The sequence below is a fragment of the Neolamprologus brichardi genome, chromosome 19 (assembly GCF_056152115.1).
Source record: "Neolamprologus brichardi isolate AB-2024 chromosome 19, ASM5615211v1, whole genome shotgun sequence".
Taxonomy (NCBI): Eukaryota; Metazoa; Chordata; class Actinopteri; order Cichliformes; family Cichlidae; genus Neolamprologus; species Neolamprologus brichardi.
The window spans coordinates 1,645,052-1,933,409 of record NC_142122.1 but is presented as its reverse complement, the minus strand read 5'-3'; the positions used below and the strand labels follow the sequence as shown (position 1 = coordinate 1,933,409).

The following is a 288,358-nucleotide window of genomic DNA, read 5'->3' as shown; positions in this document are numbered from 1 at the left end:
TCTGATGTTTACAATGAAATTTATAGTGTAAAGTAAAAGAAACATCTCATGTAAGTTAAGCTGGATTTAAAGTAAGCAGAAGCAAAGCTGTAATCTTTTTTTGTCAGATTAGTTTTATGATATTTTGGATGGCGTCTTTCTGCCGGGCTTTCTGACACCCACAGGCTGACTCTGTGCTTTTATGTCAGAAGTCTTTGCCATACATCTGCTCTTGAATACCGACTTATTTACATTTCACGTAAAGGTATCAAAGCCTGTTTTATATATCTATATAAAGCTTTGTCCTTCATCTGACCCTGCAAACACATCCCTGCAGTTGGTGCCTGTTTTTCTGGCCCCGCCTTTTCCTTTTCCTTTACATGTGTTCCTCTCTAACTTCACCCTGAAGAAGCAAAGTGAAGGACAGTGCTTTATTGTTAATTTAACTGAAATATCTGAGTGTATGATATGATACGTGTGATATCTACTGATGTGATCACAGGGAGCTTTTAACTATAATATTTACAGTTTCTACCATATCAGGCTTGTGTGGATAGAAGTGACTAAGTAACCTGCTAAATACACGAATTAACATAACTTGGCCATTTGTTAGGTGGTTGCTAGGCAACATGATGATGTCATGCATAATTCAAAGGTCATTATAGCTTGTTGGAAGATGATTGTTGGACACATGCAGAGGAGGGTTGGTGGAGATATTAAACATGGAGCTGCAAGACAGGTGGAGAAGAGGAAGGCCTCAGAGAAGATTCATGGATGTGTTGAGGGAGGACGTGCAGAGTGTTGGTGTGCCAGAGATAGTGTGAGATGGAAGCAGGTGATCCACTGTGGCGACCCCTTAAGGGAGCAGCTGAAGAGGGAGGTGACTGTTAGGCATAATGATGATGTAATAATGTCTGCTATAGATTGGAGCTGCCACGATTAGTCGACTATCAAAACCGTCGACGACTGATTTAATAGTCGACACGTCGTTTGAAGCTTCGTAAGATCCCAAAAGACGCAGGAATAAGTAGTAGGATTTAAGAGTGTAATAACGGACTGAAACAGAAGATGGCAGCACTGCATGTACAAGGATGCCAGCTGCCGTTAAACCCCGAAGAAGAAGAAGAAGCTGTGTCCCAGAATTCATAGCGCAGCCCAGCTCAGTTTCCAACAATGGCGGCAGCTAGTTAGTTTAATATTACTCTTATTATTCTTTCTGGGTCACAAAATAAACGTTTAGCATATTTTCAGGCGAGAATGTAGCTGTGTAAACCTCAAATATCTGCTCAGTTTATCAAGACACCACATATTTTCAAAAGCGCTCCGACGTTTTCGGAGACGTCTGTTAGCCACTAGCTCGATAGCTAGCCGGGGGCTAGGCTCACTAGAGCCGTGAGAACACCGGACTCCCGGCAAATCGTTTTCAAACCCACCGCAGTCTTTCGCTACTCAGGTTAAACATGATATATAAGTCACTTAGATAACTTCAAAATGTTATTGTTTGGCTTTTTTTAGTATTTTATTTGTTCCTGAGTAAATCGGTTTGGCTGAGATTAAAGTTATAGTTTTTACACAGCTGAATAAACGTCAAGCAGACAGCTGATTATCAGAAGTGTGAGATGCTCGAGAATTTACTCCGGTGTCCTGTTATATTTTAGATAGCAAGGAGTTTATTAAACTTCACCGAAACAATCTGCAAATTTCATTAAAATTTAATAAACTATCATCTTGTCTTTATTTTTAGTTAGCACATACCTTAAACACTTAAAGCTGTAAGCTAATGCTAGTTATATAAGAGCAAATGCTGCTGGTACAATAAGCTGTACGTTTTACGTCCAATGGATGATGATCTGATTAGTCGACTAATCGCAAAAATAATCGGTGACTAGTTGACTATCAAAATAATCGTTTGTGGCAGCCCTACTATAGATAAGAACCGTCAGAGGCAGACGAGGTACCTGTGTGCCCAGTTTGGTAGCTCAGCTCCTGATGGTGTTGGACGAGTTTGTGGGCAAACAAGCAGAGATATTCTGAACCGTGGTAAATCCTGTCTTAAACATATAATAACAACAAATAGATAATAATAATAGTAATAAATAGAATATATTATATAATCAGAATTATTACTAGCTCAACAAGAGGAAAATTATGTTTTATTTATGTAAAATGAAATCTGATGTATCCTACCACCAGTGATAAAAAACATCAGCAGAATGAATGATACTTTGTTCAAACAGCCGCACTCTCCTCTAATAAAACTATTGTTATAAAACGAATCGTTTCTGCTGAAGCTGCTGTGGATTCAGCTCTGTGACCTGACTTTATGTGTTGTTTACTTGGACTTCATTACACTGGAAGGAGTCTTAAATGTGCTGCATGTTTGTGTGTATCCTAAAAGCCACTGCTGGGAGGTGCAGACCTTATCATCTGCTCAGCCTGTGCACCGCTGCATTTAACCAGATGGAAAGCGAGCAGACAGTGTTCAGGCAGAGCTTTGAAATGGGCTGGAGTGAGTCTGCTTCCCGTCTATCTGCTCAGATCTCCATTAGCTCACCATGGGTTGCACTCTGTCCCTCAGCAGCAGTTTCTGTTATATACTGCCACTTGTGATAACTGCCTGTACTAAAGGTAGTGAGTCTTGCAGCATTAGGTTAAGAGTAGTTCAGTGCTCTTTGACATGGTCAGCCTCAGATCACGAGCAGAAGAATGAAAGGACAGTGGTGCGCTGGAGCCTGACCTGTTTGGAGGCACGTACACCAGCCCGGTTCAGCCGCTGTGAGCTGACAGGTTGTAGGGTAAACGGCTCCCAGTGTGGAGGAGAAAAGTAGAAGTTCAGCAGTAAAGCTCAGACTTGTTTTTGTCTGTGCAGGTTCTGAGTCATCCAGGTCACAGGTGAGATTAAGACTTGTTTAGGTCAACTTTTCTGATTTCATAACTATACTTTTAGTCAATTATGAAAGCTAGTTCACGCTAGTTCTCGTGACGTAGGCTCCATCAGCATCACACAAACAATCACCCAGGTAAATGACGATACTGTTAAGTCCTGGGGTCATTCACAGAGAGCTGATATCAAAGAAGAGCATTTCTCCACGGATGCTGGGTGGTGTGTGACTCACCTGAGTTACTTGATTGTTCATCTCAGTTAATGAGCATGCGTTTGGTTATTTCTCTCTTCTTCTGCCGCTGTCTCATCAGTGCTTTAACACTGTAAAGTGTGCCTTTGTAAGAGGAGGCACGTAGCTCTGTGTCTGCTTTGTCCGAGACGTGAAACTATATTTAAATCAACAAGCTTGAGGTTTAAAGAGAAGCTCTGTTTTTCCCATCATGCAGACATGAAAACAAACAGAAACCTCCCAAAACGAACAGATGCACAGTGTGTTTCTGTAGGAATGTCTATAAATTCACTCTTTTCTGTTATTATAACCTGATTATCTCGTGGAGTTTTAGATGCTTTTATGAAAAAAATGATCAAGTGAAAGCATCGACTGATTTTAGAGCTTAAATCTTCTCCACAGAGCTGGTTGTTATAAGAACTGAGCATGAACGATGTGGCCAATTGAGGCTTTTTATGTCTCAGTGGGCACTGAGGACTCATGCACAGGATTAGGCCTTCAGTCTTGAGGACAGCGTCTTTCCTCTGACTGAAGCAAGCTGTAAAACAAATGAAATAATTGATGTAACACGTGATTATAATTACCTGGCTTTTATCTAATTAAGGTTATTTTTATAATGTAGTCAGACCGGCTATTCAAATGTTTGTATGTTAGGAAGCGAGTCTGCTTTACAAAACCTGATTATCGATTGTGTGTTTTTGCAGCTGCCCCAGTTACACGTGTCTGTGGGATTGTTCTGGTGTGTAAATCTGTCTTTCTAAAACACAGAACATAAATCCTCTCTTGCGTTCATCTCAACACGAGCTTAAAAAGACAAACAAACAGATGCTTAACGCGTTTTGGTTTGTGAAATTCGATGACTTGCTTCCCAACTCCAATCCTTTTAAAGCGTAAATGAGAAGCGAGTACCAAGAGTGTCCCTGACAGCTTGTTTTCCAGCCTCCTCCAGTGCGAGTCTCTGCCAGGCAGCTCCCAGCATTAGTTAAATCTGTGCATCGTGCAGCTGTTTTGGGTAATGCAAACCAATAATTCTGTCATAATCTGTGCAGAGCTGTCCATTTATATCTGAACTTTCTTTCCCACTTTTACGTGCAGAACCTGGATTACGGAGACTGAGCTGAATGTATGTTCAGCAGGACAAACTACAGTCGTATATACACAGTAAAATAAGTGTCACGAGCAGTTTGTAAGTCCTGGATTTTAGGTCATCCCTGGTTTGCCAGTATTTCGTTTCCAGGTTATTCAGTTCTTGTTATTTCTCATAGTGCTTCTGTAGTTTCTTATGATTTATTTGACAGCATTATTCCTGTTAAAAGGGAGTTTTTCCTTCCCACTGTCGCCAAAGTGCTGCTCATAGGGGGTCATATGATTGTTGGGTTTTTCTCTGTATCTATGAAGCGTCTTGAGGCGACTTTTGTTGTGATTTGGCGCTATATAAATAAAATTGAATTGAATTGAATTATTATTTGTGTCTGGTCTTTTATATCTTCCATTTTTTGTTGGGTTCTCAGTTATTTTATTGTGTTTATTGTATACATTCTTGGAGTTTACCCAGCCTCCCGGTGTTTCCTGTGCATTGTCCCTCTTGTGTCTGTTGGGTTTGGATTTGCTTCCGTTGTCTGATTAGTTGCAGCTGCATTCCCTGGTGTTTCCCATCTCCTTAATTACCACGTGTGTTTATAGGCCTGTCATAGTTCTTTGATGAATCATTCCTCATCCATCATCTACAACGGGTAAAGTACGATCTGAACACGTCACCAATTTTCTAAGTAAATATATTTCTAAAGCTGATGTTGACGTTAAATTCTCACCAGATGTCTGTAACAACCCATCGAATCCACATCCATAGAAAAAAATCAAACCATTGATGTCCATGAATGAAGTTATGTGTTTGCACAAAAGGCTTTGTTGGTCATAACAGCTTCCCCTCCTGTGAGGAGTAACGAGTCACACACATTCAGCTCAGCTGTGATTTTTGGCTCCTCCTTCCACACAGTCTGCAGGTTGCTGCAGTTCTCCACTGATTTTCAGGTGGAGTCAGCTCAGGTGATCGGCTCGCCCATTTCAGCAGCTTTATTTTCATTTTTCTGTGTTCGGGATCACCGTCTTGCTGAAACATCCACCCTCGTTTCATCTTCATCATCCTGTTAGATGAAGCAGATTTTTAGTCTCCGTACACTTTTCCATTCATCCTTCCTTCAATTAAACGCAGCGCTCAGTGCTGTATGCTGAGCACGATCTGATATCCTCGTGTTGGTGTTGTTCCCAGATCATCATACTAAAGGTTGTTCCAGGATCAACATTGCAAGTGACCAATCAGAATGTTGTGATGTCATACTTTTGCGACTTCGGGAAAAACCGGCGTAAAACAAAAAACTGTACTTAAGCTGCGAGAAACCGCCTTTGTCCGCCGATCAACGGACCCTAACCCTGACCCTTTAATAAACGCTAAGCAGAATTGATATTGTCCTTGCAACATTGGAATTTCATAAATGCACGAATGGTTTGGTGCGCAAAAGAATAACGTCACAATAATGTGATTGGTCACTTGCAATGTTGAACCTGGAACAACATTTTCACGATGATCTGGGAACAACACCAACACGACGATATCAGATCATCCGTATGCTAGAAAACAGCCGCTCACCATGATGTTCCCACCTCCAAGCTTTCCTGTTGGTGTTTTGGGGTGGTATTCAGCGCCCTTTCACCTTCAAACATTTTGCATCTAAATGTTCAGTTGTGCTCTCATCTGACCAGACTGATTCTCAGGCATGTCTAAATGTTGTTCAGCAAACTTTAAACACACTTTCCTTTCAGCAGTGGAGTCTTGTGTAGTGAGTGTGCGTACAGGCATGGTGGTTGAGTGTGTTAGAAATAATTGTACCTGCTGACTGAGGTCTTCCTGTAGCCACAGGTGCTCCCCGGCTCCTGGACTCTCTTGATCACTCTGTTTGAAATCTCGTGCTCTGTTTAAGGGGAAATTATGTTCTTTCCACTTCCAGACTCTGGCCCCAGCAGTGCTCACTGGAACCTTCAGTAGTTTAGAAACCAGTAACCGGTGCCATCAGTATGCTTTTTACCAATAAAGTTACAAAGGTCTTGAGAGAGTTCAGTGGTTTTACCCCTCATGGGATGTTTTTTGGTAATGAAACACCTGTTTTAAGGACTCAACCAGATTCCAACCTTTTGAAGGCGAACCATTTCTCACTTACCATCGATAACTCCACAGTTTTCCCTTCTCCTCAGGTTAAGAGCCTTGGTGTCATCCAAGACAGTTCACTTTCCTATAATCTCACATCAATAATCTCACCCGTTCTGCCTTCTTCCATCTACGTAACATTAACAGATTGCTTCCTTCTCTTTCCACCCAGTCTACGTCCATTCTTGTCCACAGTCTTGTTACCTCCCGTATTGACTACTGCAATTCTCTTCTGCATGGTCTCCCCCCAAAATCCCTCCATAAGCTTCAACTGGTTCAGAGCTCTGCTGCTCGCATTATCATCAGAACCCCTCCTACCAGCACATCACCTGTTCTTCAGGAACTTCACTGGCTCCCAGTGAAATTCCGGATAATTTTCAAACTTCTTCTGCTCACCTTCAAGGCCATTCAAACCTCGCTCCTCATTACCTTTCTGACCTGTTAACCACCACCTGTTCTGCCCGTTCACTTCGTTCTTCTTCTCCTATCCAGCTTTCTGTACCTTCCTTCTGCCTCACCACCATGGGAAGCAGAGCTTTCAGCTGCTCTGCCCCCAGAAATAAGAAACATTGGTTCTCTCCCACAGTTTAAATCCCAACTCAAAACTCATCTGTTCAAATCTGCATATTCACTGTGAATCCACTGTTTGTTAATTTTATCTTGTGCTTTTATTTTATTGTTCTTATTCTGCCATTGTTTTGCTAAGTGTTTTATCCTATTGTAAAGTGTCCTTGGGTGACTTGAAAGGCGCTCATAAATAAAATTTATTATTATTATTATTATTAGATTATAGTCATTTGCACTAAGTGGCAGGATTGTTATCTAATAGCTCAAAGAACTCACGATGTCGCTTTCTTCTTGTGTTCAGCACTTTCCTCTGTGCCATTTCTTATTTTTATCTATGGTTTCTTTTCATGTGTGGACTGCTGGAGTTGTTACTGACGTTCAGTTTCATGATAACAGCACCTTTAGAAAATTGGTGTTCAATACTTGCTTACTGTGTGTAAACCTCAGTTCTCACATGTTAACTGTTCATTTGTCTGTTTTTAAATAATTTGAAGAATCGCTGAACATTACAGTAATCTTGGTGTTGGTGGACTGGAAATGTTTATTTTTGGAGATACATGTTCAGGTTATTTCAGAAAGTAATGTTTTTGATTGAAAAATTAAAATTAAGTGTTTGTAATGATGCAGATAATTAGGGCTGCCTTTGCTCTGATAGCAGTAAGTGAGTTTCCAAGATAAGAGTGTCTGCTGCCCTGCTCTTGGATGGATGATGTAGTGTCTTCTTGCTGTCTCCTACAGATGAGCTAGAAGGGTTCGTTTCTATTTTTCAGGCTTTTCTCTCTTTTCTTCAAGTACCTTTATATATGCTCCCCATTTAATTAAAAAGAGCATTTATCTGATCTGGCTTGTTCAGTCCCAAAGCGGAGTGAAATAACTCTGAGACAGAGCAGCCCGAGATAGCGAGTGAGCGCAAATGTAAAGGGATGTTAACATAATGACAAGGAAGAAATAGAGCTGAAGAAATAAAGAAGAGGCCTGTCACCTGTTAAAGCCGTTTCAGGTAACAATCAGCCTGTCGGTCAGATGCAAAGACAAAAAGAGACTGATGGCACCTGCTGAGTCGCCGCCAAATCTCAGATTTTGTTTACAGTCAAGAGCTTTTTGTTTTCGGATAGAAATCGTGCAATAATAATACCTGTAATGATATTCAGTGTTGCAGCTGAACAAAGCTGTTATCATTACAAAACCCAGTGATTTTTCAGGTCTGCACACAAACGATTCAGCAGCACTAACAGAGGACGGGAGATGATAGCAAACATTCAAAGTTAAAAGATAAAATCTGAATCCATTAAATTTGTGGGGAATCCTCACAGAATAGATTGTTGGCATAAATTATTGATTAGATAACCGCCTCAGGCTTTGGAGCAATCTAATAATTGGCTGTTGTATAGCAATGGCTGCTAAAAATTGTCGATGTTGATGGAGCAGAGCCCACTGCCACTCTTTACCTGAATGTTTCTGCACCTCCACTGTTGACTCAGGGCTTAACATGAACCTCCCACAGTTTGCAGATAAAGGTGGGAGCTGCTCTTTTTGATGCTGATGATGTGAGAGATGCGTATCTGTTGCTTCTCTGTGATTGTGGGTCTCAGCAGGGCTCGGTGCATTTCCGCTGAGCCCTGAGTTGTTTATCTGCTTTGAGCTGTTGTGATATTAACGTTTTTCCATCTCTTCTTCTCTTGTTTCCTGGAAGGTGTTGCCAGGCATACTGCAGAAGCATTGCTGCATCTTACCAGACAGGAACGCAGGTAAGGACCTAACAGATGTCCCCCTCTCCACTAATGACACCACTCACACACAGGCTGAGGTAGAAGGCGAGAGCCAGTGTGTGAGAGTAATGAGCAGGCTGTGATCCCGGATGATGGAGGCTCAGCGGGGGGGTCGTATTTGTCTGCGTGCTCTACATCTCGGAGCTGACCGTGTTTCTCACATAGTGTTGACCTGACCTGACCTCCCTGTTTGCTCACTTTATCCTTCTTACATTAAATGATTCTCACTGCTACCTTTAGCAACATGAACATGTCAGATCTGATGGGGTCTCTGTGGATTAACTTTCTCTACCTACATGCCTGAGGTTGTTGGAACGTGTGATGGTGACGGGCTTCTTCACATCGTTGCAGGTGTGAAGAGGTTGCTGATGAAATTGAAGAGCAGGGAGATATACTCAGGTACCTGGCCGCAGCTTTCACAATAATGACTTTTCTTCTACCTCTGTGCGTTTTTCCTTTGGCAGCTCCGCCACTGCATGCACATGGGCTCCCGCACCATCCATCCCACTAACAAAAGCTCGTTAGTGCTACTCTGATGTGAATTTATCAGCGCCGTGGACATTTTGACACGTTAACATCAACTCCCTCTGCTGTTATGCACTTTGTACCTTCTGTTCGTCTGACACAGCTCGAAAGCTACCTGCCCGACTTTTCAAGGTGGGACACACGTGCTTAAGAGTAGAGCGAGGGCACGGCAACCTCGGGGAAAGAGAGACCTGGCAATGTACAAGCTTCAGCTGATCGCTGTGAGTGATTTGTCGCAGCGTGAAATTAATGTTTGATGGTCCATATAGGCAAGATTATCTGCACTTAAGCAGATAAGGAAGTTTACAAACCTGTAAACCACTAGTTGTAGTTTTATTCTGAGCATAAATGTTCCGCTCTCATCCACAGGATCTCCTCGCTCAAAGGATGCCAGATAGGTGATGCTTGCAGGCATGTGGCAGCCCTCTTTTTATGTTAGGGGAATGTTTTTTAAAAAGAGTCCACGTCTTAATAAGTTGTTGTTAGTTGCTTGCAATCACCGCGTGAATATGGAGGACCGCCGGGCTATGCGCTGGTCTTAGAACAAGGTGTTCTGACAGAGTGAGCACACATTAAAATAACCTTATTAATATGGATATCTCTGAAACTTTTCCACTGAGGGTTGCAGAGACACTTGTCTGGGATACAGAGTTTATTTCATGATGTTTGCATCTGTGTTTGTGTATCTATAGCACCTTGACAGCAGTATTACTTCCCCCCACAAACTCCATTTCATAAAAAACACAAAACAAAATGCACACAGAAAAAAAAAAAAAGTCATTGCTTTTCTCTGCAAATGTCTTCGTTCTGAAAGATGGCGCTGTCAAACAGACACCGTGCAGAGCGCTTCTCCTGAATCCTCGGCGGCGCCACATCAACAAACCTCTGATTTTCTGAGAAGCACCAAAGTTCACCGATCAGCCACAGGTTCCATCTCAAATACGAGTCACAGCTTTTGCAGATTAATGTCTAGCTTGGCATCCTGTTTCCATGGCAACACAGTGTGCCAGTAGGCGATACTGTATTTCGTCATCTCTCTAGCGACAGGTCGATGTAGCGCCAGTGCGATTGCATATGCGAAACAGATGGCATAAATTAATACAGGCAGTGAGTGAGGACGCTCTCCAGCGAGCTCGTCCGTGCTGAGTCGGCCGCCTGAGGAGCAGCGTGAGAGGAAACACTCGGTGTAGGGCTTGGATAGGAGAGCACAGAGTAAGAAGGGCGACTGTTTCGAGGAGGAAGCAATGCCCATAAAAAGACAGATATACACGCTCACAGTGCAGCATCTGTGTTGGAGATGTGTGTTTTCGTGTCCTGGTGCACGCGCTCAGCTCTGGTGTACTTCACTGAGCGAGCGGCGCCCTCTCCTGGGCGGTTTCACTCCACCTCGTCCTCAGAAACACTTCTCATCTGTCCCCGGCTTCTGCTCGGTGAAAGCCGGTGCATAGAAGCTGGGAGGATGAGGCTTATCGTAATCTTAGACTCTCACTGTTATCAGCGTGTCCCTCTGCTCCTGCAGTTCTCCATAAGCAGCACTCAGCATTTCTATGCCACACATTCAGATTTGTCCTATTTATAGACATTAATTAGCGTGAGACTGTTTCACCATTCATACCTGTACTCCTATTATCACCTCGTACTATCCCAGGTTTAAAGACACTTGCCAATTCGTACTCTGGCATTGCAACTAAAACCTCCATATTTGACTTTAGCAACTGGTTCAATCTTCACATCCACTGAATGAGTTTTAGGATGATTTTGTTGTAGATGGCATGTTTACGGGGTCTTGCATTGCTCTCGCTTTTCTCTCTTTTGCAAACATTTTACAATCACTGAGGTTTGTGCAAAGCTTTCTCTCTGGGAAGCTCGTCTAATCAGAATCAGAATACTTTATTGATCCTTCGGGGAAATTACTTTTCATTGCAGTGCTCCTTTATAAACAAACATTAACAAAGACAGACAATAACTAAGAATAGAATATATACATAAAAGTCACAACACACAAACAGCCTTTGCAGTGTTTGGACACTTAATGTTTTGCATTCATTCATATTTAGTTTCCCCGAGCTTCACGAGACTCTCTAACAGTGCCATGGGCCCAATGTTTGAGTTTTATGTATTTTTGTATCCATTTTTCATCTAGTTAATTTCTAGGTGGCTATTTAGTCCTTCTTAGTTGTTTCTGTCACCTTCCCCTGTACTCAGTCTCCCTGATTCATGCGTCTACCTGTCATGTTTCATGTCTGTGTGGTTATGTTAAGTTCGGCACGATCTGATATCCTCGTGTTGGTGTTGTTCCCAGATCATCATACTAAAGGTTGTTCCAGGATCAACATTGCAAGTGACCAATCAGAATGTAGTGATGTCATACTTTTGCGACTTCGGGAAAAACCGGCGTAAAACAAAAAACTGTACTTAAGCTGCGAGAAACCGCCTTTGTCCGCCGATCAACAGACCCTAACCCTGACCCTAACCCTTTAATAAACGCTAAGCAGAATTGATATCGTCCTTGCAACATTGGAATTTCATAAATGCACAAATGGGTTGGTGCGCAAAAGAATAACGTCACAATAATGTGATTGGTCACTTGCAATGTTGAACCTGGAACAACATTTTCATGATGATCTGGGAACAACACCAACACGACGATATCAGATCATCCTTAAGTTCATGTCATGATTTATCTTCATGTCTCTGGGTTTCCTGTTTTATTTTGAAAGAGTCTGGTGTTCTTTGTTCACTGCATTTAGGTTTACTCTCCCCTGTGCTGTAATTATGTTTATTCTAGTCAGCTGTGTCTCCACTTCCCCTGATCACCTCATGTGTGTATTTAGTCCTCAGTCTTGCTGTGTTCAGCGTCGTCTGTGTTCTCACCTCCATGTTTTCACGGTCAGTCTTTGCAGTGATCATCATAGTCTCTGAGTCTTCTTAGTTTGTCACAGTATTAGCTTTCCCAGTTTAGTTATAGTCTAGTTTAGTCACCTATCCCTGCTTTGTTTGTGCACTTTGTCTTCAGCCATAATAAAGGCTTTCTGTTCAGTTCACTCCCGTCTACTCACTGGTGTACGCACCTGGGTCCATCACACACACCACCGCACGGCCTGTCTCTGTAGACCGTGACAAACAGTCACACACACACAGAAACGCACATTTCCACTACTCATCCTCAGTTTTCACCCCAAGTCTTCTGCATTTTATTAGTAGAAAAGTAGCTGTTAATAATAGTAATAAATATTCCTACATATAGACGTGCACTTACCTTATTAAACACAATTTTAAATGCATGAATTGATAGCAGTGACACACACAAGCCCATCTTATTTTGTATGAGAACAGTGAGGGAAATCATTGTTATCATGGCATGTATGAAACAGACTTTACAGCAGGTGTTATGTTGAGATAGAAAACATGTATGAGTGATGTACAGTCATCTACCAATCGGAAGGTCGAAGGATCGATTTCCCAGCTTTTTCCAGTCTGGATGTCGAGCATCGTTGAGCTCGATACTGAAGCCTGATGCATCCGTCAGAGTGTGGATGTGTGTTCAAATATCAGACGAGGTACAAGAGAGATGAAGACAAACAGCAGCTGTATGAATGTGTGTGCGACTGGGTGCTTTGGACTAAAGATGTTATTCGATTGGCAGAGAAGTTTCTAAAGCAGTAAATTCATGTGTACACTTGAAAGTTCAAGCTATCTGCGCCGCATGAGAAGTTTCTGATGCGTCTAAAACAGCTAAAGTCCCTGAACTACATGAGCTGATAGCATTACTCTTTATGTGAGTCACAGCAGGTCCATCTTAATGCTTCCTGTCCCGCCTGAGCTTCTCGCCCTGCTGTGAATCTCACTGACACCGGAGTGAATCAGCAGCCGCTCTGTTAGCTTTCATAATTAACGGGCGGGCTGTCCCTTTCCGTGTGAGTGTGCCTGTCCTGTTTTCCTAAACGTGCACACACACACACACACTGGACACGTGCACAGCCGGCCGCTGCACACATGGTGTCCTTCAACACACTTGATATCAATCTGCAGCAAAGCGAGACAACGAGGGAGAGCCTGTCTCCTTCTCTCAGATACCTCGATGGCAGGTCTGTATATCACACCTGCTCATCAGAAGGAAACTCGGAGAAAATTACTTGGAAAAAAATCCAATACTGCATTTTGAAAGGAGCTAATAAGTGAATGTGTGTGCATGTGCACATGTTTAGACATCTTTCTGAGGACAAAAGTAGCATGCTAACAAAACGCCCGTCACACAACTTTGAAGGCTCAAAATGTGATTTTAGTGTCAGGGTTACAATTAGGCTGAGGGTTAGAGTAGCTCGGGAAAGCATTATGTCAATGAGATGTCCTCACTAAGATATGAAACTGTGTGCGTGCTGGAGGACATCAGCAGCTTTCTCTTGCCTGCTAAACTCTCAGCTGCTATAGATTATTCAACCCGATTCTTTGATCCCCATGATAGAAGAGAGAAAACCCGACTGAGAGGTCAAAACATTTATAATTCTTTATTCAATCATCTTCGGGAAGAGAGAGCTCTGCACAGCCCAAAGCCAGTTGCAGATTCTCTGACATTAGAAGCTAAAAATGTGTCTCATAGGTGTTATTTTGGTACTTTACACGTCACACAGCCTCGATACAAACAACTCCTTATATGTTACTAGTTCCTGTTTTTATTGATATGCTTGCACAGCTCTACACTAACTTCCTGTTTTCCAGTCTGGCTGAGCACTTAGTTTGAGTCACACTGGCCTTGCTTTACAAGCCTTTATTACTAAAATACATAAAACAATATAATCAGAAAATAAGCACTAAAATATGTTTATTCCTTAACAAGATGATAATGAGTCCTACACTATCTCCCCTCCTCAGCTTTTCCCACTTCCTACAGCTGCATTTGAATAAAGCACCAAATCCGCACTTAAGCTTAAATTTCAAAACTTAAATTTTAACTGCTGATTTTATCTACTGTTCTGATTTGATCTGTTTTGATTTTATATACTGTTTTGTTTGTTTGTTAGTTTGTTTGCTTGTTTTAATCCATTTTAAATCATGCTTTTTATTTGTTTTTGTTTCTAATGTCTCCGTAAAGCACTTTAAATCACCTTGTTGTTGAATTGTGCTATACAAATAAACTTGCCTTTCCTTACTGTTAGTCTGGACCCTCGACACTCGCCTCCCTCCTGCTCTCTCCTCCTCTGCACTCCCCCCAGCGTAGCCACTGAACTGTTACAGGAGTAGACTGTAGCTCCTGGCATCGTCCTCCAGGTCCGTGCAGCAAGTTGATCATAAACAAATGTGACACAGAAACATAATGTATTAGAGGGAAACTCGGCTCCAGTGTTTGAAGGTCTCCCACGAGGTGTCAGATCTCCAAAGTAGGACATGCTGGTCGAGTTGAATATTCATTATGCAAACTCTGAATTTAAGTTCCTGTGAGTTCAGGAACATTTCAGTGTCTTGTGGTCAAGATGCTGTTCAGCACACTGTGGCCATAGTTTCTGTGTGTGTGTGTGTGTGTGTGTGTGTGTGTGCTGAATGCACATTATGGAAACGTGTTCGTAATAGCAACAGGGCGATTGCTTCTGGTGTTGAATATTTACAGGCGACTTCATGCTGCTTGTGCTGGCAGTTGTCACCTCACATATTGGAGCTCATTAACTTCCTCTTCACTCTGGCATCAGCTCACACAGTCACCAGGAAGTGGCTACTAGGTGACCCTGCAGACTGTGCACAGGCACACTTGCAGATTCTTTAAAGGATCTCAAAGAAAATCAGTAAAAATCCCAAACTGTGCTGGCAGAAGCTTCTTCCAGCTGTTACTACTCACCTCTCCTTAACTGTGTGAGGAACTGCGAGCCAAAAACTTGACTGTTGGCTGCACTGAAGTGCATGTCTTTCACAAGCTAAGCACGACGATCGCTGTGACTATGGGACTGGATTTGCAGACCATAATTAGATTATTTTTCTAATCTAATAAAAGATAAATATATAAAAATGTTGACTATTCAGTACCTCTCGTGTTTTCACGACATGCACATGGTGGAAATAAATACTATTCGTTGTGTCATTGGACAGTGTTGCGCTCTCGGTGTGCAGCTGTGTGCAGCCCCACTTACCTGGCATGAATGTGTTGTACGTGCTGCATCTGTCTGTGGGGACTCCTGTCATTGAATTGTATAGTATATGACTGGAGGACAGCTGGTCTCCGTGGACTGTCTGTCTCAGCTTGTCCCTGACATAATGAGAAAGCTTTGATTTAACGCCGAGTACTCACTTCCAGCTTGCTCGTTAATGGATGAATGACGGTGGCAGGAAGTGAAGGAAGTGGGAGGTTCTCCCTGTTTCTGTTTCTGTGCTGACAAACCTTGAATTCCTTTTAATAAACTCTCCTTCCTCCTTTGCCTTTTTAATCAGAAGTCACACACATAATCATAGTTTATGATGACACACTGCACTCACAAACAGACAATCAGTTTACAGCCTTATTCTAACTAATGGGAGACGTAGAGCTGTCGACTCTATCCAGACACTCAGTTAGACCTTTAACTCTGCTCTGGTTGCTCTGTAAGACGGGAGCATCTCATACCTGCTGAAGCTGAATGAACTGAGTAATTAAGCATAAAACAAGTGACACTACTGATACTTTGATGCTGCATTAGCGATCATTGCATGCTTAATGTGCAGGTAGCATGCCAAATACTGTGCATGCAGGAAGAAAGAAAACACGTATAGATGTTTTTCATTCCATAAGGAAATTTTAGGAAAGCTGCTGCCTACTTCCTGCACGTCTCTGTGGAATGGCTTGAGAAAAAATTGGGGTCACACGGTGACAGAGGGGTGATTGTAAAAGCTTATCAGAAATCTGTGTAGTGCTTGACCAGATAGATCATCCGAAGAAAGTCGGCCAGAGTCTGTGTGTGCACGGAGGCGATAGTGAGAAGCGGCTTCAAGCCGCCAGGCTGAGCTCTAATGAAACGTTTCACAGCATGTGTGTAGCGTTCAGCATCCCTGTCTGTCTGTGCAGCTCTCTCCTCAGTGGAGTCTCTGATTATGTGCAGGTTTCCTATTGGCTGGCATTTTTAAAATAATACAGACCTAGAGTTGGTACTTCCTCTCTGCTGTTTGCAAGGACATCGTTTTCTCTCTAGCTGAGTTTAAAGGTTCACTGTTGACACTGAAAAAAGGTCATTCATCAAATTAATCAACTCAATTATTTGCTTAGTGCAACATAATGCAGATTTTTTTTTTGCTACACTAACAATATTATAGAAAGTATAATAATTACTTTCATCATAATTTATTATTTTCTAGCTGACATAGATTAATTTAAATTATTAAATCACGTTTTATTATTTCTCCACTTAACTGTAACCAAACCCGTGACCCTTGGTTAGCAGAACCTAACACGATTTATGTAAAAGGCTCTTTCCTGATCATTTTAAATCACATTGTGGGGCAGAAACAGAGCCTGCTTAATGTAGCTGAGATGAGAAATATTCTGTACATAAAAGATAAACACAACTAGTCTTGACTGTCAGTTTATGGCAGCATTTTTTATTTTCACCAAAATGAGAAGCCATGCATACATATACACACGGAGACGACCATCCATCCATATGCTGTGCTATCTGCATCCTGCGATCTGCGAGGTGGGACCTCCATGGATCAGACTTGTTTATCCAACATGTCGCAGATTGTTCGATTGAATTGAAATGTGGGACTTTGGAGGCCAAGTCAACATCTCAGACTTGTTGCTGTGCACCTCAAACCATTCCTGAACCATTTTTGCTTTTTGTCGGGGCACATTATCCTGCTGAGAGGCCCACACCAGTGAATACTGTTTCCACGAAAGGGTGTACGTGGTCCGTAACAGTGCTTAGGGAGGCGGTACGTGTCAACCTAACATCCACGTTGATGGCAGGACCCAAAGTTTCCCAGCAGCACATTGACCGAAGCATCATTCGCTTTCTTCCCATAGTGCATCCTGGTGGCAGGTGTTCCCACCTTCTTCTGTTGCTCCGTGGTCCGGTTCTGATGTTTACATGCCCACTGATGACATTTTCGGCACTCGACAGCTGTCAGCATGGGCACAGTGACTGGTCTGCAGCCCCGTGCACAGCGCACTGTGGTGCTCTGTGTAATCTGACCTTTCTGTCAGAACCGGCATGAACTTGCTCTGCAGTTTAAGCTACAGAAGTTTGTCTGTTGGATCAGACAACAGGGTCAAGCCTTTGCTCCCCATGTGCATCAGTTAGCCCAGACTGCCCATGACCCTGTCACTGGTTCACCACTGTTCCATGTTTGGTAGATACTGGGAACACCCCACATAGTCGTCTGCCCATCACAATCTCAGATCAAATCCTTGCGTCACCCATTTTTCCTGCTTCCAAAACACCAGCTTTGAGGATATAATCTTCACTAATATATCTCACCCGCTAACAGGTGCCCTGGTGAAGAGATGATCAGTGTTACTGGTCATAATTTTGTGTCTGATCAGTGTAAATACATATTGGAAAGATGTAATCTACCAGTCCGTCACAGAAAGATGGACACACATCATTACCTGCAGCCGATTTAAAACCAATGGTTAAGCTCTTATATCATCTCTTTGACTCTAAATGGAAACACATTTTACAAGATGAACATTGTTCTGCATTAGTGTCATGGCTGTGGGAAGGATGAAGAACCCAACATGTAGGACTCAGAAACAAGGAGTAACTTAGTAACTAACCTTAATTCTGGAAACTCTTAAAAACAATAAAAGTTACAAAAACAAATCAAAACCTCAAATGCAGAAACTCGACTGGGAACAGGAACCAGACGCTAACAGGCACACGCTAGGAACAACCAACTAGGACATGACGAGAGAGCACACAGCAAGTGCGACACGACACCGAGCAGTAGGAAGATGTTGCACACTTGGACTATATATATGTAGACATAGCACAACGTTACACACTTCTGCAGTCTCACACAACTCTTATAGGCGCACTGCCTTATGGTTAGTGGCTCGGCTTATTTACTCCCGCTAGAGCTGCTCATATTAGGGGACGCTCCCTCTTGTGGTGTAACGGAGGAATAACTAGCCTTCCTGCACTATGTCATTTTTGGAGACTTGGGCACATTATTTTACAACAATCAAAGAAAATACATATTTGAACAATCAGACCCAACTGACACTAATGACACAGACGAGACGGGGAGAGCGAAACAGAACACAGACATGAAACCTGGACCTTAAAAGTAAAACAGGAAATACAACAGGCACACACAGACTCCAGCTTAACACTAACACATCAGACATGGTAACAGGGAAGGAACATATGGGCAGGTGAAGGGACGCAGACACAGAACAGAGGGAGCTTAAATACAAAACAGAACAAGGCAACAAGCATGAACCTGAAACATAAGATAATAATAATCAAAACCACTGAGACTGGGAAACTACTTTCTTTTATATACCATGTATGGTATAATTCCTGAAAGCAGAGACAGAAAACAAAGACATTTTGATGAACCTCCTCTTTACAGCACAAACTGAGCTGTAGCCTAGAAAGTTGCACGCCACAACATCCAGATGGGACTGTAAATATTCTGCCAGTTACTTTGTCATTCAAGGTTTATGCCTTGAACAGCTGCCTCGTTCAGCCTTAGATGAAAACCGAAAATCACCGTTTGTGCTTTCCACCTCTATTTCTGTCTCTCTGGTTCCCCTGTTGCCCGTCTTGTTGTTGTACCCAATGTTCCGAACACGTTTCTCCCACTGCTGCAATTACACCAAAGCAACAGCATCCATTTCAGCCCTCATCATTAGCACAGCGGCTATGCTGAATAGATGGCAGTCGTTTGGCAGGCCGGAGCTCCCGGACTCCTGGCGAGCGAGTCTAACCGAGCTCCACCTGTTTGTCTGAACCTGCTGCAGGCAAACGCTTGTATTTCTCCTGTTTATGCACAGTGTGTTTTATTAGTCTCGTTTCTTTGCATTCATCAGCGCTTGTCTCTCTTTGCTGATGTGCGTGTGCAACCATCGCCAGCGCTCTAGAATAAGTGAAATATTAAAGCTACACGGGTCGATGTCAATGCAAACATTTGTCTCACCGTGTGCTCTGTCAGGCGTTCAGGTACTCATAACTCACTCTATTAACTTTTACCCAAAGAAACATTTTCTCTGCCTGTCGGCCACCATTCTTATCTTTCTGCTTTTTACCACAGTTCAAATTACATTTTTTTTTTTTTTGTGCTGTTGCTGTGACAAATAGCAGTGACCGCAACATCGGTTTGTTTTCAGAGGACACACATTATGTGTGGAGGAGTTGTAGCCAGCGGGCGTGAACTGGCTGCGAGCTGTGATTTGATTATGAGCCACAACAAATAGAAGGCAGGAAGTCAAATAGCAACACCTTACACAGTTCTGACCTCAATTCTGTGGTGTGTATTAAAAATAAACGAGTGAAGAATTGAATATAGATTAACTTTTGTGTTACCAAATAGAACAACTTTGCTTTTGTTTGGTTTCTTCTATTGTTCTTTCTTTTGGGATATAATGTAGATAGAAATGTCGTGCCATCCAGTAGTTAATGCTCTTTGGTCTCTCCTTTTGTAACAGACCATCAGTACTGCAGTTGTAGCAAATTATTCTTGAACATTTATCTTCTTCTGCTTCCTTCAGAGTTCTCCACAGCAGGTCATCCTCTGTCACACCAACCCTCTACATGTCCTGCTTCACTACATCCGTGAATCTTCTTTCTCTTCCTGGTTTTGTTATAAAATGTTTCTAATTGTATATGAAACACGTTTTTGTCCATCAATAAAGTTCAGGTTGTTTTTGAAACAGAGGCCAGAAAAGCAAACCTTTGGTTTCCTAACTTATTATTTCCACTTTCACCACCAGCTTCGTTCTGCAACTCTAAGATCAAGTTTCAGCAGAAATGTTTTTTCTTGACATCCATCTGTCTCATGAGTTGGTGACCCATCCTGTCTGATGGACTCTGCAATGGCTGCTTTGACTAAGTAGGCCTATCCTGGAAGCGTCATCCTTCATGCAGTTGTGGTAGATGCACTCAAATGACGACCGGGTTTGCCTTGTGCTCTTCTGCTGCTGTCGCTCTTTTGCTGTGTTGTTTTAGTCCTTATCTCCTCTGCAGGTTTCATTCAATTCCATTCAATTCAATTCACTTCAATTTTATTTATATAGCGCCAAATCACAACAAAAGTTGCCTCAAAGCGCTTCATAGATACAGAGAAAAACCCAACAATCATATGACCCCCTATGAGCAGCACTTTGGTGACAGTGGGAAGGAAAAACTCCCTTTTAACAGGAAGAAACCTCCGGCAGAACCAGGCTCAAGGAGGGGCGGGGCCATCTGCTGTGATTGGTTGGGGTGAGAGAAGGAAGACAGGATAAAGACATGCTGTGGAAGAGAGACAGAGGTTAATAACAGATATGATTCAATACAGAGAGGTCTATTGATACATAGTGAGTGAGAAAGGTGACTGGAAAGGAAAAACTCAATGCATCATGGGAATCCCCCGGCAGCCTACATCTATTGCAGCATAACTAAGGGAGGATTCAGGGTCACCTGGTCCAGCCCTAACTATATGCTTTAGCAAAAAGGAAAGTTTGAAGCCTAATCTTGAAAGTAGAGATATGCCAGCTTACAGAAGCTGCTTCTTCCCAGCATCCATGTTGATGTGGCATGCTTTCATGCTTGCATACATCCTTGAATTTTAACTGTGGGTACCCCTCGTGGCTGGCACCAGTTACCAGTTTTTTGGGGATTCTGCCATTGTCTCCTGTTTCACATGATCAGCGCCTTTGGTTTGCTTGATCAGCCTTTGTATGCTGGCAGTCCGAGCTTGCTGTAGGCTGGTGTTTTGACGCATGCTCGATCATCCAGATAAGGAAATTCTGATCATCTGGACGTTGTGTTTTCAGTGGAAGAAGACTCAGACCGACCCTGTGATGAAACATCCAGATGGACAGAATCAAATCTGGATATTTTCCAGGTCTCCTGCCACATTTTGTGGTCTTAATATCTGATATCTTGCAGTGTTTGAATTTTATGGGATTTAAAACTTTCTCTCGTTCCCTTCTCGTCTCTCATCGACCTTCTAGAATACTCTCAGCCAAATCCACCTCGAGTCTACCATCTGTAGTCTCCACTCTCTGTTGCTTCCTTGCCTGTCTTAACTCTTTGACCATAATGTTTTCTTGGGGTCAGTCCATCGGGGCGCTCCTCATCCATCCAGCCAAACGCCATTTGTTGATGATAATTGAATGTGCTTATGCCTAGAGGGAGCAGAAGATCGAGCCCATTCCTCTGCTGCTCCCCCTTGAAAATGATAATCAGGAAAACAGCATGGAAATCATCCCTCACACTGTTCATTAGCATTTCTTCAGCTGATGCTGTTTGTTCACTAATGAGAATCACGCACGGAGAGACACTTGTTGTCTTCAAGGACACCGAAAGAAAGACATCAGCTGAAGTTCTGACGGACTCGGCTTTGCAATTCAAAGATTTCCTCACATTTTTCCTGACGTGTCATCATTTCTTCTTCTTCCTCTTTATTAGGGAGGTGGGAAAATCGTTCTGTCTGTAGCGATCCCCCGCATCTTCCAACTGTTTCCACATGCAAATCAGCATTTTTGCTTCTTTGGAGAAATCCTCTGAAAATACCTTTTTCAAGGTTGCAGGGTGAGTGGCTCAGTTTATTCCAGCTTAGAGAAATAAACCAGACACAACAGAGTATGGAGACATTTCTCATTTCTTTGTAATTTAATTGAATTTTTTTTGGACTTCAATAAAAACTAAAAGCAGACTTACTTGACAAATTCTCGATATAACAACATGAAGAGGAAGGTGTGACGCTGTAGCTTACAGTGATGACAGGAGTGATGACAGGAAGTTAAACAGGAGAGGACAGGTGTGTGTTTCAGCTCTGAAGCAGAGCGATGTAGGGAATAACTGGGCGCCATCATCACCCTCTCTTTCTGTAATGATGTCCTGCCTGATAGGCCTTAAGGCCAGAGTCAGACCTCCAACTGACGACCTCGTTCCACAGCTGGTCGCGATGAGTCGCTGCTCAGGGTTAAAGCTGAGTCTGTATTTGAAGAAGTGGCACGAGGAGCAAACAGAGAGACAGCAGGAAGTTTGGGATTGAAATAGACACCAGATCCATCATCGAACATAATCAACTTTATTTTAAATCCGTCGAAAAGCAGAAGTTAAATGTTTCTGATAATTGATTTATTGAGGAGAAGCTCAGACGTGCTCACGTAGGGGACAAAGGCTGAAGTCGTTTTTCTGATGAGCGGCAGCGTTATCTCGTGAAGACACTAGTGTGGACATTTTTCATTAAGCACTGATGTTCTGTAATCTCATCGCCACACGGGAGATTCAAGAGACTCGAAAATGTTCTTCAGTCGAAAGAAAAACTTGACATTCGGACGTCCAAATCAGATTCCAACATTTCAACTTCAAACTGGACAACTACACATCCATCGGTGCTCGTTATTAAAGGAGTGAAATGATTATAAAGAGAGCTAGAGAAAATTCAATGGCACTTAATATTTATTTCAGTCAACAACAACAACAGATTATAATTTTACATAAAAGTACTCAAACTAGGGATGCAACGATACCAACTTTTTCCGATACGATACCGATACTTGGATCTGAGTACTTGCCGATACAGAGTACAAAAACCGATACTTCTACCACACACACACACACACAAATGCAATGAATTGGAAGACAGGTTTTATTTTATTCTCTGCCGATAAAAAATAAAATCTTAATAAAAATGGCCACAAAAAAATTTCAAGTGAAAAATAAGCACTTCTGTTAAATTATTGCAGAGTCTCCACATTGTAATTTAACAAAATATCACTGAACTATTGGCACTGTCTCGAGCTTTCAGAATAATAAATAAACACTTCTGTTTATTTATTATATTTCATATCGCAGCTCTAGTATGCTGAGAAGACGGTTCAATCCTATGTTTTCCACGACCGGCATTGGCTGGTCATCCAGAGCGATAAAATGAGTCAGAGCCTCTGTTATTTTAACTGCCCGTGGATTTTCTCTTGACATTTTCCGTTGCTTTTCCAAAACCTGAGTTAAAGTTGGCTGTTCCACACTGCTGACATTTTGTTTAGCCTAGCTACAGCAGCCTCCAGTTTCTCTTTTTTATCTGGAGCTGCCAGTCTCCCTCGTCTAACCCTGTGCCTGTTTAGCACGGGATGTCCCCCTAGTGGCCAATCTAACAAACTACAACAGAAATGACAAGCCACCCTCTGATTAATGAAATAAGTTGGTATCGGTTCATGGTATCGGTTAACTTTTACAAGTATGAGTACACACACATTTTACAGTATCGGCCCCAATACCTGATACCAGTATCGGTATCGGTGCATCCCTAACTCAAACAGTAACCGAAAAAGGAATAGGCTGAAGCCTTGTGGCTTATACTTATCCTCTCCCTTACCCCCATAGAAATAATTAAATCCTTAACCAAGAAAATAAATAGCGTTGATAAATAAGTTGTATAACAGTTTGAAAAGAAATCAATGATAAATCAAGAAATTAAATCAACACACAAAAATTTTAACAAACCAAATTTCTATAACCTTGTATAATACTAATTTTTAAAATCTTCCTGAAGAATGACAAAGAAAAACACTCAGTTCATCATTAAGTCCATCCCATAATTTCACACAAAACTGACACACATCTATACTTAACATTGGTTCACTTTAGGCATTTCAAATTTATAAGACCCCCTCAAATCATATTTTCCATCTCTTAGTTGAAACATACTTAAAAAACAAATTGGAATTCTTTTTAATCACTCGATATATCATTTCTAAAGTTTTAGAATATATAATGTCCATGAATTTTAACATAGATGATGCTACAAAAAGCTATTTTTTGCAATTTAAATATTGAATCCAAATATGTTTTGTATGTGTTCCCCCAAATTTCTGCACATTAGGTCATATAAGGCAAACAAAGGGAAGTATACAATAAATAAAGGCAGTTCTTATTCAAAAAATCTCTTGTTTTATAAAGAATAGAAACACTTGGATAATTTCCGTTTCACATGTTCTATGTGGGGCTTCCAACAAAGTTTATCATCAATAATTACTCCTAAAAATTTTGTCTCTCATACTCTTTCAATTTCAACATTATTTAAATTCAATTTTACTTTAATATTACTTTTACTACCTCCAAACAACATAAATTAGAATGGCACTTAAATTAAATATAAGTGCCAGAGCTTGTTTTGGTGATGTGCATCACCAAAGTCGACGTTAAAAGTGGACGGGCTAAATGTCAGGCTTATAATCTGCCACTTTTTTATGGCGGCGCTGAGGACAAAGAGATGACCGACAGCAGTTGCTCTTTTCAAGCTCTCAGTAGTTCAGAGGCCGCATTGAACGTCATCAAATTGCTTTAGAAAGTAAATCTGCTGGAGTACTCGCTTGATGCTTTATTAATGCTCTGGGAGAGATAACGGGGAGAAGATTATGGAGCGGCAAATTCACTTCCTTTGCTGCTGCGACGCGACAGATGTTTGACAACAGGCTTTCGTTCCCTCCATCCAAACTTCTGTGAGACTCGCTGTGATAGATCCCTGCTGAGATCAGACGATGAAGGGATGAAAAAGCATGAACGCATGCATGGAGAAGCTTTGATATCACGAGGGCTTAGGCGTGCGACAAAAGAAGAAGAGCCTATAGTTTGGCATTCCTGAATACAGGGTCTGCATATGTAAGGTCAGAATAATATCTGGGAGGACGGGAGCAGGAGGAATGTTGTCATTTTGCAGACATGTGAATGAGTTGGTGTTATGACGTTTCATTCTGGAATCACCAAGAAAGTTTGAAAGCAGATCTACAACTCCAAAACTTTCTAAAGTTACTATTCTTAAGTAGGGCTGGACTTCAGAGCTGTTGTGTTTGAGGCTCAGGTGGAGTGGGTGCATGCTAAAGTGCGACTGTGTGTGAGTGTTAGACAGAAAGCATTTAGTGTTTGTGTTTGCATGAATGGGTGAACGAGGCTTATATAAAGTACTCTGAGTGTTCGAGCAGAGTAGAAAAGTACGATGTAAGAGGCCGAATTTTCTGTGCTTCTATTTGAGTGTTTCAGTTTTCACTGTTAGAATAGAAACGGCTGTGCTGCAGCGCGTAAATGCAGCGTGTACTCGAACCCTGCTGCCCACAGCCGACGTGGTTCTGAAGTGATTCGTACTTGCACCACTTCATCCTCTGACCGTACTCGTTCTGTTTAGGTGTGAAGAGAAAATCATTTCTCTACGATGCAGGAAACAGCAGACGCAGCTGTTTGCTGTTTTTCTCTACTTGTGAAGGCAGATGTTCAAGCTGAGCACATTCATTAGAATTACAGTTTCATTTGATTTTCACATTATATTCATATGACATTAATATTCGAGTAATGAGCTTTTTACTTTTATACTTTAAGTACAAAAGTCAGAAACTCACCAGAGAAATGTTCAACACAAGCGTCGACTCCTGTCTTTGCAGTTAGCGTAATGAGATGAATATACGCAGTCATCATGATCACATATGGTGACTGAATGCTGCCGTTCTCTTGGCACGAGCCCTGCAGTTCAGACATTAGTTTACATGTCTATGAAACACACAAACTTTTTACTTCATCATTTCTATCACTGGATCCCAGAAAGCTGATTGTTCATCTGGAGGTACGTTTATCACCTTCTTCAGATTCAGTCACATGATCAGAATCTACTTCCTGGGTATGGGATGAACGAGCATACATCAAGACATATGATTGGATATTTCAGTGATGTATTGAATGATGTACCTGCATGGTCTCTGTATCACAAAGTAAATGTCACAGTTACCATATCAAATGAAACATCTTATAACAACATCTCCAGTTGTTATTGTCCTGGACCGGTGACCCAGTGTTTTATTATTATTATTATTATTAATCTTTGTTTTCTTCTGGGTTTTGTCTGACGTCCTTGTGTTCTGTTTTGCGTCCTCCCTCTCATGTTAATTAGTAGAGGTGGGAATCACCACACATTCCACGATACGATATTATCACAATACTTAACGCACGATACGATATTATTGCAATTTTTTAAAATATTTTGCGATATTCAGATTCTGTACATAAAGGTAAACTTTATCAATATTCATTTTCTCTAATATCAAAGTCTCACACTCAGTCTTTCTCTCATTTCAGTTTGATTGTTGACAAACTGAACGGTTTGTATTACAGTCTAGTCCAACTTAACTGAATCAACCATCTGGTACAATTATAGCTATTCTGAACTATGCAGTTTATGAAAACTATGCAGCCCCTTCAGCAACTGAAGAATTTGAAAGTAAATTAAAACAAAATATAATTTTACATTAAATAAAAAAGTTTTAAACTTAATTAAAATAAAACATGTCTTAAATTAAAATAAGTAAACTGTCATGTTTATTGCTGCCAAAAACAAGTTAAACACATTTGGACAGTGAAGGAATGTCAGGATTCTTGCTCAGAAAAAGGATCAACATGCTCTGAAGTCAGAGCACAAAAACCTTTTTTGTAACAAAGTATTTCTGCTGTCCCTGTATCCATACATTATTAGCAAACAAAACATCACCATACTACAATGTATCCATTTTTCCCCCACCCCTATTAATTAGGTCCAGGCATGTCGCCCTCCTGTGCGCCGTTTCCTTGTTGCCTTGTGTGTATATTTAGTGTGTGGTTAGCTCTGTTTGTCGTCGGATTGTCTGCTTATCATCCCGTGTTTCTCTGCTTTCATGTTTTCCGGTTGGTTTGGTTCGTTATCCCCAGTCTAGGTCGCTCTTCTGTTCCAGCTCCGCTTCTGTTCGTGTTTTCACCCCGTCTGGAATAAAGTTCACTCGCATCTCAGCCAGCGGCTGCATTTTGGGTCCTTCTACAATCCACACGCCTGCTGCTGCAGCCGTGACAGTTATGGGCTAAAAAGATCCAAACAAAGTATGACTTCATGGATCCAAACAGTCATTTACTGGATCTTTTATACTTTTCTTCTGTCTGTCTTAATCATTTAGCTCTCAAAAACAATCTGCTCTGCATTAATGCAGAAGTTTAGCACATGTGACAAAGTTATGTAGATGACTCTGTCTGTCACTCTACATTATCCTTGATTATTCTCTCTCTTTTAGCCAAACAGGTGGAAGAGCACAAAAGAGAAAAAAAGCCTGTTTTCATTTTACTGTCTGTGGAAACTTTCAGAGCTTTTACCAACAGATTAATTGTGGGAAAGTGAAAGTATATTATGTTGGGCTGTTAATTTAATGCAGCCCGTTGAGTCATCTGATTAGAAGAGTCTTAATGTGTGAGTGATGTTAACAGTGAAGTCAGGTCTTTGTAGCCTTTTTCAAAAGAGGCACGTTCACAACGTTCAGCCAGCATCAACGGCCTCGGAGAGGAACACCAACTGTTTAGATTTGTTTATTATATCTGATAACAATCTCCTAAATAAACCTTATAAATAGTTTGTTAGTTTTCAAATATACAAAAAGGTACAGATTGAAAGTTGTGTTTTAACAGTTTTATTAAATCTGATGAGATATTGATCTGCACAGCTGCTAGTTTCATATTCCTGCCGTTATTTTCCCAGCACAGTTGTCTCGGGTCTCTAAAACGAGAGCGCACCAGGTCTTCTCCCGTTAGCTACAAGAATGAACCCTAAAGACTTCTTCGCTCACACTTTATTAGCAACTGGCCAGTTAGCTGACAGATCTCTGTGGACTGCACATAGAACATAGACGCCTCTGCATTTGTCTTAAAGCTGTAGTTGTGCCTCATATTTGAATGACAGGGTGAATGGCGAGCTAACACTACCAAGCTTGATTAGAAAGTTGCATTCATGTGAAATGCACAACAACAGATACCTGCTAATTGGTGCTGAATAAGAAACTAACACAATTCTTTAGTCGTAGTCTGTTCTGCACTACGAGTCATATTAATTATCAGGTCATTTTAATAAAACATGCTTCAGAAACATCAACCCAAACATGTCAGAGGTCCAGGTCAGGAAGCAGGAACTCCAGCAACACTTGCGTTTCGGCTTGTGGCCTTCATCAGGGTCATAGTAAAACATTGTAAAAATTGCTTAAATACAAGACAGGAAACAGAAAAAAAATTCAAATTAACCAGTCAAAACTTCATAGATAGGTCAGCTGACATATAATAGGTAGGTATTGGTTAATTGGCTAAGTCACGCCCAAGTAAATACCTGACTAGATCATTACTGATGAGGAGAAGGTCCAGGTCCGAGGTCCAGGTCAGACCCAGCAGACACTGAGACTGAGATTTGAAAGGTAACATCTACAAACTACAATAACCTGGGAGTTTGAAACAGCAGCCTAAAGCCTCACTGATGTGTGAGGGCATGTTTCTGGTCACAAACAAGGCAACAGACTGTTTTGAAGCATGTTTTTAATCATCGTAAAGTTAATGTGTGACCTGGGTCAGCGTGCTATAATGATGAGGCGAGAGGACGTTAAGTGTGTGTGTGTGAGACCCAAACTGTAACTTCTCCTGTTACAAATCGCACAAGGTCAGATACAAACCAAATATTGGTTTTCTTGGCCAAGCAGAGGAAGAGCTTGTAGCAGCACTTCTTCTAAAGCAATAAAGCGCAGACAGTCATGAAGACAGATGGAGGTTATCGGTCCCGTCTAGCGTGTCCAGCGGCGCGGCCCCAGATAGAGCTCTGCTGGGACCAAAACATGGGGAAACGCACACGGGACTCTCATTAAGACGGCAGTAATGGCGTTTCACCATCGCACACCTGCCTCAGCAGAACGTGCTGGGGATCAGAGCGAGAGAGTTCATTATTGGTGATTCACAGCTTCGGTTTGTCTGCTGCGCTGCATCACAGCTAATCAGTGGAAAGACTCACCGGCTCCACCTTACCGCATGCTGAAGATGAAGCTCCGATGCAGCTCAAACATCGCTGTGTTCTGCTAGTGGTGCTCTGATATTTTGAGGAAGTAGATGTGTAAAGAATGCACAAAGTACGTCCAAGTTAACGGTAACGGGAAAGCGGCTCGTGCATCATAATGCGTCTGCAGTCGACATCCAATCTGTGGGATTGACGGCGCAGACAGCAGGCAGCCTGGCATACAGCTGCCATCATACTCGCAGCAGGAGAGTGTCAAGAGATGAATGTCGATGTGGATCACACGCTGAGCGCGTCACAGAATCATCACCTATAGCTAATACGCTCCTTTATAATTAGGTTTTCATTACATAAATATTCCACGTCTGCAGTCCACGCGTTACCCAAGAAGCCGCATCAACATCTATTTAATTTTCTGCACCACCAACCCATACATTACCACACTATTATAAGTTTAACTCGAGCCTACTTTCATCAGAAGGTGACATCTTATCTTTGCCAGTATTTCCAGGCTGCACAGATTACGTAATTCCACAAGCTGACACATCCTCAGCTCGGAGACGCTTTGAACCTCCTGCTTTTAAATTACTTTGTGTCCTTGCCTCACTTTAGGCACGGCGGTGAATAATTTAGCTCTCTGTATTGCTTTTGTCTTTACTGTATGTGTCTGAGGTTGCTGCACGGCGGCGCGAGCACAGGCGGCTTTGATAGCGCTTCAAAGTCTGCGAGATGGCAGACGAAAAGATTCTTAATATCGTGTCGTAAATATTGAAAGATGTTTAAAGATGCTGGATTTTATTCACATGATAAAAGGGATGTAATGGCAGAAGTGTGTAACTGCTGTTGGAGGAACTTTTAACCTTTTTAATTTGACCTGTAAAGATTAACGCTAAGCTAAGTTGGCGAGTTCAGTATTGAAGGAGACCGTTAAACACGAGTGTCACTCTCGGCTGTTTGCATTACAGCTCTCCCATTAAAGATGAATTTCTGTGTAAGACCATAAGATGGTGCTATGCATCTAAACTGGGGGGAAAGTCATCACGGTGAAACACACGGTGCACATAACGTCAGTGATCCCAGCTGCAGCTGAGTGATTCTTCTCTGTTTTTTCTGCATATGATCCAACTAGATGGGCGCATGCTGCAGGTGAAGGGCTCTGAGGATATGTGGACCTGCATTGCACGAGTCACCCATGCTGCTTAGCATTCACCTATCGTGCACTGTGAGTCAGCTTATCTTTAGTCTGCACGACTAAGAGGGTGAATCTCCAGCTGCAGCGAGCAGGCCTTTGCAATAGATTTACATCACTGTTTCGTGGCACAGAGCGCCGGGGAGGAAAAAGCACCGGCGTATAGGAGCTGTGAACCGTTCCACCTGTGTGCCATCACTACACATCAGCTCCATAACTCAGCTCCCCCACCAGCTGCACACAGACAGCTACCTGAAGAGGTTTTAGTTGCCTGCCTAAACACTGCAAGGTCGACACGAGGGAATTTAAGCACGCTGTCAGGTCTCGTGTGCAGGTTTGGAGGAGTGATCGACGTAAAGCTGCAGAAGTGACAGGCAGGAAGGATTGGACTTGTTTCGAATGTCACAGCTTCTTAGATCATTTTTAACAGGTCATAATGTTTTCATGTTCAGTAATCTTCTATATTGTCCCCTGTTTATTATTCAGTGTTTTGACCACACGTTTGAATTCACTCTGCAGCTGTAGCTATACCACTTGCAGATTTGAGGCTATTAATCATGGTAGGGACGCCCTTTATTACCATTAAACTGTGCCAAGATTTGACTTGAGTCAGCATATATTGATGAAAGTCCATTTAAATGCTTTATTAATAGGCCGTCTTACGCCTAAGCGCTGTAGCCGGGGATTTCCTCAGCAGAAAGAAAGAAAGAGGCAGAAGATGCACATAATGAGAGGACAGAGGCTGAGCACAAGCCCGCAGCGACTTCTGTCTTTGCAGCTTGCAGCCTTTACTCCTTTCCTTTCTGCAAAATGCATTTTGTTTTCTCGCTGATAAGAGAAGCACGGATGCTTTCTGATTTAATCCCATAGATTCATCCCACTGTAGAAATCAGGTGTTGGAATTTGGGAAATTGCTGAGGTGTAAAGACTTATTCTGGGAAGAGTACTTTGCAGAAACGAACTTTCACATCATTTCCAGCCAGTTTTTGTAATGGAACAAGCCTCCATGCAGGGGGAACATGAGGATGCTAGAGATGACTGTAGCTGCCATTCATCCATGCTGGCCCGAGGCCCAGAGAGAAGGGGTGCAAGGATGAAAAGTGCTGGCTTGGCTGCGTGGCTTTTTTCTGTGTGTAAGGGAAAAGAAGAAGTGTCTGGCTGGGGGCTGTAAATCTATTTCTTCTGGGAGAACTAAAAGGACCTTCCTGTGGTGGGCTCAAATCAGCCACGGGGCACATGATCGTGCTGAGTGCACGTGCAAAACTGTCGTAATTACTACATTTTTAAACACTTTAACGAACTATCTGACAAACATGTGACTCTTATCTAAATTAAACCTAAACTTAAGCTGTCCAAAGTCTCTCTGTAGCTATTAGTCCTGCCTGTGGACAGATATTTAGGCAACTATTTTGAAAATGCTCCTTAAATGAATCAGAAGGGAGCTGCTGATTGGCTCCTTGGGGGCAGGTGTGACAGCCAACCTTTGTTCTCATTATGAATTTTGTCTGTACATTTAAATTCAGGATTATCTGAGCACCGCGTCTCTTTGTCTTTCCTTACCTTGGGCCTCATGCACACAGCCCAGAGACTGGTTGTTAGCAAATTTGTGTGAAATCGGTCATGTTGGTCACAAAGAAGGTGTTGCATCAAAAGCCTCAGTCTGATTGCTTTGTTGTTCACTAGCAGTGCCGCAGTCGCCCATAGTTTTCATGAAACATGGCGACTTGTCTGCAGACACCTGCATTTACTCTCCGAGCGATGGAGAACGTTAGGCTTCAAAGTAAAAGTTGTTTTACCACCTCAATCATTAAAATGTGCAGCTTTTATTTTGAAGGCCAGCACTGTCTGTTTCTGTGTTGCAGGAGTTTGTGAGTATTTGCAGACATGTTTATGCCTACTGTGCAAACTGCTGATAATCACAGCTAGTGACTGCTGCTAACCTCCAGCGACCACTCGGCAACCAGCCAATGAACGCACGGCTTTTCCTTAGGTATTTAGACCCACCTAAATGGGGTTTTATTGGTTCATTTCACAGCGAATGACAGCTGCCTGCAGCATTCACTCGCCAACCGGTTGGGGAATATAAATGTTTTTCCCGTGTAATTGATGGTTACCGTTTGGATGCCAACTGGTCTCTAAGGCTGTGTGACTGAAACCTAATAACATGTTCTACTAAAGGAAAGAAATCCTCATGATGTGACTGTAAACACACACACACACACACACACACACACACACACACACACACACACACTGCTGGTATGGTGAAACAATAGCGGCAGCATTGCTGCAGCTGGTAACGACTCTTTCCACAGTGGGATACACCTCAGTAACGCTCCTGGACTGAAACCTATTTTCAAATCGTTGCTTTTTTCAAACGTCCCATGTGCTCTTCATCTTATCTACCACTTCCTCTTCCTCACGCTGTTGGGTTTTTCCCACCCTGCGTGATTCAGATGCATGCTGCCACTCGGCTCTCCCTTCTCTCTATTTAAAACACTGTTGTTGCGTCTCCACGTATGCACTGATGCACAGCCGGGCTTCTGCATGTCTGAGTCTCCGTCTTTGTCTCTCTAAATGTTCTTTTGCTTTCATGTCATTTTAACTTCTTTTCTCATGGGGGAGCTCTAATCTCTTATTCCAAGCATCGTCAGAATACAGTGCCTATATTTGTGCCGCACGGCCTCACGTTGGCACTCGCTCACGTTTACCACATTTGACCCTTGAAGGGAAATCTTAATTGCAGGAGAGTGATCTTTTGACCATCTGTCTTTGTTTTCTGACAGTACCAGCAGCGAGTGGCAGATAGCGCTGCCCCGTTATCGCACTCAGCTAAAATATGAAATTGAAGGATTATAGTAAGTCCTCGTAGAGTGGCTGTCCTCTCCTCTTCTGTGGATTTCAGCAGTCCTCTGACCTTCGTCTCAGCCAAAGAGAAATTTGTCTTTTTGCAAATTGTTGGTACTGTGAATTTCATGCAGACTTACATTTTCTACCTATATTTCTATACCACCTCGTGTTGTTTACTGTACAGTCCTGCAGGGTAAACCTTTGCCCTCCATTTTCAAGACCTGCCGAAAGCCACAACCTTCACTTAAAATCAGAGTCGGCCAGATCTCTGGCAAAAACGGTCCGTTAGTGTTGTAATATTGTCAGAGTCATGCTGCTCGGTTTGCCTGTTGCCATTTGGGCGCTGAGATGAACAGGCGGATCGGCATGAAAGCACAGGAGGGGGGAGAGACGGAGCATTTGCAAAGAAAGAGGAGAACGGGCAAATACAGACTGTGTGGAGGAAGGCAGGTCTCCCGAGCCCTCTGTGCTGGACGGTAGCTGGGAGAACAGGCGGATACAAGCAGCAGCGGAGAGATGCACTCGATACATGTATGAACACAGCCTGATATAGTATCTGAGATACAGATAGAAATTCTGTCTCTAACCGAGATCCACTGATGACAGAAGCATCGCTCAGTGTTAGGCTTTCAGCTCCTTTCAGCTGGAACAATTCATGGATTTGCAGTTTAAATAAATGTTCAACTGTATAGAAAATGTTGTGCTGTTGGCTGTGATAAAAAGGAAGGAAAGTAAAATGTTAGAAACCTGTAATTTATTCGTGTGAGTGGATTTTCTTACAGATACACGCTGGGCTTTCTGCAGCTATAACGTGTTTCCTGTTGCACTCAGGAGTAATAAAGTAAAGTTACCATAAAGTAATGTAAATGTCATTGGTGCATGTTTGTTGTTAAGGTCACAAAATCATGACATGGACATTCAAATGGGGAAAATTTATTGGTTGTTTTATTTCAGTCTGTAAAGTAAAGAATTTATTCTAATTTTAACACAACACTAAAAATGAAACAAAGATGTAACACTTTTTAGGAACTATTGTAGCCTAACGTGCATTTTTATGGCCTTTTAAGAAGCACATGTCAACCTTTCCACCTTCGATTTATGCTCCTCTTTCTATACTCTAATCATCGTGTCAGTCTTACAAAGTGAAATCTTTCTGCGGTCCCAAAGTGTCTCAAAGTGAAATGAAGAATGTTTTTCCTGAATCCCGTTTCTTTTACTGAATATTTAAGAGAAAAACTCAGAAGGTGGCACGGTGGTTAGCACTGTTGCCGCACAGCAAGAAGGTCCTGAGTTCAATTTCTGTGTGGAGTTTGCATGTTCTCCCCGTGTTTGCGTGGGTTCCCTCCGGGTACTCCGGCTTCCTCCCACCGTCCAAAGACATGCAGCTTGTGGGGATAGGTTAATTGGTTAATTGGAAAATCCAAATTGTCACTAGGTGTGAATGTGAGCGCAAATGGTTGTCTGTCCCTGTGTGTTGGCCCTGCGACAGACTGGCGACCTGTCCAGGGTGTACCCCGCCTCTCGCCCTATGACAGCTGGGATAGGCTCCAGCGCCCCCCGCGACCCTGAAAAGGAGAAGCTGAAGCGAATGGATGGATGGAACTCAGAAAGGACAGATGACGTGACACTTGGTGGCCGTTATTCCTTTTAAAAGGTCAGTCCCTGCAGCAACCAGCTGTAGCATGTTCTGCCTGTGAGGATGCAGATGTGGCCAGATGTTTGGACCACCGTGCATGGATATTACCAACTGTTCCTGCTTCTGACCGCTATGTCGCCAGCACTACAGTATCTCCAGAGCTGACGTGTCACTGCTGTAACTCTAACAAACAAAGCACAGTCACAGAAACAGCGATGTCATCCCAGGGCTGTAGTCATAATGAGATCTGCAGTCTGTGCTCGCAGCAGTCAGTGAGAGAGCTCCTCCAGCTGTTTTCTAAATGCAACGGGACAGGCTAGTGCCTGACAGCCACAGCTACAGTAAGGCTGCACTGACTCACTGTAGTCACAACCAGTGGCAGCCTACTACATAATGCATGATACCGTATCAGGATACAGCTCAGCCTCCGCTGTTGGTCGGGGGAAATGCAAAAGTTATTACAAGCGAACTCAGAAATAGTCACAGAAAGCGAGCGCAGAGTCCAGAATCTCCACTCAGCTGTGAAGTATTTGTAGCATTTCAGCCCCTTATGTCAGTTTATTAGGACCACTGCACGTTTTAAGGTTGCTAACTTGTATATTCAGACAAACAAGTCACCAAACCAAGTCTAACAGTAGAAAAAAACAATAAAAGAAACTTGTCTATTTCTTGGTACTTTTGAGTCAATATATGTAGATAAGTTAAACCTTCCTGCAGTGAGTGGCATTGCATTGCATGCTCAACCTCTGGGTGATTAGTCGGTTGCCTCGGGTACTTCCAATTAATCTAATCTTAACACACAAAAAATCTATGCAATCACCAGGGAACCACTACAGCTTACGCCGAGGTCATCCAGAGTCATCGGGTTTAAAGCAGCTGAGGGAGGGCTTGGACAAGCATGTTAGACAGATCTCGCCACAGCGAGGAAATATTCTTTGGAACAATGGTGTGGCATCCCTGCGTTAAATTGAAGCTGTTCTGGCAGCACATGGTGGCTCAACATCTTCCTGTCTGTAAATCTGTTATCAGCAAAAAGTGTCAAGTGAAATCTGCTCAGCTGATACAAATCAGGCCCCGACTGTCTGAGCAAACCTGGAACAGCGAATCTATAGGAATGTATATATTTACACTACAATAAAAGGTTTGCTTGGACGTTGAACGTGACATCGAGGACACAGACGCTGTAGATTCTCTCTTTCTTATTCAGCCGCTGCATTATTGATAAAGCCTGGAGTGAATTCGCGGGGCTTTCCCCATTGAGAAGGCTGACCTTTCTCACAGCTGAGGCTCACACTGGTAATGCACTGATATCTGGTAGTAGCATGGAGGGCAATTTCATGCTGCCCGCCTTCTGAACCACAACCCAGTCACAAAGCACTGCTTCTGTTTTTAGCATCAGTAATGTTGTATTGTCTTATTTTTATTTGATTTGATTCTTCTCGCCCTCCGCGGTATATCTGCACCATTTGTAACGACAGTTTCACTTCCAGACAGATTTATTCTCAGTTTATGTGACGTAGGGATGGATATAAAGGGTGTAACACACTATCTTTAGTTTATTTCAGATGGGAGCCATCACAGACTGTGTGTCAGTTTGCTGTTAAATAATGAATGAACAGTGGTGTAGTCATACTCGGTTCCTGATCTTTTCTCCAGAGATCCCAGGCTATAGAAACAAATAGAAGTAATGGTTGCCTGCAGTTGAGAGATAGACCATGCATTTTTAAAAGTCTGCAAAAATCTGGATTTTAGCACTTTTATAAAAACATTTATTGGCACACAGAGCCATTTAGATTAGTGCAAGTTGGTTAATTTTAATGCACTGGTGTTTGTTAGCTTTGGGCATTGCATTGTATGACTTCCAATCAGTGATTGACACATGCACGTTACATAACCCCAGCTTATCACCCAGCCAATTATTTTTTTCATTTTAATTTTTCCTTTTTCAATAGAGCGCTGAGCGTCGTCTTCTGTCCCACTTCTAATGAGAATCTGGAGCTTTGAGAGGTGAATGTTCTTTCATAAAACCTGCCTAAATGTCTCATATTAAAAAACGCAAGCTTGGAAATCCGTCACGAACAGACTCCGTCTTGGAGGGTCTGGGATGTTTGCTGCTGGAAATTAAATGTCAATTCCAACCAGCGAGTCCATTTGCAAGCGTGTGGGTGCAGCAGGGACATCCCTGTTCATACACTGCACATCGACACACCAACACATTTACCGTCATATCACTTTCAAAGTATTTATGTCCTGTCATGCTTGCTTTTCTGCAAAATCACCTTTTAAATGTCATTCTCACAACCAAAGAAACAACCAGTGAGTGAAGCTTGTATGATTTTCCTGTCTGATGCCACTGTGGATTATAATGAACACGAGGTCTACTACTTCATCTCTGTCATGGCTTTAATTAGTATCTGAGCCTGCTTAGCTCATATGTGATATTGCTGTGAAACACACCAATCAGCCCGATCATTTAACCTCTTCAGAAATGTTTAGCTCGGTGATATTTGTCTGAATAACATCCATGAATGCCTCGACTTGCAGCACAATACAGTCAGAAGCATCAGACTTCCTCTGTTGCCGTCATCTCATTGTGCATCCTGCTGCCATCTCTTCCCCTGGTAAATGATGCGAATGAAATGCGATTCATCAGAGCCGCCTATCCATGTAGTCAGCATGGGCACTCTGACCGGTTTGCAGCTATGCAGCCCGTTTCAGAACAAGCTGCACTTTATGTTCTGAAATTGCAAACACTCAAGTGAACATTAGTTTTGCAGAGTGTCACTGAGCCTAAGCTACCCATGACCCTGTTGTCCGGTCACTGTGTACCTCAGAAAGAATAAAAAACCCAACACTGTTCTAAAAATAAGTTTGGATGCTGATTTATAGTAATGTGAGAAACAGTGTTCACAGGACCTCTATAAAAGCAGACGTTTTGTCAGTTTGTTGGCATTCAGGTTTGTGTAACACAATACTACAACGTAGCATATTAAATGTTAAAGTTAATGACAGTACAATTAGAAAAAGACTGAACTAATGTGGACGGTTTGGAAAAGCTGCCAGGAGAAAGCCTCTTTTTTTCTAAAACGAACGTGGCTGCACAGCTTAGGTTTACAAAGCTTCATCTGAACAAACCACAAGACTACGGAGAGTAATGCTTAATGCACAGCATTATCACACCAATGAGTTAAACTGCAGGAATGTCTTAAAGACATAAAGACCTGGATGGCCGCTAACTTTCTGCTTCTTAATTCAGATCAAACTGAGGTCATTGTACTCGGCCCTGAAAATCTTAGAAATATGGTCTCTAACCAGATTCTTACTCTGGATGGCATTACCTTGGCCTCCAGTAACACTGTGAGGAACCTTGGAGTCATTTCTGACCAGGACACGTCCTTCAACGCACATATCAAACAAATATGTAAGACTGCGTTCTTCCATTTGTGCAACATCTCTAAAATTAGAAATATCCTGTCTCAGAGTGACGCTGAAAAACTAGTTCATGCATGTATTACTTCCAGGCTGGACGACTGTAATTCATTATTATCAGGATGTCCAAAAAACTCACTGAAAAGCCTTCAGCTAATCCAAAATGCTGCAGCAAGAGTCCTGACAGGGACTAGAAAGAGAGAGCATATTTCTCCTGTTTTGGCTTCCTGTTAAATCCAGAATTCAAAATCCTGCTCCTCACATACAAGGTCTTAAATAATCAGGCCCCATCTTATCTTAATGACCTTGTAGTACCATATCACCCTATTAGAGCACTTCGCTCTCGCTCTGCAGGCCTACTTGTTGTTCCTAGAGTATTTAAAAGTAGAATGGGAGGCAGAGCCTTCAGTTTTCAGGCCCCTCTTCTGTGGAACCAGCTTCCAGTTTGGATTCAGGAGACAGACACTATCTCTACTTTTAAGATTAGGCTTCAAACTTTCCTTTTTGCTAAAGCATATAGTTAGGGCTGGACCAGGTGACCCTGAATCCTCCCTTAGTTATGCTGTAATAGACGTAGACTGCCGGGGATTCCCATGATGCATTGAGTTTTTCCTTTCCAGTCACCTTTCTCACTCACTATGTGTTAACAGACCTCTCTGCATTGAATCATATCTGTTATTAACCTCTGTCTCTCTTCCACAGCATGTCTTTATCCTGTCTTCCTTCTCTCACCCCAACCAATCACAGCAGATGGCCCCGCCCCTCCCTGAGCCTGGTTCTGCTGGAGGTTTCTTCCTGTTAAAAGGGAGTTTTTCCTTCCCACTGTCGCCAAAGTGCTGCTCATAGGGGGTCATATGATTGTTGGTAGGATATACTAGTACAGTTTAAAGCGCCTTGAGGCAACTGTTGTTGTGATTTGGTGCTGTATAAATAAAATTTAATTAAATTGAATGGCCGAAAAACGTCAAGTCCACTGAAATACCAACATTAACAAAGCTGTGAATAAACAAATGTCTAAAAAACCTTAATGAATGAATGAAGACATTTTATAAAAAGTTTTTATTCCCTAATTTTAACAATGAAAATCAGATATTTTGAATAATATGCTTTTTTTTTTTTTTTTTTTTTTTTTTTGAATGATCAGTCTGCATACACCATACCAGCTCTATTTGTAACGCACTTTAACATAAAACCAGGGTTCACAAAGTGCTGTACATATACAAATAGGCAAAATAAGAACAAAAAAATAAGATAAAAGAAATAACAAAAGAAATAAAATACAATAAAACATGTTAAAACAAAATATACCTTTAAGCTGCTAAGTACTTCTTCAGTTATCAGCTGTGCGCGCTACAGTAAAGTGAACAGCATCCCCATTTCGATTTGTACAGTCTGAGCTGTTGCAGTCAGAGATCAGATAACCTGCTGTTCCACGTGAGTCAGTGTGATCCGTGTGTCAGTTTGTGGGCTGTGTTGCTGGTAATATCCAATAAGCAGGCAAATATACACAAGATTTACCATGCTGATAGGAGGAGGGCAGTTTTTACACATTACAGCACAGGATTATGTGCTTAGCCGAGAGAATACGAGGGATATTCCAGGTTTTTCCGTCACTGCCTGGCAGCAATGTCTTCAGCTGATAATAGAGATCTTTGTTTCTTTAAACCTGACGCTTTCTGCTCGGTGATATTTCACACCTGGTGAGATGAATAGGTTTCACGACTAGCACGGGGGGCCGGTGTTATAATGTTGTTTTCCCACTTAGTAGAATTAATTTCCCTTGTCACAAGCTGAAAGAAAGCTTAATTCCATAAACAGCAAACACACAGACACACATCGTATTCAGCTCATGGGAGAGCACGTGTGCGCACTCTGTAGCCGTCGAGCCAGCTGGTGTGTTTTTGTCCTCCACGTCGGGGAAAAACGACCACATATGTGCGCAGTTCTGCCGCAGTGGGTCAAGTTAATTTAGCGGGTGCGCACTTTGTTTTAATTTTCCTCGGTAAACATCAGCAGATGACCCCTAATCTGTCTTTCTTCTGCTGTAGCAGATGCAGGGTTATACATGTGGAGACAGAATTTTCTGCAAGAGGGCCTGTGAAATGACTGAGTCACATGCTAATTACTAGAAGTTAATTTGGGCTTTGAGGGAGGTGAGAACAAATCCCAGTATACACACAGATCTCCAAAACATCCAGAATCATCCAGTCGCACGGGAGAAACTCAGAGCACATACAGCCAATCTGTGAACAATTCAATTTTATTTTATTTATACAGCGTCAAATCACAGTCGCCTCAAGGTGCTTTATACAATAATACATACAGAGAAACACCCAACAGTCATATGACCCCCTATGAGCAAACACTTTGGCGACAGTGGGAAGGAAAAACTCCCTTTTAACAGGAAGAAACCTCCAGCAGAACCAGGCTCAGGGAGGGGCGGGGCCATCTGCTGTGATTGGTTGGGGTGAGAGAAGAAAGACAGGATAAAGACATGCTGTGGGAGAAACCTTGAGGCAGATGGGCTACCACACCAGGCGCCACTCTGTTAGTGAGAACATGAGGCTACAATGCTCACAGGCTCCCCAGAATTGAACAATAGAAGACTGGAATTCACCGGAATCATCCAGATGATAGGATCAGAATTTGGCATAACTAACACAGGCCAGATTTTCTAGAAAAGCCATTCCCAACGTCAGGAGTGCCCAATTTTAAATCTTCCCTTTAATCCAGAAACAAGAAGAGGTGATGCGTTTCCTTCAAAGTTTTATTTAAAAATCATAAGCAGCACAGGATAGATTGATAATGCTCCTCAGTCATATGCAAAGCGTTAAGGCCAATGTGTGGCTGACTCAGGCTACAATTAGGGGTGGGTTTTTATAATCGATTTATCGATTAAAATCGATTCTGGCTTGGATAACGTAAAATCGATTCATGAAAATCCTGAATCGATTTTTTAATATAAATTTATTTTGCCCGAAATGCCAGAATCTCTGGTGAAATCTCACAAAATTTCAACAACCACCAAACAGCTAAGACAGTAAATGAGAGCAGGAACACGGATTCTGCACAAAGATGTAAACACACAGCGCAACCCGCGGATCAGAATCAGTGAGATGTCGCCTTTGTCACGGTCGGGGCTGAAGGCCGACAGCGCGCTGATTCTGATCTGTCGGCGGGTCTGCGCTTTGTGTTCACGGCCTTTATGCGCTGATTCTAAAGCTGTTAGTTTGATGTCTCTCCAAACAATATTGACTGAACCAGCAGCAAAAGAAGATCCAAACTACGCTTCACATAAACATCGTCATGTATTCACTCTGACTTTTGCTGTTTTGCTTCGACCACGATGCACAGCTCTCTCTCTCTCTCTGTACAGGTTCCTGCATTATTCGCTTGCTTGTTCTGCACAAGTCTACCGTTGTTTACAGCGCTGTCGGCCAACGTTTTTTTTTTTTTTCGTTTTATATACTTCTGAAAAGAAAACCTAATTTCTGCCGTTCAATACTGAACAAATTTAAACTTTTTAAAATTATGCAAAATGCAAAACGCTGTAACTTCAGAGGTAATGTTCATATGTTGATTAATGGTTTTCTTTCGTTTTTGATCTACTGCAGAATATTTTTATAAAATCCCAGAACAGGAAAATCACCTTCATGTGTTTGTGTTTTATCTTCAGCTACTTTGACACAAAGGCCTCTGCTGTGACGCTCACACCTTTGATAAAGTCTTGTGTGTGTCAGCTTCCTTTTTATAGATACAAAAATATGTAAATGTACTGATCTGAATAATAATATTTCTGACACTCAAAATTTCCCAGATTCAAATCTGAATCGAATCGATTCGGGACCTTGTGAATCGGAATTGAATCGATTCTAGAAATCAGTGACGATACCCAGCCCTAGCTACAACCACACCTAAACGGGTATTTTTGAAAACGCAGACTTTTCTATGAGTTTGCACCTTTCGTCCACACGTAAACAGCGTTTTCGATCACTGAAAACAGAGATTTTTAAAAACACCTGCCAGGGTGGAGATTTTCAAAAGCTCAGTTTTTGCGTGAACGTGAGGTCGAGAAAAACGGAGATTTAGTTATGCAACATCAAAGGTGTGCGCCACATTATTGTTTACATGAGATAAATTTCTACAATGGCAGATATACACAAAATGCTGTGGCTGTTAATCTGAATATCTGCAGTTTTTACACGGTTACATAAACACACACAGTTACTCTCCCTCTGTTTACAAAGACAGAGGCGTCAGAGTGAACTTCTACACTCCCGATGCTGACGTCGTTGTTGGTTTTGAATAAATAAAAAAAATTAAATTAAATTTATGCATGCTGTATGCATTTTGTTCATTCCCAAGTTGTGAGTCTACACCACCAAAATACTGTTTCGTTTATTAACATTTGAAATGATGAAGGCTTCTAGGCTTCTGATTGGCCGACATTTCAACACAGGTAGGGTTTTGCATGGTCTGGACACGTTTGACTGCGTTTTTGGCGTTTACATGTGGACGGAGATATTTTACTGTAGCCTTACTATTGGGACTACAGTACAGAGCAGTAGCATCAGGCGAGAGTAATGAGTAATATCACAGTTACCAGTTTTAATTCACTTTTAATGTAAATAAATTCACATAAATAACTGTAAATGTACCTTCACAGCTGACCAGGGGGCCCCGCCCACAGTTTGGGAGTCACTGTTCTATTTCAATAACTTTATCGATAATCAGGGAGCAGTCAGCTGCACGAGTGTAGAGCGTCCCCAAACCAGAAGACATACGTCAACAAATGTGTGCGCAGTGGACGCAGGCGGCTGTAAAATGTACAGATACAAACTTTATAGTATGAGACGATGATGACAACGGTAGCTCAAATGTCCAGTGTCAGGTTGACTGTGTGTCCTGCTTGTTTACTGTTTTTTAGCGGTTTATGATGATGATGATGATCCACTCCATGATGTGGATCCTACGTCACTTCTCATAAGAATCTTTTGAGAATCTCATTTACGTTGCATTGGTGAAAATTTGTCTTCTATATTTTAATCTGTGTCAACTTACGCAAACTACATTTGTTTACTATTATTATTACTATCACTATTACTATTATTTGTTTACCACTGGCCTTCGGTAACAGCGAGTAAACTCACTGGTGTCTGCAGTGAGCCCAGCAAAGACCCAGTCCTCACATTTGCTCTTGAATTTAATAAGGAAATAACTTAAACGCCATTTGAACATCTTCTCTTTCTTTGATCGGGGGAACTTTTTCCCTCCATTTACAAAGAAAGAAGACATTTGCCTGCCACACTTAATTAGGGTTCCTAAGCTAAAACTGGACAATCACCCTTTGGGGGAGTATTTCTCAATTTTGTGACTTATTTGATTAACATTAGTGCCAATCACGTTTGCAAATCACAGAGTTCATTTTATCTGTTATAATAGAGTCGAGACCAGAGTGGGAATGATTCAAACCTGTAATAGCCGGCCCCCGTGTGCATAATTCCCTCATTTGGTTTTTATTGAGTTCACTAGTCGTCTTCTCTCTGAGGTTATTCACGCTCCTTACAATCTACATGCCGTAGTGTTGTGCAGACTCGCAGCCTGTGAGCACTCTTCTTCTTCTTCTTCTTCTTCTTCTTCTTCTTTCCATTCAGTCCAGCACTGGTTAGTGGATGGGTACCCCCCCCCCCCCCCCCCCCCCCCGGCAGTGTAGTAATCACCGCTGCTCAATCTCTAATGCATCTCATTTCCCGATGCTGTGTACATTTTTCTCTCTGTCACCATTTTCTGGAAAAAACAACATCCTGGGAGAATTTTTGTGTCCTTTCCCGAGGCTTGTGTCACATTATTGAGGAGGAGTTGCTAACACTGTGCCACTGAGAATGCATATTTTGAGCTTCTGGACTCACAGATGTGGTCGTCTGAGCATTAGGAAGAGCCATAAAAGCAGCAGGTAGGCCTGTATGTGTGCAGCTGGGCCTGGTTCGCCATGCTGTCATGTCACGGCGCATTACAACAGGTACACACATTTGCGTAAACTTTGTTATTTACTATTGTGACCTTGTGCGTACAATTTTCTATGTGCTTATTTTGTAAATTTACCAGATTTGAGTTCGTTTTGTTTTAAAACACATTGTGCAACGTTGGCGTTATGATAAGAATTATCATTCTTATTCTGAATAATAAGAATGAGCCTAGTAATTTTGACCATGTTTTGCTTTGCTTGGATAGTTTTCAAGCTTTTATTAGAGGATCAACAATCGAGAGACAAAAATATCATTCGACTGCTGCACATGTCAGCTGCTGTGACGTTTACAGGAGAGCTTATGCCCCAAGTCAGGCATGAACGACAGATGTGGGGTCATGGTCTAAACCCCTACAGTTTACACACTTTCAATTCACATCAAGCTATTCTAGAAGCATGTTTACAAAGTCCTGCTTCACACTTGTCATTAACAGTCGAAGAAAACGTAACACGAGGTTTACAGGAAGCTTTTGCCCACTGAAAGCTAGAATTGGCAAAAACGGGTAAAACAGCTGTTCGTAATTGAAATACGAGGACTTGCAGGTATGCAGTGATTCATTTCATGTCCTCTTTTACACACACGTGCTTTCATGATGTGGTAAAATGTTATCAGATGAAACGTTTTCCTGACTGTGCTGACTGTTCATCACATTTTTGATGATGCCTCTGAGGAGAAGCCAGCAGCACCAACCCTGATTTACACCTTTGATGTCCGCAGGTCATAAACATCCGCCCTCCAGCACAGTGTTTTAAAGAACTAATGATTTAGATGAATCAGAGACAAACTGCTGAAGGTCTCCTTTCTATTGGGCCACAGCCACAAAGTGCCCTGCTGAGTCAGGACTCTAAATAGGCAAACATCATTTACAAAGATTGCATGAAAGCAGGCCTTGGGATAGCGGGTCGGTGTGAGATGGACATTGTGCTCCGGTGTTGTTTATAACAATTCTTTCAGAGGCGGTGTGTGGAGATGTTTTTGAAAGCTTACAAGAGAAAGATGTATTATTCAGTGGTGACGAATCCATTTGCTTTTAAATCCACAGCAAAGCTAATACCTGAATACTCATAAATTGAGTCTTAGCATTAGCTTCAAACACTTCTGCACACAACCACTGGAGGTTGGTTAACTTTAAAATGTAGATAAACATCATAACATCCATCCATCCTCTTCCGCTTATCCCAGCTGTCATAGGGCGAGAGGCATGGTACAGCCTGGACAGATCGCCAGTTTGTCGCAGGGCTTAACAAAGACAACGATTCACACTCAGTCACACCTTTGGGCAATTTAGAGTCCAGTTAACCTAACCACACTAACTGCATGTCTTTGAACTGTGGGAGGAAGCCAGAGTGCCTGGAAACGACCTGATGGTGGAAGTGAACTCAGGACCTTCTAGCTGTGAGGTGCTAACAGTGTTGGTCAAGTTACTTGAAAAAGTAATCAGTAACTAATTACTGATTACTTCCCCCAAAAAGTAATCCCGATTTACACGATTTACAACCTGAATAGGTGATAAAGTGATAGATCTTTCAGCCCAATTCTACTTTTTCTACATAATCCATCATACAAAATGTAATCAAATGGAAAAGTATCTTTTTAAAACTTGTTTTATTAGTTTTAATCTTTTAACTTTATGCATCAAGCAAAAATGTAATTATATGCAACATTCTCTGACTGGAAGAAATTAGTTTAACATTTAAACCTATTTTCTGCACATTCCAGCACATAAAATAATTTTTTGTGTGTTTACACTCAGTCTTTCAAATAGATGCAAGTAAAACACAGCAGAAAATAAATAAAGTCACAGACTAGCGGTCCTGTTGCTCTATTTTCACCTGTAAAGCAGGAGTGGGGTAGGCGGAGGGTTACCCTGGTGCAGGTGTGCAGCGGTCAGTGGAAGAATCCGCGAGTTTCTCTGTGAGTTTCCCATTACCTCGTAGCTACTCGGTGCTTGTTTGGAAGTTTAGGGGTTTTTTTCGCTGTAAAAAGAAGTTTTCTTCCCACGCACAACGGACACTAATGTTTTTGTCACTTTTTATGGAATCAAACTCAAAGTAAGTTCAGTACTTCCACGCTTTAAACGCTGCACGCTCATACTCTCTCTGCACTCGATATATGATCCATTGTTGATCTGCACACAGCTGTTGTCACGAACGTCGCACTCGCTTACGTCACTGTCATGAGACATTCTGGCAAAAAAATAACGGTTTTAGTAACGCAGTAACGCAGCGTTCCTACGGGAAAGTAACGGTAATCTAATTACCGTTTTTGCAATAGTAATCCCTTACTTTACTCGTTACTTGTAATGGGCGGTTAGCACCCAGAGATGGGTGCTAACCACTGTGCGACCGTGCTACCCTAAAGATCATAACAGATTCCATCAGAGGAAGAAGGTGGCCTCGTCATCTGATTCATGTCATTTTGCATCACATGGATGGCCTTGCACGATGGTGATTGGATACTTTGAGTTGGTGGTATCACAAAGATGTGTGCACAAATTATCCTCGGCAAAAGTTGACAGTATGTGAAGGAAATGTAGGAACGTAGCAACGATTATGATGATGTCAGCAGGACAAAGTAGAAGGAACATTTTGAATCCATGAAAGCAGAACAAGGAACTCCCGAGTGGCTGATCAAACTAAGCTCTGAACCAGCAAGATATCTGGAGAGGAAATTACAGTGACAAGTTAACACTGGTCAGTGTTTGGCTAACATCTTTGACAATACCTCTAGGTGATTAGAAAGAAGACATGCATCTTAATTCATTTTTTCTAATATTTCTGATGACTCCAAATTCATAAATGCTTAAAAATGACAGAATTTGAATATTATTTTCAGATGGAAAGAAGCTAGACGATGACCTATCCCATGCGGTCATATGATCATTTAAAATGGGCCCAAAAAGGACTTTTTTAGAAGTTTCCTTTGATTAATTTGTTTGTATTCTGCATTATAGACATTAAAACGTTAACACGTGTCACGTCTCAGCTCATTCTGAGGGTTTCAGGTGAATTCCCCAAATAAAACTTCAGCTGCAACAATTTATGCAGTTTAAGAAATCGAGTGCGACCGTTGCATGTGTGTTTTACCTCTTCATTATCCACTTGCAGTGGGAGGACTTTTGCTCACACATTCGTCTTTGTTGGGTTTGTTATTACCTTTGGGAAAATCCATCACACCACTTAATTCAGTCAAGTAATCACCTGCTTGGAGTCATTTCTTATGCATTCCTCAGCTGCAAACAGAACAACTTGGCATTTTGAGCACATTGTTTTTCTTAGAGCCTAACCAGGCGTCGTTCATCAAGCTTTGTGCTGACCCAGTCAATGCTCAGGTGGCAGGCGATAAGAATTAAGGAGCAACATGAAAAATGCACGCAGGTAACATTCCTGCTTTTGGTTAACGCCTCATATAATTCGAAGTAGGTGTGGACTGATATTAATGGAGCCTCTCTAGACACCACCACCCCCTATATCTTTAAAATCTACTGTAAATGATTCAGTTGTTACATAGTTGCTTTATTCTGTGGTGTGAATCTGCGCTGTGATCTGCAGACATACTGCCGGGTTGTGAGGTTCGTGTGAGAAATGCTTTTCAATACTGTGGACGATATCACCTTGAACAACTATAGCAGTGTTTAGCAGAGGGTACAGTGGTTACATAATAGACACACACACACAAGCCACAAACAAAACTAGCAGCAAATGAGATCTGAGAAAGCAGATCCTAGGAGAGCCATCATTCCAGCTGCAAGCAGAGCCAGATATGCCAGGAATACAGACGCAGTATTAAATTATCTCTGGATTTGATTTGTCTGATAGATATTTCCTCTTGGATACATTTAATGTCATGGTAGTTTAGAAGTTTTGATGCTGTGCAGGTAACGCATGGTCTACTGTATACAATTTGCCACAGTAATGCATGTGTGTGGGCCTGGTTAAATTCAGATGTTGGATATTTACTGGAAAACAGTGGCTACTAAATTGTGTTACTCACAAATTGTTCTTTTGTGATGCCTGACAGGTGAACAGCTCATAGTTGGGCACTGAGAAAGGTGAGTCCAGGTGAAGCTGACTTACTGGAGTGATTTTATTCAAAGCTAATTTACTGAGACCACCTTACAGAAGGAAAGAAGTTGCAGAGCGTCGGCCGTGGCTCTGGAGGAGCTTTTGTAGGTTCTGACAAAAAATGTGCATGCCATGCTCCTCAGCTTATGTTGCAAAAGTCACACATTTTGTAGCTTTAACTAGTCTTTGGAGCCGTACGTGGGTAAATAAAACTCATTTGACTTGAGTACTATAACATGGCTACAACGAGTAACTAAAACTGCAGGCCCACAGCTATAGTAGTTAGCCTGTAGCATTGCCACTATGCTGCATTTCATTGACTCACCCTTTGATTTCATGCTTCCTCCAGGCTCACACGAGTCTCTTCACTACTCTATTAGGCCCCAGTCACACGAGCCTAGACACAAGTTGTCTATTCCTTTACTGGTTGATGAGGGTTTGCTGGAACTTCCTGGCTGTTGCAAGCTGAAACAGGTTGCACAGAGAAATATAGCATCCTAGCATTTGCTTTGGTTGCTAGCAGACTGGCAAGTGTTACACAAAGTGGAAACAGTCACAGCTTTTACTTTGAAAGCGAGCATTGTTCCTGGTTTGCATCGTACTTTTGAACATTTCCCTACTGCTCGGTGGTTAGTTTGCAAGTCTTTGGAGACAAGTTTGCATCTTTCATGCAAGCTGTGGACGATCACCACAAACTGCTAGGCACCAAAGCAATCAGAAGGAGGTTTACGGTCCATCACCAGCTTTACCCAGCAACAGTCAGCAACCACTCCCCAAACAACAGACCAATCGGTCTCTGTGACTGAGGCCTTAACACTGAATTTGTCATTACACTTTTGGTAGAAAATTAAAGAAAAACTAACGTCCTTTTAGCCTCAGTGGGGTGATATGCTACATGGTAACCATTGTACCTGCCAAATGTTAGCTCGATGCTATGAGCGCCACCCTTAGTGCACCGCTGTGTGCAGCGCTTAGTGCATAGTCTTCTTAAATCCATGTTACACAGGCCCTGTAACGTTTATAATTTCAGTTTTATAAACAGTGGGGGGGCAGCATGTGTTCAGCAGGAAGTTGTATGTTTAGTGCAGGGAAAATAAATTCTGTTTGCTTTTTTTTACACAGTTATAAACTTTATAGCTGTGTGGATTAAATCTGAGAGTAACATGTCAGAGAAATGCCAAGTGGATGATCTTTCCCCATTAAATAATACACTTCCTGTGTTTTTCGCCCACTTCCAGTTTTAATTGGAATAAGATGCCGAAGAATCTAAAACTTCCCTCGCCTTAATCCGAAGGTCATTTCAGCTGCTGTTGTTTATGGATTTGTTTGCTTTGTTTTAATATAATTTCATTTTTACTGAAGTAATTTTTGTAGATTTTATAAGATTTCTTATGTGTGTTTTGTGGTGATTGTTGTTGTGTTTTACTTTTATCACTTTACCAAGCATGTTTCGAAATATGTGAAACAGTAAGATATATATAGATCATTTGATTTTGAGGACATGGTTCAAATTAGGCAATAGATTTTCATTTTTCTCCTTCCTTCCATGCATAATTCCCTCAACACTGAGTGGCCTTCACGGGGCTTCATCAAACAATGACAAACTGCCCAGAGCACATCAGTGCAATGCAACAAGACAGGTGAGACGTGTCTCCTTTGCACGTCATTTAGCCAAAGTCATTGGAGAGCAACGATAAGCCTGCTGGTGAATGGCTTGAATGAATGGTTAGATGTGGCCGCAAACCTCATTACGAGGACAAACCACGTTCGGCGGGAGGATGATATCTCCTGCACAGGTGCACTTTGCAGTCTTGAATTTGAATAGAGAAAGGAGTAATGCTTAATGCCTTTCCCTCTGTGGGTATTGGCTTGTGCGGGACAGCGACCCGTGAAATGAATATTTTTGTGAGATGAGATTTGTTATACACAAAGAGGAAGTCCTGCTTCCCCGGCCGACACAGAGTAGAGGTATTGTACGTTCACGACGCGTCGAGCTCGGAGAATGACAATACTTCCGAAAAAGGAAGAAGATGAAGAGATGGGAGGAAAAAACTGGGCTCACATAAGATTACACAGAGAATCTGAAGCTGTCGTTTTCTACCTGATGTAGCAGATTGTGCGAGTCTGTCTGAATAATTTTTTCTTCTGCAAATGCTTTGTGAAAGTAGCTGAGTGAACTAATGACTTGCTTAATGAACAGTGGTGATTTTAAAATAGCGCTACATTTATTCATAAGAAAATTGCTCTTCAGATATTTATATGCTTTTAGGAGAACGAGAGCTCCATTAGTCGTTCTCTGGAAGAGAGAAAGACTCTTTTTAAAAACATATTCAAAAATAAGCTGTAAACAAAAGCGCCCACAGCTCCCTTTTTTAAAAATTCTTCTAAATACTGAAACTTGCAATAATAGATACAATGTATTATTTATAAATGCTTTATTGAGAATTCTTTTTAAAAAGCAGGTAGTAGAAATACTGATGAAATATTTGATGACTTGACCGAGTATTTAAGATTATTGTGTGTCTGAATGGCCTTCAGGCCATGAAGGGGCTGCAGGCGGGTTGGGGGTTTGGTGACACTGCGCTCTGCTGTTTTTGTTGTTGTGTTTTTTATCATTTTCCTAGTTTGAAAAACAAAATCGCAGATTGCAAACTAAATGCTGCAGTGCAACGAGCAGGATGCACGTACAGACCAGCGTTATTAGTCCAGGGCGGACGTAATCGATCGCGTTCTTTTCCTACTTCACATTGAGAATTGATTTTTTTTTAAATCTTGTAAATTTGCAGAAACAGAACAAGCACATATTTACAATCAGTCTTCATTGTCAGTCTTTCCATGTTGCACCAGTTTAGAGTTGTAACTTGTCTGAGGAGCTACATTATCATATATTCTACATCCTGGAAAACATGAATTTCTTTCGGCGAGGACGCTAATGAGCGCTTACATATATTGTAAGCAAGTTTCTCATCAGACTTTGTAAAATATAACAAATCGCTTTATTTCGCTCCCAAATTTTTCCTGCGCAAAGGGACCGAATCAAACTAAAGAAGCAATTTTCTGACGAGGAGGCAACAGCCGCAGTCAGAGCACGAGATGCTCGGCTGGTTAGCAGATGAACTGTGAGCTTAAAGGTCGCACTCTTCCTTCCTGATTTCACACTTTGAGAAATCTGATGGCTGTTTATCAAAATTTACTCCAGTGTTTTATTTCTGGCCAAATTCAATAAAGATGTTTAAGTATTTGTAATTAATGGTAAAAATGTGTTAATTTTAAAAGCAATTGTAAATCCTTAGACTGACTTATTTCATTCTAATGGTGCAGAGTTATTTTAGGTTGTAGAGCTTATTAGCACCTTTATATATAATGTTCTTATATATAAATAAAGCTGCTGCTTTCTCGTTGATAGTGATGGACTTAAATATTTGACCTGTTGCTAGTAAAGTCATATAAAGGAATGCACAGTGTGTAATGACATCGTCCAAAAATAACAGCAGACAGGGGGCAGAATTGAGTTGACTGCAATCTACTGACATCTAGTTGTGAACAATTATACACTATACCTTTAACCACGCAAAAGCTAATGCTAATTATATATAATTATTATAGTTTAGTATTAAATGATCAATAAACAACGTCCAGTATTGGTTTGTTAGCATGGTGGCTAGCACTGTCACCTGACAGGAAGAAGCTCCTGGTGGCCGGCAGGCTTGTAGACAAGGTGTGGACCAAAGTGCAGATGCCACCCGGAGGCGAGGAGTGAAAATGCAACAGCAGCGTTTTATTCTAATGCTAATTATATATAATTATTATAGTTTTATAGTATTAAATGATCAATAAACATATTTTTAGTCCACTAAAACTTTTGAAAGGTTTGCAGGAAGAATATCTGAAGAAATCTTGAGCTTGGCAGTCAGTGCTGTGTTTTTGCTAAAACTGCGGAAGAAAAAAAATAAAAAGATCATTTTGAGTCAAACAGCATTAATTTATGCTGTGAGAAACAACAACAGTTATTTTTACCACAAATAAGTCACGGAAAGCCAATATTTGTAACATGTAACAATGCCTTTATAAAAACATCAGTCTCATAAAATATGTGTGCTGATGTCACTGTAACGTGTCATCAGCTTTGATAAATTCATAATATAAAGTTCACAAGTCCAGGATTGGTTTGTTAGCACGGTGGCTAGCACTGTCACCTCACAGGAAGAAGCTCCTGGTGGCCGGCAGGCTTGTAGACAAGGTGTGGACCCAAGTGCAGATGCCACCCGGAGGCGAGGAGTGAAAATGCAACAGCAGCGTTTTATTTACACAATGCAACAGATCAGAAGGAACTAAGGAAACCCTGGCAACGATGGAAACTAAAGAATTCACTCAATTAAGAAGGCAAAGAAACTAGGAAAACGCCAGACTAACCTTTATCGCTAATTCAGGAAGTCAGAAACAAACCTTATCCTTAGCTATGAAAGCATTCAAGAGAACTAGAAGTGAGGCACAACTCAGAAGTCCTATATTACATTGAATGCCTCACCAACAAAAGACTTTAATAAAGCAGGTTTAAGCAATCAAGTTCTCTGGTCACGCTGGTCATGTCTCCGGGGTGTAACAGCCGTCCCACAGCTGTGTGTTTTGACAACCGATTTACAATAAAGATCAAATGAAGCTGTGAAAACATGAATCCACCAGGTAACACATGACCTGAGCTCATTATAAACCCCGACAAACAGCATTCTGACCTTGTCTTGTCCCCTGATGAGCTGCAGAACAATATCAGTATTTCGTATGTACCCACCTTTTCGGTGAGAGGGGATTGACTTTCTTCTGTGGGTTCATAAATCTCCCCGCTCTACCTGGCCGAGCGCTGTTTGAATGCACGTGGGTTAGCTGGCCGGCTCTCTTGGCCAAGACTATAGATTTGGATTGACAGCTTTTCCATCCTGTCTGCCGCTGTTAATCATCGAAGGATTTCGGCTGCCGGCAGGCAGCTCTGCCAAGCGACCTTGAGCCCTGCTGGGGCCGAAGGACTCTAACTAAAAGCCTGTTCCCTTGTTACAGTACAGCAAGCAAGAGACACTTTAGCCAGGTGGCCCAATTGCTCCATAAGAGAGATTATAGCAAAATGTGCCACATTGTCAGAAAGAGTTTAATGTGAATATCCATGTGCGGCTAATGCATCATTTGACTTCCTGTGGGAATGCAGTGTCCATCATCACCTTGGATCTCCGCTGTACAGATTTATATAGCTGGAAAATGACCGAGACGGCACAATAAAGAGAAATAAAGTAAGGAAACAAAAGAATATGTCAGCTGTTGTTAGAGATGATTCAATAGTTTGTCCACAGCAACTCTGTAGAAGCTTGAGAATGATAGCAAACATGCAAGATTTGTTGCCAAGAAGGGGAAAATATTAAATGTGGTGCAAAAGAGAAGATGGATGGAGGTCGTGCAGCAGACATGTCCTACAACGATGCTCTGCTCTGTCTGTGCTCCCTTCTTTCCATAACTCTCCATCTGTATGAAAGCAAAAGAGCAGGATCCAGACTCCAGTCCCAGGTTTTCGCTCCAGCCGTGCTTTTGGAACCAGCAGCAGTAAATGCCTGTTTTGCCTGCCTCGCTCCTCTCTCCCTCCCTCTCCTCCTTTGCTGCGCGCTACTCTGCTCTGCTGCAGTGGATGGTCCTCACGTTGCGCTCGCAACTCGTCTTAGTGGAGGAGATCTGAGCATCTCGCGGTCGTTTTGCCACCCTTCTTTGCCTTTTTAGCCGTTCCTTTTGCCGGCCCCTTACCTTTTCTCAGAAGGTTTGGATCAATGTGAGGCAAAAGTCATAGGATAGATGAGAGAGCTCAGGAAGTCTTTAATCCCGCATCTCATGCACTATGACTGTCTAATCTTCTGCTGTCTCCAGATGACAGAGAAGCTTGTGGTCCTAGATGCCTCCTGCTTTTAGACTGTGTGCCAGGTAAGTTGTTTCTCTGGCTTCATGTTCATTCATGTTCGTCATGTGTTTGTTGTGGCAGCTTACAGAGAAGCTCCGTTTCCCCATTTCTCCCTGAAGGAGGCTGATATGTTGTCATGAGGAGATATTTTGGTGGAAGTTATGTGCAAACACAAGTCCAACACAGGCTGTATGTGACATATGTGCACCTGTCTCCAGTTTTGTGCTTTTATAATAGACCAGCTGAGCTTCTGTGCAAAAAAAAATCCTGCAGCAACTTAAAACTGTTAGTTCAGAGACAGCTCTGTTTACCTCCTGGTGCTGTAAAATGGTTTGCACGTTCCACATGCAGCCATAAATGATGTGGACTGACGGTAGCTCCATAAATGTGTGTTTGAGTCCCTCACTGTGGTTTTTGGGGAGGGGAAGCAGTGGCAGAGGTAGTGTACACACAGTGCGGTGCAGCAGGGATGATAACAATGAGATTGTGTGACAGCGCTGTGAGGAGAGGGCACTGCTGTGCGAGCGTGTGGGTGTGGGGGCAGTTGTATGTGTCTAATGTAAAGTTTCAGGGCTCTGTGTTGGGCGGCTTTTGTGAATGAAGTGCTTTTAGTCTGAATGCATGCGTGTGCATGCGTGTTTGTACTGTTGCGTGCGTGTTTCCCGTTCAACGCTATCGTTTGTCGCCGCTCCGCTCGCTGTGGTTGTGCCCTCACACGTAAGGGCACGCGCTCTCTTTTGGGAAACACTCGTCCGCGGCGCAGCGCCGTCTCCTCATCAGGTATTGGGTGGCGTTCCGCTGTGGGTGGTGACTTGGTGACGAATTACAACCTGGGTTCCCAGGTTCTCACCTACTGGTGTAAATCAGCTGCTTGGTGGAGCGCAGAGCCACAGCAGCCAGTTAGAGGAGATGCTTTGGATGTTCACTGCTGCACTGCAGACAGACTCACACTGAATCTACTTAGAGACACGATGTTACTCAGCCACAGACAGCGTGGGCTCAGTAAAGAGGCTCTTTATCTATCACTACACAGTATTTAAACAGATGGTTGTAATCCAAAGTGACATCCAGCAGGCTGTGTGGTGTTTTTGCAGATGCAGGTGGACCGATCCCCGGGGAATCATCACCCACTGTACAACTGTGCACATAATGCCACTATGCTAAGTGATTAAATGACATAATCTAAACGTGTGAACTATAAACACTAAATGCTTCTTCTGGCTCGTCTGCCATGCCCTCCCCCGGGCAGTGCTCACTACATGTGCAGGATTTTCCTCACACATGCACTCTGTTGTATGTTATTACTGTGTATAATGCTGCAAGCTGTGTGTGCATGTATCAGGACTCCATGTCACACTGAAGTGTCACTGTACTGCAGCTGTATGCATTCACCCTCAGCTCACCTGCTTGATTTTCAGCCTTTGCAGTTAAAACAGGAAAAAAAGCAACCAAGTGACTCAATGCATGGAACCAGTTTAAGTGTCAGTGAATTTCAGTTCATGTTCCAGACCCATAAATAATTGAGTTTCTTCATGGATCAGTAGAGTACTCGAGCACACATATGCAAAGCTTGAAGACTTCAAAGTTTCCTTACTAACCATAATGAAGGAATGTGTCTTTTTTGCAATATTTATTAGACCAGAATAAAATAAAACAGTATCCAAAGAAAAACACTGTCATTTGAATTTAACTCCATATTCTGTAAATAGAAATTGAACATTAACTCATTCTTAAACTCTTTAAACGAACGCAGTGACTACAGAGAAGATTACTTTGTTTTAATTAGTTTAAACACTTAAGAAACTATCATCAGGTTTTACAGTCCATGGTACAAATTTTAAGCATGGAGCTTATTCAATTCAATTCAATTCAATTTTATTTATATAGCTCCAAATCACAACAAAAGTCGCCTCAAGGCGCTTCATAGATACAGAGAAAAACCCAACAATCATATGACCCCCTATGAGCAGCACTTTGGCGACAGTGGGAAGGAAAAACTCCCTTTTAACAGGAAGAAACCTCCGGCAGAACCAGGCTCAGGGAGGGGCGGGGCCATCTGCTGTGATTGGTTGGGGTGAGAGAAGGAAGACAGGATAAAGACATGCTGTGGAAGAGAGACAGGGGTTAATAACAGATATGATTCAATACAGAGAGGTCTGTTAACACATAGTGAGTGAAGAAGAAACACCCAATGCATCATGGGAATCCCCCGGCAGCCTACGTCTATTGCAGCATAACTAAGGGAGGATTCAGGGTCACCTGGTCCAGCCCTAACTATATGCTTTAGCAAAAAGGAAAGTTTGAAGCCTAATCTTGAAAGTAGAGATAGTTATAGTTACTTATAAACTGTGGCCTGTGCAGCTATGATTTCAAACCTCAAAGAACACAACTAAGGCTTTGATTTTTATGCCGAAAGCATTTATCCTTTTGGAGGACACAATCTGCTCTTACCTCTCGTTTACTTAATGCGCTTTAATGTGCCTCCATGATTGGCACATGTGTTTAAACACGCACTTCCACTCATCACCTTCACAAACTCTTTTGCACAAAGCCTGAGTAATGAAACACAAGCTGCCAGTGTGCATGTGAAGCAGTTTGCACTGATCTTTTGCTTTAGTATCAGGAGTGGATCCACCACCTGCCACGACACCATCATTTCCCATATTTTGAAAGGTTCATGCATGTTAATAACAACACCCATGTATAAACCAGTCCGTGCTCTGCTAAGCTGCTGGGCTGTTACTTTATTCAGTACCTATTTGTTTTCGTCAAGCACCAAACTTGAGAAATCGTGTCTGTAGTATGTCACCTGGCTCACAATAACACGGAGCATAGTCGATTGTCTTGTCAGATAACTGCTCTGTGTGGCTTGTCCCTTTCAGCACCCTTAGAGGGAATTAGGATGGAGCAGGAATTAGACAGATACAGCTGTTAGCCCCACAAAAACCATGTTATTGCACAAAATGTTTTTTATGTTTTTTACACAATGATAATGCTGTTTCCTGAGGATGATTGGCATGGCCTGTGTTTGGGCTGAGGTCTTTTTATCTTAGCTAGTTTGGCCATTTCACTTCTGTTTGATGCACCGTCTCAAAGCGCCTGCATGAATTAAGCAAATGTTTTCCAGAAGAAGCCAGTAAAGAATGAAAAATGGACCAGTGGGTATTATTTTACATGCAAAATGATAAGTGCAGTAAAGATTGCACAGAAGCCTTCTGAGTGATTGTATCTGACGCGAACCGCCAAGAGCAAACACTGAAAACAGTCGCCGGCTATAAACAAATCAGAGGGAACATGACAGCGTGGAAGGAGTCCTGCAGCCTATCATCTCTCTGTCTCGACATGTAGCTGCAGCAGTATGGAATATCACCATCAGCACATTGTAATGCTAATCATTTCCTTCTACTGTACTGCATATTAGGAAACTCCATAATGGCTGTAACAAGGAGCTTTTAATTTAATTGTGCAAAGGCCTGGCAGTCAGACGCCGTACAGGAAGCGAGGGAGCTTGAAATGATTATTCGCCTGCAAAGGTTGCAGACAGGTTTTGGAAAACACTGATGCTACGGCAACAAATCAAGTTTGCAGTGCCCAGATTTCAAGGTTGGAGGTTGATTTTCAAAAAGGAAAAATATTGCCACAGTCCAATAGTGAGCAGTTACTGGAACGACAGAAGAGAGGAGAAGTGGTCGCATACATTTAATGCGGTGCAGCCTCGGGGACTTTACTGCAAAGGAATGCGTTCCTCTGAAGACTTCATTTGTTATGCATCATCATTTCAGCAGCTGACATGGATGAAAGCTGTGGCCGGGCCGTGCTGAGGATAGTCGCTGAGGATAACTGACGCACAGATGGTGGCCCGGCACCGACAATAAGTCACCAGTCAGTGCGGGGCATCCCACTCGCTGCAGACGATGAGCCACTGATATGAGTTGTCCTTTTTGTTGGTCGTGAATGTGTTTGCGTGAGGCGTGCTATCTAATGGGATAATTGCTTTGCTGGGATAATGGTTTTGACTCCAATCAGAGTCCAGCTGACTCCATCAGCGCTCTCATTTTGGAACACTTACCCAAAAACACACATGCATAAGAACACAGGCTGGACGCTATTGAGGTTCTGAGCAGCCGCCTCTTCAGAGGATCTTGAACTGAGCCCAAAAACAAAAATAAGAGAAGAAGAAAGCCTTCTGTTCTTCTTCTGCCTTGGCATCTCTCCCCTTCTCCTTCTGTGTGTCTGTCACTCACCAGCGCTCTCAGTCCACTATAGCTCTGCTTTTATCTCTCTCTCTCTCTCTGTCCCTGGGCAGTCAATAGGTTGCACTGCATCCTGAGTCCGAGCCAGAGCCCAGCCTCTGAGCCACAGGTAAAGCATTAAAGCCAAATGACTCATGCACTGAAACAGAACAAGCTCTTTGCTACTTGAAAGCACTGCTTGGGCTTCTTAAAAGTTTCACCTGAATAAGCTGCTCCAACTGCGATGCTTTCTCCCTTTAGCTGCACCGACAGTTAGCTGACACACCTTTGTGCCTCAAAGTCAAAGATGGGGTAGCACAAAGGGCAGTGTGTGTGTGTGTGTGTGTGTGTGTGTGTGTGTGTGTGTGTGTGTGTACAGAAACATGAATTAGAGTTTTTGTTTTCTTTGTTTTTTAATATTATTAGGTGGAGAATAAAAAGTACACACTGTTTATCGTTATTACCATTAACACAACGTCTTGAGATGGATCACTCTGATGGTCTGTGAAGGTTCTCAGTCATGCAGGTCATCGTAGTCAAAGGAGCTTGCAAAGAAAAGCGTCTGGACTTCTTTAAGTTGCTTGAAGACGTTTCACCTTCATCCGAGAAGCTTCTTCAGTTCTAAGGTCAAATGGTGGAGAGTCCCAGATTTAAACCTAGTGGGAGTTTCCCCCCACAGAGGGACAAAAGGACCCCCTGATGATCCTCTAATCGCCTGAGCCAAGGTGTGAAACTGGGTGTGGGTCCCAATCAGCCAGTGAAACCTGGCCCCACCTTATCATGTGATTTCCTGAGGTCAGATGGCCCAGGATGTGAGTGGGCGTTAAGGCGTCTGGGGAGGGAACTCAAAACTGGATTATAGATGGCAGACAGTTGGTGTCGTAAACCACCGCCTCTGTTCAAAGATGGTCGCTCACAGTGGACATAGATGCTTCTTTCACTCCTCTTTCAAACCATCTGTCCTCTCTGTCCAAAATGTGAACATTGGCATCCTAGAAAGAGTGACCTTTGACCTTTAGATGCAGATGAACAGCTGAGTCTTGTCCTACTCTGATGGTGCGTTCACTTGTTGTTCTGCTAAACTCAATAAATGCGCCCTGTAAGTAAATCGACCTGACTGTACTGTACTCGGAGTTTAAATAGGCAATTTGGGCAGATCACAAGTGCTATACAATATGAAGCTGATTATTGCACAGAACTCATTACACTTGGTTTCCTACCTTTCTAGCTTATTAGAAAAGAACGTGAATAACCAGTTTATATAAAATTATTTTAAATCCACACTAATGTGCCTTCACTTTGTAGCTCTGCTTTAGCTAAGATCTGGATCTTTGCTCCTTCATTCACATATTTCCATCATATATTATGGGTGAGGTTGGGTTTGGTACTTGGACTGCTCTGTTAATTTGAAGCACCTTAAATGCAGTTTAATGTAGTATTTCATCATCACATTGTCATCGATTGGGGAGACTTCATTGCCATGGCAATGATAATAACCAGCGTCAGCGCGAAGCTGAGAAATTAACAACTCTGTGACGTTTTATTGACTCATCCATCCACCTGGGCTCCCTCTGGTTACACCGCACAGAACAGAGTGATTATTACTCCAGCGAATATTAAAATATGTCATTTTTGGGAATTTGCCAGAATGACTAATGCTCTTCTTCATGTGAGAACAGTTTTGATATTTCAGAGAGCCACTTCTGTGTTATCCTCTTGTCCCCCTGCTGTCCTGGAGATGTGTCATCCAGTGCAAAAACCTTCGTTTGAAGCAAAAAAGTTAACTTTGAAATATCCAGCATGTTCCCAAAACATAGAAAATGTGATTAATTGGGGAAATGCTCAGAGTATAATTCAAAAACAATAAAACTGTGTATAACAGGCTGTCTGTTAGAGTTGAATGCTACACAGAAGCGTCACTGTATTACTGTGTGCTGCACAGGCTGCTTTCTCCATGCTAAACATCATGAGTGTGAAATATCCGCCACCTAAAGTGTGTCAAATACAGTAATGATGCAAGAGCATCATCCAGCTCGTTTCTTCGCTAAAGTTTAAATCGCCGTGTTTGTTTGACACTGCAACGCAGGGCCTTGCTCCCTTAGTTGCCATGGAGACACCATTAGGCAGTGGTGCCGCAACGATTTTTGTATTTCTTTGCATAACCCCATGCCAAACCGTGCTGGTTCTCGGGGACTCGCCCGTGCCAACTGCGTGCGTGGGCGGATAGATGGGTGCACGTGCATGTTTTTGTGACTGAGAGCGAGTGGGAGAGAAAAGAAGAAAGAGATCAAAACAAGGTGGGAGGGATTGAGAAAATTAACACAAAAAAAGGGGCGAAAGAGTGACAAGGAGAGAAATGAATGATGGGGTGCACTGGAAACGCACCCACGCACGTGCACTGGCATATACGTGCTGATCAGACACACAGTAGCTGTGCACGTACGCCCCCCCAGCAGCCATGACTGGAGTACACGCGTGCGAGTGAGCACGGTGACCGCGTGGGTGGAGGGATGCCGCAACAGTGCATCTTATTTTGCCTTCAGTTTGATCCCTGCAGCCCCCTCACGGGAGCTTCTCGCTGCGTTACCGGTTCACATGGTATGATGCCAAATGCAAACTCGCTTCCAATTTTGTCGCGGATGAGAAGCTGATAATGACTCCAGTGGTTTTCAGATTCCTGAAAAGTGTAACGACTTGTTTTATGAGAGGAATGGCTGCATATTGATGTATGGCACAGCGCAGCATAAAAAGGGCTCATTCAGTTACTCGTGAGTAGGAAATGATTTCTCTTCATCGGCTTAAACTAGTCCCTTAAGACTATTTCCCTTAATGCAAATAATTATTGGAGAGGACCAATTTTTTTTTTCACAAGCTGCAGCTGTTTCCTGACATTCATTACTGAAAGTCAGCCTGATTTCTTCTTCTGCTCCAAGTCTGAAGTGAGAATGACTGAAGAGAGACGTGTTAATCAGATGCGATGTGTTAAAATATTGTTTCTGCAGGACAAATCTGGCTTACCAGGTTTGCACGTTGTCTGAAGAGACTTTCAGCCTAATATTTTTAATATGTGCACAGTGAAATCTTCTGTGTTGTCTTGCATGCATTGTTGCTTTTGGTCAGCAGATGACACTGTTGGACACATTTCATGAAAACACTGTAAATGTGGCACGGTGCTGTGGTGGTTAACACTGGAAGGTCTTGGGTTTGAATCTATGAGCTTGGGTGAGGTCTTCAAGTGTGGGGTTTGCGTGCGCTCCCCGTGCCTGCATCGGTTTTCTCTCCACTCCAGCTACCTCCCACAATCCAAAGACATGCATGTTGGGTTGTCTGGTCATTTTAAATTGGCCATAATAGGCTGTGATTGTGAGTGGCTGGCTGACCTCCGCGTAGATTTAGTGATTTTGCCTTTTCAGTTTGGACTCAGTGGCTCGATGGTGTAGTGGTTAACACATTTGCCAGCACATGAAAGGTCTGTCATAAAAACCCAGCCTCAGGGGACACAAGCACAGACAAATAGGAGGGTTGTGAGAAGAACAACATCCGGCGTAAAATCTGTGCCAAATTATACGTGTTCATCCATCTGCTGTGGTAACCCTTTGGGAAATAAGGGAGCAGCCAAGAGTTAATTTTAATGGTTTAATTTCCCTTTCCTATTATTAGTTTTAGCATTAGTTCAGCTACTTTCATTATTGTTGTAATACACGTGGGTGGTATTGATTAGCAGCAGATTTAAGTTCTGAAGAGAAAATAATAATACACATTAGTCACATTAGTTCTGCTGGTTGTGTAGAAATAAAAATATACCAAACTGACTAAAACTGAAGACATTTCCCTTAATTTTTTATATAAACATTTGTTTATTGTATTTTGATTTGTCCACCATGTGATTTAATGTAGAGATGGAGACCCTAGCTGTGGCGCTGTGGTAGATGCATATGAAAGTAGACGAGTGGTTTCTCTCTGTAGTCTATAAGTGCAGGACGACAGGCTCCCTTGATGGCACAGTACTTGTTCCAGAAGATTGCAGCAGCAAAAACTGGAAATGGTTAGGCTTTCTGCCAAACACTTTAGAAATACCTGTTATTGTGTTGGACTGACGCACTTCCAGTATATCAGTACACGGCTCCTTTTAAAAATAAACCGGGTAATGAGAGGGGATGGAGTCCCTGCTATAATTCACAAAAACACACCTTAAACCTGATAATGTGTAAGCTGGTGAAGGTATGTTGTTGTTCATTTGATCTGTGAAATACTCCACAGATTGCCCTCAGAAGGACAGCTGACTATTGTAGGACATAATAATAACCTTTAATATTTATTTACAGTCCTCCTCTCCTTTACGCCTTTCTGAGCTACAATATTTATACTGTATACTGTTTATAAGTTTGGGGAAACCTGCAGTCAGCTGAGACTGAAGAAGCCACCTGGATGAGTGACGAAACGTTTCTCCCACAAAACGCTACGTCCAGATGAACAGAATCAACTTTTGGAGAATTAATACTAGGATTTTATATATGATCAGTTTCTCTCTATTAAAAGGATACACACCACAGGCTTTAACTGCTACTTAAAAAGACTTACTTGACCCAGCAGTCTTAGCTAATTATAGGCCAATCTCCAACCTTCCTTTCATATCAAACATCCTTGAAAGAGTAGTTGTCAAACAGCTAACAGATCATCTGCAGAGGAATGGTTTATTTGAAGAGTTTCAGTCAGGTTTCAGAGCTCATCACAGCACAGAAACAGCTTTAGTGAAGGTTACAAATGATCTTCTTATGGCCTCTGACAGTGGACTCATCTCTGTGCTTGTCCTGCTAGACCTCAGTGCAGAATTGGATACTGTCGATCATAAAATTTTAATATATTAAATACACTGGTGCTATTAAAGGAAATATGCTGGAATGGTTTGAATTGTGTATATATGATAGACTTGGTGATGGAGTTCCACAGGGCTCTGTGCTGGGTCCAGTACTTTTTACATTGCACAGTATTATTAGAAAGCGCTGCATACATTTTCACTGCTATGCAGATGATACACCGCTTTATGTATCCAATGAAGCCAGATGACACTAATGAATTAAAGTGTAGGCATGTCTTAAATACATAAAGACTTGGATTACATCGAATTTGCTGCTTCTAAATTTAGATAAAACTGCCCTAAACATCTTAATAACATGGTATCTAACCAAACACTTATTCTGGATGGTGTTACCTTGGATTCCAGGAATGCTGTGAGGAATCTCAGAGTCATTTTTCACCAGGATGTGTCCTTCAAATATGCAGGACTGCTATCGTTCATCTGCACAATATCTCTAAAGTCAGAAACATTTTGTCCCAGAGTGATGCCAAAAATATTAGTTCATTTTATAACTTGTAGACTGGATTTCATGGTCCGGGGTCTTTAATCTATTATTGCGAGTTTATGGACTTTTAGTTTGCTTCTTAGTTTGCATATTGTTAACTTTTGCATCTCTGTGTTCTTTCAGTAGTGTATTTAATCTTTAATCCTTGGAGTTATTTTTTCTCTTTGTCAGTTCCCCTGTTGTTCAGTTCAGTCTTCTATCTGGATTTCCCTTTTTAGTTACTGCTTATCACCTTTTTTATTTTGGTAGTCATTTGTAGTTTTAGTTTCTCTCATGTTGACTTTGATTGTTGTCACCTGCGTTTCATTACCCAGTGTCTTCCCATCTGTGTTTGTCTGTGTTTGTTGCTCTTCCTGATGTGACCCCTTCCTCTTTATTTTAATGCATCTTAAAGGGGATGCAGTTGGTGCAGACTACAGTGGGACTTCAAGTAATGCACTGACCATTACTTCTATTCACCTCATTTCACTCCCCATACAGCGTTTACTGCATATACCACTGCAGCGTGTCATTAAATATGTCTTCTCTCTCTCCTAGTACATGCTTTGTCCCGTCTCCCTATGCTCTCTTTTGCTTTGCTTTCATTGCATCTGCAACGACAAAACGCGGTGCATCATCAGGACTTCATGTCTGAGCACTACAGGTATCTTTTACTATCAGTGTGCTGGATTACATTTGTTGATCCAAGTCATGATCTTTTCCTAAATATAGCAAAGTCCAGTTGGTACGCTGTAGAGTAGGTGTCTAAAGACCAAACAGGGAGTAGAAGTGAACTTAAACATGCAACTGATGGCAAAAACGATGCTTTCACTCAGGACACAAACTGCTGTCTCATAACATAACAATTACTGTACAAGCATTGAGTGTATTTTTATGCTTTGATCTTCCTCATTTGGTAAGGCCAACGGTCAAAATTGGTCGTGCATAAGAACTGAAATTGGCTTTTAAATTTATAGGAGCCTTCATGATGGACTACTGTGCCTTTGAAGCTGCTGCTCTGTTATTGCTATCAGTCTTTTTCTGTGCGTTGAATTGAGACACTAAGCTCTGGCAACCATTTCAGTATGAAGTCTGATTTGAGGACCCATTGTGCTCCCTATAGACAGGCAGCCAGGGAAGATTCTGTGGGTCAAAGGTGAGACTGCACACTCATGGAGAAAATGAAGTCATCATAGCTAGGATTTGAGAATTAAAGAGACAGAGAGCAGCAAAGGAAGTGTGAGTGTTGTTATCTGTCGAGATAACAAAGGGCCTGGTCGGGGGTGACTTCCAGGTTAAAGTCCACTGACTGAAACGTTTTATATTTCCAGCTGTGAACGCTGTAATGCAGAGAGCATTTTTACACTAACCGTACTGATAGCTAAACCAAACCAAATCCAGCATCTTTCATCATGCATTTGCTTAACTAGCTTAGATTGATAACTAATCATAAGGCAAAGAACCCCAAAGATGCAAGTGTGTCTATCTTCGAACGCAGGGACATACAGTATGCCAACATTGACTTTAATGAACACTGAAACCGGTCATCATCCAAATAGTTTATGAACACTGACCCTCTGGAGCTCGACTGTCCCCAGGAGACTGGTAGGAGAACCTTTTCTGCTGTCTAGAAGACTTTTTTTATTCCTCATTTACTTTGTACATGTTTTCTCTTATCTGCCCACGTCCACAAAGCTCTGCACATATTCTTCCTCTGTGTCCTGAGTATCTCTTCCTCTTGTTTACTCAGTGAGTTTTTCAGCAGCATAAGCAATTATGCTGAAATTATTTACTCCTGTAAATCCTTTCTGAAAGTCTCCCTTTGACTTTTGGCCAAGAAAGGACTTAATGCAAGTGTGCAGTTTTGATACAACAGACATCAAATCGCACAAACCGACCATCCAGATCTCTTCAAAGGTAATCCGATGTTCCCTCAGAAGCCCTGCTCGTGTCGCTCTCTGTCCATGCCTTCATAAAGCTTACATTAACACACAGATGGTGCATGTGAGACCAGCTAAGGGCTGTATGAAGTGCCACATTGTGATCTAGCCTGTTTGTTGCTGCTGTCACATCACTAAGCTACGTGATAAACCAACTAATTAGGTGGATGTAATATGTGCAAATCAACTGTTTGAAATTCCAACAAATAATAAAGTTGATTTAAGTTTGTGTGATGTTGTCATGACCACGCGAAAGGCGATGTAGAGTTACACGGTTCACTTTGCAGTCTGCATGCAGCAGGTTTGCAGATGTATTAGAATCACATTGCAATTCATTAGGTACGCCTGTTTCACTGTTTCTTAATCACGTGGCATCAACAGTGCACTTAGACTGATCACAGAGGTCAGAGGACCAGACTGCAATCTGATAGGAAACCAGCAGTAATCCCAGTAATGACTTGTTATAACCAAAGTATGCAGAAGAGCATCTCTGAATGCACAACGTGTCAAACCGTGAGGATGATGGGCTGCAGCAATGGGAAACCGAACCGGCCGTCGCTCCTGTCAGCTAAGAACAGGAAACAGAGGCTACAAATCACAGAGGCTCACCAGAAGGTGACAACAGGAGCCTGGAAAATCACTGCCTTGCCTGAGGAGTCTTGACATTGATATGGTAGGGTTAGAATTTGGTGTAAACAACGTGAAAGCATGGATTCATTCTGCCTTGTACCAACGGTTCAGGCTGCTGTTAGCTCAGTGCTGTGGGTGGGGGATAGTTTCTGTGGCACACACAGCACACCTGAGTGTTGCTGATCATGCCTATCCCTTCATGACCACAGTGTACCATCTTCTGATGGCTGCTTCGAGCAGGAGTTCACTGTACTCAAACAGCCTCCACAGTTACCAGATCTTAGAGGCACCTTTGAGATGTGGTGGAACGGGAGATTCTCAAGGTTATTATCGTTAACAAAAACTAATGAAATAACAAAAACTAGAAGTGAAAAAACATTTTCGTTAACGGAAATAAAAATAAAAACAAAAAAGGAAAACTAACTAAAACTACAATGAGTGTTCACAAAACTAAAATTAACTGAATTTATAGCAAAAATGTGTTTAGTTTTCATTGATGTGTGCGTGTCATACAATAGTCAAGGGTGAAAATGAAGTTTAGTTTCCAGATTTTTTTCTTGCTGTGTCTCATTATGCCAGCAGGTGGCAGCACGTTAGTCGAGTCGTCTGTGTCGCTGCTCCGTCCACGCGCAGAATCATGTCAGGAAAAGTCGGAAGAAAGCGCCAGAGTCCAATTTGGGATTACTTTGAATATGACTGTGTTTTGGATAAAGCAAGTGTCTTGTAGTGGAAACAGACAAATTATGAGGGACATTTCTAAAGGGAAAAAAATCCCACAAACCTTAAAGTGCACTTGAAAAGCTCACACAAGAAGGCTAACCTAGCTTACCTTGAGAAGGTAAGGGAGCACACTCAACCCTCATCCCCAGAAACAGAAGCTAACCCCAGGCAAGGCAGCGTGATGCATCCCGAGACAACAGGACGGGGATATCTACACAACTGTGTGAGTCAATTACCTTCAAAAAGTTTATCAATTCACTTGAACCAAAATTACGAACACCCGGTGCTGCGAGAGTTAATAGTCTCATTGGGGCCAAGATATACATTTTATAGTTGCCTGGTATCAATGGTTGTTCATCTGCCTTTATTTATTTATTTATTTATTTATTTATTTAAAGAACCCATAGGTGGGAATGTGAGTTGTCTGTCTCTGCGTGTTAGCCCTGCGACAGACAGGCGACCTGTCCAGGGTGCAGTATGGTAGCTGGAATAGCAACATACCCAAGGACGAGCAGAATGACTGATATGATGAAACTGGCATTTTGTTACACTTAATTATTGCAAACACAACTAAAACTATAACTGAAACTAATCAAAACTAAACTGAAACTAAGGATTTTCAAAAAAATAAAAACTAAACTAAACTAGCAAACAATTGGTAAAAACTAATTAAAACTGATATAAAATTGAAAATCTGAAGTCAAAACTAAATAAAAATAAAAACTAATGAAAATTGCAAAACTATTAAAACCCTGGAGATTCTCATCATGAATGCAGCTGAAATCTCTGCACCAACCGTGAGATGCTGTCGTGTCAGCATGGACCAAAATCTCTGAGGAATGTTTCCAGCCGCTTGCTGAATCTGTGCTTTGAAGAATTAGCTTCTGAAGAGAGGGCATACGATTATGATTGGTTTATATGTTTCCTAGTTTAATAGATATTAATTCTATGACCTCATTAGACAATTTCTTAAAGAGTTTCTAGTCCTTTCTAGTTATTATCTAGAACATACGGATCTTTTCACAAGTTTTAGAATCAATGATGAGTAAAATAAAATGGTCTAAAATAAAGTCTCTACAGTCAGTTCATATACTTGCTATTCAGGGTTCTTCGAGAGGTTTCTCTCTCGCTTATAACGCCTCTGACCATTTCAGCATAAAGTGACAGATCTGCAAGAACCTGAAGAGATTAGAACAGGCCAGATCATATTTCTTCCATAAAGTGTCAAAGCTGGAAAAGTGGTCAGCATCACAGAGGGCTGTGAAATACCTCAGACCCAGTCTTCTCCATTGTGAAAAGGTCAAATCCACTGTGGAGGGTGGAAAGAGCCCAGAGAGAAAACTGTAAGATATTTAAAGTAAAGGCAAAATTGAATCTAAATTCTAAGAGTAGCAAGGACAATTGGGTTAGAGGAATGGCAGGACGGTCCTAATGGATGAGATGACTATGCCGAGGCAGGAAGAGTAGATAAATGACATGACAGAGGCTCTGAAAAGGCCCCGGTCTGTCTCAGGAGTATTAAACCAGAATGAAGCCCAGTAATAATAGATAAATACATAATAAATATATTTAGGAAGGCATCCTACATCCCGAGGGCACTGGAGAAAGACGTTGCTCACTTTCAGCATTTTATCTGAGAAAATGAAGCTAAAATAGCCCGTTCTTTTTCTCCAGACCTAACACGTGTTTAATGGGCACTTTTTTTACAGTAATGGCTACGTTAAGGCATTACGCTTTGCACCGGTCCAACACGGGTTAGCTCTGTGGAGGAGGCAGCATTAATCCTACCAGGAAAAGAGAAGCGTGCCCTGTGACTGTGACGTTTCCAGCACTGGGCACCTGTAAGCCTACATTCAAGACTTGATGTTTTCTCAGAGTTAAAGTGAGTTGAAATGCTGCATCTTTACTCTACCTTTGACTTCTGGAGAGCAATCTCACGTCACCAGGTCCAAGTTACCATTGGATGCACCTCCAGGTCTTTGTGAGGCTGCTGATGTTTCACGTTTTCTACAAATTTCTAAAAACAAAAAGGAAAAACGGACTTGTGTCGAATCAGGAGTCTTTGTAATTATAGTAATTATTAGCTTTTCATAAGTAATAAGATTTAAGTAAAAAGCCAAACACTTGCAGTAGCTGAACTTTTCGTTTCCAGTCAATGGTCCAGTAAGTCCTTTCCAGCCCTTTGGAGAGCTTTTTCCTCTGGACTAGAAGTGATTTGGTGAAACACGAAGATAACTGGAGCAGAAATTAGATGCATGTAGACTGATGGTGTGGCTCCTCATAATGGATTGTGTGCATGGGTGCAGATGCAGCAGAAAGCTCATTTCCAACAGGAGCACACATATCAACAGGCGGGATGATTTTACCCCACCGGGGGTGTTCGAAATATGTCTCTTAGTCCTTTTCAATGAATGAGATGTTGAAAAACATCCACAAGCCACATTTCTAAACCCTGACCAAGACTGCCCACTGTCACCGTTTGTTTTCCTCACATCAGAGAGAAGGTTGTTGATAATTGTCCCGACAAAGTGACCAAATGCGCTGCCACGAGCTACAGCAGTGCAGAATATCCGAGTCACTTTAGTGCCATCTATTTCAGCCGCTCCTGGCCTTCAGTCAGTCATCACGAGAATGCAATTACACCCACTCCCCCAAAGCTCCTATTAATAGCTGCAGATAAATCATCAATGCGTTCGACAATACAGACGAGCAATGATGGCAATGACCCAACAAATCAAACCTGATTGTCCAAAAAAAAACAGTTTTCACATTTACGCCCTCTCCACGTGGGCTCTGTAGGAGCGTGACACCTCTGGGATGATCCGGTGGCGATCTAACACCTTCATTTCCAGGTCGGTGTGAGCTGAGCAAAACATCGACAACCACCACCCCCTCCTCCTCCTCCTCACAGCTGATCTGTAGAGGATGGAGCCAGAGACCTGCTGACTAGTAAGAGGCAGGGTCATTAGGCCAGGTGGTGCTGCTGTGATACCTGCTGTGCAGCACATGTCTGGCATTAACACCTACAGACACGACTATAGATAAGCACAACTCGGATCATTAATCATTGTTCCAGTAAACTGCAATCAGGTCTTCACCTGTTGTGCCGTGGAAGGCTCTCCTCTCCAGGCTGGTATTAGCCAGAAGGAACGACTTGTGTTCACTTCAAATATAAAGATTCAAACAGAGATGGACAAATGTCAGTCTTAACTACTGATATTGTGTTATTATTGTTAATACTGTATGTGGTAAGATCAAAGTCTGTTTTAAAAATGGCAATTATTATAAACTGTAAGAAGTTTGAAAGCTGAATAATGCCACCTGTTAGGTTAGGTCCAGTGTAGCGTACAGCTTGGTGGGTTTTTGTAAGCCGATGTTGCTCTTGTCACTCGTGGCCAGTGTTGGTCAAGTTACTTGAAAAAAGTAATCAGTAACTAATTACTGATTACTTCCCAAAAAAGTAATCCCGTTACTTTACTGATTACTTATTTTCAAAAGTAATTAATTAGTTAGTTACTTAGTTACTTTTTAAAAACATGATAGATCTTTCAGCCCAATTCTACTTTTTCTACATAATCATCATACAAAATGTAATCAGATGGAAAAGTCTCTTTTTAAAACTTGTTTTATTAGTTTTAATCTTTTAACTTTATGCATCAAGCAAAAATTTAATTATATGCAACATTCTCTGACTGGAAGAAATTAGTTTAATATTTAAACCTATTTTCTGCACATTCCAGCACATAAAATAAAATATTTTGTGTGTTTACACTCAGTCTTTCAAATAGATGCAAGTAAAACACAGCAGAAAATAAATAAAGTCAAAGACTAGCGGTCCTGTTGCTCTATTTTCACCTGTGAAGCAGGAGTGGGGTAGGCGGAGGGTTACCCTGGTGCAGGTGTGCAGCGGTCAGTGGAAGAATCATTGACTGTAGAAAACATGGACGACGCGACCCCGCCTCCTACCATTGTGCAAAAATGAAGCCAAAATACCCCGCTTGTGGAGGCTGCCATCTTGCAAATTTGGAGCCAGAGTCTGTGCAGTAGTGACTTGAGGTGGAGCGACTGTGTAACGCTCCCGCCCACACACCCGCTGGACGTGACCGCAAACACGCCCCCTACACTTTTTACGTAGCCCGGCTGCTCAAGTTTTTCTGCTGGTTTACCGCGACTGACGACTCGTTTAATTAAGGTAAATACAACCATGTCACTGTTATAAAAAAGACACACAGCTCATCATCTTATAGTTCTAAAATCACTCTGTTGTTAATTCGTTAGTTAGATTAGCCGCTAGCATACGCACTGTGTTGGAGGCTTGTTGGTAGCTAGTTATGCTACACACCTGCTACTCTTAATAGTCTTCAACACTTATGGTTTTTTTTAATCCATTTTTAGACAGCTTTTCGTGTTTTCGTAGCGTAAACGCTGGTCCTCCTCTCAGAGCCTACGCTCTATCTGCTATTCGCGAACAGAGATACGCAAGTTCCTCCGTGACTGCAGCTGTCAGTCAAAGCTGTTATGATGACGTTTCACCCCAATTTAACATCACCGCGGTAGGAATTAGAATCAAACTTATGGGAAAGGAGACCCCTTGAACATCAATCAGCGTGATGAGAACTATTGAAAACAAAAGAAAGAATCTTTGGAAAAAAATTATCTAAGGAGAATTAATTTATTTTAGTCTGACCCCAGTCCCATCCGCTAACATGGAGGAGGCGGGGTTTATGACCTATACTGCAGCCAGACACCAGGGGGCGATAGAGACGTTTTGGCTTCATTTTTGGGGACCTGTCGCATCGTCCATGTTTTCTACAGTCAATGGGAAGAATCTACGAGTTTCCCATTACGTCATAGCTACTCGGTGCTTGCTCGGAAGTTTAGGGGTTTTTTTCGCTGTAAAAAGAAGTTTTCTTCCCACGCACAACGGACACTAATGTTTTTGTCACTTTTTATGGAATCAAACTCAAAATAAGGTCAGTACTTCCACGCTTTAAACGCTGCACGCTCATACTCTCTCTGCACTCGATATATGATCCATTATTGATCTGCACACAGCTGTTGTCACGAACGTCGCACTCGCTTACGTCACTGTCATGAGACATTCTTGCAAAAAAATCACGGTTTTAGTAACGCAGTAACGCAGCGTTCCTACGGGAAAGTAATGGTAATCTAATTACCGTTTTTGCAATAGTAATCCCTTACTTTACTCGTTACTTGAAAAAAGTAATCGGATCTCTGCTCGTGGCACTTTATTCTGGAAAGCAGCCATGTGATAATGCAGTTGGATAATTCTATAAAGAGCAGGAAACCTCAGAGCAGACGTACTGAAGCAGGAACTTGTTTTCAGTAGTCAGAAGGACTTAAAAATAAAATTCAAATTCTGCAGTTTTAATGTTGAAGAAAGATATAGTGACCTGAAGATGCTGAGGATATCAGACAGCCCGGGCCCCGTGTAATCGCTGGATTCGACCCGTGTTTGGGTTTCACGATGCTCTGTCTCCTGAGTTCCAATCTGGCTGTTTCATGTTGCGAGAAACGATGAACTCGTTTGATCCAGATCCACTGGATAAACGAGACAACTGTCGGTGTCATCTAAGAGTTGTTAGACAAAGACGGCTCTCGATTTGCTCGCCAAAGTGTAAACCAGCTCTGTCAATGGCGATGGGGGAGCTGTGTCAGCGTCCTGAGCTGTCTGAGTGATTTCAGGGAACAGATGCACTGTACAGATGGGCGCTGGTCTTTTTTTTATTAGCAGGCATATGAAGCAAAGTCTCAATGTGCCCACGGGGCTTTAGAAAGCTTGCATTTAGGATATGATTCAGGCTGGCAATAAGGGCCTGTTTCATCTTCTCTCTAATGTGCCAACATTGTTTTAGAAGTTGCGTCAAATGAATTCAAAGGATAACGTCCACTGCTGCACATTAGCATGAAGATTTCAAGAGCCTATAAAGGTCGATCTCTCACAGGGCATCCGTCTTGATTTTCTTAATGAATAGAACAGAGACGAGATCGATCTTCGCTGTGATGTGCCAGCCTGAATCATTTGAGTACGTGAGGTTACGAGCTTTACACTTTTTTACATCGGTGAGCGGCTGGCTATTCTGTGGATTGTTTCGGCGATCATATCATTCAATCTTTATCCTTGAAATTGTCCTGCAGCGTCTGGTGCACAGCAGGGTGACGTGGGGACTAATTAAAACAGGAAATGTTGAAGACTTTACGCGTCGTTCTGTTTACACATCTTAAGGGTCATAAAGCCTTTTGACTTCAGAGGGAGCTGCGTGACATTTAATAATTGCAGTGGCGGCTGAGGCCAGAAAACTGTCTGTGCTATGTTAGAACAGAAGTGAGCTTACGAGAGCTCAGTGTGAAGTTTTGACCTCTCTGTGGTTGCTCTGCATTGTGGGTAATCTAGTGGCCCAGAGTTGACAGGCAACATTTTGAGCAAACTCGGGTTCAGCTGCACTTTCTACTTTTCCAGGCGGAAGCACACACCTGATCTGCCACCTCTTGCTGCACTGTGGCCTGCAGCGTGATGTCGAGCTTTACAGCAGCAACAAAGGCCGTCTAATTCACACACGCACGCACACACACACACACACACACACACACACACACACTATAACAAACACCAAATGTTCCATCATTCGTGCATCGCCGTGGCTCCTGCCAGGCTGATTAGATGCTCGGCCTCAAAACCATTACAGCATTGATTGGAATCATATTTTGTTGCAGGGGTGGCAGATGCTGATCGACAAGCAAACTCCCAGGCATGTTCCACATATGGGAGTAGATGTGCCTGCCATTAATTAAATCACTCTGGGATAGAGACCGCCGGTGGATGATGGCTTTTATTCGAGGGGCATAAATCACTGGCATTGTGGGAAAAATGCAAATGACGCCTAAGCAAAGTGCGCCTGTCCCCCGAGTGTTCTTTGATAGGAAGGAGTTACTCGGTACCGCTCCGTCACCGTGATTTAAACTGCACGTCTCTTTGCAGCCGCGGTCTATATTTTATGACTCGGAGCAGCTCTTTGCTTTAATCTCACGCAGATTCATGCATCTCACATGCAAAGCATGAAGCTTTTGCACTCAGGCGCCCCTCTTATTCATTTAAATTCCCATCATGTGTTTGTTATGATCACTGCTCTGTTACCGGGTCGCTTTGTGAATTCGATGTATCGCTCCGTGTCTTTGGCCTTAACCCGTCGAGTCATGACTTGACTTTTATCCTTGTGAATTCGAGGGTTGCTCTGACATAGACAGACCGCTCCCATAAGTTCCAGCTGTTTATCCTCGCCAGGCCATCAATCTCTCTCCGCTGTCGCCAAACAGACGACTGACTGATGGAGATGAAACGCAACGTTTTTTATCTCTTTCTCCTGCTGAAAGTGATGGCTGAGCTACTAAGTGTTATTAAAGGGTCTTAAATCACGTTACATAAGCCAGGTATGTTGTTATTTATTTCAGAAAAAGGCCAAAACGTTCATCTTTTTAAATCTTTTTGAAATCCCGCTTGTTGAGTCAGTTGTTTTGGTTGTTATTAAATGTATAAAAATGGAGGGAAAGCTTGTTACAGACACCAGTATGGCCAAAATGTCTTGTAATTTAGTGTCACAGACCGTAAAGACTGCAGCGATTCCATGCATTTCTTTGCTTCATAAGAAATGTTGCGCATGCCTCGAGTTTAGTCAAGAAACTAGAAAAATCTAATCAGTAAAGTTATTTGACATTAGATCTGCCGGTCCGCTGCAAACACGAGGAGAGGGATCAGCTGACTTCGTTGCTGAGCTCAGATGCTTTCAAGTGCCACCGTTTAAAAGCTTTAAATGTACTCAGATTCAACAAGTGCTCGCCTGGTCCTCAAAAATCAGGTACAATTCATTTTGAATAAAAACAACTAGATTTTCTCCAGGCTCCCTGTGGCCGCCTGCTAAAACATGGCAGTGGGTTTAAAACAAAGCAGAAACGGCTGCCGGCGTGTCCACCTACAAAAGCTGCAGCTGCTGAGCCGGTGATGCCACGCTGACCATCAGCTAATACTCGTGCGGCGCGATGGCTCGCTGGAGTTATCTGACATTTCTGTGCAGGCTTTGAAAAGCTGCTCACTGATGAATATTTCTGCTTTATTTTAGTGCTTCATTCACTCCATTTTGTCTGCAGTTCTTTGCCTCTTTCAAGTGGACAATGCAGCGTGTTGCTAATACCTGAGCTGGCCCCGCCCACAGCCAGTTACCACTTAGTCATGGCTGCTTATAGACAGTTCTGATGGACTCCCGTGCTGTCAGTCCACTGGTTAAAGCTTGTTAACCGAGGGACTTTGAACACAAGGTCAGGGTTAATGTACCCCGATGTCATTTTTTAGCCTGCTCATCCAATTAAGCAGCACAGCTGAAACAATAGCTGTCACTATTCAAATGTACGCCTTGAATAGATTAGCTGTGTGGAGGTCATGTGAGTACCTGTAGGTGATAAACAGCCTGCATGACCGCACCACTTTACCTCGTGGGTGGAAATGATTACATATGTGTGTGTATTCACTATGACTCCGAGTGTGTTACAGCTGATATTATAATATGGGGGGGGGAGTCATCTGGGACTCCATGCCTGGTTGCACACCGCTGCTCGTCCATCCACGAGGCCTACCGATCAATGCTTAGGGAACTCGTGATGGAACCGTGGTCATTTCTCGAGAGCAGCCTCTGCATCAGCATGCTATTCCCACATATATCACTTGCCCATGCTCCTCGCGAGGAGCTCGTACTGTTCAAATCAAAGAGATTAAACCGAATAAATGGCTGCATGAATAAGCCAATGATTTAATCCCTGCAGTTCTTTCGCCATCAGACTATGAATGAAATAACACACTGTGATAGATGGCCAAGGCTGTGAAGTCGTAACGAGCACATAAAAGAGGCCATTGATGCAATATTTATCGCATTTGCAAATATAGTTCTGCTACAACTGCATGAGTCATACGCATATCTATTGAGGGTGACCTCACACCATGTAATATTCATCTCTGTCAGAGGTAACCCTTCCCCAGGCCTCAGCCTCTGACTCCAAGTATGATCGAGTGATCCTAGAGAGGGCCGCAGGTCGAGCAGCGGAGGTCCTTCCTCACGTCATGGGCAACTTCCTGTCTGGAATAGAAGCGGCCAGGCGGTGGATCAGGTTTATATTCATCCATATGCTCTAAGACAGAGTGTGAGGGATAACACTTTGCATACAGGAAGGAGAATCCACAAACACCTCACCACCTCCTCTTCATCCCTGCCCGTTACTATGGCAACGGGCTTTTTCAAACATGGGAGACTTTAGGTTTCCGTGTTTATCCTTCCTCAGTGGACTGGCTTTTTGCACATGTGTGCGATAAAGTGAAAAAAATCAAAAATAGTGATTTGAGGCCTGTTTGCTGCTTTTAGTTACAGCGAGCCGCTTTGATCCTCCTTTGTCCTCAGTTGTTTGCACTCTTTGGTGATTTTTCTCTTCTCACGTGTCTTTTCATCTGTCTTCTAATTCCAGGAGAGTCCTAGCGTTTCCTTCCCTGTAACGTACAACACTGCAGAGCAAAAAAAGGAAAAATGTGCTGTGGTCTGTTAGTTGCTAGGCTACAGACGGACAAGGAGTATCTGTGAAGAGTTCCTCCTTTATGAATTGTCACATTAGATGGCCTTTAGCATTAAAGAGCTTTGATGTCATCATTTTTTAAACAAATCCAGAAACAAAAGCTCGTCTGCTACGTGCTGGTTATTCTTCAGCGTTTCTGGATTCATATGAGCGAGCGGCAGCTTTCTTGCACGGGTGTAACGACTCCATGTCCACAGTTTGGTTCATGCTTCAATTTCTGGGCAACGTTTTTGTTTTGTTTGTTTTGTTTTTTGCCGCACATGCACACGGCGGTTACTGGATCCCTCTGCCAAGGCTGAATCCGACTGGACATCTGGATTCAGATTAGTTGGTGATCTCATCTCAATCAAACTGTTTTCCGAAGATAAAACACAAAATATTCAGAGCTGCCCTGTGGTCAAGACACCTTTCCCAAACTCTTGGATCCAGATTTAACTGGACCATCACTGCTACAGTTTTCCACCCATAGCTTCTTGAGGAACCCTGCTAACAAACTAGCGCACAAACATTTAGAAAACCTATCATAACCTCCTGTGCAGAGGTAATTAGCATATCATTACACGACCCAACACCATTTCTTAACCACACACATGTTTTACAGCTACAGAAAACATGTTGTTTAAATCTCTGAGCAGGCACTCTGCTAAACTGGGTCTTTAATCACAAAGCTTGCCTGACTGCTGCTGGCTATAGCTTACTTTCATGCACTGAGCTGCTGCACTTCTATTATGCATTTATTATGCAATGAGAGATCTGGGGTCTGGTAGCGGGATAAAAGAGGAATGGGCGCGACCGTGCAACAGAAGAGTAAACCCTGTTTGACTGTTTCTCAGATGTGTATAAGCCTCCATGGTGGTGGAGTGGGTAGCAGTGTCACCTCACAGCAAGAAGGTTCCTGCTGTCACAGTCAGCGGTGTGGACAGTCGTTGATTGCAGAGCTAAATGCAGAACATGGGACAGAGGTAAACATGCAGTGCATGTTTTTATACAGGACCCTGGGAAACATTAGGGGACACACAGAAACGTGGGACAACTCAGCAAAGGACAAAGAGAGACAGTAAATACAAAATGCAATGAGCTAGTGGAAACGTGGGGAACACTGCTGAAACTAATCAAGCCAAGACAAAGGAAGTAGAACTAACTAATACAAAGCACAACTGACAAAACCTCGAGTCCAAAGCCCAGCACCTGGTTCAAGGCCCACCTGTGGAGTTTGCATGCCTGTTTGGGTTTTCTCTGCATACTCCTGATTAGGGATGGGTATCGTTTAGGTTTTATCCGATACCGGTGCCAAACCGGTACTTTTGAAACCGTGCCGGTGCTTAAAGAATGGAGGACACAAACTTTGTCCAAAAACCTCTCATGTTCAGCTGTTTTTTTGTAAAAAGATAACAATGTTAGCCTTTTCTGCAGCTATGGGGCATATATGGTATCACTCTTGGCTGGAAGCAGCTTAAACAATGGAAAAAACACAAACTTTGTCCAAAAACCTCTCATGTTTAGCTGTTTTCCACTTTTTCTTTGGTCATTTTAGCCTTTTTGGCCAGGGTGAAGGGAGTATCTGCCATCAAACAAGAAGACAGCTGCATGTAGCTATGATGATGTTTGCTAGTTCACCTTACATGCATTAATGTAATAACGTGGTTAGCCTACTCAACGTAAATTACACACGAACAACATTAAGCTACTCACGCAGAGAAGAACGGCTGCTGCTGCATCATCATCCTCATCATTTCTGCTACACTGGCAGGGCTAGGGGCCAGGACTCTCCTCTTTGGGTTCTTGGGGGATGTTGCTATCCGGTGCCATTATGGCACCGGATACTGGTACCCATCCCTACTCCTGATAGCTCTTATAGTCCAAGCATTTTAGCTTAACTGTAGGTTCTAAACTGGAGGTAGAAAAAGTGCCACAGCATATGAACACGTGGTTAAGTGTGCCTTGACTAAGTACATTACATCACAAGACAGTAGTTGTATTTTCTGCCGTGAAGCAGATTCATTCTCCACTAATTCCAGGAGACAAAAGGTCAGCTGAGGTAACAGCATGCTATAGGAAAACCCCGTGAACAGTGTGATGGTGTTTACCTTTATTCCCACGTGTCAGTGTGTAGATCCTTATTCACTGAGTATGCTCAAAGCAGGCACCTCTCTCTGGACCAGCATGATTTATTTATGCATCTGTGAGTGAGATGTAGTTCCTTATCGCCTCTTCCTGCCTGAGGCTGTTAGTGAGTTGATATCGATCTTTTGCAGATTTGTATGTGGCATTTGCGGTGCCTGCGCTGTTGCAGCTGAGATTAACTAAAATAGTGCACGCTGAATTAATTTGCTATTTGCATTATTAAGAAATGCCTTTTATGTGTTTCCTTATTGGGTGGTATTATTTTTAAGTTGTGAGTGGATGAAGTTTGTGCGCTACAGTTGCCTTCAGGTCTTTTTGCCATTTTCTCTGTTTTGGTTTTGTAGCCCACAGCTTAAGAACCTCTTAATTCACTCTCCCTGCTCTTAATAATGTTGTTTCCAGCAGCAAGCAATTAATGAAAGACATCTTTAAAAAACCGACTGCAAAGAGCCAAAACAACAAAGAGACAAAAACGGTGAACGCTGTGCAGCATGTGGCACAGATTTAACTCAGGAGTTGTTGGAAAAACAAAAAAGAGCTGAAAAGTTGTCAGAGGAACCAAACAGAGAAAGATGAACAGATCTTAAAAGGAAGCCTGCACATCAAACTCTATTTGTAGATCTTGAGGGGCGAGTGTGTGGGGGGAAAGCAGTTGTATTAAACCTTTTGTGGCTCCAGAAGGAGATGATTTATAAACAGTCCGAAAGGATGTCACCTCTGTCATCGCCTGCTATGGCTGAGTAAGAGTTAGAAATGGAATAAAAATGTTAAAATCTGGGAGTGTGGCGTTTGAAAGAAGTAAGCTTATCAGGCTGCAGTGGCCTGCTTCCCATATCAGCCCGAGGACAGCTGCTGATACCAAGCAGCAGCCTTCAGGGCTGAAAAATAAGGCCGGCCCACAAGTGTCACAAACTGCAGTTCTTTGAGCGGCCACTAGAGGCTGATTCCAGCAGTGAGTCAGACTCCCATGTTAGACTGTGCAGCTAATAAAGTGTGTATGGTTTAAACCTTATGTAGCCTTAAAGTTGTGTTTTACTCTAATTGGAGTCACTGCCCCGGACCTCTCATGTTTACCTCATGCCTGATCAAGCAACTATCCCACAAACAGCACAGCTTTTTTTTTTTTTTTTTTTTTTTTGTAGTGACCTATTATTATTATTATTTTTTGCTCAGTACTAATTAGCAGCAGTGTTGGTCAAGTTACTTGAAAAAAGTAATCAGTAACTAATTACTGATTACTTCCCCCAAAAAGTAATCCCGTTACTTTACTGATTACATATTTTCAAAAGTAATTAATTACTTAGTTACTTAGTTACTTTTTAAAAACACGATTTACAACCTGAATAGGTGATAAAGTGATAGATCTTTCAGCCCAATTCTACTTTTTCTACATAATCATCATACAAAATGTAATCAAATGGAAAAGTCTCTTTTTAAAACTTGTTTTATTAGTTTTAATCTTTTAACTTTATGCATCAAGCAAAAATTTAATTATCTGCAACATTCTCTGACTGGAAGAAATTTGTTTAACATTTAAACCTATTTCCTGCACATTCCAGCACATAAAATATTTTTTTTGTGTTTACACTCAGTCTTTCAAATAGATGCAAGTAAAACACAGCAGAAAATAAATAAAGTCAAAGACTAGCGGTCCTGTTGCTCTATTTTCACCTGTAAAGCAGGAGTGGGGTAGGCGGAGGTTTACCCTGGTGCAGGTGTGCCGCGGTCAGTGGAAGAATCCGCGAGTTTCTCTGTGAGTTTCCCATTACGTCGTAGCTACTCGGTGCTTGTTTGGAAGTTTAGGGGTTTTTTCGCTGTAAAAAGAAGTTTTCTTCCCACGCACAACGGACACTAATGTTTTTGACACTTTTATGGAATCAAACTCAAAGTAAGGTCAGTACTTCCACGCTTTAAACGCTGCACGCTCATACTCTCTCTGCACTCGATATATGATCCATTGTTGATCTGCACACAGCTGTTGTCACGAACGTCGCACTCGCTTACGTCACTGTCATGAGACATTCTCGCAAAAAAATCACGGTTTTAGTAACGCAGTAACGCAGCGTTCCTACGGGAAAGTAACGGTAATCTAATTACCGTTTTTGCAATAGTAATCCCTTACTTTACTCGTTACTTGAAAAAAGTAATCGGATACAAGTAACGCGTTACTGCCCATCTCTGATTAGCAGGTGTCTCTCTGGATCCTGATTGCTACCCAAGCTTAATAGTGTAGCTGATAACTTCTCATCCCAGTGTGGTCACAAGGTCTCGAGTCTGGTCTCAGGGTGGGACCTGAAGCAGATTGCACCCACAACCCACCGATTCCCATTGTGCTGTCTTTCATATAGACCCCACAATCTCTGGTGAGAGAGCTGTCAGAGGTTGTTGCATTAAGGATAATATAGGTAGATTAAAATATGCATCGTTATTCTGATTCCACTAGACCGTCAGCTCATCTGCTGAATCCAATCACGTTGCTCGTCTGCATATGATTGGCTTGGATATTTAGCTGTGAGCAAAGCTACCCCGGCTTTGGCCCAAGATGCATTTACTAGTTAACAAAGAGACAGAAGGATGGGGAACGAGTCCAATATGGCCTCCCGGTGACATGGCTGACCAGGTGTTAGACACATTGTACGCTGCCTCTGGGCTTGCTTCGTCTGCTTTCTCCTCACGGCCCATTAGGTCCATTCCTGGAGATGAAGCATAATGCAATACCCTAGGCGGCGCTCGTAAAGCACACGTGCACGCACACATACATAAATACGCACGAGCGCTATGACATCTGTACGTGAACGTTCCCTGGCAGAGCGGTCGGAGCCAAAGACAGCAGGTGTGTAGCTGCTCAAATCTGCTCTGTGAAGACACCAGGTGCCAATCTGTCATCATTACACAGACAGCCAATCACATGAAACAATGTTGTGACATTATGGAGACACACGGAGAGAAATGGAGGGAGTCTAGAAGAGGGAGAGGGGGAGGAGAGGTGTTTCCCAGCCGTGCCAATTTACCGGTCTCCCTCCAAGATGCAGAGAATTTGGCTCGCTCGTTTCTTCCTTTCATTTTTTATGATTGCAGCTCTTTTTTGTCTTTTTTTCTCCTGCACTCGGACGTATGCTAAGCAGCACATATGTGTTTTTGTTTACCAAACAGCTCGACTCATAACTCATCTGCACAGGTGGTGATCTCTGCTGGTTGTGTGTGAGACGGAGGGAAATGAGCAGAAATCGAGCAACTTGTCTCTGCTTTGTCAAGTAGCATCCGGTGAAGCCTCTTCCTATTTGCAGTGACAGCATATGGCATCTAAGGAGTGATGCACACATGCACACAGGTTTTGATTTCTTAAGCTGCTCATAGTGCTGATTGCCAGAAGAATTTTCTTTAAATAGCTGATAGTCGGTCCCACTCTCTCCATCTCTCTGTCCTCATCCTTTCTTCGCTCCCTCATCCCCTCCCTCTGCTTCCTCCATGTCCCTCTCTGTAAAATATGAGCACAGCAGCCTTATAAATCTGGACTGGAGATAATGAGAGTCGATCCCCTCAGTCCAGTGGGCCACCAGCCAGGCTTGGTGCCAGTGACATCATCCTTGGGGAAGGCGGGTAGATTGATGAGCGCCGTGACACTGTGCCATTGGTTCTAAGGCAGACACAGTCATGTATTCACGTACACACACACGCTCCTCTTTATCAAGTCTTTACACATGAGAAAGTGTGCAGCATGTCTGGGTTTCTCTTGTGGAGGAACACGAGCGAGTTGTCTGTAAGTTTATATTATTATAGCCGTGATGCATTAAAAGCTTGTTTCTACAGACAGACGACAGACGCGCAGTTTGATCACATTAAATCCAAACAGAGCGCAGCTGTGTTCAGTTCATTACGCTCACCTTTACTTGTCCTGATGGTCGTCGTAGCGCTGGAGTTTGATACAGTAGGGATGCAACGATACCAATTTTTTCAAACCGATACTTGGATCTGAGTACTTGCCGATACAGAGTACAAAAAACGATACTTCTACCACACACACATAAATGCAATGAATTGGAAGACAGGTTTTATTTTATTCTCTGCCGATAAAAAATAAAATCTTAATAAAAATGACCACAAAAAAATTTCAAGTGAAAAATAAGCACTTCTGTTAAATTATTGCAGAGTCTCCACATTGTAATTTTACAAAATATCACTGAACTATTGGCACTGTCTCGAGCTTTCAGAATAATAAATAAACACTTCTGTTTGGAATAAAATACAAATTAGGTTTGCGAATAAATTAAACTTTTAAATTATTGCAGAGTGTCCATATTGTAAACAAACAAATAAAATAATTATTATAAAATAAATAATAAATAAAATAATAATTGGCCCCCTAGTGGCCAATCTAAAAAACTACAACAGAAATGACAAGCCACCCTGTGATTAATGAAATAAGTTGGTATCGGTTAACTTTTACGAGTATGAGTACACACACATTTTACAGTATCGGCCCCGATACCAGTATCGGTATCGGTGCATCCCTACCTTACAGCATAAAACACATTGGGATGGCAAACCTGGCTTAGAGTGGCTCAAAGGCTCCGTTTCATTCACATACTGATTGCTTTATTTAAACATCCGCTGTAGTGCTGTACAGAGGCAACATGAGAAAATAGCATCAGTGTCCAAATAGTTATAGTCAAATACCACGTGGTACCACGACAGGTGGATCTTGCTGTATGAGAAACACAAAGTCACAATGTAGCTAAAGTGCAACTGATTTATTTTGAAGTTCCTAAAATTAAAAATCTAATTTAATTGGTCTTTGCTGATTTTTCATGATGATGTCAAACTGTGTTTGTTCTTGGACTTATTGTGGTTTAGAGATGATGCTGATTGATGAAACTCCAGCAGGTTCACAAGAAACTGTCGATTAATCAGGTCCCACGCGGCGTTTTCACCGCAGGCTAAAGATGAAAAGTCACCAGCAGCGTCGCTGAGGGGGACGTGGCCGGGTTCCACTCCAAAGCGTGCGAGGCTGCGCTGACGAGGATCTGAGGCAAACTGGGAGGCTGTTTATTTGCAGATTGTGCAACATTTTTGGACATAGCTCTGAGTGACGTTGCAGACTGACAATCCACGAGGATTCAACAGTATCTTAGAATTTGGTTAATGCGTTACAAATAAGCTAGTTTGCATTTCAAATGAGGTAATTTAGAAAAAGTCGTGTTTCTTTTCTCTAAAATCCAGCTGTTGAAACTTTTCCGTCTCACAGGATGACTGTATCCTGCCGCGCGGTTAATATTTGTGGTTCCATTTGAAAAAGAAAGAAATGTTGGAGGCATTACTGTGAAATAACGCTCAGACTGCTTGTTCTCAAGTGAGCCCAGCACTTTGGTCCACTCACACACTCGCTGTATGTCCTGTTCAGTGCTAAACTATGACACTAAATATCAGGATTAAATCATCATCGCTGTGAGCGTGTTGATGACACACCTGGAACGTATAATAAAAGCTAGCATGCGCTCAAACTCCAATGGAGACACTTTAGTCAGTAAACGAATGGCACACAGCCAACACTGTACATCCTCAGTGTCCTCTGAGATCTGTGTTTACCCAGCCTCAGTATGTTCTGCGAAAGGCTTGCATTTTAATGAGTTGCTGTTGTCTAGAGTTGAGTTTTCTCAAACAGCTGACAGATTCTGCCTGCGCTCGCAGACGAGCTTCCAATTCAAACCAAATTACCGACTTCAATCAAGACTCGTTTTCAGGATGCAAACGGACGATTTGCTCGGCTCTGCCTCGTTTCCTAATTGAAAATTATTGAAACAAGGAAAACTCCATGGAAAACAAACACAGCAATATTTTTCTGTAGTTTCGGAGACGAATAAAGACGCCTGCAGATAACCGGTGCGCAGTATTCCCCCAGCTCTCGCCCGTCTCCCATTTTTGTCTTCTCTGGTGTCTTGTTTGCTTTGAATCCACAAAACAAAAACGTCTAAAGGAATAAGAGACTAAGAGCTACTACAGACAGTAGCTTGAGTACCGCCATCACTGACCTTGCTGATTACTTTCATGCTCGACAGACTCTTTTCTGCTTCTTCGTCTGCTGATGCTGAGCACAATGCTGCGCACACGTTGGGGGCAATGAGCTGCAACAGAGCATGACAGTGATTACATTTATTGATTTATAACAATAACAGTCATAAGACATCAGCGGCTGATTTTCCACACACCATCCTTCCCACTTGCTCTTAAAGCTTTCTCTGTGGGGAAAATGTCTTTCACATTCAGAGGGGTTTTAAAATGATGAGTCACTAAATCACACACAGAACAAACAGCGATGCTGTTTAGGTTCAGCATCAGTTCAGTTTTATTTACGTCACTTCAGAAAGTTCGTTTTTTGTTATTTACAGTGAGTCACCTGATTCTGATGTGCTAGCACGCTCAGAGGTAAGCCTCTCGTGGCCGTGGGACGTGTACATGTTAAATATTTGGTGCCAAATATTCTCTAAACTTCCTCTGTTGTTGGTTTAATCTGTAAATACAAGAACCGTTAGCTAGATGTATAAAAGGCTGCGTCCATGGTGTAGCGGCGGCACTCCATCTCTATTTCACTCTTCTGTACCACCTTTAGGAGTCAGTCCGGCAACATGCATTTGAAACGCGAGCAAGTCCAGGTGCTTTTCTTGCAAAAAGATGTTTATTGAAACTTTTAATTTACATGGCAAGACTCGGTCAAAAAACTGTTGCTTCCAGCTTATCCGACTCCCCAACTACGTAATTACAGTGTGCCGAAAGCCCAAAATCCTAAAAAGCGCATTAGAGCGTCGCACTTTTATATTCTATACCTTTAACAAAACAGTATTTTGAAATTAACTAGAAATTATATTCTTAACATCAAACATGTATATTTCTCCTCTAATCATTTTACCAGTACCAATAAAATTAACCTTTAATTGGCTCTTACACCTGGGATGTAAAGGTGGGGGTGAAAGTGAGATTTGGCAGGTGTGTGTGTGTGCAGGCTGTGATCAGCTGACCTGTGCTGTTACTCTAATATTTCCTGCTATTTTGGATTCAGCCAAATAACTTTAACCAAGCTAAAACATTAGCTGATGCTTTGTGAGCTGATTTCCAGGCCGGACACCAGGAAGTGAATATAGAAGCTAGAATTCAGGGAGTCTAACCACCATCATCAGCATGAGTAGAAATCGATGTCAGCTGCCTGTGATGTAACATTGACCATGCACAGCCTTCTCTCTGCAAACTAGCCGGTGGAATCTGCACAAACTGCCTACAAGACTGTCACACAACCTCTGAATAGTAGTTTTGTAATATTTTGCACAAATATAATTCAGCCACGCATGTCGATCTGATTAAAATCAATGACCCGACCCGCCTTTAGGTGTCATTAAAGCGCGCACAACCAGTTTGTGTGCTCCCTGATATTTTTGAGCTTTTTGAAAAACTTCTGAAAAGCATTTCACACGATGCACCTGAGCTGCTCATGTCCATGCCATCAGCTGGAAGCAATGCCAGCACACAAAAATGAACTCAATCCGGAGTGATGTGCATCACCCGCAGATCAGATTTAATTGTTCGTTAAGTGAAGGCGCCAGAACTCTCCGCTGGTCCACTTTAACCCAGCGGGGGTTTCTGACGAGTGGACCGTGTTCCTTTAGAAACAGACTGACTTTAATTCTTTCCTCCGCCTGCTACTGTAAAATCCACAAACGTTTATCTCTATCTTCTGCTGCTTTTTAAGATTTCCCTGTTGGTGCAGTGAAAGATGGCTGCAGATTCTCAGCAGTGTTTCTTAGATTTATTTTTAATTTCTGCAGATTTTTGTGGGTAAAATTAAAACTTAATTGACTCCAGCATTTCATTTTCTCGGTTCACGACTGTCGTAATGCACAGATGTGCAGATATAACACTTGGTTCTGCCTGAAAGGACTCGAGATTGCAGGTATTTCAGTGATATGACCCATCAGGTCTCCGTCGCCCTGGCTGAAAAACACCAAATGTCTGCTCATTTTCCACAACGAGCAGACATTTTCAGTTTGGATCTAAACAAAATTTAAGAAGAGTTTAAAGGACGTGATGATGAATGAGCTGGGAGGACACAGTGAGCAAAGAGGACAAAGCGAAGGGAAAGTTAAGTAAGTTAAGTGATGTGCCATTTATGGCTACACCCCCCTCCATCAGCAGGTGTCAATATGACCATGTACGAGGCCCGGCCGTCCTGATAGATGCTTTAGTAAGACAGAGGGCTGCTGGGGCGTGAAGGAGGCCATCAATATCCTCTCTGCATGACTCTCGCTGTCTGCGTCTGTCTGCACAGCTCGCTCGCTCTCTTTGGGCTTCCATCATTTTCCATCTTTCCTACCTCACATGTCCTTCTCTTTCACACTTTTCACACTCTTTCCTTTCTTTCCCGGCCATCATCCACACTTGAGCACAGGTTAGAGGCAGCGAATCACTCAAATAAAGTCTCACCCTTATACTTCAATCCTCTCCTGCTCCCTAAAATATTTATCTCCCTCTTCCTTTCGTCTGCCTTCGCCTCCTGAGACTTCAGAGAAACCACGTATAAATCTGACCCGGGACCCTGCGGGGTTGATAGAAAAACGATGGGACGTTTTAGCTTCTGTTTTTTCAAACCAACCTTCTTTTGCCTACATGCACCAGATCCATCCCTCCTACCCTCCCACCTCCGTGTGTCTGGCGTGTGCATCTTATCGGCACAGTCAGGCTGTTATGTGTGAGGCTCAGGGACTAACATGGGAAACAAACTGCAAAATGAAATGTCGCTTCTAATGTGCAAACACTCATTGTGACGACACAGTGCATCCACCCACCCACACACACTGCACTACAGCATGCATGCATGCACATGATACGTATGCATGATACAAACTGCACACTCACAGCATATATGTAAAGATTAAAGGCCCTGCAGACTCGTACTCATTTACATAAAATCTGATGCACTAAACTAAACCTTAGCTTAACACCCTCGGGGCGGGTCGTTTGGTCAGTCAGGTTAAACATGTATTGAAAACTGAAGTAACCCAAGACTGCAGCACAACTAAAATTACTGTGACCGTGTGCAATGACCGTGCAATCTCATTGCCTTTGAAATTGTTGCTTGGAAGACGGAGATCAGGTCTGCAACCGCTTGCAGACAGTTGCCACCTTCAGAATGACTTTGGTGTGTGAAGACAGCTTCAGTCTGCCGTCAGTCTGCAGTCAGTCGGCTGTCAGTCTGCCGTCAGTCTGCCGTCAGTCTGCATTCAGTCTGCCGTCAGTCTGCCGTCAGTCTGCCGTCAGTCTGCAGTCAGTCTGTCAGTCGGCTGTCAGTCTGCAGTCAGTCTGCCGTCAGTCTGCAGTCAGTCTGCAGTCAGTCTGTCAGTCGACCGTCAGTCTGCAGTCATTCGGTAGTCAGTCTGCCGTCAGTCGCCAGTCAGTCTGCAGTCAGTCTGCAGTCAGTCTGCAGTCAGTCTGCAGTCAGTGGGGTCAAATGGCAGAAACTGTGATGAAATGACAAAAAGTGCAAATCCTTTGCTGTTGACATCCACAGAAATTCACTTTAAATAGGTCACACTGCTTCTTTACATTCAGCACAGTCATATGTTTGAAATAAAAATTCATACAGTGGGGCAAAAAAGTATTTAGTCAGCCACCGATTGTGCAAGTTCCCCCACTTAAAATGATGACAGAGGTCAGTAATTTGCACCAGAGGTACACTTCAACTGTGAGAGACAGAATGTGAAAAAAAAATCCATGAATTCACATGGTAGGATTTGTAAAGAATTTATTCGTAAATCAGGGTGGAAAATAAGTATTTGGTCACCTCAAACAAGGAAAATCCCTGGCTCTCACAGACCTGTAACGTCTTCTGTAAGAAGCTTTTCTGTCCCCCACTCGTTACCTGTATGAATGGCACCTGTTTGACCTCATCATCTGTATAAAAGACACCTGTCCACAGCCTCAACCAGTCAGACTCCAAACTCCGCCATGGCCAAGACCAAAGAGCTTTCGAAGGACACCAGGAAAAGAATTGTAGACCTGCACCAGACTGGGAAGAGTGAATCTACAATAGGCAAGCAGCTTGGTGTGAAAAAATCAACTGTGGGAGCAATCATCAGAAAATGGAAGACATACAAGACCACTGATAATCTCCCTCGATCTGGGGCTCCACGCAAGATCTCATCCCGTGGGGTCAAAATGATCATGAGAACGGTGAGCAAAGATCCCAGAACCACACGGGGGGACCTGGTGAATGACCTGCAGAGAGCTGGGACCAAAGTAACAAAGGTCACCATCAGTAACACACTACAACGGCAGGGAATCAAATCCCGCAGTGCCAGACGTGTTCCGCTGCTGAAGCCAGTGCATGTCCAGGCCCGTCTGAAGTTTGCCAGAGAGCACATGGATGATACAGCAGAGGATTGGGAGAATGTCATGTGGTCAGATGAAACCAAAGTAGAACTTTTTGGTATAAACTCAACTCGTCGTGTTTGGAGGAAGAAGAATACTGAGTTGCATCCCAAGAACACCATACCTACTGTGAAGCATGGGGGTGGAAACATCATGCTATGGGGCTGTTTTTCTGCCAAGGGGACAGGACGACTGATCCGTGTTAAGGACAGAATGAATGGGGCCAAGTATCGTGAGATTTTGAGCCAAAACCTCCTTCCATCAGTGAGAACTTTGAAGATGAAACGAGGCTGGGTCTTCCAACATGACAATGATCCAAAACACACCGCCCGGGCAACAAAGGAGTGGCTCCGTAAGAAGCATTTGAAAGTCCTGGAGTGGCCTAGCCAGTCTCCAGACCTCAACCCCATAGAAAATCTGTGGCGGGAGTTGAAAGTCCGTGTTGCTCGGCGACAGCCCCAAAACATCACTGCTCTTGAGAAGATCTGCATGGAGGAATGGGCCAAAATACCAGCTACTGTGTGTGCAAACCTGGTAAAGACCTATAGTAAACGTTTGACCTCTGTTATTGCCAACAAAGGTTATGTTACAAAGTATTGAGTTGTATTTTTGTTATTGACCAAATACTTATTTTCCACCCTGATTTACGAATAAATTCTTTACAAATCCTACCATGTGAATTCATGGATTTTTTTTTCACATTCTGTCTCTCACAGTTGAAGTGTACCTCTGGTGCAAATTACTGACCTCTGTCATCATTTTAAGTGGGGGAACTTGCACAATCGGTGGCTGACTAAATACTTTTTTGCCCCACTGTATATTCTTCCACAAAAAGTGATGTAATATCTGCAGGGCGGTTATTTAACTGCAAAACACGTACAACTGACACGTTGTAACCTCGTTTTTTTAGTCGTTGTTGAGTCGAGTTTCTTATTGCAAAGCAGCATTTAGACAGCAATCACTTACTTTCTGGCCAGTCTGGTGGTGATTACAGTGCACCTTCAGCCTCTGGGTGAAGAGTTGGCCACAACAACTTTTTACAATCGGTCATCACCATCATCAATAGCAAAGAAATTACTGCAATCATTAAGCAAACACCAATTTTCCCAAAATGCGAGGAGGTTGCCGTCCCCCTTTTAACTCTAAAGCCTTTGCTGCATGTCATCACCCTCTGCTCTGTCCCTGACTTCCTGTTTGTCTCTGCTGCAGGTGTTCACTGTGCTTAAAACGCCAAAATTCAACACTGGATTCAGATTTACACCAAATGCGCTGCAGGCTCAAGATAAAAACGGACAGAAGCTGCAAATCAGTGACAGTCAGGGAGAATTTTTTATGACGTCGCTGTCACTTATCCACCCATCGACACGATGAAAGCGTGAGTGTGACAGAGGAAGGAGAATGGCTTCCTTATCCCAGTGGAGGTCTACTGTACTCCACTGGTCCCCAGTCACTGTTACCTAACAATCTAGAGACCCCTGTGAAGACTTCCACAGGAGGAGGTGATTGTGACTCATAAACATATACGTACCATGTACCGGATATTAGTCTTGTATTCGTTGTACAGAAATAAACATGAAACAATCAGAACTGGGTGGAGCGGCGGTTTGGATTTCTCATTGCAGGGAGATGTGCTCGCCTCGAGCATCGGCGGCCTCATAGCACCACACGTACCCACGGAGATCTGCCGAACAGACAAGCGATGCATCCTGACATGTGACAGTTTTTTTACTCGCCACAGAATGACAGCGTTCGCCTATAACTGAAGGTCGTGCTTGGATCCCTGCGTGTCTGCCACGCTGAACCATCCGCTGCTTCTTCACAGCACAGCCACAGGAGAGGACTCGAAGCTTTGAAGCTTCTTTTTTAGCCATTTGTTCCGACGCACCTTGTTTTGAACGTCGCACACCAGTAAAGCTGCTTGTAGCGCTCTGACAGCGTCGACGCAGGCCTGATTTCAAACCGTTTGATGTCACACACCTGCTGTTTTCCTTCTAAGGAGGGAAAATTAAGAGTGTTCTTGAAAATGAGCTGCTCATTATTGCACAATGTTGAGGTTCTGATTCCTTGTCTCTTCTTATAAAGTGACATTTACTGCATCTATTTGTTTTTCTTCTCTTTGCCGTCGCTAAAAACAAACTTTCAAATCACCGGCCAGTTTCATGTCTTTGACATAATGAAGCTGCTGCTCCTGCACATTCAAAAGGAGCAAGTTGAGGTGCATTATTGTCTGTGTACACAAGTATCGACCCATTAAAGTATGATCAGCACTTTCTCTATGCCTACTTATAACCTTTTTCATGTAGATCGCATAATTTAAGGAGCATAGCATGTGGAAGTCCAGTGTAATTAGCCCCTGCAGACACAGACAGAGCTTAGTGAGAGGCCTTCAGTCTCACGCTCTCCTCTGAGAAGTGCTAGATCAGCTCCAGGGGGGGGCTGCTGTGTGCAGGGGGCCCCGCTGAAGATGGCTCGTGCCATTCGAGGGAAAAGTAAACTGAAAGTGGTAACCAAATACACGTGGGACGTGGTTTATCTTTAGCCTGTCAGTGCAGCTCTGCAGGTTCATCTGTATGATCTGTACATTTCTGTGCACTTCCCTTTTATTGACAGCCGATTGACTCTGCCCCCAATAAACAACCTTTATTTGGCTTGTGTCTCACAATCAGTGCGCGGCCCAACTCAGAGCAAACAAGCAGAGCTTATAGGCTGTTCCTTCCAGTAAATCCCGAGTCATTGATAAAACACGCCAACTCCAATATGCTTTTCTTTACCCTCACACCTGTGCTGCACAGTTTTCACGCCCCATCTCACCTTCCTTTATATAACCGCGTGTTTTCTCAGAAACACAGCGTTCGTATTAAAAAAGAAAACTAGCTAATTAGCACCTGTATCTCTCACACGTCACATGATTGGGAGGAACGGCGAGAAGGCAGGGAGTGAGGGGAAGAGAGAGATCAGCCACCGGGGAAGGTGTGAGCAAGCTGCGCTGATATGGAAATGAAGTCTTTAATTATGGATGAATACATTATCAGATCAAGGCTAAGGATTTGCTCTTCGTGTATGTTGTGTTTGGCGTTATCGTGGGACGCCGCAGACCCCTGTGAATAACAGCGAGTTGGTTTACTCCAGAGCAGCGAGGAGTCTGCATTCAAGCCCAGACTGGCGCTCACGTGTCTCCGGGTATAGATGATGATACGTGGCTGGTTATTTAGCTGCATTTGTTGTTCTTGAAATGTGACGACGATCGTGGCCTGTAGAGTGCTGCAGTTATGTCATCTTCCTCTGTAGCTTATATTTCCTCCTCACATGGTTGAGTGTGCAGTTGGGGCTTTGGCTCCAAAACCTTTTCTCAGCATCTTTGGTGATACAGTGGAAAAACTCTCACTTTGTTTGTGGTTTCACTTCCACACAGAGTCATAAGATGAATGCTTTTTGTATTGTTTTCAGGATGCACAGTTACTTTTCACACCCAGTATTATATTTGGATGGATGCTGGCCTTTGTCCCAGCCCGAGTTAGTTAGAGCTTAGTGATGATCTGTTCTTCAGGTTTTAAAATGAATGCGACTCGGGAGTCAGTTAAAGATATTTATGGATAAAATTAATCAATTCTGTTCATCTGGACGTTGTGTTTTCTTCAGTCTCAGCTGACTGCAGGTTTCAAACTTATAATCAGGACATTTGCATAAAGACTGAAACTAGCCCACAGAAGGAACAAAGGGCTGTGAGGTCAGTTCCTTAATCTTAATTATGCAAATTCTCATGACTATTGATCAACAACCACTGATCAATGGCCATGAGTACCATTCAGAGAGTTGGGGAATGGCTGCAAGCACAGCATGTAAGATGGCAAAAGATGTACCATTAGCCCCCCCTTACTTACCTGGATGATTGAGCACAAGACCCAAAGTCCGATAATTTATCTTATAATAATAATAATAATTAATCTACGGAGCCCTGCAGGGGACATGGGAGAAAAAAAATTAAGACGGACTTTTGCGAGATCTCGCAAAAGTTGAATTCCAACATTGCGGCAGCTACTTAGTTTTAATATTACTCTTATTACTTTTTCTGGGTCACAAAATACACTTTAAAGTTATTTTGAGGCGTGAATGTAGTAGATACCTGCTCGGTTTACAAGACATCACATATTTGCAAAAGTGCTCCGACGTTTTCGGAGATCTGACATCCACTAGCTCGAAGCTAACGGGAGGTCGAGACCTACTACAGCCGGGAGGAACACCGTTTTCCCGCCACATCGTGCCTCGACCTCCCGGTCGGCTTCGAGCTGGCGGCCTCCGAAGAATGCAGCTAAAACTTAATTTTTTTCCGTCTTAATTTTTTTTTCCTCCCATGTCCCCTGCGGGGCTCCGTATTAATCTAAGTTTTACATGTCAGGACATAATGAAAGGAACACGATGTAATATTAGGTACATAAAACCTCAGATAAACAACATCATTAATTTACCCAAAGCTAAGCCACAATCTAACTACGCCCCACGATTGGGTAGAACCACGATTGGCATTTTTACTGTGACTGCATTTAACACCAATCAATACCTTGATGTGCTTTTTCCATATTGAACATAGTTGGAAGCTCATTCATCAAACGTATGGGTCAGCAGGCCGGCCGGCACCCTGTGGCGGGCGTCACCTGGCCCAAAGGATGTAAGCTGAGAGTCTTATCCTTGTACCTGAGAAGCAGAGCCATGATCATCCCTCTTGATGCTCCGCTGGCAGCTACTTTGCACATCTAATTGGAAAGCAAATAAGAATTACCCAAGAACAGTTCCATACTGTAAAAACTGCCTGACCTTGATCAATACGGGCCCCACACGGGGAAATTCAAGAGCATTTTAAATTTAAACAGGCAGGACAAACTAATAGAGCCAATTGCTTTGACTCTGTGGAATTACACTGTAGGGAGTGGGGAGTAAAAAAGGCTAATTAAACCAGTAAATTCTCTCTGGGCTTCTGCTGTCCGCCACTTCGCTGGGAGCCCTGCACTGACTGTGACTGGTTTAACCCCACAGACCCCGAACACTACTGACAGCGCAGACTGGTGCACGCTGGAGTTCTCTCTGTGTTCGGCCTTTTGATCTACACTTATGCATAAACCAAGAGACATGCTGGCTTTACAGGGAAGGTGCTGTGAAAGAGTAAATAAAGTTTTAGCACAGCCAATTGCAGCCACGGTGCTCAGACAAGAAGCTATGGGCAGTTTTGCGACTGTGTTACAACCAGACTGACAGCAACAACAAACCTTTAAAGAGAGCACCGCTCTGTGTAAGCCACTTCACCTGTGAGACAGCTCACGTGGGAACAACGAGGCAGAAAGGCAGGCGTGCTTTAGTGCTTTGAGCATTTAGTTTGATTTGAACCAGCCTCACCGATTACTACAAAATAAGACGAGTCATGGAAGGTTGCTGATCGTCTAATTAAGCCCCTAATTAGTCGGGAATAGATGACAAAGCACTTCAGCAAAATAAAATTTCAAAAACAAAAAGCATGCATGGACAATTTTGGCTACTTTTAGAGAAAAGAGAGACGCAGTGACACAGCACAGCTGTTTTGCAGGGCCTGAGGACAACATTTTCATCATCATTCTGCTTGTTAAGCCCACTGTCTGCCTCTGCAAAGCAGCATATTTGCTAATCTGGGCTGTTTAAAATAATCCCGCTGCACTCCTGGAAGCTGCCAGCACTTCCCCGGCTCATAGGAAGGATTGATCGATAACTTTAATGCCTTTAAACTGAGTTTTGGGATTCACGCACTTGTAGTTCTGTGTGTTTGGGTGATGATTGGTTTGCATGACCTGCATGTGTCATTTAGGTTTAGCCTGAAATGCATGGTGCATATTAACCTTTACACCCTCTTCTTTCAAATGATTATAGCATCATGATTTCATGTTGTTGCAGGGTTTCGTTTAATGCTGCAGCTTTGTCACATGACACTGATGAATTATGATCCTCTTTCTTTTTTCTCCCCTTTTCATGAGGCCGCATGTGGCTCACGGTTGTATTATGCATGGTTGCTGGGTTTCTATTGTGTTGCACATGGGTACCGCCCTGCAAGGACATCAGCAGCTCGAAAAATGTTTGTGTCTCTCTGTTGTTTGCTCACTTTGAATGTTTCATTTGTTTGTGACAGAGAGCAGAGGGATGCTCCATCTCCGTTTTTTCCTAATGCCTGGTGATGCTAATGTTTGTCCCCACACACACATGCTCAAGCATATATGCTCGCATATGTGTCGCCTCTGTTAACAATCTCCTGTTATCTCTCTTTGGTCCTTGTTTAGAATCACAGTGCACACTGTGTGGTGAACCAGAAGGTGAGTGGGCTTCGCCATTCCCCGAAATGCTCGTGTCATCGTCATCTCCCAGCTTGTTGTTTGCCATTAGGGGAGGGTGGGAAGCGGAGCGGGGGCGAGGCTTCGCTGCAGACACCCTGTTCTTCAGTCTTCATCTCAGCAAAGCGATGGTGTGGAGCAGGTTTTTAGGTTCAGTGTCCAAAATAATAAAAGACACAAAAATGCACAGAGTGAGATAGCGCTCCCATCGTGCAGCATTTAGACAGCAGCGCTGCAAAAAGTATCACATGTGCAGGCTGGGGTGTGTACGCACAACGTAACTCCAGAGGCAGCCATGTTTTTGCACATACTCTAATTGACAGCATGAAGGCTGAAGGGCACATGTTCGGAGCGATGACTAACCACGAGTGTTTCTGCTTCACATCTCCAATGTTGCGCACATAGTTGAGCAAAGACATATTTGTGAGCTTGTGTGTGTGCAACATGCTCGTGGCGGATTTCAATGCCTGGAATCTGCCGTTAGATTAAGAAGTCTTTCCAAGCTCCTGTCACCTCCTCATTCTGCATCATTCCCATACGTCTCCTTCCACTCCCGTCCAAAACCATCGCCTGCTTTTTGCATGCGTTACTTCTGAGAGGCGACCCTCCGTCTCTGCACAGCTGCGCTCCGTGTGCTTTGTTCTGGTGTCTTATCTGGTAGCTTGCTGTTACTAACAGTCTCTCTAAACAAAAATGACTGGAAATTATGGGTGAATAGAAAGCGCTTAGAGTGCTTTGCATCTTGCAGCGAGAGGGGTAAACCTCGAAATGAGCATGCTCGCCGATGGGCTCGGTGACAGATATGATATTTCCCTCTGGACTTAACCTTGTCCAGGAATCAGCCATGTGCCTCTAAGCCCAATAAGCATTATTCTGTGTCTCAAAAATCAATGCTGCTCTCTCTGCTTTGCTTGATTGGATTAAGACGTAATCAAATCGAGCATGATAACTGTGTTCTTCTGACCTTCCCACTGAGACGAGCAAAGACGGGAGGGGAGGCCTGAGGGAAGGACAGGGTGTGTGTGTGTGTGTGTGTGTGTGTGTGAGTGTGTGTGTGTGTGTGTGTGTGTGTGTGAGTGTGTGTGTGTGTGTGTGTGTGTGTGTGTGTGTGTATTCATATCTTTGTGGGGACCAGAAATTGGAATTTTACTATACTTATGGGGACCAAAATCCTGGTCCCCATAAGTTTGAAGGCATTTTTGAGACTCAAAATGTGGTTTTAGTGTCAGGGTTACAGTGGGTTAGGGAAAGCATTGTGTCAATTAGCTGTCCCCACAAGATATGAATACCCGGCGTGTGTGTGTGTGTGTGTGTGTGGGAGTAAATGTGTGTGGATTTGGGCAGAAGAGCTCCAGAGGCAGCCATGCTGTTGCTTCATGTTGCACAGGATGGTGTCTGCTGAACCTCCGGAGGGGAAACCAGCCCTGGAGCGTCCGTGTGGTTGGTTGAGAAACGGCTTTTAATGGTCACTTTGACTCCTGATCTTATTCTTTGTTTACTTACATTATGATTATGGTTTTACCCATTTTGGACCCATTTGGACTTGTTTTTTTAGTTAAAGTTCTTTAATATGTAGATTTCATTTAGAACACATTAAGAGCTGTTCAGTAATGATGCATACACATCAGATGTAAGGAATGCAAACCAACGTTTTGGATAAACAGTCGGAAAACCAGGATTATTCGCCCCTAACAGCCAACAGGAGGAGTTCAGCTGATAGCTGGAATCAAGCTGAACTCATGAGGCTTCTCCTTTTTTCCTGCATTTGTGATTGTCGGTGGCATCAGGAGAGAAACCAAAGTGTGTTTGATGAAATATTTAAAGTCAAATGAAAACACAAATTCACTTCTGTTTACATTACCATGTGTGAACGCACACTTAAAGCAGCGTTTTTGGACGTACGTGTATGAGTCCTATCAGTACAGACACATTTGGGTGTTGAGCGGCTAATAGCATCAGTGTGTCCATTAGCTCGTTGCTGTCGTACCTCTGCACGTGGCGGCCGCAGCGAGAGGCTTCATGTCTGCAGCCAGCCTGACGTCTTGATGGGATCACTTCAAGTGTGGCACAAATGTTCACTTGGACACAAATAAGTTTTTTGATTAGATTTTGGTGGCAAAAATCAAGAAAAGAGAAACTTTAGAATTCATGTGGTTACAATAACAAAACTCCCACAGATGTCTAATGAAAAACGGATACTTAATATCCAAGAAGTGAAGGTCTGGACAGGAACTGATGTAAATCAGTCATCTTATAATCCCAGATTGTAAAAATCTGATTTCTGTTGTGTTTCAGTCCTGAGAGGAGGGAGTGTGAGCTGACGTGGTGATTCTTGGTCAACAACTGCTTTCATATTTCTATAATTCCTAAATAAAAAATATATTTTGCTGCTTTAAATCCCTTAATGCACAGAAACGTCTGTCTTTGCCGTTTGTTGCCTGGCGCACTCGTCTTGTTTTCACCAGACTCTAAACCTGCTTAAAACACGCAGCTCTTATCTGTGTTTGTGTGTTTGCTCTGAGAATTGTCAGAGAGGAATTTAGCGCATTTACAAGGCCAGACGAGGCTTCGTCGCCTGCAGGTGATAATCCCGCGAGAGGGGCAGAAAGCAGGCATGTGATGTGAGGAAGAGCGATGCAGAGACATTGAAGTGCAAACATGCACATTTGCACATCTTGTCCTCTTGTGTTTGAGCTGAATGCTGAGCCAGAGGCTACAGATCCCACTGGAACCCTTAACTCCTTATCTCATAAATATGTAGCTCACACCAACACAAAAAATGATTGGACCCACTCTGAAACCGTACAGTTTGTTTATTGTACACTACATGAACAAAGTAAGTAATTGGTCAGTAAAAATAATCATGCAGCAGTTTTCTTCATCTCTCTGTTCCACACATTTCTTTATAGTCTGCAAACACGAGAACAAGCGCAGCTGCTCGGTGAACGTGCAGAAAAACTGATGCAGAATATTTCTTTGTTTAGGTCATTTTTAATGTGCAAACTCTCAAAGTATTGTTCCTTCAGTTGTAATCAAAGATGCACCAATTAGAGCTTTTTCTTTGGCTGCTGGGAAAATTAGAGGATGCCCACAAATTTGCAATGAAATTTGGCTCCAAGCACCCAAATAAGAGAAAACATGACGTTTACTAAGCTGTGTCTACAGCTGACGTAGAGCAGGAGGGAGGACGCTTTCTTAGAGAATGAAGAGAAGCACTTACTGGTGTTAATGGAAATTCAAATAATCTCACCAAGGTCTAACACAGAGTCTCATATTGAGCGCGGGGACAAAGGAAGCACAGACACAGCTGTTTTCAAGTCAAAATTAGAGCCCCGTCCTTCAGCCGATGCATTGGTGATGCGTGGCAGTTCGCTCACTGACAGCGAATGCGAAAGGGAGCATTTCATCATTAACCGGACCTTCACACAGACCCTGAACTTCACAGTGAGGGAGACAATGAAAGAAAATGGTTGAGACAGAAGGAGGACGGGGGGAGGTGAAGGGTAAGCCACGCATCTGTTAGAGAAAGAGATGAAAAGCAGGAGGGAGACTGGGCCGGCTCGCCTCTGGGACTTTTTGTTTATAAATTGTTATTTTCTTTACATGTTTTGATGTGAAGCCTAATTGTGTCTTTGATTATGTTTTTACAGGGTAGCAATTCTAGTAATGAGGTTGTTGGGCTCATGGCGAGCATGGAAACACGGGACCCTGACACTGAACAGCCCACAGTCCCACATGAGCTGCCTCACATTTATGATCCCATTATTTTAAATAAATAAGAAACCATTAAACCGTTTTATTAGTGTATAAATTTAAAAAGAGACAAAGAGGGAAATTTGCAAACTGATACTGCACGATCCGAGGTTCGGTTTGCTGGATAAATCATGTTTTATTCATTCTGGGTAGCCAGTTTTTTACATGCTACGTTAGTCAATGCAATGAGCATTATCAGGCTCTCCGGTCTTATTCTTAACTGCATCGTATCAACGAATGTCTTTTAGTGTCATTTTGTGCTGGACAATTTCAGCCATGAGCCTGCAGGAGAGCACGCCACGTTCTACGTTATCAGTAACATTATTGTGCTCTGATAGGCTCCTGTACTCCTTCTGTGCACACAAACTCTGTCCTGTATTGGAGCGGGCAGCGTACGTGCCTTTTAATGTTCACAAATATATGTTAGCCAGATAAACAGGACGTGCGGTGTGCCAGACCACTGGCCAAGGTCAGTGTCCAATACAGAAGGAGCTTGTTGGTAGGTGTGAGGGGAGTACTGATGCTGCACATCAGCTGCCTCATAAGGAGCACCTTCTGCTCCTGGACTTTCTCCTTTATCTAAAATTAGTCTTTGCACAAAATTGTAATCACTGAATTAATTAATTTAAGGTTTAGTAGCAAAGTTCTCCAGATGTCTGTGCTGACAACCATGTCAGTACTGCACAGAAAACACGAAAAAGTTAACATTAATCTTACAATTTCAGGATACATAACCCTGCTACTAACTTCAGACTGCCAGTATGATCCATACAAAGTAATTTAAATTAGTTCATGAATCTTCCTGTAGTCTATGCCAGACTTCTAATGTCATTGGGAACCACCCAAGACAGTCATTTGTATTTTGATGCTTTTCTGTTGTTCTAGGCACTATGGCTGCTTTATTATGCTAGTAAATAAATATCATATTTAGGTCAGAGGTGACAGGAAGCTGGCCTGAGACCAGTCGCAGTCAGCTGTTGTCTTCAAAGCGACTTTGATGCATCAAGACAGCAAGAGAATGGCAACACGATGGAATCAGTTTGAGATTAACTGAGATAAATCGTCACACATCACAACTCTGTTGCTGAATACATACACAGACGTTCACATTAACGTAACATGAGCGCTCAGCAGCCTCACCTTTGTATAGAAACTGCAGGACGGTCCACTGCAGAGGGATTTTGTGCAGACGGACTCAGATTAATAGCAGCGTGTTAGCAGCCTGTCTCATGAATCAGCTGTTTGGAGTTGAGTCAGTGCGGGTCTGTCCACGGTTATTTGGAGACACGTTGCCTCCCACCTGCAGTGTTGGAAAGGTTACTTTTAAAGTGTATTCTGCTACGGATTACAGATTACATGTTGCAAAATGTAGTTTGTTACGTATTCCGTTAAGTTACTTAATGTGAGTAACACATTCAGTAACATATTCTGAATACTTCATATATTTAATTGCTTTTTAAAGCTACATGAATGCACTATCACTGTGTGATTTCTTACTATTACTGAAGACACTGAGCTAACACTGTTAGCTGGCGTTAGCTGAGCTTAGTTCATAGACTGCAGACTGTTAGACTTGATGGAAAGCATTAATCATATAATCATGTGCAGATCTGAAAGCAACACCAACTAGATTTTTAAATTTGAATATAAAATGAGTAACAGTAGGGTGATAGATCAGCTTCTGCAGTGATCTCGTATAGATCTGTTTCTGTATCAGTAATATGTTTTCTTTCTGTCTGCTTTCAGAGCTGCACATGATTGTTTGCAGCTAGCAGGTTGTAATGCAGTAATAGTAATAAATCACACAGCAGTAGTACGTGAAGATGCTGAAGTGGCACATAACCCAGGCAGCTACCACAACTAAAACAAGGTAGGTGCAGTAGGCTGATGTTAGTTTTTTAAAGAGCTTACATCCAGATGTTTCGTTAGGTTGGACTCTTGATGCTGAGAGCAGCTTGGCTGCTGGCAAACAGAGTTTGCATTGCAACCTCAGATTTCTCTTAATGCATGTTTTGTTTGGGTTTCCTGCAATAAGTGGAATTACCCTTTAATCCTACACCAAACACATACTGTACACAGTCAGGAAGCCGAGCGGCCTCACGGCCAACAGGGCAGCATTAGACTGCAGCGCCGTTCCCGGCCCCGGGAGGCGACACAACGTTTCAGCAGCTTAGTGTTTGAGAGGATGGCAAAGCAGCAGCTTTATGTCACTAACAGGCGTCTGAGAGAGACGCAGAAGGAGGGAACAGGGAGAGGAAGAAAAAATATAACATCTGAAGATTGCCTGCAGCTGCCCAGTGAAGAGGGATTTACAAAACATGCTATTTAAACGGCAAGCAATTTTTTTCTTCCTTTGCCAGGCGCCGAGGAAAAGTGCAGCAGGCAGTCAATCCTTTGAGCTTATCGCAAGTAACCAAAGTTGCTCTCTCTGCTTTCTCAAGCCCTCGTCCTCTTTTGAGTTACAGCCAAACGCAGAGATTCACAGTCCTCCGATAGTTTTACACTTAACATTCACAACATTTTGAAATAATGTTTAATGGCGAGAGAGAAAGAGCCTTGCAGCTGGGTGTGTGACATCTAAAGTCTCATCAGGCAAACATAATGAAGAAGGCTTCAAGGAGAAAGTTGTGTCTCATTGCTGGCACTGCCTCAGATATTACATGCCATCTAATCTAGCTTCAGCTTGAGTGCAGGCATGGAGAATGTGTGGGGATGTATCTGTTAGGAAGATTGAAGGGAACAGCTTTCTCAAACTGCCGCCATCGATCTGTCTCCGTCTGAGTCCCCATGAATGCCAAAATCAGTGGCTGAAATAATGAGAACGCAAAGATACAGACGGGTTAGCGGGGAGAGCTAGCAAGAACTTCTGTGTGTGCAGCATCTGCAGGTGTGCACGTGTCTCCCATGTGTGCAGATGTCCAGCTAGTAGCTGCAGGGGTCTGCACGCAGAGTAATCATGGGACAGCGAGGGGAAAGCTCGACATCACTCCAGGCAAAAGACTGATGAGCAGCAGAAACACGGGAAAGTTTGAAGCCTCGTGTGATGTTTTTCTGTGAATGCTCCCATTTATAAGTCCTGTAAAAACACACACGGCTACAGCTTGTTAGCAAATACTTTCCCAGTGAAATCACTCACAATGAATACACTTTTAAGTATTTGTATCGTTATCGCCAACATCATGTTTCGAAGGCCGAGTGCAGCGTTTAAAAATGAGATGATAGTGTTGGATTCATTTCTGTTTATAGCTCTGCTGTAGCTCCTGTGGTTTTATGGGACTTTGGGGGTGATAACAAGAACACCTGACCATCAGCATGCAGATAGTCTCATTATAGGGAATGCTCCCACGAGGTGCTGTAATACTTATCCAGGCGCACGCGTCATCCGGCTCCCGTTTCATGCTTGCTGTAAAAGGAAAGCTGTCGGCAGCTGTGAGGACTAATACATGCCTGCTGCGTACTTTGTTTTTGAGCAAATGCACCAATATCCACACGCTGTGAGGCTTACAGTGGCGTTAACAAGGTTTGACAGTTTCAAGTGGCGTTGACTCGTTATTCGTTATTGTTTGCCGACCGGTCTGCCAGGCCGGCTGGATTTGCAGAAAGCGCTCGCCGTGATTGGAGTCTCGCTTATCTCGTTTCTCATTCAAACTTGAGAGCTGTCACGTGGATTTGTGTGGCTGCAAGTTTTATTAGCACAGATGTTAAAATGTGTTTGGTTGTCAGTCAGCAGGAAACAACGACAGCCCTGATGCCGCTGGCATCGCTGGGATACTTGCAGAGCGTCCGTGGAAAGCGCGGCGCGGAGGTAACGGTGCACACGTGTAGGGTGACGGGGTGGATTTGCTTTGTGGGTTTTTTTTCCATTTTTATTTAGGTTATGTTTCTGTAATCACTTAAAACTTGCTCGGCCCGGTCTCAGAAGACTCTGGCTTGGGTTAAAATGTCCCACTTCACATGGTTACCCTGCGAGAAGGAAAATGATGCTCACACAGTGCATTACACACAAGCGTCTTTTATGAGACGAGGGGGGAGTGACAAACCTGGTGCGTCACAGCAGTGGCACCAAAGGAGGGTGAGATGCTTGGACACAGAGGCGGAGTCCATGGACTGTGCAGCCAGAGGCACATACTGAGCTTTTTATTTTGGCATGCTAACACCCACACAGAGCCTCACACCTCGTTTAGCTTATTAAATATTCACTGACCAAATGATTTCAGGAATGACTTTCAAACTTCCAGTTTGCCCAACCAGTCTGCATGTGTTTTGTGGACTTGGAGAAGGCATTGACCGTGTGCCTCGGAGGGTCCTGTGGGAGGTGCTGCAGGAGTATGGGGTGTCACTTAGGTAGTCTCAGAATCTCATCTCTGCTTTTCGTGGATGATGTGGTTCTGTTGGCTTCATCGGGTGGGGGCCTCCAGCTCGCCTTGGAGCGGTTCGCAGCCAAGTGTGAAGCGGCAGGAATGAGGATCAGTAGCTCCTAATCTGGGGCCATGGTCCTCAGCCAGAAAAGGGGGAAGTGCCCACTCCGGGTCGGGGATGAGTTCTTGCCCCAAGTGGAGGAGTTCAGGTATCTCGGGGTCTTGTTCACGAGTGATGGAAGAAGGGAGCGGGAGATCGACAGACGGATCCACAGAGATGCAGACGCTGTACTGGTCTGTCGTGGTGAAGAGGGAGCTGAGTGTAAAAGCAAAGCTCTTGATTTACCAGTCTACCTACGTCCCTACCCTCACCTATGGCCACGAGCTGTGGGTAGTGACCGAAAGAACGAGATCGCGGATACAAGCGGCGGAAATGAGCTTCCTCTGAAGGGTGGCTGGGCTGAGAAGTTCAGCTATTGGGGAGCCGCTGCTGCTCCACATCGAAAGGAGCCAGCTGAGGTGGTTCGGGCATCTGATGAGGATGCCTCCTGGGCGCCTCCTGGGTGAGGTGTTTCGGGCATGTCCCACCGGGAGGAGGCCCGGGGCAGACCCAGGACACGCCGGAGAGATTATATCTCTCTGCTGGCCTGGGAACGCTTTGGTGTTTCCCCGGATAAGCTGGAGGAGGTGGCTGGGGAGAGGGAGGTCTGGGCTGCTGCCCCCGCGACCCGGCCCGGATAAGCAGAAGATGGATGGACTTAATCCACAATGTTTCAGTGACTTTTCTATACCAGTCACACCCAGGACGACTCATTTGACCCGATTAGAGTTGACCTCTTGGAAAGTGGCAAACAGGACAAAGGACAGCCTGTGAAGTGACTTTTAAGGCTTCACTTTCACACAAACTCTAGAACTTTTCAGATGATTATTAAAGCAGGCAATCAGTAATCAATAAATAACCAGAAATTCTCTGCGTTCCTTCCAAAGTGCTTATTTATAACAGCGTGTGCGTCTGTGATCTCCACAGAAACGCTGACCGACTCAGGTATTATGAATCCATGTGACAGTGGAGCGCTGTGTCAGATTCAGTGTCAGCTCTAACCAAACATTAACATTTAGATTCAGGAGGGAAAACGATCTTTAATGAGGCACCGGGCCCTTATTATTATGACGATCGCTCGCAGGCTGTCTGACTCTCCCGTTCGCTCCGTCTCTTTCCTTCGCTGTCTTCATCGTCCACATTTTGTAACCCGAGAAAGCAAACTGGAACATCCTGATTATGATTAGATATCTCACCGCTGCCTGTGTTACCAAAACCAGAAAAACATGGCACCGGACATGTCTTGTTTCCTCTCGTCTATTTTTGTCTCTCCTGCCTTCGTCTTCTTCTCCCCTGAGTGTGCACTCGCTTCACACTGCTGCCGTCATTTCCTCCCAAACGTCCAAACATGGCCTCACTCTGGCCTCTGCGTGTCTTTCCCCGTCTCTGCCTCTTTATTCTGTTCGCTTCACGTGAGGACAAAGGTGGGAACGTCTCTCTGGTTCCATCCCAGTCATCTGTGAACTTTTCAGCAACAGGAACCAATTACTGTAAGAAGACTGGTTTGCAGAACGTCTTCATTTCACAGTTTGTCTGCCGGCTTTTCTCTTTAGTCAGCCAGGGCCTGCTTGTATGATCAAGGGCCTCGAGTGCAAAGAAATTAATCACCGCTCTCTGAAATGATGGCACCTTAGAGATGCTGGTGATTACTGCACACTGCAAACTCGCCATATTTAAGGTCTGCATGGCTTTTTGATTGAAATCAAAGTTTATTGCCACACTTTTATTCATGAAGCCTCCACAGATGCACCGCTTGGCCAGCCAAGCGTCAGACAGGGCCAGAGATAGCGGATGATGCACTGGGCCGCTACTGAATCGCAAGCACCCTGTTGCTATGTATAGGCTGCGAGTACTCTGAGGAAAGGATGGGGAAAGCGAAAGACTGATGGCTACTGTCAGCCGGCGGCACGGGTGAATCATGAGCGCGACTATTTTCACCCATCTGAGTTTCCACGTAATGTTTCCCCTCTTGAACATTTCCTGCTTGAACAGTTGTCTCCTTTGGACCAGTGTTTTATTTTGGTGTAACGTTGCGGGATGAGGGTGAGTCACGTCTTTCCGTTTTAGCCCAAACCGACGTCGCTGACATTTGACAGACCCGCAGACCCGACGCTCATCTGTTTATTGCTGCGCTGCATTGTTTACCTCTTGATAAGCTCCAGCAGCTTAAGGTCAGAGAGAAGTGTGAACCCCTTACGTAACAGCGAGACTCTGCGCCCTCTGACAGACAGTAAGCCTTTCACTGACACTGAATCACCGTGACGTGGGAGATAACGAACACAGCGCACATCCTACAGTACAACATTTGGCCTATTTTTCCCCCCATTGCCAAACTCCACCTCTCACTTTGTGTTGTTTCCCTCTATTTCCTGAGCCTGCACCAAAATCTCATTACCATGCTCTGCAGCCTCTTCATTCAGCCAGATATCTGGCTCAGTAGCGCTGGGGGAAGACATTGGATTCTTGAAAGCATATCAGCGAGCAGGAAATAAGGCGTCTCTCTCTATCTGGCTCGTCTCTTCTCCCCTAATGACGGTGTTTTTTTAATAAGGACGCGTTTGGGTACGTGCAGGGAGCTGGGGACGCCGCGGTACTTCAGTGACCACTCCATGTGCAGCTCTATTAGCTGTTAACTTCAGTGCAGCTCAGGTGAACGCCAAATGAGTCGAGCAAGTCGGACAGATTTCCCACTGGCCCAGAATTCATTGCAGGAGTTACGAGCGACATGACAAACACGGGCTCTGGGGACGGAAAGTTTGGCGATGCTGAGGAAACGCAGTCTCTAATTTGATGTTCTCAAGCACGTTGGTCCTCTTTTTGGACTTTGTCGTCCATTTAAACAGAAATCTTTACCTCCGGTCCGTGACGGGCATGCCGCCGTGCCTCGGAGGTGCAGTCCTGGAGCCGGAGACACACTTTTCATTTCTAAAAATAAACCTGCTCCCCCCTCATCCTAGTTTTCAAGCAGGGAGTATAAATAAGGGAGGAAGGAACAACGCTCACAGCTTGAACTGCTGGAAGGGACCGTCATTATTTTCAACAACAATTATGACAGAATTGCACTCCTGCGACTCCCCCCCCCTCCCGTTTGAATCATCCGTGAGCGAGGCTGATTCGCTCACAAATGTTTTCTCCTCCCACACGAGCTTTGGAGGAGTGTTATTTAGAAAACTGAATATAGAGATGATTTATTGATAACACAGTTTAGAAGTCCTCGCAGCTGCCGGTTGCTTTGAAGACTGACTATGAGCGATGTGAGTCACCGCAGCCTCAAATCTGCTTCCTTTTCTTCCTTTCTTTGTTCAGGAAATTCGTCCTGTGCTCCTGAACCGAGGTGAAAGCAGCACACCTGTTTGTTGGCTGTGTTTAATCACGGAGACTTTAATGGCACGCTGACCCCGGGACGCACTAGCTGGCCTTTTTGGGCGTCAGTCAGACATGGCGGTAATCCAAGAAAGGGCGGGAGTGTTAATAGTGTGTACCGTGTCCTCACCCCGATGGACCCCACTTCCCTGAAGGGTGTTTAAAACAACTCGGCGCCTGGGTCCAACGTGGAAACACAGGAAGCATTCATCCCTCAGCCAGTTCAGGTCACCGTGGGTTAACCTTCATGACAAGAAGGATCCACGGCTCGTGCCCATACTGTTTCTCTCTCACATCTGTTGTCACCATGCGGTCTGTTTCTGTGAATTTAAAGTGATCCACTCGGCAACAACAGTGTTTTATTGTGCCCATTTTATGACAGCGGGTCACTCAAGTGTTTTCAAAGACCACCAAGAGCCTTAATTTCAGCTATTCTGAAAAATACCAAGCACTCCCACTCCCACTTAATGCTCATTCAACAAATCAAACACTCCATCCCTGTCCGCCCGCGCAGGTAATGCAACCTGTGGTGTTTCCTCTGACACCTGCAGCAGCACGCTTCCCCAAAAGTGTTCAAATCTCCTCACAACCCACCGAGCGTGTGACGCGCAGCAGCCGAACGCGAGCCGACCGCTGAGCGCTTTTTAACCCTTTAAAACCGGTCGGAGCGGGCACGCTCCATTTTGCGTAACTATTTTTAAATCCTGGTAGCTCTGCAACCACGTGAGCTAGCGCAATAATTTTTTTTGCATATGAAACCGGAGGAGTTGTACTTACATCTTATACCATCAGCTTGTCCTCGGTCACAGTTTCCTTCCACATATAGCTTTGCAAAAACTGCATAAAAAGCACTTGCAGCAACAAAAACATAATATTCCAGAAACACGCTTTGCTGATCCGATCAGCTGTTCATAACACTTCCTTGTCCATCAGCGAGAGCTATCGCATGTCCGCCATGAGCTGCCCGAAACCAGAAGTGACGTCATTGTGTGGAAATGTAGTTTTTTTGTTTTTACCATCCGGGCCTCATGAGCCTATACTGGTGTTTTTAAAAGTTATGTTTGACTTTATGACTTTCTGTGTGGTTTCTGGGATGCTTAGGACTCATATTGCACTGCTGGAAATACTTTATTTTGATGCATATGCTGCTTTTTTGCAAATTTGCACTATAATATTTATTTTTGTTTTTCCTGCAGTGTATAAAAATTGGTGTATCTCAAAAATAAAACTATGAAGACACTCAAAATAAATTTCCTGTGGTGGGAAACTATTTTGTGCAACTTTTTTGTATTTACAGTTTTGAGGGATAAGCCTCTTAAATTTCTCTAACTAGAAATATATGTTAAAAAAACAAAAACGATTTTCAATTTTTTTGTAGTTTATTGCACTTTCTTGCAATTTATGTAATTACTATGCACTTAATGCAGACATATTATTAAAATCTGGGCTGTAATGGTTGTATTGATGTATATCAACTTGAAATGCTCCCAAAAATGGCTCCACAGCATGTAAACATATAATATAAGCTCTGGCGCACTTGGTTCTATGGTAGGTTTTAAAGGGTTAACGAGCGCGCCGATGGCTGAACGAGACCTTCCGTCTGCACAGAGGAGAGCTTCCCTACGCTACCGCTCTCGTCTCGGTGTCTGTATCTGTCCGTCTCCTTCCGCGAGGTCCACCATGCGACGACACAAGCCTGCAGTGACAGCAGCGTACCGATTCCCAAACAGTTGCAGCGATTTTAAATCGCCCCGAGTCCAATGTTCCCCGCCACCTGATAAATCACCGCTACGGGTTTTTCTTCAAAATGTCACGATATGAACCGCAGAGTCGAGAAAGCAGCACACGCTGACCTTCGCCATCGATCCAGTCCAGGTAACTCCTCGGCCTTATGGGAAAACCCGTGAACACGTTCATTACCACAGCGTCGTGGAGCTCGCCACGTGTAAATGCAGCGAGGCCGCAGCAGTTTCATCTCCCCGTCCCTCGTCATCTGTTGATAATCGTGTTTTGCGCGATAAGACTCGCACTCTCTGAGAGTACACAACATCAACAACACAAGGTAATGACTTATTATCCATCGCCTTTATCAGATTGACGAAACCCGTGGCATTAACGGGGCGCTGAACGAGGCTGCCCACATCAATTAAATCCGCACCTCTCATTGTTCACATTCAGGCGGCATTAAAGTTTGACAAGTGAAACATAATTAGGTATTAAATTGTATTAAATTGACCATTGAGTGTAACAGATTCACAGCATGTTTCGAACGTCCCTCGTTAACTCATGCAAAACAGCATTAATCCATCATAAGCATGCGTGCTGCACACTTCCTCTTCCTCACCTTGTCTTGTGATAATTCCCCCCCCTCGCCCCCCTGTGTCTGCCCTTTCTGAACACCGAATGTGGAGACAGCACTTGTTCTCATCTATAGTAGGCTCACATACTCCCGCGCAGACTTCACTGAGTGCAACAGTTTGTTGATTCTGAATCACTCCTGCAAATATTGAACACTTTGTAATTCATGTTGTCTCAGACTTGAGTAATCTCTCCGACAAAGAACAGGAGGAAAAAAGAGAACGAAAGCTAACAAGGGTGAACCAGCCATGTTCCGGAAATGCTGTTGTTTGTCTTACGACGGTGGGGAGTAATTGTTGTGGGCTCGTTCGTTTTCAGTGGGGTTGTTCAAAGCTCGGGCCTCAAGGACGAACGTAAGAGGCCAATCGGGAAGCGGCGCGACGATGCAGCGATGCAGTGGTTACCCTGCGAGGGTTTGATTCCTGCGTTACTAACATGAGACTGTGTCGTGCAACATCAATATCCATGCAAGTAAAGAAAAAAACCTCAACTTTTGTTCTTTTATTGTGAAATGTATTCACAGTGCAAGGCTGCTGTCTTTGCACACATGCAAAAAGTTAATGTGGAAATGTTACAGAGTGGATTTATAAACAAATCATTGTGAGATATCGGGATTCATTCTGTACGTTTGAAGGCGCTCGTCATCAAAAATCCTCAGTGTTAATTTTTTGGATTCATGGTGACGGTCTGCAAGTGTTTGAGGCAGTAACTGTGTCTCAATCCAGATCTTCAGGTCTCACATGTGGAAGCTACGTTTTCCTGAATTAACTGACAGTTCAATTCAATTCAGTTTTATTTATATAGCGCCAAATCACAACAAAAGTCGCCTCAAGGCGCTTCATAGATACAGAGAAAAACCCAACAATCATATGACCCCCTATGAGCAGCACTTTGGCGACAGTGGGAAGGAAAAACTCCCTTTTAACAGGAAGAAACCTCCAGCAGAACCAGGCTCAGGGAGGGGCGGGGCCATCTGCTGTGATTGGTTGGGGTGAGAGAAGGAAGACAGGACACGAAACAGCAAAATATATTTTCATAAAGCATGCAGAGGATTGCTCCGTTTCCAGTATCCAGCATGCGAGAAAGAAGAAAGATGAAGTTAAGAGTAGGTTGCAATTATTTAAGCACTGCTGGGACTTTTTAAATTGCCGTGATTTATTTTCTCGCGACAGAACACCACTAAAGCTCGTATTGTGTGGTATTTTCCAGAACTGCAGACTACTGAGCTCCAGACTCCTGATTTAGGACACAGCTATGGTGGCAGATGTGACTGTCACATCTCCCATCCACGGCCCCGGGCTAAGGCTAGCACTCTGGTCCTGGCTGTGATGTGCATGAGCTTTGTTTCTAAGCAACCCCAGCTCAAAGCTTGGAGAGTCTAGATGGGGTGGGTGGGTGGATGGAGGTCTGTTGTGTTAGTGGTTCCACTTAAAGGGTTTGCTTTTGAAGCAGTTGTGTCAGCTTTGTTGAACTTGAGCAGAACCTTGAGTTGCCTAGCTTCCCAGCTGTGATGTAAGTGCTGGCAAACATCTTTATCAGCAGCTCGTACGTTTGAATTTTTAGCAAGCAGCCAAAATTTAGGGGTTTATTTTTACCAGGAAGCTGCAAAAGTTTAGGTTGCTGTAACTGCACGCTCACCTGTCTTTCACTTTCTTTCCTTCCTCCCGTGCCTGCCGCTCTGACAGCGCACAGATTCCCACACACATGCGTGCTAACCAGTCTGACATGATGAATTATCTCTACTCACCTCACACAGTTTCAAAAATGGCTTGTTGATGAGACTCGGTGGAAGAGGCTGCAGAGAGACGCCTCAGGGATGAAAATAAAAATAGAGTAAAGAAGGGAGATCCAGTGAAAACGGGCTCCATGGCTGACCCGTCACCAGCCAGCGAACCCTGCTGTCTGTGTGTTTTAAATCTTTACATTCAAAACAACGTGTGACACTATCACTCTTCTTCTTCTTGTTGCTGAATTTGATCCTTTGTGACTGTTTCTGGGTTTCTGTCAGTCTTCTTCGTGTGAAACATCAGGTGACACCCCCCCTTCCTTAAATCCAATCCAGCCTGGCTGTCGTCAGGCATTGCACCCGTGTTTTCCACGTCTCCTTCCACCATTGCATCAACTCAATCAGCCCACTCACTCCACTGAATTATTACTAGAATCATGTGGTTTTAGCGACAGCCTGGGGAAGCAAATGAAAACCAGCCAGGCCCCGTAAGAGTGACTTTGCACAGATGTTGACTATCAGGGCGGCGGGAGTTTCCATATCTGATCTACACTGCTTGTTTAAATCAGATGGGTATTACAGCTTTATGAGATGTGCACAGTAAAAGGGGATAACATCAGCTCACAAGCTTATTTGTCTATTAACCCTATGTAAAGGGCAATAAAAAGCCTTTAAAATTAGGCACACTTCAGCACTGTTTGCAAACAGCAGGTAGGCCGTTTCAAGCATCTTAAAAGCTGTGCTGTAGATTCTTAATATCTTCTGTTACTGCGTGTAATCCCAGAAAGCCTGGCTCCATGCTTTCGAGTTCAGGGCTTTCTGCGAGCCTCCATCTGTCCTGTTCTTGTTGATGAAGTCAGTTCTTTATGACTTTGGCTTTGTGTTTGGGCTTGTTAACGTGCTGCAGAATGAATCAGATGCCTCCCCGATGCTTCTGCGTGACTAATAAAAACCGAATGTTCTCAGAACTTCTGCACAGCGTATAAAATGATTTGTGAAGCAAAATGGAAATTAAAGTCCAGGTTATCAAAATGCAAAATCTGAGTGTTGTCTGACCTTTTGTAGTGTAATCATTTTCATCCCTCAAAGGTCATTTTTGGACCAAGCTTGCTCTGTTATTGACCGGCCTTCTCATTACTGTCGATTCCTGAGGCTTTAGTTTGTCCTGTAGGAGGCATTCATGAAACCTGCCAGCCAAGATCAGTCAAGGCCAGTGCAAAGTTCAAAACTGTGTCCTTCCCACAGGTTATTCCACATTATTTATCCTTTCATTGAGCTTGGTCGAGGTAAAGGTCATCTCTCAATCCTGGCAAATCAGCTGATAATTAGTTTAGGCCTACCTGCAGCTAGAGCTGCCTCTGCAAGCCTCTTTGCAGCCCACCAAAGAGGCTGCTGTCCCTGATGCCTGTTCTGTACGGTGTCGGGTTTTGGCTCATGCTCATCACCTCTGTGCTCAGAAGGTCACAGAACAGATGTTCTGCCAAAAATAAATAACTGCCGATTGAAAAACAATCCTCGTTGGCTTAATTGGCTTTGACTGAATGTGTTTGAGATTAAATAGCTGTTGGATTCAGAAGCAGAAATTTGATTTGTTTTAATGATTAATTGCTTTCAAACTTGAGCCACTGTTCAGCAAACATGCCTAAAACCTAAAGAGACTCATGCAGACTAAATAGACAAATAACTGCACAGCATCTTATGAGTATTTATTTTTTCTGCAGGATTGTGTCATGCAAAAAAAAAGGTTTCACAGGAATCCCAGAGCCCTGTGAAAAACACAATGACTCAATAGCTTCAGGCGGTAACCTGAAGTGTTTTCTATATGATTTTCTCAGTCTGTCACATTATTGTGGAGAAACTGTGACATGCACAGCTTTCTAAAGGTCCCACATCAGCATCAGGTTAAAGTCTGGACTTTATTGTGTCACTGCAGCACCTTGACTCTGCCTTGATGTGCTGCTCTGTGGACAAACGTCACCACTTTGGTCTCAGGTTGTTCCAGAAGTCTTGTGGCTTGTTCAGATGCAGCTCAGTCGTTCTGCCTCATTCTCTTAAGGTGGAAGATGTTTTCTCCTGCAATCCTTCCAGTCTATCCATGCTTGTTCAGTTTCTTTTTCCAGTCGTACCGGCATGAACTTGAACATTTACCATGCTAACTGCTGCCTGTAAAGTCTGAGATGGAGCTGTTGGGTCTGACGTTGTGGTGAGATGCTGGGACGTCCACTCCTGGCTTGATCGTGGCGTTATGTTAACACACATGAATATTTCAGATCTGCAAACGGTGCGTTTTAATAAGCAGCACCTGGCTCTTAATGATGCTACGAAAGCAGCAAGGATGGAGTTAGTTTCCCGACCATATATGACGTAACATCAGCGATAACGGCGAGCTGTTTGAAGCACTGCTGTGAATCAGGCTCTCACACTAATTACATTTGACTGTCAGATGTGTCCGGTTTCACCTCTGAGCGACATTCAACCTTCCTCCATCCAAATCCACCCACAGGTGTTTGTAGCCCATCTGAACTTTTCCTCCGACATACAGTTGATCCAAAGGGTAATTAATTTAATAGTCTATCAGTAGCAGCCCGTAAACGTCGCTCCTATCGCCTAATTTTTCTGATTTGATTTTGTCCAGATTAACATCGCAGCTAATCATTCAGCACTCTGACTGACTTTGTGCTTCTGACGTTCCAGCTGACTTTGGGGAATAAAAGGCGAGCGAGAGACAAAGATCTGAAGTGAACTGCTGGTATCTCTTCCATCTCCAAAAAAATCATTATGTTAGGCTCCCACCCTCCACACTCGCGGGCTGCTGTGGTCTGCAGCAAGGAAAATTACATTAGAGGGGAAAGGATTTCAATTGTCTTCTTCAGGCTTTGCAGACCTGTAGCGTTTTAAAAATCGCTTCCGAGATGGGATTGACTCAGAGGCTAGTCCGGACCTTCCCGTCAGTCAGCGATGTGGAGCTGGGAAGTTGATACGGCGATAAACTGCTGCTGACTCGAGCAATAAAAACATTTGATACACTTGCTGGTTTTTAATAGGCTGCCTTTGACGTGTTTGTTTGTTTATTCTGTGTCGTCGCGGCGAATAAACAGTGCGACGATATCAAATTATCTCTGTTTTCCCCGAAACTCCTCAGTGGCTGCAAAGACAGCAAAGGATGGGAACTTCAGAGCGCGTTGCTACAGCAACAGCAGTTCTGAGGCCTCGTCTAACAAGTTGCCTGGGAATGCAGCAGCGGCTGTTACATAAGATGCGGCTTACTCTGCCTCGCGTCCTCTCTCACACACGGGGCTTTTCCTGTGGCAGAAACTCACATTCAGCATGATTTATTCATAGCTGGATCGCTGCGCTGGATTTATGATTCCACCATGTAAATGCAAACACATGCAATCAACCACACTTGGCAGGAATTTGTGTGGGGGCATTGTTGCACTGCGAGTCCATTTCTGTAGCTGCTGTAAATGAATCGATTTAGATTGAGGTTGTTGTTGTTTGAATAAGAGATGATGCAAAGGCCTGCGATGTTGTGCAGGATGAAATCAGCACAGAACAAAGCGAAGTGCGCTTCACTTTCCCCGCAAAAGTATTAATTGCGTTAAAATCCAAACAGCAAAGAGGAAGCATGAACGTGGTGAAGCACAAAAGCCTCGAGGATCGTCGTTCTCGGAGGAATAAAGAACGCTGATCCCGACACTTTGTTAAATTTCTTTCCGTCACCTCTCGTTCCCTCGCCACTTTGACTGTCGGAGAGAAGGGGAGCCGCGAAGGAGCGCTGAGCACAGCACAGATAACACTCTTCATCATTAACGGGCTCACGATAAGTATTCAGACATTCAGCGGCTTCTCCTTATCTGGCCTCTGTAATCTCTCAGCGGCTAAATACTAAGGCTGCGTTTAGCTCGCCACACCGTAGGTGCAAATCGCCGCCGCAGAAGAGAAATAGTCCTTTTACGCCTGTTGGTACAGCCTGCCAATAACCTAATAATTTTTCAAGAGATTAGTGCCTCAGACTTGTGTGCAGAGCCCTCCTGAGGTTTACGGGAATATGCATAGCTGCCGGTATACTTCCTGTTCACTCTCTGACGGTATCATTTTACCGTCTCTGCACCCGTTGTCTCCCCAGACTCTCCTGAAACATACAGCCAAACAAACTGTCTTTCCTTAATCCTTAATGTTGTTTACAGAAGCTCAGAAGACAATACGTTCTAACCTCCGCTAGCTTCTGCTCACTATAATCTGTTCCTTCATCCTCTCAGGAAAACCTCCCCCCTGCTGGGAGAGAGATAGTAGGCTGTAGGCTTTGATTGGTGTTGAGGGATGCAGGTGGGGGGCTCTATCTCGCTGCCGTTTCTCACATCCAGGCAGCACATCTAGGTGTGTGAGCACAACCGCATGCAGCTCGGTGCAACACAATCCACTGGAGGCTACAGTGTGACAGACACACACACACACACACACCTACTGTTACATCTGCTGTGAGCATGTTGCATGCTGCTTCCCAGCACTATGTTGCTAATATAAAAACTAAACTTGTGAATCACGAGTTTTGTGGAGGTTTTTTTAACCTCTGACATTTTTAAAAATTGTATTTTCATGTTTGGCAATCGTTCGTAAGCTGTTCTGCAGCTGTAACAACATATTTTCAGGGTTTGAGCTTGTCTATCACTCATTTAGTTCACATTATAAGTCAATAACTGAAAAATGATTCTGTTAGAGTCACTGACCTTTGAAACTTTTCTATTATTTTGATATTTCAGTACATAATGTTGTTTTTATTGTAGAACTGCATCATTGTTAATCACACAGGTGTAGGCAAGCTGAAAACCCATGTACCTGCAGGTGTTTTTATGATTGAGGAATTTAGCCAGATTCTCTACATCAGGGGTGTCAAACATAAGGCCCGGGGCCAGAATTGGCCCAGAAAACACTTCAATCCTGCCCATGGGACAGCTTTGGAAAATGTGTGTAAGGGCATAACTTGTGTATTTTTTACTTTTAACGTGTGATTGTGGCCTGAGGTGACTGTTTTTGTAATTTGGTGCTATTAAAATAAGACTGAACTGAATCCTACTGATAACGATCTTCCCTACAGCTGTTCATACTACACCAATAAAATTAAGTAATAGTTAAAAATTAAATGTTTTTTACAACATTTTCTGTGAATTAACAAAAATGTTCAGCCTGAAACTTTTTCTGTAATTTTACGTATTTATTTCTGACAATTTAGGCTCAAAGAGGTGAACTGACAGATTTCTTTACTGTGTACAGAAAACAAGACACACTCTTCAAGGCTGTGTGGCAGAAAGAGTTGGGCTCAAAGGACTCGGAAACAAAGGGGGTAAACTGAAAAGCAGCTGTATTTCTAAACTTAAATAAACTACAAAGTAATGCAGGTCACAAACGAGGAAACCAAAATGCCAAATCGTTAAGGAGGTAAACTGTATCCTATGTCCTATAAGGGACATCACAACAAAGAGCGCAGGGAAACTGAGCACTTAAATACACACATGAGGTAATTAGGAGGCGAGAATACAGAAAACAAGACACAGGTGAACAGAATCTAACTAACAAGACAAGGGGAGCGAAACACTGGTCGTGTCCAAATTCGTAGACTCCTCCGAATGCAGCCGACAGATGCGTCCTCCTTTTCCCCGAATTTGAAGGATGGGTCGGGTGTGTCCTTCGTGGCCTACCATATCCCAGAATTCATAGCGCGGCCCAGCCAAACTCCAGTTTTCAACAATGGCGACCGCTACTAAGTTTTAAAATTACTCTTACTAATCTTTCTGGGTCACAAAATAAACTTTTAACATATTTTCAGGCGAGAAAGCAGCTGTGTAAACATCAAATATCTGCTCGGTTTATCAAGATATCGCATATTTGCAAAAGTGCTTCGACGTTTTCGGAGACGTCTGCTACCCACCAGCTCGATAGCTCGCCGGGAGCTCGAGGGTCACTGAAGCCGCCGAGAACGGCACAACTCCCGGCACATCATTGTCAGATCACTGCGGAGTTTCGCTACTCGGGTTAAACATAATATATAAGTCACTTAGACAACCTAAAAATGTTATTGTTGGGCTTTTTTCAGTGTTTTATTTGTTTGTAAGTAAATCGGTTTGGCTGAGATTAAAGTTATTAGATTAGATAAAATAAAACTTTATTAATCCCTCGGGTGGTTCCTCCTTAGTTTTCACTCAGCTGAATAAACGTCAAACAGAAAACTGATTAAACAGAAGTGTGAGACGGTCGAGAGTTTACGCCAGTGTCCTGTTATATTTTAGACAGCAAGGAGCAGACGGCTGAGTTTATTAAACTCCACCGAGACAGCGGTGACGCTAATCAGAAGGCTAGACCGTCCAATTTCCCCAGCCGTTTACTTCCGGCCTACCCGACCTTCTGAGGACCCGGCCCACGTAGACCGCGAAGGCCGGCTCCTCAGGAGGATGCAGCCCATGAATTTGGACACGACCTAAATGCAGCACACACAAGACAAGGAACTATCAAATGAAAACAGGAAGTAGACCAAGACTAAGACAAATGAACTTGACCACATCTAACCAGGGACACGACCAGGGAGACAGAAAGGTCACCAAACATGGAGACAAGACTGACTTCCACAGGAGACGCCGAGTAAATGACACAGAGACTAGGACACAAAAGGGACTGAACTAAGCAAACAAGAAACCATGAACTGGAAATACAGATAAACATTCAGAGGGACATAAATAGGAAAGTAGGACATAAACAGAAAGAAGCCAAACACAAAACTGTAGCTCACCAACACAGAAGATCCAGCAGATATCTCATGATTGTGGAGTTAAACGTGTTTTCCCTGACAGAGTTTCACTGCTCTGACACACTAACGTCAAAGGGGGCTGTTCGTGGCCCCCGAACAGCCCCCGATGTGAAAGAAGTTTGGCGCCAGAGCTTTAGTTTTTCATGCACACATATCAGGAAGTCAGTGTTTAGTCAGCGGTGATAATAAAAGCAACATGAATGTAGCTCTTTTTTCTCTGAACTGAGATCAACAGATGATCAGTGATGAAGTCACGAGATGATTTTATTTCATTTCAATGCAATGCATCTCCTATCTGAGCAGCCGTGCAAACATACTGTCCGCATGTGACCCACGCGGCGCGGCGATCGCGACGCTCTGTTTTTATCTCGTGTCTCAGCGTTAGGTGTCAGTCACAGCGGCGATCATGAAAGAAACAGTTTGTTTCGAGTGTCACGGCCGGAGAAAGACAGATGGTCGGTGATAAAAGTGACAAATGATTGGTCCCCAATTGCTGTGTCAGATGGAAAAAGCTCACTTAGCTGAGTATTACATTAGCAGCTACAATGCTGCTGGTACAGATTTAGCTCACATGCTACACTCGAGAGCTACGCATGAAGTGTCCAGTGCTGTCGCTTTGATGGACAAGTGAGCAGGATGTCTGCCAAAGATGTAAGTCGCAGCCTTGTTTTGATCTGAGCTGCTGTGGCAGATATAACGAGGCTGGCAGAGCTGACAGACTTACTACTCTGTCTCCTTGTCCATTAGCTCCTTCTCAAATCTAATAGCTCAGGTCATTGCTGATTTGCCCTGAGGGTTGAGGACGCAATTCCCTTTCCTTTGATTTTCGAAGAAAAGGCCAGAATTCTACGGAGACTGCATTTAACCTTTGGGAGATGGATAAGGAAGCTGCTCTATTGATTAGTTTTGCTCAGAAAATGAGGGGTGTGGCTTTACTTTGGCCAGCTGGATTGGATACTGCTGGATGAGGCCATTTCAAACAATACTGTGATGTATACTCACCTCATGAGCCTATCTTTGTGTGTGCGTGTCATAAGGAAGGAATCTCCTACTGTAGCAGGATTTTTCACAGTACTCACAACTCGCAGGGTGGGAACCACCCGGGCTGCTGCAGCTGGTAATCATTTAGTAATTACTGAATCATTACGTGTGTGCCGAGTACTGATGGGTCAACATGCTGATGGGTGTCACAGCTGGTGTGAGCCCATTGTAAAATAAAAAAAATAATGTAGGTTTAAAATGAACTTAGCAGTTGTTTTGAAGTTATTCTACATATTGTTTCTTTTTTTGTTTGTGATTTAAAAGTTAAAGTTTTCTACATCATTTAAAAATCTCTCAGGGAAAACGATCCATCTTTAAGGAAGTCGTCTTCATCGCTCTTGCAGCGGTAAACCAGTAAACAACCAAATTAACCACATTAAAAGAACTAAAGTGGTTCAGGCTGTTTGACATCTCAGAGAGGACGCACTGATGCAAAATGCTGCAACTCTTCCTCGCACGTTGCTTCACGAGCAGGACTCTTCTTCACAGTCGCCCGTAACCAAATCCCGTGCCGCTTAGCGCTGCGGTTAGCCACGATGCTAACCACTTCCAAGTCTGAAGGTCGCACGCCTTTGATCTCTCAGTCTAGTGCAGCGCTTTATTAACTTTTAACTTTGTTTTCAACTCCAGTTAGGGCCCGAGCCAGTGGAAGAGTGGAAGCTGTCACTGATACTGAGGGCAGATATAATGCTATTTAAATGCTAATGTGTTAAGAGGAGCAAAACGACCTTTACTCACACCGTGCGCGCGGGCGGGGTGGCAGCACAGAGCAGAAGGCCTTAATAAATGAGCGTCTTCCTCTGAATCTGTTTCCTGTCTGTGTACACCTAATGTCAGGTAGAAGGTGTGTTTATCACAGCCTGTGACAGCGTTGGAGACGTGTGTATTACGTCAAGGGGTGAAACAGATATTGGATGATTGTGGAGGGTGTGTGCGTTAAGTTGAACGATCATTTCCTTTTTCTGAGTTGATCCCTAATAAGTTAGCATGTCTGGAGTAACAGCGAAGGTCTCTGTTTTCTCAGATATCAGCTTTTCTTAATTTTTCTCATGTGCACAGTCAGTGTCGTACGGAGCCCCGCAGGGGACATGGGAGAAAAAAAATTAAGACGGAAAACTTTTGCCAGATCTCGCAAAACAAACTCGGGATCTGGCAAGGGTTTTGCGAGCAGTGTTGCCAACTCCTCAGTAAGGAAAATCGCTATTGGTTGTCCTAGAAGTCGCTAAATGACGTCATCACCTAATTTGCATAATTGGTCATGCTAATGTAATTGTAACCTACGCTGCTGGAGAGAGAAATAACATCGTGGACGAGACATAAAGTGAGCAAAAAAGTCCTAAATGCATTTAGAATTTATTTAGAACTACAAATTAAATTTATTTTAGCAATTATTATTTTTGTAATGTCTTTCACGTCTTTTTTTAGCGACTTTTTTTCTAAAAAAAAATCGCTAGGGGGTCTGAAAACTCGCTAAATATAGCGACAAAGTCGCTAAGTTGGCAACACTGTTTACGAGATCTCGCAAAAGTTTAAGCCGCATTCTTCGGAGGCCGCCAGCTCGAAGCCGACCGGGAGGTCGAGGCACAATGTGCCGGGAAAGCGGTGTTCCTCCCGGCTGTAGTAGGTCTCGACCTCCCGTTAGCTTCGAGCTAGTGGGTGTCAGAGTTTGTTTTGCGAGATCCCGAGTTTGTTTTGCGAGATCTCGCAAAAGTCCGTCTTAATTTTTTTTCTCCCATGTCCCCTGCGGGGCTCCGTAGTGTCGTTATTATCATCACATCAACACTAAAAGCCCAGTAGCTTGATGGTTGTACTCCAAACACTGTTTCCACTGCACTTCTGGATTCAGCTTCCATCCTAGCAGTGCTTCTAAGCAGTTGGCACCCTTGCCAGGAAGCCAATAATGTGATGGCAGGTGCTGGTATCAGTGTATAAACAACAAGCCCTCTCCCTGTCCCTCTGATGTCACTGATACTTGTCTCCCCGTTTGCAAAGTACTTGCCAGAAGGATGTGCACTCACCGAGAGAGCTGTCTGCCTCCCTCGGGCTGCTTTGGCTAAAAATTAAGTCAACTTTAAAATGTTTCTGATCACAAATCTATTTTTTTCTGTCTTTTTTTTGTAGCGGATGATAAATGTGGTATCGGCACTGGTAGAAGGTGAAAAAGAAGAAAGAGAAACGGAGGGCAGATGAGTCTGTCATCTGTCGTATAATCCCAGGAAGTACCATAACTCTGCGGTTAGGTAATTTATTCAGTGCAGCTTCCTGAGATACCTCAAGGAATAGTGAGCTGTCAGAGAAAAGCCTTGGAGTAAGACAGTGACATAACTTCAGATAGAAACGCAGCATCGCATCAATCAATAATGCAGCGTCATCCTCCTGTTTCACATGCTAGCAGGGAATGATCTGGACTCAAGCTAAGTTCACCTGAATTATCCCATTCAAATGCATTCAGCAGTAATGCGTCTGATGAGCTTTTTCAGCGTAGTTCTGTGCAGCCGTACAAAAGCAACCTCTTCCCTCGGGCGTGCTTAGAGTAGCCTGGATTAATTTTACATCAGGCTGCCAAGAAGACATCCTCACGTAAGACTGGTAAACAACGAGAATTTGTTTTCATCTCGACAGATGGAGGACGGCAGCAACAGAAGAGCACGGCTGCACCTCAGGGGTTGAGATCTTAGACCTCATTAAAAATAATTTTGAACGGAATAAATTTGATCCAATTTGAAAGATGAAAGGGAGCATCCACCCTTAGTTACGAGCCACTACCAGCAGAGTGAGTCGTTCTCGTGATCTTGCTCAGGTTTTTGATCTACGAGTACGAGACTCAATCAAACTATTGACAAAATAATCTAAATCCTCAATATTCCCAGGGAAAGTCCCTTAACCGGGAGAAAAGACATCAAAAGGAATTTCACAGATAAAACTGATGCAGGTAAAGTTTATATGACTGTGAAGCTTTTGCAGGGATATTCAAATGTTTCATTGTCAGCGCATGAAAATCCACTAACGTGGTGCGTTCGCTGACCTCAGTGTGCGTCAGTCATATAAACGCTCCTCGGCTGATTTTGGCAGATGTTGGAGTTCAAAACTCTCATAGTCTTATTGTAAGTGCAGCACATCTGGGCTTCTGATCTATGTGCTCACAAAATACGTTACAAGATAAGATGAATCTGAGTCAGTTTTATTCAGAGGCAGGTTAGTCGTTGAACCCTGTCTCTATGAGAGGAGACATTTCACATGAGCAATGCATTATAAAAGTCATAGTTTAATGTTGCAGTCAGTTAAACATAAAGTTATGTTGGTTTAAAGTTGCCGTTTCTGCCTGACCTTGCCGTTAGAGATTTCACGTGTTCTGACAAATCTGTTCTTCACGTTCTCTTTTCTGAAAGTCACGAGGCGTGAGTTTAAATGCTTCTTTCAAGGATGGATGAAAATGTGACAGTAATACAGAGTCCTTGGTGTTTGTAGGATAATGAACAAATGCAACATAATAAGATGTGCCTTTAGAAATGTGGTGATCTTGGACATGCAAAAAGGCTTTTTTACTCTTTCAATCAAAATGTGACAAATCCGTTCCCAGCACTATATGTTCATGTGAAAAAGAGTCTACTGTAAAAATCTAATTACAGGACAGGGATTAAAGAGTAAGGAGCGCCCAGACACTGCTAATCAAACGCACTCGATTAATGGATCATCATCCGTCTGAGCACCTCGATAAAACAAAGGTTTTTGCAGTTTGCAGGATTGTTGTGTGTTAATGCAATGTCACAATCTTCCCAGAAGTGGAAATCCCAGTAAATTCACCCCAAGATCAGACCATGGAAAACCCAAGAGCTCCATCTCAGACTCTGCAGGCCTCAGTTTGCAGGTTAAAGGTTAAAATTCACAACAGCACAATTAGAAAACGACTAAACAAGTATGGAAGGACTGCCAAAGTGCAGAAACCAAACACAGTCAGCACGGTGGTGCAGGCATGATCGTTTGGGCAGTCACTGAGTGGACATAAGCTGCTGTCACAGGTGAGGCCATCTGTCCCACAGCTCAAGCTTGGACCAAACTGGGTCATCAGCAGGACAATGATCCCAAACACAGCAGCAAATCTCAAACAGGGCGAATAAGAAAGAACCAAGTTGCTGCAATGGTCCAGTCAAGGTCGAGCCCTCAACCTGCAACCTTGCAACCTTTAGAGCGCTGTGCATAAATGAATCCTCAACAAACTGAGCCAACGTTGTAAAGAGGAGTGGGCCAACATTAACACACAACAGCATTAGAGACTGAAAGTCATACAAGGACTCATTCCTTCAAGTTATTGCAGGTTGTTCTACAAGCTGTTCAATCAGAGTGTGTACTTAGTATAGAGTCCTGTGAAACGGTCTTTTTCCCTTAACAATACCTCCAAAAAACCATCAAACAAACTAATATTACACAAGGGAAGTCTGTGCTTCAGCACTCCTTCAGTCAAGTCAGGTGTCCTCGGGCAAGATACTGAATCCCAAAATTTCCCCTGATGAATCATTTGGTGTGTGAATGTGATGCAGAGAGGTCTGAGTGGGCAGCAAGGTAAAAATGTCTGGATTATATCTACCTGGTGTAGACAGCAGCTTCTGAATAGTGCCAGGAAGTACCACAGAGATCATTTGTACAGTGCAGCTGACAAAATGCTCTGTGCTTATACAACTGTTTAATTGCTCTGCAGGTTCTTAGTCTTAATTTCAAGGTGCAACGTTTTGAGAGGTCAGTAACACTAAATACAGTCTGCTTACCATTTTCCAAACATTCAGTCAGTGCAACAGGCAGCTTCCAACATGTGCTGGTGCTCTGCTCACACTGAAGATTTAGTTCTGTGGACTGAGGCATTAATGACGGTTAAGGGTCCAGCTGTCCTTTATTTATATCAAGGTATCAGAATTAAGTTTATGGAAATGTTTTGGGAATTTATAGAGTTGTTAATACGCTGATATGAGACTGTCCCGTTCCCTCACTCTCTCCCGTTCCACAGCAGCTCATAAAAACTCTCCTTCGTTTTATGGGGTTAGAGCGGGAGTGAAAGTGCATGGGCTTTATGAGGCGTATCAATGGCTGGCGAGAGGACTGAGATATGCTTATTTGTTTGTTTCCTATTTCACAAGACAGGCTGCAGATAAGTTTGAAATATGACATCACACTGCACTGTTCAGCTGCTCATTGAAAGCCGGGAGGATTGGAGGACAGTCACAATTATCAATATATTATGAAAAGGAGCAAACTCATAATTCACAGGCTCAAAAATATATTTTGATAAGCATTCATTTTTTTGCACACGTGGAAATGACGACCAGGCCAGAAAATGTTATTTGTAAAAAAGCGTTCCACTAAAGTTGAGTCTTAACCGACATTGTCCCGACATGTTTGAAGGAAGGAGCCGGTAATTAGAACATGCAGCGCTGAGGCATGAAAGCAAACCGTTCCTCTGATTAAGTTAAACACATTGAGCGCGGAGACGTTTGACCTCGGCGACCGATCGCACAGAATTGGTTTTTAATCTTTGACTACAATGCCCAACAGCAGCAGAGAGGGAGGGTACATCTGGAGATCACCTTCCAAGGTCTCCTTCCCGGCCGCACGCCTCACGGCGCACTCCTCGGGGCTTTGACGGATGACACCAGCGCCGGCGAGTGATAGGCTATTATTTCACTTTGCTTTGGATAAATGGCGATGCGGGATCCTACCTGTCGCCTGCCCTTCTCTTTCTTTTGTCTCGTCCTCTTGTCCCGTCTTTACAGCGGTATGCCACCGCAGACGGGAATAGAAGGTGAAAACTAAGAGTGCTGAGATTTCGTCAGAGCAATTTGTGGATTTCACCTCCACATTTCAGCTCTGCTGCTTTTTTCCTCCCTGTAGCCAAACTGGGTTTGAGAGTGAGAATAAGCTGGATAACGACCAACTTGTGTGTTATTTGGCTTTTTTCTCCCCATCATTAAGTGTGAAATGCGTTTCTTTTTTGGGAAGCTGCTTTTTTCACCCTCATTCTGATGAAATTGTCTCTGCTTGTTGCTTTCAGACCAACAGTATTCATGGTCCCCCTCGCAGTACTTCGATGAGGACAGCTACTCCCCTCCACCCAGGAACATGAAGGGTCTCTCCGGCGGCCGCCCTGCCCACCTCCAGCTCACCTCCCCCACCTCTGCCCACACCTGCGGCCTGGCTGATTGCGACCATTCCCTGGACCACCTGCACCACCATGTTGACTCACGGCCTCCTTCCTATCTCCTCAGCCCCACTGAGAGCTGCCCCCTCGACGGTCATCACCGCTGCTCCCCACGGAGCTCCATCCACTCCGAGTGCATGGTGATCCCGATGTCCATGTCGGCCACTGACCACTCTATCTCCAGTAGCACTTTCCCGCGCATGCACTACGGCAGCGCTTCGCGGGACAGCGGCGGGAACGCCTCGGGCGGCAGGGAATCTCGAGACAACGGCGGCTCGTCCTCGCACGGCGGCAGCGGCAAAATGAACCGAATCCCAGCAAACCTCCTGGACCAATTTGAAAAACAGATGCCGCTGCACCGGGACGGCTTCCACACGCTGCAGTACCAGCGCACCTCCACCACGACCACGACTACAGAGCAGCGCAACGAAAGCCCCGGGCGAATACGCCACTTAGTCCACTCAGTACAGAAGCTTTTCACAAAGTCACACTCCCTGGAGGGCTCCTCCAAGATGAACGGCACCAAAGGTGACTCGCACAGGGAAAGCTCGCACCACCACCATCACCACCACCAAGGCCACCACAAACACAGCAAACGCAGCAAGAGCAAAGAGCGCAAGTCCGACAGCAGCAAGCAGCGCTCGGGAGGCTGGTGGAGTTCAGATGACAACCTCGACAGCGACAGCACATACAGAACGCCGAGCGTCATGTCGCGGCATCCGGTCGACCACATCAGCCACTGTTACCCCGAGTCTGTGCACGGCCACATGGTGGGAGATCTGTCGCTAAAGACCTCCAAAAGCAACAACGACGTGAAGTGCTCAGCCTGCGAAAGCATAGCCATGGCGCCAGAGGGCAAGTTCATGAAGAGAAGCTCCTGGTCAACGCTGACAGTTAGCCAGGCCAAGGAGGCCTACAGGAAGTCCTCACTCAACCTGGAAAAGCCAATGATGCCCACGGATCTCAAGCCCAACCTCAGGCCCTGCCACTATCTACAGGTGAGTTTGGCTTTGGTCAAGTTTAAGAACAGGAACTAGTCAGCAGATGCAAAAACGAGTTATTTTTCAGAACTCCTGACATCATCGCATTATTCTGCATCTTCAGTGAGCGCAGTAGTATAGTTGTAGTTACACCGGTGCACTGAGCTGCACTGCACCATTATGAGACCCCAACATCCCGGTTGGGATCATCAGATTTCGACCAAACAAAATCAAACCTGCATGCCACCAAACAGAGTTTATTTTTAAATGAAATGCTCTGATTTGTGTGGAGATGCAACAGAAGGAGCGATGATAGTGTTCATTTTCTGTCACTGAGTGTTTTGAGTGTCGTTTTATAGAGTTTTCAAGAACTTTGGGCATTGTAGAAAAGACGAGCAAGCCTTCGCTCACAGGAGAAGAAAAGCCGCTCGTCTCAGTTGGCGTTAAAAGCTGATCTGAAAGACGGTGTTTTGTTTGTCACTGCCCTGGATATTACATTGTGAACCTGTCCTATGGCTCAGCATGTGGCTGGCAATAGAAAGGACTAGCACAGCAGGACAAATCAATTAAGTCTGTAAATGATCTGTGCTGGAGGGGAAGAGCTGGCAGTATGAGAATAAAAGGCCAGAAATCAATCTGGATTTTTTTTACTGCGTTGTTTTCTCTGATTTCACAGAGGATTCAGTCTGGAAAAGTTTAGCATTTAGCTCAGACCCGTGATCGGCTCTGCAGGAGACCTTATAGCACAGAAGGGATCAATTCAGTGAGTCAGCACTTTTCACAAAAGGTTCTCGTGGGTTTTATAAGCATGCTGCAGGGTTTATGGAATAAGAAAGTATACTTTCAATCCCAAATTGCAAATTCAAGCCAGAAAAACGACATTATGTAACCGTGCTGCTGCAAATATAACAATGTGAAATGTGATAGCATCATGTAAGTACTGCCTGTAGCCAAAATGAAGCCATCGTTCAGCGCAAAGGGAAAGAGGAGACTTGGAGAGCGTGTTGTAAATGAAAAGCCGACACGTCACTGAAATCGGCTTCAGCTGGTATCATCATGCACAGACGGTGCATCATCCACTCCAGTTTTTTTGCATATCCAATAAGGAAAGTAATCTCTTAGAGAGAGAGTTGCAGTGCTGGCACCCCGACCTGTTCCCATCTTCTGTTTGGTCATTCAGCTGAGGTAGTGTCCGAGTCACAGCACTATAAACACTTCTAAAAATATCCTGCCGCAGGGCTATATTTAGACCGGCGTTATCAATCCGATCCGTACAGGGCGTGACACATCTTCCCTCCCCGGAGGAGAATCAATGCGCTCTCAGGGAAGGCTCGGAGACGACGTATTGAAGGAGAGAGAAAGTTGGAGGTTTATGGCTCTGTGGATGTGCTAAGATACTTTAGGAAACAGAAGAGAGGAAACAAAGCAATGCTCCCCGTGGCTGCTGCTGTTGCTCATCAACAGGAGCAGTCAGGCAGAGAGATGGAGCCAATAGTCAGGAATGATACTCTACACACACTGAGGGGTCACATTGAGAAGTACTCAGGTCCTGCTGCTGCTGAATTGGGATTACCCACAACTGTCTGCTCTGCAGCATAAAGCCTATCCAGGGAGAGTGCGTGTGCCGAACGCCTGTCAGTGTGTGAGTGGCAGTGTTCGTGAAAAAGTGTGTTTTTTTCTGTTTATCACACAGCAGATGGTTTGATGAGGTGCTAGTCACCTTGTTGCCGTCCTTGGTGATGACGGAGAGAGAAACTTTGAAAGTTTAGTAGAACTATAGACAGACTTTTATCATAGACTTATTAAAGTAATCTAAATTTGCAACTTTGTAACAAATCAATCCCATAAATCCTGCTGCAGGTAATAAAGTTAAATTCAGCCAAACTGTCTGCATGTTGTGCACGTGGCAGGTCTGTGTGAGTCTTTGTGCGTGGAAGCAGGATGAACTGGACATTAGGGAAGACCGACGGGTTCATATATAGAAGCTGTTTCTCTAAAATGATAAGTGGTGGGGAATCAGACCTGGCATTAGCATCTCTTCCTGTCATCGCTCAAATTAGCCCTAATTAGCCCGTGCTGAGATCTGTACACACTAATAGCCACTGAGCCATCCACTGTAATGCGCGCGTAGGTGTGTGGGCCAGCCTTTGTCCGTCGTTGCAGTGTGCAGCAGACGCTGTAATCCATGTTCAAAATGTATCAGCATCTTATGGCAATGCAAAACACTTTTAATTAATTTTGCACCACTTTGTTGGTTTTGTTATTGTTTTCCATGAATGGTCGGATGCTGCATCGCTGTGAATTATGGCCAGGAATTATCTCCTTCCTTTCACGAAGGATGTATCCTCCACTAAAGGAGGTCATAAAGGAAGAACCGAAGAAACTTTCCTAACGATTTAGAGAATTCAAACAGCTCTTAATATGTCAGCTACACAGATACTTCCAGATCACTTTGGTTTGGAGCCTTTCTAAGTAAAACCGTCTATTAAACTGCACCCAATAACTCTGCGTTACTGACAACTCTCAGCCCAGATTAAGTGAGCTTTTCTAGCAAATACAGTTCCCTCCTCTTCCTTCGTACAGTAGCGTTGTACAAAGGAAGGATTAGTCTTTGATAGTTTTGCTGATAGGGCGTTGCGGTGGGATTTAATAAGCCAATTAACTGCCATGTTGGCTTGCCAAAGGTGGGGCTTGAGAGGCAGAAAGGCTGCTGATTAAAATACAAAAGCAAAGTGCAAAGCAGCAGAAACAAAACTGGCACTGTGATGGAAAGCTGTAGTAACGCACACCCACACACACTCGGGGGTTTCCTAGCATTTTTATGAAGGAGTTCCCAGATAGCAATCGGGCCACGAACCCTTACGTAGAGGGATCTCGTCCCAGGAACCCGAAGATCAGACGACTGTCTGTCTCTGTTTGCCGGAGGCGACGATGTGGATCATCACTGTGACAGCGTGCATCTTATTGCAGTCGTGTTATTATGTCAAACCTCAAGTTTCTTTTGATTTTAATGTGATTGTTTCAGGGTATAAACATTAAATAGTCACTTGTTAAGCTGCAATCTGCAAAATGCCTTTTTCTGATCCAGTAGCCAGGCTAAATCAATAATAATAGCAGCTATGATGCCATCTAATTCTTGGGAGGTTTAGTAGCCATATTTTCTGCCTTACAGCCGTTTCCTGCCAAGACGTCTTCACTGTTTAAGTGTATTATTACCATGTGGTGCAAAATACCCCGGCACGCCATATGCAGTGTCTAACCGTCTGTTCGGAGAGGTTTCATCGCAAGCAAGAATTCTCTGATAAACCAGATGTGCAGTAATAAAAAAGTAATTTTGTTCATTTTACATGAACACATGAGTACGTTCAGCATTCAGCACAGGTGTTACCACAGGAGACAAACGTGGAAGCAAAATCAGAGACTGCAGAGCTCTGATGAATAAGAAGGAGGGAAGAATATGTATTTGTAATGCTGGGGTAGGTGAAGATGTCGTGTAGTGACTTTGGGGATGAAAAGCGTAGGTAGGTTTCCTCCTCACAGCAGGAGAGAACCTCATGCGTCTCTTTCATCTGTCATCAAAATACTCAAAAGGAAAATATGTCCTTGTGTGTATTTTCTGTTAGACGTTCTTCCTTTTGTTGCTCTGAAAGGTTGTTTGTTTGTTTGTTTGTTTGAGACGCCTCTTAGCAACAGAACAAGGGTGAAGAGTTGAAAAAGTCTTGGTTGAATGTCTTTCTTCTGTTTTTAGTGCAGAAATGTTGGGCAGTCTCATTCACATCGAGTTATCATCACAAACATGCTGTGGCCCTCAAGATTTCAGAGATTCACAGATTTTAATGTCAGTCCACAGCTACTCAAATGATTGTGCATTTATTCACAAAGCACAAAACCTTAAACCCAAAGCCAGCAGCTTCATGAAAGCATGCTAAAAGGTGGAATATCAGTTAAATATCAGTAGAGTGTTGATGTGGCAGATGTGCTCATGCTAGAGTGCTACACAATTATTGCAGCCATGTAAACTTGCAGTCTTGTTAGCTTTGAAGACCATCTAACAATTTAATTGTCGCAATATGTTTGTGATAATGTAACAATAGTAAGATTCCAAAAATTGCAACTGTGTTGCCGTTTATCTACACAGAAAATCACATCAGTTACTTTTATTAAATTCCGGTTCTTTTGGATTCTTTAGGGCCAAAAACGGCTCAAAAGTGGTCTTTTTACTTTTAAAAAAAATCTTTATTTTACATATCCGGATATGGAGACCTGAACACAAAACACACAACCTCAGGTCTGAAGCACATTCCACAAATCCTGATCCTGCAGAACCCAAAAACTGCAAAATGACCCAGGCACTCAGCAAGCTTGTTTATAGAAATATAACCAGAATAAACAGTAATTATTTGCAGACCTTTTCTAATCTGACTGAGAATGACTGCAGGCAAACAACAGTTGCTGCAACTTCTTGCAATCAGTCTCCAACGGCAGAATTAAAAACCCCTCAGCAATCACAGATTTGTTTCTAGCTGCAAGGAGACTGACATCTTCTTTTTATTCTACAGCGACTGAGCCGTTCCCAAACGGCTGTTGCTCGTTAACCATCTCAAGTTCAGGAGCGCGCTCCGTTGAGTAAATGCCCCAGTGAGCGTTTTTTTTTTTTTTATAAAGTTACCATTTAGCTCACAGTTCAGGTTCACAGAGCTGCCAGCACGTCTGCAGATTAGAAGCCTCCTGTTAAGCTCCTGGAATCATCCGTTGCCCCTGTGAGCTCTGCTGATGCTCATACAGCAGCTTTAGTGTTTGAATCGCTCTGAGAAGGGCTGTTGGTATTCATGAGATTGATTCTGTTACAGCCAAAATGACAAATTTATTCTCTTCATCTTCCCGGGGCATGACTGCTGTCATTTTGTTACTGAGCACGATTATTTACACTTTTACGACTTTGTCTGAAAATGTAAACAAACAAACAACATGAGCTGAGACTGCAGATTTGTGAATGTTGCATGTTTGTGCAAAAGCAGCACGAGACATGAGGAGTCCACGTTGGTGTGTGGTGGGAGGCTGGTGGATGGGATTACCAGTGATTGCACCTTTAAGAGCACTCTAACTCCCATCAACCAATAGGCATCAGCCATCTCTCCATATTTCTGCACAGTGCATTGCTCGCTCTTTCTCTCTCTCCCTCTGTCTGCCCCGGCGTATTTCTTTACTTAATACCAGTGACTTATGTCTCTTAGTGGGTGTATAGATAGAGCCGCAGAGTTAATCAATGAAATGCACTGCAGCACTGCAGGAGCATTGGCTGGGGCCTGGCTACCCCCACTACCGGCACGCACACAAACACACACATATACACACTGCATGCACACAGAGCCGCAGATCAAAGCTGTGAAAGTAAAAGTAGACAAAGTAAAAGTAGACACACAAATGTGCCGGTGTCTGCTTAACATACCAGGAGTTGTGGTCATAAAAATCTCATTATAGTACAAGAAAAACAATTTTCCCCGAACCGCGTCTCTTATTTTTTGAGCAGAATCCAGTTGATTAAATCAAGCTAAAGTTCCGTTATTGTGAAGAGAAAAGCTAAAATGTAAAATTGCCCACTGTGAGTTTTCACAGAACTCCCACAAATCTTGGCTCGTATTCACATCATTGCATCAGAAGCTTCATCAAAGTTTCCCTGTGGAACATTTTTGGGATCTTTAGGTCAAGGTGAGCAGCAAAGCACTCGTACGATCAGAAACTGACCACTCGCTGTTTTTTATCTTCACAGGGAGGCACCCTGGAATCTATCCTCTTCATCAGCAAATTTAAATTAAACAAATCTCACCACAGCTTGTGCCTGTCCTCTGGCGTTCCGTTCATTAATTAGACGTCTAAAAATATCAAACCCCTCCAAGACTTAATTAACCCATCGACTCCATTTGGTAGATGGTGTCTGTCTGTCTTTGGAGGGGAGATGAATGACTTATCGCTGTGTGTTTGAGAGTGTATCCATATGGCTGTGTACATGTCCCAGTTAAGCGTGTGTTTTGCATCACAGTAAGCTTCTGTAGCTCCTTTCACACACATGTTAGTGTTCGAGAGGCATTTTGTGCAGCACATCCAAACACCTCAAGCCTAACACAACTTCCTCAGTGATGTCATCACAAAATGCTACTTTATTGGGTAACCTGGTTCTGAGTCAGCTGGCAGCAGGGTTTTAATAGTTTTGCAATTTTCATTAGTTTTTATTTTTATTTAGTTTTGACTTCAGATTTTCAATTTTATATCAGTTTTAATTAGTTTTTACCAATTGTTTGCTAGTTTAGTTTAGTTTTTATTTTTTTGAAAATCCTTAGTTTCAGTTTAGTTTTGATTAGTTTCAGTTATAGTTTTAGTTGTGTTTGCAATAATTAAGTGTAACAAAATCCCAGTTTCATCATATCAGTCATTCTGCTCATCCTTGGGTATGTTGCTATTCCAGCTACCATACTGCACCCTGGACAGGTCGCCTGTCTGTCGCAGGGCTAACACGCAGAGACAGACAACTCACATTCCCACCTATGGGTTCTTTAAATAAATAAATAAAGGCAGATGAACAACCATTGATACCAGGCAACTATAAAATGTATATCTTGGCCCCAATGAGACTATTAACTCTCGCAGCACCGGGTGTTCGTAATTTTGGTTCAAGTGAATTGATAAACTTTTTGAAGGTAATTGACTCAGACAGTTGTGTAGATATCCCCGTCCTGTTGTCTCGGGATGCATCATGCTGCCTTGCCTGGGGTTAGCTTCTGTTTTCTGGGGATGAGGGTTGAGTGTGCTCCCTTACCTTCTCAAGCTAAGCTAGGTTAGCCTTCTTGTGTGAGCTTTTCAAGTGCACTTTAAGGTTTGTGGGATTTTTTTCCCTTTAGAAATGTCCCTCATAATTTGTCTGTTTCCACTACAAGACACTTGCTTTATCCAAAACACAGTCATATTCAAAGTAATCCCAAATTGGACTCTGGCGCTTTCTTCCGACTTATCCTGACATGATTCTGCGCGTGGACGGAGCAGCGACACAGACGACTCGACTAACGTGCTGCCACCTGCTGGCATAATGAGACACAGCAAGAAAAAAATCTGGAGACTAAACTTCATTTTCACCCTTGACTATTGTATGACACGCACACATCAATGAAAACTAAACACATTTTTGCTATAAATTCAGTTACTTTTAGTTAGTTCTGTGAACACTCATTCCAGTTTTAGTTAGTTTTCCTTTTTTGTTTTTATTTTTATTTCCGTTAACGAAAATGTTTTTTCACTTCTAGTTTTCGTTATTTCGTTAGTTTTCGTTAACGATAATAACCTTGGCTGGCAGCAGCTCTTTTGGGCTTGTAGACACTGAAGTTCAAAATGAGCATCAGAATGGAGACAAAAGGAGATTTAAGAGATTTTGAATGTGGTGTGGATGTTTGTGTCGGTCAGACCGCTGTGAGTCTTTCAGAAACTGCTGATCTCCTTGGACTTTCCCACAAAACATCTCCAGAGTTTACAGGGAATCGTCCAAAAAACAGAAGTTATCCAGTGAGCACTGGGAGCGGCCGTTGCTCAGGAGGTAAAGCAGGTCATCTACTGATTGGACGGTTGGTGGTTCAATCCCTGGCTGCTCCAGTCTCCATGCCAAATATCCTTGGGCAAGACTCTAACCCCAAGCTGCTTTCCGGTGCATCCATCAGAGCGTGAATGTAAGACAGAAAGCAATTAAGCACAGAAATAAAAGTGCTGATATGAAGCAGAGCACTGAGGGGCTACAAACAGGAAACTGAGGCTGCAGTTCACAGAGGATAGAAGATTGAGTCTCGATTTCTGCTGCAGCATTCACATGGTAGGGTCAGAGCTGTTGTAAGCAACATAATAACGGTATCGGTGGTTCAGGCTGATGTAATGGTGTTCGAGATGCATCGTTCAAACACAGCAGCCTACCTGAGTGTCGTCCACGTCCATCCTTTCATGACCACAGCGTAGCGTACCACCCCACGAAGCTCAAACCGTCTCAAACTGGTTCCTGGAACATGACCGTGACTGTCCTCACATGGCCTCCACATCCACCAGATCCCCGTCCCCAGAGCCTGGCACAGCTGACTCACATCACGGACGTGTTGTTAGGACATTATGCTTGCATGTGGATCACGATCGAGGAAATAATTGCTCGATCGTTCGAGATGTTTTGATCTGATGACACTCGCTAGTTTAGCAGTTGTGAATGTGCGCACGTTAACGCTGCGGGATTAGTGCCGTTTACGTTCCAGAATATAAATATAGCATCATCTTTAATGCATTTGATGAATTCTTGATGTTTTTCTATTTTTTCCATATAAAACTGATAAATCTTTTATTTGCAGCAAATAACCGTTTGAATAAAATTCACATTTCCTTTGCTATTTTTCCTGCTGATGGCCTTTGTATCAGGGAGTGATTACAGTCATTACAGTGATGCGTTGATGACATTTGCATGTAGCCCATCTCCTCCTGACATTTGCGGCTGTCAGTCAGCTGCCACCCAGTTCATTTTCAGAAACATCTGATTGTTGGAGGAAAACACAAACTTTGTATTTGTGTATGTGTTTCAGTTGTGGTGCGAGGACACGTTAAAACCAGGGCGGCAGAGTTACTATGAAATGAAAGAAAACTGCTCAGCGGTCAGATTTAACAAAATCAAAACTCGAGATCTCCATAAAGATGTGTACGGAGCCCCGCAAGGGACATGGGAGAAAAAAAAATTTAAGACGGACTTTTGCGAGATCTCGCAAAAGTTTTAGCCGCAGTTTTAGCTCGAAGTTTTAGCTCAAAGCTAACGGGAGGTCGAGACCTACTACAGCCGGGAGGAACACCGCTTTCCCGGCACATCGTGCCTCGACCTCCCGGTCGGCTTCGAGCCAGCGTCCGAAGAATGCGGCTAAAACGTTTGCGAGATCTCGCAAAAGTTTTGCGAGATCCCGAGTTTGTTTAGCTTCGAGCTAAAACTGAGGCTAAAACTTTTGCGAGATGTCGCAAAAGTTTTGCGAGATCCCGAGTTAGTTTTGCGAGATCTCGCAAAAGTCCGTCTTAATTTTTTTTTTCTCCCATGTCCCCTGCGGGGCTCCGTAGATGTGAAAGTGAGCCCAGCTTCCACACAGAATATGACCGACGGTGTCGCATCATGTAAAAGCTTGGCTGGCTAAGCTTGTGACATCACAGAGCGCAGCGAGGCTAATTAAAAAGCAAAATAGAAAAGCTGGAGTAAGAAGGGTTTGTGTTTGTAGCTGTGAGTTTGTAAGTGAGGCTAAGGTCCTGACTCAGCTGTTCTCAGCACAATAACTCAGTTCTGTTGTTTTTTAAAGAAAAATGTGTGCAGGAAAGAGAGCGAGTGAGAGAGGGAGGAACAATCATCACTGGTTCATTATATCAGTGGGTGAAGTTAGCCCAGCACATTTTAATAAGCTGCACCACTGTCCTCGATACAGAAACCTATTAGAGCCTTTTAATGGCTTTGCTGTGTGCTGTGTAACGGCATGTACCATAATGGAGTCGCGCTTTTCCTTTGTGGTACGATGATGATTCACAAACTAATTTCCCTCCACATCATCTGTACCCATAACACGGTTACATGGTAACAGTTACATGTGTTCTGCTTCAAACGCTTTCAAATAACACAGCAGCCTATCTGCTCAAAGCGTGTGACTAATATTAAAGTGTGTTAACCTCGCTGCACATTCGCGACCTTTGTGATGTTGTGTGTTCAGTCTGAACCGTATGCAATAAAGACAATGAGTGCTCTCACTCTGAATGGGAGATGGTGATTGTGACGTGGATACTCAATTACCTGGTTTAACGAGTGGATGAAAATTGCAACATATGCAGTGCCCTGCTCGTTTCGATGGCAGGCTTCCACTTCCGATAGCTTACGACAGAGCGAGCAGAGGCGGCTCCTTTTCTCCTCTGGTTTCGAGCTTTTCTTCCAGTAATTACAATCAGCAGCCGACTTTCAGTCGAGGTTTTGAGCAGTTTGTAACCTGGCCAAACTGCAGAAATACTAAAACACCGCACAGCTGTGTGAAGGCGTTAATGTGTGTTGACTCATTGAGAAATCCAGAAAGGATCTGCGTAGCTCAATGGGAGGTAGGGGTTCAGTTCAAGTGTCTATCAAACGGCACGTCGCTTCATTGACGGAAATATTATAGCGCTGCTTTTATGGCGTCAGGGTTTTAAAACGGCTACATTTACATAAAAAGGTGAGACAGTCGGGTCAGGATTCTGTTATTCTGTATTGTTAACTTGGTAAAAATTGATGCAACGATACCAATTTTTTCAAACCGATACGATACCGATACTTGGATCTCAGTACTTGCCGATACAGAGTACAAAAAACGATACTTCTACCACACACACACACACAAACGCAATGAATTGGAAGACAGGTTTTATTTTATTCCCTGCCGATAAAAAATAAAATCTTAATAAAAATGACCACAAAAAAATTTCAAGTGAAAAATAAGCACTTCTGTTATATTATTGCAGAGTCTCCACATTGTAATTTAACAAAATATCACTGAACTACTGGCACTGTCTCGAGCTTTCAGAATAATAAATAAACACTTCTGTTTGGAATAAAATAAATACAAATTAGGTTTGAGAACAAAATAAACTTTTAAATTGTTGCAGAGTGTCCATAATGTAAACAAACAAACAAAATAACAAAAGTATTTGGCATTGACAGACAAACTCCTCATCTGCCCGTGGATCATCAGTCCACTGTGCCGTTAAACCAAGGACTGACATCGCGCACACTCTGCTTGTCTTTACCTCTTCAGAAAGTTTTGGCACCATTATCTCCCTGATGTGTGGGCGGTTGGGAATTTCATATCGCAGCTCGAGTATGCTGAGAAGACGGTGCAATCCTATGTTTTCCACGCCCGGCATTGGCTGGTCATCCAGAGCGATAAAATGAGTCGAGCCTCTGTTATTTTAACTGCCCGTGGATTTTCTCTTGACATTTTTCATCGCTTTTCCAAAACCTGAGTTAAAGTTGGCTGTTCCACACTGCTGACATTTTGTTTAGCCTAGCTACAGCAGCCTCCAGTTTCTCTTTTTTATCTGGAGCTGCCAGTCTCACTCGTCTAACCCTGTGCCTGTTTAGCGCGGGATGTCCCCCTAGTGGCCAATCTAAAAAACTACAACAGAAATGACAAGCCACCCTCTGTTAGTATCGGTTCATGGTATCGGTTAACTTTTACGAGTATGAGTACACACACATTTTACTGTATCGGCCCCGATACCTGATACCAGTATCTGTATCGGTGCATCCCTAGTAAAAATATCTCACCGCTATGGCTCGTTCACAGGAAGGAAAGGCGAGAATATTTTTACCAATTCTCGCCAAACTTTGTTCCAAAAATCAGCAGAAACTACAAGAAGACGGCAGATTGTGTTCGGGTAGCTGCATACTCAGGAACCTGTTTTTGGTTCGCTATAACGACACACCAGAAGTAACATTTGGACGTTTCTGCAGAGTCCAGTAAAGGAGCAATCATCTGTTGTTCACTGACACAATAATAATAATACATTTTATTTACAGGCACCTTTAAAGACCCTCGAGGTCTTTATGTTGTTAGTACAACAACATAACAACATAAGGTAAATGAAAAATAAAAACAAGCATGAAAGTACAAAAACTAAACAAGGAAAAGTAGACGAAGACAGAGTCACGATGAAGGATATGCAATTCTGAATAGATGCGATTCAAAAGTAGGGAGAGAGTTTGTAGTGGAAGCTAAAGGCTCCTGTGGTCGTCAGGCGAGCAGGTGGAACAGACAGAAGAGAAGCTGAAGAAGAGCGGCGTGTACGAGGGGGCAAGCACGTGTGGAGATCAGGTAAATATGGAGGAGCGAGGTTATAATCTCCACTAATCTTCCCTGCATCCACTCAAAGAATTCAGTATGAGAATCCTGATGAAACCAGGAAAACGGTGTGGAAGTTCTTGAGAAGTACACCTGGCTAAGGCCCCACTCCCACAGACCTGTCACACAACTACCAGTACCGAGGGAAAAATGTGCTTTCCCTGTCCAGCAGTGATTGGCTGGTCCCAAAGAGGATCACAGGGTCGCCCACTTGTCTGCAAACACTTGATGAGCAGAAGTAAAAATATTTAGAGACAAATCAGCATCTTCTGTGCAAACTAAGATAAGATAAGATCACCTTTATTAGTCCCACACGTGGGAAATTTGTTTTGTCACAGTGCAAAAGTTATGAAGCAAAAATTTGAATACAATAAGAATAAATACAGTACACAACTGTACAGAATAGAATAAATAAAATACTATATACAGTAGAATAAAATAGAATAAAAAATACAATAAGAGAAATAGAATAAAAATGCTATATACAACTGAGTAAAAATACAACGATGCCAGAAAAACTACAAGCAACTGCAGGTTTCCCACAAAGCTCTTTGCAACCAGTTTCATGTTGCTATTGCCAGCAACCGCTTGTTAGCTTATAGTAGTACACACTTATTCCCTCACCACTGGAGATGCCTCCGCTCAGCCTCTAGGGCGGTGCGTGACTGGGGGTTGTGTTGCAGCGAGTGAAACTTTCACTGGTACAGGATGGATTCAGAGAGACTTCAGACGATGGCTCAGGAGTCTGACGGCAGGAGTGAAAATCAAGATTTAACAGATTAATTCTGTCGGTGTTACATGCTGCAGGGTGCTCGCCGTTTTGTTTTTATCTGTTTCATTATTGTTGTTGTGAAACTGCTGAAAGAAACGTTTAGTTTTTGCAAATCAGGTTTTAGTCTCATGGTAATAAACGTTTGATTTGCATATTTGACTTGGTCATTTAAGAGAAACCTCCGTCCTCTGTTATTGTTTAAAATATTTAATACAGTGAATTCAGTGTTTTAAATGTAATTTTACATAATGAATGCTGCTACACCGAGTATCAGAAATATGTAAGCAGGCGTCTGTAAAGCTGAAGAGAGCCACACTGAAAGGAAAAGCTGTTAAAGTTGCAGTGATAAATATGTTCTGTCAATAGTGAATGAAATTGTGGACAAATACATAACAGAGGTCATCTGCAGTGACAGGTCTGAGGTTTGCTTCAGATTTATGGGCATTTTAAAGTCTGTCAACACAAAGTTAGCAGCTTTGTAGTACAGATCAGCAGCTAAAGGAGGAAACCGGGAAGTTAGTGAGGAACCAGCGGAGCTAAAAACATCATGAATAAAACATTCATGGAGCGGCTCAAACATGCTTCCAAACGCTCACTGTTTTAAAAGCTTTAAAAGATGAAAGCATATTAATGCTCTGCTCCCGAGTAGCAAAAACAACCATTATGTGTCTTTGTTATTCCCCCTACCCACAAGGTGCCCCAGGATGAGTGGGGGGGTTATCCTGGAGGTGGGAAGGACGATGAGATACCTTGCCGTCGGATGCGGAGCAGCAGCTATGTTAAAGCCATGGGGGACGAGGAGAGCGGCGAGTCAGACTCCAGCCCCAAGACGTCGCCTCAGAAGTCAGTGCGGCCAGACGCCCTGGTCAAGGCCATCATCAGACCCAGGGACCTGCTGGACTCCCAGAGGTATGACGCATGCTAGCTACAAGTTTCAGTAATTGATGTTGTTTGGCTCTTTGTCGGTTTTTCCTTGCAGGCTCGTGTTTAGTGAGTCAGTGTCCCCGTAGTGCTGCACAAAGCAAACATCTCTCTGATGTCCTGAATATAAACATGTATGTTTATGCAATCACATATCCTACACATGGTTTTTATGTTTGCAAAAAAGAAAGAGAAACATAATGACACCAGTCAAACTCTAAGTATTGATCCCAGTCTGTTCAACGTCCGCCTGGATTTCCCCAACCGGGGAGGTTCATACCGCTGTGGCTGCCAAACATAAAAACAGCTCAAATAATTATAATTTAAACTTTCACAAGTTTAGTTTGAGGGTTGATTATAACAGACTTGCATGCTTTCTGTCTTTTTCCTTCGTGTGCCGCAGCTGTTTTCACCCACAGTCTAAAAATCCCTTTATTTCCTCTCACTTTAATTCATTATAGGTCACCAACAACCATCGGTTACGTACTGTAACCCCGGTACAGTCGTACCTTTGTGAGCTGTCTGCTAATAATAAAAACTCAAATTCAAACATAAATAAAAATGTGACTTAAATGCAAAACGGTGTTACTATTTCTGAGGTTATCGGATTTGTGCCCATTTATGTTTCAGATGGGGTTTGAAGTCAGAGTGGGAGTGCCTTATATTTTAGTTCAATTCAATTCAGTTCAATTTTATTTATACAGCGCAGAATCACGACAGTCGCCTCAAGGTGCTTTATATTGTAAGGCAGACTCTACAATAACACATACAGAGAAAAAACCCAACAATCATATGAGCAGCACTTTGGCGAAAGTGGGAAAGAAAAACTCCCTTTTAACAGGAAGCAGAACCTCCAGCAGAACCAGGCTCGGGGAGGGGCGGGGCCATCTGCTGTGATTGGTTGGGAGATAAATCAGTCAAATTAGAGTAAAAATAAGACAACAGCCTCCTTGTAGGATAAACCGCTGTTTGCCCGATGATTACACTTAATTTTTATTTTTTTGTATTTATGACTGGTTGAAAGTCGCTGACATTCATATAGAAGTATAGTTTTTCCAGCTTCTGGAACCTTTATTGCTTCATAAAACCTCTTTAAATGAGTTCATTTTCCTGACATCTGATGTAATTTCAGATCATGAACATGGATCTGTGTTTTTAGGAGCAGTTGTTGCCTCACTGTTATTCTCTCGTGCACAATCCCCCGAGCACCAGTTTTAATATTCCATATTTGACCCAGCAGCACGTCGGTGTCAAGCCCCCGATGGCTGAACCTTGTAGTCATCAGAGCTCCTTCATGGGTTTTCATATCAGCTGTGAGAACATGTTAGGCGCACTCTTCTGGGACGTGTCCTATTAAATGGTGAGGAAATTGAGGGCTTTTGTTTTGATGGAGGAAAACACTCGTAAGAGGATTACAAGATAAGATGAGCTGAAGACACGAAAAACTCAAACAATTACGTTACAGAGAGACGAGTTACTTTGATTATTGCTTTTACAAACCCATCAGATTAGAATGAAATGAGATACTAAAGCAGGGGTCCCAAACTTCAGGCCTCGAGGGCCGGTGTCCTGCAGGTCTTAGATCTCACCCTGGGTCAACACACCTGAATCACATGATGAGTTCATTGCCAGGCCTCTGGAGAACTTCAGGACATGTTGAGGAGAACATTTATCCATTAAAATCATCTGTGTTGGATCAAGGACACATCTAAAACCTGCAGGACACGTGTAGCAACACCAGAGCAAAGTTACGATCCAGTGACGGCTGTTTGTGTCCTTAAACGTTTAGTCTTAGGTTATGTTACCAACGGACTCGAGGTATTTGTCGGTTTTTGTTTGCCTCACCTCGTCCTTCGCGTCATCTACCAAATTGACCTGATTCACAGCTCTGGATAAACATGAGACACCACTGGACAGCCTTTCTATTACTAAATTGTATATTTTAACCAGTGTTTCCTTTTTTGCATATTTTACTATACTGGCTTTTCTGTTTTGAAATTGTGTTTTAACTCCAGACACTAAATTAAGACATTGTGTTTGGCAGATTCCCGTTTTCAGTCATTTCTAAAAGGTGGCAATAAAAGAAAGTAGATTCACTTTTGCGTCTCGTTCAGCGGAGCCATCTTTCTTTTCTCTCTGCAGAATGTGAAAACTGTAATCACAGCTGAGGTTCACGAGTGTATTTTAATAATGTGACCATTTAAAGGGTATCCCAGACCTGCTTTTCCAAAGCACGGTGTTTTTATCAGCCTCTGTTCTCGTATATTGAGCGCATTTATCAGCCGAGGTTTGAGTCGAGTGCAGCGGGATCCATTAAAGACCCGCAGCCTCGACTTCAGAAAGCCCGATTTCACTTTCTCATTTTCAGACAGTTAGATGGTTTCTTTCCTTTTATCAAGACTTTGGGGCAAAATGTGCAGACGAGATCTGTGATCTACGCCGAAGATTGTGATGTGTTTCCAGTAAGACTTTGATTTTAGAGTAAAAACATTTTAGATTTACTTCTAAACCGAACTTTTAATTCACTTGTTTTCTCTCCTGTTAACTAAAATCACTCCGAGGGCTCTTTAGTTCAGGTGACGACAGAAACAACCTGACAGAGGAAAAATTGGGGATAATGTGGAAGCTGGACTAAACTCAGCAGATGATGCTGCAGGAAAAATGAGGTCTGGTTTGACCGCACTTATTTTTAGATCAAACTTACCCAGGTAACAGGATTAATACTGAACTACCCTGGGGCTTGGGGGGCAGGTATGTTAACCAGCGACTGGTGCACCGGCCCCATTCACCCCTTCACTGCTATCTTCAGTTTTATCTGCACCTTAAACATGCAGCACTTCTGTCCAGCACGCCGCTAAATAAACACATAAAGCCTGAATAAGAGGAGCCTGTTTATAGAGCTGAAATACTGAATAAAAAATACACCTTATCTGCTAAATTCATTTGAAATTTGGGCAGAACTACGCTCCCTGTGGCTCAGGGTTGATGTTGCCTCTGCTGCATAATGTAAGTATATCCTGCTCAGCTTCTTTTCGCGCCATGTGTTCCACTCGGGGACGAGCGGGTAGGAAAAATTAATCACAGGGCTGCTGAGACTTCTGCATAAATCACACTGTCTGTCTGCTCAGCTTCGGCTCTGCACAAGCCTAAAAGCAAATAATGACATAAATTGGAGGCATTATGCAAAGATGACCTTGCGTCTGACCTCAGTGTGCAGCGTGGCCGGTGACAGCCCCGTAGTTTGTGGTATGCACCGTCAGACAGTCACAGTAAGATGCACGACCCACACACACCGATGAGTCGCTCTTCTACTCTCGCTCTTCAGGCGGGTTTTTAAAAAGCTTTGCCATCACACGGTTTTGTTTTTTTCACAGAAGCGTGGAAACGTCCATGGGCAACACCCACAGAATCCATTAATGCACCTCGCTGCTATTAACCCGACCCTCGCGAAAACACAGACGCACGCACAGCAGAAGGATTAAATTCGAGCTTTTCTGGCAAAGTGTTTGCGACGTCTCTCTGCAGGATAACAGCAGAACAGGAAGTAGGTCAGCAGAGATCCAGAAACCAGCTTCTGTTAAATACTTCTCTTTCATGACTCCATAATAAGCCAGATATGTGATCCAGAGGATGTATACTGACAAATGAAATGTTATGGTTGGTGATCAGCGCAGTCTGGCCGTGTTAACACATCTACCTCAGAAGCTCTTTCTGTGTAATCAGTGAGATATGCAATTTTTGTCACACCTTGCAAAGCTTTCATCACCGTCCGTTTTAAATAGCCATAAACAGTGAATGATTTATGAAGATGCAACAGCAGGAAGGGCTATCAGCTGCAGTTATTGTCCTCCAAGGCTCTTCTGAATAATCGCCCTCTCAGCGGTTAGACTGAGTCTGCTGAAAGAAAAGTATTGACACTCATGGATCAGGCGGTGGGGCCTGACTCCCGGTCCATCGATGGCATTTAGTCTGCGGGAGAAGGTGGGTCGGTGCATTCATTTAAATGCCAGGAACGTCCCCAAAGGTGTCATTACTGAAGAGCACTTATACTCCACTGATCGCGCTCTGAGAACATCATAATGTGGCATCCAACAGCTTGGCATTGATTTAGCGCGCCACTAAAAGAGCCTGGTCGTATGAGCAGGTGTACATGCGTTATGCTGGAAGTGAAGTTGCAGGAGAGAAATGCAAAGATGTGTGAGGTAACGGAAACATTTTGTCCAGACAGAAAATGCTCCAATCAGCGGCTTTTTAAAAAGCTTGCACAACAAACCGTGGACCTCATTCTTCCTCACGGAATTGCTTCCGCTCAGCAGTGCGCTTTAATCTTGTGTGAACGGCTCTCCTGAGGTAATTCCACAACATCCACATCAGGTTAAGGTTAGGGCTCGGACCGCTCCGCTTCAAAAGATGGAATTTTAGTTCAAGGTTTATTGTCCTGCTGCATCAGCCCACCGCCACTAAACCCTGATATTAACCTTTAAAACGCGTTCAGTTTACTCTTAGTGTGAGCAAACAACAGCAACACTGCCACAAGTCACGAATATTCCACTTCTTAGCTGATGTATGTCAGCAGTCAGTGGTATTTGCATGCTAACGTAATGCTGTGTGTTGTTTTTATTAAATCTGTCTATAGTTAAAATTAGGGATGCAACGATACCAATTTTTTCAAACCGATACGATACCGATACTTGGATCTGAGTACTTGCCGATACTGAGTACAAAAACCGATACTTCTACCACACACACACAAATGCAATGAATTGGAAGACAGGTTTTATTTTATTCTCTGCCGATAATAAATAAAATCTTAATAAAAATGACCACAAAAAAATTTCAACTGAAAAATAAGCACTTCTGTTAAATTATTGCAGCGTCTCCACTCTCAGTCTCACTCGTCTAACCCTGTGCCTGTTTAGCGTGGGATGTCCCCCTAGTGGCCAATCTAAAAAACTACAACAAAAATGACAATCCACCCTCTGATTAATGAAAATAAGTTAGTATCGGTTCATGGTATCGGTTAACTTTTACGAGTTAACCGATACCACATTTTACAGTATCGGTCCCGATACCCGATACCAGTATCGGTATCGGTGCATCCCTAGTTAAAATAATTATCATTAGCTATCCCAACATGTGGGGCGCGTAGCCCCAACCTTAAACTGTCTCTATATGCAGCTTGTTTAATACTGAAACCCTCAGTGAGAAGATTGTAGCCAACTTTTCAGAGATCTCTGTCCTCGAAGCCAACTCGCACATCCTCGTGAAGAGCACACTGAAATTGCCCGAGTGTGTTACAGTAGCTCTGACCCACTCCTGCAAGCCTGTGTCATTGATTGGACGCCAGGCTTGATAACTCATGACCCCAATTAGTTTTTGATGATGCCATTAACCTCGGGTTATGGCCATAGGTTTTTCAATTACATTAACATACTAATTCCTACACTGTGAATGATTGAATTACGGTTTGAGTACAGAACAATACAATCAGTGTTCACTTTGTTTTTCAAACAAATAAGAACCATAAATATAAACGTGATGAAAATAAATAAAACTGTTGGATAAAAATGTGTTTTTACATATTTAAGTTGTAATATCTGTCAGATCAATCACCTGATTTGGACGTAGATCAGAATTATTGCCTGAAGGCCAAGAAAAATGCCCAGCAGACTTATTTCCCCAAGTAGACATTACAGACCGTGTGGAGAGTGTGTGTGGTGGACCCAGGCGCGAACACAGGCGAGGAGACGGGAGTGAACTTAAACTGAAAGCGAGCCTTTATTTTGGCTGATGCAGAAAGGAATAGACAAAACATAACAGGGACAGACTGCAACTAACCAAAAACCTAAACTGGAAAAACACTAACGGAAAGGAATAACTGTGACCGCTGTGAACAGAATGCTGTGCAGATGCATGGAAACTGTGAACCAAATGGCGTGACGAAACAGACATGAACATGACCTGCACGCAACCTCATCGTGCGGCTGCATGAAAAACAACACAAACCAAATGGCAAACATGAATCCTAAAAAACACTTAACTTGACTAGAGGGGAAGTACACAGACGACGCGACAACGAACAAAGGAAGACTGAGGACTGAAATACACACATGAGGTGATCAGGGGAAGTGGAGACACACGAGAACACAGCTGACTCGAATGAAACACAATGACAATACAGGGGAGAGTAACACCAACTACAATGAACAAAGAACACCAGACTCTTACAAAATAAAACAGGAAACACGGAGACATAGACATGGAGATAAAATATGACATGAACTTAATCGCATAGACATGAAACGTAGACGCAGGAACCAGGGAGACTGAGTACAGGTGGAGATGACAGAAATAACTAAGAAATAAGGTCTGAACAGCAACCTAGAATTGAACTAGATTGAAAATGAATACAAAAAATACATAAAACTCAAACACTGTACCGTGACACAGCGTTTGCTGTACTGGTCCACTTGATTGTCTTATTTTATTTGACCTTTATTATTATAATTTATTTTTCAGGTTTAATTTTATTTTTTTCATTTTGAGTTGTTATAATCAGAACGGACGGGACCGGGGACAGGAAGGAGAAAGAAAGAGAGGTTAGGAAGACAGTTAATAGAAGGAGAAGAAAAATACAGGAGAAGAGCGATGGAGAGAGAAAAGATGCCGAAAATCTGATTTCTACTACAACATTTATATGGCAGGGTCAGAATCTGTTGTAAAGACCATGAAAGCATGGCTCCATCCTGCCTGGTTTCACTGGTGGAGGTTGCTGGTGGTGTAGTGGTGGATATTTTGATAGATGCTTTCAGCAGGATTGCGCACGAAGCTCAGATCATCTCAGACTGGCTTCTGTGGGTTGTGGTGGTACAGAAGAGTCACACCATGGAGCAGCTGTGTGATGCTGTGTGAAGTAGTCAGACACGAACGTCAAGGAAGGTGGTAGAGAAGCAGACTACGCAGACATTTCAGATTGCCAGAGGTGAGCAATTTATTTACAGTGAACTTAATTTAATGTAACTTAACAAAACTTCCCCCCAAATCAATTCAATTAACAAAACTCAACATAACATGGATCTGGTGACACAGCTCACCTCTCCTCTCTCCTGCATCTGGTAGAGACTGGCTTTAAATAGGGCCACCAATTTCCCTCCAATTGCCCAGCCAGTACCACTCACTCAACTGAGGGATCTAAAACTCTACACAGATGATCTAAAAACACAAAACCTCTACACACTTCTAACATGCACATTTACACAACTAAATGGCAGTATTAACGAAAGGAAAAACATTCAACAAATCCCTTTAAACCTTAACACAAACAAAAGGAAGCATCTCTATGGACAAAGAAACCCCTCCACTTGGTTTGACCTGCTGATGTCATGACATCATCAGGACTTTAAAATGAGGAAATGCCAGGCGGGCGTTTCCCCACACCTGACCCTAATGACAACTGAAAAGACAAACAAAGTAAGTATGAACAAATGACTTAATCTGTAACATAATAAAATATAAAGAAACATAACTTAGTATTTGTCTTAATTTGCAGAATGTTTGATTTGCAACAGAACGCTTACACAAACAAACCCGGGATACTGAGTGAAGCTATGTTACTTAACAAATAGCAAATCATAGCAAATACATGGAAACAGAATAATGTGTACAATGTGCAAAGAAAAGGTAAACACATATGGGACAATTGGAGAGCATTGCAACTGCTCCTCCACTTTGTCACATGCTGTCGTGCCAACATGGACCAAAATCTCAGAGGATTGTTTCCAGCAACCTGTTGAAGCACGAAGAACTAAAGAAAAAGGGTCCATCATGGTACTAGCAAGGTGTACCTAATAAAGTGGCAGTAAAGCAGTGAATCAGATCTAAACTCAAATCTACAGAGATCAGACATCAAAAGACCCCGTAGTACCAGATGCCTGAAACATTTAAAGACCTGAACTATTATTATATATATATTTATTATCCTCTTGAAGTTTTTTCAGGCACAAGAACATGTGAGAAGGTCAGACACGGATCGACCTGCAGCTTTAATCCAAACTCTGTCATGACTGAAAGTTTTGTGTATTATTTGTATATGAAAGAGCGCCGAGGTTTATAGATCAGTCTAATCTGAAGCCCTCAAAGTGTTTTTCTGACTGACCCACTCTGCATGCAGCACTGACAAACATGCTTTTTATACTTGAACACTTTAAGTCAATAATTTGAAAAAGAAATTAGACCTGAAGAAGATTTCATTTGGTTGCATAATGAAGCCACCAGGTGATATTTTAAACCAGTGATACTTAATTGTCTGAGCACGTTAATATCTCAAGAGCTGCTTCAAAGTCTGACCACTTCCAGCTTGTGTCACCGTAGCGCTCCATGTTTGTAAATGATGTCAAAGATGTGAGAGCTCTGAGGCTGTTGTGGTTCAACGGCCTTGTGGGATGGAATTAGATTGGATCTAAGACAGAAGTGGCGCAGGTTGGATTTCCTCTGCGCTCGTACCAATTCGATGTCCCTCCGGGGGCGCACGGACGAGCCGAACACAAATTTGACAGCACCGGGTCCCTGAAGCAAATCACGTTAACGCGAGAACAGCCTGTCGAGTCGTGTCACCTCGCCTCTTTGTTCGCCTCACCAGTAAAGAACGCATCGCCACTTCGCTGAGAAGCCGAGAAGTGAAGTAAGGTGATTGTTTTAGATAATCGTCCGGCCTCGCCCCACGCCTGCCCGGGCCGCGTGCGTCCTGTAAAGCCGACAGCTGCGATGAAATGAATATGAATGGCTGTTTGTGGCGTGGTCAGACCTGCCAAAGATATTTAAAGAAAGTATTAATGATGATGAACTGAATGGCATGTGGCAAACTTCACTATGAGTCATTAGCATAATGAGTCAATCAGTAATCATATGTCACATCCGATAACGGGGTGCGCTGACACACGTGCACACGCACACGCGCATCTCCACTTGACATCTGTCGCCGCCGCCCTGTCTTTAAACGACACTTTGACTTTGATCACACGAGCCGATCAATCACGCGCGTTTACGCCACTTTCCCCAAAAAACCTCGCATTTGTTCGGCTCCCGGCTGCTATAATTAATCAGAGTTAACACTGGCAAAGCTTTCGATAATTCTTGATTCAACATACTGTAATTACTCATTTAGATAGCATTGTGTTTGAGCGTTTCTCCCTCAGATCTCAAGGTCAGAGCGGAATTCCAATTCATTGATTCGTGGCTGCGTGGGACGTGTCGTGCATAGATATGCTGCTTTTCTGTTTCCAGAGCTTCGTCTCTTCACTTTTGTGCTTCTATTTCTAGTATAACAAAAGCACTGTAGCAAAATGAGCCTTTTTAATCTTCCACCACATAGCGTCTGGTTCTCGAGGACAGCAGCCTCCTGGATGCTGGTGCTCGTGGCTTAAACAGCATATACGAGAGCTTATCGCAGACAGCTGTGAGTCGTCTTGGTTCGGCGATTGCAGGTGCATTAAACTCAATTTTCTGCTGTTCACATTCTCACCTCTTTAAGGTATTTCAAGATTGCTGCTTTCTTGCACCACACTGACAAAACCCTAGAAACATTTGCAGTAAAGATCTCTGCAGGGCGTTGCTCTCCTTTTCTTTGTCAAACACACCTACGCAAAAGCATGCTTCCCCATTTTTGTCCCCGTCCTTTTAATGTTCCCTTAAATCAAACGATTATTTGAATTTTTGCTCCAGGATGAAATGGTTTCGGCTTAAAATGCACGTTGTTTAACCACTAACAGCACTTTCACTGGCAGCGTAAAAAGCAGGAAGTGTGAGATTCCCATCATCCCCTGTCGTGATATTGGCCAACAATGGTAGTGCATTAGTACCAATCAGAAACATTAGAGGAAATTTGCTGTGGCGTGATTTGATAAAGGGCCGACGCATTCTCGAAACAGCCTCCCTTCACTCTGCTGCTGATAATAGACAGCTCCACAGGCAGCGATGGGCGAACTCGTACACGAGCATCAGCCGGTGCACTTCTATCTGATCTTGTCAGCTAAAAGCTTTCAAGTTTAAAGTGTTTTTGTCCTCATTTAGCTCAATTAACCAAATGTAATTAGCCACACAGAGAAAGAGAGCGTGATTGATGCTTCACTGTAGCTGTGGTGTTCAGCATTCATCATCAGATCCTTTTCTTCACCGACTGTCGACCAACTCGTACCGCACTCCTCATGTTGCCATTTGTTGTGTGAATGTGTTACATTGCTCAACCTGCCAGCTGACTCTAACTGTAGCATCCACCCACTTTCCTCATCGCACAAACGCCATGACGGTCATACGGTCACCCTAATGTTTGCGGCGCTTTGGTGAAAATTCCCAAGCAAACATTCCGTGACGTCACATCCATCCAACAGCTCCTTGTGGGACCCAGTAACTCTGTTTTCTTCTCTACCCACAGCTCTTACCGCCTGGATAAAATCAACAGTGACATGCGTAACTACATCACCAATTTTGCTGCAGACTTGAGGTGAATACAGGTTCAGCTCCTCCCCCTTGCCTCTCCGTTGCTGCCATGTTGCAGCGGTCAGATGTCAGAGCCAGCTGGCTCGCTGCCCTGCTGACATATTCAATATGGACGCCTTACAGAGCAAACACTCAAGACCAGTCAATGAAAGGTCACCTGGGGCAATCTGCTCATACTGCCAAAGCACAAGGCAATGATGCACACAATGCAGATTTGATTTTCCCTGCTGTTCTTTACATCAGCGTGCTTTTATAGTGCTAAAAATAAGATATGTGGTGCTTGTACCACAACATTTACACTTAATCGCTGGGTGTTTCTACCCCAGCATGTCTTTGGGTGTTTAGAAAGTTGATATTACTTTGCAAATACGCAGGGCCTTGCTACAGCATCACAAGATGGATTGGGAGACTTTTAATCACACTGGCATTTTCATGCTGCCAAACACCAGCGTTTATCTCTATAAAAAGCCCAGAAACTGCTTACTCATCCCGGCCTGTCATTAGAAACAGATCTGGCGGAGGGAACCCAACCTCACTTTGCTCACATAGTATTCTTTATTTTACTTAAAGCACATTTCTTCTGAGTCATTTTCTCTTCGGCAGATTCCTAACCAGCCGTGGGTTTCTGAGCACCTCTCCTGCACTGCTGGGGGAGCACGTTTAATTGACCTGGCTGACACTGGGGTGCTCTCCAAAGTGCTTGCTCACTAACTAGCCCCTGATTTGCATTTCCCTCATTTCCAAGCACTGATTGGATGTTTCAGCACGACAACAATCAAAGTGCCTTTCTAAGGACACGAATGAATGTAGCGAGGTGGGGGAAACAGGAAGAGACAGCCTAAGAGCCACGGTGTCATCCAGCCTCCCTCTCAAGCTCAGCCAGCTGTGCTTAGTAATTCTTCATCGTGTTGCACAAAATGCTTGTTTATCAGTCAGATTATATTTAATTGCTTTATGGCTGTAGTCCCACTCCTGTCCTGCTTTTCTTTGTCTCTCTCTGTTCAGTCAGAGCTACCACTTGCAAGCCACCAGGGACATGCACCCGAGCATTGCCCTGGATCCCTCCACCAACTACAACTCACCCAAGTTTCGCTCCAGGAATCAGAGCTACATGCGGGCTGTCAGCACCCTCAGTCAGGCTAGCTGTGTTAGCCAAGTGAGCCAGGTGAGTGCGCATCCTTTAGGTTCGCACAGATTTTCCTGGATCCCCGAGGGAGCCAGAGGGGTTCGCTTTAATTTCCAGGAAAATTTAATAAAGTCATTTCATTTAAAATCCCACTTAAAGAGGCCGATTCTCCTAGTTTAATTGTCACGGCACTGAGTATTGTTTTCAAAGCCCAGGCATAATTTTTCTGACATAAATTTAGTCTCAACACTTTACTGCACATTGTTTATCTGGACAAATTAAAGGATTGAAGTGGGGCTTGCTGAGATATTCATCTCCTTAGTAAAAGAGAGATATTGATTTGCTCGGAGTCCCAGCATTTCAACTAAACTTCCTCTAATTCCTAATCCCAGTCGAACAAGATGTTTATCTTTGATTCCTGATATTGCCAAATGAGAGCGGAGAGATAACGGTTAAACAGTTTCTGCTGTTTTAAAGGCATCAAATCCAACAACAAATGTGTCACGAACTCTCCGACAGTGTGCGACCTTGACTCCATGAACCTTCTCGCAGACTCTGCTTCTTTATGATTTTAAAGTGAGAAAAAGTGAAGGTTTACAGCCAACCGATAAAAATATGTCGATCGATGGAGCTCATTTATGGCTTTGTTTCTCTCAGGTGAGTGAAACAGAAATTAACGGCCAGTTTGAGTCTGTGTGCGAGTCTGTGTTCAGCGAGGTCGAATCCCAGGCCATGGACGCTTTGGACCTGCCCGGCTGCTTCCGAACCCGGAGCCACAGCTACCTGCGAGCCATCCAGGCTGGCTACTCCCAAGATGACGACTGCATTCCCCCCATGGCCTCCACCGTCACCTCCACCATCAGGTCCACCACAGGTAAGCGTGGTTAAACATAAATCTGCACAATATATTAGTGGACGTGTGACAATAATACGTTTTATTTTGACACGGATGTGTGGTTATGGATACATAAAGACTGTTAGTGCCAACTCATGCTGTCAAACAGTTTCCGAATATTTGCATGAATCATTCTTGTGTGTGTTCATTTTTACTGAGGCATTTGTAGTTACCAGTTGCGAGCTGTTCGTACTTTGGATACAGCGCTTCATCTGCTCATCCACTGGATGCATCACAGAGTAAAGCTATGAACCCTATTGAAAAGTGTCTGAAATAAAAATCAGGTCAGAATAAGGACACCTGCTGCTTTTTCCACTGCATATATTTCTTTGTTGTGCCACATGGTGACAATGAGCACGCAGCTTTATCGTCTCGCTGGAAATACCACGTGAAGTTTTTACTTGAAGCGAGTTGACAGACTGTTTAATTCACACAAGTTATTTTGTCTCAAGCTCACGTTTACGCACAACGAGATGATATTACGGAGCTGCAGACAGTTGTGTCTACACTCGGATCAGCTGACTACAGCGGTAACCGAACTGTCGCGCTAGTTAGTCACATGTATCACACGTGCAAATTACTCAGCTGAAACATGCATTTACTTCTGATACTGAGCATTCATTATAACAACTTGTAAGCTGTTTCAACAATTCCCTGATTGCTGGATTCACAGAGGAAAGGATACGTCCTTGTACAGATGAAGAATGTGGGAAGAACAGAAGAGAAACGGCTCGGACAAGAAGTCCAAGTGGATTCCACCTCCTCCCGCAGTAGATTCACGATCCAACAGTTGGGCTATAATAGGGAGAGTTAGAGGTGTGGACATCTGGAGATGTGCTTATAATCAATTCTTCATACCTATAAATGTTTGCTTACACTGCTTTCTCAGTAAACTCAAAGATCTCTTAAGAGTTTGGTGCAATGCATTTTGCAACTCGATTTAGTCAGTCAAACTGGACTTGACATTTTCAATAGGGTTCATACTGTACTTCCTGATTGATGAGAAAAGCTTTGGAATCATTGCTCATCTTTGCCTCTTTTCACTGCACAAAGTTCACATTTCCTTACCTCAAACGGAAGCCGAAGAGCAGGCAAGGACTGTTCTCACACCTCGCTGATTAGACCAAATTGTCCGTTCTCTATGATGTGTTCCAGGAGCTAGGAGTTTCAGCTTTGTGCATTGAAAAGATGTGAAGAATGCATGCTAGAAATTAAGGATGAGAAGGCAGTGTAAACCATCAGCATAAATGAGTCAAAATGGGAGTGCTGTGTAAATGCTAATGTAACGTATTGTTACTTCTATACATCTGTGGGAGTCGCACGAGGAGATTGGCACAATAATCACTGCTGTACATTTCAGCTATTATCTTATTTTGACTCATGGCATTCAGTGCATGACTTGATGTTACTGCATTGTGACAATAAAAAGCACATTCTCTCCAGCTGCTCACACCTTTGGCCATATTACAGATATATATATCTACATTTGTCTTCCAGACAGAAATTATGTGCAGGAAGACTCTTGTTTACCTGACCAGGACAGAATACATGAGGATTTGGCAGACACAGTCCCTCTGACTCATGATGATCTAGGCTGCCCCATCAGAAGAGACGGGCTTTACCACCAAGACAGCACGGGGGCTACAGCCAAACCCTTGTCTGGACCACCTGTTTCTCCGAGCCTCTTCAGATCCACTGGAGCTAGTGCTCCAGAACGGCCATCGCCAAAGGCCATCCAGGCCAGTATCAAAGAGTCGGCTACCCTGGCTGCCGCTATCAGCATGCAGTGGAAGGAAGAGGTCTCGGCCATGCGTCGAGAGCTAGCTGAACTCAGGAGGGACCTCTGTAAAGAACTTCGTGCTTTCAACAGTAATTTCAACACTTTCACGCAGCATTATAACACATGGTCTCCCCAGGGAGGCAACGTGGCCGCTGGAGCTGGGGCAGGCTTGGGTGCAGGAGCTGGACCTAGTACAGGGACAGGAACAAGGGCAAGGCCTGGAGCGGGGTTGGGGTCGGGGCCCGGTGCAGGAAGATTTGGAACCTCTACTGCAGATAGAGGCGCTGGGGGGGCTAGAGAGAAAAAGCCCCAAATATCCAAGGTATCGGTGGGGACCCAGGCCCGCAGCAAAGTCTTGGTCAGGCAGAGCACTGCAGATGCAGCTGTTAATTGTCCAGAAGAAAAAGACGAAAAGAAAGGGGCCCGCCGAGGCCTGCCAAAACAGCTCTCGATGGACCCGAGCATTCTTGCCTCTCCACAGTCAATGTACGTAGAAAGTGCCATACCACTTTCTTTGGATCCAATACTTCCTGTCTCTGTTCGAGCAGTCAAGCCAGAGACACTTGATGATACTGCTGTGCTCACCAGAGCTGAATCGGAGCTTGCAGTCGACGGTGCAGTTCTAAGCTCCTCTGACGTGGCCACTAATGAGCCAACCACCCAGGGTACAGCGCCACGTTCTCTAGAAACAGCCCCTGAGAGTCCTCAGGGTTCATCAACACCTGAACAGGAAATGGTAATCACTCCACAACAAACAGATGTAGGTCCACGTAATAATTCCCTACCCCAATCTGAACCATCTTTCACAGATAACCCCCCAGACTCCAAGCAAATTCACAAGGATATGATACAGCTGCCATACCCAGTCCCTGTAGTTACAGTGTCACCGCCAGATGAACAGGAACATGACATCATGTCAGATTCAGAGTCTCCAGATGTTGTCACTGTGGACAAACCAGATTCAGGCCCTAAAGATCCTACTGCCGTGTCCTCAACATATCCAGAACTGCAAAATACAGATTCCTCAGACCCAACACAAGAAGAACTTCAACCATCAGAATCGCCCGTAGCCATTAGTCAAGGCTCAACCTCAGTCTGTGATGCACCAACTCTTCAGTTTGATCCTGTTACACTGTCTGATTTGGATAGCGGCATAACATGTCCGTCTATTGTTGTGTCAGAGTATCTTGACTCGGACGATCCTGCGAGTCCATCCGGCAGCGTCACAGATCCAGATCCCATTATCACCTTTCCCGATCATTCCGACCTCCCTGATGAGGAGAAAACATCTGTCTCAACTTTTGCTTCCAGCTCTGTAGAAACTCCACCAAACCCTGAATCTCAAGAGTCTCAAGACTCAGACTGGCCACCTCTTCCAGAACCACTGGACACCACCACTATATATCACGCTGATCTGGTCCATTTTGACTTGGTCATGCTGACTTCCCTGGATCAAGATGATCTGGACTCGGTGTTTATGGATCCTGAACCAGAGCCTTTTGACATTAGTGTTGACTCTTTATCAAATGTAGAGGATTTAGACCCACTCATGTACCAGTCAGACAGTCCAAGTTCACCTCTACCATCTGTTGACCCTGTTGCAATGGGCCCTTTGGATCCTTCAGAATCAACAGAGTTCGTCTGTTTGGACCCAGCTACGGAGTATCACATGTCTCAGGACCTAGCCTCGGGATTACATGACATCCTACCACAGGTCACTGTCACAATATCCCCTCCAAGTTCGGTATCTCCTGATACATCACTGGAACTAGACTTTGGACCCACAAGTCCAGCTTCAGAACCTGCTCTAACATCAGGCCCAGATCTCCAAGAGATAACCTCGGAGGACCTGCCATCCATGGAGTCAGATGATGTTACAGCAGAGATACTGGAGTGTGTGGCTGTATCCCATATGACTGTGGGACCTGTGGAGGAGGATGTCCCAGGCAGTTCAGAAGCAGCTTCATCTGAGCAGGCCTTTTTGTGGTACAGGTGGCAGAAGAGGGGCCACAGGCGAGACTCGATGTACAGGAGTGCGAGTGTAGAACTGTGGAGTGGCCGATACGAGTACAACAGCGCAGAAATCACATACGTGTCTCTCACTCTGTGAGCTCATACCTCATCCTCAGCAGACGAAATGTAGCTGAAAATTATATTTATAGCTTTTGGTTTGTAGCTGCCAGTGCACTTACAGCGACGTGCGCATCGAAATGTCATGGGATCATTGGCATTCAAGCAAGAACTTCCTTCTACATCGTCCATGGAAAAAGACTGCATTGGTAGCAGCAAAACTGCATTTCATGGACTGCAACACAGTGCGAGAATGTCATAAACTCCTGCAGTGATAAATGCACTGAACAATAATGTTTCATAAAGCTCTCTGAAGCAGTTGTCACCTCTAATGTGAATCATCTCCCAGGAAAGGACTCCTCATCCTCAGAGTGCTGGTTCAAATCGATGGATGATCCTGCATAACAAATGTTGTACACATTTATTTTAAGCGCTCACTAATAGACTGTAGAAACAGTCCAGAGTGTACAAGGTCACAGCAGTCTTTGCAATGATTACGGCGATTACTTTGACCTATTTTGAGCTCTCCTTGCACTGTCACTCTAAAGTGGGGTGAAGTAAATATTGGCAGTTATCATATAACTATATAAAGAGATACTGTTTACTATGTGAGCTGTTGGATGGACGGGTTTAAAGAGAAGAACATGAGAAATGATGTTTGCACAATGCTGAGTGGAACTGGGATCCTCTGCTGTTACAGCTGTTTGCAAAAGTTTGAGCAAATTGTTTATTCTGTTGATATTTTACAGTGAATGCAACCTCAGCGGTACACAGGTGTTAGAAAAAATAACTTTTTTTAATTCAGTGGCTTAAAAATAATAAAAAATATCAAATGTGCCACATGCAGAGGTTTGCATCGGCTAACATCACTGACGTCTCAGCCCTTCATTAACAATCATCATTAGGTAAAATAAGGTGTGGGCGGACTTTTGCATACAGCTGCATTTTGTTGGAAAATAATTCTGCATTTATAATCATTCCCAACTAAAATTGCAAACCAGTAGAGTCACAGTATGTAGCTACCGTTACCTGCATACACATACAGTTTGCTATCAAACATGCACACATTTTCTGCACTGTACAGATGAATTCATCAGAGACACTCTAAATTATTACATTTGTCTGACACTGGAATAACAGGCTTTGCTCAGAGGTGATGATGTATTTTTTACTGTAAGCTATCATCCTAACGCTCAGGAATCAAAGACTGAGAATGTACTGGGACATAAGTGTGATGACATGCCGAATTGTATTCCTTCCTGAAAAGAGGTAGTGCTGCATTTCCACATGTGTGATACTGACTGATGAAGATAATGTAGTAATGGTGCATGACAGATGGCCTCCATATTTCCTTGTGTTTCATACGCCGTGCCTCACTGTAAGTACTCGGTTCTATTCATAGCTTCATTTCGACATTCAGTGCAATGAAAGGAGCCTACGTACCACCGAAGATGCAGAATTCTGTTACCAGCAACGAACAGCCAGGCAAAAATCACAAGATATATCTGCACTCTCTGTCCAATTAATGCGCTCTGTGGAGTCGCCCACTGAAGTCTGATAAAGTGCATCGGAATAAAAGGAATCTTTCAGCAGAACATCAGTGAGCTGCCAGAAAAGGATTTTCGTCTGTTGTTTTGAGTCGAATGTGCGCGCAGCACTTTATTAAAGTTTGCTAAATTAGATGAATGTGAGAGGTTTTCAAAGGGGCGGGAAGTTAATTAGGTTCTACTGTTGAATTCATTTTACTGACATAAAGTGCTCCACTTTTCTTCTTCTCCTTCCTTTCTTCCTTTACCTTTGCAAAGATCGTAACTAGAAGTAGCTCGCAATTTATTATGCATTGTAATGGTAATATTTTTATTTGTAGCATATAATCCAAAAATAAAGTGCTGTAGGATGCAGCGTGCAACGGCACGTAAAGCCGGGCTTTTCCTGCTGGATCAGACAGAATGATGCAGGTGTGTCACAACACGGTATTTACTGTTATATTATTACAAACCAAAAAAAGCCAGTGGCCTCAAGTTATCTGCCCAATCTTAATTTACAAAATGGCTTCGACTGCTTCCTGTAGACTCGTTTCATTTTCAAATTTCATTAAGATTAAGGTCGATTCAATCGGATGGAAGCGCCGAGACCTTTTCTGACAACGGTGACAAATACGATCATTATTTTTCACTTCATCAGGTACTTTACATTAGACGGGGTTATCACAACCTCACTTTCTTGCATTAGTATTTTTTTATGATTTAAGATAAAGTGTGATAAACTGTAGAGGTCATGCTGTCATCGTAAATAAAAGACAAACGATCATTGTTGTTCTGTGGACCCGCTCGTGATCTGTGTCCTCAATAAAGTCTGGAAATAACTGATAACCCAGCAAATATCAGAAAATGAGTTGAAGTAAAGAATATGCTTCCTGCTTGGTGTTAACGGGAACAATCGGGCACTTTTACACTATTATAATGATGGTACTCGATCACAACGCTCATCCTGCTGCAATAAGACCAATCATAACGCACAAACTCCCGCTGTGCCAGATGATCCTCGTATCCTGCAGTTTGTTCTTGAATCCAATCTAAGTATGGCTTTTTCTATTGTTAATCCATTATACTGTGTGTTTGGGCAAATACGCCCCCTCTTCTGAATATCCCATCGCTCCCTTGTTTTCAGGGATCCAGTTCTGCCTCCCCTCCACCTGCAGCATTGATTGGACGCCCCAACAAACCCCAGGTAAACTGTCTACCTGGGGCATTCGCTGTTGCTCCGTTTCAAAGTGACATATTGTTTTAATGACACATGAGGTGTCCTGCAGCACACTGTTAAAAAAAGGAGAGAAATATATAGTTTCTGTTGTTGAGAATAATGTTGAGGATCTGCACCAACTCACATTCATGGCATCACATTTGGTCCACAGGAGGCTACAGCTGTAGCTACCTATCAAAGTCAATTAATTCAACTTGAACAAGTTAAACCAAACAGCCGAATAAAGCCATGGAAAAATGGACCGCAAAGACGTGGGGACACGGTCGGGCAGAGAACTGTTGGGTTCTGGAGGTTCGACACTGGTGAACTGGAAAACTGACTGGGAATTAACTGGCAGGAAACTGGCTGGCTGTTAGCAGCATGAGTAATGGGCTGGGGTTAGTTTTGTCTGGAGCCAAGCCGAGCAAAAAGCAGACTCTTAAACTGGGCGATCTGGACATGGGTGATAAACCTCGGCGATGTCTGTAGCCTTAGTCTCAAGTGGGAGTCGGTGGGTTTGATCTAGCTGATACAGACCCTTATGGCTAGCAGGCTGGTGCTTACTGGGATGGCTCAGTTTCCTCACTACAGCCACATTAAAGCAAACCTGCATATTCTGATTGAGGCAGACTTAATCGTTGAGAGTGCTTTCTCTGCTGCTTGGCATATTTATGAGTGCACCAGTTTCTCAAACGTCACCTCCGAAACCTCTGTTGTTCTGTATGTTTTAATAATCTTCCTAATGAAGTGTCACATGACACGTGAGGCGTGCAGCTTACTGTTGCCCTGCAGAGGCTCTTCTTCCTGATGCTAATGCAGAGCGGTGGCACCGTTTCTGACTGCAGAAGCCATTAAATACGACCACGACAGTGTGGCTTCCAAGTACAGAAGAGCGTCTGATCCACAGATCAAGTGGAACGGGTTATAAAATGACTGTCTGCAGCCACTCGTGTGGTTTATTTATCAGGAACAATGTTTTTGTCCACAATGAGCCATCACGCTCCTCAGGACGCTTTTAAACTTTAACAAACCCTCCAGGTGTGGTTGAGTACGTCAGAGTAATGACTCACCCGCTCTCTCTTATCTGTAGTGAGTTATTCTCATATTCATTTCTTTAATGTTTCTGTCTGCAGTGCTTGTGATAGCGCCAATAATGGAGTCCACCATCATTCTTCGTCTTCCAGCCTCCCTTCAGATCATTTACATATTCTTAAAAGCCTACTGCAAAACAAACTGCTGCATTTCCTTCGTAGTTGTAAATCAAAGAGACAAAGACTCTTAACAACGTGTCACTCAACTCTCTTCCAAACTCCACGCCCATGTTAGCATGCAGCCAGCCTGATAGATGGAGAGGTCCTAACAGAGATGGAGTGGTTGACTCACTGCCTTTGTGTCTCACGTTAATCAGCCTGGCTGCTGCGCGGAGAGAAAACAAAATGGTTTTTACTTTGAATAAATTTAGCCGCCTCTGAAGGTTCTGTCATCGATTACTTTTTAGAAACGAGCACTCTGCGTTGCACTTCCTCTGCTCGCTGCGATGGACACGTCCAAACAAATATTGTCCGTTTGTACTCGTGTATGCTCGAGGACTACATCCTCCCAGGGTTCTACATGTTTGTGTCACGGTTTATTTATTGCACCATGCACGTTCCAATTAATGCATGCATGCAACATTTAAGCACAACTAAACCTTTTTAGTTTAGTTGCAACATTTGGAAGATTTTGTGTTCCCACTAAAAACCAGACTTGATGTCAGGTCTACCTGAACATGTTTAGCTGATGTTCTCTCACAGATACAGTGGTCCCTCGCTATAACACGGTTCACCTTTCGCAGCCTCGCTGTTTCGCTGAGTTTTTTAGTAGAGATGGCACGATACCGATTCCAATATCATAAATTTGGATATCTGCCGATACCCATATGAATCCGATACAGTGTATTTTGTAATCAATAAAACTTCTTTTTATAAATATCTTGCTGGATTTTGTATAAGTTCATACTCAAGTTTAAAAAAACAAGACACTGAAGCTATTCTGCTATACCTGATACAAACAAGAAAGACAGGACTTGCGGCAGAAAAGCCGATCAGCTGATCATTGATCAGTTTCATGTTTGAAGTAATAACAGGAGAGGAAGGGGGAGTGAATGAAAGAAGTAGATGCAACTGAGCAGCAAACACAAAATAATTCCAGCTTTGTGTCTATTTTTTAATTCTAGCTGAAGTACGGGACAAATTGCTTCCTTATCACCTCAATATGGAACTCAGATGACCAGTCCAGCTGTGGCTCAACATATCGGTTGTTAAGCTTAACGTGGAAATACTCTGCAAACATTCAGGGATGAACTTACACACTTGCTTTACTTCTCTGGGATAGTTTTTGCCGAGATGAAATGCCGCGGTTAGGAAGCATGTAGCCAGGCTCCAAATGCTCCAACAGACCGCCAACAGCCGCTCTATCATGTGACACGTACTGCTCCGATGCGCTGAGCTGGGTTACGCCAAGTAGCGCGTTTTGTGAGGTGATTTTGTGATTCTTCGGATTGGACTACATTTTTTATTTCTCTCTGATATCCGATCCAGTAATTTAGGTCAGTATCGGACCGATACCGATACGTAATATTGGATCGGTCCATCTCTACTTTTTAGTGCAATTTTCCATGTTTTGTTTTGTTATGTTTATTTAACAGTGCATTGTGATCCGCGTCCTGATTGGCTGTAGACCATTGTCAATCAATCTCCTCCGTGTGTCTTCTGTACAGCACAGAATGCGTTCAGTTTGTCAAATATACATAAATCTTTGATGCTGTACTGTAGGTTTGTAAGTTTTCTCCACGACAAACACAACAACGTCGGCGAAACGTTTTGCACTCCTTTGGTTTCCTTCTATAATCCTGGACTTATTTTTCTACGAAGGTTTGAACTTTGAGAGTTTAAAGAGAGAAAAGTGTGAAAATGTTCTGGGAAAAGTGTATAAAGTGTGTAGTGACGGGTTTTACAGCCTTTAAACATCTATAATAACTGTAAAACATAAAGTTGGCTACTTCGTGGATTTCACCTGTCGCTGGTTAGCTTCAGAACGTAACGCCGCGATAAACGAGGGACCGCTGTACTGCTGATTGCCTCAGCACTCACATATTTTCCCCTCAGCCACGTGTGCTCTCTTTACAGATCCACTGATGTAACCTAAGAGCAAAAATAAAACGTCTTTAACATTAACACTACTAACAATAATTATTCAAGTTCAAAAATCTTTTTAAAGATGAATAAAATTACTTAAGAGAAAAATCCTGATTGAGGTTGTCATAATTCACGCCTGAAAGGGTTAAATTAAATTCATTAAACTGCATACAAAAACACAAAGAGCACACAGTGAGCCTTCACAGACTCTTCAGGTTTGATGCCCCCGCACGGGGCAGTTCCCTGCGTCTCCTGATTGATGGTCCTGCTTCAGCTGCCAGTCTTGCTGCTTTGCTAATTGCACAAAATGTTCTCTTAAACAACCGCGGTGTTAAACATGGGTCTGTTGCACCTCTCATGTTTCCATTCTTGAAGCTGCTCTCTTGACTAAGGACGAGGTTTCCTCCTGGTTTCACTCACAGCTCATCACATGCAGATGTTTGTAAAGGACCCTACAGTCACGTCTAATTTATCGCATGTTGTATAAAACGCTTTGAGCGCTCAAGGCGAGTAAAGAAGCACTAAGAACCAGTAATTTAAAGCAGGAACGTCAAAATCACTTTATACTGTGAGCTACATGCAGCCCACCGCTGAAACTGCCCTTTCTGTCAGTGTAACGACATTTAGCTGAACATTCAATCCCTGAGATATTTTAAAAGAACTGCGATTTCAACAACGCATTTCTGTGTATGTTGAATGTGTAAAAAGACAGAAAAGGTTCTGGTAGCTCATTCCTCAGACTGCCCTGTGACCAGAGATGGGCAGTTACGCGTTACTTGTAATTAGATTACCGTTACTTTCCTGTAGGAACGCTGCGTTACTGCGTTACTAAAACAGTGATTTTTTTTGCGAGAATGTCTCATGACAGTGACGTAAGCGAGTGCGACGTTGGTGACAACAGCTGTGTGCAGATCAACAATGGATCATATATCGAGTGCAGAGAGAGTATGAGCGTGCAGCGTTTAAAGCGTGGAAGTACTGACCTTACTTTGAGTTTGATTCCATAAAAAGTGACAAAAACATTAGTGTCCGTTGTGCGTGGGAAGAAAACTTCTTTTTACAGAGAAAAAACCCCTAAACTTCCAAACAAGCACCGAGTAGCTACGACGTAATGGGAAACTCACAGAGAAACTCGCGGATTCTTCCACTGACCGCTGCACACCTGCACCAGGGTAACCCTCCGCCTACCCCACTCCTGCTTTACAGGTGAAAATAGAGCAACAGGACCGCTAGTCTTTGACTTTATTTATTTTCTGCTGTGTTTTACTTGCATCTATTTGAAAGACTGAGTGTAAACACAAAAATAATTTTTTTTATGTGCTGGAATGTGCAGAAAATAGGTTTAAATGTTAAACAAATTTCTTCCAGTCAGAGAATGTTGCAGATAATTAAATTTTTGCTTGATGCATAAAGTTAAAAGATTAAAACTAATAAAACAAGTTTTAAAAAGAGACTTTTCCATTTGATTACATTTTGTATGATGATTATGCAGAAAAAGTAGAATTGGGCTGAAAGATCTATCACTTTATCACCTATTCAGGTTGTAAATCGTGTTTTTAAAAAGTAACTAAGTAACTAAGTAAATAATTACTTTTGAAAATAAGTAATCAGTAAAGTAACGGGATTACTTTTTTGGGGGAGTAATCAGTAATTAGTTACTGATTACTTTTTTCAAGTAACTTGACCAACACTGCCTGTGACACATTCACACATTTTTGTTTCCCCCCCACTAGAATAAAAACAGAAATCTCTGCAGTAGTCATTTAATCTTTAACAAAAACATTAAAATTGAAGTTTGACACCCCTGAGTTACAGGTAATAATAAAAGTCAAATCAAAACAACATTTAAAACGTGATGAAGTCAAAGAATAAGAAACACAAAGTGCGTCCCAACACGTCACCAACCTCTAAACACAGAGCGTCACATCGTCGGCTTCACGTACACAGAGAGCAGTTTGCACTACATCACCACAGCTTCATATGATGTATAATAATAGTGTTAAATACTGTGTCTGAAATGAGTGAGCAGTGCGTACGTTCTGGTGTTCACTTCATCTACATGCTGAGTAATACTGCCACTGACAAGATGGGACCAAGAGTTATGACTCCCCTTTGCACGACTGGCTGGCTAATAATGGCTCTATTTTGGTCCCCCTGCTGAATCATGCCCCTTCAATGGGTCATCTCTTTCCTCCCTCGATCTCTCCACACTCCCTGATTTATCCTTGCTCTCTATCACACACAAACCCTCTTTCATCCCTCGTTATATCTGCGATGATTTACTCTCCCTCCTCCTTTCTCTCTTACCTCTACATTTTCCTTTTCTCCCATTTTTCGTCTTTATTCGGGTTCGCATCTCTTCATCCACGAGGACTTAATTCTGTGAATGGCCGTCAGTGTGAGTCATTTAGTCCCTGGAGCAGAACGCTCTTCATAGACCAGACGTCTGTAGCTATTTATACACAGCTGCAGTCGGGGTGAGAAAGAGGCCAAAAGTTGTTGCAGGTTTCAGGTGAAGCGCTGGCTTTGATGGTTGCAAGACATTTCTGTCTTTATTAAGATAAATGCAAACAAAAAGGTTTGTGTTTGCTCTGCACTTGTGAAATGCTATTAATCCTACACATTAGTGTTTGGGGGGCCTGCGTGGACGCTCATTAGAACTGAAAGTAGTGGCTTTGTGTGAAACGCTGAGTTCAGCTCAGTTTGCCTCTTTGTCGAGGAAACGATAACCCATAACTTGCCCCGCAGCGTGACTCGGTGTTCCTCCGCTCTGCCGTCGCTCCTCCTTCTGCTCTCGGCTCTGAGGTGGCCGGCTCACAGCTCGTGCTTCAGATGCTCAGGCCTGTAACTACGATGAGCTTTCTGAAATAAAGACATGTCAAAGCCCAGAAGGCATTCGTGACCCATTCCCCAGTCCATCTCTCTGTGGATTAAGTCCATATTCTCATTTGCACTTGAAAGAAAGTAATCCTCCTTTCTGTTGTGAAACGGGCAGAATAAGAAGACGAGACGTGTCAGCAGAATCCTCCACACGAGTACTCCTGATTCATCCACGTCAGATCAGTCTCACGTGTCACAACGGCTTTTTTTACCAGTCTCTGGACACCTGAGGCTGTGGTGATGAGGGCTGGTGTCATTGTAGGGTCTTTACCTTACAATATAAAGTGCCCTGAGGTGGCTGTTGTAGCGATTTGGTGCCATATGAATAAAACTGAACAACCCAGCTGTCCCTGAATTCTGCTGAAGCCAATCCCAGCAGTCCTGTCAGCACTGGGTGAGTTTATTACTCCAGCTGGGTATCAGATCACTGCTTCTGGAGGTATTTGAGGAGCTGGTGCTGTGGCCCTCTGCTGTTATACAGCCTTTCTGACCTGTGCTCATGTGTTGACTCATGTACCTGCTCAGCTTAGTTCCTACAATACCTGAGAGGAGCTTCCACGTAGTGGAGAGGCAGGTAGTTCGATGGCGACCTTTTATGGCCAGGATGGTTCTGCCTTGTGTTAGCCAGCCTGCTGTTAGCAGTGACCCTTATTTGTGCTGCCGGGCGATCGTGGAGGGCTGTGAGCTTCGTCAGTCAGCAGGCATGGATCACGTCAGGTCCTGGTCCAGCTCATTCTTGTGGTTGGATGGCTGTCTTTGTGACGTTCACTGGCTCTTGTTCTGGGAGGTTGCTCTGGTCTGCTCTTAGATCCACCAGTGACGCTTCTTTCTCCTGGATGTTCTTCCAATATTTTTCAGTCTCAGCTTCGGGTGGGTAGGACACCCTGGATGGGTCTGTGGACAACAAGCCATTATTCTCTCTGCTTGTCTTCAGCCTACTGGGCAGAGCTGTGAGGCTTCATTTGTTCAATTTGCTGCACCTCTGATTCACCCGCAACCTGTTTCTTTAGCAGCTAGCTTCTTCCAAATGTAACTCATGATGATATACACCAGCGGTCTCCAACCTTTTTTGTGCCACGGACCAGTTTATGCCTGACAATATTTTCATGGACCGGCCTTTAAGGTGTCGCGGATAAATACAACAAAATAAAACTAGTACCGGTACCAAAAAAAGAAGATTTATTCATAACACACGTGAAAACACCCAGGAAAACCGAGTAAATGATAAAAACAATAACAAAATAACGCTGAAAACCGATAAAAACCCTGAAAACTATACATTTCACACCCGAGCCTCAACAACTCAAGCGACTCACGGACCGGTACCAGTCCGAGGCCCGGGGGTTGGAGACCGCTGATATACACTACTCACGTATCTAAAAGTAATATATAAGTAACTCAGTTAAAACACTATGAGGCCTAAGTCATCACCAGTGATGAGAAGACGTTTTTTCTGCAGGATTGTAGAAACTTGGGAGCAAATTTTTTATTTTTTATTTTTTTTAAATCACATTTAGTAATCTGTGAGATACAAACCATCTGCATGTGTTTATCAATATCATGCTGGCCTTCTGCTTCTATTACATCCAAGTTTGTTTCTTTTTCTATTTCTGGATTTTATGTATGATTAACTTTTATTTACGGATCATTTTATGAATTACACACACACAAATTCTGGTTTTGCTATCTTAGTGAGGACATCTAATTGACATAATGCTTTCCCTAAATGCTTACCCTATCCATCATAAATGAATGCCTAACCCTCAGCCTGAACCTAACCTTAACCCTGACACTAAAATCACAATCACGCGTGCGTCCTCACAAGTCCTCCGGTCCCTGCAAGTATAGTAACGTTCCAATTGTTGGTCCCCACGAAGATGTCTAAACAGGCACACACACACACACACACACAGTTGTGATTTCTCATATTTGCACCTGAACAGAAAACAGACCAAACTAAAAACAGACTTATGGCCACACTGAACTTTAATTAAATCAAATCAAATAAAATCATCCGTCACTATTTCACTATTATGAACATGTGCATTGTAGTTTATAGTTACCTTGACATATTTTTCCCAAAATAAAATAAAATCTTTTTACATCATTGCCTTGCATCATAAAATCTTTGCTATACTATAAACATATAGTATGAACACTGGGAATTTAATGTAAATTTAAAATGTTAATATTCTGAAAATGGCTTTGTTCATTTTTGCTCTTTTCTAGCCATCACCTACACACCTAGCTATAAGAAGACCCCTCCTCCAGTCCCACCACGCACCACCTCCAAACCGCTCATCTCCATCACGGCCCAGAGTAGCACCGAGTCCACCCAGGACGCCCACCACGAGGGGAGGCACCCTCACGGTGGGATGTGGGCGTCCGACGGCATCAGCTTGGGGTTGACCCCGGGCAGAGGCCTCTACAACTCCAACGACAGCCTGGATAGCACCAAAGCTGTTACTATAGCGATGGAGGCGGCCAGAGTCATGGCTGGAAAAAGACACCCGTCCACAGACTCTCACAGCTCAGTGCTCACCTGCGATAAGGCCATCCTCGTGTCAAAGGCCGAGGAGTACTTGAAAACACCTCGATCATCTATAGGGATACAGGTCAGTCTTCACATGAGCGCGTGTGGTTAAAATGCCATTTCACTGGTCCGAAAACTCACACTGCTCAAACCTGTGTGTGGTTATATAACATCAAAGAATAGTTTCCCACACATACATTCAGCCGAGAAACGGCGTTCTCATTTCAGGGGCTAAAAATAGCAGGAGTGAGTCATCTTACTGCAATCCGTTAATTAAGATTCAACTCATGCTGGAGCAGGTTTTAGTGAATGGTAGTTCACTCCACGGTTCATTCACTCCTCTTCTTACTGTACCTGCCTCTCTTTCTGTCTAACCCCACTGACTCTCTCCCCCTTTCTAATTGTTCTCCCTCTCACTTCCTTTGTGCCTTTTTTCTCCCTCCACCTCCCATTTCAGAGTCTTTTTACTTTAGATTTGTCTCAGTCGTGCTCCGACTGTAGCCGAGGTTCTGCTGTTGCTGATCTTCCTTTGCAGGTTTCTGCTTTGATGCTCTTAAAAGATTGAGGAGTCGGTTCACTCCGCCTTCGTAGCCATTTAAAGCAGAATATCAGGTCTATTAAAGTTTTAAAGTTTGCATGTAGGGAGTTTGGTTTTCTGCTTTCATCTCATTATTACTTGTCTACCTTAATCAGTGCATCTTTCCTGTTTATTCTTCCTCCTCCACACAAATATGTGCACGTACATATATCCACTCTGCTGGCTGTCGTTCCTGCTAAACTGTTTGCAAACTCAAACCTGCTCATATATAAAATTTGAACCGTTTGATTTCATTCTGCCTGTGTTTGAATATCTTTCTTTTTTTGCTAAAGAAATTAAGTGCATCCTAACTGCAGTGTTTTCTTTCAAAATGAGATTAAAAGAGGTAATTGGGTTGAGCTGGGGTTAAATATTATTACGGGGAAGTCAAACAGTAGTCAGGAGATTCTTCCACACATCCAAACTTGAGAATTTGCAGGAGAACATTTAGCAAATTTCTAAATTACTGCCATCAAAAATGAGCAATTTTAATGATAAGAGACTGAAACTGGTAAAAACAAACAAACCCAAAAACAAATGACAGAAGCAACAAAAGCTGGAGCTCCTCAAACGGCCTCTGAAGGCAGGCACTGATCCGGGTCTACGGGTCAAAACCTGCAGACTCACATGCTAAATAGCTAACCTCACTGCAGACGAGAACAGGTCAGCTAAATCAACTGAACTCAACCTCTCAACCCTGTGGAGAGGTTGAATATCATTTGTATTATAAGTGCAGGGTTAAAATGTTAAACAGAGCCGACGAGTCTCTGTTAGACAGACGTGTGTGTCACTGTAGAGCTTTTGTAGTAGCCGAGCTGAATCTGTGGGAGAACAAATTTTGCCGCCTGTCCTGTAACCGGCCCAGAGGGTGGTCAGGATATCAGTTTGTTCAGCCACCTCCTGTCCAGTCATAAAGTCAGCCTTCCTAATCAGTTTATTCACAGCTCTGATGCTCAGCAAACCACAGTGAAGTACCCGCTGCAACTGAGAGGCAGGAAATCTCTGGGATCTCAGCTTGCTTAGGGAGTCGAGCCTGCTCAGCCCCTTTCTGCACACAGCCTCTGTGCTGGTCTTCCACTTCAGCCCACAGTGGTCCTTTAACGGACCTCCCACCCAGTCACGATTCCACTCTGATCTGTTGATTTTGATTGGCTGCACTGGCTATTAGCCTTTAACATATTCTGTATATATTCTTTCAGATGCAATGATAAAAGCATAGTGATGATGTCAGGAGACTATAAACAGCAGACACAGTGCAAAAACGCCAGGGTCTGTCAGTTATATATATACATGTGAGCCATCTGCAGTTATTAGTGCATTGCTAAAAGCAGCTTTCAGCTGCTCCCATCTTGTGTGTAAAACGCCAGCCTTGCATTAAAAATGGTTGCTTTAGGAGGAGAAACGAGCTCAGTGTTAATGAAGGTCTCACAGTAACCAGGCTACGTTTCCCTGACTCATGTAAACAGCTTGGTTTACTCACTCTTTGCTCCAGAAATGATTTACCCAATTACTCAAGCAAAGTTCAGAAATCCTTGTTCACGTTCTTACTCTCTTCATCTCCAGCACATTTGCAGTAGTGGCACTTTTTTCCTGTTTGCCGGGGTCAAAGCCTGCCATCTAAAGATGAACAGGCCACCCAGCCGCTCATTTATAGAAAACAGAAGTGAAACATCCAAATCTCATTGCAACACTTCAGAAAAGTCCAAAGCAACACATTCAGCACATGTGCATGAGCGACCCATCCATCACCAGTGAGGTGGTGATCAAACCCTCTGGGAGAACGAGTCCAGTGTTAGCGCTGTGTGTTTGAGTGGAAGAGAGGAAGTGAAGGTGAAAATGCAGGAGTGTGTGTGTGTGTGTGGGGGTAGCCTATTATTAGTGCTTCTACGCAGTGTACCAGGGGCATGGAGAAAAGTTGTCATACCATAGGCACGAGGAGTGTGTGTGTGTGTGTGTGTGTGTGTGTGTGTGTGTGTGTGTGTGTGTGTGTGTGTGTGTGACAGAGAATTATACTGACATTGAAATTGCCTCCAGTGATGTGTGGAAAGTCCAGTTAAATTACCAGTGCAGGTAATTTAAGCTTCTGGACTGAAATATAAAATAAGCAGAAAGAAGAATTTCTCGTTCGTCTAATCATAAATGTTTAGGTTTAAAACTTTACAGTCTGAGAGGACTTACATGCTTCATTCTCACATTCATCTTTAACAACATTATATTTACCTGCCTATACTCTGACTGTACTGCATGAGAATGATTTGCATGGGTCCTGTATATAGCCTGAGACTTACAGGTTTCTTTAAGTATCCCTAGCAGTGATGCAGAAGGTTTCAACCCATCACTTTGGACCTTCATGTTGGAGAATTAAAGCTTTATTTTATAAGAGCCATAATTTTCTAACAATTTCTCAGAAACCTTTTCCTGAAAAGACTCAAATATTATTGAATGCACTAAGCTGTAATACCAGGGAGTCTGTTATTTTACAATTAAGGGATTTTTTATTCGAAAAGCAAAATTGCTGTAGCACAAATTTAAGAAACTGAGCTTAGTGTCAGTTCACCAAAGCATATTTTTAATTATGACTTTGGATAATGTGTCATAGTCCAGAGGTCTTTGAACTACAGTGTGCAAATACTCATTTATTATATTCAGCCGACCTCTTCGTCATCCATGTGCTTCACCCAGTCCTGTAATTAACCTGGATTATCCTTCCTTTGCATTGATTTCACCCTCTCAGCCTGCCTCTTCTACAGGAGGTCAACTTTTAACATTTCTGCACATTTTTTTAAATGTTAATTATTGGCTTTGTGGACTCGGTGTTGACTTGACTTCCTCCGGTCCTCCCATTGGGACCACTTTAGAGCCATCTGGGCTGCACTTTTGCCACTTTAGAACTCAGACATGCTTACATTCCCAAAGTCTGATTGATTTATTCACAGCAAGAGTTTTAATTGGAGCCTTAATGAGGTCGTATGAAAAAAGGAGTCAAAGCTTTTAACCTTAAACGCACTCTTTGGCTCCAGGAAGTCACCAGGTGGTGTTTGAGTGCTGCGGATGAAAGGCCGAGTCGCTCCGTGCAGCTTTCAGTTTCCACACCTGTGCTGATTCTGTGCCTGCGATGATGTATGCACGGCCTTGCATTTCTGCATGTGCGCGCCAAAGCATGTCCAGCCTAAAGAGCCCGCTGGACGCAAACTGCACGGCATCCTGGATGTTTTGTCTTCTTTCAGCTCTCATCCTTCAGACATGAAACCCATTCTCTATCATGAGGTGGACTTGGCTCTGCCTCTAACGCGGAGCGAGTAATGGAGGTCACCTCAGCAGGCTGCTCCGTGCTCATTTCCTCCCTGCTAACAGCTTCTTCCAAACAGCCTGACAGAATACAAAATAGCTCACCAAAAATGTCACTCCTGAGCTTTAATACTGACCACTCCACAACAAAGGTAGGGCTGACATTTCCAAACAACAGAGCTGCACGATATTCTCAACCAATGCATTTGGTTCAGTCTCACAGTCATAATACTACACTGAGTCGGAGATTTATGAATGTCAGATGCTTAAAAGGCCTCTTATAGACATTTTGGGCGCTCTTTGAAACACCCGAGGGCTGGAACGATATCATTGGCAGAGAAATGCACTCGTTTCTTTACAGCTATGTGCATTATAGCACAGTGCTTTGATATCAGACGAACATTATTTACGATGCAGATATTTCAAATTCAAATACTAGGATCATGAGTTGTTACAGCTCATCCTGAGGAGGACGCAATGCTCACATTAAGTCCTGCTTGTCTAACCTTTAAAAAAATCACAGTATAAAAACACATTTTGGTATATTGTCAAAGACGAGGGAAGTTTGTGGGTAAGTGCAAAGTTAAACCAGCTAAAAAACCCAGGGCACAGCCACGAGTCATTTTTCTGACCTATGCATGCTGTAAATGTGTTCCTGAAACATTTAACCCATGATTAGCTGACTCTAAACAACCCTGCGAGGAAACCCAGGTGACCAAAGGACGAACATCACTCTCTCTTTCTCTCAGGGACCATAAGGCTCCGCTCAGCTCTTATCAAAGCTGCACCGCTCAGGTTATAAATACACCCGACAGAATAGAGCTGATCGCTCAGAACACATCCAAAGTCATCCAAAATATGGTCACCATGTGCCCTGTGCACACTGACTCAGCTCTCCAGTAATCACAGCTGTGATTGGGCTTTTATTTCCCTTAGTCTTTACCAGGCAAATAAAAATAAAGAAGGATGGATCAGATGTTTGTGTAGCTTATGTGGATCCGTATTTCACTAGGAGATGACTTCAGGTTGGGAAAAATGAGGTCAGGAAGACAGTCCTATACGGGGGATAGATGAGCGGTAATGAAGAAGATGATGAGCGTTGGCTGGCAGGGGTAGATAACCGCCGCTGGAGAGAAGATGGAAGATGGTATGATTGTGCTGAGTGGGCTGTGAGTGAAGGAGTGGCTGAGACGTGCAGGCAGACAAGCATCTGATTGGAGGAGGGTGATGTAAGGTGTGAAGAAAGCCCAGGTAGACAAAGGAAAAGCAATAAACAAGAAACTGGGGTTTCAGATGACTCAATGAGGTGTGATTAATCAGGGACCAAGTCTGAGCAAACAAAGCACTTCACATGAACATACAAGCATGGAGAGGGACTGAAGCAGCTGCTGCGTCTGCTCATGCACTGAGGTATGTGCATTGCATGCATGTATGTGCTGTAATCTGCTTTTTGCAAACAGAAAACGATCTATTTTTTTATTTGCATGAGGAGCGGGAGAAGTCGGATCCAATCATAAGTGGTCACTCAAGATGCATTTTAATGCCAGCTGTGAACTGGTATACTTGAGCTGTCAGCTTGTGTTTGGATCACTCAAAGCAGATGTTAATGCAAGGTCTGTCTCTCTGAAGATACAACCAATTACACCAACCGTACCAATGAAATCATATTTGCAGAGCACTGCTTGTACTGTCACAGAGAAAAAGAGCTCAGTGGGCACCGGAGAAAAATGACTGACATGACAAAAATGACAAAACAGTATTTAAAAAAAAGAGAGCCACAGTCAGTCAGCAAGACATTGTGGAAACTAGACAAAGAGAGACAAGTGAGAGAAAGAAATTAGAAGAGAAAAAGAAGAACGGATGGAGAAAGAACGGCAGAGCAAAATGGTCAACACTGAAGAGGTGTCATTAAATGTGGCTCCACCGACTGTAGCCATGCAGGAGCCATTATCATCCGCCGCTCTGTCCTCCTCCTCCATAGTAAAAACGAATGTCCTCATTTCTATCACTGTGGATGGTTCCAAAGCATCCAGACGACCATAACTGACTAAAATGCTTCAAAAGAAACCTTATCTTTAAACACATATATGATGGCTTTTCACACTATTTAAATTATCTTCATGACCTTCATGAGGTCATCACCTACAGCTAACGGTTGTGCCTCGAATGTATTTCCTGCTATCTGCAGTCATCCCTTTATCCTGAGGCACAATGGCCGCTCTACAGAAAACACAGGCCAAGAACAGAGAAATGACATTGCATCAGTAAGTTCAGAAATTAGAGTCCATTAACCTGAACATTTTACGGTTTCCTGCAGTGCAGAAAAACCCAAAAAGCACCAGGCGCTGTGAAACAGCCTCACCTGGCATACATGCTGGAAGTCCTAGAGTCGCAGTAGCTCTGCACTCTGCAGTCAGTGGCACTCAACGTAGAGCCCAAATTATTGCCTCTCAGAGTTCAAGTAGCAAACACACCTCCACATAAACTGTTTGGAGGAGCCTGCATGACTCAAGCTTTTATGACTGAAATGTGAGAAAGAAAGCACAGAGGAATATGGGCTCAAATTGTGGTCATAAATATTTTGTACTTGTAAATCAGTGGCTGAGACTGATTTACAAGTCAGTGTGGAGTTAGCCAAAAAATACGTGTGAAACTCTGCACCAGTGTTGCCAACTCCTCAGTAAGGAAAATCGCTATTGGTTGTCCTAAAAGTCGCTAGAAGTCGCTAAATGACGTCATCACCTAATTTGCATAATTGGTCATGCTAATGTAATTGTAACTTATGTTGTTGGAGAGAGAAATAACATCGTGGAAGAGACATAAAGTGAGTAAAAAACGTCCTAAATGCATTTAGAGTTTATTTAGAACTACAAATTAAATTTCTTTTAGCAATTATTGTTTTTTTAATGTCACAATTCCAACCCTGCTCCTTTACCCGGGCTTGGACCGGCAAAAGTGACCCGAAATAGGCACTCTGGTGGAGTTACTTTGTGTGTGTGTGTTTATAAGTAGTTTTAAACCTTGTGATCCACAAAACAGCTTAATAGTAAAAGAGTAAAAGAAGAACTGACTGCGTTACAGCACCCGCTGCTTGTTGAGAGTAAAAGCGATATGCGCTTTCACGTCTTTTTTTAGGGGGGTCTGAAAAATCGCTAAATATAGCGACAAAGTCGCTAAGTTGGCAACACTGGTTTATAGTACGAATTTTGACCCTGTTTTTCTTCCTTTCATCTGATTGGCCAATGTCATGTCAATCACAAATTTAACTATCCAATCAGAGAACAGATGGGTTTGGCTATTGGAGGGATGCTTTATGGGGCTTCAGGTCCTTGAAGGGAATAAAAGCCCTTTTACATGCTAGCCCAACGTTTTCCTTCATCACCACGAAGAAAAACAGTCTGTGGTCGTCCGAGTTTGGTGATTTTTGTGTCACAGGTTTACGTGCTTAATACAGGGACTAGCATCTAGTACAGGTAGAGCTGCTGCAAAAACCCACAGAGCCCAGCAGCCAGCGCAACAAATTCTGGATCCTTGGCTTTTAGTTAGCATTTAGCATTAGCATCACATGCTGCGTCTGATGTGAAAGGACCTTTATGCTGCGCACTGTGACTCACAGCAATGGTCCCGGGTCAGCCCTGACTTTGTGTTAAACTAACCCTAAAGTAATAATGTTTTTTCTAAGCACTGACATACCACAACGTTATCCTTTCAACAGCTACTGAAAGTTACGGGACCTAGCTGCTATCGGATATTTATATAGAGATCCTCCAGCTTCAAACTGTATTACCCTTCCAGGACCTGCAGTTCAAAAAAGCTCCCCTCCAACAGCCAAACCCATCTGTTCTCTAATTGGATAGTTAAATTTGTGATTCACATGACATTGACCAATCAGATAAAAGGAAGAAAAACAGGGTTAAAATTCATACTTGTAACTTGAAACTTGAGTCCAGAGTTTCACACGTATTTTTTGTCCACACACAAATCTTTTTTACACACACACAAATTCTTTTTACACACACAAATCCTGATTTACAAATACAAAATATTTCTGACCACAATTTGAGTCCACAGAGGAAGACTGGTAACACAAAGCAGACTGCTCGGGTCACGAAACGCAAGGAAGCAGACCAGCAGAAATCTGGGCTTTGCTCCCGCGAGTCCAGATTTGAGATTTCTGGTTCCACGTCTTTGTGATATGCAGAGAGAATGAACGGATGGTGAGAGAAGTGTGTTTCCCACTGAGAAGCATGGCGGAGGAGGTGTGATAATGTTGCTGGTGACACTGTTGGCCATTTATGTAGAACAGCCACAACATTCACAGCGGCTCAGCTTCCCATCTGGTTCCAGTTGGTGGGACCATCATTTGTTTTCCAACAGGACGACGACCTGAAGCACACATCCACACTCTAAGGGTGTCCGACAAACACGCTAATGGAGCGCCTTCACGTTGACCCGACCGAAACTCACAGGTGTTTGTGTTGAGCTCTCGCAGCGTGTGTGCAAAGGTGGCTAATGTGAAGCTGCTATCCTTATTGCATAGTTGCACAGCAAAGCATCGAACGAGTTCTCAAACATTTAGCTGGCGCTGTGTGGTGCCATTATTAAATCTAATACTTCCTTTTGGGCAACTGCAAATGCTTTATTGGACATTTTATGTTGTAGAAAGTACCCTATAGCACACTGTGCTTCATTCTTTAGCCTAATTTCTGCTCAAACCTAAAAACCACCTCAGTCTTTTTCCCTTCGCAGCCTCCATAAATCATACAATGTTTACTTTCTGACACGCTGTGCACCGTTAAGTTGCTCTGTCCAGTCCCAACCCAATAAACACAGAAACACTGGGGAATTGCAGCTCACATAATGAGAAGCACTGTTTGTATCTTTTCTTCGCATTAGGTGGAAGCAGCCACGGACTCTGAATCTGAAAGCAAAGGCTCACGGGAGTACCATTCTGTTGGGATCCAGGTAGAGGATGAAAAGAAAGGGTAAGATAATGGCTTTGGGATTTTCACATCATTACAAAACATCAGGGTTTGATGTTTGATCTCGGTATCGCAGAAAATAGCCCCACTGTCAGTGCCATTATTCGTCATTTTGGCATGTGTACATTCAGCTGTGCCTTTAATCTCTTCGCCCCTCAGACAGGGAAGGTTCAAACGCTCCAACAGCGTGACTGCAGCGGTGCAGGCCGACCTGGAGTTGGAGGGCTTTCCCACCATGGAGGACAAGGGCCTGCAGTTTGGTGGGGGATTCCAGCGTCACTCAGAGCCCAGCACACCTACCCAGTACGGGGCAGTGCGGACCGTGCGCACCCAGGGGCTCTTCAGCTACCGGGAGGATTATCGTACCCCTGCTGAACCCCCCAGTCCCCGGGAGACCACCAGCGAAACCACCTGGCAGCTAGAACCCCCCTCCCCGCGGGAGAACGCGGCTTCGCCGGGCGAGTCAGGGAGGGCGTCCCCTTCCCTGCGGAGGGACGGGAGCTGGTTCATGCAGTTGCTCCACAATGAAACAAAGAGGATGGAAGGCTGGTGTAAGGAGATGGAGGCAGAAGCTGAAGAGAATGACCTGTCAGAGGAGAGTGAGTGAATCTCTGATCCTTTGAGCAGAATTAAAAGTTTGCATGTGCTCTGTTTGATATGCTGCGTGTGATTCAGTTCTAGGGAAAATCCGAAGTGCAGTGGGAAGCGCTCAGCTGCTCATGTCTCAGAAATTCCAGCAATTCTACTGGTTGTGTCAGCAAAACCTGGTAAGACGTGATTTTATTAAAGTCTGTAGGTAAAGAACAAATAAAACTGCTGTTTACATCATAACTCACATGTAGGTGACATGAACTGCAGCACACAAATAACATGACCATCCACACTGCATGTGATCCGTCCTAACACATCTGTGCTTGAAGGTAAGAGAGAGAAATTAGAATGACACAGCTACATCTGGCACAAAGGTGATAGACTCAAAATATTGATTGTGCTGCAGAATGAACCTTTGTCATTAGAAACAGTTCCACTCTTTGTTCTTCAACCTTCAATACACGTTTAATACTTAGCTGGTGCTAACAAACTGAATCAACTGCCTGAAAATGTCATTGATTGGGGAAAAGTGCAACATTGAGAATCAATAGCTATTCGGCGCATTTATATGTGACCTGAGCATTCTGAAATAAAACAATACATGCGTGTGTGTGTGTGAGATGCAGCTTTATCCTGGAACAGAGGAAGTAAAGGTAGAATCAAGCTTCTATTCAAATGGATCTGAGACACCAGCAGTGTGTGTGGCACAGATGTTCCTCAGCACTATCACAGCCACTGGTTTTGCCTCTAAGTGTACGGCTTGCGTCTGTAACTTGCGTCCTATTGGCTGTGGTAGCTGCTGCCTCCATGGTTCTGGATCTCGGGGTCTGTTCCTTTGCTGACGTGATCCGAGCCTCTGTGCTGTCCTCTGAGCTGGCCTTTTCTAGCCACTGGTAGGATTTCTTTAGTCAGCCGCTTCCCCTGTCTGTCGATGGTACTGATGTAGATGTAGATAGATGGTGCAGATATATCCCATGCAGGGGCTTGGTCATCCAATACACTTCCTCCTCCTGTTCCTCATCACCGTCTGTCTTTAGCTGCCTGAGGCTCTTGTGGAGCAGCCCTTGTGAGTGCTGTACTGTGGCTCTGACACTCAGTGATCCATGCCCTCCCACTTTCTGTAGCTCATGGAGCGTCTGGATTTTGGGTGAAAACCTCCATGCTTTATGAGGGGTTTTCATGTCTTGACATTTGTGACATCTCCTCCTCCTGTGGGCATCTTATTATTCCAGCTGGTTGTCTGATGACCGGTAGGGCATATGCACCGATGGCTTGTATCTTATTCCTACTATTCAGCTGGCTTCTCTGCAACTGTGAGTTGATGTCTCCCTCACACCTGGCATACAGTTAGATAGGTAGGTAGAGGTACTATTTCCTCCTGAAGGAGACGGTCTTATGAATGTTTACTCAACAAACAGCAACCTTGACCATGCCATAAATCCATATGGAACAATATTTCATACACCGCCTTGGTTTGTGAAATGTCCACAAATGAGAAACTTAAAAGGACGTCTCATCTTGTTTTAGGAGCCGGCTTTTCTTTAACATCTCAATCAACATTTAGGAAGCCTGAATTAAAACGAACGGTGTGCACAGACGGCTGCTCTGGGAGAATCTCCAGGATTTGAAGCACACACAGACACAGCCGAAGCTTAAAACTCACTAACTCCTGCCAAACCTGCCAGCTCTGAATATTTGAAGCCTTGAGACTTTGGAGTTTGCTGAACATCACAGGCACAGAGGTCAGAATAAAGCTGATGGAGTCCTGAGTCCATCTCTCAGTAATTAGAGATAACAGGAGCGAATTGTGTTTCTGGCATTCCTCACATGGTGGACACTCATGTTTGAAATCTAAGGCTTTTTGGGGTTTTTTAATGGCTTTCTGTAATTTAATATCTGTGTGTGATGTTGCAACAGATACAACTTTAGGAAAGAGCTGAAGAAACAACATTTTAATTGGTTAATGAACTTCTACACTTGAGGCCAAAGATGATATTTTTGAGATCATTTTAGCGACTCCCTGCTGTTTGTTTGGCTAAAAATAATTATCTGATTACTTAATGCACAAGAAACCAAATGAGTTGGGAACTTCCAAACTTAAAGAACAAGCCCCCGTCATATAAAATACTACATCTACTCTGCTGCACGCTTCAAATGTCATAATGTTTTAGAGCTTGACCATCTCTGGTTGTCGAGTCACAGCACAGTTTGGTCGGTGCAAAGTTTATGAAACCATGGAGCTGAAATAGTTGAAGGTATAAAGTAAAACATGGACAGAAATATACGGAGCCCCGCAGGGGACATGGGAGAAAAAAAAATTAAGACTAGACTTTTTTTCAAAACTAACTCGGGATCTCGCAAAAGTTGAATTCCAACAATGGCGGCAGCTACTTAGTTGTAATATTCCTCTTTCTGGGTCACAAAATAAACTTTTAAGATATTTTGAGGCGTGAATGTAGTTGTGTAAACGTCAGATATCTGCTCGGTTTACAAGACATCACATATTTGCAAAAGTGCGCCGACGTTTTCGGAGATCTGACATCCACTAGCTTGAAGCTAACGGGAGGTCGAGACCTACTACAGCCGGGAGGAACACCGCTTTCCCGGCACATCGTGCCTCGACCTCCCGGTCGGCTTAGAGCTGGCGGCCTCCAAAGAATGTGGCTAAAACTTTTTCCCGAGTTTGTTTTGCGAGATCTCGCAAAAGTCCGTCTTAATTTTTTTTTTCTCCCATGTCCCCTGCGGGGCTCCGTAGAAATATATGAATAAAAACATGGATAAAATCCTGAATACAGTGCAGGGTGTGCTGCAGCCTTAGCTCCACACCATCAAGCCCTGAAATCAAACTACGCCTCCTGAGAGAGCCTGTTTCTAATCGAATTTCTGCGTTTGATTTGGGAATAAAGAAATTTGCAATTAAATTAGAATTTGTAACGAACAAAGGTTAATAATATGCACACATTTACCTGAAGATCATCAATCTTTTTTCTCCCTGCATCAGTTTAAGAGCCTCTCATGATCATCCCTTACCGGCTTTTAGACGTTATTGTCCTCGAGCACAAACCGGCGTACCCGGGTCCTCATGGGCGGCGTTCAACACATAAAATCCGCTCAGAGATTCTGTTCAGGCGTACGCAGGTTGTGCTTCCTTATCATGAATAGCCTTCGCAAGAATATTCAGCTTGGAAGGAGCTAATTTAAAGAAAGAAAGAGGGACCGGCACACGGTCAACTCAAACCCGTGACTCATTAACCTGCAGCAGTTACTGAGACAATGAGGCACCTTTCAGTCGGATGTTCCTTTCATTTCAGATATCAAGTGATGAATAGGTCTGCGCCGACAGTCGGCTTAGTATTTCAGGCCTCATTCATGAACGAATGACGGGACCGCTCTCCAACACGAGCTGTTGCCCCTCATTTCAATCACTAGTTTTGAATATGACGAGGACACCTAGTGGACTGGAGCTGAAGTGCAGTAAGCAGGGTGGCCCACATGTGTGTTACATTACAGTATCTGCCTCACCACTTGAACACTCTTAAGAGTATTTGATCTTTCGTCTTGTGCCCGTGCTGCGTAGGACCCCAGTGCCATGCCGCGACCCACCTCTCAGGACCTGGCCGGGTTCTGGGACCTGCTGCAGCTCTCCATCGATGACGTCACCATGAAATTTGACCAGCTGCAGCAGATCAAGAACAACAACTGGAGGCCTGTAGATAGCCCAGAGAAGAAGGTGAGGCCTCGCTGCTTGCAGACTGATTTTTAAAAAAACGTGGAGCAAACAAAAAGTATTTTCTAATAAATTACATTTGAATCTTTCTCTCTTCTTTCTAAAGGCACCAGCTCCCGTACCAAAGAAGACAATTCGACAGAAGAGCGCAATGACGAGGGAGAAATCCCTGGACCTCCCAGATCGGCACCGGCAGGAAGCCCGCCGACGGCTCATGGCAGCCAAGCGGGCGGCCTCTTTCCGGCAGAACTCATCCTCGGAGCGAGCGGACAGCATCGAGATCTATATTCCAGAGGCTCAGACTAGACTTTGAGAGGATCGGGTCAGGGGCTAACACGTCTCCCTATTTCAAACGAAACTTTCAAACTAGCCTTTTTCTAGACTGCTAATCTCTCTACTCTTCCTTTATCCATCTGTCGTCTGATCTGATAGCCATCCTCAGTGCCCATCGCCAAAACCCCAGCGGACTGTAGGATGCGCCGAGGCTATACTCCTGCATCCAGAGCGAGTGTTAGCAGAAATGTCTGACACGAGTCGCTCGGGTTTCTCCTTAGCTCACTCTCATGACACCCGACCTACAAGCTCTCTCATCCAGTGTCCTGGATGGATACATCTGTAGTTTTTCAGCATTTGCAAAGTGCCATTTAAAAAGTGCAGCTTTGAGAACCTACCAGCAACCAGGCCTTTGAGCTAAAAGAGTAAATGAGAGATTCATTTATTTCAAGTTGTTCAAAAACGGTTAAAGTTAGTAGCCCTTCGATACTTTTTGATCATTTGAAAATTATCGTATGATTTCTTTTCTTTTGGGGAATAAGAAGCTAAGTATCACTAAATTGTTGTAAGTTCAAGTCTTTGCAAAGTGCCAATGCTTGAAATACCTCAACTGTGTGCATGTGGCACTGGTTACACATCCAAGGTTATTCAGGCAGCCCTAAATAAGCTCTGGACTGGTCAGTGTTGAAAGATGCAGCTTTCTACCCAATCTGGTTGTAGTCAAACATTCTTCATGGTCTGGATTGGTGGAAGGATGACATCAGCTCATCAACGCGCACATTTCAAACATCTTTCCTATATATCTCATGTTGCCAACTTTCAGATATTGACATTTACTTGAAGCTGAAAACATGCAAGTCTTGTGCCAACACGTTCATCCTGTCAATGCAGTAGAAACCAGTATGAAAGTGTCTGTAACTCCTTAGATTGAAATGTGTAGACAAATGCACTTATGCACTTATTACAGTTCTCTGTATTTCCAAGGGAAATGTACATACCCCAGTTCACAATAGTACTGTTGTATTTTTGAATTGTGAGTGGGATGAATATTCATCGTGTTTCCCCCCCTGCGTCTCCGCTGTTTCCCGCCCTTTCTTTTGCTCTTGACTCCTCTGGATTTGTTGCACACATGCAGTCGTTTTGATCGCGCGCACGCTCCACGCCGCACGGCCGTCTTTTCATCCGACATGCTTCTGTCAGGCCCTTTCAAGTTGCACCCTCAGCCACAGTTAACGAGGAGTGATGGAGAGAAAAACGTCAAAACATAAACAAAATATCTGCATACGCGCTTCTTTAATCTATGAAGTAATTTTTCCCATTTCTTGAAAAGTTCAGTGTAGTTTGAAGTCTCCCTGTGGCTGACACCCTTTAGGAAAATATGGGGAATAATGAAATGAAACTGGGGCAAAGGCTTTTCCAGAGGGATGCAAGCAGCAAGTCTCAAATAGCTAAAACTCTGCAAGAGCCCTGCTGAACAGAAAGAACGGGCTGTGCACACCGATGCCAATTTTAAGCAATGAATGGAGATTTGCACAATCCGAAATTCCACACAAACAAAAGCTAAAGATCACCTACATCTAAATATGCAACTGTTACAGAGCTCTGGGGTTTTCAAAGTGTGGTTCGGGGACCTCCAGGGGTCCACGACTCAAAATAGTTTGTCAATCTGTACGGGCGCAATACACACCAATAAAACGCTTGTAATGAAGCGGTAAGGAATAGCTGGTTTGATCCAATCCTGGTCCGTGATTGTTCCTCATAAATTCATTCTGAGCAAAACGCTAAAATTCTGCTGCTTAATTCTGAAACTTCGACGTTCGCTCCGCTGTGTTGCTGATGTCGCTGTCAAATCATTGACCTAAAGACTGAAGTCTATTAGTAAAACCTTTGGGATAATCAACCCACTAAATGGTGCTGCTTTTTATTTAATCAGTACAGTACTAGACAAATAATCAAGTCGAAATAATGCGCTGTCCACTGAACGGTACATCACTTTAAAAATCTATTTTTATGACTAATTGTGCCCGAGTGCCTGGCTTCATTATGGGTGGGTTCAGGGATATGAATCATATGATAGCAGTGAAAAAACAAAGTCCCTGGATTTGAGTTGTGTGTGTGTGTGTGTGTGTGTGTGTGTGTGTGTGTGTGTGTGAGCGTGGATCTTGTTTTTGTAGCACAATGCTGACTCTAAGTCAATCTAAGGTCTGCGCGTCATTTTCCTATTACTACCCAGCTGTGGCCTGACCTCATCGCCCGCCGCACCCCCACACAGATCTACACGCCATCGCCGTGCCATCAGCTGTTTGATAAATTGTATTTTAGATACCTCGATTTACTTTTTGCTCCTGCGAATTGTACTTTTGAGTAAACGCAGTATTTTTTGAACCATGCGCATCCTTGAAGACAAACTCCGAGCATACGTGGGATTCACACTTGTTTTCAAGCTACCATGTATCACACATCTGTCAAACTTCTTGTAGCAAACCTCAGACAACACATTACAGAATGACCAGGTAACCAAAGGCTGCGATGGAGTGACAGCGTTTCAATGAAACAAGGAAACGCGGCGAGCTCGAATTCTGTTGGGTTTTTCACTGCAGAGGCAGTTTAATAGTGAGACAGTGGGTATCTGGAAAGCGTCTGGGTGTGCGATGCCAGGCAGTTGGCAGAGCGGGGACGTTCCCCTGCTGTTGCCACAGTGGCAGACAGACGGCAGAGAGACAGACTCGGGTTGACATATGCTGGCTTAGAGGAGACGAGAGCTCGGCGCTGAGGCCCAAACTGCTGGTGCTGTTCTGTAGCTGGAAGGCTGTTCGTGTGAGGATCGCTCGCTGCTGCGCCGGGTCATTTTTAGCCTCTCTTTGACTAAGCAAAGCAGCTTATGTAAGATTTTGGGTCCTTGGTGAGATCAAGCAAACTGCCTCTAAGGCAAAGCTTGTGTTGATAAATGTATTGCTGAATTGTGGCCTGCACTGTAGAACTTAAGCATCAGCGCTACATGTTTGTGCTGGGCTGAGGCTGAAACGACTGAGGAGTTTCTCCCTTACGCATCTCGAGCAGAGCCGTGAAAAACGCAGTATAACCGCCACCTGATTCAGTTTCAAGCATTTCATTTGCACCTTTAAGACGCGTCACATAATTTGCGAGGCCTTTTTTTCTGGTCCGACCTTGAAGGAACCAGGGGAGATGGAAAAGGCAATAAGGAGACGAGTGTGATGCATTTAGAGATAGGAACTGTGCAGAAATCCTCCCTCCCTCAGAGACAAACCTCCGACGGCTGGGTTTTGTCTCCCAGTGAAAATCGTTTTCCATCGATGACACCTTTTCTTTTGAGGTGCAAACGCATTCTCACATGAACTCTTTTTCACAGAGCGATCTTGTATTCCCTCGAAGCCGACTGTAGCGCTTATTCTGCGCCGAATCCTTCTGGATGACGCGCAGCATGAATCCGATACTGTGAGCGCCAAGAGAGTCTTCTTTTGAGGATGCAGTTGCAGCGCTTTCCTTCAGGTGGCCCGCTGAAACCTCGTGTGAACCCCGAGCGTACAAAATGTCAACAATGCTGTATTCAGTGGCAGGAGGGCAGCGGCCAACTGCAAGTGCAATGTCTTTGACTTATCCAGCAAACTGTAAAGTTCTTACTGCACATTAGTTTTACGCAATCAAACCATGACTGCCGTCGCCGACCCATCTCCAAACACGCCGTTCGAGCTTGTATCTACACATCCTGTGGCCTCACTTCTGGTACGACTGTCTATGCGCTTTAAACTCTAGAACCCATGACGTGAACTATTTCAAGGGGACTTTTTGGTAATCGTGCCATGGAAAGAAACACACTGATACAACACTTCCTAGAAGTTGGAATGTGAAACTCTATAATTACTAGACAAAATGAAAAAAGGTAGTTGTTTAGCTAAAACTATTTTCATCTCTTGTATATCATATCTATAGGAAGGATGAATATAATGCCAAATATTCATTATTTGTAAAGAAATATATATATAGATATATAAATATAAAATATATGCTTCATTGAAACACAACTATTTTCTGCACTTGCTCATGTTTTGCTGTTATTCTCACTTTGTTATGGTTCCTTTCTAAGCTGATATGATGGCATGCAAAAAAAACTGATTTTGAATGTATGCTTATTTATTCTTTTTTGTTTTTAAGAATTATGTCACACTGATGTACATGTGTTATGTATTTATTTAAGTCTGCCACACGTGCATCTCTCAAGGCGCGTTCTTTCAGTGCAAGTTACCTTATCGTTAATTTATTTTGTATTATTACACCATATGCATTTTCCTCCATTCTTTCAGAGCTGTTGGGAGATTTTGCCTCTTTGAGTCGTTGATCATTGCTTAGTTCACTCAGTGTAAATAATTCTGCAATTAAATTTTTTGAGAAAAAGTTTGGGACAAGTTTGTCTTTGTGGTCCTTTTTTACTTTGAACAGTAACTCGCTGCTGTTGTGATCATCACAGCAAAAGTATTCACATAAATCTTAGACATTATACATTACACTGCATTTAATCCACTGGAGTGGGTATGCCAGAATTACAGCTTTCTGATGCCTGTCCTAACAGTAACTACTTCCAGCGGAGGGATTTTCTCCCACCGGAGGGGAGCTAAACGAATTCATCAAACTGCTCTTGACATTTCATGCATTTTAGATCTGTGGCCCGCTAACGAAAATAGCAGTGAAATAAAGATGAAGTGTAGCTCTGAATCATCAGTCAAAGAAATTGGTGCACTTACTTTCCGATGTTCATACTGTGTCAGGAGGTTCACCAAAGAACTGGCATTTATATAAAAGAATAACTGAATGAACTGGCTTTTGTTTTTTCACATCTAACAAAAGCGATCAGCGTGCGTCAGCTTACTATAAATCAATCTTATCCAATTCAGGGTCACGGGGGAGCCGAGGCCTCCCCCAGCTGTCACAGGGTCCACCGTGGAAAGGTTGTCAGTCTGTCGCTGGGCTAGCGCGCAGAGGATGACAACCCTTCAAGCTCACGGTCACACCTACAGCCAATTTAGAACCAGCAATTAACCTGACCCCATGCACTCCTTTGGAGAGGAAACGCAACATCACACAGGTGCTTCTTGCTGCGAGTCGACAGCGCCCATGTGTTCAGCTTACCCTTGAACACCATTCTTTAAAGCAACCCACATAATGCTTCTGGACTAAAGAGTTCTATATTCAGCATTGACATAATCTATATCCCAGCATGGTTACATTTAAAATTTGCAGGTTATATTCTTGCAATGCATTTCATGCACCACAGCAACGGCAGCATCCATAAATTTTACAGATCTGCAGGCTGACTGTCTGCAAGAATGCGACCACTGGTACAGTATCAGGACTAAACTTCAGATGATCAGTGTCCAAATGTTTCAAAGACCTTGTAATGGCCATAAAGGTGGAAGTCAGGCAAAGATATGCTGGGTATTACATGTTTTCAATGCTTTTCATTCCTGCAGAATTTTGACCTACGAGCTCTTTGCCAGGTAAACAACAATGGGTAATTTGTCTTAACCAGTAAACCTGAGAGGAAGCTGAGAAAGAGTCCAGTGAGAGTAGAACACAAGGTTCGCTCCTTTTTGTTAAACGACTCTTGCAACAAATACAAATAAGACACATTAATAATACAGTGGAATAAAATAAATCAAAGCTTTAGCACATCAACTCCTCAAAAACAAAACCACGAAAAATGTAAGCAAGGCCACTTCATTTGAATCTCACAATGCAAGGGCTCCCTCTGCTGGTCGGAGATAGACACAGATGCCATGTCCCAGTAGCACACCTCTAATAGTTAAAAATGCAGTTCTGTGCGCACGTTTATTCCTTTTTTTGAGCAGAAATTAACATTTTATTGACATGACTATATTATTTATTACTGTGAGGGTTTATTTGTTTATCTTACTATTTGTTTAGCGGTTTATTCAGTTGAATCTTGCGACTTCTTCTACAGGAATCCGGTCGTAATAATAATAGATAATCGTGATTAATATTAAAGAGGCTGTTTCCAGACAGAAAACATAAATAAGAGGCAACCAATGGGATTCTACGGCTGATCAGCGCTGACCAATGGGATGTCTGCAAAGTACAGCGAGGCTGGACTTCCTGTGTGGATGTCACATGACCAAATTGGAGTCGTATGATGTGAGTTTTCCTGTTTGGGGGTATTAGCGGTTACAGGGGGAGGCTGTACGCTGTAACGCTTCGGTCCGGTAAGTTACACGTTTCTGTGTTAGTTAGTAAGTAAATTTAGATTTAATCATTTTTAAATATTCTGTGAGATATGTCGCGATGCTAACGTTGAACTTTTCTCTGACTCCTCTTTCGAAGAACTCGGTAGTGAAAGTTTGTCACGGGCGGATGAAATGACCACAGATTGAAGGCTTACATAGAGTTTATATAAAATGCTCCGTGTGTACCGAGGTCCACGGCTTCGTGGAGTGTTTTCACAGGCACAGTGCTGCGTTAATGGATGATGTGTTGTCTGTTGTTTTGCAGGTGGGCCACACACACCATGCTCCTAGCAGCTCCACCTTCAGGTGAGCCTCCCCGCGCTCAGGTTCGGTGATCCTCCGTAAAGCGCCATGGCCTCCGAGCAGCACACCGGCCGCCTCTCCCAGCCCAGTGCAGAGTACTTCTCATGGGACTATCGCCTCCAGCTCATCGGCCTTGGCTTCTGCTTCTACACTGCAGTGTTCCTCTTCTGCCACCTCCTGTCTGTGTCTCTGTGCCGGACCTACAAGTCCCTGCTGGCCAAAGAAAAGGTTTTTTGGAACCTTGCTGCCACCCGGGCGGTGTTTGGCATCCAGAGTACAGTAGCCGGTCTCCGGGCCCTCACTGAAGACTCCTCAATCACCAGAGACAAAGTGAGGGGCCAGGAAGACTGGTCGTGGTTTAACGTGCTCACAGCCACGGGCTTTTTTGCATTTGAGAACGTTGCACTTCACGCCTCCAGTGTGGTGTTTTGGTCATTCGACCTCCCGCTGGCCACGCACCATTTCTTCGCCCTGTTGGGATACGTGGGGGCGGTGGTGTGGGATTCCCTGGGCCACTTCCTGCCCATGGTCACCCTCCTGCTGGAGATGAGCACGCCATTCACCTGTATATCCTGGATGCTGCTGAAGGTAAGCATGATCGTGTCATCTCATTCTCCAGACTTGTATTTGTACGTAATCTTTGGTAAGTCCAGGCTTTCTGTAGCATCTCACAGGCTTGACCTTTTTCTTGACTTGCAAGTTTTGCTTCCTCTTGGGTCTTGTGCACCTTGTGATTATGTTCACTGTATCAGAACGTTCTTAGAAAGAGGAAGTTCCCTTTTAAAAACAGCAAAAACCTGAAGCACTAACCACAGTTATCCTGTTCCTTCTGCTCACTGGTTTAGTGAACAGATTTTGCATGAATGTGAAGAGAAAGTGTCTGACAGATTGTGTCTCCCCTGACAGGCTGGCTGGGCGTGCACTCTGTTCTGGAAAGCCAACCAGTGGGTGATGATTCACATGTTTCACTGTCGCATGGTACTCACTTACTACATGTGGTGGGTAACCTTGACCCACCGGGTGGAGCTGTGGACCCATGCGCCCCTGCCCCCGCTAATACTCTTCCTCACTGGCCTCGCTCTGCTCACACTTATCATCAACCCCATATGGACCCACAAGAAGACAATGCAGCTTCTTAATCCTGTGGACTGGAACTTTGGCAACAAGGCGATCCCACTGAACGGCACCACCGACCGTCAGCCTCAGGCTTCTGGAAAACCTCATGCCAGTTAAGGAGTATCATCGGTGTCATTTCCTGTTTCAGTTATGGCTTTTTATTTTATTATTTGAGACTGAGTGGGAGCTGACTTTTCATGGATGCCTGTTTTAAATTCTACGTTTGTTAAACTGGACTTCTTTTTAAGCCGCTTGGGCTCTCTAGTCCTTTGTTCTGTAACGCCTCTTTCCTCTAGCACCACCTCAACTCAACTCTACTCGGTTTTTACTATTGTGTAGCACCTCAATGTGGGCGGGGTCATCATAGCAAGGTGGGCAGAAAGTCCCAGTCTGCGTTTTCTTGTCAGACTTCGGGTAAAAGAAGTTTGTGTCTCCATTTCCTTCGTTGTTGGGTTTGAAAAATGGCAGATTTGATTCTTGTGAAGGAGTCGCTCTCATGACTCATCCAGTGACATCACTCCCTGGCCAATCGGTGGCATGAAGTCTCCCGATGTCACATTTTTGTTTGACTCAGCTCCTCACAAACTCACCTAATGGAAACCCTTTAAACTAAGTACTTGAGTTGTGTAGGTGCTAGTGGAAAAGGGCATAAAGAGACTTGGCTCCTGACAAAGGTTTACATATGATCATAATAGATTTTGCAACAGAATCTTTCACTGCACAGCTTTTATTTCGATTTCGTTTTATTTCAGGACTCTGGTATTACTGTCTGGCTTTTTCCAGGCTCATAACAGGACTTTGTGGTTCATTATGCACACAAGTATTATCGATGCAGCAAAGAGTTGGCAATGGTGCGATTTCACACCTTTTAACAAGTGTTGCAAGTAATAAATTACTTTTTTCAGTATAAAATATGTATGAGAGCAGCTCCTGCATTAAAAATCAGTAAGTTAAAGATCAACAAAAGCTTTGAGATAAAGAGCAGAATTAAACTGGACTTAAATATGAGTTGGGAGTAGATGTTGTCGGCCCACAGCTGTTTCTGTTGTGTAGCTATTGACAGTGAATTTAGCTCCGTCTGTTTAGGGAAGTGTGAGGTGAGCGTGAAGTGCCTCTAAATCAAAGCACTGTGAACTCCAGAGTGGACCCTTTGTTACACAGCTCTGCTGCCTGAGTGGGGTAAAACTGGATCATGTTTGAGGATGACCTCATAGGTTTACTCATTGAAGTTATTAGTGTTGTTCAGATTGTGCGTTTGGACTGCATCAGCAGAGAAACAAGCATGTATCATGGCAGTGTTACACTGAGTCACAGCAGTCTGCTTCACAAAGGCTTTACTGTGCTTACACTAAGCAAACCTCTGACCCTGATAATTGTGGTTTAAACTGGTGCAGTCCAGCTTTATTTATGGTGTATTCTAAAATCCACTGAGTTTTATTTTATGTGTGGGATTTTTATAAAAACATACTAATGGCGATTGTGTGTGTTCCTGTATTTAAACCAGAGGAAAGATTTTATTTGTCTTTCGCTGCAAATGTTCAACTTCTCCACAATATCCCACTTTAACAGCTCTGCTATTAGTTCTCATTAATAATAGCCCTGTGTTGTTATTGTACATGGGAAACAGAATCAGGTGTTATATTCAGTCATTTTTTAAGACATTTTAATTGTGCACGTAGTTGTAATTTTCTTTCTACAGCGTGCACATTAACACCTTTGGCTCGGCCTGCACAAAAGCTGCCCATTAAATAAGTGTTCTGCTTTTCACACCTTCAGTAATTTAATCTTCATAAAGATGATGTTGATTTAACTGTAGCTCTGATCTCACTTTAAATAAATCTGATCGTGTTAGATTCAGATTGTAAAATTAGAGAACTAACATGGGACAGATGTCCTGTTGATTCAGTGCCATATACGAACAGCTTCTGTGTTATCTATGTTGGACTGTGCATTCATTTAAACTGCAGAGTTTCAAAATAAAGTGTTTCCTTGGTTATTGTGTCTCTTTCTTCTGTTTTTCTCCTGTCACCATGCTCCTGCATGTGACCCAGAAATTCATGTAAGTGGGGCATGTTCACACAGGTCTGCAGAGCAGAGGGTGACGTTGCACTGAAGGACCTGTAATGTAGGCTTTAAACAAAGTTGATAGACAGATGCTGCAGCTGTGACATTTAACTGGCAGCCCTTCAAGATGTTTGCTCAAAGGGGAGGAAGTCTGATTTGGCTGTTCCTTCCCCCTCTTGCATTTCAGGTGGGAAGCTCAGTGTGAGCTGAGGGGGGAGGAGAATGAAAGAGGAGGGCTTAGACTGCAAGATGTGCAACAGAGGATCTGCCTGTAGGTGGCGCAATGGGAATAATTACCTCCAGTTTTCAATTGATTTTTTTTTTCAACATTGCCATAAACCGTCAGCACATTTTTGCACATTTAAGGATGATTTCCCCCTGAACAGCGAGCACAGGGCTGCAGCAGCTTTGTCTCGTACACAGATCTGTTACAGTCTGAAGAGTCGCTTATTGCGATGCTTCATTTTAAAGTTCAGTTCAGTTCATTTTTATTTCAAACATTTCAAACATGTGCCTTCACAATCATTACAAAATATCATTAGATTATTTGTTTGAAAAGGAGTAGGCAGAAGTATTTACTTATTTGTCCCTACCCCTCAAGTTTTACCTCTCATTCATTTATTTTTTTAGTCTTAAATTAAATGAACAACATATGAAACAAAAGTAAAGCAAAACAAAACATACATAAATCAAAAACAAGAAATTAGCAAGCCCCACCACAGTATAGTTTCTTTCATATGAAAAATACAGAATGTGTATATTTGCAGATACACAAGTTATGGAAAAACAAAAAAGAACCACAACACCATTACCAGCAACATTACCGTCCTGGGTTAACCCCGTTTTCTTCATTCTTATACTTATTTAAAATTAGGTTTTTATATTTTACTTTAAACTGTTTTATGTTTTTACTTTCTTTTATTTCTTCTGTTAGACTGCTCCATAATTTAACTCCTGCAATTGAGATGGACATAGTTCTTAAAGTTGTTCTAGCACTTTGTATTTTTAAATTCCATTTCCCTCTTAAGTTATCTATATATATATATAAGTCACCTTCTCTTTCTATGAACAATTTAAAGTTAAGACATGAAAACAAAAAGCTCCGTCAGAGAAACGAGAAATTACTCAGGATTTTTTAAGGATCTATAAAAAATGCTTAAAAACATTTTTCCTTAAAAAAAGTGAAAGTTTCAGCGTTAAAAGCACAGATTTCAATATTCTAACTTTATGTGTCTATCCTGTAAATCACGCGTGAAGCAGCAGTCCAGCCTCTTCATCAGCGTGGACATCGGTGCCTCCCGGGGACAAAAATCCCTCCTTCGTTGTTTTCCGTTCAGGTTTTACGGATAAGCTAAAAACTTCCTTCAACATCATCTCCGGACAGCTGTGAGGAGGGAGCCACCTCACACGTCACGTGTCCGCTTTGCTCGAACTTCTTTCCCATAAAATCCGGAGAAGACGGCGGAGGTTTGATTGGCGTTCTACGCAGCCAATCAGAGCCCGTAGTAGCACCGTGGCGGCCAATCAGCGTCTGAGACGGGGGGTGAGAGGGTTTTCATGGATGAAGTCAGCTTGCACCGAAGGGAGAGAAGTAAAAAGGACGAGAAGTGGATGTTTTGATAGGTTTGAAGTTGTGCGGGAGTCTGAAATGTTTTGCGTTTAACGCTTGCTGTGAAAGGATTACGTCATTCACCTGGGAGCACGTCACAGAACGGTAAGTTGAGGTCATTTGTAGGTTTTTCACAAAGTTCTGAATAACCCTGACAAATGTGTCCCGATAACTGTGAGGTGAAGGGAGCAGTGATGTCAGCCCGAAGCAGAAACTGTGTGTTGGAAGATGTTGGCTATAACGTGGCGTGTCAGTTTCCACGGAGAAGATCCCAAACCCTGTCAGATACCTGCAATAACACAGTCACTAATGCGCCTGTTATGCGCATTTATGCCAATTAGTGCATCCTAATCCGGAAACGATCTGCTTTAAGAACAAGAATCACATCAACAAACTCTCCTCTGTGTTAAAGAATTCACCAAGTTTCTGAGCGGCCGTTTCTTCTTCTTACTTTGATCTTACTGCTGTTTTAGGACTGATCACAAACAGCTTTATGAACACAAAAATGTGGACTGAAAACACTGCACCACCCGTGGAGTTGACACTCCGAAAAATCATTCATAACTGGATAAATCAGAGCTGCAGCGGCCCACTACAAATCCAAGTAGTCATGCATAGCATTCCTCAGCCAAAGCCCTGCACAGCTTCAGCCAAGTGGAAGATTGGTGTGAGCAGGCTGTGAAACCTCAGTTTAATTCATCTGTTTGGCCTTTGGTAGGTTTATTAGGTGCCTATCTGCACTACAAAAGTGAAGTTCCTCAAGGAACCCTCCGAGGTTTGGTAGATCTCCAACGATGGTTAGAAATACAAAGAACGCTTTGATCACTGCTTGTATTGTCCAGTGTCGTGCACGTCCAGTTCATTCAGCCAGGACGAGGGTGAGGTGGAAGAAAGGCTCACACATGCACATGCTTGCACACAAGAGTCTCCACTGGTAATTTGTTTGGCAAATAACTGGAGAGGCCTGTAAATACAGATGCTTAATAGCTCCACCAGTGTGGGCTGTTTTTACTGTGCTTAAACTGCCTGCTGTCACTTAATGTCGTGTACATCACGTAGTCCTTTATGAAGATGCTTTTATTGATCACAGCCAGCTTTGCCACAAACATGAGAACACAGAGCTTCAGTGATGTCACCTGTGCTCGGAGCAGTCTGTGAACACAGGTGCGTTTTAATGGAGAAATACCAGGAATTAGTTAGGTAACTGTGACTGTGCCTGTAACGCCGCTTTGCCAATAGCAGCTACTGTTTACCGTGACTGAGCTCGGGGGTCGTGCAGAGGAGCATACCATTCATTTTTAGAATGGCAGTTAATGGAGTCACTGTCCACCCACAACTTGGCCAAACATCCACCGAGACGGGACGTGGATTAGCAGCATAGCTCGCCAACAGCTGGAAAAGAAAGGCCGCTGCTCTCGTGCAGGTGGACGAGAGAAACTGACACAGCGCCGGCTTGTCAGGGAGCTTTACCTTCCTTTGTGCGACAGCACCGTGCTCTGTGAGATGAGCTGTAGCTCAGGACTCTGCCCAGGGATGAGTAAAGCTAAGAGTCACTCATATTCTTGGCTTTGGGAACTGTTTCCACCCTTTTCAAGTCCATGCATAGCCCACTGATGATCAGGAGTGGTGTGGTTTCCTGTGGTCATTTATTGTAATCTGATTGAGCTGCTTTATTCACATTAACATTCCTTCAGAGCTGAAATCCAGCCAGTTAACAAAAGCGCCTTAGAGTGGCTGCTCATCACCGCTCACTAAATAGTGTTTCTGGTGACATGTTGGCTTCTCGGAGCTTTGGTGTGGCTCGCTGGCTGGGTGGAGACCAGTTACGAGTGACAGCCAAGACTTTACGGTCTCTGTCTTCAAATGGACACCACGTTTGAAATATAATGCAGTCTTTTATTTTGCTGAGTGATTCCCAGGCTGGCAGGGTCATGTCAGTGTTTGCTTTTTGTATTATTAAAAACAGAATTTGCCTGCAAAAGGCCGCTTCATACATACTGTATGGTGGGGTGATGCATCATTATGGCAAGCCCAATAAATCACGTCTGTAATCAGATGAAAGTCCTGCGGCCGCGTGCATCTGATTATTGAAGTGTACTCCCTACAATCGACCGCCGCTGCATTGTAATTATAAGTAGTAGCTGATGGGGAGCAGACTTATCTTCTTGTGTTCTGTGTGGGTTTATCCTGCAGTGCTGTGAGGAGAGGTTGTATTCATTGGAGAGGAGTAAACGGTGGGCCATGTGAGCAGTAGGGAGGACTGCTTGCTTTACTGTGGTAGTGATATATGTGCCTGTGAATTTCCTTCGGTCCCAGATAGGGCTGCCACAAACTATTATTTTGATAGTCGACTAATCAGATCATGATCCATTGGATGTAAAACATACAGCTTATTGTACCAGCAGCATCTGCTCTTATATAACTATCATTAGCTTACAGCTTTAAGTGTTTAAGGTATGTGCTAAGCCAAACAATAACATTTTAAGTTATCTAAGTGACTTGTATATCATGTTTAACCTGAGTAGCGAAAGACGGCGGTGGGTTTGAAAACGATTAGCCGGGAGTCCGGTGTTCTCACGGCTCTAGTGAGCCTAGCCCCCGGCTAGCTATCGAGCTAGTGGGTAGCAGACGTCTCCAAAAACGTCGGAGCGCTTTTGAAAATATGTGGTGTCTTGATAAACTGAGCAGATATTTGAGGTTTACACAGCTACATTGTCGCCTGAAATATGTTAAACGTTTATTTTGTGACCCAGAAAGAATAATAAGAGTAATATTAAAACTAACTAGCTGCCGCCATTGTTGGAAACTGAGCTGGGCCGCGCTATGAATTCTGGGACACAGCTTCTTCTTCTTCGGGGTTGAACGGCAGCTGGCATCCTTGTACATGCAGTGCTGCCATCTACTGTTTCAGTCCGTTATTACACTCTTAAATCCTACTACTTATTCCTGCGTCTTTTGTGATCTTACAAAGCGTCAAATGACGCGTCGACTATTAAATCAGTCGTCGACGATCTTGATAGTCGACGTAATCGTGACTAGTCGACTAATCGTGGCAGCCCTAGTCCCAGATCTGATCTGAGCTTTCAACTTGCCAGCAGTCAGGACTCCAAGTTTGTGGTTGGAGTGGGTGGTGTTGTCGAGGCCCACATACTGTGTGAGCCGTGGTGCTCTACTGGATGCTCATCACTTTATTTTTTATCATGTGGTTCAAATTATAAGTAAGTGTGTTAATGAGAGTGATCTATGTGAGAAGCAGACGCCTCCTTTTAACTCTGCTGTTACTCTTGAATTCTGGTCATGAAGAGCTGCAGCGCCCTGAGCGTCCTCACAAACATCTTACAGTACTTTGTTAAGACTGCTGGGCCTCTCTTTGCAGATCTTGTGTTCAGTAATCCGAACAGAAGGATGCTCTGCCCAGAGCTGCAGAGCAAAGCTCAGACACCCGTAGCGCCTGTCTCTCCCAGCACCCGCCCCCCGAGGCTTTGTTTATGACTTTCAGCCTGTGTGTGGAATGCCACTTGTCTTTAAGTGCGCACTACAAGACTCGGCTGCAAACCTCTTGCCGAGCTCTCAGCGTTGCACATTTTTGATTGGTCTGTGTTAAATCTGTGTTTAAAAGCTTAAATGCAAGTCAGTCATTCTTTGATTTCTGTAGATGATTAGTGCATGATAAGAAACCCTGCCTCATCTATGGACACGGGTTGGGTGTGGCTTCAGTTAATACGATTATAAGAGTTTCACATGTTTGAAACACGATTTAATGGAAATGTGATTCTAAAATTAAGATGAAGACAAAGTCAGCTGTGGTGTTTCTGTCTCACTCCACACGGGTCACAGCTGATCCTCTGCACTCGGCCTTCTGCTGTATGTGCAGGTTATTGGAGCACACAGGTGAGCATGTCTGCATTACGCTGTAAACCATGTGACTGTTTTCCTGTCTGCGCAGCATTGCTCAGCCGCTCCAGCATGTAATGACACGCTCAGCTGAGTGTATCACCAACTGTGGAGAGGATTTTACCTTTTCTGCTGTTTCCCACTCTGCATTAAATCACGGCTCTGAGATCAGCCAGCAATGCACTGCCTTTTAATTAAACAGCAAATAGATTAGCAGTACAATTAAAAATTAATTACTGTGACTGTATTTGGTCTCTCAGCGAGGGTTTGTGAGATACGCACACTCAGCTTGTGTGGCTCGGTCCAAAGCTGCAGATGTCATGTTGTTTGTGCTACAGGTCATCTTCACGGGTGAGACAGGTGCTTGTTTGGTGAAGACCGCATTTGAAGTCACGCTACACCACAAGCAGCGCAGGGTATAATTTGGAAATGTGTTTAGTTTTCCTCCAAAAGCAAGCAGAAAGACCAAAGTGGGAGTAATTACAGGAGCAGGGAGGAATGCAGGAATCTGCAGGCTTCACTCACACATATTACAAATAAACAGAAACATGAGAAACGAAAGTGTTTCAGTAACAAGTTTTTGTAACCACTTTTTCTCTTTAGTGCCTTTGGGGGAAGAAGAACACGTTTCAGTCCCTTTCCTCTCCCGTCCATCCTTTTCCTGCTTTCCTAAACCTCAAACAATGCTTTTAACGGGAGAGATGAGTCACGCTTTGAAGCTTCTGTTTGGCTTCGGCTGACAGTTCCTCGCTTTAAAACGTGTCAGCCGAGTTACGAGCGTGTTTGTCGTGTAGTTACCTGCTCACAGCAGTTACAGCTGACTCACGAAACTAAGAAGGAAACCCAAGTACGAAGCCCCTGGAATAAAAATAAAGATTCAGAGTTTTCACACTGGATTGTTCTTATTTTTAACTTTTTATTATTTTATTCAGTCTAAGAAAATATTTCATATCATGATAATTAAAAAAAGTTCAAACACAAACATTATATATCACTGTTCTTCAGCACAGTAGAGCCTAAAGATGGACAGATGTAAGATATGTTATGAAGCTAGGGCCTCCTCAGGCTCAGTGCAGCCTACCTGTCTGTGTTAGCACTGTTTCACATTATTTCTAGACAAAACAAGCTTTGAGACTCAGAATGAGTTATCCTTCTTGTCTTCTGTTCTGCTGCACGTTTGTCTTAGTCAGAAGCAGACTGCTGTGAAGCTACGCTGGCTGTGGAGATTGCATGGATAGAGAATGGTGCACACACAGCGCTACAATGCCTGCTTTATGCCACAGCATGATGTCACCACACTGTCATCCGTCCTTGTGCACAGTAGAGAGCTGAAGATGTCCAGTAAATAGCTCAGCTTTGTTCGACAGAAACTGTCACCTCTGGATAAAAGCTGCACATCAGGCAGGAACCCTGTGCTGCTCAGGAATGTAACGTCTCTCGTGTTCATGCAGGTCCAAAGGTCTCCTGCCTCAGCATGCTAATAAGGACCAAAATGTGTGGCTGATAATTGCTGTTTGAGACAGAAGTGCCACACTGACCTGTGCCTCTGCATGATAACCTGCCTGGGTTTTAATTTACAGCAGCACATATTTCACATCCTGGAGCGTTAAAGTGAGTTTTTGATAGTCGACTTGTGTAATGCATTCTGAATGTATTTGAAATGGGGCTGCCACGATTAGTCGACTAGTCACGATTACGTCGACTATCAAAATCGTCGACGACTAATTTAATAGTCGACGCATTGTTTGAAGCTTTGTAAGATCACAAAAGACGCAGGAATAAGTAGTAGGATTTAAGAGTGTAATAACGGACTGAAACAGAAGATGGCAGCACTGCATGTACAAGGATGCCAGCTGCCGTTAAACCCCGAAGAAGAAGAAGCTGTGTCCCAGAATTCATAGCGCAGCCCAGCTCAGTTTCCAACAATGGCGGCAGCTAGTTAGTTTTAATATTACTCTTATTATTCTTTCTGGGTCACAATATAAACGTTTAACATATTTTCAGGCGAGAATGTAGCTGTGTAAACCTCAAATATCTGCTCAGTTTATCAAGACACCACATATTTTCAAAAGCGCTCCAACGGTTTCGGAGACGTCTCTTACCCACTAGCTCGATAGCTAGCCGGGGGCTAGGCTCACTAGAGCCGTGAGAACACCGGACTCCCGGCAAATAGTTTTCAAACCCACCGCCGTCTTTCGCTACTCAGGTTAAACATGATATATAAGTCACTTAGATAACTTAAAATGTTATTGTTTGGCTTTTTTTCGTATTTTATTTGTTCCTGAGTAAATCGGTTTGGCTGAGATTAAAGTTATAGTTTTTACACAGCTGAATAAACGTCAAGCAGACAGCTGATTATCAGAAGTGTGAGATGCTCGAGAATTTACTCCGGTGTCCTGTTATATTTTAGATAGCAAGGAGTTTATTAAACTTCACCGAAACAATCTGCAAATTTCATTAAAATTTAATAAACTATCATCTTGTCTTTATTTTTAGTTAGCACCAGTGTTGGGTAAGTTACTTTAAAATAGTAACTTAGTTACATTACTAGTTACTTCTATCAAAAGTAACTCAGTTACTTCAAGTTACTCGTTACTTTCAAAGTAACTAGTTACTAGGGAAAGTAACTTTGGTTTTACTCAGAATTCTCTTGTTAATGTGTTGCTTCTGTAACTGGATACCCAGCAAGATTGCCAGTCTTCTAGCTTGCTTACTTGCCACAAGTGCACTGTGCCACCTACCAATAGAAAGGAAAAGATAATGTGCATTTTTCCACGAGAGAAATCCCACGCCTGGACCGTCATTGACTGCTGCCATGATTCTAGCCTACGTCACAGCGTCATGTGCGCCTTTTACATCCAACACAAAAACTGCAGTCGTGGTGCTTTGATTGTACTCAGAACTCGGAAATTCTGCCTTCTGAATAGGAAGATGTAGGTAACACCAGACTGCAGATGAGCTGCATACAGGGCTGGACTGGGACAAAAAATTGGCCGGGGCATTTTGACTAGAGACCGGCCGCCATTATAGGAAAAATCATAAAGCCTTTGAATGAAAACAAACGCTGTTGTGACAGTGATGTTCACTGTCTTGATGGTATATATGTATCAATCTATCAATTGTTTGTTGTAAGATTCAGATAATTATTTTTTAAAAGCTAGACATTTTAAATGAGAATAAGAAAGAAAAGTATTTCTTTGTGCCCCCCTCTCCCTGTTAATGCCCTACCTGGCCCCCCTGGCAAAACTTTGCTAGATCCGCACCTGCACAGTTACCAGCTGTCAACTACCTAAAAAGGATCCTGGGGTTATCTGTCTCTCAGAAACAGTTCATAACTTCCCTTCAACTCATTCATGTCACCTAAAAGGTAAACCTGTATCTCCATCATCTGTTCAGCTCTGATGATTCAGTAAGGACATCTCCTGGTTTCATCTTCATGTTTCCCTCTCACCAGATAACCAAACCGATATCATGACCAGCAGCTTTTTTGCAGCTGTGGCTCCAGCAAACATCAGCTGATACTAGAAATTAATATTAAATAAATTCTAACAACAGCTGATCAAGCTTAAACGTGCGGCTGTTGTTTAGCGCGACATCCGCTGGTTTCCTCTTTCTGGCGCAAAGTGGGCGATAAACAAACAAGAGAGACGATCAGCTGATCATTGATCAGTTTTCATGATTGAAGTAGAAACGGGAGAGGGAGGGGGGAGAATGAAAGAAGAAGAGGCAGCTGTGCAGCAAAGACACAGAATAACTCCAGCTTTGTGTCTTTTTCATTGTAGCTGAAGTCCGGGACAAACTGTTCCTTTTCACCTCAATAAGAAACGCGTAATATTTTCTCTGAATACCAGACGGGACGGTTGGCAACTCTAATAATTTATGAACAAAATAAAGTTCAACATCATTAACTTCATAGCACCCACCCAGCTGTATAGAAACTCCATCATGCTAGCTAGTACGCAGTATGGAAAAGGTCAGCACAACGAAAATAAACTCCACCTAAACCTGGTTTATATCTGACCCAGGTAGACTGCAGGTCATAACTTCTTACCTGAAGTTCAGTTCACACTTGGACCGGCGGCCGCCTCGGGTCTCTTTTCCTTCTGCGTCCACTTTCCCTCATCCACCTGCTGGCCTCCACCACTTGCTAATGTTACTGAATCTGTGGTGGAAGCTCCGCGATAGCCACCACACGAAGTAACGAGTAACGACCCTATCTAAATCCCAGTAACGACTAACGCGTTCCTGATTTTGGCATAATAACTAGTTACCGTGCTCGTTACCACAATAATAACGTAGTTACTGTAACGCGTTACTTAATAACGCGTTAGTCCCAACACTGGTTAGCACATACCTTAAACACTTAAAGCTGTAAGCTAATGATAGTTATATAAGAGCAGATGCTGCTGGTGCAACAAGCTGTACGTTTTACGTCCAATGGATGATGATCTGATTAGTCGACTAATCGTAAAAATAATTGTTTGTGGCAGCCCTAATTTGAAACCAAAGAAATGAGTTCAAATCTAAGCTGAATCCTGCTTTGCATGAACTTTGCTTTAGCTGCAAAGCTCCACAGCCTCTGTTTTCCTCGTGGACACGCAGCGGGGTGTGATGTGTCCATTACAATGGTAGCACAGGCTGTGTATACCATGGCATGCGCACACACACACGCAGCATTAGCATATGAGAATGTCGGGCACACGTAAACACACGCCGGCATCAGCTCTCCCCGGGAGCTTTACAAGTGTTTCCTTTGTTTTCACTCACTCTTCGTTTGTCTGAATTCGCTTTGGTTCAGAATCAGATGTTGATACAAAAGGTAGCAGACCGGGACAACACAGCCACGCTGCTGTCTGCCACTTTGATTAAGTAACATTGAATAACAAGTGGTTGGTCTTTTGTGGACCGACTGGCTCACATATGCTGACCTAGAAATGCCAAACTCAGTCTCTTTTTTCTGTTGCATGAGCCTCCTTAAACTGACTGTAATGACATTTGTCCTTTCCTCCTGTAGGAATGTGCGTTGGTGTAACTGAGCCTCTGCGTGCTGATGTCTGAAGAGCTTTAGCAGGAGAAGAGCAGCAAGCATGGACATGGAAGACTTCCCTCCCCCACCTCCTGAAAGTAAAGTCAACAAATCCTCGTCCTTCATATGTGATTTGCATGTGTCCGCTTCCTCGATGCTTAAACTGGTAAACATGGTGGAAAGTGTTGTTTTCATTGGCCGGTTAGCTCAGTTGGTCAGTTCAATTTTATGTACAGTGGGGCAAAAAAGTATTTAGTCAGCCACCGATTGTGCAAGTTCCCCCACTTAAAATGATGACAGAGGTCAGTAATTTGCACCAGAGGTACACTTCAACTGTGAGAGACAGAATGTGAAAAAAAAATCCATGAATTCACATGGTAGGATTTGTAAAGAATTTATTCGTAAATCAGGGTGGAAAATAAGTATTTGGTCAATAACAAAAATACAACTCAATACTTTGTAACATAACCTTTGTTGGCAATAACAGAGGTCAAACGTTTACTATAGGTCTTTACCAGGTTTGCACACACAGTAGCTGGTATTTTGGCCCATTCCTCCATGCAGATCTTCTCAAGAGCAGTGATGTTTTGGGGCTGTCGCCGAGCAACACGGACTTTCAACTCCCACCACAGATTTTCTATGGGGTTGAGGTCTGGAGACTGGCTAGGCCACTCCAGGACTTTCAAATGCTTCTTACGGAGCCACTCCTTTGTTGCCCGGGCAGTGTGTTTTGGATCATTGTCATGTTGGAAGACCCAGCCTCGTTTCATCTTCAAAGTTCTCACTGATGGAAGGAGGTTTTGGCTCAAAATCTCACGATACTTGGCCCCATTCATTCTGTCCTTAACACGGATCAGTCGTCCTGTCCCCTTGGCAGAAAAACAGCCCCATAGCATGATGTTTCCACCCCCATGCTTCACAGTAGGTATGGTGTTCTTGGGATGCAACTCAGTATTCTTCTTCCTCCAAACACGACGAGTTGAGTTTATCCCAAAAAGTTCTACTTTGGTTTCATCTGACCACATGACATTCTCCCAATCCTCTGCTGTATCATCCATGTGCTCTCTGGCAAACTTCAGACGGGCCTGGACATGCACTGGCTTCAGCAGCGGAACACGTCTGGCACTGCGGGATTTGATTCCCTGCCGTTGTAGTGTGTTACTGATGGTGACCTTTGTTACTTTGGTCCCAGCTCTCTGCAGGTCATTCACCAGGTCCCCCCGTGTGGTTCTGGGATCTTTGCTCACCGTTCTCATGATCATTTTGACCCCACGGGATGAGATCTTGCGTGGAGCCCCAGATCGAGGGAGATTATCAGTGGTCTTGTATGTCTTCCATTTTCTGATGATTGCTCCCACAGTTGATTTTTTCACACCAAGCTGCTTGCCTATTGTAGATTCACTCTTCCCAGTCTGGTGCAGGTCTACAATTCTTTTCCTGGTGTCCTTCGAAAGCTCTTTGGTCTTGGCCATGGCGGAGTTTGGAGTCTGACTGGTTGAGGCTGTGGACAGGTGTCTTTTATACAGATGATGAGGTCAAACAGGTGCCATTCATACAGGTAACGAGTGGGGGACAGAAAAGCTTCTTACAGAAGACGTTACAGGTCTGTGAGAGCCAGGGATTTTCCTTGTTTGAGGTGACCAAATACTTATTTTCCACCCTGATTTACGAATAAATTCTTTACAAATCCTACCATGTGAATTCATGGATTTTTTTTTTCACATTCTGTCTCTCACAGTTGAAGTGTACCTCTGGTGCAAATTACTGACCTCTGTCATCATTTTAAGTGGGGGAACTTGCACAATCGGTGGCTGACTAAATACTTTTTTGCCCCACTGTACATAGTGCCAAATCACAACAACAGGCCCTACAAAACCTCAGCAATCAAAACTCCCTATGAGCAAGCATTCGGTGACTGTGGGAAGGAAAAACTCCATTTTAACAGGCTCAGGGAGGGGCGGGGCCATCTGCTGCAACTTTTTAGGGTGAGGGGAGGGGAGATGAGGGACAGGACAATAGACACACTGAGGAAGAGAGCTGAGTTTAACAATCATCCATTTCCTTTTAGCGCCTCGTCCTGAAAGACCACCGTCTCGTTTAGCTCTTTTGTGATTGGCTGTCCCTCGCAATTTCGTTGTACATGTACAATGACAATAGACGGGCAGATGGTTTGAAAGGCAGGTGGGTGGAGCTTCTATATAAAGGATATCCTTTCTCTCTGACATCATCCAAATCCAACGAGGAAAAATAAGGGTTTGGCTCACAGGGCTCATTAAAAAATTCCACAGCTGTCACAGTTTATAAATGTGTATGTGTACGACAGAAAATGAACAAAAACGTCCACTTTAACCAGAATGAGGAAACTTTGTTTCACAGAGGTTGCAGGTGTTGGTCAGCTGATCACTTCTGCAGGTCATCGTAAGGTTAGATGATTTTCTCAGAGGTGGATGAAGCTGTGCAGCTGGAGTCAACAGCGCAGATTCCTCTCCTCCGCTCATCCGCCGCTGTAGCGTGCGTGGGCGGAGGAATGAGGGAGTAAGGAGAGTAAAATGTGCTGCGCTACTGTGAACAGCAGACAATGTGCTTCAGTATGAGGCAGAATACTGATGCAGCAGCGCGCACACAGACACACAAAGCCTCCGGGGTAGACGCAGGCCAGAGAAATCCTTCGTCTCCAGCTGGCCGCTCGCTCGATTTGTTGCTGAGGCGAAACAGAAGCAGTGAGTCATTTAAGCAGAGCGTTATGGAGCTGAGGGGTCCTCAGAACAACATCCATGTTGTCAGCGTGAACTAGCTCGCCTGTGTATATATATATATATATATATATATATGTATATATGTATATATACATATATATATATATATATATATATATATATATATATATATATATATATGTCAGATTTTATTTCCCTTTAAGAGCTGAAAGTAGACGTTAGATGATAATCGTGTGTGTGTGTGTGTGTGCACAGTCTGTAAGTAAGCTGTTGTGACATGCACAGCCACTCACCGAGCCAGCTATCAATGACCTCCTCGGCCCACAGTTACAGATGTACTATTGAATGGCCGTCTGTGATTATTGCTCTGGCAAAATCCAATCAAACGAACTCTGTTCTGACACGGTCGAGTGTTTCACCAAAGTGCAGATTAATGCAGTTTTTAGCATGTGATCATGCATCCTACTTTCCAGGTTTTCCAAAGGCTGTCCGTGCCTTATCACGGCGTCCCACAGCGTTCAGCTCCACCGATGGAAACATGCAGATAGCATCTCTGTTCTCATGCTTGGTCTTTGCACTTCTGTTTTCTTGAGCCGTGGGTGGACATGGACACGGGTTGACAAAGTTGAGCGGGAACATTAATCACAGACTGTTCTCTCTCACACTGAGGAGGTGGAACGACTACCTGTCAGAGCCTGATTCACAGCTGTGTGCACCAAAGTCAGGGTTCAGCCCGTTAGCTGGCCACTAGCCTGGAGGTGAATGCGGTTAATTAGACATGACAGACAGCAAAGAATAAAAACTGTGGCGGTGGGATCGAACCAGTGACCTTTAGATCTTCAGTCTAACGCGCTCCCAGCTGAGCTATTTCAGCCTCTGGTGCTGTCGGGGGGCCTCACCGTGTCACACAGGAGACCGTGCTGTTTTCTTTGGGACCCCGTTCGAGATATGAGACAGAAAATCAAACTGTAGACTGGGAGTGAACGGAGCCGTGCTGGCTGCGACGAGACGTGTGAGTGATCACAAAGAATCTGTGGTATTTGAGAGAAACTGTGATAGTGGGAGAAAATATGATTCCCAGAAACCCTTCACGATGTCGTCTCTGATAGAAGCAGAGCCCCATACAAGCTCTGTAAAGCCTATTTATAGTATCACCTCATATCTTCACCAGCACTGACTTCTGAAATAAAAATACTCTTTTTTCACCTACTGTCTGTATCCATGTTGGAGCTGAAGCCTGCTAATGAAGGCTGAGCATTCCTAAACCAGGAATAATGCATGAACTCAGGCTGTAGCCCTCGCTGAAGGGAGTAACAGCTCTCTTTCCTGCTGGCCTAATTGCAGTGTGGAAACTGGAAAGATATTTGTAGCTCCCTTCCTGTCTCCTGTCAGCTGAGTGCTCTGATGTGAATGCCTTTGAATGCTAGCTGTGCGTTGTAACCCCCCAGTTTGTTTTTGCTGTAAAACCAGTGCATGTGCTGCTTCGGTGCCAACACTTGTGCAATAACGTCAAGCCCATCCTTAATTAGAAGTCTGTATGTGGTTCAGTCCTGCAGGTTTCAAATGCCACCCAGAGCGTATCTGTGTCCTCAGCCTCTTTTTCCAGAGCTGCAGCCCCACCCGTGATGCTACAGATGTTAAAGCATCGTTTAAGTATCGTTACTATTATCATGCAGTCAAAACGTGTTTAGCTGATTGTGGTAAACTCACAATTAGTGTGTCTGTCACCTCAGAGTTTGCACTACATGATAAGATAATAAAGCGATATCTATTATTCTCTAAATCTAACTCAAATCCAACACCTGGCACATCTGGAACCTGTCCAGTGTTGGCAGGTGACATCTCTTTTGCAGATGAAGATGAGGGGGAACCCTTCGATTTTGACGACATCCCCGAGGCCGCCTGCCCGCCGCCCGCGCTCCCCATCAGTAGGGATCAGAACAAGGACAGCACTGTGAACGGCCAACGCTCGGACCTCCTCCCCCCGGTGCCTTCCTCCGCAGCTCCATCATCAGCAGATGGAACAGTTGCCACAGCAGGTGGCGCAGCTTCAGAAGCTGAAGGGACATCTGCTGCTGAGGGGACTGATGACAGGGAGAATGATTTACCACCGCCTCCACCTCCGCTCCCTCCTCTGGATGATGACACAGAGACACGTCCTGCAGCAACAGGTATGCGGTCCAGAAGTGCTGGCCTTTCCTCAGGACGGAGAGTCCTTCCAACTAAACTATGCCTCGAGTGTGTGTTTTGTTTTTTGGCAGTGACAAAGATTCTCTGCATTGCCCTGTCATGTTGTGCGTACCCTATCTGGCTCTGCTCACACCCCTTCAGCTCCAGCACGAGTGAGATCGTAAAGTGGGGCAGTCTGTCTCTCTGGTGACACCTTGTATATCTGGCTGCCTGTAGCTGGAGATGTTCTGGCTTTTATCACTGAAGGGCACGACAGCAGCAGTTGGGCTGGGCTCTGTTTATTCTCAGTCATTCTGAAATATGACAAGAGATGTTCCCACTGCACTACACTTCAGCTTTTGAGCATCGTTTGCACTCGTGAGAGATGCAAGATCCACATACATGCAGAAGTCTTCTAGCGTAGACGCTACGTGATGTTCCCCCATTCAGGTTTTCATACTTTCAGCACTGCTGCACAATGCCACTGCAATTTTAACCAAAGCTGCATAAAAGTAGCACCAAATCACAGCAGCAGTCACCTCGAGAATTTAGGAACGTGTCCCCAGTAGGGCTGCCACAAACGATTATTTTGATAGTCGACTAGTCACCGATTATTTTTGCGATTAGTCGACTAATCAGATCATCATCCATTGGACGTAAAAGGTACAGCTTATTGCACCAGCAGTATCTGCTCTTATATAACTATCATTAGCTTACAGCTTTAAGTGTTTCAGGTATGTGCTAACTAAAAATAAAGACAAGATGATAGTTTATTAAATTTTAATGAAATTTGCAGATTGTTTCGGTGAAGTTTAATAAACTCCTTGCTATCTAAAATATAACAGGACACCGGAGTAAATTCTCGAGCATCTCACACTTCTGATAATCAGCTGTCTGCTTGACGTTTATTCAGCTGTGTAAAAACTATAACTTTAATCTCAGCCAAACCGATTTACTCAGGAACAAATAAAATACTGAAAAAAAGTCAAACAATAACATTTTTAAGTTATCTAAGTGACTTATATATCATGTTTAACCTGAGTAGCGAAAGACGGCGGTGGGGACCGGGAGTCCGGTGTTCTCACGGCTCTAGTTAGCCTAGCCCCCGGCTAGCTATCGAGCTAGTGGGTAACAGACGTCTCCGAAAACGTCGGAGCGCTTTTGAAAATATGTGGTGTCTTGATAAACTGAGCAGATATTTGAGGTTTACACAGCTACATTGTCGCCTGAAAATATGCTAAACGTTTATTTTGTGACCCAGAAAGAATAATAAGAGTAATATTAAAACTAACTAGCTGCCGCCATTGTTGGAAACTGAGCTGGGCTGCGCTATGAATTCTGGGACACAGCTTCTTCTTCTTCGGGGTTTAACGGCAGCTGGCATCCTTGTACATGCAGTGCTGCCATCTTCTGTTTCAGTCCGTTATTACACTCTTAAATCCTACTACTTATTCCTGCGGCTTTTGTGAGCTTACAAAGCTTCAAACGACGCGTCGACTATTAAATCAGTCGTCGACGATTTTGATAGTCGACTAATCGTGGCAGCCCTAGTCCCCAGTGTGAACATCTAAACTGTTTCAGGTTGGACTGGAATTTTCCCACAACAGAGATGCAAAATAGCAAATGTCCAGTGAGCAGCAGTTAAATGGAAACATGGGACTTTCATACTCCGAGTGCTCAAAATGCTTTCTTCCCTTTTAATCTAACCGATGCAGGAACTATGGATCAAAGCACCAACCCTTCATAGTAAACCTGCTCTTCCTCCTGAGCCTCAGCTGCTCCTCTGTAAGTGGAGAAAAAGCCTTGTTGATTCCAGAGGTCAGAGGAGATAGGCCAGGCTGCCTCGAGCTGATAGGAAGGCAGCGGTAACCACAAATAACTACTGATTATACCCGAGGTATGCAGAAGAGCACCTCTGAAACTGCAACACGTCAAACGTCGAAGCAGATGGGCTACAGAAGGCCACACCGGGTGGCTCTGCTGTCAGCTAAGGACAGGAAACTGAGGCCACCGTTCACACAGGCTCACCAATAAAAGATTTCCTGTTCTGATGAGTCTCCGTGTCTGTTGTGACTTTCAGAACAGGAAATCTAATGAAAGCATGGATCCATCCTGCCTTCTGTGAGCGGCTGGGGGGAAATTTTCTTGGCACACTTTGGGCCCCATCGTGCCAAACGAGCATCGTCTGAACACCACATCTTACCGGAGTGTAGATCATGGCTGTGCCTTTGTGAGCACAGAGACCAAATCTCAGTCCAGCAGAGCCCCTTTAGGATGTGGTGGCCATGAATCTCTGAGGAATGTTTCCAGCAGTTTGTTGAATATTTAAGGCCGTTCTGAAGGAGAAATGAGTCTAACCGAGTATTTAAATAATGAATAATGTTTATATGAACAACTGAGAGACACCAAAATGATCAGATAGCTCTGAAAAAGTAAGATTTCATTCATTAAAAGCTTTTTAATGCTCATTTCTAATGTGTGCAGTAGTCGAGTTCATATAGGCAAATAAATATAATAATTTGAGGCCATCTTTGTCTAAATGTAACTATATTTGTAACTATATTTGTAGCTGTGTCAGCTAACTGTATGATCTTTCCCTCAGCAGTCAGTGAAGGCCAGAAAGTATCCGTCAGCGACGCTCACGCTCCACACATCGCCCCCGGTTCCTCCTCCCAGGGCAAAGTCAACCCCTACTCTGTGATCGACATCACTTCCTTCCAGCAGCTTGACCAGCAGCACGGCCCCGCCTCTCCCACCCCCTCGCCCACGGAGCCCCAAGAACGAGAGGCAGACGGCCAGGATCCTCCCTGCAGCCCTGCTGGCATCGCTTCGGGATACTCGGTGCCTGTCCCGTGTGGCTATGCGACCCCCTCTGGAGTACCGCTCATCACCCCAGCTTACACCACACCTGTCATCATTCGACACCTCTCCGTGGATGAAGATGGTAAATGAAACAAGCACCAGGGGAAACCCGGAGGAGACTTTAATAAACGCTGTTAAATTAAGAGCAAACGTTTATCAAATTATATCCATAACTGAATCTTTCCTAGCAGTGAAGTTGTTTTTTAATCCCTACTTTTCTTTTCCCTGCTCTCGCTCATGGATGCACAGCTATGACACGTAAACGCTGTCCCGGCTGCTGCGATCCCCCCGTCCTCTCTTCTTTTGTTTTTCCTAAAGCCTTGCCACAAGGAAGTAGGGTCTAAATTTAGCCCTCCCCACAGATTTGGCTGTAAGGATTTTCCGGTTTCCCTAAAATCTCGCAGTAACTGAGCCCAAGCTTGTGGCCTGGCAGTCCCAGGAGCCTAATTACACTGTAATTATCTAAACAAGGTCACACCATGTTGAAATCCTTGTGCTTTTTAGATGTTACAAAGCCAGAGAGTGCAACCATGAGATTCATTTGTGCAGTTTTTTGATGACTGCACATAGCACGGGCCTTTTGCTGAAGTAAGGAAAACAGAAGCACGCAGAAGGAATTTCAATTAGACACATATGTTAGATGAAGTTTTGTGGAAGCACATTTACTCTAAAACATATCCAGGTTAGATTATCCGTGGAATTATCAGTGACCCCTGGTGGCACGTGTGGAGAAGCTTTGCAGTTCTGTGATGTTTGGAATGTTTGATTGGGAAAAATAATTCCTGCAGGATTCACACCAGTTCATTTTTCCCTGCAGTGATGCTGGTTGGGACTGGGAACGCCTCAGCTGACAGGTGAGTCACATGCGAACCGTTTGTGCTCATCGCTGAGTGCATCGACATGTTACATTGAAAATGTGTTTTTATGTGTTCTCTAAGTGTTTTCAGTGAAGAGTATCCACCTATCAGAGAAGAGGATGCTTTGGCAAAATGGGCATCAGATCCCGCCAACACCGCATGGATGGAAAGTAAGGAAACGATTCCGAGTAAGGTCAAAGTTAGCGCGGTGCTGCTGCGGCGTCATCTCTCTGCGTTTGCCTCTGCGCAGTCACAACATGCCCGCAGGGCGCTCTCATCTTTTTAAAATGTTCTTTTGACACAACTGAATTCCCGGAGACTTCCTTCCCCGTTCGTTTGAGGAAGCACAGCCTTGCCTGTCTTCTAGCTCTCTCCCTGCATCGCATCCTGGCTGTCGCGTTACTGGATCGGTTACGTGGTGTGTAAAACCCGTGCATGTGTTTTTTCAGATCCACATGAGGTGATTTATGATGATGTGCCCAGAGAAAACTCCGACTCCAACACAGGTTTGTGAACTATACTTTATTTTTCTCATTCCACACATTCAGTTTCAAGCTTCCTGTTTTTGATCCCGTCCACTTTCGCTTCTTTCTTCTCGTTTAAAAATCACCGTTTGACTCATTTAGGCTCAAAAACGCCTGTTTGACTCGTTTATTGGCTTTAATGTCGCTAATCAATGCTAATTAGATATTTGATGAGATGAGTGTTGCATTCAGTGACGCTCGGGACTTCTCATGTGTTCGTCTGCATCGTGAAACTCCAAGTTAATTTAAGGTCGTAGCCAGACTGTAGTATTTCTGAGTATCACTGCGAGTCGCTCTCGTTCGTACAGATCCAGATGAGATGATCTACGACGATGTGGAGCTCGGCGAGGAGGGCGGCTGCAACAGCTCCCTCGACAACGGCTGGAGCTCTAGCGAGTTTGAAAGCTACGACGAAGCCAGCGACGGGGAAGGTCGGCCTGAGAACGGCCTGCCCCACGCCTTCATGAGAGGGAAGCCGCCCCAGAGGAAGACTCATGTGTGTATAAGGATTACTTTTCCCGTCAGCACGTTAAACATGCAGCTCAGGATAGCGGGGATAACGCAGCGTGTCTTTCATACAGTTTATGAAAGTGTCTTTTTCACTGTGCTTACTCTTCCCAGTTCACAGCGATGCACACTCGTGCATTCGATGCTTCTTCTAGTCGTCTTCCTGCGCTCTGTGATGATTTGCCTCGTGGTTTTGACGCTTCAAAATCACTTTATTTAAAAAAACCACCACGTCGACACGAAGCCGAGCGTGGTGGGACTCCAGCTCATTCCCAGTCTGTGTAACCAGTAACGCTTGCTTTGCTTTTGTTTAGCTCTCTCAAGATCTGACACGCTTGAAAGAACACTATGAGAAAAAGATGAAAGATCTAATGGCAAACACAGTGGGAACGGTAGAGCTGCAGCAGTTAAAACAGAAACACGAGCAGAAGGTAAACCGGCTGAGGCTCACCTCATGTGTTTGTGCTAGATAAAGTAGTCCCAGCCCTTCACACTCAGTCTGGCTAACTCCACTCTGGGCGTCCTGCTTCTGACTTGGTACCTTCATCCTGCTGTGACGTGAATGAACTTGTGGTGGTGGTGGTGGTGGTGGAGTGCGAGCAGTTCCTTTGCATCCCTTTCTGCCACGTCGACCTGTCTCATTGAATGTTCGTGCGTCGGACGTCCGAAAGGACACATTTAAGTAACATGTGTTTATTCTTCAGCAAACTGAGACACCAGCATTATACAGACTGTGACGTCTGTGACATTTAAACCTCGATCTCGCATTATGTTCTTAAAAGCACCACGTTGCTTTTAGCTGATGTCCCAGTTTCTGTCTCCTGTGGTTGCCTCTGCTCTTCTGTCGTCTTGTGTTACGCATTCTGTTCATCCCTCCTCTAACACTGCTCCTGTAGATCGGTTCAGCTCTTCTTTAGCCGTAGGTTTAGACAGACTAGACTAAACTAAACCTGGACTAAAAAGGACTTAAAATCTTAGTAATGGTGCACTCTGTCTCATCCAAGATGCAAAAGCTGGTGAAGGCTGCCAAGGAAGGAACCAAAGATGGACTGGAGAAAACCAAAGCTGCAGTGAAGAAGGGACGCTCCTTCATCAAAACCAAGTCTTTCTGTCAGGGTTTGTGCTGCTTAAGTTACACTAAAATACACGATTACCTAGGAGTTCAAATCTCATTGACCTCAGCCTCAAGGTCAGGGGTCAGAGGTCAGGTTTTCTGAAAATCAAGGGTCGTGTCCAAATTCATGGGCTGCTTCCTCCTGAGGCCGCATTTGTAGACCGATTACGTCACAGCGACGCACCAAAGGCTGTCCAAATTTGTAGACTCCTCCGAATGCAGCCGACAAATGCGTCCTCCTTTTCCCCGAATTTGAAGGATGGGTCGGGTGTGTCCTTCGTGGCCTACCATATCCCAGAATTCATAGCGCGGCCAAACTCCAGTTTCCAACAATGGCGGCCGCTACTAAGTTTTAAAATTACTCTTACTAATCTTTCTGGGTCACAAAAGAAACTTTTAACATATTTTCAGGCGAGAAAGTAGCTGTGTGAACATCAAATATCTGCTCGGTTTATCAAGACATCGCATATTTGCAAAAGTGCTTCGACGTTTTCGGAGACGTCTGCTACCCACCAGCTCGATAACAAGCCGGGAGCTCGAGGGTCACTGAAGCCGCCGAGAACGGCACAACTCCCGGCACATCATTTTCAGATCACCGCGGAGTTTCGCTACTCAGGTTAAACGTAATATATAAGTCACTTAGACAACCTAAAATGTTATTGTTGGGCTTTTTTCAGTGTTTTATTTGTTCGTGAGTAAATTGGTTTGGCTGAGATTAAAGTTATTAGATTAGATAAAATAAAACTTTATTAATCCTCCGGGATTTTCACACAGCTGAATAAACGTCAAACAGAAAACTGATTAAACAGAAGTGTGAGACGGTCGAGAATTTACGCCAGTGTCCTGTTATATTTTAGATAGCAAGGAGCAGACGGCCGAGTTTATTAAACTCCACCGAGACAGCGGTGACGCTAATCAGAAGGCTAGACCGTCCAATTTCACGGCCGTTTACTTCCGGCCTACCCGACCTTCTGAGGACCCGGCCCACGTAGACCGCGAAGGCCGGGTCCTCAGGAGGATGCAGCCCATGAATTTGGACACAATTGTAAATGTGGTCACTTGGTGCTTCTAGGAGGCTGAGTCATTTTGCTCTTCAGGTGGACTTTAGTGCTTTACTTCCTGTTGTTTCGAATCTTTTAGAGAAGTCGGCCTGTTTTGAGGATGAGGAGTCTGGACTCTTCATCGAGGTGGACTGTTTCAATGTTGAGCCAGTGCTGTGTCCAGCACCAGAGGCTCTGTCACAGCAGCAGGTTTGTAACTTTCCCAACTCTAACCTAATCCAGTTATGCTTAACTCTTTAACTCTAAACCTCTGTTTGATCCACAGCTGGTCAGAAGATGCATCCTGGGATCTATTTTGGAGAGCGAGAAGAATTATCTCGATTCTCTCAAGAGGATTTTAGAGGTATGCGAGTACAGCTGCGGCGATTGGCGCTTTGCTTCTTAAGTGCATCTTATTACAGTTTGTATCGTCTCCTTCGTCAGCAATACGAGAAGCCCCTGTCGCAGATCGAGCCCAGACTGCTGAGTGACAGGAAACTGAAGATGACTTTCTATCGCGTGCGCGAAATCCTGCAGTGCCACTTCCTGTTCCAGATCGCCCTGGCGAGCCGCGTGGCGGAGTGGGACAGCCTGGAGATGATTGGGGATGTCTTTGTGGCGTCGGTAAGCTCGTGCCATCTTACTTCCTGTCAGAGACGTCTCACGGGGAGACCTAAAGCCTGTCATGTGACACGCCACAGTTCAAATAATAAAACCACAGGATTTCACATTAAAAGCTTTATTTGGACCTGAAGTATTTATAGAGTAAAAAAAAAAAAATGTCACCTCACAGGCAAGTTTGAACCTTGAAGAGATTCATTTTTTACCTAAATAACACTGGAGCCACTCAGCGGTTAAAAAAGCGACAAAGGCCCTCAGAGGGAGCGTCTCCTGTCCCGCACGCTGAAAGGATGATGTCTGAGTCTCGCTTTGCCCATCAGCCAACACTCAGGAGATTCAGTCTGGACAAACTGATGGACAAAACACTGAAAATTGGTTTTCAGCAGCAGACCAGCATCAATCGTTTTCAGTATTTCCTATAAATAGTTCTCCATGATGGAGCTTTTACAGCTTATTGGTGAACATGACTTAGAAAGAAAAGCTTTTTATGTAAATGTTTATGTAACATAACTAGGGCTGCCACAAACGATTATTTTGATAGTCGACTAGTCACCGATTATTTTTGCGATTAGTCGACTAATCAGATCATCATCCATTGGACGTAAAACGTACAGCTTATTGCACCAGCAGCATCTGCTCTTATATAACTATCATTAGCTTACAGCTTTAAGTGTTTAAGGTCTGTGCTAACTAAAAATAAAGACAAGATGATAGTTTATTAAATTTTAATGAAATTTGCAGATTGTTTCGGTGAAGTTTAATAAACTCCTTGCTATCTAAAATATAACAGGACACCGGAGTAAATTCTCGAGCATCTCACACTTCTGATAATCAGCTGTCTGCTTGATGTTTATTCAGCTGTGTAAAAACTATAACTTTAATCTCAGCCAAACCGATTTACTCAGGAACAAATAAAATACTATAAAAAGCCAAACAATAACATTTTTAAGTTATCTAAATGACTTATATATCATGTTTAACCTGAGTAGTGAAAGACGGCGGTGGGTTTGAAAACGATTAGCCGGGAGTCCGGTGTTCTCACGGCTCTAGTGAGCCTAGCCCCCGGCTAGCTATCGAGCTAGTGGGTAACAGACGTCTCCGAAAACGTCGGAGCGCTTTTGAAAATATGTGGTGTCTTGATAAACTGAGCAGATATTTGAGGTTTACACAGCTACATTCTCGCCTGAAAATATGTTAAACGTTTATTTTGTGACCCAGAAAGAATAATAAGAGTAATATTAAAACTAACTAGCTGCCGCCATTGTTGGAAACTGAGCTGGGCTGCGCTATGAATTCTGGGACACAGCTTCTTCTTCTTCGGGGTTTAACGGCAGCTGGCATCCTTGTACATGCAGTGCTGCCATCTTCTGTTTCAGTCCGTTATTACACTCTTAAATCCTACTACTTATTCCTGCGTCTTTTGTGATCATACAAAGCTTCAAACGTCAGTCGTCGACGATTTTGGTAGTCGACTAATTGTGGCAGCTCTAAACATAACTATATCACAGCATTATTAGACCTAAAAAGCATATTTGCACCTTATTAAAGCACCATAGACAAGTTAAAGTGAATTCACATTTCTAATGGTACTGCTGCTGTGGTGTGCATCTTTATAGAGGTTTGGATGATGTCATTTCCTGTACCTGAAGCACATGATGCAGTAAGTAACCCCTGTGTTTATGTGCAGTTCTCTAAGTCCATGGTGCTGGACGCCTATCGCGAGTATGTGAACAACTTCAGCACTGCGATGGCAGTCGTGAGGAAGACGTGCGCCTCCAAACCGGCATTCCTGGAATTCCTCAAGGTTTGAGACCAACACACTAATGTCAAATATTAACCTTACAGGACAGAGTGGAAGTTTGCTTCTCAGTAAACTGTTTCATTATTTTGTTGCTGTGCATTTGAATTAAAAAAGCTGTTTTGCTATATATCTGATATCAAAGGCAGCTGTTCACATTCAAACAGATTGGTATATTGATTTTCTTACAAAATGAAAGTCTTTACACCGATTGGCCATCTTGTCGCCGGCAGCATCGTCAGGAAACCAGCAGTGACCGAATGACTCTGTACGGCCTGATGATGAAGCCTATCCAGAGATTCCCTCAGTTCATTTTGCTGCTGCAGGTATAGTTCACTCTTATTTTCACCTCCTTCACAGTAAAATGCAATGTGCAGCAGGCAGTGTTGTTCATGCGTTCACCAGCAGAGGGAGTGCTGCATTCATAAACCCAGCACTTTGTTTTTCAAAGCTGCGGCTCAAAGCGAGGCAGGGGAATTGCTCTGAAGAGACCTGCTTTCCTCGTCTCTTTTAATCCTGCTTCCCGTTGCCCCGGCATATTTACTATTAATGTCTGCTGCAGGAAAATATCAGTGAAAATGTGGGACACTGGGCTGCTTTCTTTCTTTTTTACACCAGTTTAATAGCAAGCAAGACAGCTTGATAATTCGTAGCAGGGCTCTCCATCGATTCTTAAATCTTTAGGATGAATTATGAGCATGTGTGTTATATAAATGTAGAAAGATGGAGTGGGGCAGAACAGGGCTCGGCTGGTATTAGTTGTTGAAAACAGGGTGAAAAAGCATCAAACTGGTGTCTTTTTTCTCTCGTCTTCATCAGGACATGTTGAAGAACACACCGGTGGGTCACCCGGACCGCCTGCCCCTGCAGATGGCCCTGACCGAACTGGAGACTCTGGCTGAGAAGCTCAATGAAAAGAAGAGAGAAGCCGACCAGCGCTGCGAGATCCGTCACATCGCAAAGGCCATGAACGAGCGCTACCTCAACAAGGTCTGCACGTTTCTGCGCCGAACCAAAAGGCTACTGATCGGTGGAGACTTTGCTTTTGGCTGATTTATTTTTTAGCATATGCTGTGGCATTTCTCTCAGTCCCAGTGTGGGCGGCCATCAGACACTGGAGCTTCTCTCCTGACTGAATACCTTATTTTTAGTGCATGGCTTAGCACAGCGTTTGCACAAAAACACCAGCTTTCCCCAAGGTATAATTATTCGACTGTCTTCAGCCACCCACTCTGGCATCTGTGCACAGGCGTGTTTACAGGACGGCCTGGATGGGGCAGGCTGCGAGTTCCCCGTAGCGTCGCTGCATTACTCTTATCCAAAGTGAGAGGATGCAAGAGTGAAATGAGCCATTAATGCCAAATGAAATGCGAGTACTCTCAGTCTTTGCTTGGTCTGTACTCCTTCTCCGAGCTGGGTTTTTGTTTAGCGTCTTCAGAGCATTAATGCAGTGTATCATCTCTGTCATCAGCTTCTAAGTAACGGCAGCCGCTACTTGATCCGCTCAGACGACATGGTGGAGACGGTCTACAACGAGCGTGGGGAGATCATCAAAACCAAGGAGCGACGCCTGTTCCTGCTCAACGATGTGCTCATGTGTGCCACGCCCAACATCCGGTGAGGGAGACCACGACCCACAAAGTTACATACCTGTGTGAGAATCGGGAGGTTTCATATCAAAGCGTTTTCATCGTTTCTTTTTCAGATTTCAGGATGGCAGCGGCAGTGGTAGCGGAAGCGTAACTCTTGACCAGAAGTTCCTTCTGAAGTGGAGCGTGCCTCTGAGCTTCGTGGAGGTGCTTGAGTTCGGGTCCAGCGAAGACGCGGCCGACACCGGCCGCTTCCCTCCTCCTCATTCGGGCGAGAAAGTGGTGATCAGCGCCAAGCCAAGTACGACGCCGTTTCACAGTCAGGGATTTTGAGTGTGTCTGCTTGCCCGTCACCTTATTTGTGTCTCCGTTTGGCACAAATCTAGTAACCGTCATTAGTTTAGTGGATCGTACGGTATCAGCAGTTGAGGGTCGGTCCTCTGACACGAGGAACTGCATCTGCTTTGACTTCCTTAGACCGAGTCGTCACCGTTTCTTAAAAACATCAGCAGAAATATTTATTTCCCAGCCAGCACATGTGTGTTTTTCCCCTCTGCAGTCCTCAGCTTTGGCTGCCGGTCGGGTGATTTCAGTCTTTCCAGTTGTTCCCCGTCACACACAGCTGCTGGGCCGCTTTAAAAGGCCCAGACCAGACAAACAGCGGGCCTAAAAACAGCGTTGCCTTCTGCGGTCGCAGCGCTGCACTTTTTATTTCAGGATTTGATCTGTGTTTAAATTTGCCGGGTGTCTGCTGCAATGCTTTGGTTACGTATTTTCCCTGGTTTGTCCAAAGTTTGAAGAATTGAAGCAGAGGTCAGAGGCTGGTTCCTTCAGCGCTGTAATTACTGCCGCTGATTACACACTGACTCCACTTCTCTCAAATACTTTGATATTTCCTGCCAGCTGTCACACTGTCATCGACCTCTGATCCACACCTTTGTGCCGCCACCAGCTCCTTAAACACCTTCTTCTTTTCTCTACCTGCTATTTATGTGCTTTTACTGTTTCCCTGAGTGTGAGCTGCGTTCAGCGAGCGCTCCGCTGCACTTCACATCATCTGCCTCCCACGGAGAGTCCAGCATGTTAACAGATGACGGGGCTGTTCTTGCAAACAGAATCAGATGGAACTTAATGTTGAGATTATCTACGTTAGTTAACATTAATGCATCAGAGTTTCCTCGCTGTGATGCACTTATTTCCAGACTAACTTGATGTGTGTGTGTGTGTGTGCTACAAATGTGTGCATCATCCAGGAACTTTTAACGAGTGGAAACAATTGTTTTCTCAGCCCCGTGTGTGCAGCCAAAAATCAGCTCGCAGACCAGCCTGCAGGCAACGCAGGGACTCTCCAGCTATGATGTCATCGTTTTCATGTCTCTCTGCTTAGTTCATCTCTTCCCTAAGCTGCTCTGCAATTACACCACCGTGCACACCGGTCATTTGGAGTCATGTTTTCCTGCGGCTCTCACGGCCGGTGTGTCATTTGTAGATATTTGTTTTTAGGAAGCGTGTAATTGCTGGGGTGACTGTCCTGCTTCTGAAGATGCTCCTGGGCCGGTTTTGTTAGAAGAATCTGGGCAGTTGGCGCTCTCACAAAGAGCCATTCACAAGGTTGGACCCAGTTTGAAATGGGTTACACAGAGCCAGTCCAGTCTGTGGGAAAGGTCGCTGCTGTGATGTCGTTGTATTCTTGCCTGGGCCTTATTACTTCTGCTAGTAAATACAGCAAGTAATGGTACTGATGGTGTGAGAAAGTTAGCACAGAGACCAGTCATATGCAGGTTATAGGGCTTCTTAGCAATAACAGTAAAAACAAAGACTTTAAATCATGTAGAAATGTTAATGTTTCAATGATGAAGGTTGATTCCTGTCCCGACCTGCATGCAGCCTCCTGGTCACAGTGTTTAAAGAGACACATGAGCCGTGCAGCTGCCGTAGACGAGCCTGGAACAAGACGCAGTTTCTACTTTGAATAAATCCTGATAAAACTTGATAAAACAGACAGAAAGACACCCACGCACAGACGCTACCAAAACCAGAAACACTCCAAGAGCAAATTCCTCAGCTGATCATTATTGTTTCAAGTAAATAAACATGTTAAATATATTTTGGGATCACTGCGATTGAATTGGAGGTCGTGCAAACATCAGTGAAACCAAAAACCAATATAGTCTACAGGAGTCGCGGCAGTAGTGCTCACGCATGTGTAAAGATGGCTGTGTTTGAACAGCCTCATCCAGGCAAACGTTTCAGAGTAACTCTTGCAGAGACCACCAACGAACTGGTCGTGTACAAACAGGGGTAAGATTTCCCCCCAACGCCCAGTCGTGAGGGAGCCGGGCCGGTTACCATGGAGCTGCAGTCGGAGTCAGACTTTGTGACTATTGTACGAGAGGATGAAAGAGGAGAGAAGAATAACAGACGCAAACAGAGCTGCAGAGCTGGATCTCCCCGAGTTGCAGTTTAACTCTTTGTGCGCTGCAGACCTTCACACACAGACTTAGCGAGTGTTTTCCTCACACTCTCTGCTGCAAGTGCTGATCTCCATGGGCGGATCAGCTGACTGACGGAGAGCGATGGACGGACCTTTAATCCGGTCTGTGCTGCAGTGTTTTTGCCATAGATGCAGAACTGCAACAGTTGCTGTAACATCACGTAGGATTACTAGCTGCCACGAGGGGCAGACAGGAAGCTGGAAACCTGTTTCCTCCCACATAGAGCAGGTACAGGTGGGAGGATGATTTACGCTGACATGCATCAACAAACAGCATTAGATGTGTTTCCCCTGAAAGCTAACGCTGGCTGGTTCACAGGGGTGAGAATTACTGCCGCGTCTGCAGAGCTGTCACCGTCCCTGTGGGAGGACAACTGCTTATCTAATCACCCTGACTTTGCTCATTCAGCTTCCTCTGAGCCATGCTGTCCGTTTGTGATACTTTAATTTGGGATTGTAGTCACTGCTGCTCTTTTGCTACTGTATGAGCCGTTATTACACTTTTATTACATTTGATTTGATGTGAACCAACCACCTGAAAATGTGTTTGTGCAGATAAACTGTACATGGGCCCTGGTCAGCTCTACCAAGACCTGCAGAACCTAATCCATGATCTCAGCCTGGTCAACCAGATCTCCACCATGATTGGCAGCCTCAAGGGAAACTACCAGGTACTCCGCTGCATGATACAGTTAATTATGTCTAAAATAGTCAGTCTGAGAAACATCTGGGTCTCAGAGGTAAAGTTCTGACATTTTAGGGAAAATCAAACTGAACATGAACATCTAAAACATGGGAGCTTTTTGGGATTTCCTGTCTATTAATAGTGTTGGAAGGTTGTGAGAGTTGACACACACTAATGTTCTTTTAATGGGCGTACCTGGGGACCTAAAATCATTCATTAAGCCTCCTCTCACATGTCCACAAGGACCAGTTTGCTCTGTGTTTGTATGAAGCTGTGAAATGTGCCTGTGTGGGCAGTTTGTCTGAGGAGGATGAGGAGTCTCCTGCATCCTGGTTTGCACTGTTCAAACCGTGAAGCTGCGCATACACACGAGCCTGCCTGTGCTCGTGGGGTGTAAGTAAAATGTATTTATAAAGCACATTTCACAGATAAAAATCACAAAGTGCTTCACAATAAAATCACAAATAAAATATAAAACAGTGACAAAATTCATTAAAAGCTTTTAAAGGAGTCAAGACAGCGTAAAGACAACGGCAGGGAGTCCCACAGCCTCAGTGCCTGAAAAGCTCGATCCCCACGTGTTTTAAACCCAGTACGTGGGACCACCAGTAACCTTTGACCTGACGACCTGAGTGCTCGAGATGAAGCATGAGGTTTCAGCAGGTCAGAGATGTACTGGGGAGCTTCACCGTGCAGAGCTTTAAAAGTTACAACTAAAATTTTAAAATGAACCCTAAAATTTACCCGATGAAGCCAAAACTGGAGTAATGTGTGACCTTTTGTTTGTGCCAGTTAAAAGTCTTGCCGCTGCATTCTGTACAGTCTGAAGGCGATCCAGAGCTGGTTTGTTGAGACATGTAAAAAGACCGTTACAATAATCCAAACGAGAAGAGATAAAAGCATGAATCATCTCAAGGTCTGCCTTTGACACCAGTCTGAGTTTAGAAATGTTTCTTAGATGATAAAAACAGTTCTGGACAAGTTGTTTAGAGTGTTTCTCAAGAGACATCGAACTGTCAAATATAACACCTACGTTTCTGAGACTCGACTGAAATGAAGGGTCTAAAAAACTGATATGCTGCTTAATTTCTGAGAACATGTGATCAGGAGCAACAATCAAAGTTTCTGTTTTATCTGCATTTAACTGGAGGAAACTGTCATTTAACCATTGTTTGATCTCAGACAGACAAACAGTACAACTGAATGTCATCAGCATAGAGATGATAAGAAATATTATTGTAACGTCTGATAATTTGGCCTAGAGGGAGGATATACAGCAAAAAGAGAATAGGACCTAAAACAGATCCTTGAGGTGCCCCAGAAGACAGAACTGATGTTTCCGACAGCACATGATTCATACAGACAGTAAAAGATCTCGCAGGTAAATCCCAAACAAGTCCTTCAGCCTATTTATCAGGATGCTGTGATCAACAGAATCAAAAGCAGAGATGAGATCCAGCAGAACCAGAACGGTGTACTGGAGTCTGTTGCCATCAGAGACACTTTAAGCAAAGTGGTTTCAGTGGAGTGTAATGTGCAGAACATTGTTCTTCTCCAAAACGTTGTTAAGTTGTTCTGCAACTGTTTTTTCCAAGACCTTTGACACCAACGGTCGTTTTGATGTTGGCCTGTAACTGCTTGGATTCTTTAATATTGGTTCAGCTTGTTTAAAATAGCTGGAAACTGAGCCAGTATAAAGAGAAGTATTCATTATTTCCAGAATACAGAGGTCAGTAGAGTCAAACACACTAATGAAAAATGATGGAGGAAGTACATGAAGGTGGCTTGAAGTCAGTTTCACATGACCAAGCAGACTGATGTCCTGTAAGGTAACAGGAGTAACAGAGGAGCAGGTATCAGAGGTAAGCAACGTGTCAGTGTGATACTGGGAGGATGATGGAGAAATATTTGACCTGACGGCAGCGACCTTATTAACAAAATAATTTAAAAAGTCATTACAATCAGATGTAGTATAGACTGTGTGTCTCTGTGTGTGTACTTGTTTAGACATCTTTGTGGGGACCACAAATTGGAATGTTATTGTTCTTATGGGGACAAAATGCCGTCTCCACGAGTTTGAAGGCGTTTTTGAGACTCAACACGTGGTTTTAGTGTCAGGGTTACAGTTGGGTTATGGTTAGGGTCAGGGTTAGGGTTAGGCATTCACTTGTGATGGTTAGGGTAAGCGGCTAGTGTGTGTGTGTGTGGAGGTTTGGACACTGATGCAAAGGGAAAGGAGAGAAAGCCTGATATTTGTGAGCACTGCTAAAAACAGACTTATAAATGTTGAGACTTCTCTTAATTAGAAGTGTTTACCAAAAGTCTCGATGTCACTTCGGGGTTTTTCTGATTTTCCTGCTACTTCCTGTCGTAGAATCGTATTCTTGGCCTGTTTGTGCAGATGCTTAGCATGCCAGCTAATCTGTGCCGCTGTAATAATTTATGAGACATTAAGCCAGAGACAACATTTGTAGACGTGTTGATTCATCCAAAGCATTTTATTTAGCAAACTAATGATAATAACTTGGCCGCTGCAACAAGCGTCGAAAACTGGAAGTGTCCTCGAGCGCGTGTCGACGAGAATTAGAAAGTAGACGTGTCAAAAGTTGCATAAGTAATAGCTGTGTGTTAGAGCGCATTAGAGTGACAGCTGTTTTCTATTTTGGCTTCAGTCAATGCAGATATTAGCAGCGGATTCTCTTAGGAATAGCTTTCATTTGAACTTGAATCGCACTAATGGCTCTAAATAAATGATGTTATGATTTATTGATGAAGTGATTCTCTGAGGTGGGTTCGTTTATGGCCCATTGTTATTCCCATTCCTTCTCCCTCTTAACTCTTTTTCCATTCCTCTTTGTCTCTTGCTCTGTTTTTCCTCTCTCGTTATTCTTTTCTGCAGAATGTAAATCCCACCGTGGCCCAAGACTGGGTGTCAGGACTCCAGAGGCTGATCCTGAAGAAGGAGGAGGAGATCAGGGCAGCTGACCGGTGTAGGATCCAGCTCCAGCTGCCCGGCAAACAAGACAAGTTTGTGCTTTTCTCACATTTTTAGCTTCAGGCTTCAATGTCTCGATCCTCCTCACCCCCCCAGGAGTTCATGTTTATCCTAGGTTTGCCTTTATCCCCCTTTACCCTGCTTTCCCCGTCTCCCCCCCCTCATCTCTGGATGTATTTGGAGCCTGTTTGGATAAACAGGTTTCTGCACCAGCTCTAATCTGAGGCATGAATCACAGCAGTGGAAATGTGCATCAGTGTGCCCAGCTGCTGCTGAATACAAATGCTCATGTCATACGTCTACACGCCGTCTTACAGTCTGCACGTGGCGTCCCAAGGGTGCACCTTGTTTTGGCTTTTTCACATTCCCTGTGAGCGTAACGGTTTTCTGGCTCGCCCTCTCGCTTTCTCCCGACTACATTTAGCCGGTGAGATTATCCATGGGTATGTTTGGAAAGGCAGCTGTAGCTCTCTAATCCCTCCCCTCGCTTCTCAGAAACACGACAGCAGTGAGCCCTCCACCCGCACACAGCGGGAATATATAGAAATGTATAATGTGCACACCTTACAGAAGTGATCATTGGTATTGATTTCCACTGCGTTCCTCTCGCTCTGTCCTCATGTCAGCGCTCAGTAATCAGGCAGCCTCCTCCTGTGATGCAGGTGGTGTTTAAGTGCAGAGCTTCTGCTCAGTCGACCGCTCTGTTTGCAGGAATATTCAAACATTAAAGTGCCGCTTAGAGGAATGTAAACGCACGTGATCGAGGACAATCTCGCTAAAACATCTCTGAAGGTTTTTGGGCACAAATCAGATGTTTTCTTGTCATCTCTGTCTGCAGACCGACACTTTAAAATCTTCCTTTTTTTCATCGGCTGCTCCCTTTAGGGGTCGCCACAGAGGATCAACTTCCTCCATCTCACCCCGGCCCTACCATCCTCCTATGTCACACCACCCCTCTGCATGTCCTCCTTCACTACATCCATCCTCCTCCTCTGAGGTCTTCCTCTTTTCCTCCTGCCTGCAGCTCCGTCTTCATCATCCCTGTCAAATGCATCCACCCTTCTCCCTCTGCACATGTCCGAACCAGCCCAGCCTCGCCTCTCTAACCTTGAGCCGTCCCTCTGATGGACTCAGCCTCCGTTCTTTTTGTCAGAGCCAAACTCTGTGTTACTGAAGAGTCTTTAACTCGCGCTATAATCGAGTAATAATTTTTTATTCATGTGTGTTTTGGTCGTCTCTGTTTGCAGGACGGGGAAGCCGACCTACTTCAGTGCAGTGTTCAATACCCTCAGCCCAGCCATCAAACAGTCATGGATCAGCAACTTGCAGATGGCGAAGCTGGCTCTTGGTACAGTTGACCTGCAGCCCTCTCTTACTTGTTTTATTCTTCCTGCATTTATACATGATGATCGTTCATTTTATTAATCGTAAATATTCGATATGCAATGTTAAATCTGTTTTATAAATTACTGCCTAGTAGTTGCTCAGATATCTTAGAGCGAGGAAGCTGTGTCACAGTTCCTTCACATCATTGAACTGTGTGTGTGTGTGTGTGTGTCAGAGGAGGACAATGTGCAGGGCTGGTTCTTTGCAGAGGATGATGGAAATCAAATGAAGAAGCAGAAACACCCCCTGCTGCTTCGACAAATGCCCGTGGTCATGTGCAAACTGCAGGAGTTTAAGGTGAGGCGCTTTGTTTTCTTTCCCCTTCAATCATCTGTGCAGCGACTCGGTGGATCAGTTGGTTCGAGCTGTGTCACAATGATGCCACATAACTGTCGCAGGTGTAGTTCACAGGTGCCACAGGCCACACTGGAGTAATACGTGTTTCTTGCAGCGCTGGCTAAAATAATCTCACCTGACCGAATGGATTAGAGGTCGTTTTATTTTGGTCGTGTTAGTTCACTCAGTGAATAATAACACACATCATGTGATTGTGGTGTTCACTGATTTGCTGCTGGTGTGAAAACAGCAGTTAATCTTTTCATTTATCTATAAATATGTGATATTGCAGCAAGAGTAGAAAGTTGTAGCTTGTAAACGTTCATACCTTCTGACTTCTGGCTCAGTTTGGATGAACCAGCCAATAAGGTGGAAGAATCACTCAAAGTATGAATTCACCTTCTTAATATTATTAAAACACTTTACCTGGTGTTGTCTGTCATTGATTGACCAGCTGGATCAATAATACTGTAAATACATGATTATCTGCTCATGTTTGGAAACAGACATAAATCCCTCTGTGTGAGTCAACTTGAGAAATTAGCTCAAAGATGTCACGACTGGTTTTTCCCACTGTGGTGGAACAACGCTGTGGTCGTCAGTTTGAAACACAGTTTTCCTGTTTTGAGGAATTCCTCTGCAGCATCATCAGATTTATTTAAACTTCTTTTACTACAGTTCAACTGCTCAGAGCAAAGTTTAATTACACTTGACTTGTGATGATTTTTTGGTGGGAAAAAGCAGTAATCTGGGACGTCTAATTCACCGCTCTCACACCGCGACGCCGTCACGTACGGCCGTGTGGCGGGCAGGATTTGGACACAAATGCTGGACATGGGAGACAGGAAATGAACGCTGCTCTCAACAAAACACAACACAAAAGCTGGCCAGAAACAAGGAATCCAAAATGCAGGGACACGCACAGCGATGAGGGATGAGGGCAGACCGGAGACACCTGGGAGGACGGCTGAGCCTAACCGAGAGAACGAAAAAGGAAACTAAACCCAAAGCAGACAAAAGACGAACAGGAAGCAACTGAATTTGGGAAAAGAAATGCAGATTTGGCACAGAGAGCACAGGAGGCTGGGAAAAATCTCAGGACGAAGCTTTTTGAGTTTTCTCGTATGTTGATGTCATTTTGTATCATGTTTTGTGTTGTTGTTCACTTTGTTAACCTTCAGTTTATTCTGTAGTGTCTGCGCTGTTCTGTTTAGCACCTTGAATGTTAGATTCCCTGTGTGTGTCTGTTTTTGTGTCTCTGTGTTTGTGTCTCTGTGTTTGTGTCTCTGTGTGTGTGTTTGTGTCTCTGTGTGTGTCTCTGTGTGTGTGTCTGTGTGTCTCTGTGTTTGTGTTTGTGTCTCTGTGTTTGTGTCTCTGTGTTTGTGTCTCTGTGTGTGTCTCTGCGTGTTTGTGTCTGTGTGTCTGTGTGTGTGTGTCTCTGTGTGTCTCTGTGTTTGTGTCTCTGTGTGTCTCTGTGTTTGTGTCTCTGTGTGTGTCAGTGTGTGTCTCTGTGTGTGTGTCTCCGTGTGTGTGTCTCTGTGTGTTTGTGTCTCTGTGTGTCTCTGTGTTTGTGTCTCTGTGTGTCTCTGTGTTTGTGTCTCTGTGTTTGTGTTTGTGTCTCTGTGTTTGTGTTTGTCTCTGTGTGTGTGTCTGTGTGTGTGTCTGTGTGTCTCTGTGTGTCTCTGTGTGTCAGTGTGTGTCTCTGTGTGTGTGTCTCCGTGTGTGTGTTTGTGTCTCTGTGTGTGTGTCTCTGTGTTTGTGTCTTTGTGTGTCTCTGTGTTTGTGTCTGTGTCTCTGTGTGTTTGTGTCTTTGTGTTTGTGTCTTTGTGTTTGTGTCTCTGTGTTTGTGTCTCTGTGTGTCTCTGTGTTTGTGTCTCTGTGTGTCTCTGTGTTTGTGTCTCTGTGTGTGTCAGTGTGTGTCTCTGTGTGTGTGTCTCCGTGTGTGTGTCTCTGTGTGTTTGTGTCTCTGTGTTTGTGTCTCTGTGTGTCTCTGTGTTTGTGTCTCTGTGTTTGTGTTTGTCTCTGTGTGTGTGTCTGTGTGTCTCTGTCTGTGTGTCTCTGTGTGTCAGTGTGTGTTTCTGTGTGTGTGTCTCCGTGTGTGTGTTTGTGTCTCTGTGTGTGTGTCTCTGTGTGTCAGTGTGTGTCTCTGTGTGTGTGTCTCCGTGTGTGTGTTTGTGTCTCTGTGTCTGTGTCTCTGTGTTTGTGTCTCTGTGTGTCTCTGTGTTTGTGTCTCTGTGTGTGTCAGTGTGTGTCTCTGTGTGTGTGTCTCCGTGTGTGTGTCTCTGTGTGTTTGTGTCTCTGTGTTTGTGTCTCTGTGTGTCTCTGTGTTTGTGTCTCTGTGTTTGTGTTTGTCTCTGTGTGTGTGTCTGTGTGTCTCTGTCTGTGTGTCTCTGTGTGTCAGTGTGTGTTTCTGTGTGTGTGTCTCCGTGTGTGTGTTTGTGTCTCTGTGTGTGTGTCTCTGTGTGTCAGTGTGTGTCTCTGTGTGTGTGTCTCCGTGTGTGTGTTTGTGTCTCTGTGTCTGTGTCTCTGTGTTTGTGTCTTTGTGTGTCTCTGTGTTTGTGTCTGTGTCTCTGTGTTTGTGTCTCTGTGTGTTTGTGTCTTTGTGTTTGTGTCTCTGTGTGTTTGTGTCTTTGTGTTTGTGTCTTTGTGTTTGTGTCTCTGTGTTTGTGTCTCTGTGTGTTTGTGTCTCTGTGTGTCTCTGTGTTTGTGTCTGTGTGTGTGTCTCTGTGTGTGTGTTTGTGTCTCTGTGTGTGTCTCTGCGTGTTTGTGTCTGTGTGTGTGTGTCTCTGTGTGTTTGTGTCTCTGTGTGTCTCTGTGTTTGTGTCTCTGTGTGTCTCTGTGTTTGTGTCTCTGTGTGTGTCAGTGTGTGTCTCTGTGTGTGTGTCTCCATGTGTGTGTCTCTGTGTGTTTGTGTCTCTGTGTGTCTCTGTGTTTGTGTCTCTGTGTTTGTGTTTGTGTCTCTGTGTTTGTGTTTGTCTCTGTGTGTGTGTCTGTGTGTCTCTGTCTGTGTGTCTCTGTGTGTCAGTGTGTGTCTCCGTGTGTGTGTTTGTGTCTCTGTGTCTGTGTCTCTGTGTTTGTGTCTTTGTGTGTCTCTGTGTTTGTGTCTGTGTCTCTGTGTTTGTGTCTCTGTGTGTTTGTGTCTTTGTGTTTGTGTCTTTGTGTTTGTGTCTCTGTGTGTTTGTGTCTCTGTGTGTCTCTGTGTTTGTGTCTGTGTGTGTGTCTCTGTGTGTGTGTTTGTGTCTCTGTGTGTGTCTCTGCGTGTTTGTGTCTGTGTGTGTGTGTCTCTGTGTGTTTGTGTCTCTGTGTGTCTCTGTGTTTGTGTCTCTGTGTGTGTCAGTGTGTGTCTCTGTGTGTGTGTCTCCGTGTGTGTGTCTCTGTGTGTTTGTGTCTCTGTGTGTCTCTGTGTTTGTGTCTCTGTGTTTGTGTCTCTGTGTTTGTGTTTGTCTCTGTGTGTGTGTCTGTGTGTCTCTGTCTGTGTGTCTCTGTGTGTCAGTGTGTGTCTCTGTGTGTGTGTTTGTGTCTCTGTGTGTCTCTGTGTTTGTGTCTGTGTTTGTGTCTCTGTGTGTGTGTCTCTGTGTGTTTGTGTCTTTGTGTTTGTGTCTCTGTGTGTTTGTGTCTCTGTGTGTGTGTTTGTGTCTCTGTGTGTGTGTTTGTGTCTCTGTGTGTGTGTCTGTGTTTGTGTCTGTGTCTCTGTGTGTTTGTGTCTTTGTGTCTGTGTCTCTGTGTGTTTGTGTCTTTGTGTTTGTGTCTCTGTGTGTTTGTGTCTCTGTGTTTGTGTCTGTGTCTCTGTGTGTGTGTTTGTGTCTCTGTGTGTGTCTCTGTGTGTGTGTCTGTCTCTGTGTGTGTGTCTGTGTGTTTGTGTCTGTGTGTGTCTCTGTGTTTGTGTCTCTGTGTTTGTGTCTCTCTGTGTGTGTGTGTGTGTGTGTCTCTCTGTGTGTGTGTGTGTGTGTGTGTCTCTGTGTTGTGAGGTTTTGTTTCCCTCCTCGTGTTTCATTCTGTTTCCCCTTCATGTTCCACCGTTTCCTGTTTTATTGTGAAAGTCTCGTGTTTCCATGTTCCGTGTGTTTAGTTCCGCTTCCCCTGCAGCGTCATGCTAATCCGTGTCAGCTGTGTTCCCCGTGTGTTCTCGCTCCCCTCGTTATCCTGTATATGTCAGTGTGGTTGTGTGTTTTTGGATGATTGTCCATTCAGCTAATAAAGCTGTTTTTTACACAGCCAGCTCATGACAAACACACTTTTGAATTTAACATGTCCTTACTCTTCAACACGTTCACGCTTGTTCTCAGGAGGCCCTCGCGGCGACCGTGAAGTCATTTCTTTGTGAACGTGTCAGATAAACTCTGGTGTTTTTCCTGTTCTGTGGCAGGTGGAGTGTGCTGTCCACAACCCGGAGCCCCACATCAACACAGACAGCACAGCAGACACCCCAGTGGTGGGACATGGATGTGTCTGGGTGAGTCGCTTTGTTACGCACAATCCAGAAATGAAGTCACGAGTTAGCTTACCTAACCTACGACTGCACGCCAGGGTGGATGGAGGCTGAGCCGTGACCTGAAACTTGAGTGCTGCAGCACAAAGTCGCGTTAAGTGTGTCTCAGTTTGTGTTGCCAAATGGTCTTCCAGTCGTCTTATCTCCAGCAGGTGACAGTTTTTAACCACGTCTCTGTGAGTCTGACTCTCAGGCCTGCCACAGAGCTGTTTCCACTATAATGCACCAGCACAGCAGATGGTGGGTTTTTGCTGTGTGTGTCTTAAAACGTCTTCTTGAGAAAGACAATCTGGCTTTCAAAGTTATGACGTCAGTACTGAGGTTTTTTCCTGAAAGCAAACAATGGCTCTGCTAACCATGATAATCACAGCGAACACAGCCTTTGCTCTGGCAGATATATAAACAGGGTGAGGTAATATTTAAACTGTTACTACGGTAATCTGTAGTAAAGACTGTTAGATTTCAACATGTTTACATTCAAACTGTCCTCAGCCGAATATATTCTGCTGAACTACTGGGAGACTATTTTTAGTAAGCAGCTCTGCCAGAACTGGGCCAAATCATGTTCCTGCTAATAGCTTTGCACAGTTCAAGATGAAACAGGTCATCTGTTAAACTGTAAGGTCTCCTTATCTTGGTCCAGGTTGCGAGTTGCACCAACCAGATGGGACAGATCGCCATAGTGGCCATGCAGAACTCCAGCCCTAAGGTGACCGAGTGTTTCAACGTGGAGTCCCGGATTCTCTGCATGGCGTACGTCCCAGCTGAGCAACGCGAGGAGAACGGCGAAAACGTCCCCGACGATAACCAGGTGTCCTCGGCGAAGGCCAGCGATACCCCCAGCGTCTGCCTGGGCATGGAGGAGGGGAGGTGCAGACGCTTACAGAGTGAACTCACAAAGAATTGCATCGTGGAATATGATTATTCATATAATGTTGTCTTTTTTAGCATCATTGTGTACAAGAGCAGCCAGCGCTCTAAGAAGGTGCGTCTACAGCATTTCTTCACCCCAGACAAGTCCACTGTCACCAGCCTGGTGTACAGGAAGCAGTGCCTGTACGCTGGGCTGGTCAGCGGCTCCGTGGCAGTCTACTCCAGATCAAAAGGTGTGTTTCACCTGTCCTGGGGCGGGACTTTTCAAAGTGTGTAAAACTGTAAATGGCCGAATGTGACGTTTGTGCAAGACCTGCAGTTTGTGACTCAGTTTTGAATAACAGCACCGTGGAGACTCGGTGGCGAGGAAATCCCGGGGTAACTGTGAGGCTTGAGGTCAGAGGTCAGGGTCTCCTCTGCTGTACGTTGAGATTCTGTTTCCATTTGCTCGGTAGTCTTGGAGAAAGCAGTCTGTTTCCAGCAGTGACCTATTTAACGTCTTCTCTCGCTGACGAGCGGCGACGAGCTGCTCTCTTCCCACAGCTTTGCACGTCGTCTCTTTTGTCCGTCTCTTCTTGGCTTGCATAGCGGTGCAAACAGAGGGAGCCTGAGCTTCTTTCTAATTCTGTCTCTGTTTCTTTCACATCAGATGGAGAATGAGTACAAATTTAGGCCCAACAGGAGGAACAGTCCTTTGCTTCTTGGCTGCCAAATGTACGTGTGGGTATCGCTGTGCTGAGGCGTGTTTGATTCACCTCTGTGACTCAGTCGCTGCCCTGCATCGACCCAAACGACAGTAAACTCTTGCTGTTTTCTTGTGCTTGTGTGCACTGAGATAGAAGCAGTGATAGAAAGATTATAGATGATAGCCCGAGGACAGGATACACGAGGAAAGCTATTCTCGCTGCTCTCGCTGCCATGCTGCAGCTTCCCTGGAAGAAACACTCAGCGTGTGTGTAACTGCTCAGGAATTTTATTTTCTTGACTCCTCATTAGACTTTGTTTTCGTACGCAGCCGTTTCCCTTCGTTGTCCTCGCGTCAGTTACCAGGATGATGGTGCGCTGACCTTTGGTTTAACTGTTCCAGTTAGCGTTCATCACCTCCTGTTGCTAAAATGAATTCCCAGAAGCAAAGCCAGGCCCTCAGAGTTTGATATGTATGATTTCTACCCATCAGCAGCTCCGTCACTGTCTCAGGAACATGATGCTCGATGCTAAATCGATGACTCACCCTGCATACATTGGTGGGGAAACTGTTCCCCACACTCATGTTGTAATGCTGCTCAAGTCCTTTGTCACGGTGTCTGACTGCGCTTGTGCCTGATTAGCATTTAAATCAAACTTCCAGAGATGCACAGGGCTTATGAGTTTATAATCTTTGATATAAACCTAAAAAAATCAAAGATTTTAAAAAGCAAACGGGTTGAAATGTTCTTGTGTTTAAAGCTGTCGGTGCTGAGCTCCTGTGGAGTCGGCCTGGTCCAGCCACAGTCACTTTGTGTCTGCGAGAGAGATGGAGGAAGGAGGCAGTGACTCAGCAAAGGTCACACGTCACAGACGGGTCTGTCTGTGTGCCTCTGTCACCCACTTTCTCCTGTCCACAGTGATATCTGTTAGAAGGCGAACGATCGGTTTGCTTCTGCAGTGTTCAGCGTTTGCTCGCGTGCACTCACACGCACGCTTTGTTGTAGCTGACATCAACATGAGGAAATGCTTCAGTTTAAGAAAGAAGAGCTGTGGGCAGACGCAGAGAAGACTTACATAAGCCTGCAAGTTGGCACTGCTGCCTTTTCTTTTGCCTTTTTCCTCTCGTACGCTCACCTACACAGCGTGACTATTACAGTAACATACGCCGAGCTCCTTCGGCGGAATAGCACCTTATTTCCTGAGTCTTTCTGAGGCACCCTCGCCGCCTCTGAAACACCATCCCTCTCCCTTCAATAGCTGCCTTTGTGCTTCTGTTAAACAAACAATATCGGCAAGGCGGCCTCAGTCGCTTCCTGGTCTCGATTAGCCGAGGGAATGTGGAATCTGGACTCGTGGAGGCTCTCTGGATTCACGTTCATTCTGAGGCTTTTGCATCAAATTCTCTCCGACATGTTTACAAGTTCAATATTTGAATTTAGATGAAAGCAGAAGCGCTGCAGAAGTGCAAGCTGCTGATTTATGAAGCCACCGCGAGGGGTGTTTGACTGCAGAGCTGGTGCTGTAGGTGCACATGTAGAACACAGTGTGTAGGAGGTGTGAGTGGGACTCGGCACAGCTCTGACTAATGCTCGCAGCCCATCTATATTCATAGTGATGGATGGAGAAACCATCAATGACCACTCTACCGGCAGGAGCAGTTACAGATGCAGATGACCTTTACAGATGACATTTATGAAGACAGACACTCTATTATGGGATTGTTTATGGACTGTGCAATGTTCTTCTTAACCACTAAAAGTAGAATAGCTCTCGGTTTATGGTCCCTATGATAAATAAATAAATGTAGCTGCAATAAATCTTAAGACGGGTCGGTCGTTTCACTTTACTTGTTGTTTACTTCATATGTTTAGATATTCCTCGGTGGATGTGTGCGTCCTGCGTTTGTGTGGAGTGAGTTTAACTGATTGCTGAGCTGTTGCGTTGCTTCTCACAGATGGATCGTGGAACAGCGACAAGCCCAAGTTACTGAAGCTGGGAGTGCTCCCTGTGAAGGCCATGCTGGCTGTGGAGGAGCACCTCTGGGCCTCGTCGGGTGGACAGGTCTTCATCATCAGCACCCACACACACTCTGTAGAGGTATGGCGCCCAGGCTTCTCTTACAGTAGTAACACATGTCCATCAGAAACGGGCAGATAGGCACAAAGCTTCCTGTCTGCGTCTCTGCCCCAGCCCGCCTCGTATCGCTCTGACATGTTTGTGGGAAATCTGAGTCGCTCTTTAGAGTTGGTGTCTCTAGAAAATCAATAAGTTGGTAGTATCTGTGCCCGCCAGTAATTAAAATAAAACCATCCATCCATCCGCTTCCACTTAACCTTTTCAGGGTCGCGGGGGGCGCTGGCGCCTATCCCAGCTGTCATAGGGCGAGAGGCGGGGTACGCCCTGGACAGGTCGCCAGTTTGTTGCAGGGCCAACACACAGGGACAGACAACCATTCGCACTCACATTCACTCGCACATTCACACCTGATGGCAATTTGGATTATCCAATTAACCAATTAACCTATCCCCACAAGCTGCATGTCTTTGGACGGTGGGAGGAAGCCGGAGTACACGGAGGGAACCCACGCAAACACGGGGAGAACATGCAAACTCCACACAGAAAGACCTGATGGTGAAAATAAAACCATCATGTCTAAATGTTTAATACCGTTCCCAGTACTTTCCCTCCCGAGTCCGGGAATATGAATGGTGCTCCGTGTGTGTCCCGGTCGGATTCAGGGAATGGAAGCGCCTGCTGCGGATCCAGGAATAGTAACTTTCCTCTGACATGCACTCACTCATAATCAGTTTAGCCTCATTAAGCTCATTATGTCGGCCCACCTGCCTGCATGGCTCTCTGTTCCTCACTGCACACTTACAGTTTGTCCACAGAGGTAACTAAAAGTCAGACGGAGCAGCTGAAGCACTGAGCTTCTAAAACTGATAAATATAAGTGTAAATGGCCTCGCTAGAAGTCTGACTAGCTAACAGCTAAACATGAACCCAGGAACTCCAGACAATAGATGAGATCTTATGAAGTTTACTGGTTCTTTCATTTTGTGAAACTGTAACAATAAAGCATATGTGGAAATGTACATTACTCATCTGTACTGTTAACAACAACATGTGCCTTAAACCAATGACCTAACAATGCATTTGAGAAGCTAGCATGACGATTAGCACCGCTAATTAGCATATGAACTGGCGATCTCATTTACATATGAATAGCACATTGAAAACTTGTTAACTGTGGTCCATCACACATAAAGACAACACTTGAAGTGTCTCATTGCTTTTTACCATTAAATACTTACAGACAATGCTTTAACAAACACCCAAAAGAAGGACATGAATGTGGCGCGGCCATCTTGAAACAGCATAGCAAGAAAACATCCACTTCCTGTTTAACTCTTCTTCTACTGTCACAAAATATCGACTTAAAGGGGCCACAGGGTGGCACCAGTGTTGCCAACTCCTCAGTAAGGAAAATCGCTATTGGCTATCCTAAAAGTCGCTAGAAGTCGCTAAATGACGTCATCACCTAATTTGCATAATTGGTCATGCTAATGTAATTGTAATCTATGTTGTTGGAGAGAGAAATAACATCGTGGAAGAGACATAAAGTGAGTAAAAAACGTCCTAAATGCATTTAGAGTTTATTTAGAACTACAAATTAAATTTATTTTAGCAATTATTGTTTTTTTTAATGTCACAATTCCAACCCTGCTCCTTTACCCGGGCTTGGACCGGCAAAAGTGACCTGAAATAGGCGCTCTGGTGGAGTTACTTTGTGTGTGTTTATAAGTAGTTTTAAACCTTGTGATCCACAAAACAGCATAAGAGTAAAAGAAGAACTGACTGCGTTACAGCACCCGCTGCTTGTTGAGAGTAAAAGCGATATGCGCTTTTACATCTTTTTTTAGCAACTTTTTTTTAGAAAAAAAGTCGCTACGGGGTCTGAAAACTCGCTAAATATAGCGACAAAGTCGCTAAGTTGGCAACACTGGGTGGCACATTTTACTAACATTTAAAACATGAAATTAACTAAGCAGTAACATAACAATAAGATTAATCAAATCAAAACACAGAAGTCTATTTGCACGTTTCCTCATTCCCACATTTATCTGAAACACTGAATGAACTCTGCTCAGCCAAATACGAGCCTGCCCACACGGTGAGATTATGTAATCCACGCTGGTGGAATGGGTCTAGTTTATTGGTCTCTGTTCACAAAGACTCTGCAGATCAATAACTGAAAGGATCCAGAGTGAAGCAGACGTGCATGAAATGTATTTGTTTGCGACTGAAAGCATTTACAGCACAAATACTAACACGCCTTCGTGTGTCGGACGGATCGTTCTCTGGTGCTGTCGTGTGTGGCGAGCCTTCGTTTTGCACCTGAAGCATCACCAGGCAGAGCTCTGCATGGGTGGGCTGCTGCAGCCAGTGTGAGGCAGACTTTCTGTGGGCTGAGTGCTGCTTTCTCCACTTCATAGTCACACAGCCTGAAACGTGCACTGTAAACAACAACAGACCTGCTGAGACGTGTGAAATGTATTCTCATAAAAAGCTTCTTGGCCTTTACGTCATGTAGACTGTGCTTAATTGAAATTATGGCGTCACGCGATGAATGCACGCCTGGTCTTCAGGTCTTCCCCTCAGTCTCAGTTCCAGTAAATCTGCTGTAGATGACGAGGAACTCGTGTCACCTTCTTCTCCTTCAGAGGCAGTTAGAGGCCCACCAAGATGAGGGCATGGTGGTGTCACACATGGTGGTGGCCGGCGTGGGCATATGGATCGCCTTCAGCTCTGGTTCCACGCTGCGCCTCTTCCACACCGAAACCCTAGAGCACCTGCAGGACATCAACATCGCCACACCTGTCCACAGTATACTTCCAGGTAAGACGTAATCTTCACTGTGAGACTGGCAAAGCATTTCAAACCCCCACAGACTATTAAATATTACAGTGGAAGGTTTGAAATTCAACTTCTTTCATGCATATTTTTAGATATCTTGCATGATTTTGCATAACTTGTTCTCGTATTCCCCCGACTTGAGCACGGATTAGCTTTAAACTGATTTTTAAATAATAATTTAAGTCTTACATAAAGTTAATAACTTTAACTTTTCAAGTCTATTTGGCGTTTTATTGGTGACCACCAATAAAATCTAGCTGGGACCTTCCTCTTGCATCTGTCACTATCCAATGAAAACCCAAACAGCACATGTTGCATGCAGATAATGTGCAACACTGCTGCTTAAACTGCTGCTCTGCGTCTTTTCTGTGCTTTCTTCTACGCAGTGACCAGTGAATGTTAGATTTTGTACTATATTCAGACTTTAAGAAGCCCCGCCTTTACCACAGTGAGAACTGCTCCCCGTCTGTTCAGCATCAGTCGGTAATCTGTTTGCCTCACAGACACTGCAGCGCTCTCAAACTGCCTGACAAAATCTGCTGATTTCTAATCTTGTGACCCTCCCATCAGATATATTTGCTCCAGCCCAGCAGCCGCGGCCTGTGATACACGCCCCGTCACCTCGCATCACCACGCTCGGTGTCTTCCACTTATTAGCAAACATCGCTGCAGGCAGCTTCTGTTTGTCACACTCTTTTCCTTTTTCCAAAAGCTCCTTAGTCTAAACAAGGAAACAGAAACCTCTCAGTTTGTCTGCTCATGGCGCCGCATTAAAACACTTTGGACTTTGTCAAGTTGATTTTAAGGCAGCTTTGTGTGTTAAAAGGAAATCCAGGCCATATCTAAACGCTTTAAAAACAAATAAAGGATCATCATCATCACACGATCGTGACATCACATTTACATACAGCACATCGTCTGTCGGTGGCTGAACTACTGCTCGAGCCACAACTCAAACTTACAGCTAAATCCTGAGTAATCAGAATACTTTAACAGCCTTTAACAGCCAGCTGCTTTGACAGAAACATGATGGAGTGAGTAAATCTTTGCACTTTAGATTAAATGCAACTGTGAGGGAGTGTCATGAAGAGTGGGTACAGTTATTGTGTGGAGACTGCAGACTGAACCACTCCTTCACATGCTGTCAATCTGCAGCTTTATCAATGTGATCACCATAAAACATAAAAAATGAAACCCTAGGTAGGTCCACAATATCTTAAGACCATAAAAATACCAAAAGAAAACTTTATGCACACACAGGTTTGTGAATGCAGACACATGCAGCGTGTACAGAGAACAGAAAGCGCCCTCAGCACGCTGAGATCTAATCCTGGGTGCAGTTCAAAGACCTGCAGCTGCTGACCTGAGCGGTCTCTAAATGAGCCATTCTTCATGCACAGTTGAAAGCAGAGTTTTTATAGCAGAGCAAATATTTGTTCAGCAACTTTTATCAAAGAAAACAGGAGTTACAGTTATTGTGTGTGTGTCACAGAAACGAATGAGTTTGCATCACTCCCAACACACCTTTGAGTGAGTCTACTGTACGTGTCCTGTAGCAAGGAAGCTTTGTGACTGACGAAGGCTGTCCTTACCTTCGGTGACGTTCTGCTGCAGATGTGTTTGAGGCAGACGTTGCTGCTGATGCTGTCGAGGTCAGATCATCTCTGTGCCGCAGTCATCAGAGTGACCTGCTGCTTCAACTCTTGTAATCTGCTGCGTTATATCAGCGTGACCCAGAAACACAGCCTCAAAGCATGATGGGAGCTGTTGTTGTGGGCTGTGAAGTCGGGATTTATCCGGTCCAATCAGAACAGTTTTCAGCCACGTTTTCCCTCCTTTGTCCTGAGTAACACCGACAGCCGTGGGCTGAAAGTTTTTTAGAGATGTTGACAGTCAGGCTTCCTTTTAGACCTGCACGTTCCACCTTTTGTGTTGTTTTTGTGAATCCACCTGTGTGCGTTTACTCCTCAGCTTCAGCGTTGGTGGTGTTACTAAGTTTAGTCCTGGGACCTGATTTTTCCATCATGGCTAGAATGTTGTGATATTTCTCTGAACAGCATCCAACCTTGGAGATGTTCTCCCCGTGTTCACGTGGGTCCTCCAGCTTCCTCCCACAGTCCAAACACGTGCAGTTAGTGGAGTTAGGCTAACTGGAAACACTAAATTGCCCACAGGTGTGAATGCAGGAGTGAATGTGAGTGCGACTGGTTGTCTCTGGTCTGTGTGTTAGCCCTGCAACAGACTGGCGACCTGTCCAGGGTGGACCCCGCCTCTCCCTCTCAGACAGCTGGGATAGGCTCCAGCGACCCCGCGACCCTGAAAAGGATGGATGGCATCCAACCTCTTCTTCCAGTCACGGCGTGTTTCGTGATTAGCAGGTTATCGTGCTATGTTGTAGCCAAAGTGAGCACCTGAACACACAGCAGGAGGCAGGTGCACATTCAAGGATGACCTTTATTTCTGAAATGCCCAAAAGAACAAACTCGTTGAACAAACTGCAGAAATGCAATAACAAAGAACAAATCGTGACACAAACACAGAGAAAAATACACAAATGACACAACAAGCCAATCAAAGGAGTAAAAACTGAGATGGAGAAAGTCGGTGAGTGACTGCTGTGAAACATACAGCTGTGACACCGTCCACAGTTCCTCTGTGCTGTGCTGCGTAACTGCATTTCTGCTCCATCATACTTCAGACAGAAATCAAAACACTGAAAACACTGAACTTACACACCAAAGTGTACTCAAGGAAATCCCTAATCACAAGTAAAATTGTCAGAGTGAGCCCCCCCCTCACATTCAGTGTTAGGAGACAGTGCTCATTATCTAACAGATGTAAATAATAACAGCAGCCTGCTTCTGGACCTCAGTGTCCATATTAGCTAATGGAAGCCATGAAACCACAGAGGAAGCTGGTTGTGGGACAGACGGCAGCACATAAACGCTTTCATCCTCCGGGCCTCGCCATTAAGAGCCGACTTCCTCTGATAACAAGTCTCTGGCCTGTCAGCGAGCATTCAAATCGAGCTCTGCCGGCTTGTGTGGTCGCGATGTCACACGGAGGAGTTCACCTGTTCTCCACTCTGTGTTTCGTGGCAGCATTTACCCCTGCAGGCTGCTGCTGGAGGACAGAGTGAAACCAAGAAATGTGCCGTTTCTCCACAAACTCTATTTGGAACGGTCAGCACGACGGTTTGGACAGATGGACCTGCCCCGTCGATATTTTTAGACCGAGCGCTCGTTCAGCTGCAATTCTGTCCATCCGGTAATGTTTATTTACAGAGTCGTCATAATGATATCAGCTTATCAGAAAGCAGGAAGTTCTAATGCAATTTGGGCTTTTCTGCAGAACGCAGTAGTGGAGATGGAATCGGGGCGTTGTCTCCGGGGTGGCTGACTCGATCAAAGGAGCAGTGTTGAAAGTAGGACTTGCTCTAGGTGGGGTTATTCTCATGTTCAAGCATGTTGGAGCAATTCTGCTGAGTCCCATCTTTGAACGGGAGCTCCTTACGCACGTCTGGCTAATGCGCTGTAATTGCATCATCATTTTCCCTGTAACGTATACTGTAGCTCGTTTCTGAAAGAGATTTAAGGTAAGTAGTGGTAGTTTCCACACTGGGAAGCTGCTCCCTTCTGTTTAGATTCAGTCGAGGATATTTTCATTTCAATGAGACAGATGAGAGGAGACGCTGCTGGACATAAAGTTTCTCTATAAAACCGTCTGAATATTGGACAAAGTCAGGTTCAGAATCCAGAATTTTCCTGTCAGCAGCCGTAAAATTTCAATTTTTTCTGTTATTTTCATAATAAATAAATAAATAAATTTTTATTTATATAGCACCTTTCAAGACAGAATCACAAAGTGCTGCACATAAGATTACAAGTCATAAAAAGATTTAAAAAGAGAAAATAAAACAGGCAAAAAATTAACCAAAAGCAGTTTTTAAAAGGTGAGTTTTGAGTTGTTTTTTAAAAACAGCGACTTAGTCCACAGTTCTTAATGTTTGGGGGAGAGAGCTCCACAGTCTTGGGGCCACAGTGGCAAAAGCTCTGTCACCCTCAGTCCTCCTCTTTGTATTTTTAAAGCAAGTAAGCCCTGATCAGATGACCTCAAAGACCTGCTGGGTCATCGGGCTGTAGCAGCTCAGAGATGTAGGCTGGTGCCAGTCCGTGCACAGCTCTGTAGGTCAAGACCAGGATCTTAAAATCGACTCTAAATTTAACAGGAAGCCAGTGTAACTGCGATAATAACGGTGTCACATGTGAGTGCTTGGAGGATTTTGTCAAAAGCCTCGCTGCAGCGTTTTGCACAACCTGCAGACGATCCAGAGAACCTTTGCTTAGACACATAAACAGCGAATTACAATAATCCAAGCGTGAGGAAATAAATGCACGTATAGCAATCTGCAGTTCAGAGCGAGATAATATCAGGCTTAGCTTAGCCACATTTCTTAAATGATAAAAACAAGACTGAACCAGAGATTTCACATTGAATGTGAGAGTCGGGTCAAAGGTGACACCTAAATTCCTGATAGAGGATTTAACATAGAGTGAGAGAGGACCGAGGGCTTTCAGTATCTGCGATAGAAATCTATCAGGGGCGCATACGAGGACTTCGGTTTTCCCCTCGTTGAGTTGGAGGAAATTTGCAGCCATCCAACGTTTGATCAAATCTAAGCAATCATTCAGACGCTGGAGCTTAGATAAATCCTCGGGCATAAAAGAAACGTACAACTGAAATACGTTTGAACTGAATACACAAAGCGTTCGGTGAACTCTGATGTATGTAAATGTTCCCTGTAGGAAAATTCCCCAGCTAATCACTCACATGGAGGCAGTTATTTGTTATATGGCACGTTTTCTGAATTCTGTTTTTTCTGTTTTCATTAAGTCAAATCCTAAAATCTCCCCTGCATGAACAAAAACATGTTTTTGCCTGTCATGTCTCCCTGATCTGCTCGGATTTATTTGATTAAACATGTGAGCGGGCAGCTCGGTGCAGAGCTGCACCTCTTCAGCAAACTGGAATGTGAGAAGTAAAGAAGTGAAGGAAAAACCCAGTGAGACGAGTGAACAGAGTTAACGCTGTGTGAAAATGAGAGTAATATTTTTAGTAAACGTATCAAATGGTTGTACTCCATCATGGGAGCAGGCTGCCTGTGATGATGTCTCAGAGGATGGTGGCGACTGGCTGAGCTGAGGGACGAGCCTGCCTTTGTCTGCCGCTCGGTGACCTAAATAAGCAGCCATGCGTGGCCTAATGGCAGGCAAACATGGGGGGGGGGGCGGTAAATAACACCTTCAGTTCTTGTTTGTGTACCACTGTTTTTTTGTTTTGTTTGTTTTGCACAAACTGCTGAATAAAGACGCACATTTCAGATCTGAAAGTGAACAGGAGAAAACTGCAGCTGAACATGAAACAGCTCCTGTTATAACTTAATCTGCTCTTCTCTTTGGCAGGATGCTAGACTAGCACTGAAATTAAGGGATTATTTGTGTTGATAAGCTGTAAATGATAACATGTGTGTCCCACATCCCCTTCTAGCTAATGGTTTGTGGCCATTTTTAAGCCTTTGACTGTCTCTGCCAATAGAGAGAAACTGTAATTATGACTAAAATGAATGTCTCCAGATCTTTGGCTAAACAATCACAGACTGATGACTGCAGGTATGAATCAGACCAAACCTGCCTTCAGCATTTCAGGGTGCGCGACAGAAGAAGTTGACGCTGCTGTTACTCACAATGTGCTGATCCGAGTTCTTTCCAGGCTGAAAGGCTGATGCAGGGTGTTTTTGCAATGTTTGGGATTTACTCCGGCGTCCTGCTGCTGGTTGTCAAGACTAAGTGGCGATCAAAGAAGTGCTCTGGTGAAGGATGAAGGCCAAAGCCTGGTCGTGTTGCCGTTCACTCCGGGTTTATTTTAGTTCACCCTCTGGGTGGGGAACTCCAAATATTATGAAAGAAGGAAGTTGAGCAAGACCCCCGACCGGCGGTCTGCGTGCTTCTGCTAACTCTGGGCTCTCATTAGAAGCACATGTGGTAAGACGCAGGCCCGGTACCTGCCCGCATATCTGGCAGGATTCCAGGAAGTATGGCAGCGTGGAGCGTGCGCCTCATGCGAGGGGTCAGCTCTAGTGGGGGGGTCAGGCGGATAGACTGGCAGTAATTTTGGCTAAAGCCCGAGAGGATTACTTTGAGGGAGGAAATTCAAGTCAAGCTGTTGCAGCAGTAATGACTCACGACAGTCTCGCCGCCCACATAGCAGGACTGGAAGAGTGTTTTTACAACAACCCCAGATCCTTATTACAGTCATAAAAAATATGATAAATATGTCTGACTGCATTCACGGCTGATTCCCAACCAGTGGAGATGTTCTGAGATGACTTCCACGTAATAAGTCACTTAACAAAGGCGGCGAATTTATTGCTGCTGAAAGGTTAACCGAACAATCGCAGCTCTTAGCCTGCAAAGTGGCCTCACAGCGATGTCTGCGACCGCAGGAAAGGTCGGCTCAGATCGTTCTATTGTAACCGCCCGAAGTTTCCTGAATAGAGGCAGAGCTCCTTCGCTAATTGCTACATTACGCCTCACTCATTCTGTTACGTAACACTTTTGTGTTTGTTTGTTTGACTCAAAGCGACTGTAATAGTTCACTTACTCTGTTCAAACACTTGACAAGAGCTGCTTTTATTTAGGCTCCTCTCCGCGTTGCCCTGGAGACAAGCGAGCGTCGAACATGATGGCTGCAGAGATTTTGCCTCGTCCCTCCCTCCCTGCTTTGCACCACGCTGTGGTTTGTTGTTATGCAGCCTGGTAAAGTGACCCCGTGCGCTCGGTGTGGGAGGATGCGTTTGCTGAGCTGCGTCTCGTTATAAACACCTATCTGTGGTTTTACTCCAGAAAGCATTCATTCATTTAGGTGTGACTAAACTGATGTTTCTGCCTTTCCTGTAGGGAGCCAGAGAGTGTCGGTGAGCAGCCTGCTGGTTTGTCACGGTCTGCTGCTGGTAGGGACCAACTTGGGAGTGACTGTAGCGCTCTCTGTCCCCAGGCTGCAGGGCATCCCTAAAGTAACAGGTAACACTAACATCCTGCATGGTGGGTGTATGTGGGCAGCTGTTAGTACACACCGACTACAAAAGTTACATTATGCAACTTTTGTGCTCATTTCTGCTGTGAGACATTAAAGGTGCAATAATAAAACACTATAGTCCCAAAATGATTCACTCAACCATTCAGGTGTTCCAGTCAATTCAGTGGCACAGGTGTAAAATTCAGTCATGAAGTCTGTGAAGGTTCTCAGTCATCCAGGTCATCGTAGTCAAAGGAGCTTGTAAAGAAAAGCGTCTGGACTTCTTTAAGTTACTTGAAGACGTTTCACCTTCATCCGAGAAGCTTCTTCAGTTCTAAGGTCAAATGGTGGAGAGTCCCAGATTTAAACCTAGTGGGAGTTTCCCCCCACAGAGGGACAAAAGGACCCCCTGATGATCCTCTAATCACCTGAGCCAAGGTGTGAAACTGGGTGTGGGTCCAGTCATGAACTTTCCTCACCATTAAATGTTCCACAGTCAGCTGTTAGTGGGATTATAACAGAGTGGAAGAGATTGGGAATGCTGCAAACATCCGAAGTTCCCTCAGATTAGCTCAGGAACAGTGTTTCCATGGTGACCAAGACTTGCATCGGATGCAGTGGAGTCGAGCGTTAGATTCCAGAGTGGAGGAGACGTTTTTCTCTGGAGTGACGAATCACGCTTCTCCATCTGACAACCCAATGGTTGAGTCTGTGTTTGAGGGTTGCCAGGGCAACGGTACTCGTCTGACTGCACTGTGCCAAGTGTAAAGTTTGGTGGAGGGGGGGGGTTGTTTTTCTAGCAGTGGGGCTCCGCCCCTTCGATCCAGTGAAAGGAACCCTCAATGCTTCAGCATACAAAGACACTTTGGACAACTGCATCCTCCCAACTGTGTGGGAGCAGTTTGGGGATGGCCCCTTCCTGTTCTGACGCGACTGCACCAGTGCACAAAACGAGGTCCATGAAGACATGGACGAGTTTGGTGTGGATGAACTTGACTGGCCTGCACAGAGTCCTGATAGAACGACTTTGGGATGAATTAGACATTTTTAAAAATCCCGTAAACACTCCCTAAACTTGTGGAAAGCCTTCCTAGAAGAGTTGAAGCTGTTACAGCTACAAAGGTTGGTTTGACATCACATTTAGAACGGGGTGTCACTCAGGTTCATAGTGTACCTGCATCTATGATAAACATGTCCAGGTTCAAGGCTGACATTAACTTTGATTGTTCGTGCCGTTCTTAGGTCGGGGCATGGTGTCCTTACATGCTCACAGCGGACCGGTGAAGTTCCTCACCGCCGCCGCTGCAGTGTGTAACCAGCCGTCAGGCCCACTGCAGCCTGCAGAGTCAAAGGATGTGGAGAGCACCCAGCCTCCATCAGACTCAGCCCCCTCGCAGGGACGAGGGGTGTGGCTGGGAGAGGCGGGCTGCACTGCCATGGCTCTCCAGGACTCCCTGTCCTCCTCGTCCTGTGGCTCGCTGGCTCCATCCCAGGGTTCGTTGGAGCACGGGCCTGAGGACGGGGCCCTTTATGATGTGCTCCACGACCCGGCCCATCACCAGAGAGGCCGCCGCTCAAGTAAGGTGGACGTCAGCTCGCTCTTGGTGGTCTCTGGAGGTCTGGGACACCGCAGGGTCAACAAGAAGACCAAGCAGTCTCGCCATGAGGACACCACCTCTACCATCATGATCTGGCAGATCCCCTTACTCAACATGTGACTGCAGCACCAAGGTGGGAGGTTAGCATTAGTGAGCAGCAGGTAATGTCTACATGAAGTATAGAAAACCTTACATGTACCCTTTTGTTTTCCTCAGGTGAATCTGCACACATCAAGGTCTGCTGTTAACACTTGACAGAATATTTGGGATCAATCAAAGCAACTAAGTGTCTTATTTAAACCGGAACGGGACAAAGATCCGAAAAACCAGGAGGAAATGACGGCTACCGACGGTCGAAGGTCGTACTGAGGGCGGACCTGTTGCTACCGAGTGTTGGACGTTGCTCTGTAACCTAGCTAACACATTTCAGTGTTTCAGGTCCGTCTGGATCTGCAGTATTTAAATCAGTGTTGAAAGAAAATGGGGAGATAACAAGCGGCGAGGTATCTGCTGTCACGTGAACGGTTGTTGTGAGGTTAGAGCTGGGCTTTGGACAGTGGTTAGATCAGAGTTGGACTTTGTAACTGTGACGGCTCAGGAGTGTGTGCGTGTGCGTGTGTGTGTGTGATTTCCTCGTGTATCATCTCTGATGCTCAGACTATTATGTTAACAGAGAAAAGGGATTTTTAAAAAGGTGAACTCCAGATGAATAACTGAGTTTGTGAAGGCCTGATGAGGATCCCTGCTGGCCAGGTGTCTGTTCGTAAAGGGAGGAAGGACTTGCTGCCAACACGACAGATTTTCTTCTTTTTGTTTTTTACCCTAATTCACTTTTATTTTCTGGCATAACAATGTTTTAAGAAAATATATATAAAAGATTTATACTTTTCTCGTGCCTTTTATGTACTTATGTTTATTAACAAATCTATAAACATTGATTTATTGAGTAAACTTTTTTCCTTTTGAAGTTTGGTGGAGATTTGTCACTCGTTCAGGTTTACAGAGGAGCACACTAACACACAGGCGGTCGCACGGTGGTGAAGACATACAGTGTGCAAGACGACTGGGAGGCGATCAGAGGGCCGAAGGGTGTCGGCGTGCCTCTGTGCTCGACTCTAACCTCGCACTGCGCTGTGATTGTGTGCAGCCATCGGGACATGCCGGGACTAGCAATGTGCCTGAGGGGCAGCAGGAACTGAGCCGAGCCTGATGCAGCTCTTCCGGGATTTCTCCTGCTGCAGAGCAGAGAGGGTCAAGGCACTTTCTCTCATAACGCCCACGTCCACCATTGCACAACCAGGTTTCACTATGAGCTCTAACAAAAATAGACATTTGGACGTGTTCCCACAATCCTCAGCTCCTGATTGCTAACACTGATCTGAGTTTCCTGTCTTATACGCTGCACCTACAGAATGTTGCGTTAACTAAAGTCAAACACAGATGATCTCATTGTAAGTAACCCAGTTATCAGGCTGTCTGACAGCTCTGCAACGGGAAGTCTTTTGTTTTCCGTCTGACCCTGAGGTTTCCATGGAGACGCTCATTTCATGTGCTCGTATCAGTCCTCGGCGAGGCTTTGTTCTGGAAATATCTGGCATTAAAGCTCCCAGCTGAATGCCCTCTAATCTCACAGGGTTGATATTTGTTTGATGCCCCCGCCGTGGCTCCTCTCTATTTTTATATCTGAAGGTCAGTTGTTAAGACACGCAGCCTCCGTGGAGGAGAGGTCACAGACCCACGCTGCTGCTGCTCTGTCAGGCTGTCCTCTTTTAAACAGAAACATGAAATATTATACGGTTTGACTAAAAAGGCCTTTATGTATGAGCAAAGATGGAAGATATTCAAAGAATACTGTGAAAGTGCAGCGCTTTATATAAAATATATAAAAGCCTGTTCAGGAAGAAGTGAAAGCTTCTTTCTCCATGTTAAAAGCTTGTAACTGAAACATCTTCAAACACACAGTTATCTCTGAGTCTTTGCCTCGCAGTATGAAGCACCTTCAGATCAGTTGTAAACTGTTACATAAATGTAATGGATCTGACATAGCTCTGTCGTGGCTCATTCACCTGCCTGTATAGATTCTGCCTCGTGCACGCTGCAGGCTTTGAGTGGGAACGTTCAATCGCTGAAATTCATCTTTCTGTTCAGGATTGCAAATGAATAACTGTAGTTTGGCCTCCTAGTAGAAAAATAATGTCACTTTTTTCTGCAATAAATATAAAGCAATAATTATGTATCATTTTGATTAGAGAGCTTGTGCAAGCTGGTGGATTAGCCCGAACAGAAACATGAAACATGACTTTGGTAATTACCAGTGCTGTTGATTTGGGGCAGATGTGCCATAAACACAGTGTAATAAATCTGTTATGTTCTGTATCTCATGTAGCGAAAGCCTCTTGGATTTGTTTTCACATTTTTTGATGTTAGCGGTCATTCCGTTGACAGGGTGGTGAATGCTTTAAATATATTTTCAGTGTTTAAGTTTTAAAGACGCTCAGCTGTGAGCTGCATCTCTGATGTGGACTGATGCTGCTTTGGCTACCCGGGATGAGCCCAGCCGTCCAGGACCATACGTCTTAGTGTGGTGACGTCACGGCTGACCCTCTGCAGGTTGTACCCACTTAAGCAAAGTTTTCGCAGATCTCATTATTTCTGTATTATCACATATGAATTGTACTGAAGCGGTCTTTTTAGTGTTGGGGGGTAATCCTTATATGAGCTTACAGATGTTACATGCACATGGACTTATATCTGACCCCCGCGGTCCCCCCACACACGGATCATGTGCAGGAATGCTGCGTCCAGCGCGCGCACAGCAGATGGAGGCACGCGCCGTTGAGTGTGGGGTTAACGCCGACCGATGAGGGCGTGGTCTGGGTCAATAATAACCACCTCGCTCCTGCCAGCTGTTCCACAAATAAATAAAGACAACAAAAATCAACATCCGGAGTGCTCGTGGAGGTGGGAGCCTATCACTGCGGTCCTCTGCTCCAGCTTGGACGCGCGCGTCGGCTCTCCGCACTTTCCACCGGAGGAAATTACACGTCCACGGCTGATCTGAAGGAGGTGTGACTTGAGATGACTGTTTGATCGTCCCCCTGCCTCGCCTCCGCCGCGGAGCTCCGGCACATTTTACAGGATGAGCGGATGAAACGGCAGCCCGGAGTGTCCGGAGGTAGAGATAAAGGTGACCGTGAATCGGAATCGACCGTGAGGTGAACTCGTCCCGCGGAGCTCAGGCTCGCCGCTTCATCGGGACTGTCTTACGTAACTGAGCTTTGTGCAGGGACGAGCGGGGAAAGCGCTGGTGTCGAGCTGTTGATCACAGCCAGAAAACGAAGGTAGGTCGCAGTTTACCGCGAACGCGCAAAAATCCACGCTTTGGTTTCACATTGTGTTGCAATTACACGAAAACGCTTTAAATCCGACTCAGTTCTAATGAATGAGCAGCTGTGGCTCGTTCGAGCGACGTTATCCTTGAAGGAAACAAACAGGAGTTTTGGACACAATTCCAAAAATACCCGTTTTCCTTCCTATTAAACATTATTCCATCGGAGTGCCACCATATGCGCATGCGTTCTGCATGTGTACAGATTACCACATAGAGAGGACAGGCTGATTATTGCAGTGGGTCAGGCAGTTTGCAGAAGCTGCATGTCGGGATTACTTGTTTCTTTGTTGAGCTGCAGATGTTGCTCAAAGGCTGTGCGTGATGGCAAATCATTACTGGCAGCAAAAAGTCTTTTTCCTTCAAATGTTTTCAAGACATTAGAGAAAGGGCGCCCCTTAGAGAACGAGGAAGTCTTTGCAGCTTCCAGACGGGTTCTTTTTGTTCTAGTCTACTGGATGTTGGTTAAACTCCCTCTTTGTTTTCTCCAACTGTAGGTGAAGAGAGAGGAATCCCCTCACAGCTTAGCATGATCAGTGAGGACGCCGGCTCCCATCACCAGTGAGTACATTGAGATGACTGAGGGCCACAGGCAGGGAGGAGGGGCTGTCACTGTGGAGGCTGACGCCATCCTCCACACGGCAAACTCGGACTTTATCACGCTTACTGACAAAAACAGGAATTTATGTCCAGGGTTCGTCCAGGGATTCCTGCAAGATGAGCCCAGCTTCAGCCCTCCTCCAGGGTTTGAAAAGGAATACCTGCTGGATGGAAGCCTGATGGAGAATAACCACACTGACAACCAGAAAGGTGGCAGCTCGTACATCTCGAGTGCTGATCGGTTTTACCTTTCAGGTGACAAGGAAATCCCAGAAGCCCCACCTCACGCTGGCTCCAATCACATTGCTGGCATGCGGCAAAACTGTGCAGGTGGCGAAATCCCCAACGGCGCCCGAGCTAAAGTGTCCTACAGTGCAGATTCCTCCATACACATGCCCAGCCAGGCCCAACGGGAAGCCGATCAGCCAGCTCTAAAATCAATCCTGGCGCACAGGGACGGCAGCCAGGAAGCTGGAAACACACAAAGTGAGCCCGACTTAGTCATCGAGGTAGGCGGGCAGACGATCAACGCTCACAGGTCCGTCCTAGCTGAGAAGAGCGACTACTTCAAAGCACGGCTGTCACGCAACATCCTGAAAGTGAAGGGTATCAGTTATAAGACTTTGTCCACGTTGATAGACTACGTTTACACTTCAAACATCAGTGTTAGCAAAGACAATGTAGTCGATGTCATCACGGGGGCTAAAATCCTGCAGATCCCCTGTGCCGTCCAGGCAGCTATGGACTCCATGTCTGAACAAATCACGGCGGAGAACTGCTACGAGATCCTCACCATCGCCAAGAAGCAGCGGCTGAGTGAACTGAAGGAGACCGCCTACGGATTCATGAGCGACAACTTCCTCCAGGTCCTCAAAGACCCCGCCGCGTACGGGCGTTTGACGGGATCCGAGAGGGATCTGATTCTGAAGAAGAGAATGGAGGGGAGGAAGACTCTGATGGTTGCAGAGATAAACGACGTGTTCGACCGAGTTGGGAGCCGGCCGCCAAGTCGCTGTGGCAGCCGGCCACAGAGCCCCTTGTCGGTGGGGTCTTTGGAGGAGAACCATATGATTTACCACTTTAACGAGACGGCAAATGACTGGAGACCTTTGACTGCCATGCCCGAGGACGTAAACACTAAAGGCTGTGGGATCTGCACCATGTATAACTACCTGTTTGTGGCCGGGGGAATAAAGGGCTACGGGGACAAAGGCAAGGTTTCAGACAAGGTCTTCTGTTACAACCCTATAACCAACCGCTGGGCTGAGGTCAGACCTCTGAACCAGGCCCGTGCCCAGCTGAAGCTCCTATCTATGGATGGCTATCTGTATGCCATTGGAGGGGAATGTTTGTTTACGGTGGAAAAGTACGACCCTCGAATGGACCGCTGGACGACAGTAGCCCCCTTGCCCAAGGGAGCCTTTGCGGTGGCCCACGAGGCGACCACCTGCAGTGGAGAAATTTACGTATCGGGCGGCTCTCTTTTCTACCGCCTCCTCAAGTACGACCCTAAGAGAGACGAGTGGCAGGAGTGCCCCTACAACAACAGCAGGAAGAAGTCCACCGACATGGTGGCGCTGAAAAGCTTCATCTACCGCTTTGACGTCAGCCGCGAGCAGGGCATCAACGTCTTCAAGTACAACACCATCGTGAAAATGTGGCACGACTGCATGTCGCAGAGGCTCGGGAGTCACCTACCCTTCAGGTGTGCCGTCATCGGGAACTGCATCTACTGCGTGAACAAAAGCCAGACTCTCCAGTTTGTAGTGGAGGAGGAGAACGCCTACTTTGTCGAGGAGACGCTGAGGGCACCTCTGGAGGCGAAAGGCGTTCTTTTTCCGTTTGTTCTCACTTTGCCCGAAAAGCCTGAAAGAGTTGCGTAGCGTGTCTGTGCATGTGTGTGTGTGTGTGTGTGTGTGTGTGTGTGTGTGTGTGTGTGTGTGTGTGTGTGTGTGAGAGAGAGAGAGAATAACACAATAAATGTGTCATAGTAAGCCTGCAATAAGCAGAAGACCTTATGTACACTCTTCAATGTCAGCTTCCTATCTCAGTGTCTCATTGCCTGCTTGCAATCGAATGTGTGTATTTGCATGGCGCAGTAATGCATCTGCAGGGTCGAGCCTTAAAAACAAACTTTTTTAAATGTTGAACGAATGCAACGATATTAGTTTCTGCAGATAACGACACGATGAAAGTGATTAATTTGTGCGCTAATATTTTGTTTGGTGACTTTTTTGTAGTTTTAGATATTACTGTATTAACTAGCTGACCTGTGACTGGTAACATAAGCGAGTGTTTTATTGATGGAAGCTGGAAGCTGTTCTAGTGCGCTTTATGAACGACACACACAGGTCCTATGCAACGAGTGCTTCTGCTGTAATGCTGTTTGTAGGTATTGTGAGTGGAATCTGGAAGAAGTGCAGTTCTCTTCAAACACCAAGTCTTCGAAACCACCCCAATAAGGTCCCGCCACGCTAAAGCTAAAGCTTTATATTTATAAATCAGAAATTGAAGCCATTATGATCAAATATGTATAAATTAATTGTCTATTTTGCATATGGTGCATACTCTACATTTAGCCAAAGATAACTACCCCGTCAGGCTCTGTTAAAACCAACACACTAACTTTTATTTTTTTGTTTTTTATTTTTTAAAGGATCTCACTACTTTTGTCACTGCAGGAAAAACCTAAAGCAATAGCGTTTCTGCACAGGACGCAGGCCTGTGGTTTGCTGCTCACAGGCAGGTTCAGGAAAGTTTAAGGATGCAGGTTACTCCCCGTGCACAAAGACCCTCTGCTACAGGTTTGTATTCACATGCCAGCTGATTACTTTAATTCATGCTTAGCTTTCAGGTCAAAGGTCAGATCTGACACTACATTGCCTTTAGTCAGTCTAGTAAAAAAGAGATCCTGATGATTCTGCACCAACGCTAATAAGCCATGTTGTTCTTGCATCACGCTACTCTTCTTTTGGACATTTTACAGCATTCGTGGTTGCTTCAGTGACACAGTGGGCGTTTTGTACGGAAGCTAGTGCTGATATATTCCTAAAATCAAACTGCTTTTGATAATGTTTGTAGAAGTGTCTCTGAGCAATCAGTGCGACTCAGACAAAAATGGATGTGGTCTTGATATTTGGACGGCTGGAATCTGTAGATTTTGTGAATTTATGTGGGGGGGTTTGGTAGTTTTGAATCTGCTGCTGTGATGGTCGGTGAATTAATGCAACGCAAGGCAACGGCTTCCTGTTCATGGCATTTGGAGCGGGCTGAGAAACGAGCTGTGGGATAATGTATATCAGAACTAAGTGCTTCAAATAAAATATTTTATGTCTGAAACTGATCTGGTGTTTTGAATATGTTTCTGTGGTGATGGGGAACGGCGCCAGCCTTCTGGTTAATCTGCCATGGAGCTACACTGCCATCTTGTGGACACTGCTGTAATAGCACTAAATCTATGACCTTTAGAGCCGTGGTGGGGAACAGTCCTGCAGGTTTCAGATAAAACCCTGGTCAACACAAATTGGATTAGTTCATTAGCAGGCCTCAGGAGAACTTGAGGATATGTTGAGGAGGTCATTTAACCATTTGAATCAGAGGTGTTGGATCAAGGACGCATCTAAAACCTGCAGGAGACCTGTGGAGGTCCCCACCCCGGCCTTACAGGAAACCCGTGTTATTATTTTAGGCTCATATAAACATCTAAATTTCCATCACCTTCAGATTTCATCATAATTCAGTTATTACTGAACGACCTACAAACTTAATTCTCAATATAACAGGAAGTGTTGAATATATTTATGACAATTTACCATCTTTTTATATTATTAAACATTATCAAGAGTTATTCCATGTTAATATTGTTATTACACAAAGTACCTGTTTGTATTCATGAGTATTAAAAAAAACACTGATGCAGTTTGTGTATAATTTTAATGTCATATAAATAATCTGTGGTCAGGATCCAGTTTAAATTGACTTGTTTTTAAGAGTCTCCACAGTTTGGTGCTCCTTTACCTGACAACCCGACGATCCTACCCGAGCATGTGAACTGGCTGCTCTTTGATATTTGTAGATCCGGGCTTGAAAGCAGAGGTGATCGAGCCTTTTCAGTGGTGGTTCCCAATCTTACGTGTTCACATCAGAGCCCTCCAGTCTTTCACTCACTTTAAAACACTCGCTGAGTGGACTGTCTTGGCTGTTATTATGCAAACGCAGTCTTTAAACTTGTTTTATTTGAGTTTTATTGTTGATGTAGTGACCATTATGTATGTATAGTGTATATTTTGGTCAACATAGGTCATTTAAAATGTGCCACAGAAATAAATCTGACTGGACTCGACTTACAGGAAACATAGAATTTGCTTCTGTGGTTTGAGGGGCTTTGTCAAAGTTGATGAAATTATGAATCCATAAAAGTACCAGCAGATTGTGATCCACCATGCAGGTAACCCCTGGACAGCGTAGCAATGATCCCAAACACACTGCTGGTGCAGTAAAAACATTTCCGAACAGGAAAACACGGAATGGAAAAGCAGTGTACATCCAGAGAGGAGCTTGAGATTATCCTTCAACTATTCAAGATGACTGCTTAAAGAAATCTACCTAAGACGGTTCAGGCTGCGCTGAAGAATAAAGGTGGTCATAGAATATTTCAAACCTGTTAGAAATGCAGAAACGTCATGCACGTTTTCCCATGTTTCACTAAATCACTGCAAGTATTTCAGATTTGTCTACCAAAATGTGAAGAAACGAGGGTTGACTGAAGACTTCTCCACATCACTGAAACTGAAACCATAAGAGCAATTAAAAAATACCCCCACCCCACAACAGAAGGTATTGTACTTGGTGAGTTATTGTTGTATCCTTTTACAACATTCACAGGTTTCCCAGTCACTGAATCTGTATGCTTTCTGATGACCACCAGGGGGCGCCTCCCCTGGTTCCAAGAAGATTTGTAGGAATTTGTGTGCCGATATCGCCAGTTGCTGCTCGTGTTTTTGTTGTGTCGGAGCAACCTGTAACGTGGTTTAAGAGCATGAACCAAAGGACGTCACCGCTGTGTTACTTCCACATGAATCAAAGCAGGTTCATCAGTAACATAAATGGGTCAAATACATGCACAATCAACAAAACAACAATAATGTTTTGCATTCATTTATATAAATGAAATCCAGAGTTTGGGTGGGAGTAAATAAATATTTTATGCATTTAAATCTTACCTGTGGCAAAATATTGGTGATTGTTCTGTTTTTTGGCATTTTAATAATTTCTTTCATAATGTTTTTCCATATTTTGGATGAAATTGGTTCCCATTTCTCTTGAAATTCCCTCTGTCGGCACTGGAGGGCAGTGTGAGCCTGATGGAAACCAAGCTTTTTCCTGCCGCGCCTGAGCTGCTGCTGGACTGTCACAGCTGCTTTACAAGCAGGTTGGGCTGCAGCCAGAACAAGTAGCCCCTCATGTGTAGTTCACTTCAAATTGGATTTACCAACAATGCATAACAAACCTACAATTAGATACTATCAGCTGGAAGGGAGCTGGAAGGCTCAAACAGGTTTGACTACTTACTTATATAAGAAAATCCTGCATTACCCGTGGGCCTGCTCCACCTTTAGGGCGGAACCGTCAGAAATGTAATAATGTGGTTAGAGAACCGGCTGATGCGTCGTTTGGGCTGTTGGTTGCTAAAACCTCTAATACCAAATGACGTTTGGCTCATTTATTGTCTCATCTGAGTTAACTGCGCAACGAATAGATGTTAGTTTCAGGGCTCTAATAAAGCTGGTCTGAGAGGGAACTAGATGTTCTTCAGGGATCTGTTCCCAAGCTTTAGAAAATCTAGTTCATGACAGAGATAAAAAAAAAAGAAGAATAATTTATATAAATGTATAGCTTCATAGTTACACAATTAAAATCATCTGCAACTCAGCAAAAATGTAAGTTGTCACTTCAGTTTATTTTTTAAACGTATTTTTACATGTAGCATTACTTTGGAGATCATTCCTAGCTACTGGCTAATGTAGCTAGTAAACAGTGTTTGCTAGCTACTGGCTAATGTAGCTAGTAAACAGTGTTTGCTAGCTTCAGGGCTGTCATAGGCTGTATCCCAATTCAGGGTCGGCAGCCTCAACGATCCTCAAAGGCCAGTACTTAAAGACCGCTAAGGCCGGAAGTGCGAGGCTTGTGAAATGGGACGGTCTAGCCTCCGTTGCGCTGCCCAGGTTGCCTAGCAACCATGATACTAACAGCTGGAAACGTTTCATACAGCTTTGTTTGACAGAAATAAAGGAGAAAATCTTTTGTTCATTTGTTTGTTTGTTTCTACATGAGCTTTGATCATTCTCTGATTAAGCTCAGCTATTGAACGGCGTATATTTTAAAGTAAAGGCTTTAAAACCAAGTTAGTACAAACGTCACTAATGTCACATAACTTTGCCGACATGTGGCCAACAGGAATGTTTTAATGTTCTTCGTTATTAAACATTTGCACATAAATAAGTGACATAATATTCAGTACTTAAAGTTTACTCTTCGGGTGCCCCTCATCTGCTGTTTTTTTTTTCAGCAGAATTATCCACACCCACTGCCGCGCTATGCATTCTGGGATATGTTGGGCCACGAAGTCTACACCGCCACGTCCTTGAAATTCAGGGAAATGAAGGACGCATTTGACGGCCGCATTTCGAGCAGCCTTCGAATTGGGACAGCCTTCGTCGCGTCGCTGTGACGTAATCGGCCTTAAAATGCGGCCTTTAAGGCTGCAGACACTGAATTGGGATACAGCCATAGACTGATTACTTAGAGGTTAACATTAACTTTGCTTTAACAGCTTGTAATCGGTCAAAATGCTAGTTACACTTCATTAGGTACATCTGTTCAATGGCTCTTCGTGTTCAGCCATGCAGACATGGTCACAACAAGCTGCCGAAGTCCAAATGGAGCCTCAGCTTGGAGAGGAAGGGCCTGAGTATTTTAAAAACTGCTGCTCTGCTGGGATTTTCTCACACAACCAGAGAACTGAGAATGACCCGCTGTCTCAGGGAAGGACAGCAAACTAAGGCTACAGTTCACACGGACATTGCCTTCAGATGGTTGATTTCTGCTGCAACTTTCAGAGGGTAGGGTCAGATGTTGGTGTAAATACCATGAAAGAATGGCTCCATCCTGCCTTGTATCAGCAGTTCAGGCTGCTGGTGGTGTGAAGGTGTGGGGGATATTTCCTTGGCACACTTAAGGCCTCTTAGTACCAACTGAACATTGTTTAAACACCACGGCTTTATAACCACAGTACTTATCTTCTCTTAGTAGCATAACGTGCCATGTCACAAAGCTCAGACTGTTTCAAACTGGTTTCTTGAACATGACAATGAGTTCAGTGTACCCCAATGGCCTCCACTACAACCAGATATCAGTCGAATTAAGCACCTTTGGGATGCAGTGGAACGAGAGAGATTCTCATCATGGATGCAGGCGACAAATCTGCAGCAGCTGTGTGTAGCTCTCTGTCAATATGGACCAAAGTCTCAGAGGAATGTTTCCAGCAGCCTGTTGAATCTGTACCATGAAGAATTACAGCAGGTGTGAAGGCAAAAAGTCCAACCTGGTACCAGCAAGGTGTAACTAATGAAGTGGCTGGTTAGACTATGTCATGGTCCTGTTTTCACTGTAGTGTTAAGTTTTTTGGAAAAGGGTTACATTTTAGCTTTATTGTCTAAAACTTTTGAATTTTGAATTAAAAATGATGATGTTCTTTGGATTTAGGCAGCGCAGTGGTTAGCACTGCTGCCTCACAACAAGAACGCTTTGAATCCACCTGTGTTATCCCTGGATGAACGACCTGTCTGGGGTGTAACCCGCCTCCCCATCTCTCCCAACTCTTACCTGTTCTTACCTGAGACAGTGGGTCATTCTCCGTTCTCTGGTTGTGGATACATGGAAAAATAGGATGGATGGACAGATGGATTGATGGATGAATGGACGGACAGACAAACAGACGATGAGTGGACAGATGGACGGACGGATGATTTGACGGATGGATGGACAGACGGACGGACATACAGACGATGGATTGATGGATAATGGATGGACGGACGGACGGACGGACAGACGATGGATGGATGGATGGATGGACGGACAGAGGATGGATGGATGGATGGATGGATGGACGGACAGAGGATGGATGGATGGACGGACGGACAGACGATGGATGGATGGATGGATGGACGGACAGACGATGGATGGATGGATGGATGGATGGACGGACAGAGGATGGATGGATGGACGGACGGACAGACGATGGATGGATGGACGGACGGACAGACGATGGGTGGATGGATGGATGGATGGACGGACAGACGATGGATGGATGGATGGATGGATAGATGGACGGACGGACAGACGATGGATGGATGGATGGATGGATGGACGGACGGACAGATGATGGATGGATGAATGGACGGATGGACGGACATACAGACGATGGATTGATGGATAATAGATGGACGGACGGACGGACAGACGATGGATGGATGGATAAATGGATGGACGGACGGACGGACGGACGGACGGACGGACAATGAATGGATGGATGGATGAATGGATGGACGGACAGACGATGGATGTATGGATGAATGGACGGACAGACAGACGATGGATGGATGGATGGACAGTTGGACGGACAGATGATGGATGGATTGACGGATGGATGGACTGACGGACAGACGATGGACGGATGGATGGACTGATGGATGGATGAATGGATGGACGGACGGACAGACGATGGACGGATGGATGGACAGACGATGGACGGACAGACAGACGATGGACGGACGGACAGACGATGGACGGATGGATGGACGGATGGATGGATGGATGGATGGATGGACGGACGGACGGACGGACAGACAATGAATGGATGGATGGACAGTTGGACGGACAGATGATGGATGGATTGACGGATGGATGGACTGACGGACAGACGATGGACGGACGGACAGACAATGGACGGATGGATGGACGGATGGATGGATGGATGGATGGACGGACAGACTATAGATGGATGGACGGACAGACGGACGGACAGACTATGGATGGATGGACTCTGTCAGCTCCTCTTTCCTCTGCCTTTTTGTGTTTTGTTTTGTTTTGTTTTGTTTTGTTTTTTCAGCCAAATAAAGTTTTTATTCTCTGTGCAGCTTTTTAGCGAATATTAAAAAGGTGGTATCATCTTTGGTGATGGTGTGGTTGGTACGGTTGCTATGGGATGTCCTGTCAGTAATTTGTGGCCATAACTTTTAACTGCAGCACTAAAAAACAGAGACCCTTAAATTACTGTTATGTCACACCTTTTTAGCATCTTCCTCTCTCTCCTTTTAAAACACTGTCTCTTTTATCTTGCAGTAATTCCCCACAGCACACATAAAGGTGGAACCATAATGATCGGGTCTCCTAAATTTCTGAAGCTTCTGGAGCTCGAAGTGTGAGACAGGCGCTCACTTGATGAGGTGAGTGAATTCATTTGGCGAGCCGCAGCACGGTTCTGGAAACCCGGTGCGGAGGTAAGCAGCTCGCCCCGCGCCGCAGATGCCTTTAGTTTTCTTATGGAATACTAATTACGTTTGCATAATTGGTTTTAGTCATTTAAATGGGGGAGCTTGTTAAATCTTTTCCCCCTGTTTTCACCTACAGCTAAATTTAGCTAACAAGGTCTGCGTGAATCTGAACTGCTTTGTTCAAAAAACGAGGCATTAGTGGTTTAGACTTCAGAGTGCACTGTCAATTGATCGCACATCTTGAAAGAAAGGAGATAAAATTTTAAATGACTTACAACTGCTTATGTGATAAGCTGCAGGAATGTTTTGTGCTTCGCTGATGAATAGCTTTGAGCAGCCTCTTTCTCTGTAATGGCAGCGAGATGTAAAAAATGTGACATTTTGTTTTTAATTTCCAGTTGATTATCTGTGATTATGTGCTAAAACAGCAAACTCGCACCCCTTTAGAGAGACAGAGTGAAAACGTAAAAGGCTGGAAATTGGAATCTCCAGAGAAAAGTATGGCCTGAGGAGAAGCATCATGTAATGTGCTTTTCCGTATCCACCCCACACTCTCTCATTTTTGCCATTTGAATATACACAGAATTATTTACACCTTCAAGGCAACTCGACTGAACTGCACATCAGTCAATTAGTAAATCAGAAATTTTCTGTGATTCCAGTTTAGTGTGGAGTCCATGGCTCCCTCCGGTCTGCCCCCCCTCCTCTTTTTAGTCTCCCATCTTGACAGTGACAAATTACTCCTCTGCTTGGCAAGATTGAAAATTAAAAGCATTTAAAGCTGCTCATGCATTTATGCTAATGAGAAATTCAGATATGATTTGCATGCGAAAGAGGCTAGTCGGAGGACTCATCGTTGCCCCAGCCACCTCCATCCCCTGGATTTCTTTAGGCTCTTCATTATTTTTTCCTTTATGTGTGAGCAAAGAGGGAAGTGCGGTGTGTAAACAGTCTGCATGACTGCATTACATACAGGAAATTGCATTGTTACCTAAGAGCCTGAAGTCTTTGTACAGTATTTATGCAGGAGCCTACTATTGCAGCTCCCCCCGTCCCCCTTCCCAGAGCCACTCAGGCAAATTGGGTCATTGTGTCTGGCACTGTCACATCACGCTGCAGGAGGAAACACACCGAACGTAATGACACTCTGCAGCTACTGCTCACGCTGCCTCCTGTCAGCGCTCGCATACAGACTCCTAGCCGCTTACCGGTCTAGCTTTAGCAAGGCAAAGTTTAAAAAATGAACATAATTCTGTGGGCATAAGCTCCTGAAGTCTAATATTAAAATGTTTGTTCAGATGAAAAAGGCTTTGTTTGGTGATAAACACGTGCAGAACACTTTGGATCCGGGAGGATTAAGACTGTGCCGATTTGTTTTCCCAGTAAGCTCCATCCATGTCTTCCTCTCCAAATATCAAAGCGTGTGCTTCTTTGAATTTGTTTGTTGCACACTTGCTAAACGATTGTAACCTTGGAAACAAGATGCATTAATGAAGGTGGAAAATGAAATGGGGCTTTAATTTGTTTCAGTGTTCATAGCTAGGTGAAATGGATTAGCTTTGATTGAGGTGTGAGATGAAGAAGCAAAGCGCTGACATGACACTCGTATTTGTCATCATGTCATTTCAAGGAGGATGCTGCAGCAATTATGAATATGGGTACACAGCAATTAAAAGCGCTACTATTCATTAATAATTTTTATATTAATTTTTCAGCGGCCGCCGAAATGATTGCCACTGCGCACAAGCTTTCCAATTATGCCGCTTAATTAGAAATGTCAATATTAAGAAATAATTAAACTTGGGAATACATTAAGGTTGTCAGAAATACTTAAAAAGTTATGACCGTCGCTCAGACGATGTTTTCTCTAATATATTTTGCAATGATTTGTAAATTAAAGATGAGACTTTGATCAATGTGTACGACAAACTGGATACTGGTTACTTAGTTACAGGAATGCTCCATCTTTGGTTCGTTTTTTTCTTCAGAGACGACGCTCTCAGAAACGACGTCTTATTGTGGTAAAGGAGCCTGTCCTTCTTGGAGCTGCTCGCTTCTGCAGCCTCGCAGACTTCAGCAGTAGACATGAATGTGGACGTCTGTCTTTGAATGCTAAAAATTGAGATAAAAGTCAGACACTCTGAGTCAGTGGGGGGTTTAAAAGTCCAAATTAGGCCTTTGTTTACTTCTTACACTGCCCAGTTTGAGTTCAAGTAGGCCTAATTTTGGTGAGGCGGGGGGGGGGGGATATACGTATATAATAAATTTGATGATTTAATCAGAATCTAAAACACTTGAAAATCAGTTGAACGTTGAGCAGACTCTAATGATTTTAATTGTGGGATGAACGGCTGCTCTGTAACAGAGCGGTGCTCGTCATGATACACTCTGAATATGGTTTATTCTACTTGGTGTTAAAGGTGAAGACCGATGGCGCCAAATCACAACAACAGTCGCCTGAAGGCGCTTTATATTGTAAGGTCGACACTACAATAATACATACAGAGAAACACCCAACAGTCATATGACCCCCTATGAGCAGCACTTTGGCGACAGTGGGAAGGAAAAACTCCCTTTTAACAGGAAGAAACCTCCAGCTGAACCAGGCTCAGGGAGGGGCGGGGCCATCTGCTGTGATTGGTTGGAGTGAGAGAAGGAAGACAGGATAAAGACATGCTGTGGAAGAGAGACAGAGATTAATAACAGATATGATTCAATACAGAGAGGTCTGTTAACACATAGTGAGTGAGAAAGGTGACTGGAAAGGAAAAACTCAATGCATCATGGGAATCCCCGGCAGCCTACGTCTATTACAGCATAACTAAGGGAGGATTCAGGGTCACCTGGTCCAGCCCTAACTATATGCTTTAGCAAAAATGAAAGTTCGAAGCCTAATCTTGAAAGTAGAGCTAGTGTCTGTCTCCTGAATCCAAACTGGAAGCAACAGCACTTTAATTAGAGAATAAAAAAATGAATTTTTCAATAAAGTGCATGTTTGACAGTCCAGGCTCTAAACTAAGCGTGTGAATGTAGTGCGGTTATAGACAAGGGGGTTAGCACTGTCGCCTTTCTGTGTGGCGTTTGCATGTCCTCCACGAGTCTGCGTGGTTCCCTACCACAGTCCAAAGACGCACTCTTTAGGTTAATTAGTGACTCTGGAGTCTGTCCAGGGTGTCCTAGGCTCCACCCCTCCGCCCACGTGACCCTTACTTGGATAAACTGTCGATGGATGATTCTAAACATCTAGTACCTGAGTTCTAAAGTACATCTAACCGGCGTTGCTCTGACAGCTGAGCACACGTGGAGCTGCTCGGTTTGTCTCTCAGCATTAAAAGAAGGCAGCCTTGACTTGCTTGTTTTTATCACGAGAGACAAAGTGGTGTTGAACCGCCTTTGATCATCGGAATACATTTTCATTCTAATATAGATCTCACAGGTAGCTGCATATTGATACTAGTAGGCTTAAGGCGGCTAATAATCAAGTAGAGCCATCACCTGTTGACTGTGGCGGAAGCTCGCTGAAAGAAAGACTTGAAAGCATTTGTACCTCAAAGCCACGCCAGCCTCTAATGATAGGATCGGTCTTGGCACAGCACGTTGGCCACGTTTCCCTCAAAGCCTTGTGTGACAGCTCTTTAATTGGACTTCTCCATTCTCTCTGTGCTTTAACGTGTTACTATTGCTGGGTTATTGTGCCATAATTACACCACATTTCTTTAGAGCGTAATAAAGGCAAGCGAGACAAAGTTGAGCTGAAAGAGCTCCATACATATGAATGTTCATCTGGACCTTCATATCCCTGTCTGAGAGTCATTCCTTCCTGTAATCAAGTGCTGGCTGAGCGCTCGTGCATGTAAGAGACTGAGCGAGTCAGACTGGTGTCACAGTGAAAGCAATGCCTTTTGCCTCCGTCGGGGGATAATTACTAAAACCGTGTCCAATTACCTTTGTGTGTTGTTTGCAGCTCTAAGTGAGCAGAAAAAGGATTTTGCAGAGGTTCTGGGAAAATAATGCTGTCATCACTCTACATAATATCTGTGTGATCCACAAGAGGCTGCACATCTGTCCTCGATGGCGCTGACGTCTCCTCCGTGTTGCTGTTGTTTCCCCTGCTGAATACGGAGAGTAAAAAGACCCTTGTGAACCAAAGCCTATATATGAGAAAACAGTGTGTGTGTGTGTGCTGTAGCCCGCGGCTGCAGATTAGCCATGAGAGCCAAAGGATCGCCCCGCTCGCTGACAAATGAGAAAAGCCACAGTGGCCCTGGCCAAAGTGACAGGCCAAATGGAAGCAATTCCTCCCGAGGCAGGGGAGAGCAGCTGTGACCACGGCCTGCTTCTAGACGGGACCCGTCTATGACTGTGCGTCTGCTATAAAGACTCAACCTACGAGACAATTGGCATTTTTCTCCTGGCGGTTCCCGCGAAGCGGTACATGTCACTGACCCGCGGGAAACCCCATCAGTGGCAGTCGACCTTCACCTGAGGGACTGCGCCGCCTGTTTGTTTTCACCCCGCTCGTCTCTGACCCCCGACTACCAAATGTGTTTGCGAGCATATTACATCGCATATTAATATCTGCCAAGTTGACGGGCCTTCGACAAACACGGTCGCGGGATCGTTCCCTTTGAAGAGGAGCGCCAGGACACGTCAACTCGGCCTGACTTCAGAGCCTCGTGGACGTGTGAGTAATTAACACCGAGCCCTGACGGATTAAACGCCGCCCCTGCTGAGATCGACTGTCTGCCGCCTTTGGCGCAGTGACGTGCTAGACGCGAGATGCTTTCGGGACACGGATGGCAGAGAGGTGTCACGGAGAGTGACACGTGCAGCAGGCCCGGGAAGAACCGTGGATGGAGTCTAGCAGTCCCAGAACGTTTAGACAAACAAAACCAGCAGACGTGGAAGGAACGGGCCAAAAAAGAGAGTCGGGATTGGACGATAGCTCAGGGTTGGTGGCTATTCCCAGCACCGTGCTGCTTCCTGCCTCTGGTTCACTCGGGCTGTCTGCCAACAGATATATCCAAACCTCGCCTTCAAATCGCCTCCCTCGCTCTCCCCTCTCACCCAGGGCCAAGTGGATCAGGCTTCGCTTCGACACAGCCGTCATAATTACTCCGTACCAGAAGAATCAATTACGCCTAAGCACCATTGTTTCCAGAATAGAGCTAAACATTAAAGTTTAACAATCCCAAATTATTAAAAAGTCATGCTCTCAGGGACACATACAGAATATTTACTGTTAACAAATAACTTTATAACTCTGCTCCGAATTATTAATTCATGGCTCGCACTGGCTCAGCAAAACAGTCGTCTGGTGGCTAATTTCTCTGCCTTCACACATTGTTAAATATGCAGCACTTCTTGACTTTTCTATACGAGCGCTTCTGTCAGAGCGTTCGTGAGAAAATCCAAGCCTCACATTTGTCTGCTGCATGCTGATTGGACCCTTGCAGTTTAACTGATGTTTTGTTTATAGCTGGGGAAGTAGATGCACTTCCTTCTGCACGTTATGCCGATCGGCGGCTGTCCTCACGTCGTCCTCGTTTGACTCGCGTCTGAGCTAATGAGGCGGATCCGATCGGAGCGCCCATCAATCGGGCAATCATCATTTCCTCAGGCTGAATCTCACCTTTTGGACTTATTTACTTATCAGTGTTTCGTCAGGCGTCTGTGACGTCGGTGTGAAGCAGGAACATGTTCTCTTAGACGGCGGCGCAGACGTCTCTCCGTGTACCGCCGTTACAGGAGCCGTGGATGGAATTAAATGGAGCGGGGGAAGAGCGAGAATAAGGAAAAGCCAGGCTGCTCTTTTAGCCCCTTTCAGCTGAGTGAATCAAAAACAATGGCAGAGCCTGAAATGGTTTCCAGCTTCAGGAAAAACTCCCCGGGGTCTGTAAATTGGCTCTCAGAAGAGGGGGAAAAACAATTGCCCTTTACCTCTGAGGTTGCATGTCATCTCTCTGAAACTCACTCCTGGGCAGATTAAGGTCAAGTAGACCCCACTTTCCCACCCGCCTCCCCCCCCTCCTCTGAAGAGAGCAGACAGAGGGCAAATAAAATGATGACAAGGAGGGATTGAGAGCGAGGGAGTGAGGGGAGAAAGTGGGATTTTGAAGGTCTTTGAGGTTTTACACCCATCCCTGGTGGTTTCGCTCTCTCGCTCCAAGAACTGTGCTGATAATGGCTTCTTGTCAAGGAGGATGAGCCCACCTGCTCTTTGTAAGTCCGTCCTACTGGTTCAAGCTCGTAGCCTCCACATAAATATGAAAAGGAAGGCAGGCGGGAGGTTAGCAGCGACCCTACGCCGTGCTTCTCCGTGACCCTTTAGTGTAGCTGCAAAGGGTACAATGTGAATAAAAGGACAGCAGAGGACTACATTTTCAAAGAGTCTGCCTGGGCAGTAACGTCCCGTTAAGCCTCAGTCAGGTCAACCAGGCCGAGTCCACCTGTTTGGAGACGGCGCTCCCTTCTCCCATACCAGCTCCGTATTGTGTCATCGGGCATTTGCCCGTCGCAGATGATGAATCGGTGAAACTGAAGTGGCAAGACTGCCGATTGTAATTACAGAATCAACTGACACAATTAAGTCTTTTGTTTCAGTGGATCGGCCTGTCAATCAGCAGCGCGCTCCCCACGTTCTCTAACGTGCCGGCGAATAGCATAACATTTTGCTTTCCCGTGTCAAGGGCACGGCGACGAAGTCTGCCGGCAATTAAAGGACTATAATGTGCTGAGTCGAGCGCGGCAACAAAATAGGCAGCAATTTCTTCTGCTCCTGTTGAAAATTATGCTTATCAGGTACCTCGCCTCAGCAAAGGTGAAGGGTCGGCCCGAGCAGGCAGGCAGTATTTCTCCGCATAATTGAGAGAAGTTTGGATTTAATTGTATAATTAATCTTGTCGAATTAAGTTACACAGAAGTCCGACCCCTAAATTAGGCAGTCTGGAATATTTTAAATTGCCTTAATGTGGAATCTGGACCAGAATGCACTTTGTTCTCTCCTGATGGTGCGAGCTAAGTTTTTATCCTCGACGAACGCCGCGTGCTTAAATAACCTGTTAGCAGTTCTTATCACGTTGTTCCTTTATGAATCATTTCCTCACAAAGTAATTGCAATTTCAGAGAGAGGTGGGTTTTATTGTATGGCTTATTGTGGGCCAGTCAAGTGAAAATATAAAGACAATTTTCATAGCAGCGCTCATCAAACTGAGTGTGATTTATTAGTGTTTTTAACTCAGCATTTTTTACTCTCTCTGATCAGAGTGATAGCACGTTTATAATCTATTGTTGTTATCATTTTTCTAACTTAAGGCGTTATGAAAGCAATCAAGATTCCTAATCGCTCGTTCTCAGGTTATTACAGCCTGTATAAAAGCGACGGCGTGCTGGTGGTTCTGCTTGTGCCGGGTTTATGGGGCAGCGATAACCAGCAGGGAGAAATCCTGGACTCACCCGAGGGGCCTTTCCTGTTTTTTCAGCAAGACTGTCAGTAATTAGCTGTGTGATGAAAACAAAAGGATCTTCTGATTTACTGACCAACCAACAAAACGACTGACAATGAGTATTTGTAATAAAAAAGAAGCTCCATCTATTTTTCAGTGCTTGAGTTTGAGCCGATTGTGGCACCGATACTGTTTGGACACAAAGCCATTAATAAACCGACGGATGACTGAAGGTTTGGACCACGGCTCTTTCAACTCAGGTGTTTTCAGCCCACAGGTGTATAAAACCAAGCGCATGGCCATGCAGTCTGCATTTACAAGCGTTGGCGAAGGGACGGGTCATCCAAAGAAGTCGCTGAATTCCAGCACGGTACTGTAACAGGTCAGTTTGTGGAATATCTAGGAGAGAAGAAAGAAGAAGCCACAGCACGCGAGCCATGAAGTGTCAGACCACATAAAGTTACTGAGACGCTGAATGTGGAGGAGCATTGTGTGCAACATCCAACTGCAGTAGCGCTGCCACGATTAGTCGACTAGTCACGATTACGTCGACTATTAAAATCGTTGATGACTGATTTAATAGTCGACGCGTGGATTGAAGCTTTGTAAGATCACAAAAGACGCAGGAATAAGTAGTAGGATTTAAGAGTGTAATAACGGACTGAAACAGAAGAGGGCAGCACTGCATGTACAAGGATGCCAGCTGCCGTTAAACCCCGAAGAAGAAGAAGCTGTGTCCCAGAATTCATAGCGCGGCCCAGCTCAGTTTCCAACAATGGCGGCAGCTAGTTAGTTTTAATATTACTCTTATTATTCTTTCTGGGTCACAAAATAAACGTTTAACATATTTTCAGGCGAGAATGTAGCTGTGTAAACCTCAAATATCTGCTCAGTTTATCAAGACACCACATATTTTCAAAAGCGCTCCGACGTTTTCGGAGACGTCTGTTACCCACTAGCTTGATAGCTAGCCGGGGGCTAGGCTCACTAGAGCCGTGAGAACACCGGACTCCCGGCTAATCGTTTTCAAACCCACCGCCGTCTTTCGCTACTCAGGTTAAACATGATATATAAGTCACTTAGATAACTTAAAATGTTATTGTTTGGCTTTTTTTTAGTATTTTATTTGTTCCTGAGTAAATCGGTTTGGCTGAGATTAAAGTTATAGTTTTTACACAGCTGAATAAACATCAAGCACACAGCTGATTATCAGAAGTGTGAGATGCTCGAGAATTTACTCCGGTGTCCTGTTATATTTTAGATAGCAAGGAGTTTATTAAACTTCACCGAAACAATCTGCAAATGTCATTAAAATTTAATAAACTATCATCTTGTCTTTATTTTTAGTTAGCACAGACCTTAAACACTTAAAGCTGTAAGCTAATGATAGTTATATAAGAGCAGATGCTGCTGGTGCAATAAGCTATACGCCCAATGGATGCATGATCTGATTAGTCGACTAATCGCAAAAATAATCGGTGACTAGTTGACTATCAAAATAATCGTTTGTGGCAGCCCTAAGCTGCAGAGCTCCAAACCTTGTCTGGCACTAACATCAGCACAAAAACTGCACCGGGAGCTTCGTGGCGGAGGTTTTCCTGGCTGAGCAGCTTCTGCAGGGGTGATGTGGAGGGTAGCAGTACTTTAGTTTCATTAGCTGGGACTAGTGTGTACTGGTGCTGCGGTTTGGGGAAGGCCTCGTAGGGGACTGGCAATGGCTCCCGGGCCGGGCAGATCCCCATGCACTAACGAGAAGTGAATGAAAGGAAGAAGAGAAGAAGGGGGGGGGGGGGGGCATGAAAGCGAGAACAGCAGGTATTGGTTATATAGCCTGAGGCCGGAAGGGGTGTGAATGAGGTCCCGCTCCTGAAATTCAGAAAATATTTCCACTTATGTATTATATTTTTGATCTGTGATCTAAAGGGGTCCGGACCAGTGACATTCCCCTTTCTGTATACAGGGGTGTTGAACTCCAGGCCTCGAGGGCCGGTGTGCTGCAGGTTTTAGATCTCACCCCGGGTCAACGCACCTGAATCAGATGATTAGTTCATTCCCAGGCCTCTGGAGAACTTCGGCTGTATCCCAATTCAGGGTCTGCAGCCTTAAAAGCCGCATTTTAAGGCCGATTATGTCACCGCGAAGCGACGAAGGCTGTCCCAATTCGAAGGCTGCTCGAAATGCGGCCGTCAAATGCGTCCTTCATTTCCCTGAATTTCAAGGACGTGGCGGTGTAGACTTCGTGGCCCAACATATCCCAGAATGCATAGCGCGGCAGTGGGTGTGGATAATTTTGCCGAAAAAAAAAACGGCAGATGAGGGGCGCCCGAAGAGTAAACTTTAAGTAAGTACTGAATATTACGTCACTTATTTATGTGGAAATGTTTAATAACGAAGAACATTAAAACATTACTGTTGGCCACATGTCGGCAAAGTTATGTGACATTAGTGACGTTTGTACTAACTTGGTTTTAAAGCCTTTAGTTTAAAATATACGCCGTTCAATAGCTGAGCTTAATCAGAGAATGATCAAAGCTCATGTAGAAACAAACAAATGAACAAAAGATTTTCTCCTTCATTTCTGTCAAACAAAGCTGTATGAAACGTTTCCAGCTGTTAGTATCATGGTTGCTAGGCAACCTGGGCAGCGCAACGGAGGCTAGACCGTCCCATTTCACAAGCCTCGCACTTCCGGCCTTAGCGGTCTTTGAGTACGCGGCCCTTGAGGATCGTTGAGGCTGCGTACTTTAAGACTGCAGACCCTGAATTGGGATACAGCCTTCAAGACATGTTGAGGAGGTCATTTAACCACGTGAATCAGCTGTGTTGGATCAAGGACACATCTAAAACCTGCAGGACTCCGGCCCTCGAGGCCTGGAGTTGGACACCTCTGGTTTAAAAGCAGGAATAAATAAATGTGTAGAATTAGAGAAAAGTGCAAACTTTTGTTTATTTAATAGTTGGGAGTGGCAGTGGTGAGGTCTCTATCAGCAGGAAAAGCTGTACAACTTATGAAAATGCAGCTAAATGTTCAAATTTATGCCCTTCACATTTTTCAAAGCCATCCAGTGGGGCTGGATTGGAGACTTTTCTGGGCCCGTTGTGGTCCCCGGGCCTTTTGTTTGACACCCCTGCTCTGCAGTGTCCCCGTCATGCGATAATAAAGCTTTATTGCAAACTCTAAACAGTGAATGCATCTCCTGGTATCAGTCAGATAATCTTGTTTGGAGTCACAGTGAAGAGTGCGTCTCACAGCAGTGTCTCTCCACAGACTTTCTAGAGATTAGAAACACTCGAGAGGAGATGGGTTTGAGGGGGGGGGGGGGGGGGGGGGGCACAGGGGGGATAAAGTTGTAGAGTTGCATGGTGAGGATCAGCGAACTGACAATAATCTGCGATGTTTATTGCATGAATGCGTCATGAGCAAAGTTTTGTGGATGCTCTAAATACGAGCTGATGTTCTTGTGCTTATTTTGCTGCAGATATTTTGCATCCGTTCCGTCGACTGAACTCTAATGACAACATTTCTATTTACCGCGGCGTGGAAATGAGACCGCACGTCCGATCGTCTGCTGCCTAGAAAGCGGGAGGCCCCTGGGGTATTTGCCAGCATAATTCTCATCTTAACACAACGACCTTACTCTGCTGCCGTTGTCAGATTTAGTAACGGCAGAGGCACGAGAGGAGCCGGTAGGAAAAAGTCTTTGAAACGTGCATGTGAGCTTTCAGAGGGCGCTCCTTCATGTCCGTGACGTACGACTGTTTCTGTGTAGATGGCATCTCAGGGAGAGAAACTCTACCCCGACGCAGCGCTGCTGTCACCCAGAATACAGATGGAGGATGTGCCCTTGTGCACTTTACCTGAAGTACATGCTTACATAGATGGCTCTATCTGCACTGCTCTGTGTGTCTTTTCCATCTAGTGCAGTTTTTGCAAGCGTGCCACTGCAGCAGAGTGTTCTGGAGTGCGATTATTTCTGGTGTCTCAGTTTCTCTTTGTCACCAAACTGAGGCAGGCTTCTCTACAATAAACCTGATTCTGGTTTCTGGCAGAATTTTACTCTCGCGGTTCAGAGGCTTACCTTCTAGTCCCTGCAGAGAACATGAGGATAGCATTAATGCACAGCGGGAGAATGCTCTCAGACTACAATCCCAGCCTCCAAGACTCAACATATTTAACCTTTAATCTGAATGCTCCCGTGATATTTTGCAACGCTCCGTTGCAGTACGCTGTTGTGAAACCGAGCACAGCTGCTTTTTTAGGACTCTGTGCTTTATTTGTCTTCTCTTTTCCCAGTCCATCTTTGATTGTTCGAGGAAATCTTGTGAAATGCAAATGGGGCCAAACAGAATGTAATTGCTGCTCTGCGATGATTACGACGGAGAACTAATGATGTCTCAACACCGGGGTCAGGTAGGGTTTAATTAGAGGAGGCACAATCAGTGTCACTCCAGACTTGTGCTCTCCTGTTCCCGGTGCCTGCCTGGTCCTGTGCCAGCGAGCTCTCCAACAGACTCGGGGGGGAAAAAAGAGTTGCTGATGTGAAAAGAGAAAAGGGACAGAAATTAATGCGGCTATGTTCTTTTGTTCGGAACAAGGCCGGTTTGGAAATGGAGCCCCGTAAGAAGCATCGGCCTGTCTGCAGATAAAGGTGGAGGTTAATGAAGGAGCAGAATGGAAAAGGTTGCCTTTGGTGCTCCTGAAAACACGGCTCCTCTGGGAGAGAAGCCCGGCGATGTGTTTTGCTAAACCCGTGCACTGCACGGCATGCACTCGTGCTAACCTCGGTAGCAAAATGCACTCACTCCCACTCTCGCTTGTAAATTATTGTTCAGTAGGAATATGTTGTGCAACTGAGCAAATTACTGAAACAAGGAGACCAGATTGGACAGATGAGTGAGACCAGCCAAGGAGAATAACTGTGGCCAAAATTCCTGATTATCCAATCAGCACTCCAAAAACATCAATTCCATCTCGTCAATAGATAATTAAGAGGGATAATTGGCTGGCTGCACTCTGGGCAGACATGCACAGCTGGTAAAGTTCCATCTCCTACCTCAGCGTTGCACACACTACACAGCCTGCACATCTGTCCACTGCAGGTCAGCGCTGGACCTGATCTGTGCTGGTCCTGATCTGTGCTGGTCCTGCAGCGGAGCGTTTGGGGAGTACATTTTATTCCTAATGTGCCATAAACACTTTCAAGCATTTCAAAAGCGCAGGAAGGTTTTTTACGCAGTCAGCTGTTCCCTATTAGGATGCTTTCCTTGTAGCCTCTGTTGTTTTTAAACCACGTTTAAGGATTATCTAACTTGGCAACTAAAGGCGCACTTTTAGCAGGGCACGACCTCACCCCTTCTTAGACCAGAGGTTTATGTTGTCAACCATCTTGCTCAGAGCTATTTATCCCTCTTAGATCCCCGAGTATCTGTGAAGTACAGACCAGCAGATTTAACCGGACAGGCCCAGAGATTTAAAACATTGACCTGCCCGGTCTCAACAGCTGTGTGCTAATCCATTCCGCTGCCCTGACTTTCCTCCCCCGTTTCCTGCTCTGGTGAATAGAAAGGTCCTTAATGTGTGAGATCAAGAGGAAAATAAGGCTCTCCAAATGGAATCAAATCACACGGAGGGGGCTGCCGGGCTCGAAAGGCAGAATAGGACCGAGCGATTGGACTGTAATTCCTTTCCTAGCTATTAGCCCGTCACAGCTTTACTTGGTCGGCTTCTCGTCCTCCTCTCAAACCAACCAGTCTTTGATTAATTCATTAATTCGCAAACGGGCTGAATCGCATCTCGACTCAAATTGGATGCAAGAGTAACAATCAGGCCCTCCTACCCCAGACTGATCTGACAAATAAAAAATACAACATTACCCAGTAAATAGATCTATGTCCGTTCGGCCTGATAATTTGTAGCATTTTCATGTTTTATTTATACTCAGATAAGCTGCCTGCTCTCGTATATCACGGGCCCAACAAGGCAAGCAGGTGGAGGGGGGGTGTATTGATTTGGGCTGACTGTGCACCTCTCCACGCAGCCCTACCCCTTTACCCCCAGTGACGCCCCTCGCAGTTTGTATTCGTCTCGAGCTTTGAGCCCTCTAGCCCTTGTGCGTTGGCTCTCATTCAACGGTCCCCCTTCTTGGCTCACACAAGGCCCAATCCCATTCCCATGCATTCAATATTCCCATTATAAGCTCATTAGTCTAGTCATTGTTTTGGGCTCATTAATAGGATATCCATCGCCTTAGACACCTCTGAATTACCATGTCACAGTGTGGCCCCTTTCACAGCATCAACAGTGGGCTGCAGAAGTCGTGCGTGTCTGTGTGCGTCGTGCACCTGTGGGTAGTGTGTCGACCTTGAGTTTGCTGATGTGCCAGCCCCTCTGGAAACCTGCTGACACACGTCATGTAGACACACATGCCTCCACGCACACACACTAAAGCTTTCCTCCCCAGCCTCAGCTCCCCGCCCACAAGCTCCCAGAGGTTTGTCCGTCAGTGATGCAGGAGACAGCGGAGAGAGTGAGCGGGGGGCTGGGGCCGGATCGGGGTTTTTAACATGCGAGGCAGGTCCTCGCGTGCGTTCGTATCGATCCTCGGAGGGCTCCCAGGCCCCCTTTTCCTTCCTTTCTCTGGCAGTGAAGGCCATTCATCACCGAGGCCATGACTGGAGAGCTCAAACAGCCGTCTCTGTCAGAAAACGGGCTGTGCCTTGCCACAGCGACCTGGCCTCGCTCATCAGGAGGGATGAAGCCTTGACACAATGGCTCGTAGTGTGAGATGTTCCTCTTACTCACAGGAGTCATCCGTAGCTTGCTGGGCAATGCGCAGTCATGCTTCCCTCAGCTGCTCGATTGCATCGCCGTGTTCTGTTTTCACCTGACGTTTTTTTATTGATTTGTGGTGAATTAAAAGAAAAAAGCAGGACAGGCTGCCAAGTAAACACTTATACTAAAAGAAAGTCTCGCTGACATGAAAACAATAAAGTTTTAAAAGAGTCTGAACATACAGATGGATAAAGGTCGCCGACATAAACATGTGGGTCACACTTACATCAGCTGGTCTCCAGCAGTCGCCCTTCCTGCCACACCCAGGTCCTCCCCAGCACTCTCATGTTTGATCGAGAGTGACTTTCAACACCACGGGGAGATGCACGTCCCGGCTGAGCTGCCACGGATGGAGCTTCAGCCTCAGCCTAACTTTGGGCCGTGACAAGGACGAACGGGAGGGAGTGGAGAGGCCTCGGCGTCGGATGTGTTTTAAATAACTTTGACAGAGGAGTTTGAACCGTCTCTCTGGGCTGGAGCTAATCTGATGTGAGAGGATGCCACACCGAGGCTGATAGGACACCGAGATAGAGGAGAGGGAAGCGGCAGAAGGAGAGAGAGAAAGGGTAATAGAGGTGCTCACTCAGCTGGTGGGAAATCTGCCCTCTTCATCTTTTCATCTCTCCAGCCTCTCTCTTTCTCACATCGCCCCTGCCTCCTTCACCCAGTTACATCCATTTACCACCAACCTCCGACTCCCCCTCCTCTCTCTTCTTTCTCTTTCACACTTTGCGTCACGCTGCCTCTCAGCTCCCTCCATCTCTCTCCCCGACGTCCCCTTTCCCATCTCCCCCTGCCTCGCCGCTCCCTCCCCCTGTCTTTCACAGACGATTTAGGAAGTCACAGCCTCTCCCTTCCATTTATGAAATTGCTCATGTTATTTCCTGCCCCTCACCCTCTGTGCCCAGCTTCCCCTCATAAGTCTTAGTGGATGTGTCCTCTCTCCCACACAGCTCCTGCACCCAGAAAGCACGCAGCACAGAAATGCATCGGGGAGTAATATTCCTCGACAGGACGAGCAGCCCCTGACACCGTGACCCGGCCGTAACACCGACCGTCTATTCTTAATCCCCACCCGTGGTCTCTTGTTTACCTCATCATCCTCCGGCCACCGTGAAAAGGCGCACGCTGGCCCATTTTGTCCTGTGGTTGCGTGTTTTTTATGGCCTACCTCTCTGAGGCTGGCGCTGTTATGAGCACTCTCTGAGTGCTTATGTGGTCAGACAGATTTACCGGCCCTCAAAACATTATTTTTTCATGTAATGGTGAAGCACTGCTCCTGTTTTGGGGCTTTGATTTGGATTAAATTTGGCCAAAGCTGAAACCTGCATGCTGGTGTAGCCTCTCTCTCGCCCTGTGGCGAGAGGGGATAAGAGAAATAGATGGATGAAACCTGCATTAATCCGGGTTTTGGCCACTTGGGGGTAGTACGAGAAGGCATAAACACAACGGCGCCGTGCTGTATTTTCACATCGTGAGCATGGAGAACCTGTTGTGAACTGTTGCACATCCAGAAGACGCTGAGTAAGAGTATCATTCATTTAGAGTGACGTTTAAGGTGACCCAACAAATATTCATTTTTCCGTTTCCCTTAGCTTATCCGAGTCACGGGCGAGGGGGGCGATGGGGCCTATCCCACCTGTCACTAGGAGAGAGCCGGGTGCATCTGGACAGGTCGCCCGTCTATTGCAGGGCTAACAGAGACAAACAGCCAGTCACAGTTTAGACTTCCTGATGTTTACGGTGCTCAAAGTGAATCACTGTTTATATATAAACCGCTAACATCATAGTTAGGGATGCAACGATATCAATTTTTTCAAACCGATACGATACGATACTTGGATCTGAGTACTTGCCGATACAGAGTACAAAAACCGATACTTCTACCACACACACACACACAAATGCAATGAATTGGAAGACAGGTTTTATTTTATTCTCTGCCGATAAAAAATAAAATCTTAATAAAAATGACCACAAAAAAATTTCAAGTGAAAAATAAGCACTTCTGTTAAATTATTGCAGAGTCTCCACATTGTAATTTAACAAAATATCACTGAACTATTGGCACTGTCTCGAGCTTTCAGAATAATAAATAAACACTTCTGTTTATTTATTATATTTCATATCGCAGCTCAAGTATGCTGAGAAGACGGTGCAATCCTATGTTTTCCACGACCGGCATTGGCTGATCATCCAGAGCAATAAAATGAGTCAGAGCCTCTGTTATTTTAACTGCCCGTGGATTTTCTCTTGAGATTTTTCATCGCTTTTCCAAAACCTGAGTTAAAGTTGGCTGTTCCACACTGCTGACATTTTGTTTAGCCTAGCTACAGCAGCCTGCAGTTTCTCTTTTTTATCTGGAGCTGCCAGTCTCACTCGTCTAACCCTGTGCCTGTTTAGCGCGGGATGTCCCCCTAGTGGCCAATCTAAAAAACTACAACAGAAATGACAAGCCACCCTCTGATTAATGAAATAAGTTGGTATCGGTTCATGGTATCGGTTAACTTTTACATTTTACAGTATCGGCCCCGATACCCGATACCAGGGATGCACCGATACCGATACTGGTATCGGGTATCGGGGCCGATACTGGTACCGATACCCGATACCAGTATCGGTATCGGTGCATCCCTAATCATAGTGATGGTAGTTACCATACAATCAAACACTGAGCACTGCTGACTAACTTAGAGAACTAGGATGATCGGTCTCAATAAGAAATCAAATGATGTTTGTTGTACGGGCCTGTGATGGCTTGGCGAGCTGCCCGGGGTTCACCCCGCCTCTCACCCACTGATAGCGAGGACAGGCTCAGGTCACAGAACGACCCTGAGATGGGTAAGCAGTTCATAAAATGTGCACATGAATGAAAGATTTTATATATATGGATAAAAACAAAAATATGCACTACAAAAAGCTTAATAAGATTTGTATATAAACCACTAACGTTTCCTACTGAAAGGATTTTAACAACATGATTAGAATTCGGGGGGACTGCAAAATAAAAAACCTTTAAAAGCCTTTTCGGTGTTTTTAAACCACATAACCTTATGACCCGCTGCCTCGTTCACAGTAATTGGATGTATTGTCGTGTCCACAGCGACCTTACACGATGGGGACGGCCCATGTGAAAAAGAGTGCAAGGATGCGTGTATGCTTAACCTGTGACCGTGTGCATGCAGAAACATACAAATGTGTTTTTCAAGGTGGAGTGTGACGTGGAGCAGAACAGAAAGGGAAGGAAGGAAGGAAGGAAGGAAGGTGAAATGAGAAGGAGAAAATGAGGAGCCTTGATGGTGCTTGGCTTCCTGGAGGGGGGGTGTAAGGGATGGCAGAGATTGAGTGAAGGGTGCATGTGTGAGGTCGGTGGTGGAGTGTGCCGGCCTGTCCTTGTGCCTCTTCCTCTCCTCTCAGCCTGTTTCTGGCTCATTACCTCCTCCGCCTGCAGACTTTTCCCTGGGCGGCAGTGAACAGAACTGTCCTCTCTCGCTCTCGCCGACAGCCTGAGCACCGCCCTGCCCTCCCGATATTAATCAACACACACATGCACGCTTCGAAGCTCACGCACGCACTCTCCCCAGTGAGCCCTCTGACGGACAGGCCAGTGGGCAGCCGTTTCTTCTCCAGGCCCTCGCTTGCAAATGAGACGTCCGGCCTCTCGGAGCGGCGAGCGTTGGCACGTTGGGACGGTTCTAACGAGAGGAACGTTGGCTTTCGTTATGTGCGCTGCTTCAGCTCTGTTTTCTTTGCATATTTGGAAATTTAAGAAATTAGCTTTTCATATCGAGGCTGAGCTGCGTCAGTCGAGATCTTTTAACTAAAAAATCTAAAAACTAAAAACTATAAAATCTTTTAGCTAAAAAGACCCTTTAATTCTTTTTTAAATGATCTGTAGCATGGCGCTTTAAGCACCAGTGTCTGTAACTTGGGATAAAATCAGTATTTCCTGTGTGTCACATCAGTCGCAGGCTTGCAGTGAAGGCTGACTCGCTCTCCAACTTTATTACGCGCTGTCGTTTCTTGCCTGAAGATATCCCAGAGCGCCCGCCCCTCCCTGCCTTGCCCTCTTTGCCCTCTCTTAAAACCTGTGCCCGCTGACAGTCTGCCAGGTGTGCCCGTACCCAGGAGACACGCCCGGTGTCACCGAGCAAAGCAGGTTCACGTAGGCCGCGAAGAGAGGCGAGATGCCAGCTTGGCTGTAGAATAACTGTCAGGAGGGGGGGGGGGCTGAGAAGATCCCCGACGCCAGCGTGCGTGACATTAGCTGGCCGCCTTCCCTCTCCTCTCGGAAAAGCTCGCGGCCCCACCTCTGCCTTCACACGCTGGCTGGGTATGTGACCTGGTGTCCGAGTGACACGTTCCTTGGCAGGGAGTCGGAATATGAAATGATGGTATTATTCACGTCCTACCTTTGACATTGTCTGTTAGCTGTGCAGCGGGCAGCTCAGACTCAGCAGCAATCTGGCAGCGCTGTCCACTTCAGGTGGCGTGTGCGTGATCATCAAGCGAAAACTAGCCCGTTCACGTCTCCCGTTTGTTGTCGCGCAGCGTCGTTCGACACAAAGAGCATCGGGTAGATCCAGCTGCTGGCGTGACGCTGTGCTAATAGCTTAGCTTCTGCTTGTCTCCTGGGCGTTCCTCGAGCCTTCCTGCTCGGATGAGAGTAGCTGGACACTGGGGAGTCTTTGTCTCTTTTCTTAGGCAGACTATGCAATTTAAACCTGCCTCGGGCATGTAGATATTACTCCCTGGCGAGAAGGCTGATAATTAATGGAAATTGTTTTAGAGGAATCATTATTAACATTCTCCTTTGGATGCCCTTTCGTCATCCCTGCCTTGTCGCCTCTCTTGTTTTATTCTCACGCTAATTTATGCAGGCGTTGACATTCCTGTCGCTGCGTAAATGTGCTGGGAAATGTGAATAATCAGTCTAATAATTAGGATTTGCTCCGTCACCGCAGCGGGCATATATTTTGGCAACAGACAAATATCAATCATACGTTTATTATCGTATTTAGCCGTTATTTTCCATCATAAGGTCAGCGCCGTCACTTCTGTCTTTTAGCAGCCACGTGTAGCCGTGATGCACAGGGAAGCTGGGTTGGGGTGTAACAGACTAAACTCTGGGAGCAGGAAATCACATTCCCTCACACATACGACTCAATTTCACACCCCGAGCTGGATTAAGAGGGCTCTTTGCTCCGGGCCTGTGCAGGAAAAAGGGTAAATATCACCCTTGTTCCCGGCGCCGGAAAATCCGCTGTTTAAATGGGGAGTAATATAAGTGACATTTTCCAGTTCATTATGCAGCCCCTGACCTTCACCGCGTACGACTTGGATACTTCTCCGGCAGCAGACGAGGCCTGGTTCTCCCTAAGAAGAGATGTTTGACCTTGTCGGGAACTAAGAAGAGGTCAGATAACGGCAGAGACGCGACGCGGCGGATGCACACCTGCGGCAGCGACCGAGGAGACGGCGATAAACCAAACAGCGGCGTTTAAGTCGCCGCTCCGACAGAAATGATGCATTTTGGGTTTTTGGAACTCGCCGGCGTCTTTGATACATTATGTAAATGTGCGATCTGCGGGGATAATCTATAGCTGTCCGATGCGTATTACATCATCTGGTCTTCAGATTGGTGTTTATCTCTGTTTGTGGCCAAACTGCCGCAGCTTATCGCAGATGGATTCGACTAATCTTCAACTGGCTCTTTGCCTTTATGTCCAACTGTACTTTAAAGACTCCTCAGGATTTGAGATAAATCCGTGGCACTCAGTCACCAAACGTAATAGAAAGTAATCATATCGGGAGTCTTTCACGGATTAGGCTGTTTTCAATGTGACTTATAATCTCTTCCGTTTGTGTGAACTACAATGATGTGCACTGGGCGCCTGGCAGAGATAATCTTATTACCCAGTTGGCTTTTGTTTTCTGCTGCTTTGCTTTTATTCTTTATTAAAACATTTTGCTGCATTAAACATGCTAATTTGTGGCTGGGCATAATTGGGGTCTTGCTTTAAAAACCTCTTCCCTGTTTGGAAGGAGATTAGGAATTTCATCTTCAGGATTATGCGCAGAGTACGGCGAGAGCCCGCGAAACAGTCTCGCTTTCCATTATGTTTAAAGCCACTCGAGATCATTAATGTGAAAGGAAAATGTATTATTCGCCACATTGTCACATGACGAGAAGAAGTCAGATGGCAGCTCGTTCGATTGATGGGATTGGCCGGCTGATTAGTTCCCGTCCACTCGGTGTGCTTCTGGGATCAAATTCATCAAGCCGATCGGCTTTGGAGCGGGCGGAGAAAGCCTAGCGATTCTTCTTCTGCGTATTTTCAGGTTCCTAGACACAACGTTGGCTGTCAGAGCTGCTGCACAAAAGCTGTCAAGTCCTCTGTATTATAATAATCAGAGCTGGAACAGCAGCAAACCTGGCTTTGGACAGCAGAAGGCAGATAAAACCGAGCAACTCATGCAGGAATCCTCACTGATCACTGGTGGCTTTCGGTGAGCCTCAGATGTGCAGAGATCAGAGCTTCAATCTCACTACGAAACGATATCTCACAATGCGAAACGATCCCCAGACCTGCTCCAAGATGTCAAAGAAAGCGCAAAGAGAATATTCAGGTGTCAGTATTTCTGCCTCGTTCACCTAGGGGTCTAATAAGTGATCACACAGAAAAAGGGGGAATCTCTCCCCCGTAATGGTGAGCAACTTTTGATTTTGTGTCAAAACATATTTAAAATTTGAACAGTGCTGTCAGTCCTGTGGCGTGCCGCTCTCTCCGTGGGGCTTGTCACAGGAGGCGTGACGGCACGCGGCTCCAGTACACGAGGCTCCTTTCATTTTCCTGTCTGACACGTTAAGTGTGATGGTACAAAGAGGTTCCATTTTAATTGTTTGGACAGATCACTCAAGGGAGAGGGGCTTTGATTTTGGGTGTTGACAGAATAGGCACAGGCTTGCTGAGTCGCTTTGGTGCCTGTCTCGCCGTTGCAGGCGCTGATGGGTGTTTACCTCGGGCCGCGCTTGAGCTAAAGGCCAAAGTTGGGGTCTAATCTCTCAGGTGGATGTAAGGTTGTCTACGCTGCCGGCTCGGGGACAAACAAGCCACTGATCTATAAAAGCAGGCCCGCTGTAATATCTGTGTTTAATAAGACGAACGAGCCGGCGCTTCATGAAACAGGAATCTACTTCCACGAAGTGAGAAATCACCTGTTGATGGATCCTAATGTAACAGAACATTTCTTTTGAATGGGCAGCAACCGTAATGTCACACATGCCATTAATATTCTCCTGCTGCGCCCACGTCTCCGCTCTCTGCTCGTGGGGGGAATAATTGGGTGACGGACGACGGGGTGATGACACGAGGAAACGACTTCCCCACCTTCCTTCTCCTCCTCGCCGCCCCCCTCCCTTCTCTTTGCCTCCCGTCAAGCCTTCAACACAACAGCCACAAATTACCCACTTTACTCTCAATATTATCAGGGCTGATCGTCGGTGTCCGTAATTAGAGTCTCGGTGTCGTCTCGCCTCCATTAGGCTAACAATAGAGCCTTGGAACAAGGCCACTTTGGGCAAATAACACGTTGAGAACACTTGACTTTTGTGAAGAGATAGTGAAAAGCATCAGAGGCCATTACTGATCCAAACAGCCTTGAATGGTTGCACGGCAGCTGCGTCTCTGAAAAGCGCGGGCAGGCCCACTGCAGCACCCGTCGCAGGCGGCGCACGAACACGGAGACGCTCATATTCGTGCTCAAACGGCGCCGGCGTTTTCCCTCTCTGTGCCTAGCCTTCGTTGACAGAGACACAAATACCATCACAACACACGCCGCAGTCTAGTGGAGCTTGTATTTCAATCACAGAGCGTTAGATAGCTCGCTGCTGCGTTTCCTCCCAGGCTATTGAGAGAGCGCGCTCAGTATTCTGAGCCCCGTCTGATCTCCGTCATTGCTCCTCTAAGACATCATTGTGTAACGGCGTAAAAGCGGACGGCTTCATGGAGTGAAGGAAATATCAAGGAAGTTATTCATAAATATTAGATAAGATCAAAACAGCCGGTTGCTCTCAGACTTTGAGCTCCTGGGTCAAGTCATCCATATCTCTTTGATTTTTCTTCTTCCCCTCAGACGGAGCGCGGAGGATTTGGCATGCATTGAAACTGTGACGCCCCCTCCTTTAAGGGGCTGGAAACAGGAAAACGGGGAAAATGGTAGAGTCTAATTTTGTTATAATAAAGCACAAATCTACAGTTTTGTTTCATTGTCTGATCAACGCTTTTCATTATTCATAATTCTCTTGTTTTGATTACCGTCCCTAACTCACCGAGCGCCGAACCCGAGGAGATTAATAGGCAGAATTCTCCAAACTTGTCCCCCCCTTCTCCCGAGCTGACACAAATTGCTGAAATATCACTTTGATCATGCCTCCTGAACAACAAACAAAACACAAACCTAATTAGCCTAATTCAAAATCGTTCCAAATGCCTTTGTTTGTTATGAAAGCCTTCCTTCTCGCTGCCGTTGTTAAAGGTAAAACTAAGTTGGATGAGCATCTGTGTTTTACCTGCTGTGTGCAGTTTGTGTGCGATTGTGGTTAACTCAGCAAACGAGGCCCCAGAAGTCTCACGTGGCCTTTAAACTTTCAATTAGCAGAAGGAGGCAGAAACATTTCTACCACCTCGGTAAAAATCATCGTCTTCTTCATCTTTTGCCTGCAACCCTCTGCATGTCCCCCTTCTCTACATCCATGAACCTCTGAGGTCTTCCTCTTTTCCTGCTGCCTGGCAGCTCCGTCCTCATCATCCTTTGTCCTCTGTGCATGTCCAAACCGCTCAGCCTGATCTGCCCCTCTGAAATACTCATTTCCAATCCAGTCCTTGTCTCTCCAAACGATATCACATCATATCAAACAGAACACGAGCGTAGCCAGCAGGATGTCGACCGCTGTTTTATGGTCAGCCGTGTTTTTGAGTAGTTCCTGTGGTCATTCTCACTATTGCCGGTGCACAGTCATACAGTAGAAACTGTCAGTCACAGGGGAGCTGTGCTATTTGGGTCACAGGGACAGCAGTCTCACCAGAGAAGCACAGATATCCTTTTCCCAGTGATCTCTCCCAGCTCATCCGAGTGGACACCGAGTCCACACCCACTGTCCTATTGTCATGGACACACAGAGTACACTCTCAGTCTCCTCGCTTGAACCCATGTGACCCAAGGCATCATCTATGTACATGTCTATGCCTGCAGTCAGATCACCTCCACCGTCAGCAGCATCCTGAACGTCCTCACATTTGGACACTGAGGTCGTGTCCAAATTCATGGGCTGCTTCCTCCTGAGGCCGCATTTGTAGACCGATTACGTCACAGCGACGCGCCGAAGGCTGTCCAAATTCGTAGACTCCTCCGAATGCAGCCGACAAATGCGTCCTCCTTTTCCCCCAATTTGAAGGATGGGTCGGGTATGTCCTTCGTGGCCCACCGTATCCCAGAATTCATAGTGCGGCCCAGCCAAACTCCAGTTTCCAACAATGGCGGCCGCTACTAAGTTTTAAAATTACTCTTACTAATCTTTCTGGGTCACAAAATAAACTTTTAACATATTTTCAGGCGAGAAAGTAGCTGTGTAAACATCAAATATCTGCTCGGTTTATCAAGATATCGCATATTTGCAAAAGTGCGTCTGCTACCCACCAGCTCGATAGCTCGCCGGGAGCTCGAGGGTCACTGAAGCCGCCGAGAACGGCACAACTCCCGGCACATCATTTTCAGATCACCGCGGACTTTCGCTGCTCGGGTTAAATGTAATATATAAGTCACTTAGACAACCTAAAAATGTTATTGTTGGGCTTTTTTCAGTGTTTTATTTGTTCGTGAGTAAATCGGTTTGGCTGAGATTAAAGTTATTAGATTAGATAAAATAAAACTTTATTAATCCCCCGGGTGGGTTCCTCCTTGGTTTTCACACAGCTGACTAAACGTCAAACAGAAAACTGATTAAACAGAAGTGTGAGACGGTCGAGAGTTTCCTCCAGTGTCCTGTTATATTTTAGATAGCAAGGAGCAGATGGCGAGTTTATTAAACTCCACCGACACAGCGGTGACGCTAATCTGAAGGCTAGACCGTCCAATTTCACAGCCGTTTACTTCCGGCCTACCCGACCTTCTGAGGACCCGGCCCACGTAGACCGCGAAGGCCGGGTCCTCAGGAGGATGCAGCCCATGAATTTGGACACGACCTGAGTCACTGCCAAGTTAGCCGAGAGAAAAAATCTGTCCACAGCGCCTCCTCCCGGCAAGACGTATCCAAAACACCTCACCTAGGAGCTACTCGGGTGGCGTCCTAGTCGGACGCCCGCACATCTCGGCCGTCTCCTTTTAGCGTGGCTCGACTCTGAGTCCATCTCTGAGTCTCTAGAGCTCATGAGCATAAAGGAGGAACGTCTGTGAGTCTCCCCTCAGCTCATCCTGGACCTTTGTCTGGCTGAGAAATCATACGCTTCTTTATGGTTTAAATGTTTTAGCCTACATGCTACCAAAACGTCATTCTTGAAATAAGAAAATGAGATGCACTTCTTTACAGTCAACCACATGAGTCGCCCCCTGCTGGCCATTAGAGAAAACATGTGTACACACTTTGATACAAATACCAAACGGAGGTGACTCATTACAATAACCTTGGATGTGCTAAACGCACTATGAAGAGGCAAAGTGTTTGCCTTTTGCTTCTTTAACAGCTCAGACATCCTGTCAGCGTCTGTTTGCCAGTGGAGATTTTTCTTTTTTCAGGGCAGCAATGCACCAAAACTGTACAGCATCCAGCGTTACTACAAGCAGCTTGAAATCTACCTCGCAATGCTAGCGGATTAGCTCACTTTGCCTCGCTAACATATGCAATGACTGCCGGCAAGCTCTTCCCCATTAGGTTGGCACATCAAAGGCGGCGGGAGAAGTTCTTCACAGGCAGTTAAAAGTGGGCTCAGTGTGGATCTTGTAAATACCGTCTTTGAGTCGGTGCCTCTCGGGGGACACTTCACACACTCCTCCAGTCAGAAGAAGGGAGGGAGAGAGTAGCAGTGACAGGCATCAGAGGGGGGGAGTGGGGGGATAGAGGTACTGGAGGGGGAGAAAGTGGGGGTGTGTTTCTGAGAGCCCAGTCCCCTGTCACCATCAGGATAGGATCTGCGGATGAAGAAAATCACTCTTCTACTCTCCTTTCCCCGTCTCTATCTCGCTCTCATCCGCTTCCTCCTCTTCACACTTCACATGATAGCTGACAGTGAAAGTAGAGCATGGCTGTTTTCCGTTTTCTTTTGAGTCATGTTTTTCATAACACATAAATAGAGCATGCGGCGTCCTGGGAATTCTATGATTCTGTGTTTCAGTATACAGGCGGACACAATAGCATCCACTCCTCTGAAGTGTTGTTGAAAACATTTTATCCATCATAGCTGTTTGTAGGGCTCTGGTGAGGCCCTCGACTCCGCAAGGAGCTGAAAGGAATAAGAGATGTGTTTTGTTAGCGGCCACACCAACACACACTCACGCACACACGCACGGCGTACGCTCCCAAGCCCGTCGTTGCCTGGTTTTGCAGAATGATCAATGCAAATTCTGTTATTTACCCAAGCCTGAAATGAAAAGGCTATGGATCAATTTGATGCACTTCCATAGGGTGTGCTCACAATGGCTGGCTGGCTTTTTGTCTCAGCTGCACCCCCCACCCCCCTTTACTCCTTAGCCATCTACCCCTCGTCTTAAACGCGGCGCCCATCTCCACATCGCTAATGCAAAATACACCACCGCGGTCGCTCTGATCTGCACAAACATCGTGTGTGCATTCTCTCTCTGCACTCTTTCTTTCAAATACACCCACAGCGTGACACCGGGGCTGCATCTATCTTAGCCGTGTGTTTGTGTGTCTGTGCATACGTGCATGCGTGCGTTTCGGGCTGACCCACTTTCTGTGCTTGGCCAGGCTTGTGCTGCTGTGCTGTGCTGCTCTGCGCTGCTGAGGGGGAGATCCCTGCAGACTCGCCCAGAACAGGCTCCAGCTCTCCTCCTGACAGACACTCACCGTGGCATGTTATCCCCCCGTGGATTGGAGACCTCTGTCTCTCTGTCAGAGAGCCTGAGTGTGTGTGCGATGCAGATGCACAAACGAATACTTGCAAAAATATATGCATATCGTGCAGAGACAGCAGCAGCAGCATCCTTCTCCACCCACACACACACACACACATGCTCAAACACACACATTCAAAGCACATACCATCCCAGATCTGTATATTTTTAATTCCATCCACCCTCCTCCGGCTCCTCCTCCTCTCTTCCCCGTGTTTGTCTGGAGTTATTGTTTCAATCTTGCTGCATCAGGGGGCCCCTGAAGGTTATAAATTAAACATAAATGCAAATGCGCTGAGCCATTGCCCTCCTCCACCTCCCTCCTCCTACACACACACACACACACACACCCATCCTAGCCATTCAAACAGATCAGTGTGTCTGCGAATTAATAGGAGAACAGTGGGCTTTTTTTAATGAGTGAGAGAGGGAAATTACAGTTGCAAAGCCACAGCGCGGCACACCCAGAGCTGCAGCCGAGGCAACGGCTTGAAAAGCCGGGCGCCATCATAGAATATGCTAATGCCCCAGGTCCCCTCACTGTCAGCGGTGCTGTTGCTCTAGATGAGATCAGTGCTTTGATCTGGGACACTGATGGGAGCCACAAACGTCATGTGTGCAAAGTACGGCAAGCGGGAAGGATGTGGATGAGGCTCGTTTAATCACACAAGTCTGCATTTCTTTCTCCTAATGCAGACTGGTCCTTCCTGCCACCTGCACACAGGATGTAAACATGGCATCGTCTTTGTGCCTGTAGGTGCTATAGGCCTGAGCATACTGAGTAGTGAAGACTCTAGAGGCTCAGAGTTGCTTTCAGGCCCTGGGTATGGGCTCATAAAGGCAAGCGGCTGGTGAAGGTTTCCAGGGACGTCACTCGGTTCAAATTGCCTCTGCGAGCGAGCATCCAGGTGTAAAAGTGGGATTGGGCCTCTTGCTGTCGCACGCTATATTTTATCGTGCGTGCATCGTGAGGGTGGAACCACAAATGTGCACTTTTATGTGTTTTTTTCTTCTATCTTTAAACGTTTATATTTTTAACCCACAGCTTGTACTGACGCCGTACCTCCAGCAGGGGTCTTCCCATTGTCATGGACGTGGCTGGTAGTGAATTATCCCACTCTGAACACAGAGTACACTCTCAGGCGGAGCAAACTGTGTCTCCTCGCTTGAACCCGTGTGACCCGAGGCATCAATTATGTGTTGGAAAAATAGGAGCATCGCCGCGCCTGTAGTCCGTCACCTCCACCGTCAGCATCATCCTCGGCTTCCTCACATTTGTTCCCACCACCAGCAGTCATTATCATTACCGCGGCCCTCCTCAGCACAACTCTCATCTCCAAATCCTCCCCCCCACCCCCCCACCTCTCTTTCATCCGCAGCTCCCTCTGTTGATCAAATGCATCTGATCTCATCAAAGCAGACCCTCTGCTCATTCAAGTCCCAGCAGACACCCTGGCTTCTTTACTAAGCACTATTTTACATTCATGTTTGACTCATTGATGGGGTAGCATATCTTGTAGACTTTGGTTTTGTGTGGTCTTACATTGCAGCCGGGGTTGCCCCCCCCCCTCCTTTTTTTTGTTTTATTTCATTCAAATTTCAGACAAGTTTTTTCTGTAAATCCATTAAAGGAAATTAAACACTGTAGACTTGTATTCAAATAAGAGCCCGATGAGGAAGAGCTTTAATCTACACTTATATTCCATCCCTATGGAGACTTCATAGTTACCTAATCCTGTTTAATGCGGTTTCTATCTGCTGTCGCATCAGTTAGTCCTATAGATTAATAGTTATTACAGATTTCCTGGGTTTCCTGTTATTACAGGATTACCGTGTGTCTTTGTTGGAGAGGTATTAGATCATTTAGGGTTGAAAACAAGACTGTGATGGAAACCGTGGTGGAGGCGTTAAAGCTGTTATAAAGTGAGCTTACGTTCTTCTTCGGATGGCAACATTATTGCGCACCGCTTGCGGTTGCGTGTCCGACTGCTGTCAGAGCTGCAGAGAACTGGCTTGAGCCGAGGGACAGGGAGGGAGGGTGGGGAGAGCGAAAATCTGATCTGGATAATGGCGCAGAAACTCGCAAAGCCTAACTTCATGTTTCGTTAGCGCGCTCGTCTGGAGGGTCGCCGTGGAGTGGAGCAGCACGCGAGGACGTGATTTGTAATTTCATCCAAAAACGAAACAAACTTTGAAGTTAAAGGTCGGCTTTTCCGTCTCGGTTTCCTGATGTGCTGATGAATTAAAGCTGGGCGTTGTGATGACTCCGGGGGCATGTTGTGTGTTGCGAGCACCGTTTTGGCACCGCGCGGGTCGTTTTTTGTCGTGAAATCGACTCGCAAATTATTGTAAACGTGGAAAGACCGTTACGCGGCGTGCCTAATGGCTCGCTACTCCAGTCCGGATTTTCCATGTGAGGCGCGCCGGAGCCCTGGAGGTGGATAAGCTGGTAGAGCCCGCTCTCTCTCGTGCCATGCTGGGCCACAAGGGCTCCAGGAGACGCTGCTACACATTACTGAGACCCGGGATGGAGGAGAGGCGGAGGGGGGAAGGCAAAAAGTTTCTTTAAACCTGCCAGAGAAACTTTGAAGATGAAGCCTCGCTGACGCCACCGCAGCAGCAGCGCGACAGCCAGGCGAAGCTTTTTCCGCGGGTTTTATTTTTGACCCCCGAGCTCGTGTTTTCTCCCCTCTGTGTTATTTTGTGCGCGCGCGGCTGGTCGGGGCTCGCTGTCACTGCGCGCTGAGATGTTGGAGTGACCATGGCTGCGCAAGTGGCATCGGCTCCGACCAGAACCAACAGCAAAAATAAGAAACTAGCCGGCGGTCTGGGTCCCGAGCTCAATTCGGGGAAATCCGGAGGAGGAGGTACAGGACAGCGAACGGGACCGATGCTGGCTGCTGGAGATGGGACTCTGAATAATGTAGATCATCACCGCCGGAACGAGCTCAGCATGGTCCATTCAACTTCCACGAGTCACGGCGCTCCGGACGGACACGACAAGGCTGGGAATAACCTCGCGTCCGCCACGGCGTCGACTAATTCGAGCGCTTCCTCGATGGAGTCGAGTTTGATCGCGAACCACAAGCTGAAATGTGCGGGGAGCGGAGATCCCCCTCAGTCTCAGCCACCGCAGCAGCCGCCGCCGCAATTCGGCCAGTTTGCGCCACATCAGCAGCGGCAGATCCAAAGTAACAACAGCACCAATAACAACGGCCAGGTGCCCCGCGGGGACAGGAGCGCGGATCACCAACACCACAGCGGCAAAGAGAACCTGTTGGGGGGCCAGGAGGAGCCACAGCAGCAGCACATGACAGGGAAAGGTGAAGGGGAGCTCACCTGTAAGCCCTCCGAGAGGATGATGGCCGCCAGGTACGAGCACTCGAACTTGGGGCCACCGAGCAACAACTCCGAGTTCAATAACAACTATTACACTCCGAGGCCCTGCTACGAGCAACATGGCGGGCAGCAGCAACAAAGCAGCGGGATGGGGATAACGCACTCCTCGGCACATAACAGCATGGAGAACTCCCACGAAGCAGGGTACCACAACAGCCAGTACGGCCAGTACCCCGCCTACCGAGCGGGCTACGGCGGCGGGGGCTACGGGATGATGGGCCCCTCTGGATGTCGGCAACCTGGGAACATGATGATGGGCAGCAACTCCTCTGCGAGCCACGGCAAGTCTCCTCTGGGAGCTGCTTCGGCTGGCTTCCAGAGGTTCCCGGGACAAACCCAGCCGCAGCCACAGCAGCAGCAGCAGCATCCCTCGGGGGCGACCCCGACCCTCAACCAACTGCTGACGTCCCCCA

The 288,358-nt window shown here is 44.3% G+C and overlaps 5 protein-coding genes and 1 long non-coding RNA gene across 21 annotated transcripts in view; all 6 read left to right on the top strand.

Moving 5' to 3' along the window:
- Nucleotides 1-9,029, top strand: part of LOC148097120 (uncharacterized) — a 28,101-nt gene extending 19,072 nt beyond the window's left edge. Inside the window, exons 2-3 of the long non-coding RNA XR_015716956.1 lie at nucleotides 8,555-8,609; nucleotides 8,982-9,029. This is a non-coding gene — a long non-coding RNA (uncharacterized LOC148097120). The remainder of the gene's footprint in view (nucleotides 1-8,554; nucleotides 8,610-8,981) is intronic.
- Nucleotides 9,030-53,947: 44,918 nt separating this feature from the next.
- dlgap2a (discs, large (Drosophila) homolog-associated protein 2a) lies at nucleotides 53,948-182,471 on the top strand. Of its 7 annotated transcripts, XM_087832792.1 has the most exons (14): nucleotides 54,198-54,245; nucleotides 95,550-95,582; nucleotides 125,142-126,286; nucleotides 139,638-139,852; nucleotides 151,364-151,523; nucleotides 152,142-152,367; nucleotides 154,198-154,224; nucleotides 158,900-158,959; nucleotides 167,257-167,642; nucleotides 176,322-176,410; nucleotides 176,567-177,006; nucleotides 177,083-177,174; nucleotides 180,576-180,728; nucleotides 180,832-182,471. In XM_087832792.1, exons 3-14 carry the CDS (start codon nucleotides 125,210-125,212, stop codon nucleotides 181,036-181,038), a joined length of 3,132 nt encoding a protein of 1,043 aa, XP_087688918.1. In that variant the 5' UTR covers nucleotides 54,198-54,245; nucleotides 95,550-95,582; nucleotides 125,142-125,209; the 3' UTR covers nucleotides 181,039-182,471. The 7 variants fall into 7 exon arrangements, with proteins under 7 accessions (XP_087688917.1, XP_035767913.2, XP_087688916.1 ...); XM_087832791.1 differs by lacking the exons at nucleotides 95,550-95,582; nucleotides 154,198-154,224 and adding an exon at nucleotides 150,294-150,362 and having other exon boundaries at nucleotides 53,948-54,245; nucleotides 152,142-152,358; XM_035912022.2 differs by lacking the exons at nucleotides 158,900-158,959; nucleotides 167,257-167,642; nucleotides 176,322-176,410; ... (2 more) ...; nucleotides 180,576-180,728; nucleotides 180,832-182,471 and adding an exon at nucleotides 150,294-150,362 and having other exon boundaries at nucleotides 152,142-152,358; nucleotides 153,877-158,884.
- Nucleotides 182,472-187,149: 4,678 nt separating this feature from the next.
- On the top strand, nucleotides 187,150-190,667 carry cln8 (CLN8 transmembrane ER and ERGIC protein). Its single transcript, XM_006800617.3, has 3 exons — nucleotides 187,150-187,234; nucleotides 187,521-188,146; nucleotides 188,465-190,667. Exons 2-3 carry the CDS (start codon nucleotides 187,607-187,609, stop codon nucleotides 188,789-188,791), a joined length of 867 nt encoding a protein of 288 aa, XP_006800680.1. The 5' UTR covers nucleotides 187,150-187,234; nucleotides 187,521-187,606; the 3' UTR covers nucleotides 188,792-190,667.
- Nucleotides 190,668-192,295: 1,628 nt separating this feature from the next.
- arhgef10 (Rho guanine nucleotide exchange factor 10) lies at nucleotides 192,296-245,536 on the top strand. Of its 4 annotated transcripts, none has more exons than XM_087832690.1 (30): nucleotides 192,296-192,452; nucleotides 201,256-201,365; nucleotides 205,811-206,155; nucleotides 208,759-209,097; nucleotides 209,833-209,869; nucleotides 209,954-210,042; nucleotides 210,322-210,378; nucleotides 210,705-210,892; nucleotides 211,218-211,334; nucleotides 211,908-212,019; nucleotides 213,158-213,267; nucleotides 213,344-213,421; nucleotides 213,502-213,681; nucleotides 215,366-215,482; nucleotides 215,710-215,802; nucleotides 216,296-216,466; nucleotides 216,948-217,093; nucleotides 217,182-217,366; nucleotides 220,115-220,230; nucleotides 223,144-223,271; nucleotides 224,487-224,587; nucleotides 224,801-224,922; nucleotides 229,328-229,414; nucleotides 230,094-230,320; nucleotides 230,399-230,556; nucleotides 232,965-233,107; nucleotides 235,734-235,908; nucleotides 242,883-243,005; nucleotides 244,243-244,731; nucleotides 244,815-245,536. In XM_087832690.1, the coding sequence occupies exons 2-29, from the start codon at nucleotides 201,329-201,331 to the stop codon at nucleotides 244,716-244,718; spliced, it is 4,257 nt and encodes a 1,418-aa protein (XP_087688816.1). In that variant the 5' UTR covers nucleotides 192,296-192,452; nucleotides 201,256-201,328; the 3' UTR covers nucleotides 244,719-244,731; nucleotides 244,815-245,536. The 4 variants fall into 4 exon arrangements, with proteins under 4 accessions (XP_087688816.1, XP_087688815.1, XP_087688817.1 ...); XM_087832689.1 differs by having other exon boundaries at nucleotides 208,756-209,097; XM_087832691.1 differs by lacking the exon at nucleotides 211,218-211,334 and having other exon boundaries at nucleotides 208,756-209,097.
- Nucleotides 245,537-247,433: 1,897 nt separating this feature from the next.
- On the top strand, nucleotides 247,434-251,929 carry kbtbd11 (kelch repeat and BTB (POZ) domain containing 11). Its single transcript, XM_006800616.2, has 2 exons — nucleotides 247,434-247,939; nucleotides 248,484-251,929. Exon 2 carries the CDS (start codon nucleotides 248,562-248,564, stop codon nucleotides 250,467-250,469), a length of 1,908 nt encoding a protein of 635 aa, XP_006800679.2. The 5' UTR covers nucleotides 247,434-247,939; nucleotides 248,484-248,561; the 3' UTR covers nucleotides 250,470-251,929.
- A 6,077-nt stretch (nucleotides 251,930-258,006) lies between these two features.
- Nucleotides 258,007-288,358, top strand: part of LOC102788462 (AT-rich interactive domain-containing protein 1B-like) — a 198,077-nt gene continuing 167,725 nt past the window's right edge. For 6 of the 7 annotated variants that reach the window (XM_087833252.1, XM_087833256.1, XM_087833255.1 and 3 more), the window contains exon 1: nucleotides 286,675-288,358. This exon is cut by the window's right edge and continues 197 nt beyond it. In XM_087833252.1, coding sequence (XP_087689378.1) covers nucleotides 287,308-288,358 — 1,051 coding nt within the window. In that variant the 5' untranslated portion in view covers nucleotides 286,675-287,307. Of the gene's footprint in view, nucleotides 258,093-286,674 lie in introns of those variants that run through there. The other variant, XM_087833257.1, reaches the window with a different exon arrangement.

Coding starts and splice junctions, on each gene's coding strand:
- dlgap2a (XM_087832789.1), top strand. CDS start 95,453: ATGTTTGTCCCCACACACACATGCTCAAGCATATATGCTCGCATATGT. Junction 95,583..125,141: donor ACTGTGTGGTGAACCAGAAG/GTGAGTGGGCTT, acceptor TGTTGCTTTCAG/ACCAACAGTATTCATGGTCC. Junction 151,524..152,141: donor GTGTTAGCCAAGTGAGCCAG/GTGAGTGCGCAT, acceptor TGTTTCTCTCAG/GTGAGTGAAACAGAAATTAA.
- cln8 (XM_006800617.3), top strand. CDS start 187,607: ATGGCCTCCGAGCAGCACACCGGCCGCCTCTCCCAGCCCAGTGCAGAG. Junction 188,147..188,464: donor TATCCTGGATGCTGCTGAAG/GTAAGCATGATC, acceptor CTCCCCTGACAG/GCTGGCTGGGCGTGCACTCT.
- arhgef10 (XM_087832689.1), top strand. CDS start 201,329: ATGGACATGGAAGACTTCCCTCCCCCACCTCCTGAAA. Junction 213,422..213,501: donor CTCTCAAGAGGATTTTAGAG/GTATGCGAGTAC, acceptor CTCCTTCGTCAG/CAATACGAGAAGCCCCTGTC. Junction 215,483..215,709: donor CATTCCTGGAATTCCTCAAG/GTTTGAGACCAA, acceptor TGTCGCCGGCAG/CATCGTCAGGAAACCAGCAG.
- kbtbd11 (XM_006800616.2), top strand. CDS start 248,562: ATGACTGAGGGCCACAGGCAGGGAGGAGGGGCTGTCACTGTGGAGGCT.